This window comes from Xenopus tropicalis, chromosome 2 (assembly GCF_000004195.4).
Source record: "Xenopus tropicalis strain Nigerian chromosome 2, UCB_Xtro_10.0, whole genome shotgun sequence".
Lineage (NCBI taxonomy): Eukaryota > Metazoa > Chordata > Amphibia > Anura > Pipidae > Xenopus > Xenopus tropicalis.
The window spans coordinates 134,433,173-134,721,530 of NC_030678.2; the positions used below are offsets into that span (position 1 = coordinate 134,433,173).

The window sequence follows — 288,358 nt, forward strand, 5'->3', positions numbered from 1 at the left end:
TTTCTTTTACCATGCCAGTATTAAAAAAAATGTTTATATACCTGAGAGAGGGTCAGTTTTTTCTGATAGGGTTTTATCATGTTGTATTTCTTCCTTAACTCTGTTCCGCTTTCATAATTATTTTCAACAGAAGCAGAAGAGGGGGCGGAAAAGCTGGGACATGCTTTTCTTGACATATACAGCTGTAAATTACAGTTAATCAAATAGCAATGTCTTGGCACATAGATGTCTTTGGTGGAGGCCCCAAATTTATTTCGGAGGCCTGTACTTTATTTCATTCCTTCTTGAAGACACTGGAAAAGATTGGAAATTTTGCTATAGACAAATTGGATGTCAGATGATTGGCAAATAGACCTGCATGATTACTCATAAGACTTTTCATTTTTTTCTTAAATGCGGTAGTTCTTTGACTTTAATCTCCCTAGACAAGGAAGTGAATGAATTCCCTAAGAAAGTGGGGGCTCAGATTTTCAGAATGTATCATATAAGATGAATCAAAATATCCTTATAAGGGAATGCATAAAAATATATATTTTCTTATCCTTTTCCTTATGGTAAGTTTTGTCGCCCATGATACATCTTAGCTACAGCAGGCATGTATGTGCGGAAACATACACGGCACAGATACTTTCAGAAGTAGCCAAAAGTTTACTTCAAGAGGCACCCTAGACTATCTCACAAAATTAATCCGGTGTGTGTGTATGCCCACCAGTGATTTCCATCTTTGTCAGTGGGAAACCATTAGCAGTAGATTAGTCACTCATGATAGAAGAGATTAATCTCAATTGTGTCTTTGCCCCTAATTTAAAAATCACTGAACATTCAGTTATAGAGTTGAAGACACACAGAGCTACAAGTAGCAGCTACTTGTCATGGCTACTAAAATAGACAATACTGATCATTTACTGATAACTGTTTCAATGTGTGTTTTAGCAGAGGCAATTCTCAGTATTGTCTATGGCAGGGGATTTTCTGGTGTTTAGTAGCCTTGAAAAAGTAGCTGCTACTAGTAGCTCAGTGTGTCTTCACCCTAACACCGCCTAAAATCTAAGCAATCTGCACAACAAAGGAACTTCTGCTTTGTATCCGGTAAACCTTGAGTATATTTTCTTTAAGCGAGAGCACTTTCATTTAAATCTTTAAAATACCTTAAATTTTCACATTTCAGGGCAGTGTAATATGAAACATGCGTTTCAAGTGGCACTTCACTCTTCATCAAGCATGATAGCATTTTCTGTAAACCTTGCGCATTTCTGCTTTCTTGTACCATTTACAGTTCTCGTATGTATCACGTAGTAGTTGCCTCGCAACTCTGAGCTAATACAAGAAGCAGAGGTGATACAAATGTGTTCCCACCAGCGATTTACATTAAAGGAGAAAGAAGGTTTTAAATCACAAGGGGATAGTAAGGGATACATTTACTAAAACTCTAACATTTCAAATTTTTTTCTTTTTAGATATTTGAATAAACAAATTCATACGAATGTCTGACATTTACTTAAAAGTCTGAACTGAAAAAGTCTGTGCGGGAAAAAGTTGTAGAAAATTCACAATATTTCAATCTTTTCGAAACCTCTACTTTTTGGAATTGTCGCACAAAAAACCAGCATCAAAAATTCGAAACCTCTAAAGTTTCTAAGCAAAAGAAAGATCCTCCAGGAAAGGGAAGGGACATCTGCCATTGACTTCAACATGATCTCACCAAGTTTTAGCTGGCGAATTGTCAGATCTGTATTCTTAGCCGTTTTGTCGTGCTGTAACTCTCGAAAAAGCCTTGACTTTTTTTTTGCGACTTATAGTGCTAAAAAAAAACTGAATCGGGGGGGGGGGGGAAATCTGAGCGTTAATAAATGGCCCCCACAACATATTTTCAATGCAAAATACTTACATAAAGTTTGTATATTCTTCTTGTGGTTTTTCTACAGCTATGCTAGTTTGTTCCCACACTGTAAAAGCATAAATGCAGGTTAACCTGCATTAAACCAGTGCTAATATTAGTGTTTTTGGTACCATGGCTCTATATAGATTGTAAGCTTGATTGGGCATGGCCCACTTTAGCTCTTGGATAAGTTATTGCTTGTATTTTTGTATAAAATGTGTATACACCTATTTATTGTACATTGCTGTTAATTATAAACAATGTCTGTTAATAATAACCAATGAATTTCATTCTCTAGAAGCATGCATACAACGTGTAGGATATCCAACTGACTGAGTCGTGTCATTTATTACACAATGTAAACTTTTAAAAATAGGGTTGAATTTGAATTTGCTAAGCAAGTAAAAAGATAGAAAAGGGGAAAAGAGAAGGGAAGGTCCTTCTACTCTTTCTACTATTCCACTGGAATTACAGTTTCTCTTTGATGTCAATAGCAGCTTTTTATTTGTTTTTATTGTGTAATGGAAAGCTGCCATACTGGTTCCTCTGCCATGCAAGCTAAAACATAATCCACAAACTCCAATGAATCCGTGCCCTAAATTATAGAATTAATAAAATCCTTTGTATGATTTACAATTCAATAACTTTGAAGAAAGCATCTCCCATGCATGAAGACCAACAGTCGGGTGGTGAGCTAAGTCAGCTGAGCAGATCATTGGCCTTGGCCTTGCATTAGGTGCCTCTGCTGACTGGACAGTAGAGCATTACATTCACTGTCTGATGCTTCTTAAAGGAAAACTTGCCAATCCTCAATTAAAATAGGACTTTGCTTGGACTTTGCTATGTCAAATTATATTAATCATTTTGAGTTTTGTTGTTACTGGTCCTTTACGTCACATTGTACCAAATACTGTCTCTACGAGCCAAGATTGCAAATCTGAAACAAGTGATACGGTGCAGAATTTACACTTTCTTTGCAGATTCTTTGGGGGACCAACACTTGTGCAATAGTTTTACTGTATGTTTGGAAAGAAAGCAAAAGCTACTATTAGAAATGAGGAAGTGACTTAACTCCGTGTATTGCTGGTCTTCCTATAAACACTGTGTGGGTATGTCAAGCTGAAAATTCTGGTAAGATTTGTCACAATTACATAACTGATTAAATAAATGCCGGGAAATTAGTCAGAAGGCAAGCCCCAGTAACAGTGTAGGATGACAGTGCTTCCTAAATAGATATATCAAATGAAATTAGGTTTTAAAATATAATTACAAAAAGTGTTGTATAGTTACACCCTGTAACAGAACACATACTGTAATATGTTTAAAACCACAGTTATTTTAAAGTGTACATGTAAAAAGACCTTAAATACACAGTAGACCACATTTACAGATCCCAAGAAAGAAGAGCAACTAAGTATATAAAGGGACTAGAAGGTCTCAATTAAAAAGGCTGGCCAAGTTGGATCTGTTTACACTGTAGAAGAGGCACTCAAGGGGGAGTGATAACTGTATAAAACTGGATAACGGTATATAATAGGAAAAGGTGATGTACCGTGTTAGCCGGTCAAAAATGTTTACAGGGTAACCCTTTTGAAATAAAAAATAACAAAAGTGCTATAAAGGTGATACCTTTATTGGCTAACTCAGATAATCATAGCAAGCTTTCAGAACATTTTAGTTCCTTTTTCAAAAGGGTTACCCTATATATATATATATATATATATATATATATATATATAATATAAACTTCTTTAATTCCTTTACATTTTATCAGTTCCCAGACTGACAACCAATAGGCCTTGATGAATGGTAATTAATGAGACTGATGGCTAAAAGTTCATATTTCAAGTACCTATCTATGTATACTACACAGTTTAATATGCACATGTGATCTAAAAATATCCAACTGCAAGAAGTAGACAAACATATTCTTCCCATGAAGATTACTCTTACAAGAAACAACCAAAATGAGATAATATTGTTAAAAGCATCTGAACATATGTGTACTAATATACACATATATGTCCAGTGCCCTTATCTGTCTATTGGAATTGCTGGAATAGGGCATTAGCTTATTCATCTACACCATATACAATTATAAGCATCAGAGATGGTTGTGCAGGTTCTGAATTTACAGAGATGGTAAAATGTAATTTTCTAAACCAGAATGCAATAGCCTTGTTCGTATCATAAGCTAGATGATTGAAAATGTGTTTACGACAGTCGCATCCCCCAACAAAAAGAAATCTTGATGTTAGTTTTGAGTTTAGCATTCAGGTGAAATAATGTAACATTTATCCATATCAATTACATTTATTTCACATTTGGCAAAAAGGCTTTATCTGGCGCTAAACAAAGGTTGATTTTATAAAGAGTGAGCTATATGCTGACATTTGTTGATGAGTAGCACTAAATGTAAAGGGAGGAGTACGAAGCATTGCTTGTACTGACGCTTGCCGGTTGGAGGCGGATGGCGGTATTTTCAGCAATCGTTTTTCCCGCTTGCCGAAAATATACGCCAGACACCTCGTCTGACATTAGCCTTAAATCTCAGTTCTTAATGCTACTATTTGTTACACCAGGTCAGGTTAAACACCACCTGACATGCCCATTAAAGGATAATTCCTTCTAACTTTACTCACCACAGTGTGACAAGAATTAAGTAACAATGACATTGTGGAGTAACAGTGTTTCAAAACTGCTTAGAGCCACTGATGCGCATAAACTGTAATCTTTCCTATGTGTAATGTTCATGGGAAATATTACAGATACTTACCCTAAAGAGCCCTGTTTGCTTAATACTGAAACACAATGTAAACACTGCTTTGGGTTTGTGATTACCTGGGTTCTACACTGACATAGGTGTGGGTGTCCGGGGGGCTCTTTCCCACAGGAGTTTAACTCTCAAGCAATGGAAGAGCAAGTGGCCCAGTTGTATTTTCCTGTTAGGAGATAGGATGTATTGTCTGTATATCATTTTCCACACAATTTCTTATGTTCTGGCTTAGTCTCCCTATTAGTTTTCAGTCCTCCTTTAAAACTATCCCAGTGCATCTCCTATTAGTTTTAAAGCATTATTAAAACTAGTCAGTGGCGTAACTAGTCTGAAACATTCCCCCCCCCCCGGAAAAATCTTCAGAATGGCCCAGCGCAAAGGGACTCCTACCTGGCTCCTTGATTTCAGCCTGATCTCTGCTTCCTGTAGCTGAACTCGGGCAGAAGCTGTGATCGCCAGTCCAACTACAGGGAGAAACAGTATACAAACACGGGAGCACTTACCGCTAAAAACACGTGTGCTACACGCAGACCAACTCCCAATGGCCCAAACTTTAGCAAAATATCCAAACAAGCGGAGCACCACGTGAAAAAATAAAAACAGTCTTTTATTTACTCACATTTTAAAAGCACATGTACATTTCAAGGACCTACGCTTAACGCGTTTCGTGGCTCCCGCCACTTCATCAGAAGCAGAGATCAGCCTGATCTCTGCTTCCTGTAGCTGAACTCGGGCAGAAGCTGTGATCGCCAGTCCAACTACAGGGAGATACTGATTAGAATGGATCTGCTTCTCTCAATCTGAAAAAACTACAGGTTGATATCAGCAGGGCAAACTCTCTCGTTTCTGCCTTCTGCTCCAAATCAGGTGCTGCTGTGCCAATCAAGGCAGGGGAACCCCTGAGCTACCACCACCTCCTGACCAGGTAGTATCTCCAGGGTTCCCTCAGAGCCCTGCGTCAATAGGTGCAGGATACTTGTGCCGAAAGAAAAGGGCACGCATGCAGTTGCTTCCATTTTGGCAAACTGGATGCAACTGCTGTAGGCACTGCGCAATTGTGTCATGAAAATGGCCCTTTTGCGTCCACAGTGACACCAGGATTCTAGTAAAATGCTGTATTGTGGGAAAAACATGCCGATTATGCTCAAAATTGCACACTCTGCACCTAGCTTTTTGAATGCACCCTTATGGCTTTATTATTGATGAATATGATGATCAATTCCAGTGAAATAATAGTGTAGTACAGGTATTGGACCCCTTATCCGGAAACCCATTATCCAGAAAGCTCCGAATTACGGAAAGCCCGTCTCCCATAGACTCCATTTTAATCAAATAATTCAGAATTTTAAAACTGATTTCCTTTTTCTCTGTAATAACAAAACAGTACCTTGTAATTTATCCCAACTATGATATAATCAATCCTTATTAGATGCAAAACAATCCTATTGGGTTTAATTAATGTTTTATTGATTTTTTAGCAGACTTAAGGTATGGAGATCCAAATTACGGAAAGACCCCTTATCCGGAATACCCTTGGTCCCGAGCATTCTGGATAACAGGTCCTATACCTGTACTGCCAGAATATATTTTTTAACGCTATTAACTGATGTTTAAAAGTAATACTGTTGTGGGGTTTTTATGGTGTACTTTTTATTTCTAAATTACACTGTTAACATAACAAATAATTCAGTCTACCATTTAAAATGTTACTTTTAAACCAGCAGAGGGGGATTTTCACGTGAGGGCAGTGAGGTTGGGGAATGCCCTTCCTAGTGATGTTGTGATGGCAGATTCTGTTAATGCCTATAAGAGGGGCCTGGATGAGTTCTTGAACAAGCATAGTATCCAAGGCTATTGTGATACTAATATCTACGGTTAGTACTGATGTTGGTATATATGGTTTATGTATGTGAGTATATAGATATGTTGGTATAGATCTACGTGTGTGCACACAGGTTTGCTTGAAAGGGTTGAACTTGATGGACTTTTGGTCATTTTTCAACCCAACTTAACTAGTGTTTAGTGTAGAAGCACTTTTGATTAATTTTCTTTCCCATCGTTATCTGTTGACCTAGCATAATATGTCTTAACACTAATCTAAAATATCAATGTGTGCATTCTGCAGTCTGTATGTATTTAAAAGCCTTTTTTGGTATTACGGGCAAAACAAAAAATCAGACGTTTGTGTGCGGTTTAGGACTTTGTAATTTTTATTCGTAAATGACCAATATATGCATTCATGTACAAAGGCCATATCAAACCCATCTACAGCTCACAACCCTTTTGAAGAAAAGCTCACATTAAAACTACAAACATTAGCATTATGGAAAATGTATGAAACACAACTTAAGATCCTTAATTAGCATGTGGGACACTAAAACCCAAAACACCAGTTTTTAGGTTGATTAAATTCCCCTCTAAATGCTACTTCTTGTAAATATGCACTAAAAGAAGAAGTAAACAAAATGTCATTTTAATATTTAATGCATAACAGTGTCTGTTTTTTTTTTTTTTAGCTTTTTCATTAATTATCCCTAACACTCATTTACTAATCCTGTGGACAAAGTTTAACCCCTTAGGACCCATCTCTTGCTTGAGGTGCCGGCTATGATCTGTGCAAGATGTAGGGCACACTGATGCCAGACACAAGGCAGCCCAGCCACTGGCAGCAAGCTAGGGGATATCCAAGTGTACATCCACCAGGCTTCCCATTCTAGGGGCTCAAACAGCTGCGGCTTTAGGCCCAAACAACAGGGCAGGGTTCAAAGTTACAAAAAGCATGGCACTTTGCACTGATTTTTTACATTTCACACACTGGCCTGCATTTTGTAAATATGTTTCCAATGTCATTTGTTAAAAGTCTAGTTCCTTGCTTTAAGAAAAAAAGGGGTAAAACTGACATCACTCAGGAGGGCAGCCATTAGAAATACTACTTAGCTGGCAAGAGGGGAACCCTGATAACTAGACAGAATGGTGTGACCTATGTGAAAAAGAAGCATGTCTGGACACACCCCTTATCTACACAGCCCACGCCCATTTTACCCCTTCTTGACTAGGCTCCCCTTTTACATCCCTTATATCAGGACCGTCATGTAATTCAAAAGGTCCATTTTAATAGGGTCCCTGTCTTGTTTCCCAAATCTGTCTGTAGTCACTGTCTTTACCCTCTGCGCCTGGCCTCTCTGAAGAATTTTTTGCAGGGGGGCCTCTCAACGTTTGTAAAATTGATGAAAAACTATTGCTACAGTTATGAAGGCACATTGAACTGGCAGTTCTCCCTGCAAGTATTACCTAAGATAAATAATAATGGGTTTTTGTTCAGAAAACGATACGGAGGCAACTTTATAGTTTGCTTGGAAACAAGTCTCTCTTTATGTATATATATATAATTCAAAGCTGCATTTTCTTGCTGTTGTCAGAATACAAACATTTCATATCTAGATCGCAGCGTTGGTTTGCTTACATTGGCAACTATTTCTGTTTGAAGAACAGTCAAAACACAGAATTGTTTGCTTATATAGTTAAAGGAACAGTAACACCAAAAAATGAAAGTGTATAAAAATAATTAATATATTATGTACTATTGCCCTGCACTGGTAAAAGTTGCGTGTTTGCTTTATAAACACTACTACAGTTTATATAAATACCCTGCTGTGTAGCCATGGGGGCAGCCATTTAAATTGAAAAAAGGAGAAAAGGCACAGGTTACTAAGCAGATAACAGATAAGTAGCATAGATTCCCATTGTATTCTACAGAGTTATCTGTTATCTTCTTATGTAACCTGTGCCTTTTCTCCTTTTTTTAATTTAAATGGCTGCCCCCATGGCTACACAACAGCAATTTCTATTAACTACAGTAGTCTTTCTGAAGCAAACAGACAACTTTTACCAGTGCAGGGCAACAGTACATTATATTTTAATTATTTTAAAACATTTTTATTTTTTAGTGTTACTGTTCCTTTAAGAGCAGAGTGATCCCCAACCAGTGGCTCAGGGGCAACATGTTGCTCAGCAACCCTTTGGATGTTGCTCCCAGTGGCCTCAAAGTAGGTGCCTATTTTTTAATTCTTGGCTTGGAGGCAAGTTTTGGTTGCATAAAAACCAGTTGTACTGCCAAATAACTTCCTGTTGGCTGCCAGTCCATATAGGGGCTACCAAATAGCCAATAACCCCCTATTTGTAACCCCAGGAACATTTTTCATGCTTGTGCTCTCCAACTCTTTTGATATTTGAATGTGGCTCATGGTAAAAAAAACATTGGGAACCCCCGGTTTAGAGCAAGGGTTATCATTTGAGTAACCAATTTTTGTTTATATGTTGTAAATGAAATAGAAACTATTTTGTATATGGCTAAAATTATTATTTATAATCAGAAGGAAGTTATCAGGGGAATTTTCTGATTTTCAGTTTTGAGTCAGAAAGGTTTCATTTTGCCCTGCCAGGCATTACAGGCTACTGAATAAAAATTTACATAAAAGAATTTGGGAAACCCACAGAAAACTCACTAAGGCAACTCACGACATTAAAATATATTCCTGCAACAATTTTTTTTCGGATCATAACGGGCCTATGCAGGACCACATCAATTTTCTGAGGCAGTGCTCGTCTTCTGGAATTTTCAAACCTACCCAGTAGATATCTGCCTGATGTTTGCCCAGATGTCAGTTGGGTAGGGCCCGTACACAAACCGATAAGCTGCCAATTTGGTCTGAAGGGGCTGAATTGGCAACTTAAATATGCCTGTGTATGACACGCTTTACTCTACCTGCAGCAGAGTGTTCAACTACCTTTTAAAATGATCACCAATTTAAAAATAGAGTATCATTCATTTTAAAGTACTGTATATGTGTCTGATTTTAAAGCAATTAGGTGGAATCCTAAACTGTAGACAGAGTAAGGTGTGGCCTGTTTAATATAAGCTGCCCAGGTCAGGACTGGCAATCTGTGGATTCTGGAAAATGCCAGAGGGGCTGCTGTAAGATGCCATAGAAAGATGTCATAGTCAGTCACTATTTATTGGGCTAATGGGGGGCTGTTTGGGCCTCTGTTTGTTATCCCAAATAGGGGTAATATAATAGAGAATGAAAGAGTTCTAGCTGGACCCAGTGCTTAAGCCACAAGAGAATATTTATTCACCATTCCATACTTATCAACTAGACTATTTTTGATGTGTGATAAGGTAATTAATGGGTTTGCTAGAAAAATAGCAGAGTTTGGGTGGCTTGTGGCTTGGAAAATGGGACACGACCTTGGTGGATCAGAGCCTAATTTTCAAATTGGGAATATTGAGAAAAATGCTGGGTGAGGTCTCATAGAAACAGGGTATTTTCTGCAGCTTCTGACAACATTATCATTATTGTAAACACATATTTATAAAGTGCCAACATATTCTGCAACACTGTACAATAAATGGGTGTATACATTAAACATACAACAACAATCAACTCATATGAGAGGTGAAGTGGGCCCTGCCAAAACATAAAAGGCTAGCTAATTTATATTTTTATAGTTGTAGGGGTAATTAATGGAGGGCCTTCATAATTATCGTATCCATCAATTGTTCTTGTCTTTTGCTAATTAAAAGTGGGAAGTAAAATGTAATAGTCCCCAAGCTTAACATGTGGTCTTATTCTTGCTTGCCTTAAGGTTACAAATTGATTGACCCTGTCAGTCACATGCTGACTGTAAGTAACTTTAGACAGAAGTCACATTGTATTGAGTAAGCCATGCATGAAACTAGAAAGAGACTGGGTTTCTCTTTCTCCAAAACATTGCAAGCAAGTATAATAGCATTTAATAATATACAGGGATATTGGGCAAGGATTACAGATAGGTGGTAAGGCTAATCCACAAGGGAAGTTTCTCGACCTGCAGATAAACATAAGCTGAGAACCTGCCCCTACACTTTAAAAGTCTGATTGTTGTGCCTGCACCCGGAGCCATTGTGTCGGCCCAGGTGCGGGCACACTAAGCAGAAACTGCATACTCAAGCTTTTTCACTCTAGATTCTGCTTCATGTGCCTGCCCGTGTGGCATTAGCCTACAGTAAACTAGAGAAAAGCATCATGGTGATTCCAACATGTGTTGTGATTATCTGGAAGTCAACACATTTAACAATTCTTAAAAAAAAAAGCAGGGAGAAGTGGTGATTCCATAAAAGCTCTGTTTACTAATATTGAATTAGTCTTGTGATGTGGAACAATGAAACTGTTCATGAATATTTGGTGCTGTAACTCTCTGGCTCCACTAAGGGCTGTGACAGACGGGGAGATTAGTCGCCTGTGACAAATCTCCCCGATATGCCATCCCACCGGCTAGAATGCAAATCACCGGTGGCATGGCATACGTGGCGCAGCGATCTGTCGAAATCGTCAAAGTTGCCTTGAGAGGAAGCTTCCGCTTATGCCATCCCACCAGCGATTTACATTTTCGCCAGTGGGATGGCATATCGGGGAGATTAGTCGCCCGAGACAACGGAGATTTGTCGTGCGGCGACTAATCTCCCCATCTGCGATGGCCCTAAGGGCTCTGGCACACGGGGAGATTAGGGTAAATAGAGTCGTTGATGTGTTTGATTAAGGGCCCTGTGTGGCTCAATACTTGCCTTTAGGGCTTTGGCACATGGGGAGATTAGTCGCCCGCGACAAATCTTCCTTGTCACGGGCGACTAATCTCCCCGAACTACCATCCCACCGGCGAAATTAGTCGCCCGTGACAAGGGAGATTTGTCACGGGCGACTAATCTCCCCATGTACCAGAGCCCTAAAGGCAAGTATTGAGCCACACAGGGCCCTTAATCAAGCACATCAAAGACTCTATTTACCCTGTTTCATGTTTTAGAGATAAGGTAACAACCATCCCACTCACAATCACATCTTTAAAGTTACATTTAATTGCTAATCTGTATCAAGTGATAAACTGAAGAGATGCCACAGCACAAACCATCGGAAAAACAGAAAGGTAGCCATCAGGACCAGACTGAGGGCGACTAATCTCCCCGTGTGTCATGCCCCTGATATTCAAACTAGGTCCTGGCCAGAGTCCCATACAGCCCCCACAGGCCTGATATAAGGTGACTGTCCATGGCATCTTATAGAAGCTGGTGTAGCATTTTCTAGAATCTACATTTTGCCAGTTCAGGCCTGATGGTTATTACAGTGATAAGGGTACAAAGGATACAAGATATTGTGGAAGAACTGTTAGGGGTTTCCAGCATAAACATCAGTGATCTCCATCCTGCAGCCACTGCCTCTTCTTAAAATGATTTCTGGGAGTTGTAGTCCAGCAACAGGGCTGATGGCTCAGTACTATCACTCAGATGGGGCCCCCAGCCTTTCTGCATTATCAGATCCCACTTCTTCACTATCTCCTGCTTAGGCTAGCCATCCCAGATTGTAGCCAGATCCTCATGGTCAAGTAATAAAGAGTAAATGCAGAGTAAAGGTCCCCATACACGGGCAGCTAATCGGCCCATGTATGGGCAGAACAGAGCGGCCTGGCCGACCGATATCTGGCCTGAAATTGGCCAGATCTCGATCGGCCAGGTTGGAAAATCCAGTCGGATCAGGGAACGCATCGGCTCGTTGATGCGGTCCCCGAACCGACTGCCCCATAACCACAAATGTAATCCGATCGGATTATTTTTTTTTTAAGTTACTTGCTACCCGATATCGCCCACCCGTAGGTGGGGATATCGGGTGAAGATCCGCTCGCTTGGCGACATCGCAAAGCGAGCGGATCTTAAAGTGTATGGGCACCTTAACTCTCCTTTCTTTGGTAGAGTTGTGTCTGATTCCTAAAGCAAAAATTCTAAATGAGTAGTAGTAGATCTGACTCTCATACCAAATCAATACATACACTGTATATTGTGTATTCCAAGAGCCACCATATTAGCAATGTCTTTGTATAGGTTCAACAGCCCTCTCTGATTCTCACATTCTTTTGCCTATTGCAGCCATCTTTGCTTTGGAACATGCATGTCACTGCATGTTGCAGTTGGGGTCAGCACACAGACTGTAGTCCTTGCACCATACAAGCTGCCAGATTTCAAAACGTAAAAGTTGCATAAACAGCTGCAGCAAAATAACTCCCAGGTCTATATGAGGAACAAGGGGAAAACTGCACAAAATTATCACTTCATTTCAAAAGATTTTATAAAGTGTCTGTAATGTCAGGGTTGGTCACAAGATGGTGCTGACTGATATACAAACATTTCATGATTTTTATGGTGTACTTTTTATTACTAAATTACACTAATTATTCACTCTACCATTTAAAATGTTATTATTGAACCAACAAATGTATTTTTTTTTAGTAATATTGATGTGTAGGCACCATCTCAGCCTGAGTCTGAGCTTTCAGAAGGAGCCAAAACTACACGTTAGAAGTGCTTTTAGGTAACCTATTGTTCCTACTCTCATGTAACTGGAGGAGTCCCAAGCTGGACTTGGATTTCTTACTATTGAGTGCTATTCTGATATCTACTGGGAGCTGCTATCTTGCTCCCTTCCTATTGTCCTGCTAATCGGCTGCTGGGAGGGGGCAGCTCAGCAGTAAAGTGTGACTAAAGTTTATCAGAGCACAGGTCACATGGCTGTGACATTTTTTACATCTGAGTGTGGCTCACCAGTAAAAAAGGTTGGGGATCCCTAATTTAAACATAGAGTAGAATCCTAATTTTATGTTTCCTAGGGGACTATGTCAGAACAGTGTGAATTCCAGAAAATGGTTAATCAGGGAAAGAATATGACAATAATTTGATTGGTTTTATTCTGAAAGCAATTTATTTTCTCTTGACGCAAAATAATTTCTTGTTTGACCAGAAGTATTATCTACAAAGGTGTGGCACTGCAATGGGTGCAAAATTTGTCCCCACCTTTGCAAACCTCTATTTGGGATGGTGGGAGTATAAATACATTTCTGACAGTGGCAATCCTTTCAAAGAGTGCCCTGTTTACTATGGCTCATTTATTAGTGATAGACACTATGGTCAGACACTATGGGGCACATTTATCAAAGAACGATTGGGTCTGAATGGGAAAAAAATTTAATTTTTTCTAATTTATAGAACTTTGCGTATTTTCCGCAATATTTTAATCCATTTCCCTTACTTTTTTGTGCTTTGCGTCAATTTGTGCGACAAAATCATATTTGTCGCAACAACTACGAAAGTTTCAAATTAATTCAAGCTTCGCTATTATGACTTTCTTTTGACCAGGTTGGAGCTGCAGAATGCCATAGAGTCCTGTGGGAGGCTTCCAAAATCACGCATTGAAGGTTCAAAGTCAAAAAGTTTTTCACACTGTTTACGATTGTTCGGATATGAAAATTTTGTAACTTTCAGATCATACCACTATAATTTCGTACGACCACGGTACAAATTTTCGCACGATTAACGCAAATCAGAAATTATCGTTATTAATACGAATTTTTGCCAATTGTACTTAAGAACATCCGAAATTCGGGCTTTGATATATGTGCCCCTACGTCTTATTTTGATAATTTTTTACAGTACATTAACATTAATCATATATTTTATAGCTGACTAGATAGACTAGAGGGCTCAACAAAGCAAACATGGAAATGTCCTGTTGGCTTGGTGATCCATATCAATCTTGATGCTGCTGGTGACTTGGGGATTTCTGGCCACTGTACACTGTATCCATGGTTGCAGCGTATTTACTGGACTTACAGTAGGGTGTTGGCAGGTTTCATTCTTTAAGTGAAACAGCTTCTCAGTTAAATGTAAATATACATGTCAGATATTTTTCTCTACGTGACTGTGTGTTATTATATTCAGTGTATTGTATAATAGTTATTACAATGATATTTCCTTTATATTCCGGCATCAGCAGGTGGTTGGTCTCCACAACATAAGCTGAAAACCACCACTTGTAAAAGAAAATATTGATATAGGCAAATGGGTTTTGTGTAGACTTTGTGAATCATAATGCAAATGATTCAGCTTATGTTATCGAGGTATCACACACACTTCCTAGATCTGAATTTAAACAAATGAATTTTGCAATTATGAGCATGTGGTCATAAGTTTCTTGAAAAAAAAACATTAAAGTGGCTACTGGAGTTGTGAACTGTGAATTAACAGGGCATGTGTACTGTAAAATAAACACATATTTTTCACCATAGGATGGATGCAATATAATTGTGCTTCTCTGGAGTCAGACAGTGACACCTAGATCTAAAATGGAGGGTCGGTCATTACAGCCTTGCCAAGAATGGTCAGATTTTAATTAAGGTCTGGGAGACTGCACCTCACCAAACCAACACTGATAAATTGCCTGCAATAATGGAGGATAGAGGCATTACACATAGGGGCACATTTACTATGGCTCGAATGGTCGGATTGCGTCCGAATCCGTATTTTTCGTAATCATCGGTAATTTTGCGATTTTTTTCGGCGCTTTCGTATCGTTTTGCGGAGCCGTTACGACTTTATCGTATTTTACGACTTTTTCGTATTTGTTACGACTTTTTCGTATTTGTTACGATTTTTTCGTATTTATTACGACTTTTTCGGAAACATTTCACGATAAATTCGCAAACATGCGAAAATACGGAATTCATAAACGCTTTTGGGTTACGATTTTTTTCGGGCTACAGTCGGATTTTACATCCGACTGTAACCCGAAAAAATCGTAACCAAAGCCTTCAATAGCCGAAATTTTCGTGTTGAAGGCGAAAATAATCCAAAAAGTGAATAACCATTGTCAGCCTGTCCTTTTACTACTTTCAAGGGGAAATTAAACCAAATAGGGATTTTCAATCATACATGGCTTTCAAGGGGAAATTAAACCAACTGTGTCTCATACCACATGGCACTTATTTATATATATATTTATTGTATTTATTTATTATATCACTTGTCCTCCCTGTGTGTAATTTTGTTTTCTGTAAGATTGTACAGCGCTGCGTACCCTTGTGGCGCTTTATAAATAAAGTTATACATACATACAAATAGGGATTTTCAATCATACATGGCTTTCAAATGGAAGTTGAGTAGTTTGTGTGTGATTTGTGTTTAGAGCAAAATATAGTCATTTACAGGCTGCCCTAACCTTCTCAGATAAACAAACAGGAAAGAGTTAAAGACTGCACAGCTTGCTCGTTAAAGGCTGCCAAAGGTATAAAACCCCTAGAACTCACTTCAGTTTGCCTAAACATGGAACATGATGTTATTGCTCCAGCACTGCTGGCAGCTTTAGAGGTTTTAGAGGGGGCAGGGGCTGATCAGCAGGAGCCCCCAGTTCATTTGCCACTTGCTAGGATCAGACAGCCTTGTCAATTTTGGAGAGGTGTCCCTTCCCTTCAGGCGGATGTACCGCCTGAGCCGTGCCACCATTTTGCAGGTATTTGATTTGGTTAGGCAGGAGCTAGATCCTGTGACGGCATGGTCTCAGGCCCTGCCTGGGATAAGCAAACTGCTTGCAGTTTTGCATTTCCTGGGCAGTGGCAGTTTCCAGCAGGTCTCCGCACGCCTTGTCGGTATGAGCCAGCCCACCTTCAGCAGGATACTGAGGCAAGTGCTGAGGGCACTTCTACCGCACTCGCAAAGGCTCATTTCCTTTCCCTCAACTGAGGCAGAGTGGACAAGGGTAAAGCAAGACTTTTACCTCATTGGCCATTTTCCAAATTGCCTGGGAGCCATTGATTGCACAGCCGCAGGGCTGGCTGGTGGGTAAGTACTTTTTTACCATTTTTTTACCTCAACTTTCACAACTATTAATTAATTGGTCATGCCGACACACACCCATTAGTCTTCTGTGCATACAATTGGCCTAATATAATGTGCAGTAGAATTTCACTATGTAATCATGTCAGTTCTTGATAGTACCAAAATGTATCTCCAAATTAACACCACTTTACTTGCCCTTGTTTTACTAAGCATCTTGGGAATGGTAGTTTTAGAAAGCATTTCTTTGAACTTGTGTGTTTCTGATGGACTAATTAACTCCTCACACCTGAGCATGTGTAATAGCTGGGATTTGCTAAATGGGAGGCAGTCTTGGAATCTATCACATGCATGTGTATGTAACTTTTCAATCAAGGGGTGGATGTGCTTCCACTCATATTTTTTCCTTTGTTCTAGGAGACCCAGGATATGGGGTTCTGTCTTGGCTGATGACCCCTGTTCGTTTTCCCCGCACACCTGCCCAACGTAGGTACAACTGTGCCCATCGGAAGACGCGCAATGTGATTGAGCACCTGTTTGGGGTGCTCATGTCGCGCTTCCGATGCCTCTCAGTCACTGGTGGAGCTCTTCTTTATTCCCCCATTAAGGTTTCAGGGATCATTGTTGTCTGCGCCATGTTGCACAATGTTGCAATGGATCATGGCCTACGCGCACACATCAATTATGCTCTGGAACCTGAGATTGAGGGGTATGTTGGCAGGCGCATGGATAACCAACCACAGGGGAGAAGAGTGCGTGATCAGCTGATTGCCTCACACTTTAGTTGTAAGCTGAGCATATCATTCACTTGATAATATACCTCATTAAATGTGTTTAACTTGCCCTTGCAACTGTGTTAACCAGAAGAAAATGAATGATGACAACAAAAATGTGTATGTTTAGTTACTGGTTTGTTTTTGTAGTAAATTCTGGCACTGTATGAACATAAGTGACTTTGGCCAGTGCAGAAACAACTGTGATTGATTGGTGTTAGGCCTTGATATAGAGCAGGGGTCCCCAACCTTTTATACCTGTGAGCCACATTCAAATGGAAAAAGTATTGGGGAGCAACACAAGCAAGGAAGCTATAATTGGCTATTTGGTAGCCTCTATGTGGACTGGCAGCCTACAGAAGGCTCTGTTTGGCTTTACACTGGGTTTTATTCAACCAAAGCTTGCCTCCAAGCCAGAAATTCAAAAATGGGCACCTACTTTGAGGCCCCTGGGAGCAACATTCAAGGGGTTGGGGAGCAACATGTTGTTCACGAACCACTGGTTGGGGATCACTGATATAGAGGGATCTTATTACAGTGTTGAGGTAGAGCACACACAATGAATGGCCATTATCATGCTTATGATGAGTTTGTTCACATTTTCAGTGCAATGTCTCTTTAAATGTAATCATATCTTTTCCTTTCTTAATTATAAAGAGCCCGCTGATTGTGATGTGCTGGTGTGCCCCTAGCAGTATAGGCCTTCCCGGGACACCTTCTGGTGTAAGTAAACACGCTTACAAACAAAAATCAGTCATGTTAAAATAGTCAACCATTTAAAGGACAAGTCAACCCCAGTCAATTTAATTGTGTTTTCCATTAGGGCTAAATGAAGTTTGGGGTTCACTTGTCCTTAAATTATTAGCATTACTAAGTAATTCTACTTTCAGGTTTGTGGGATCTACTTTGTTGTGTGGCTACCCCCACTGAAATCCTTTGGTGCTTTTGAATGTTGCTGGTGAAATGCTAAAACCTCATTTCTGTTGCTTGGACCTGTCACTGCTGTTACCAACCATCTGGGAGACGGACCTGCTATGGAGAAGTACCAGGCATTGTGCCCTTTGCTGCTAAGTGCCACTTTCAGGTGACTACCACTTACTCTGCTTTAAGAAACAATAATATTACTGCTTGTTACAGAATAATATGTTCACTTTCAGGCCAAAAAAAAACAAAACACAAAATGCATTCTGAATGATAAGACCAACTAGACATCCTGCCAGGATCCATGGGACTGCCCCAGATGCTGCCCTAATCCCTATCAAGTTGACCACCTCTTATGCTTGGATTAAGCGCTCTTGTAAAGGGACCCACAAATACTGAGTAAGGGACTGTTTAAACAGAAATTAAATGGTGTTCAAGGTTCAAAAAAGCAATTTTTTTGGCTTAATTGAATCATTGTTATTTTAGGAAATTTCCCTCACTTGCTCACAGTGGGAGAAGACTGCACGCTGCTGAGACTGCTGTTTGCTGCTGAGACTCAGAAGGATGCGACTCTTGGCTAGCTGTGTGAAATCCCATTGCCTGTGTTCCCTCCAATCAATGGCCCCTTACTGACTGGAGCAATAACTTCACCTTTACACCTTCCTGCCTTTTACAACTAAATTGATCTAGAAAATGATGATGCAAAATAAAGTAAAGAAAAGCCATTTTGAATGTCTCTTTAATGACAGTCATAATAAATATGAAATCAATACTTTACAAACATCAAACAAAGTGTATAGATGTTTTTTTTTTTTAAAAAACAAAACATGTGAACATTTCCACAAGAAATATAAAGTTACTATAGGCCTAGGGGGCATTAGAAACCCAGCAATGCTTGAACCGTAAAGGACAAAGGCTAAGAAAAAGTGCAAAGCACTTATTGCATTACACTTGTTGCGCCCCTACAGCCAGGCAATAAGAAACATTAACAAAAATAAAAGACATGATAAACAATATTTAACATTTATCACTTGTAAACATATCTGTTTCTTTGGAAAAGCAGTCAGATACATGAGGTAAGTGCTGGCCTCTTGTCTTAGGCCCTTGCATAGTAGTACAACATTCAATTACCCTTGTAGGCATTAGTGACTTGCATTTTGGAAAGCAAAGGGAGAGGAGGACTTGGAAAGCTGCCCTCTATAAACAATATATTACAAAAAAGGAGGAGGAGGAGAACATTTACCAGGCTGCTCTCTTGACTTTGGCTTTTGACAGCCACGCAGCATTAGTGCATAGTAGTACAACATTCAATTACCCTTGTAGGCATTAGTGACTTGCATTTTGGAAAGCAAAGGGAGAGGAGGACTTGGAAAGCTGCCCTCTATAAACAATATATTACGGAGGAGGAGGAGGAGGAGAACATTTACCAGGCTGCTCTCTTGACATTGGCTTTTGACAGCCACGCAGCATTAGTGCATAGTAGTACAACATTCAATTACCCTTGTAGGCATTAGTGACTTGCATTTTGGAAAGCAAAGGGAGAGGAGGACTTGGAAAGCTGCCCTCTATAAACAATATATTACGGAGGAGGAGGAGGAGGAGAACATTTACCAGGCTGCTCTCTTGACATTGGCTTTTGACAGCCACGCAGCATTAGTGCATAGTAGTACAACATTCAATTACCCTTGTAGGCATTAGTGACTTGCATTTTGGAAAGCAAAGGGAGAGGAGGACTTGGAAAGCTGCCCTCTATAAACAATATATTACGGAGGAGGAGGAGGAGGAGGAGGAGAACATTTACCAGGCTGCTCTCTTGACATTGGCTTTTGACAGCCACGCAGCATTAGTGCATAGTAGTACAACATTCAATTACCCTTGTAGGCATTAGTGACTTGCATTTTGGAAAGCAAAGGGAAAGGAGGACTTGGAAAGCTGCCTTCCGTAAACAATATACCGGCAGGAGACTGCATATAAACCATACTTTCAATAAACTGCATAGTAACGACATACACAACCTGAAAAGCATATAGTTGTTTCTTTTGCACATTAGACTGCACAGCAGAGAATGAAGACTTTAAAGAGATACCCCTTTTTAGTCAGTCATACAACATAGGAGAAGGAGGCACGTTTCTTTGGTATGTCGGTACAACACAAATGTCTTTTTTTTTTTTTTTTAAGGATGTTAGAATTGCATTAGTGTGTGTTTAAGTAGGCCAATTCACAGGCATGGCCACATTGTATTTGGGGAAATGCCCAATATTCATGTTAGAGCAAATGCACTTTGATGTTCCAAGTGCTTCCCAGATGGTATTAAGGAGGGTGCCACAAGATGTTATCGTGGCACAAACTCTCAATGGGCAAACATAGATGTTAGAGAAAATGCACTTTGATGTTATAAGTGCTTCCCAGATGGTATTGGGGAGGGCACCACCAGATATTTTTATGGTGCCCCTCAGTGAGGAAAATTCGGCTTTGGTGAAGGAATATTGAGAACAATGGGACTACTTGTTTGGTGCTTAGTCCTGTCAGCTCATGTAGCGGATCGTGTGAGTCCTGAAGAGATGCATAAAAAAGTTCATGGCCAGAGAGCAAGTTGGTGTAGAGGTCTGGCTCAAAAAGGCTGCAAGGCGAAAGTAGGGACTCAGATAGGAGACCTACTTGCGCCTTTTGCTAGGCCCACAGTCAGGGTCAGACCCTCTTCTGCGGCCTCTCCCACGCCCCCTTGCCCTAGGCTGAGGACTTGGAGGCGGTGGTTGAGGTGCAAAAGAGGGCCCAGGCAGTGACCCTTCAGCAGACCCGGCAGAGGCAGGCGCATGCAGTACCTGCCCCAGAACTGCCAGCAGAGCATTCCGGAACCTTTCTTCGCTGGATAGCCGCTCCCGGTGCTGAGCTGCCAGCTCCTGGTGCTGAGCTGCCTGCTCTTGGCGGAGGGCCTGTAGCTCGGCCCTCACCCCAGCCACTTCTACCCTCAAGGCGGCCTGCTCGCCAATCATACGAGCCAACAGCCGCCTTTGAGAGAGAAAGTGGCTGCGCTGGTTGCCAAGAGCAGGCCTGAGAGCGGCTACCACGACCTGGGACGCCCGTGGATTCCTCACTGAACCTTCCGCAGATGGATGTTCCAGTCCTTGTCCTCGGTCCTGGCCACTCCCCCCGGCAGCAGCAACATTCGCAGCAGCATCTAGGATAAGAGTATAAACAAATAAGTAAATCATGTATTTGAATTTAAAAAAACGTTTATTCAGAGAAGAGCATTTTCAATAACATGGTGCAGATTGATAAAAATTTGACATTTTTTTTACAGAAAAAAACACCCACATTCTGTTCATTCTAAACAGATTGAAAAAAAAAAGAAAAAAAAAAAAAAAAAGTTTAGTTAGCAATAACTCACCCTTATGCTTAGAAAATGACCATAGGAATGAATAGAACATCACTGAGTTTTTATGTATGAAGTTGTAGCCTCACATTTTTAAACATCTGCCCCTTAACGGGGTCCAATTGTCAATTCATGATTAAAAAGTCACCTATATTGTTGAAATATATGTGAATCCAAACCAAGGGCTACTGCAATAGCCGCAATAATTAGAAAGCATTATCCTACATGTACTCCAAAAAAGCATGGTTATCAAATATTCTTTTCAAACTGCATTCAGGATTGAGAAGAGTGGGCGTGCCTTACTATCTACTATGTCATGTGAATACCCACAGCTGCCCCCCCCATGCTGAGTTAGAGAAGTCAGACTGGCATGTCTGTAAAAGGGGCGACTCACCTTTAACATACTTTTGCAGTTTTTAAATGGGGGTCACTGACCCCACCAGTAAAAATTACCTTTTATTAATAATGAAATTATTACCTTTTATTAATAATTACATTTAAAAGGGAATCATTTAAACAGTGCCGATTTTCTAGACATACTATAAACAGAAACATAAGAAGTTATTTCTCCAGCTGCAAGGCCACCCGCACCAGGAGGGTAGGCCAGTGTTGGCGGGGGGATTTTTGGGTTTAAATTTTTTTTGGGACACAACCACAGTGTGGGCTCTATTAGCTCTATTGACCCACACCTTCAGTGGGGGAAACAATATAGGGGTTATAGACGCCTTTAAGAATCACAAACTGGGGGCAACACAAGCCAAGGCCCTGGCCTTGTTAGAACCATAACACCCCATTACCACCTCTGTTAATGCAATTCTTCACTTAATCAGCTATGTCTATGAAGCCCTCAAAGCTGCCACTGCTAGCCCTGGCACTAAGCACTCAGCTTTTTGTAATATTTTGCCAACACCAGAGGGTGCAAGTGCAAGAGAGGTTACTTACGCCTGGGGGGTGACACAGGTGGCGGGGACAAGGACTGGCGGGAAGGTCCAGCTTGGTGTTCTGAAAAATATAAATAGTGCATAGACATAAGAATACATTGCAGAAAATGCAAAATTGCCAGTTTGGTGAACCAACTAGCCAAATAATATTTACCTGGCGTCCCAGGGTCCTGTTCATCTGCTCCACTGACATCCTGGGGCTGGTCCTCTGCCTCTGGCAGCGTCTGCTGCCGGGTCTGTTGCCTCTCCTGGACTGTGGGCCTTTGGCGCTGCGCTTGACCTACAAGTTCACAGAAAGCAAAAAAAAAAAAATGCTGAACAAGTTTTGACCCCAAACTACAAAGCCACACAAACATTCTGGATTTAGCAGAGATTCAAAAACAAGACAAAAACCATTCAAATACTACAGATAAATCACTTGTCATCATTAAAATGAGGCCTAACAGCTGCAGTTCATGGAATGTATTTGAGGGGCATGTGGGGAAACTGGGGTACTATTAAGACTGTCATGTGGAACCCAAGCTGCAAATGAACAAATATTTGGTAAACATGAAATAAAGGGTTTCTTGAAAATAAGCCTCACTCAGGTTATACTGGGGTCCGGTTTGGCAGTTTTTTTTGTTGGCAAAACCAGTCAGTTCTAAAACCAACCAAAGACTAGGCTAAAGCCACTTTGAAAGTAGCACAAAAATAGGCCAATATAAACAATGAAAAAAAAAAAAAAAAAACATTATATACACACACACACATATATATATCTATCTATAGATCTATAGATATATCTGTCGATATACGGGAAACATGTCTTTTTAAAGCGTACAATCACTAGCAATGTCCTGCGCCCCCCCCCCCCCCCTTTCCAGTTACTGGGATGGCTGATAATTCCCTGCCCTCTGTGCCCAGTCCAGCTGGGAACTCACTACAGAAATAGATTCACAATGTTGCATTGACCCCAGACATGATATACATATGGGTGTGTTGAACTACAACTCTCAGCAGCCCCAATATATCCAGAGTTATAGCCTAAGGATCAACTGCAGAACTGCCCCACATCCCAGTAGAAAGTAACAGTACAATCACATACCCTATAGAGCAGGGGGTAGAACAGACAGGTTCAGGCTGAAAGCTAAAAACTACATTACCCAGCATGCAGCGTGCCAGGCACACTAGGGGAAAAAATGTGACTATTTTCCAAACTACAAACCCGGCAAAGCTCCAAAAAATACAGCAAAACTGTACCTTAGCGGCTTTGTACTTTGGAAAACCCCAAGGGCTTTAAATTAGTAGCCCAGTTTGGAGGACAAACTGCCAACCCTGAACATAATTATATTACAGCTCTGTATTACTGTTGCGCTCAGACTCTAGCAATGTTAAAGGGTCAGTGACCCCCATTTAAAAGCTGCATAGTTAGAGGGCAGCAAATTATATTTTGTAGTTCGTGAATTAGTTGGTTTCTTCTAACTGTGCAGCTGTGGTTTACCTTGAAGTTAATTTTTATTATGTTATACAATGGCTAATTCTAAGCAACTTTTCAATTGGTCTTCATTATTTATTTAATGTAGTTTTTGAATAATGACGACCAATTGCAAAGTTGCTTAGAATTAGCCATTGTATAACAATGTCAGTTTTTGCTCTACAGTTCTCCAGTTTGGAGTTTCAGCAGCCAACTGGTTGCTAGGGTTCAAATTACCTTAGCAACCAGGGAGTGGTTTGAATGAGAGACAGCAATATGAACAGGAGAGGACTTGTAGCTTCACAAAGCAATAGTTTTCTGCTTGCTGGGTTCAGTGACCCCCCTGAAAGCTACAAGGAGTTAGAAGAATAGTGCAAATCATTTAAAAAAATAAATAAATAATGACGACCAATTGAAAAGTTGCTTAGAATTAGCCATTCTATAACATAATCAAAGTTAGCTTCAAGGTGAACCACCCCTTTAAATAGGTGCCTTCAGCGTGAAATAAGTGCTTTAAAATAAAAAAAAAAAAACACTTACGTCTCCTATCTGTGTCCACGTATTCGCCAGGCAGCCCTCCGAATACCTCTACACCAGCTCGATCCAGAAGGCGGCGTTCGTAGGGCTTGAATTGGCTGGAAAGAACAGGCCCTACACCCGCCTTCTGGGCCCGTGCTCTCTGGGCCATGAACCTCTTCTTCATGCATCTCTTCAGGTCGCTGAAGCGTTTGTACACCGTGTTGTGGTCACGGTGCACTCCGCTTACAGCGCTCACGCGATCCGCTACCTGCTGCCACAGGTCCCTTCTTCTGGCAGCAGTGAGCTGACAGGATTGCGCACCAAAAATATAGTCCCATTGTCTCAAAACTTCCTCCACCATCGCCGAATTTTCCTCACTGGAAAAGCGGGGGCCTTTGGAGCTGGGCCCTGCCTCCTCCTCTTCTTCTTCCTCCTCCTCCTCCTCCACCACCACCACCGGCTGGCGGCTCCTCCTTCTCACAGGGGGTTGCTGGCCCTCCTCCATACCCACCCCCCTGCCCTGGCCAGCCCTAACTAAACTCCCCCCCCTGCCCTCTAGCTGCCCCCCCCTCCCTACCTACCTCCCCCCTCCCTCTACCTGCCCCCCCCACACTAACTGCCCCCCCTCTCCCTGCCCCCCCCCACACTAACTGCCCCCCCTCTCCCTGCACCCCCCACACTAACTGCCCCCCCTCTCCCTCTACCTGCCCCCCCTCCCTCTACCTGCCCCCCCTCTCCCTGCCCCCCCCCCACACTAACTGCCCCCCCCCTCTCCCTCTCCCCCCTGCACCCCCCCTTCCTCTGACTGCCCCCCCCCTGCACTAGCCCAGGCCTCTTGGGCCTCCTCTCCCTCCCCCACCCAAGGGTCTTGTGCCCTTACCCTTACCCCCCATCTACTTCCCTCCCCATGGGGCTCAGGACTTGCCTGAGTTTCAGCCACCTCCTCCACCTCCTCTTGGCCTAACTCAGGCAAGTCCTGGGCCCCCCCACCCAAACCCTCCTCCTCCCCAACTATCTCCTCACTCAGCCCAAGCACTCCCTCCCACTCCTCCTCCCTACCCCTGCTGTGGGCCATGGCAGCCAAAAAAAAATTTTTTTTTTGAAATCTGCAGCAGCTCTGCAATATGCCTCCTCTCCCTTTGCTTTCCAATAACGCAGTGAAGAAAGAAAATGGCCACTGGAGCACTTCCTGTTAACTCACAAGAGAAATTGGCGCCAAATGCTTGTAAAATGGTCGCTGGAGAACTTCCTGTACGAATATTTCGTGACTTTCGGAACGTCAATACGAATTTATCGTGACTTTCGGAAGGCTGTTTCCGCCGTGTACGATCATCCGATACGAATATTTCGTGACTTTCGGAACGTCAATACGAATTTATCGTGACTTTCGGAAGGCTGTTTCCGCCGTGTACGATCGTCCGATACGAATATTTCGTGACTTTCGGATGTCAATACGAATTTATCGTGACATTCGGAAGGCTGTTTCCGCCGTGTACGATCGTCCGATACGAATATTTCGTGACTTTCGGAACGTCAATACGAATTTATCGTTACTTTCGGAAGGCTGTTTCCGCCGGTACGAGCGTCCGAATATTTCGTGACTTTCGGAACGTCTATACGATAATTACGCAAAATTACCGATCATTACGAAAAAGTCGTAAACGTTCGTGTCCAATCCGAATTTTTTCCATTCGGACTCGGATTCGACCCATAGTAAATGTGCCCCATAGAGTTGGCACTGCATTTATCCAGCCATGTCTCCTGAGGTTATTATACATAAAACTTGCACTGCATTTATACTACCATGTATTCCAAGGGTATTATATATAAAAGAAAGCTCTTTAAAAAAAGAAAACAAGCAAGAAAAAAGAAAAGATAAACACAAGACTAAAAAGGCTGAAGACTTACCAGCAGTAAGTGAATAACAAAAACAATGCCAGCCAAGCAAATCAGGGTAGCCAGAAGTAGCAACCCAAGCTGCTCCCAAACTGGCATTTAAACTATTTTGGTGCTGCCTAGAGGAAAGTGACATCACACTTGGGTGCTCAAGGAATATGATGAGAGGTTGATAACATTAGTATCCTCCATATAGTTTGTACCTGTCATGGTATCCTGTTCATCTCGGGACCCATCGCTATTAGTGGAATGAATGGTCACCAATTCTGGGAACTTTTTCCTCCCCTCCTCTTCCCTCTCCCGTGAGCAAAACCTGACTGTTTTGTTCCTATGTCCACACCTCCTCCTACATCTCGGGTAGTGCGTGTTCCAGTGGGGTCCCTCCGTTAATGCAGGGTCCTTCTCCTGGTATCCGGCACCGAACCTTGACCACAATCATCCTCCAGGTCGCTCCCTGTACGGTCCGGATCTGACATTAAAAAAGAGGAGGAGGAGTAGTGGGGGGGACGTTGAACATGCCCTACCCAAATTATCATCTGAATCCACAAACTGCAATGACCTAGGGGTTTTCAATATAGAGCGAGGAGAAGAACCCCCTGGCCCTTTACCACCCATGTAGCGCTTATATCTATATGTACCAAATCACTCTGGTTTCCATATGTATACCATATTATTCTCATAATCCCGTTTATCACGCTGGAACTTGTCCCTCTTGACATTCTTAACAGAGAGTTCATAGCGTTTTAATTGCTCTTTAAGCTGAACCAGCTCTACAGGGGGTTGTAATGAATCTATTACTACCGCATCGATGACCTCATTTATCTGTGCAATCTCCTCTTGCACTTTCCATAATTCGATGGTATCTCGTTCCAGAATTAGCTGCATTAATTTCAAGAAGCTTGAAGCTTGAGTAACTTGCGTATCAAGCAAAAGACAATACAGAGAAGCTTGACAGGGGCAGGAAAACTTCACTGCTTATTAAAGAGTAACATAAGCTGTTTCTTTTGGGATCTATTTACTGAATTGTATAAGTGTCTCCTACATGAACTTTCCAGCAGGGGAATGACTGGTTTTTGGGCCCCACAGTAACATCATTGGGCCCCTACACTTACGCAATTTACATAACTTATGCAAAAACTTACGTTACTTTCAAAGAAATTATGTATAAACTCCACTGGCCTCCACTGACTTATTAGCACATTAATTATTTTTACTGTTTTTATGAACTACTACTGACTAGTTATTGGGCTCTACAGCAAGAACACTGCCTCCCCCCCAAACTTACACAGTTTACATAACTTATGCAAAAACATATGCAACTTTTGGCCACGCTTCCTTGTGTATGCACTATAAACAACTGATGTTACTCTGTAATAACCAGTTCATATAAAGAGTTCCATTGATTAATGTGCTAATTAAAGTTTCTAATGGTGGCCCTGCAAGCTGCCTCTTAGGGTTTTATATCCACACCTCCTTTCATATGTTTTACCTACACATGCAACTGACTTGCACCTATTGAGCAGCACTCTAATACTGTTTTTGGTGATTCAAGTATATACACAAAGAACCTGCTGGGGTTGCCACCTTTTCTCAGGAATTAGTGATGAAATACATTTTTCGGCATGCATGTATTCGGGACAAAATTCCACATTTCGCAACTGGCGGATTTTTCACTAGTGGGGAAAACGTCAAAAAATTTTTGCTCATTTGCTCACGAAGATTCACTCATCACTAACATAATTAACTGACTAACACAAAGCAGCATATACAGAGACAGATTGCTGAGAGGAGGATACTTAAGAGTAACTTGATTATTTTAGAAATTGGATAGAAATCTTTATTGTTTCTTATTTCCATAAAATTAAGTGTATATTACATTTTCATTTACATAATAGTTCCCTTTTAAACCCTGAAATAGTAACTATAGATGTATAACACTGACACCAAGTGGTGAAAAAGTTAAAGATACATTTGAAATTGATAGGTGATTTCATAGTTATTTTATGAGGTCAGTTTTTGATGGCCCTGTGTAGTTCAGTCATGAATATGTCAGTGATTTTACGACTAGAAATATTGTGAATACGTTTAAAATCAATACACCTAATATAATTATTATTACAGTCACCTCTAAAAACACAAGAAATAAGGAGTAAAATACAATTGCATTGTTATATTCAGTCACTAGATGGCAGTGTGGTGCGGAGAAACCCTTTACCAGTGCTGTCCAACTGACGGCCCCCCTCTGTGTGGCTCCCCACCTGTCTGCTTAACTTTTGTAAACTTTAAATGGTATCAGTGAGGTTAACTGGCCCCATGATTTGTTCACACCTCAGATTCAGGCAATGAGACACTTTTTGTTCACACCTCACGTATAAATCCCCACTCTCCTACCTCGGAGCCAGTGTAGACCAGGAATTTATATGTAAAATGGAGGAAGCTTCCTCTCTTGTTACACCACTGTTATATATTAAAAATTAGAATTAAAAATCCATGTGAATTGTTATTTGTTTTTAGGGTTTACATTTCTTTTAAACGGGTCTTCATTTTTCTGGGGTTTCTTCAGTCAAAATAAATAGCAGATAAAAGGTCTGTCACCGGGCCCCTTTGTGCCCTGTTGGCTCTGGGCAATGCCCCTTTTACACAGTGATTAAAGAGCCAGTCTATGCAAAGTTTTCCTTGCAGCTTGAACACATTGCTTTATAATTCATTTACTCATTTAAAAGAGTCACTTATGCCACACCCACTATCTAGTCAATCTACTCTATATAACTATTCTACTCCCCCGCCCAAACACATGGGACCTTTGTATCTTTCCAGCCTCATTATGATGGGACCATTGACTGAACACCTAATAATGTCCCAGAGTGTACTAAATAGTTAGTTCAAAACAATCTCCAAAAAGAATGGGGCAATGCTCCACAACAAAAATGACCAAAAAAAATATAAAGTTTTGTGACAGCTAATGTTGTCATGAATTGTATATACAGTATAATTTACAATGTACATATAATTATTTTATAATTATTGACATGTATTTATGAAGCACCAACATATTCCACATCGCTGTACAATAAGTGGGTTTATACATTGGACATACAAAGCAACTAACAAGCAATACCAAAGGTGAAGAGGGCCCTGCGCAAAAGAGCTTCTAATCTATAAGGAGAAGGGGTTGGGAATGGGCAAAATTCAGATTAAGCAACAGGGTATTGCTTTAATGAGGGCAAACTTCTTCAAGTAAATGCATTTTAAGAGTTCTTTTAAAGGAAGAAAGATTGGGTGAAAGTTGGACAGAACATGGGAGAAAATTCCAGAGAAGGAGGAAGAGACCAAAAGAACTGGGCTTTTTTAAAAATGATACCACATAAGGTCTTGTTCACATCAGTAAGGTGCTAACTTCCCTAGGGAGGTACCAATATGCAGAGCCACATCTTATTGATGCCTGCATAGTCAGACAATCCTCAGGTTGCACTGACAGCAGCTTTTTAGAGACCTGATGAGCTGAAAACACCTTCTAGCAATATAAAACTGCTAATATCTTTGTAACTGCAATAGAAAACTACAGTAGATTGCAAAAATGAACAGAGAAGCACTTTAGATACCCTTTAAATACAATTGCGGTATGGCCCTTTAAGGGGTGTAAAGAGGACTTTCTCTTTTATATTTAAAATTTAATAAAAATATTTGGTTGGATATACATTAATTAGTTAGCATGTCGGCAGGTTAAGTATCATGTTAAAGTGAGGCTGGACACAATCTCTGTTGAAAAGGTCTGCCTGCTTTAATAAAGGTTATATTGTTATATATATTGTTATGACATAAAATCACATAAAACAGAGTTCTCTTGGACCTCTCTAAAGGAACAGTTAAGAGTAAAAATTAAACTGGGTAAACAGATAGGCAGTTTCTAATATAGTTATTTAGCAAAAAAAATGTAATGTATACAGGCTGGCGTGAGCAGGTGTCTAACATAATAGCCAGAACACTCCTTCCTCCTTTACAGCTCTCTGACCTCTTAGTCAGTGACTTTAGGGGGGACACATAGCACATAACTGTTCAGTTATTTTGCTTTTGACCCTAAGCAGACAGGTCAGATTCAAAAGCAGTTATCCCATATGCCCCCCATACTGACTGGTAACAGGTTAGAGAGCTGAAGGAGGAAATAGTGTTCTGGCTATTATGTCACTCCAGCATTTATAGATTGCATTTTTGGCTAACTATATTGAAAACATTTTTTATTTTACACAGCCTATTTATCCATTTTAATTTTTACACTGAACTGTTCCTTTAAGTGGTAATTCTCATATTTATATTAAACAACTATGGGCTAGAAACAAAAACTCAGGTTTCTCCCAGTTTAGTAAAGACTCTGCTGAAAAGACCTCAAGTCAAACAAATGTGATGTAAATCCTGAACAAAAACAAACACTTCATAAATTTGTAGGTTTCTTTGTAGTTAAACCACAGCAAGGGTAACGAGCAGTTACAACCCAATAATTAGAGTCATAGGCAATCCTGTACCGAAATAAGTACTGAGAAATGAGTACTGACGTGACAAGACCTTAGCAGCAGCACAGGAAGGCTTAGCATCTGCTCATGTTGGACAATTTCCCAGAGAGGGAGAGATAATAAAAGACAGAAAGTAAAAACATTGGGAACACTGGCAGGGAAGAAAAACAAGCATGGATCAGCACTATGAGCAGAGAGATGACTTGATATGGGGCAAAAATATAAAGGCAAAGTGTTATTTCACTAGAGGATATAGCAGAATCATTTCCCTATTACTGGAACCTACTACATTAACCTGAGATACCCAAAGGGCTATTTTACTAAATGTAAAAAGCAGGTCCATAACACAGCGTTTTTACATGTAGGGGCAACGACTTGTGCTTGCAAAATAGAGCTCAAACATCTGCACCCATTAATATATTAAGGGATGCCTGCAACTGTTGCCACAACATTCTATGTAGGTTGTATCAGCAGAACAATATAATCACCTGGTATATCGCTACTTTATATACAATTAAGCACAAAATAGAGTAGTGACAGGGAACACAATGTTCAATTGTATATAATGAAATACATATCCAAACCCCTCTTATAGGCAATAAGGGACCCTACCACTTGGTACATCTGGTCCATGTTTAATGTTAACAAGACTTTTTTATGCACAGAAATAAGGTTGTGTCTTATAACAGATTAACACCTTTACTGTGTATAATAAATGTTTATTTAAAATAATCTTGTATATCCATGCTATATTGTCAATAAGGAATGAGTTTTTATGAAGGCTTTGAGTGAGACCTTACCAAATGATCATATATATTGATTTCTTTTTGCCATGAAGCAAGGTGTTACCCCTGTTCCACTTGCCCTTTTCCACAGGTGGCAAATAGAAGCCCCTGGTTACTTTACGACCCACATTTCTATTTTTATAACTGGATATTTGGCTCTTTTACTGCAAGGAACATAACTAGATAGGTGCCAGATGTATACTTCAGTGCCTTTCCAGCAGTATTGAGAATCTCCAGCTTGAAGGTGGAGAAATGGCCACGGTGACTTGAGGGCTCGTTTATCACTGGCACAGGCACAAGGGTTTGGGGCTCTTGTATGTGCTTTGTGCCAGATTAAAAATAGTGCAAATCCCAAAGTGCTGAGGCCTTTGACATGCAGTAAGTAGTAAAAGCAGGACTGGAACTATGGGTAGGCAGATGAGGCACGCTCCTAAGGTGCAGTAGAAGGAGGCACTAGGCATGTGCCTTAGCTATCTGCCTACCTCCAGCCAGTTAAAAGAACAGCGCTGTAATGTGCTCCCCATTCATACTGCAGCATCGCTTATCAAATTCTCCCTGCATCACATCAAACCCCCAATCCCTTGTCAACTCTGCAATCAGGGGACAGGAGTGTGCTTTGGCCAGCCTAACAGTTGTCCCAGCTCTTGGTAAAAGACCACTAATGAGTTTTATCTAGCTGCTTTTTATTTTCCACCCTCTCAAAATTTTCCAGGTTCAGCTTAGTAATGGAGAGGGGCCTTTTATACATTAGTAGTTAGATTGTTTAGAAGCAGCTTCAGCCCTTATTAAGTATGCTTTGTATGCTTTACTAGCCTCAACAACTGATGTAGTTGCTGACATTGTTGGAGTCAAATGCAGTACCTAACGTAGCAAACTGTAACAGTATGGAGTCGGGAGAATGAGTATAGAGTCGGCAATCTGGCTTACTGGCTTACTGGTTTTCTGAGCTGCTACTGGGAAATACCAGATGGAAGAAAATGAAGCTTATTTATGTTTAAAGTAGTAAAATATAAGGCTAATGCCACACAGGGCTGTTTAATCCACAGGCTGAGAAGCCCCTACTTTGGCATCACCCTTTCCCTGTGCCTTCATTCAGAGCCATTGTGTTGGCTCGGGTGAAGGCACACAGAGCAACTGAAAAAATACACTAATTATTTTTCTTGTACTATTTAAAACCAATTGATGAAAAAAGGTGAACTTCCCTTTTAATTCAGTAACGCTAAATGCATTTTAAGTTTAGAGCTGCTATAAAGCATCCTACATTTATTCTATTGCTGCAGAAAGTGTTGGTGTGTCAGAAAGGAATAAAGGAGTGCACATAACTTTTGTTGTATTTAAGTACAGCTGCTGCAACCATACATATAGAGCATGTATTACAGAACATGATGACAGAAAAGAAGCACTTCCCTGTTTTTATTCAGGCTGACCTCATGTCCACCCAAGCAATTTAATGCCTTAAATTTAGTTAAACCACAGGTCCACCCAATGCATTTTTTTTAAAACTCTCTATTTAATCTAACCATGTTACTGTTCCATATATTTTTCCTGTTTCTTCCAGCAGTAGATCCTCCTGAAAAGGTCACACAAGCATTTCTTGAAGCTGCAGTGAAGAAACTCCAAGAGGTTTTCAGAAATAACATTTAGCCCAAAGAGTAAACAGGGTGATTTACATACACAGTGATCAACAGGGCAACGAGGTCTGTGTGAAAAAAATATAATGTAAAAAAAGGAGCTGCTCACACAATATATTTTGCAGTTATGGAGCTTATCCTATTTATTATGTGCGCTAGTGCATCGCTTGATCTAGGGAGTCTGCACCAGCATTGCACAAATCGGAATTTGGTGGAATTGTGGCTGTGTGTAATGTTGGAAAGCATGGAACCTACAAATATCAATGTGCAAGTCCTATAAGCCAAGACTGGCTGACTTCCAAGGCAACTACCCAGTAATGTGTAATGTGTAATGTTCTCTAGAATGTACCCCATCAATAATAGGGAAATAGAGAATGAATCTCAAGGAGGATTTACTTGCCTAAATTGCTCTCTCATTGTAAACATACCTTACTGTGGGAAATTATAGGAATTTTCAGAGAAAGTGACACAGGTCCCTTACAAAGAGAATTGGCCATCAGGTCTCACTGTACAAAACAGATAATCCTCTCATTTTACCCAATAGCAAATCCCAATGCCTTGAACATTTTCCAGTACTTCTACCCTGGTCTTATCAGACCATAAAAGCTTTTCCTAAATAACAGGTCTTCTAACAACTGGATCATTCGGGCTGGTATACCTTCAGGTTAGAACCAGTAGCATAACTACCTACACAGCAGACCCCATGGTTGCGGGGTGGCCCTAACTGCAGATTCTGCTGTATTGAAGGACCCCCTCCCTAGCCCCTCTCCTTTTTTAAAATAGTGTGGGCTGGTAGGGGACAGGGAACAAGGGACTGTTTGCTCCAGGCCCCCTCATAAGGTTTTTTTTTGCCTTCATTGCCTTCTTCTTCTGACTCTTTCCAGCTTTCAAACAGGGGTCACTGACCCCAGCAGCCAAAAAAAAAAATATTGCTCTGTGAGGCTACATATTATTACTTATCTTTCTATTTGGGCCCTTCTTTCTTCATACTCTTGTCTCTGTTTCAAGCCACTACCAGGTTCCAGGACCGGATTTGTGGCGAGGCCACAAAAGCCCAGGACTAGGGCTGCACAAATTTAGGGGCGGCATGTGGCCCAAGCCGCACTGTAATTTTGCTCAAATATGGAACAATGGGGACCTCTCCCCACTGCTCCATATGTAAATTTAAATGAACACGCAAATGCGCATGCGTGGAAGGATGTGTTCATGAATGTGCGCATGTGGTGGAGGGGGGGTGTCAATGGGGGTGGCCTCGAGGTGCCCCAGTGACAAATCCGGTGCTGCCAGGTTCCTAGGTTAAATTGGACTGTAGCAACCAGACTGATGCGGAAATTCCAAACTGGGCAGCTGCTGAACAAAAAGCTAAATAATTCAAAAAACAAAAATAATTTAAAAAAATGAAGACTAATTGCAAATGGTCTCAGAATAGCACTCTCTACATTATACTAAAAGTTACTGTAAAGTTGAGGTCCCCCTTTAGGGCAAACTAAGATTTCACATGGTTCTTTTTGAGTTCTGGTATCTTCTATGTCAGTTTCCTATACATGTTAGTATTATGCAGTGATTAGAACAGAGAGATAGCTAGAGTCATACTATAAAATGATGACAGTCTTGACAAAGCTCTTTTGTTTCTGTAAAAAAAGTAATGATGTAGGCAAAAAAGTATTCTCTCTGCAAGCATGAAGAGTAAATCTATATTCTTTTGATAGTATTCTATATTACTAAAGATTACAAAATGGTTTTGTCTGTTTTACTGTATCCTCAGATGAACTGTAATGGGGATATAATAGAGTTGAAGATCCACTTTCACTATTAAATTCACCTACCATATGGTTATGTGATTATGCATGCACATGCTGCTGCTGCTGCAGGCTAGGCTTGGGAACCTTTGTACTGCATGTTGTTTGTATCCCCAAAAGTCATATAAAGTGTGTTGAAAGTTCATTTTTACGGTACCTCGAAACTGTCCCTACACATTTTTTTTTCCTTTAAGGAGCCATGACTAAGTGTCTCCAGGTATGTAACACGTAAGACTTGTCTTTTTGTCATGTTTCTAAAATAAAATGTCTTCTCCTTTGTAATCTGCTATGGGTTTAATTAGTGCTGACACCCTCTATGTTTATGGTGAGCTGCTCCCTATGTGGAATGTATTGGGCAAGTACGCTTGGACCCCCAAAATGCACTTGGTGAGCTTATACTTATTTTACTAGCATGATTTGTGTTGATTTATTAGTTTTGTTCCCATGATTAGCTCACACATGAAGTTTGAATGAGGAATAGTCCATGCCAATTCTCAGCTGACGCCCAACAGTATATGCCAATGATAGTCACTGGATCCAAGCAGATGTCAGCATGACAATACTGCCATCCTGGTGCATCAATGATAATCTGTTCTGAGAGAAAATTTCCGTTGGTTGACTGAAAGGAAATAAAGAAGAGCCACAGCTCATTTTCACTTCCTGTTGTTCTGACTGTTTAGGGGCTGACAGAACAATGGAAGGTGGCCATACACCTTTATCCATCCGTTTGGCCCACAGGCTAATTGTTCCATATGGCTCAGCCTGTGTACAGACCTTAACAAATAGAAACTGCAGCATGACTCTCTATAGTTTTGTAAACTGCATACAGAAATTATTATATACCATAATTTGGTCATTACTGCAATTGGACAGGTTTTTAATTTTGGTCCAAAACATTTTGTAGATATGTATATGGCCAATCGTAAACCAAAATAGTATGATCTTTGCACATGATGACGTCCTAAACAAAAATAGTGCTACGGCCTTTGCCTTCTGATGCCCAACCTTCTCTAAGAACAATTATATTTCCAAGACAGCTGTCTTTTTGTCAAAGGGGTAATTCACTTCCAGGTTAAATTTCAGTATGTTATAAAATGGCCTATTCTTAGCAACTTTTCAATTGGTCTATATTTTTGAATTATATGCCTTCTTCTAACTTTTTCCGGTTTTCAAGTGGGGGTCACTGGCCCCTCTATTCATATTCTTGTCTCTCTTTTCAAACCACTGCCTCATTGCTAGGGTAAATTGGACCCTAGCAACCAGATAGCTGTCAAAATTCTAAACCGAAGGATGAAAACCAATTGCACAGTCTCAAAATAGAACTTTACCCTTTTAATAATTTATAGTTCTGTGGTCTGAATCATCCTTAGCACCTATCATATTATTTATAGGAATATATACTCACATTTGAATGATATATATATAATGAGGTGGGTAATGCCTGGATCAGTAATTGTTACCATGCAAGTAAAATGGCAGCCAAGCCTAAATCCAGTTGCCTTAGTTCAGTGTATAATATCATTTTCGTTTTCTACAGCTCCCCCTGGCCTGGATTGGTATGGGCTATATAAATACAATGTAACGTTTATAATCCCTGAGGAAAACATCCCTTGGAAATGATACATTTATTAGTCGGTTTTGCAGGTGGAACAGCTGACCTGCAGTCAAAGGAATACTGGGTCCCAAAACCCCAGCATGTTCCTCCCAGCGACAAATCAATTCCACCTTAACCCATAAAGGAACCGAGCGCAGGAAATGCCTTCGCTACTGTGCGGCCGGCAAGGAGCTGTCTAATAAGACCAATCAGGGACAGGCTTTCATGGCAACTTTTAAGGACTCTCCTGCGAGCGTGTGAAGTTTTCCCTGGCAGGAAACAGGCTTGTGAGGAAGAATTGCTGGTACCTTTGTGCTGGCTGCAGGCAGGATACAGAGCAGGGGAAGGACATGCGCCCTGAGCCTTCTCACTCCCAGAGGCAGGAAACCTACAGGAAAGAGCGAGTTGCTGCTGCTGTTGCAGCTGTTGCAGCCGCCTGAAGCCACTTGCTCCGCTGTGTAACGCACTGGGCAGACAATCCAGGCACAGGGCTCTGGAACAACCGGGAGGGAAGATGGCGACGCTGGGAAGCGAGTGTCAGGCTTTCTGTGCCCTCTCAGGCAGTGCTCTGCTCCCAGCCCAGCTCCAGCACAGCGCTGCCGGGGGGGTCACTAACTTCAGCCTCAAGCTGCCGGTCAACCGGGGACTGGAACGAGCCTTGGAGGAGGCTGCCAGCTCGGGGGTGCTGAATGTCAGTGCCAGGAAGCTCAAGGAATTTCCCCGAACTTCAGGGAGCCCAGACCTGTCGGACACTGTGCGGGCAGGTAAGGCGATGCTGGCAGGGCAACCTTGGCGTGTGTATGGCGGGCACTAGTGCCATTCCGGACTGGAGTTAGAGGAGAGGTGCCCCAGGTAATGCAGGATATATACATATATATGGGGGGATATATACATCAGCCTGCGGCACCTCTCCATCTGCAGAATCCCACAGACAGCCTGGGGGGGGGGGGGGGGGCTAGAATGGACATCACCCATGTATACACTCAAACTGTCAGCTGGTAATTATTCATTATGTTCATTCATTATTAGATTTTATTTTAAATGAATCCTCCTCTTCTAGGGCTCTTGGGCAAATGCCATGTCTGCCCTACCCTAACTGGAGCAATTGGTACTGAGTATGTAGGCTCCCCACCTACAGCCATTAGCATGGGACACAGGAGCAGCATCAACTTTGCAGTGTCCTTAAACGCCAGCCATTGTTGCACTGTCAATGGAATGTAATGCAGAGTTGGTTTCTACTTCTGTGATTAAGGGGAACAGTATTACAAAGCCAGGTTGGGGGGATTTCCAGACCATGCCTTCACAATGGACACTATGCTTACTATACAGGCTTGTCAGTAATTAGTCATGCTGCTTGCTTCATTGGTTTCAGTTTGGTATCAGAACTGCTAATGCTGTCCTTTTTTTCTCTAGACAGTACTCCAGTCAGGTAGTTTTGTAATTGGGTTGCTAGACTGTGTCTGTGTTTACACTAGATCTGTTTATGCAAAGTAAATGCCCCCCCCCCAAACTGTCACTTATTATTATGGGCTGTAGGTGCAGGCAGTACAAAGTGCAGTGAGTTGGGTTTGTCCAGTGACAGTACTGGAGGGCAATTATTTATTAGCATAAAGCAGCTGTATCACTGACACATGCCCCATTTAATCATGAAAATTGGAAATGTTAGTAGACCAGGAGTAATTCTGTTTTTTATTGTAAATTGTAGCAGTGATATGCAATGGGCATGTACATAATCATTCTGCTGATTTTAGCAATATTTTTAAAATATTTATAGGAAGAAAGGCCTTGGTGATGCTGCATTACCTGACCCTCAATGTGATGTTAATCTGAAATAAATAGTTCATCTATAGTTGAGTGCCATGGTTGATTTTCCTTTCATTTTTGGGTTGAGCTGCTGAGCCGCTTACATGATATGCCAGACTATCCATTTAAAGCTTGAAGTATATAAAGTCCACACACTGCATTGCTCCTAATCTATATGTATGAGGCATGGCAGAATGGAAGGCAAGCTGCAGCTTGCATGTAGATTGCTTTCTAATGAGTCTTGTAAGTCTTTGTAACAAACAGATAATATTTGCAGCAGACAAAAAGCTTTCATTTCAAGTATGCAAACACCAGCAGGATCCTGTGCAGCAACTAGTGATCTGGGTTTGTATGGGTAAGATCCTGTGCTGTGGTGGAAACAAGTGATATGCTCAGCCAGATGATCTGTTCTAGAGGTTGTGTGTTCCTGTGTATCTAGAAGAATGCCAAAGATTAGAGGTCAGCGTGTAGGACAGTACAGCTAAGACACAGTGTCACACAAGTGAAAACTATCAATCCAAAGAGTTCCAATAAATCAGTTCATAGGAGATGGTACCAGTCCGCTTTGTTTTTCATGTTATTACTGTATATAAAATGATATATATAACTACTCAGCTACTCAGTAAAGTTTTCAGACAGAAAAGACTGGAGTGACTTCCCCTAAAAAGTACTAACATTACAGTTCTGTTTGTGGTGACAGAATAGTCCCATTGTGTGATTTTGCCCTGTTTCCGCCTTGAGCTGCCTGAAAATGACTTTTCCCTTATGTCACATGTTAACTTCCTACAGAGTGTCACTTATTGTTTCATGTACTGGCAACAAATAACTGAGTAAACTGCTGTTGCGTAGTGATGAATAGAACCTTATAATGATGCACATGTAAAATGAAAGCTCTTACCTGGGCAGGAATGCAAGGGGCTTTCCAAAGGATTGCATATTCTCCACATTAGATAAGTTCCTCACTGTTGTCATTATGAAACTATGTCTGCCTTAAAGCCAACAATAGACAAGCAATAGAACCTTTGCATTCTTAATATCTGTTTTTCTAACATCCTAGTTTATTTTCAATCCTGTAAAGTTTAGGCACATCATCACAACAATAACATATATCTACTCAGAAAATCCATTGGGCTGCTATCTTTAGTGATTCCCAAACTGTGGGGCTGGTTCCCATAAGACAGTGCTTTCCAAACTGTGGGGCTAGTTCTCTGGAAATGCTTGGAGCATTGGGAGGGGTGATCAGATATCATAAGATATGGAAAAAATGCATATTTTCTTTTAGATATTTGTGAAAGCCCAGTTTTAAGGTCAGCTATGTTGAGATTAGGGGTAAAACATATTTCTCAGAACTAAGGCTGAATGACTGATAATATACTTATATTTCTTTTTACCTGTAACCTTCTTATGAGCTAACAGTGGTTGTGACAAAGGGATAGACCTCCAAGGGGGCTTGAACTAATAAGACATCTACAACACTGAGACTGGGAGGAGTGCCTTTGTGTATCTGTAACTTTCTTATGCACAAAAAATTTACTGTCTGTACTGAATCCAGTGCAGCTCACAAAAAACTATGTAGAGCACATCCTGTGTTGAAATTGTATCTGAATACATATTTACTTATTTATAAAAGTGATAAGTGACACCTCCCTACATTTATTATTACATGTGGCATGTTAAAAACCACAAGTATACTCAGAACATACACAGCAGTCTTCTTTAGAACACTTGTATTTAAAGGGGGCCTGTCACCCAAATATACAAAGCTATATAATAAAAGCCCTGTTCAAATTAAACATTAATTAACACATTAAAAATCCCAGCTGTAAATTATATATTGCCTGCCCCACCTCTATGCCCTTGGATGTTGCTCCCAGTGGCCTCAAAGTAGGGACTTATTTTTGAATTTCTGGTTAGGAGACAAGTGTAAAGCCAAACAGAGCCTTCTGTGGGCTGCCAGTCCACATAGGGGCTACCAATTAGCCAACTGTAGCTTTTATTGCTACCCCCTGGAACCTTTTTTATGCTTGTGTTGTTCCCCAACACTTTTTCTATTTGAATGTGGCTCACAGGTATAAAAGGTTGGGGATTCCTGCCTTAGGCATAGAGGCGGGACAGACAATAACTTTAGCTTTCCATTCAGCACTTCCTAGATGTCACTGCAATTCTCACATTCCCTCTACCTCCTCACCATCTAATTGTGTAACAAGTGCATGAGTATGGGCATCTCCATTCTATCACATAAACAAGATTTTGGCATGATGCAAAGCTTGCCATACTAACAGGGTACACAAAATAGTGCCTGCCTGCTTTCTGTGATTGTGTAATATTATTTGTATAGTGTAAGTGAAGTTCATTTTGCTAAACTAACATGATAGAAATACATTTGCAATTAATTCTTAGGGTGACAGGTCCCCTTTAAGTTACTCTATGCAGAGTGTATTTTGACAGAGTAGTATTCCTTCAGGGTTTCTTTCCCATTTTTATAAAAAAAAGCAGTCACACGCTGTGGGCCATCATGTAATTAAGGAGGAGTGGCTCTTACTGAGTAAGAGACTGAACTCTGAGCTTGATTCCTCTGACTTGGGCAAGATAATTAGAGTTATGCCACATTTTGTTTTATAGCCTAGTAATTGGGAACTACTTGGAAAGTCTAAGCTTAGACTACGTGTGTACAACTAAACAACTATATGAAAGCTCTGAAAAGCTGTTAACATTCCATTAAGAGTTTCCATTAAGCACTAAATCAACATAACAGGAAAGTTTATTAAACTAGTCCTACATATAACAACTGGACCTAAAAATAAGATTCATAAAAGGCTCCCTGGCCCCATTAGGCAATGTTCTGCAAATGCTGAAGCTTGAGGAAACAGAATGAGCATGCCTCTTGTGGATAACAGATTCTTATCTAATGCCTTTTTAATAGAGATTTTATGAGCCCGGGACCTATTATCAAAAATGTTCAGGACATCATATAAGGGGTCTTTCCATAATTTGGATCTCCATACTTTGTCTACTAAAAATTATTAAAACATTATTTAAACCCAATAGGATTGGTTTTCCTCCAGTAAGGATTACTTAGTTGGGATCAGTACAAGGTACTGTTTTACTTTTAAAGGAGAAGGGAAGGCAAAGTCACTTGGGGGTGACAAAATGTTAGGCACCCCCAAGTGACTTGAATCGCCTACCTTTTACCCCGGGCTGGTGCCCCTGCTTGGAGAGAACAGCACCAGCCCGGGGTACCTGCAGCGCTTCCTTCTTCCTGCTTTGCGAGCGCGCGCATGCGCAGTAGAGTGAAAAGCCGAACTTTAACAGAGAAGTTGGCTTTTCACTCTACTGCGCATGTGCCTATTGTGTAGTCGCAGCGAAACGAAGCCGGAAGGAGGAAGCGCATCGCTCCAGGTACCAGGTGCTGTTTTCTCCTAACAGGGGCACCAGCCCGGGGTACGAGGTAGGCAATTAAAGTCACTTGGGGGTGCTTAACATTTTTGCCTTTCCTTCTCCTTTAAGCTGACAAATATCATAGTCCTGCCTATCACCCTTATAATTATTGCCCAAAAATGGTCATCAGAAAGCAATGGCACCATGGCATTCTCAGAGATATCAATCAACCCCATGTCATGAGAAAGATAAGGATCCAGTCCTGGCTTTTTCAGGCCTAGCTTTGTAGGGTGCAGTATGCGGTGCACAGACTGAGGTGGGGGGGTCCCCAGGCAGCAGCCCCGGTTGAAACCTCTGACACCCCAGTCTGACACTGCCTGGAGTGGATCATTATCTCCCTCATGAGATGGAGCTGGTTGATGTCTCTGCATTCTGTTAATGCCAAGCAAAGGATTCTGGGGGAGTTTACTACTTTTCTAGAAGCATTAAACATAACCAGAACATCACCTGTTGTGTTTCAACCTTAGTGTTGGCCACGATTGCTGCAGTTAAGTGCTGGGGGGCATGTGAACCAAACTCTGATGCAGTGTTCTTAATCCAGCCATAGAGAGCAAATGTTTTTGTTGTGCCTGTACAGACAGATGTAAATTGCATTATAATAGATTATAGACTGCATAGATGCTGTCTCTTAAAAGGGATTTTGTTTTCAATCAAACACCAGTTTCTCATATTTAAATGATATATGATTTTTATGATCAACTCCCAGCATCCTTGTTGCCAAAAGATGCTTGAATCCACAATTTTTTGTAGATTTTTATACCTGGAATGAGTGACAGTGCTGATATCTGTAAACTGTGTTTGTTACTCCTGAACTGCATTATGCTAAGACAAATAATCCAGTATAATGACTGTACATGTTTTTGTGTGGTTTGGTTGAAAATCACTTCATAGTCAGTGGGAAATAGAAGTTGTTGAGCTGTGAGATTTTCACAGCTTTTGATCTTCTTCCAAGTCAAGCAATGAACATCTTTCTAGAACAGGGTTGTGGGCGTCGCCTGATTAATTCTTTCATTCCATGTGGAAGGGCAGAATACTAATATTGCAGAGACATTAAGGGGATGCGCATTGCACTGATTTCTAAGCCAAGAAGCAAAATGTCAGTGAGACAATAGCTAAGACAATATTTTCATCAATGAAACTTGCAGTTTGTAGGAGTGTTTACCATAGAATAATGCATACTGTAATAGTTATTAGCTTGTCACTTGCTTTCAATTACATACAGATGGTGCTTTATTTGTATGTGTGGGCCTTGGTATACCATGTGCCAGTACTGATATAGTAGCTTAGATATGGTTCCAGTGCAGTTACATATACACCTGTAACAGTGCCACAGCTTAGTATTCATGCTAATCTAGTACTGACAACATTATTCTCTTTGATTCCAGCTTACCTTTATGAATAGCCATAACGATAGAACTCACTGTCCTGACACTTTAAAATTCTACAGCCAGTGGCTCGTGAGCACCATGTTGCTCCAACCCCTTGGATGTTGCTCCCAATGTCTCAAAGTAGGTGCTTATTTTTTAATTCTTGACTTGGAGGCAAGTTTTGGAAGCATAAAGACTATGTGTACTGGCAAAGAAAACCTTCTGTAGGCTGCCAGTCCATATAGGGACTACCAAATAGCCAATCACAGCCCTTTTTTGTCACACCAGGAACTTTTTTTCACTTGCTCCCCAACTCTGATTACATTTGTACGTGGCTCTCGGGTTAAAAAGGTTGGGGACCCCTGTTCTACAGCATAATATTTAAACGTCTTTACTGCATTCATGCTGTACAATCAGTTCCAAATGTATTCTTACCCTTTGCTATCTGTATGCTGTGTACAGTGACTGCCTCAAGAAATGGTACTGCTGTGAATTTGCAACTCCTTTGTTATATCCCCTTGATTCCATCAGTTACACTGAGCAAGCTACCATTTTCATTTTTTTTTACATTTATTTTGTTTTGTATACTGAAGCCCTACTTGGTCTAGGCTGTTGTATTCTTTGAGTCACATGGCATCTCTCTGCAGCCACTGAACTACATCTCACTGTACTGCCTACACTAGCTCTCATAGCATCCTGCTGTAGCCACTGAACAAATCTCTCTGCATCCTACTGCAGCTGTTGAACTACCTTTCACATCATCACTCTGTGCTGTCAACAATCTGCAGCCATTTATTTACAGTTGTATGTGAAAGGACAAGGGATATTATGTGCATAGGTGCTAAGCCACGCAAGTGCAGTCATCTATAGCAAACAATCAGCAATTAGTTTTGAATAGTCGCAATAGAAAATGAAAGCAAACCCCTGATTGTTGCTCTTGGCAACTGCACTTGTTTAATTTAGCACCAGTGTTTGTAAATAGCACCAAATCAATCAGGTCTTTGCTTTCATTTTACAGCTTGTAAGAGACTAATACAAATGAATTGTTATTTGGTTGCCACTGGTAACTGCACTTTAGCAATTTAGCATCCATGTACAAATCAGCCGTAATATGTTTGATGAAATCTTTATGTTGTAACAAATATCAGTTGATAGGCAAGATAAGCATTATAGAAAGGATAATAAATCAGTGTGAGCAAAGGACATGGGCATTATGCCTCAAGAGCTCTGCAACCTCTTTCTGGGATATTTTAAATCCTTGTTTAGGCTACTGAGTATACTTGCTGTGGTTTATAGAATAGATTATTGTTTCTGAAACCTAGCTAAACTGAAGTAGCTGCCGTATTATTATATATTTCCAAATTATGATTTCATGTTGTACAAAGGGCCTGGCTCATTATAGTTTACAAACTAGGTGTCACGCACAGTGGACCTAACCCCAAATAGTGAATGACCACCTGGGGGCCATAAAGGGTCACATGGGTCACTGGGCTAGTGTTTAAAGCAGTGATCCACAACCTGTGGCTCACAAGCCACATGTTGGATGTTGCTCCCAGTGGCTTAAAGCAGGTGGTACAGTCTAGCAAAGAGACTGGAAGGATGCTTGCACACAAAACAGTTTATTAAGCAGAAATTAAGCAAATAAAATAGTGTTGATCAAAAGCACAGGAACAGGCAGGATGATAAAAGTAAGCAGGCTTACTGGCTTGGCAAGAATAATTCAACAGTGACCAAAGTCCAGCGACAGGCAAAAATACAAAGCAGAATTAAAGTAAACAGGTTCAGAAACAGGAACAAAAATCAGGAACAGGTATGGTCAGGGTGCTTACCCAGCAATCAGGAACAGGTATAAGGTATGGGTGTCTACCCAGAAGGGTGACCAGCAGGTACAGAGACCTAGGAACTGGCAAGGTAAGAAGCCAGTTCAGGGTGTAATTAAGGACTCTCTGCTAGTAGTTCAACAAGGATTGGCAACACTAGGAATAGACATAGGCACTTCAGAACCGGGTAAGCCTATACATCTAACCTGCCTGAAAAGGGAAGAGGTAAAGCAACAGGCTGCAATATACCCGGTATGTGATTCAAACCCAGCAGAGGAACGGTCAGGAGAAAGATTCCTTGCACTAGGCCCTGACTTAGAGTGTTTGTGCTCCTCTTTGGTGGCTATTTTGTACTAGGGAAAACAGAGGTCACCTGACTCCAGTCATCTTTATGGGCACTGTACCCATGGAAGGCCCTTAAATGCCAAACATAGATAAAAACTTTAACGTCTGCATCCAGCATTAACACACGCTCCCATTCCATCATCATAGAGATAACTGCGGTCAGTTAACTACTGTGTTCTCCTGCCAAAATATCCACCAAATTGGGTCACAGTTACAAACACTCTACAACACAACACAAGTCAGGACCTAGTGTAAGGAATCATTCTCCTGTCCATTCCTCTGCTGGATTTGAATCAGGTACCGGGTATATTAATTGCAGCCTGTTGCCTTACCTCTTCCCTGTTCAGACAGGTTAGATGTATAGGCTTACCCTGTTCTGAAGTGCCTATGTCTGTTCCTATAGAATAGACATTTTGTGATGACATTAAATGCATTGCTACTGTATATAAAGTTATACATTTGTATTTCACTCATGCCTATGATTAAGTGCGCTTGCGCACGAAATGCATTAGGCTCTCTGTTCTTTTAAATGAACAAATAAAATTGGATTTTAACTGACTCCTGTGGATGGTCCTGGCGTGTGAGCAAAGCTGTTTCTTTTCCTGTCAAAATAGCCACTAAATTCACAAAACAGCCACAACATGGGAACAGATAAAAATTATTTGATTTTTTTAAATTTTATTGCTTGGTATTAATTTAGCGCTGGCACATTTTCACAGTGCTTTACAGAGATTATAAGTGATTTCATGCCCCAGTGGAGCTTACAATCTAAGCCTAAGCCCTATCACATTTACTTGCAATAAGACCAGTTTTATCAGGAGCCAATTAACCTGCCTGTATGTTTTTGCAGTGAGCGAGGACACCAAATAACCTGGGGGAAACTCATGTAGGCAAAGGGAGAACATACAAACTCCTTGCAGATAATGCCCAAGCCAAAATCAAACTCTTTTTTTTAGAGATCATTTAACAGGACTTTGGGGCGGAGTCTATACTTATTTTCTATTTAGGAGTGATTCTGTTTGTCTCCCATTATTAGGGCTGTAGCAAAATGCGTATATATGTAGCTGTTGTTAGAGCTAGAAGCAATATAATTACAGGGAATTAAACAGCTGTAGGTTTAAGGCAATTGTAAGGTGTGGTTTTGATTATCTCTCAGCAAGATTTAGTAATATCAGCCTTGTACCATCATAGTCTGTGGAATAAACTGAAATTGGAGTAAGAAATATGATTGTTTTCTCAGTAAATGTGTTTAAACCACATTATGGGCCAGATTCAATTAGGTGATAAACCTCACAGAATAATTTCTCACAGAATTGAATCTGGCCCTCTATCTGATCCAACATTGGGCCAGATTCAGTTTAGTGAGAAAAAGTTATAGCATGGTCTATAATAATAACAAACCAAAAAAATAAATCCCCAAAAGCAAAACTAGTAAATTAGTTATTAAATGACAAGGCAGCGCTGAGATATACAGAATCAAATATATAGGTTAACCATACCCAAATGATTAATTGGCCCGGGTGTACAAACCCCGGGCCCGCCACCGTTGAATACACAGTCTCAATAAAGATAAGTAAATCAATCAATTCTCACCAAAGCCGATGTATGGTCCGGGTGCTTAGGCCCCGAACCCGTAGCCTAAGGGAGCAATCCAATTCAAACGAAATACAGCCTTCTAGTTAGGCATGCCTATGATTAAGTGCCCATGCGCACAAAACGCGTCAGGCACAATGTTTTTAAGGAAATGAATAAAGACTGAAGTTTTAGATACTATGGCTGTTCGGCGTGCTAACTAAATGGTCTATAATGTGAAAGTCATGGATGAGATTAAATTTGAGGAGAAAAAACTTTGGGGGGAGAGCGAGATTCAATTTGACATGCAATTTAATTCAGAAAAAATTATCTCACGTGAATCTGGCCCAAAGTCTGACCCACAATATCTGATCAAAAGCACTTGGTGGAGTTTAGCATTAAGGGCTAAACACCCTCTGGGATGGGTTTCTGGCGTTTAGTTAAACAATAACTAATAAGTTTCCAGCCTAAACAAGTTTATATGAGTTCATATTTTTGTGTTTAGATACCCTTTAAAGGACAAGGAAAGGCTAAGTCACTTGGGGGTGCCAAAATGTTAGGCAGTAGAGTGAAAAGCCGACTTAAAGTTCGCGACTGAAGACGGAAGGAGGAATCCTGCAGCTACCCCGGGCTGGTGCTGTAAGCGAATAAAGTCACTTGGGGGTGCCTAAGATTTTGGCACCCCCAAGTGACTTAGCCTTTCCTTATCCTTTAAAGTGTAAAGTTTTTTAACTTCTAAAGCCCAGCCTGGGGGCGTTCCCCTGACTTTAAACTGTTAATTTGATTTGATACATTTGTTAATACATTTCATAATGTCAGTTTCTACTGAGCGTACTTCTACTGAACTGTATTAAAGTTATGTTAAAATTGATTCATTAATTGCTGACATGAGAAATGTATCATCTAATGCAGTACAGTGTAACAATTTAGAGTATGCACCTGCCTACTACTGGGCCGCTTGTCTGAAACATCAAAGGGAGGAAAATGTAAAGTTTATTGCCGATGCATATGCAGTTAAATCAGTTCCAGATTGGCTTTATCTGTGCATTCTTCTTTCGAAAGACTGCAGAGAGGTACCAGGCCTGATGCCCCAACCCTGCTGCGCTACTTTGTTTTTCAAGTTAAGGTACAGCAAAAAGCCATATTTAGGGCAGGGGTACACGGGGAGATTAGTTGCGCCGCGACAAATCTCTGTTCTCATGGGCGACTAATCTCCCCACAATGCACAAAGATCCAGTATGACCTATTGAATGTGAAGGTCATTTACAAAAATGTCACAATGCCAAAAAATTTCCAGTGCCACATATTGGGACATGCTCATATCTTTTGTGCCTTCATTGTTGTGATTTTGTTAGTCAGTTTGTAATGTGCCAATATTCATTTGCATTGATATGCAGTTATGGAAAAAATGTATTTGACAAAAGGGAATTTTAGCATGCAGAATAGATGATATGTGTTTAATGCCAGGTGGCAATGGTGGTGTCTGCAGATATCATGGGCTCATGGATATTACAGGAGTTCTTGTCAGGTAAGTTAACTCTAGTATCCAAATGGTGTTCAGTCAAGGAAACTGGTGCCCTACTTAATAGTGATTTTTGTGCCTTTCTGACAGGGCTGTAAATAGGGGTAGGCAGGTGAAGAGGCACAGTTCCAAAGAAGAGAGTAGGAAGATATGGGTGAGTGAATTTGTGAGCATCTGGCAGGGGGCAAGTACTGGGGAGACCTTTAACACAGTTTTGGCTCATTTATTAACACTGGGCAAATTTGCTAATGGGCAGTAACCAATAGCAACCAATCAGTAATTTGCTTTTCAACTAGATGCAGGTAGAACAATAAATGCAACAAATTCATTGGTTGCCATAGGTTACTGCCCATGGGCAAACTTGCCCAGTGCTGATAAATGACCTCCATGTGGATATAGGCTTTCACAGTAAGTGGGGGCACCAGGCCCAGTAGTATTTGCTTTGAGGCCTCATCTAGTTGTTTTGGGGCCAGCTGCCCAACCCAAACCTGGTGGTATGAGTGGCTTGCTTCACTCCTTGTACCTTACCTGACGTAGGCACTGTGGGCTTCTTCTGACATTACCCATGGGTACCAGTATCTCTTGGTCTGGCTCTGGTGTGAATGCTATTGATTTGATTAGTTGTCCTTATTTAGGATATCAGGCTAGTGCAGACATTATGAATTTGGGAATGTACTAAATGATCTCCCTGACTGCAGTGTTTTCTCTGCATCACAGTAACATCAGTGGGACTGAGATGTAACCTTCTATGGTAACATTCATTTCTGAGATCAGTGCTTGTCTGCTTCCTGCCCCGGTATTAATGCTACAGACTTAGCATACTAGCATACTATGTGTCTGCTACCCTCCAGCCACTGTAAGAACTATAGAAAGAAACCCATTACAGATACATGGATGCTTTGCATGGTTAGTTATGGTGTATTCTGAGATAAATTGTTTGTGTGTCTGGTTTATGATTTAGGTGTTTAACGCTTTATATGCCACAGATAAAATCTGTGGCACTGGTTCTCAAGTTATAGTGCCCCCTCTGTATAGTTGGTTCATAGGAAAATGAATGGCACTAAAAGTCTAAGGGTTCACCTGATATCTCAGCAAAAAAACTATTTTATTCATTGAATTTATATTTTGTTTTTTTTTTAAATGTAAGAAAATAAAAACAACCAAATGCATTTTTTCTTAAAAGTTTTTATAGTTCACCCCTAACTAATTAAATCTGAATTGTGCTGCCCCTGCTTATACATATATCCTTGGTAGATCTTAGAGCAGAAATGCACAGGTTGTTTTTTATTCCCAGGAACTCCCTTTGTGCGTAGCTGTTATAAGTAATAAGAATGTCAAGCTGTGCCTTGTTTTGCTATCTGTATGAAGTCATGATTATTCCTCCCCTCTAATATAATGTTAATGTGAATGCTTGTATTGTGGTTTTGCTTACAGCTTCAGATGAACAGCATCAATTTTGAATTAATTAATGACTCGTGTATTTACTGTAGTAGTCTAGCTTAATTCATAAAAAACAGAGTGATCTATTCGCATGCAGAGATTGCTGGCAGCAAATTTACACTACTAAAAGATAAATAGAAAGAACTCATTTACAAACTCCATTTGCTAGCAGGCAGTAATTTGAAATGGAATAATCCTTAATCGTCTCTTTATTTTAATTAGCCAAACAAGCACAGTAACATTTTCTTATTTTCCTTTAAGCCACAAATTGAGATGCTGGCATCAGAACTGCTGGGCACACTCAAACCAGCATAAGTACAGCAGACAAACAGGGAGAAGGTAATGTTAGGGTTAAAATCTTGTCATGCAGAAACATAGCTCTTGGCTCTGAGAATTTTTCTTATTCTTACTTATTATCATATTGACTACTAATGTTTAATTGACTTTCTCTTCTGCTATGAATTTGCAGGGCTCAGATTTTTTGGAAGGGTTTGGAACCAAATGAAAATGACACTTGGTTATTACAACGCATGTCATTTTCTGAAACTAAAGATGATAAATGACAGGAGAGGGTGATGTGTAGAATAATTACACACTCCTTAAATCATGTAGCCCATGAGAAATAACTACTTTGTGGTCAGAAGGAAAGTGGATGCAGAGAGTGCTCCCCTGCATGTGGGCCCATTCCCTTTCATTAGCCATAAGGTGCCCCATGGAACATTTCAGCCTGGCTTTCTTATGAGAACTGCTGAGTTTATTTTTGGCTTCTGCGCTGTAGACTAAATCCAGCTCCTGTGGAATGTCAGATCGTTGCTTGATGCTGAATTTCTTCATGTGAGCGAATAACAGCAGCAATTGACATTTGTGTCGGAGGCATTCAAGTTATGCAGTCAGTTGCTTCTCGGTGGGTGATGATGTGCTCACAAAACATTTTTTTTGTGTTTAGTCCACAGCTGTACCTTATCTTTTTAACTCAATTGTGGCAGGTTTCTATGGTTACAATATTACATTATACTGATTTGGAGCCCTCTCTCTATAAATATAATTCAGATTAGTTGCATCACAGACCCTGATTTTGAGAAAGCAGGAAATAGTAAATAAAAAATGTCTGTAATGCAGATCAGTTGGTGAAAGTTAAAACTCACCATTTGATAAACTTCTAAAAATCCCATAGGAATGAATAGAACGTGGGTGAGTTTTTATTTTTTAAGATCTAAACTCACATTTTGATAAATCTGCCACAAAGTGTCACGGGCTACATATAGGTACATTTGCAAACATTTTGTTATATCCTCTTGTTCTAACCTTTTGATAGCAATAAAAAATTTTGTGGAAGGAATCCTTGCAAAAAAACTGTATGATGGCATATTGTAATGTAAAATAAACACAATGGATCTTTTATATCATGTCTTTTCAATAGGCACAAAGCACTCATTTTTAAATCTCATGCAGGTTACATCCTTATCATGCGAGTGAGGCATGGGCATTCACTTAAATTGGACACAATATTGCCACCAAAATTCTAGGGGAGGGGGGTATACAAAAAGAGCCCTGGTCAATTCCAGGTGTAGAGTATAGGGTTTCTTGTACCCAGAGATGGCTTGTGCTTCCACAATGGGTACATTGATGCTGTACAAATTAAATCATAAACAGAAGTCCTTTTTATGTGGTGTTTTGGCATTCACAGATTTTCCCACAGTTCACCCTCTGCATCCTGTTTAAGAGGGAAGACACAAGGAGCTACTAGTAGCAGCTACTTGTCATGTCTACTAAATAGACATTGGTGATCATTTACTGATTGTCTCTATGTGTGTTTTAGCAGAGGCAATTCTCAGTATTGTCTATGGCAGGGTATTTTGGGTATTTTCTGATGTTTAGTAGCCGTGACAAGTAGCTGCTAATAAGTAGCTCTGTGTATCTTCACCCTAAGGACGAAGACACATAGGGCAATTAGTCAGTCGTGGCAACCTTCCTGCCACCGGGTACTATATAAGTGTGACTAATTGTGTGCAGGTTTTCGCTGCATGGATTAGTTGGCACAACTTTTTAAAAAGGCGCAGCAACTAATCACCATGTGCATCTTCGTCCTTAGGAATACAGCTCCCTCCCAGGTTTTACATGCAACTGTACTGAATATTGAAGGTGCTCAGCGTTTGTTCTATTCTCTGCCCACAAGCTCAGAGAAAGGATGTTCTGTACAAAAGGAAGCCTTCTTGGTATGAAAACACTCACAACAGGCCTGTATAATTAAAATAGCAGCTAAAATATCATTTAGAAGTCTGAGTTATTCTCTTCTATTTTATGTACTGGTGTGACACAGCCTGTTGAGATTTTCTAATCTAATTGCAGGCAAGTAATGCCTACTCTCATCATGCTTCTTATATTGTAGTTTAATAGTTTAATAGCACAGAGTTTTGGTACACCCTCCAAAGTACAGTAGCCCTAAGCAACTTAGCATATTGTCCCAGTTTTTCTTTAAACCTTCTGGTTCTGTTCAATAAACTCTTGTACTTTGCTAAAACACCCAGTTCTGAAACCTTTACCTCATTCCTAAAAGTAAATAAAAAAAAAAAAAGAGTCAGTTTGTGGTGTCTCATATGGGTATTAAGAATCATAAAGACCAACTTATGTATAACCTAAGTCTAAACTTAGTCATATTGTTTGTATGTTTCAACTTCATTGTGAGGTTGCACCGAGAAACCTGATGTTCATAAACAAGGAAACATATTATTTAGTTGCCTACATCCCACATTCCCTGGAAGAAAGTGAGCAGAGGGACCCTGACACAGCTTCTAATGTATTGTGTATTTGCAGTCTGCTATTACAATGTTGCTGCTACCTCTCTCAAGACACTTCAAGGTATTACTCTCTTTCATATTTACAAGAATCACTGCACAATACAAACAGGTTGTATGGTGTTGCTCAGGTAACAACATGCTCTAGAGTCTCTAAGCGTGCAGCTGGGATGTAAAGCATTTACAAACAAATGGGAGTTCTCTTTTATCAGTTTCAGAGTGAAATAAGCTAACCTTTGGATTTTCTTTTGCAGATTAATCTGTCAGGTAGATTTAAACCAATACATTATGTAGGCAGTGTCACTTAATACATTTTATATTCTCATTTGCAGATGTACCATTTACAACTTCAAAAACCTCCAGCCTCTTTCAGTTCAAAGAAATAGAAATGAGTGAAACTTGTTATTTAGTTTTACAGTTTTTGACCTGCTAACCAAATATTGTATGTCACAGAGTGAGTATATTTTCCCTGTACCTTACTGGCTCTTCTTTGCAGCAGATCTGAAGCCCATAAAAGCTGTTAAGATATTTGCTTTATTAGAGCCTTTACATACACACAGTTGTCGCTATCCTAATGCATATATTGAATTTATATGCTTTTTTTTTTCAATCCAGGTGTGTCTTTGTAAGATCAGTATGCATTTTTGCATTATATTTTTTACATATATCAAAGCAAGCATAAAATTGCAGCCTGTTGTGAAATGCGCTGAGACGACACTGTGCCGAAACAGATATCGTAAAGCTTGCTGTAGGCAAGGCAGAATAAAATGGAGTTCATTAGCTCGTGCTCTTAGGTGTACTCAGCCACCTGGCTGGTTTTTGTGAATGAATCTCAGACACATGCGTATCTGCCGGAGGACCATTAGGGCCCACCAGAGCCATCAAGTGTGCACTGTTTGGTAAGAGTGTGTGTGCGCAGTGGGTGTCCTGGGGGGGTCTGGGTGCATATGTACATATGCCACTATCCTCCTCCTGATTTCTACTAAATATATATATGTGTGTGGGGGTGGGTGGATGTGTGCATGTACAGATTCAATATTCATAGTGTTGGCGTGTAACAAAACACAGCAATTTTTTTTCCGAACCACACTCCAGACTGAAATATGTAAAGTTAATTTTTTTCATATTTGGTGCAGATGTGTAGCGATGTTAATGTAGTTTAAGGAGAGAGCTCCGCCCCTTCCTCTGGTACCTGCTTATATTATAACAGGGAAAAAGGGGGAAAAAGGGAATAAGCTTACACAATATTTTAAATTGGCTACCAAAGATTTGCTATTTTCATCCAGTTCAATGAAAAAACGTGAAAAATAAAACCCTCGTTTAAAAGATATAATAGGAAAAATTGTAGTAGGGTGGATATATCCCAAAGAGATCAGCTATCTAAACTACACTGCTCAAAAAAATAAAGGGAACACAAAAATAAGACATCCTAGATCTGAATGAATGAAATATTCTTATTAAATACTTTGCTTCTTACATAATTGAATGTGCTGACAACAAAATCACACAAAAATCATCAATGGAAATCAAATTTATCAACCCATGGAGGTCTGGATTTGTAGTCACACTCAAAATTAAAGTGGAAATAAACACTACAGGCTGATCCAACTTTGATGTAATGTCCATAAAACAAGTCAAAATGAGGCTCAGTAGTGTGTGTGGCCTCCACGTGCCTGTATGACCTCCCTACAACGCCTGGGCATGCTCCTGATGAGGTGGCGGATGGTTTCCTGAGGGATCTCCTCCCAGACCTGGACTAAAGCATCCACCAACTCCTGGACAGTCTGTGGTGCAACGTGGCATCAATGGATGGAGCTAGACATGATGTCCCAGATGTGCTCAATTGGATTCAGGTCTGGGAAATGGGCGAGCCAGTCCATAGCATCAATGCCTTCATCTTGCAGGAACTGCTGACAAACTCCAGCCACATGAGGTCTAGCATTGTCTTGCATTAGGAGGAGCCCAGGGCCAACCGCACCAGTATATGGTCTCACAAGGGGTCTGAGGATCTCATCTCGGTACCTAATGGCAGTCAGGCTACCTCTGGTGAGCACTTGGAGGGCTGTGCGGCCCCCCCAAAGAAATGCCACCCCACACCATTACTGACCCACTGCCAAACTGGTCATGCTGGAGGATGTTGCAGGCAGCAGAACATTCTCCTCGGCATCTCCAGACTCTGTCACGTCTTTCAATTGCTCAGTGTGAACCTGCTTTCATCTGTGAAAAGCACAGGGCACCAGTGGTGACTTTGATAATCTTGGTGTTCTCTGGCAAATGCCAAACGTCCTGCATGGTGTTGGGCTGTAAGCACAACCCCCACCTGTGGACGTCGGGCCCTCATACCACCCTCATGGAGTCTGTTTCTGACCGTTTGAGCAGACACATGCACATTTGTGGCCTGCTGGAGGTCATTTTGCAGGGCTCTGCCAGTGCTCCTCCTGTTCCTCCTTGCACAAAGGTGGAGGTAGCGTTCCTGCTGCTGGGTTGTTGCCCTGCTACGGCCTCCTCCATGTCTCCTGATGTACTGGCCTGTCTCCTGGTAGCGCCTCCATGCTCTGGACACTACGCTGACAGACACAGCAAACCTTCTTGCCACATTTCACATTGATGTGCCATCCTGGGTGAGCTGCTGAGCCATTTGTGTGGGTTGTAGCCTTCGTCTCATGCTACCACTGGATTGACAGCATTCAAAAGTGACCAAAACACCAGCCAGAAAGCATAGGAACCGAGAAGTGGTCTGTGGTCACAACCTGCACAACCACTCCTTCATTGGGGATGTCTTGCTAATTGCTTATACTTTCCACCTGTTGTCTATTCCATTTGCACAACAGTATGTGAAACTGATTGTCAATCAGTGTTGCTACCTAAGTGGACAGTTTGATTTCACAGAAGTGTGATTGACTTGGAGTTACATTGTGTTTTTTAAGTGTTCCCTTAATTTTTTTAGCATCTGTATTAGTCCTGGTTATTAGGTCAGATTGTTATGCACAAGGTATGCCACCGTCATAAAGTTTACAACCTATATTTGATACCTAAGACATGTTTCTGAAATTGTTATTTCATGTTAGATGTACTACATATCCCATTAATCTTATAGGCTAAATTTGACTCTATTTAACAATACCTCTTTCTATTTGTATCAGTTTATGTTTATGCAGAAGTTTGGCACCTAAAGCAGAATTGTTTTTTTTATTATTAATTTCTTTTACTAATCCCTAAATTGTATAAATGACATTCAGAGCCACTGGCTGAATGTCTTGAATTATAAACAGAAGGGCAAAAAAATCAACAGTCTATAAACAATTTGTTTTGTTAATGAGGTATATCATTCTCCATTTTCACAAAGCTAATGCTGAGCTGTTAGTTTACTCTGATTATGCTTATATTAACAGAAACGCTACAGGCCCAATAGCCCTTTTCGTTACGTCAGGTAAAGACTTGCACCTTTGTTTGTTACTTTTATACCAACATGAAAATTTAATGGCAGTTCTATTTCCTTTTCTCAATGTTTTAATGAATATCCTTGGGCAAATTGTATGCACTGGTGGTATGCACTAACAAATAAAAGTATTCATGTAGTTCTAGTTTGTTAGCATTCATTTAGATCCTTAATGTATGGTTTAGATTAAGAAATGGAAAGTCAAGCGCTGATTTCACTCTAGTGGTGTGCTCTAAATATTTACCTGTAGCTTGAGGCACAAACAGATGTGAAATGGTTTGATACCCCCTCTAGTTCAGCATTGTGTGATACCAGAAAACTAAAAACTGTGGCTTGGGCTAGAAGAAAACAGTTTGGCAGAACTGATTCTGCCCTTATTGCCTCCCCGATTCAGCCTAGCCAGTGCGGCTCCCCCTCACTGTACTTACCTTTTTAGTGCCGGAGTAGGTCAAGGGGGTGCTGCATCACTAGTGCAGAGAGTACACTAGCAGCCATAATTCTGCTTTTTGCTGACTCTTGAAACCTGCAGGAGCTGCCACCTGAGGCAACTTGCATCACCTGGAGTTTGGTGACACATATCCCCATATGTAATAAAAGACATTAGGGTTAATTTATCAAATGGACAAATTTACATATGGCGAGTAACCCATGGCAACCATAGGATTGCATACCTCCCAACATTTGAAAAATTAAAAGAGGAACAAAAAGATTTGCCGCACGGAGCGCAGCAAATTTTTTTGACCACGCCCACCAATACACAGTACCCTTCATACACAGTACCCCTCATACACAGTGCCCTTCATACACAGTGCCCTTCATACACAGTGCCCTTCATACACAGTGCCCTTCATACACAGTACCCTTCATACACAGTGCCCCAATACACAGTGCCCCCCAATAAACAGTGCCCCCAATACACAGTGCCCTTCATACACAGTACCCCCAATACACAGTGCCCCCATACACAGTACCCTTCATACACAGTACCCCTCATACACAGTGCCCCCCATACATAGTGCCCCCCATACACAGTGCCCCCCATAAAGAGTACCCCCCATACACAGAGCCCCCCATACACAGTACCCATCATACACAGTACTCCCCATACACAGTACTCCCCATACACAGAGCCCCCCCAACACATCCTCCTACTTCTTCAGCGGTTCCTCTCCTCATGCAGCTCCATGTGCGGCGGTGCCAGGCCTTTTATAAGGTTGCGCCTTGTGTGTATGTGTGACGTCAGTACGCACGGGGAGCAACCTTATAAAAGGGCCTGGCACCGCCGGAGAAGAAGCCACATAAGGAGAGAAGCCGCGCAAGAAGCAGGAGCGCTCAGCTTCAGCCGGCGGATCCCGCTATCACGGATCGTTCCATGAATGTTACGGAAATGTGGGACATTCATGGAACGATCCGGGACAGCGGGATGCACTATAAAAAGCGGGACTGTCCCGCGCAAAGTGGGACTGTCCCGCACAAAGCGGGACAGTTGGGGGGTATGGGATTGTTCTACATTTAGCTGCCTTAAAAAAAGCAGGCTTTGCCCAGGTGCTGTGACCCACAGCAACAAATAAGATCTTTACTTTTAATAAGGCAACAGTACCAACACTACCTGCTGATTGGTTGCTTTAGCTAATTAGACCTGTTGAAATTTTAAATCAAAGAGATTCTTTGTGACATTTTATTACATGCATGTTAACAAATAATTACAAGAGAATGTCAGAATAATTGTATCAGACTGTATGCTACATGTGGTTGCATGACAAGATTTTGTGTAATACACAGATTTGTATGACTGATGTTTGTAACTCTACCCCTATAAGTAGTAAGTGTGTTGGAAAATAGGCAAGTAAATAATGAGAGGTTTACCGAGGCTGTCTCATATTAATGAACAGTTCTGCTTTGCAGATTCAGGTCCTGGTTTTGACACCACCAAATGATAGGATTTGCAGGTTAGCAACAAGAAGGTGTTTAAATACTGTTTGTTAGCAACTAGAACACATATCTGATTTATGTTATAAAGAGTGCAATGCACAGATTAACCTGCTCTTCTCAATGATTGAATTAGTATTTCCTGTCAAATAATGATCTTGATAATAAATGAATCACATGCCAGTTAAACCTATCATATTTTTCACAAGCATTTACAGATTACAGGTCTCATTCTCTGACATGTTTTTAGTGGGTGGCAACATGTGTTGCTGTTGCCTTACTGAGTTTTAGCATTTCACTTTTCATTTCATTTTAAAAAATAATGCAAAAAAAAAAATACAGTAACCTAACATATGCATATAGCTACTGTAGGTAAAAAAAGTAAGTAATTTAAGAATAATACTGTAATGTCTTATCTAATTAGCAATATTTTAAAGGTGCAATGTAATGTATGCAGCAGGAATGCAATTAATAATTTTTCGATTTAATCAAATAAAATTAAGTCTGAGCAAAATGTAAAAAATCTGAAAAAGTCACATCCCAGCAGCAGGATCTTGACCAACTGGCAATCTGGGCAGCTAAGTGGCAGATGAGATTTAATGTGGATAAATGTAAGGTCATGCACCTGGGATGTAAAAATATGCAAGCCCTGTATACCCTTAATGGGACTGCACTAGGCAAATCCATAATGGAGAAGGACCTTGGAGTCCTTGTAGATAATAAACTTGGCTGTAGCAAGCAATGCCAGGCAGCAGCTGCAAGGGCAAACAAGGTTTTGAGCTGTATTAAAAGGGGTATAGATTCACGGGAGGAGGGTGTTATTCTTCCCCTTTACAGAGCGCTGGTAAGGCCCCATCTAGAATATGCTGTTCAGTTTTGGTCTCCAGTGCTCAAACGGGACATTATTGAGTTAGAGAGGGCAACTAAGCTGGTAAAGGGTATGGAAAGTCTCAGTTATGAAGAAAGACTGGCCAAGTTGGGTCTGTTTACACTGGAGAAGAGGCGCTTAAGGGGTGACATGATAACTATGTATAAATATATAAGGGGATCATATAATAACCTTTCTAATGTTTTATTTACCAGTAGGTCCTTCCAACGGACACAAGGGCACCCACTCCATTTAGAAGAAGGGAGGTTCCATTTAAATATTCGGAAAGGATTTTTTACTGTGAGAGCTGTGAAGTTGTGGAATTCCCTCCCCGAATCAGTTGTACTGGCTGATACATTATATAGCTTTAAGAAGGGGCTGGATTATGGGAGATAGCTCTTAGTACAAGTTGATCCAGGGACTAGTCCGATTGCCATCTTGGAGTCAGGAAGGAATTTTTCCCCTCTGCAGCAAATTAGAGAGGCTTCAGATGGGGTTTTTTGCCTTCCTCTGGATCAACTTGTATTTAGGCAGGTTATATATAGGCATTATGGTTGAACGTGATGGACGTACGTCTTTTTTCAAGCCAACTTACTATGTTACTATGTTACAACAGGGATTAAAGGCCAATGGAGCAGAGCAGAGGCCAGTGGGAGCAGAGGTTTGCAATGTTCTGGCATACCTCCCAACATTTCAAAAACAAAAAGAGGGACAAAAAGATTTGGCGCGTGCAGAGCGGCAAAATTTTTGACCACGCCCACTTTTGTGACCACGCCCCAATTAACACACCCCATTTTTTCTAAAAATACTCCTTTTATATAGTTGAAATGGCGGGATCAGATGCAAATGTGCTATACCCTCATACTGTACTACCTAAGGAAAACAAAATAGCAACTCCTACATATAAAATACAAATATAGAGAGAAGGCAGTCAGTTATGTATGTTTGTATGTATGTATAACTTTATTTATAAAGCGCCACAAGGGTACGCAGTGCTGTACAATCTTACAATATACAGAATTACACACAGGGAGGACAAATGTTATAATAAATATAAGTGAGTTATAACTATCTACCAGTTTTGCCCCCCCACACAGGGGAGACAGTACCCCCCATACACAGTGCCCCCCAGGCCCCCATAGACAGTACCCCCCATACACAGTGCCCCCAATACACAGTGCCCCCCATACACAGAGCCCCCCCATACACATTGCCCCCCCATACACAGTGCCCCCCAAACACAGAGCCCCCCATACACAGTGCCCCCCAATACACAGAGCCCCCCCCATTACATTAGCATTTATTTATAAAGCGCCAACATCTTCCGCAGCACTGTACAATAAGTGGGTTACATACATTGGACATACAGAGTAACATATAAAGCAATCAATAACCGATACAAGAGGTGATATACATACTTATACTGACCTGTCTATACACTCACATATATTAACTGTAAATACCAAGACCTATACTAACCAACTGTAGATCTTTTTTATTAGTCACCATAGCCTTGGATATTATGTGGGTCCCAATAATCATCCAAGTCACTCTTAATCGAATCAGCCATCACCTGGCAGGGCATTCCACAACCTCACTGCCCTCACCGAGAAAAAACCTCCTGTGCTGCTTTAAATGAAAGTTTTGTTTCTCAAGTCTAAGGGCTCTGGCACACGGGGAGATTAGTCGCCCGCGGGTGTGAGGCCCTATTCCTTGCTTTAGATTTACTTATTGTGTCTGGTCCCTTCATGGATGCTACACCTGTACATTACTTCTGTGGCTGTAAAGTTTTTAGGAAGTTATAGTTAATAATTAGTAGGATTGTCTAATCTAAATGGCTTCATTTAGCCTTGAAACACTGATACAGTTGTAGAAAACATTATTTTCAGCATTGTTATCTTTCAATTCTATCCAGTTCTTCTTTGTTCTCTATTGTCATCTAACATTTTTTAGAGCACTTACTCATTTCATTCATTTGCTTCCTCCACATTTCTGTACATAGAATCCTGTTAGTTTGTCCCTTCACTTGGACTTTCATAGAAATGTATAAATACATTACTTTTATGATAATAGTCTTTTTTTTAGAAACTACAGTTTTGATTGATAGCTGTCATTGCTAAGCAACAAATAAACAATTAATTTTGATTATTGAAAAGTACACAATATGAGATTACAAAAAGTACAGTTTATGTTAAAGCACACAACTAATAGTATGTAATGTAGCACATTGGGTTTAGGGAAGAACAATAATACTTTGACCCCTCTCTTCATGCCACTGGGCAAGTGATACACTTTTTATGCTTGTACTGATTAATCCATTTCCTGGTACCATCAAACAGAAGCCTCTCTTGCTTTATATTAGGGGTTTTAGATCTGACTTACTGTGCCTCAAGACATTTTCTTGAGGGACAGTGAGTCTGATCTAAAATCTCTAATTTCTTTGTTTCAATTTTTTTTAAAAGCTTATAAAGGTAGTATAGCCATAGGCCTAAACTACACTGTTGTTGGAATGCATGTTGCTGATATAACAATAAGAGTAAAAGAGATATGGAGAACCTGGGCAGACGAAATCAAATACCTAGGTATCATAATATCCCCACTATGCTCCTTGTTCCAAGAGCAGAACCTAGAACCACTATACACCAACTTTACCTCTGCAACTGTTACCTGGCAAAAGCTCCCACTAACGCTATGGGGGAGAATAAATTTATTTAAAATGATATTTCTCCCCAAATTCTTGTACTTTCTCCGGAATGCACCAACTACAATCCCCAAAAAGTTCTTCAGCAAAATAAATGGAACCATTTCCTCCTTCCTATGGGCAGGCAAACAACCAAGGTTTTCATGGAAATCACTTACTGCACCTCTGGGGAAAGGTGGCCTCCAACTACCCGATATGTATCTATATCATATAGCGGCCCAACTATCCCATCTACACCCTTGGTTTCTCCCAGATGCAGAAGACCCCAATATGGCATTAATAGCCACTATCCTGGGCTCATTGGAAGCAATGACACACTGTCCCTTACGCAGACTATGCGATTCCAACCCACTACCACCGGTACTATTAGCAACTTATCAATCCTGGCAAACTGCTCGGAAGTTAACTAAATCCACCCCATACTTACTAGCTCCCCATACACCACTATGGGGTAACTCCCACTTTATGCACTTCCGAAACTTGGAAGATTTTATATATTGGCCCAAAATGGGTATTAAAACCCTGGGGCAAATTCTGCACAATGATACTTTAATGTCACTGCCACAACTCTTGGAACAATTGCCAAACCTGAAAATTGAGCAATTCCAGTACATGCAACTTAGACATGCATTCAAAGCTCAGTTTGGTTCATATCGAATAAAGTATCAGAGCTATCCTATTGATTCGATACTTAGAAACTCTAACCCCAAAAAACTGGTATCAAATCTGTACAATATACTACAAGATACCATTAAATCTCCCTTTGAGAGGGCACTTGTTAAATGGCGCCAATCCGCCCCAACCATTACAGATGAGCAGTGGGAAGAAGCCACAGATTCTGCGTATAGTTTTTTAATATCCACCAGGGACAAACTGATAAACTTTAAAATCCTGCACCAATTCTACTACACCCCTGTTAGATTGAACAGAATATACTCTGATAGAACATCAGAATGCCCCAGGTGTCAAGAGGTCCAAGCCAATTTCCATCATGTCATATGGTCCTGCCCTCAGATCCAGAAATACTGGAAAGGAATTATGAAGTGTCTAAATGATAACCTAGCCATACCGCATATTCTGGCAATTGAATTCTGTATATTTGGGGTAATGGATGAAGTCATACCACTTAATAAAACCCGTATACTGTGTAGATCGCTGTTATTTTACGCTAAAAAGAATATAATTCTCAATTGGCTGAAACCCACCACCCCCACTATCTCTCAATGGCTGAACCTAGTAAACAAAATGCTGCCAATGATTAAGTTAACGTATGAAGCTAGAGGAATCCCCGACAAATTTGATAGAGTTTGGGGCACATGGGTTGATATCTATCCTACAGTCTAAACATTGCTGGCTAGAACCTGTTCCATAAGGTTAATGGAGAAATGCCTCTATTACTACTATATTGTATAAAGGAAAACCGATAACACATCATGGTTGAAACCTGTTTAATGTGCAATCTCTAGGTAACCTGGTACAATTTATACTCTGTATAGATATCCTCTGTATACTGACGATTCAATACGCTGTACAAGAAACGATTGTTAAGAATGTTAAATGTCTTGTTTGTTTTGAAACAAAATAAATAAATACTTTAAAAAAAAAAAAAGAGATATGGAGGGTTACCTGAGACAGGCTAAAAGGATACATTGAACCTAAACGTTATATAAATATATGTAACCTAAGCTTCTAAATAAATTACAGATCTCTGTTATAAAAAAACAGGGTATTTATTTGAAGAGACTGTATATCTTTAACAATGTTGTGGGTACATTTAAACAACTTATTATGTAATGTTGTATAAAATACAGAAGCAAAACTGGAGCTATCAGTAGCTAAATGTTAGTTCAGAAGCAACACGGGTTTATCTAGCACCTCTGATTTACTGACAATAATGTAAATATCTGCAAGTTCTCAGTGCAACAGTAACAGTTCTACAGAATTTTCCATGAAAGGTCATGACTGTGTAATAGAGTCTGGAATGTTAGTTGTTCTTTCATCTATCTATTCCAGAAATATACAACATGATTCAGCCTTTTCATTTTTGACCTAGTTTCTGATTTCCTATCTACTGGCTTTTTTTTCATAGTGTACACTTAAGGGCAGTGGCACATGGGGAAATTAGTCGGCCGTGATAGACTGTAAATCGGCAGTGGGATGGTATATGCATTGCTTTGGTCACCTGAAGTTGCCTCGCAAGGAAGCGATGTGTATGCCATTTCACCAGTGATTTCCATTCTTGCCAGTGGAATGGCATATCGGGGAGATTAGTCGCCCATGGTAGTGAAGATTTATTGTGGGCGACTAATCTCCTTATAGTGTGGTCAGTGTAGCATAGACACTGTTGTACCATTCCACCCCCATAGTGCTTCAAGATCATAAAAACTAATCTAAGGACAGAAGATGCTTTAGCAGTTTTGATTTTCTATTCTGTGTTTTGCTAATGTGACATTTAGAGATGTATAAAAAAGAACCTTTTGAAAATTAGAGAATTCAAATAATAATAGACTAGATACAGTTCAGTGAGAAAAGGGTTTATCACATGAAAACTAGAGGAGATGCAATTCAATTCAGAGAAATGTTTTTTCCCCTCGAATTGAATCTCATCCATGAGTTTTTACATGATAAACCATGAGATAACTTTTTCTCACTGAATTGAATTAGCCCAACAAGTGCTAGAGCTTTATTTGTATAGATATAAATGTCCCTATTAAATATAGTACATTGTGCCTTTTTTATGTAGTGGAAGAAATTTCCCATATTTGGCTGGGAAGTACATGGCTTTAGGTAATGGTAATATCCAGCATTTGTGGTTTCTGAGTAGCATCATCTGATCCTGCGGGAAAAGCACATACACATTATGGTTCTTTGGCTGCCCTTTCCCTGATTCACAATTGGTTTGTACTTTATGTTCTTGAGAAGGAAAGATAAAAAATGAACAAACTGATACAAAATGTAAACACACGACTTTGTTTATGTTAAACTAAGATTATATCATGTTCAAGACTAGATACTGCAAGCATCTGCTTTGTTTCCTCTCTTTGCACACTAATGCCAGTATCTGATCCAGCATTGAGGAGCGCACCCTTTCTTGAGCAGGAGCGGGTAATGATGTTCCAGCAGTGTGTTCTTGCTTATATTATGCTTTTAGAAAAGTAATCTTACCAAAAAGAAAAATGTGTTTTGTGAATTTCCTGTACTTTCTGTCTGCTTGGCAGGCAGTGCTGCTCCGAAGCAAAACAGCACATTAATCACAAGAGAGAAGCTGCAGAGTGTGGAGGGACAAGGCCAAGGCAAATGTGCCAGGCTATTTCGCAGAGAAACACTGCAGAGCAATCAAAAGCCTGGGCATGCTTTCTGACTAGACAGAAGTGGCACAGCTTGATGGAAGTGCAGATGGATTAATAGCCTACTCTTAAAGAATTGGAGAACATGTGTTAATTTTACTTTAAAGGTGAACCTTGGTGGAAGGAATTAATGTTCTTATCAATTTGACTGTCTGCATTAATTACATGAGTATTACTGTAGACTCTACCTATATATTATACCTGTGTATTTACCCCTTTATACTGGAAATGTAATAAACAAACCAGGACAGAGCTGAGATTTTTGCAGTTAGATGCAACAAGGGCAGCCAGAACTCTTTTTTGTTCCTTTCTCTAATGTTTGGAGACAAAAATCAGATGTAGCAATCAATCAGTGGGCAGCTTTTATTACAATTTTCCAGCTTTTATTTAATTGTCCCTCTCTAAACTGCATACGAGGGCCACCAGTTGGATAACCTGGAACAAGTATGAATATGCCAGATGTTTTTTTACCAATAATCGTCTGCTTTTGGGCTTCCAACTGTTGTTGAACTATGACTACCAACACAGGCCTTTGCTGGGATGTTTGGGTTTACACATCAGAAACATTGAGAGAGCCACAGATTAACAATCGCTATCTAGTATTTAGGCTAGGCACGATTTGCCCAGTGTCGTAACAGTGCCTGTGCTATAGTTCCAGGGGGAGTCAATACAATCTTAGCACTTTTCTCAGATATTAACCCATTTTGTATTTGAGCATTTTTAATCAGGACCCTCCTATTTAATGTATTGTTCCTCCTGTTGGGTGAGATGATGGAAATTGTAATTCTGCCACATTTGGAATGCTGGATTTACCGATCTGACAACTAAATACCTAATGCTACCATCAGAACCTACTAACTTTATTTACTTGTAGCCAAGGTGTGTAGACTTTATATGGATGTAGCAATGATTTGTTTAGTTCTGCATAAAATGTCATTTTTGTCATTTTTATTAATGTTCCATTGCAAATCTCGTTGCTATTGCTCTCTTTCCAACAGCTGCTCTGTCTACATCCTACCTATTGATCTGTTTGTTCCTGTGTCAGTTAGTAATATACCTATCATAAAAAGGCAAGTACACATTATCTTCATACACAGGCAATATGAGCAGTAAAATATAAGCCTGCACCTGTTGTTAGTTTATCCATTTGTTGATACCCTGTTGCACTCCATATGGTACTAAATTACCCCTCATCATTCTCCAGTGGCTTATGGCTCGGAACTGATGTGTGTTAACCTCTGCTGTACCATAGAAAATTCATCCCTATGCCATATGGTAGGCATTGCATACTTTATTCAATAGTAAATGTTGGCTGCCTTCTAAGCCTATTAAGTTTTCCTCTATTGTATTAATTCCTGCAAGTTTTACAATTAGACTAGAATATTTTGTACAGACAGCACATGATATATTTATCAGTACATTGATATGACTGGAATTATACTTACTTCCAAAAAGTGACTTCCTATTATTTCCTCATGAAAGCAAAGCTAATCTGTATTCAGTGAGGTTGCAGGGTTGATGATAAAGCAGCTCATGATTTAAGGGTTCTTCTCAAAACTCCCCAGGATATTTGCATTCCAGCAGCTATCTATGTTTTTATATTTAATGGAATAAAGAGAAAGGGGTGCATCCTTTTTCTTTTTTTTATGATGTTATAGCAGTGGAGCACTGCATGAATATGGCCAGCACCCATCCTAATTGTCTCCTGGATATTGTAAAAATGCACAAGAAGGGGTGAGTCTGTGCACAGATATTTGATTCTGGGGCTGCCCCGAGTTTTGCAGTTTCTGTGGTTTCTGAGATATTAGCAGTTTTAGACTGCTAGTAGCAAACTTTCAGCTCAAGGTACATGGTATAGTTTTCAGGAAAGTTTGTAGGAGGGGGTTAATAATATATTTTGCATTAGGTTAATGTTGTTTCTATTACAGTCTTTCAATGGCACCCTGGGTCAGTAGTGAAGATTTGAGAAGGAGGTGCCCCCCGGGTATTATCAAGAAGGATTGGAGTGCCCTGAAAGTCCACATAAGGAAGTATATAGCGTGTCTCAGCCACTTGTACAGATGAAAGGGAAAACTGATGACGCCAAGGGGCCAAGAACCATTACCTCAAGAAATTGCCCTAGGCAAGAGTCTTACTGTCCATCTTTGACAACCTGTTAGATAGGCCAGCTAATGTTTGGGCTCATACTGTGAGATCATGTTGGGAATATAGGAGTAGTCCAGCAAGTGGTGTAACTTGGTCGCGCAAGGCCCCCATGCAGAAAAATCTTTTGAGAGGGCCCAGCATGACCAGTCCCTCTGCTGCCCTGACTGCCCCAACAGCGCTGGTAAATCTAAGGTAGGAGATGGGCCAAGGAGGGGGGACTAAGGTACAGTAGACTTCGCAGTCCGGGCTCCCCTGTTGCTCGGGTCTGCTGTATATTTAGTTACGTCCAGCAGAGCAGCTGAGATTCCACTGAAGTGTAAGGAAAGGGGATGACACCCTAACAGTACCTCAGAGTCACAGTTTCAGGGGAAAAAAAATTCCTATTTGATCCATATAGAGCAAGACCCCTTGGCTGTGTCTTTATAGTTTACTAACTCAAATAAAACTTGAAAAACGTAAAAATTTAAAATATGGTTTAACTTTACCTAGAAGAACTCCCATTACCTTCTAGATAAGCTTACAAACTTTTAGATGCCAAAGTTTTACATTTAAGTTTTCTTTTTTTGCACTTAATGAATAACAGACATTCAAGTATTTAAACCATAATTAAAATTTCGAGAGTTTTATGCTAATGCCATTAATTCATATTGACTGCCTATACCCGCCCCAGTCCATTTTATGTTACATAGAAACAGGGCCCATTTTGTCTGCCCAATTACTTATCTGTGTATTGCTCTTTTAATTGATTCTGAGGCTAGCCTCATTCTTACTCAGAGTATTTTTACTTAGGCTAAGCAGGCTACTGTTCTAAGAATCCATTATAACAAGCAGTAACTGTTCTTTAGGGCTTTAGGGTTCGCCGGTGGGATGGCAGGGGAAGGCAACTCGGGGAGATTAGTCGCCCGCGAACAGGGAGTTTTGTCGCGGGCAACTAATCTCCCCGTGTGCCAGAGCCCTTACACAAATAAGTAATGAGCTATAGATTCTTGTATCTGGAATGGATTGAGACAGGCTATATAGTTAGCAGCTAATTGTTTGCTTCATTTGGCTGTGAAATAGCAGTACAAACTGAGAAGAGACGAGGATGTGCTACATTGAAAAAAAATTATATTTTTCAAAGAACTCTATCATGACCTGCATGATAACTGTTATAGGAAGTCCTCAAACTTTATGTGTCCCTCATTAGACTGTAAGCCCATTAGATCCGGGCCTTAATTAACTAGCCTTGCCAAACGAGTAGATCTTTCCCTGATATGCACACTTTGAGGTAGTCAATAGAGGGTTGATCCCTTGGGCCAAATGCTTGGATCAAAATTGCCAGATTTGGTCCTTGATCTGAAGGGGAAAATCAAACTTGCCCAATCGGCATCTGGTTGATTTTTGGCCAGATATCAGTCGGGTAGGCCTGTTGGTGGGTTCCATACACAAGCTGATAAACTACCAACTGCAGCATTTATTGGCCCGTGTTTACAGTACAAATAATACACAGGAGCACTTACCGCTCAAGCCCAAGTGTGCTACTCGCGGACCGACTCCCAGATAGTCCCAACAGCAAGGGGAATAGAAAAATTTAGCGGAGCACCACAAGGATAAAAATAAAAAACAGTCTTTATTCCATCATCCATAAAAAGCACATGTACATCCAAAGGACCTACGCTTTACGCATTTCGTGGCATCACGCTACCTCAGAAGCATTTTGTGTTTGGCCACCTTAGGCTAATGTCAGACCAGGTGTATGGCTTATATTTTCGGCAGGCTGAAAAACACTTGCCGAAAATACCACCATATGGCAGTATTTTCGGCTAGTGTTTCTCAGCTAGCCGAAAATATATGTCATACACCTGGTCTGGCATTAGCCTTAAGGATGCTGTGTGAGTTTACACACATGACTGATCAATACACCTTGAATGGACAAATGTTTTATCAGTAATTTATTCTTTGCAAGTGCACATATTTTTTAAAATGGGAGTAAAGGTATACCTTACTTTGTAGCAGATAGCAACTGTCCATAAAATTCAGAGAATGTGGTGCATCCCTAGTGTATAGAGGTGATCTCTCGGGGCACAACCATTTCTTCCAAAGTCTTTAGAGGCAGAAATCACAGCACCATAAATGATATATATACAGTGTCTCTCTGTAGTGCATTGTTGTAGTGAGATGGACAGAGATAGGGATAATAAGCCATGATAGATACCCAAAAAGGATGCTATGGAAGTGCATCTGTCTGTCTTCCAGTTCCAGATTTAATGATTTTTCACAAATGCCTTGTGGCATTTTCAAGAGATGTTTAACTCTTTAAATGCTGACAGAATAGAAGCCAGTGGCATAAATATAAAGGAAGCAGACTCTGGGGTTCTGGAGGGGGGCTGGGAGACAGGGGGGCTGGATCACAGGTTCTGCTTCCTCTGTAGTTAAGAAAGTTCTCCTCCCTGGTCTACTCTCATACCTGGACACAAGTAGCCAGTGAGAAGCAGGGGGAGAATTTGCAGGCCGCCAGGCTCCTCCAAATATTTTCTTGTAGGGGGGCCCAGCGCCTTATTGTTAAGCCCATGTATATATTCTCTGCCTAACAGGTCTACACCCTGAAGTCTTCTGGAACCTAGCTTGTTTTAGTTTCCAGTTTAGTTTCCAGTTTAGTTCTAAATATGAAAATATTTAGTACATTCTTACAACTACCCTTGTAATATTATTCCAGCACTTGGACCTCCAGTGCTGCATAAGCTTCTCATATACATTCTGTTATTTATCTAGTATAAATAAATCTAGATTTATTTATACTAGATATACCATGACCTGGATGAATGAAAATCTTCATAGTCATTCTGTTATTTATATCTTTATGTATTTTTAAGCAACTTACCATACAGATGTAGAGATGAGAATAATTCCTGGCCTGTGTAAGGACTTGTTAAGGATATTTTTATGTCTGTCTAAGGGACTGATTTACTAACCCACGAATCCGAATCCGAATTGGAAAAATTCCGATTGGAAAACTAACATTTTGCAACTTTTTCGTATTTTTTGCGATTTTTTCGCCGCCGTTACGACTTTTCGTAAATTGCCGCGACTTTTTCATAACCATTACGACTTGCGTGAAAAGTCGCGACTTTTTCGTACCCATTACGATTCGCTCGTATCTTGTCGCGACTTTTTCATATTGAGCGCTCGTAAGCAGCGGGCGAAACTTTCAGACTTTGCATGATTTTGGAAGCCTCCCATAGGACTCAATGGCACTCTGCAGCTCCAACCTGGCCCAAGAAAAGTCTCCATACTGAAGCTTGAATGAATCCGAAACTTTCGTACTCGGCACGAAAGCTGCGAAAAAGTCACAAAAAAGTTGTGGTTTTTGAATGATCTGCCTTTTATTCTACCTCTGACATCTGAAATACTGTCCATTGCTGAGGACTAAAGACTGAAGATTCATTATGAGACCAGGTTTTGTTATTCTTATATCAGTCTCCTGTTCATTTGCAGTCTGTTATTTGTAGCACTTTGAATGCCAAGCAGATGAGAGCTGCCCAAAATATATAACTTTAAAAAATACCACTTGCAAATTATGCTAGCTAGTATGTAAGGCTGTGAAAAACAAAAATGATTAATAATAAAGAATGACAAAACATTTGTTATAAAGTGAACATCTCCTTAAAAAAGGGAATGTTTAAGGTAACTCTATGAGAAAAGAGTTACCGATTAACCTAGTACAGGTGTCCCTAACCGCCGGGCCGCGGACGGCATGGCAGTGGGCCGCAGCGCCCCCTCCCACCCCCAGCGCGTCGCATGTATTACGCGCCGCGCCCCGCCCCCCTCGGTCCGTGTAAAAGATTTGTGCCTCCTACCGGGCCGCGGGGCTAAAAAGGTTGGGAACCCCTGACCTAGTATAATGCCGGCAAAAAATAAGGCGTCTGGCTTGTGGAACATACTGCCCTACGCCTCCTACTTGTGCCTGCACCCGAATGAATGGAATACGCTCGGGAGTCGGGTGCAGGCACATGTAGCCGAAATATGCATAAAAACATGAGAGAATGCAAAGTCTCGCATTTTTATGCGTATTTCGGCTACATGTGCCTGCACCCGAGCGTATTCCATTCATTCGGGTGCAGGCACAAGTAGGAGGCATAGGGCAGTATTTTTGGCAAGTGTTTTCCGCTGGCATTAGCCTAAATGGGTCTGCCACCCGCAGACAATTTTATGAATAATACAAAAATGTAATACTAAGAGGCTTTCCAACATACATTATTGCATACTATTCTGTTGTTTTAAAGTTATATGTAAATGTAAATGCTACTGATAGCAGTATCTGTCTGGTTGTTTGCACTGTCTGCATTCCTAAAAACACTGTTGTAAGCCAGGTGAATTCAAGTCAGCTGAAGGTGAACTTATGATTGTTATATTGTTATATTGTAAATCAGACCCAGAGAAATGAAAGGAAAAATAAACATTGCTGTCACCTAAAATTACATTTACATTTAACTTGAAAGGACTAACCAAAATCACAGTGAGTGGCTAACACATTAGGCTCATTTACGTCCACAAGCGCAGTTGCAGTTTCCTGCAGTCAGTTGTATGTAAACATACGCTCCTTGGTCTTCCTTACGGTTGGACTTAGTCTAGGGGCATAATCTTCTAAGGCGGTCTGGCAAGAACAGACCCTCCTCTCTCGCTCCCTCCGGGCTGCTTGCGCTACACCTCCCAAGCCGCATCATGCCATGCCACTATTTGAAAAAAGGGAAGGGGCCAGGAAGGAGGGACTGTAATACAGCAGCAGCAGCAAGCCATTGCAATCTAGAAATATTGAGCAAACTAAATATAATCAGTATAAAAAACCTAAGTGGAAATGCAAAGAAGATGTTGTTAGGAAAAATAAAGTGTTGCTTCCAATATACATGTCACATAGTGCTCTTGGGAACTGTTGGACTGCAGTTGAAAGAAATCAGCAGTGAACTTCCTTTTAGCCCAGTAATGTGCCTGGTGGAGCAGGACATCCACAGGGTGTGCCCCAAACATCACATTTGTGAACTCCTTGTATTCATACTGTAGTAGCACACTAACAGCAGCACTTATTGGATTTCAAATAATTTCAAAGACCTTTAATGGAATATGGGATTTGCTACAGAAAGAAATAACATTTAAACAGTAGCCTGCTTGAAATTTCTCCATTACATTTTAGTTCTGGGGATGGACATCGGGTGTATGTGGATTGCTTAAGGTGCCCAGATGATGAACTTTTTAAAGTCAAAAAGTGACCACATGTAGCACATGTAGCACATGTAGCATTTATGTTCTTATAAATGCACCCTTCTGTGGCATTTTCTTGTAGAAGGAGAGTGATGGGCAAATGGGTATGTGAGAAATGGATTGTGCTTAGCACAGGGACATACACTTTCTGGCAAATGTATGATACATTTTTTCTGGCTTAGTTGTTTGGTATCTTTTTGGGCAGAGTTGTACTTGTTAGATAATAAGATAAAAGTATTTTATTTATGATTTATATAGTCTCAATCCTAAATAAAACTAAATTGCCAAATAGAGTGAGAGATTCCATTTGGCTGCATAAGCCCCCGAGAATTTAAATTAGTGATATGACACAAAGACCTTAAATGAGATTTATCTAAAGTCCCGGCAGCTGTATACTCCCTCAGGAAACTATTAAAAAAGCAGAGCATTGTAAGCATTTCTGCACATTTGGAAGCTACTCCCTTAAATTCCTGATCTGATAAAGAATCAACATGCCTCCCCTATTATGAGTTTCCTCTGCTATACAGAAAAAAAACTGTGCTGGTATTAACATGAAAATATTATTTGACACAAAACACCATCCTTAATGTTCCAGACATGTAAAGTCCTGCCCACTGCTTTATTGCTCTTTCTTCCTTATCCATACATGGTAAGCCTGATGCACAGCAGGATCAGTAGTGTCACTGTGCTACTCTATACTGCTTTCCATTACAAGTAGCATTGTTTCCAGATCAGTTACTAATCACAGATCCAAGGCTTATTCAGTGACTTAATACAAAATATATTTAATACAAAAATATTTTATGTGTGGGTTACACTGCCCTCCATATAGTAGTTGGCATATGAGCAAATCAAAGTTAAAGAGGCAATATACACCTGTCTTCAGCAAGTATTCTGCCTTTTCTTTCAGTTATTGCAATTTGTCTTTTTTAATTGATCAATGTAGTAATTTTACCATTACTATCCCACAACCCTGGGGAAGTTGGATGAAAAAATAGATGATAAGTTTTGTATAAAAAAAAGCTACTCCCTTCTCCTAGTTACTGCCTGCGTATAAAGTTTACAGATAAGGCTTTTATTATACAGAATGTTACCTTGGACTTAACTGTTGTGTTCTACAGTTTCTCTGAATAACCAGGGATGAATTGAAAATGCTTTCAGATTAAGAGCCAGATTCGTTTTGATGAGAAATACTTATCTTATGATATATCTCATGAGAATCTATAGAAATCTATGGGGCAAACTGGAATAAAATTGTGAAATGCGTTTTTCATTTTTCAATTGAATGAGAAGTGGTTTGCCCTGTTTAGTGTAAATAACAAAAACACATATTTTAATTAAAACTATATGCATTAGACATACCCATTACAAGTCCTGTTATCATACCTCCCAACTGTCCCGATTTTTGCAGGTCACGATTTTGACACCTCAGCCCGCAGTCCCGGATCTCCTCCACTAATTGCTTAAAAAGATACAATGTTTCTCAAACTTAATTAAAAAAGTAGTTTGTGGCAGAGAGCCCAGAAAACTTAACAAGCTACACCTGCACTTAGATACAGTTGTAACTAATAAGCTAAATACTGTAGGTCTCTTGGGAAGACTTGAAGCTTAAAGGGCAATTTTAACCTTTTTTTTAGCAAAACTGTAATAATTTATGATATAAGACCCCCAAACCCCCAGAAATGCGTTCAAACTTTAAATAACCTGTCAAATTCTGTAAAATGAGAGTGGTATTTAGGGGGTGTGATTGCAAAAATGGGCGCCATTCTTTTTTGTCCATCTTTGCATTTTTCAAATGTTGGGAGGTATGTGTTATTTTCCCATGAGTCTTGCCAAACTAATATATATATATATATATATTTATATGTAAATATTGCCATTTTATATATTTTCTCTTGAACCAAGTGCTTAATACAGTTCTAATTGTAACAGGAAGAATTTTGGGAGTAAAAACAGAACTTTGTCCGTTAATTGGCTGATATGACCTAACATGTATGTGTGTCCCTTGGTTTGTGTGCACTGTGAATTCTATGATCCCAGGGGGGGCCCTTAGTGCTTAAAATGGCAATTTTATATTTAGCATTACCTAATGGCTCATACTACTAAAAAAAGTATATTTTTATGAAAATGGTTTATTTAGATAAAGCAGGGGTTTACATATGAGCTTGTTTATGCAGTATGTTTATATAAAGACCTACATTGTTTATAGGGATAGTTTTCTTTTAAAAAGTTCTTTAGTACATACTTGCAAGGTCTATCTCTTTTCTGTGTTAATGTTAGTCTCCCGACTTCTAACAACTAAACCACCAATTTTCTTTTGTGGCTGATTACTACGGTTTGTACTTTGATTACTACGCCATTACTGTATTCAGATTGTACTGTTTCAAGTGCTGATGCATATTATATGTATAGGAAATAGTATGCCATGTAAATTGTATGTGAACACTTAGGGGCTGATTTACTAACCCACGAATCCGACCCGAATTGGAAAAGTTCCGACTTGAAAACGAATATTTTGCGACTTTTTCGTATGTTTTGCGATTTTTTCGGATTCTGTACGAATTTTTCGGATCCAATACGATTTTTGCGTAAAAACGCGATTTTTTCGTATCCATTACGAAAGTTGCGTAAAAAGTTGCGCATTTTGCGTAGCGTTAAAACTTACGCGAAAAATGCGCAACTTTTCGCGTAAGTTTTAACGCTACGCAAAATGCGCAACTTTTTACGCAACTTTCGTAATGGATAGGAAAACTCGCGTTTTTACGCAAAAATCGTATTGGATCCGAAAAATTCGTAAAGAATCCGAAAAAATCGCAAAACATACGAAAAAATCGCAAAGTACCGATCATTACGAAAAAAATGCAATCGGACTCCATTCGACCCGTTCGTGGGTAAGTAAATCAGCCCCTTAGTTTAAATAAATAAATATATGTTTTACTGTTTTAAACCACTTGCTTGATATGCTGAGAGTGATGTTTTCCTCTAACATGAAAACAGCTGTACTAAACCCAATTCTTTTGTATGTATGTATGTATTTTAACTTTATTTATAAAGCGCCACAAGGGTACGCAGCACTGTACAATATTACAGAATACAAAATTACACACAGGGAGGACAAATGATATAATAAATAAATACAATAAATATATATATATATATATATATATATATATAAGTGCCATGTGGTATGAGACGTAGGAAGGAGGTCCCTGCCCCGTAGAGCTTACAATCTAAGTCTTTAAAAAAAAAAACTAGTTTGTTTTTTAATAAATACTCTCATAACCTGTTATATGTGTATATGTCTTATTTTTGATCTAAAAGTGATGAACCCCTGCCATTTGACATATTTGCCAACGTGGAAAAATGTCGGTGTTTGATTTGAGTGTAGTGAAAGAGATACTTAGAAAAGGAGAAACTAGGGATAACTGTCATTTTTGGATACCAGTAATAGTTCTGGTGGCCCCTTTTTATAGTCATATCTCCCACCTCTTCCTGTGCACAACTAGGAATGAAATAAAACCAAGTGGGGTTAAAGTTTTAACCTTCAACATCCTGCTCTTGTCATTCTATGTGCAGTGCCCCTTCAAAGAGAGACAAACAGGAATTTTGGAGGAAATAGGAGGAGGTTTCAAGAGGAGGAAGGAATAGAAGACAAGTGAAGATTTTAAGTTTTATTGATCATTTTTATGTTAGCTTAACTGTAATATCTTGCGCTTACAAATCAGAAAATCAAATATTCATGATTATACATACTGCGTGGGTTTATAATTAGTAAATACAAGGTTACTCATGTGAATAACAAAAGCAGGCAATATAATTTTATTAGATTAAGAAACAGGATTTGGGAATACAGTAAATATTTATGGTACAGTGTGCAGTTTCAGTAAATAACATACTCTGCAGCAATAGACAAAGTAGAAGAAGTCCATAAGTGTGCAGTGTGCATGTACAGCAGACCCGTATATCTGTCACAGTGCTAATCAGAATTTCTTGGCACAATAAAAGGCCATTTTTACAACTAGTTCATCTACTTAATGTCATCTTGTGGAAAGAAAAATTGAGTAGATAAATCCATTTCATTAGCAATTGTTCTTTAATAAAACTGAATTGCCAGTGTGAAGGCAATTTGCACATTTACAACTACAGCAATTAAAATGTGTGTTGAACTGTTGGGCCTGTGCCAATAAGCTGCTTGTGCTATAAGGAATCATTTGTGTGTGGTTTTTTTTTCAGATTTTTCAAAAAATAGGCTGACTGAAGTTCCTGTGGAAGTTTGTCAGTTTGTGTCACTGGAAGCACTGAACTTGTACCATAACTGTATCAGAATAATTCCCCATGCTTTTGTAAACCTGCAGATGTTGACGTATTTAAACATTGGGTAAGTGCCATTTTCTTTTATAGAACTTTTTAAAGTACAGTAGCTCAAGTTTTACCTGTGGACGTTGCTGTGACAGCCGTAGGGCAAGGTAAGGATCTTGCCTCAGGCCACCTGGCTGTTACTTTACCCCTGCCAGGAAGGGTGAAAGAGAACTGCGCGTGCAGTGACAAAAAGTCACATGATTTTAAAGATTTGGATTTGGTTCTGCCAGGACCATAGATTCGCCTGAACTGAATCCTGCTGAAAAAGGCTGAATCCTGAAACCGAATCCTGGATTTGGTGCATCCCTACTCACAATTAAGATTGTAGGGCTAATGTACATCTACAACTTCATTGAGCAAAGTGCAATTTCGAGCGCATGTTTTTTCCAGTGCAGCATTTATACCCAGAATTCCAACGTCATTGCTGTCTCAAAGAATGATGCTATTGATGCAGTAATGCTGCGCCTACTATCTTATTCGGCAAACTTAATGCAACTGCATATGTGCATATTTGCAAATCAGATACAGTTGTGCTAAAAATTTTCAAAGTCTGTCTGGCCCCATTTCCTTTGTTCAATGTGAGAACGACGTGCTTGTCCTATTCTTTCGGCGCAAGTGAACTACAGTGATTAATGCAGGGTGTTGAATGTATCATGAAGCTACTGCCAGTCTCGAGGTGGTGCTAGCTCCAGGGTTCTCCTGCATCAATAGGCACAACACTCACTGTAGAAAAGTAGTGGAGACTGGAACTGCACTTGCGGATGTACATTAGCTCTCATTAATGTTCAGTGGAGTATTTGTTCTAAAGCAGTAGGGCACTAAGCTTTATCTCCCAGCTCTATACGGGATCTGCCCTTAATTTCCTCCATATGCTGGACAAATACAACATATTTAAGGACGTAGGATACACATCAGTTTCGAAAGGGATGCTGGGAATAGGGGTCCAGGAACATCTGGAAGGCAGCAAAATATTATAAAAAATCACTGCAATGGAATATAATATGACATGTTTTACATGTGTTCTATCCCCCAGGGGACCCATCTGATGCTGCAGTAGTTGTTCAGGGTAGATGCCTTTTCTAACTTGATATCACCTGTTCCAGGACAGTGCTTTTATTAAAGAAAAAAAAAAAAAAAAAGAAGAAGAAGAAACAGGAATGCCAGAGGGGTTTAATCATGATCCCTTGGCATCTTGATTCCATGTGCCATTGTTTAGTACCTGATTAATTCTGTGCTTTCAGAGATGATAAACAGAATTGTTGCCTGACAATAAAACCAAAAAAACAGCCCTATGGGCAGCATAACAAGCACTCCCAGGACTTGTCTCAACAACAGATGTGTTCTGTGCTTGGTAATTTAAGTCTGTGTGATCTTATAGGGTGGCACTGCCAATTTAGTGATTTTTATCAAGGAGTGTTTATAAGAACATGTCAGCACTGATATTCCTTTAACTGAATGGTTTTGTTTAACCCGTTTTACTTCCATGAAAATCCAGCATTGCTCATCACAATTTTTTCACTCAATGATGCAGTTAAAGTGTTAAAAACAAGCTTCTGCTTTGTCACACAGATACGGTAGCACTCAGCTTTCCTTATATCGTATTCTGACACTGCCAAAAGCCTGATATATTTATCATCTTAATAAAGGTCTGTCTGGAAAAAAGCGTGAGTGGAATGCATACTGAATGTAATGTAGGGAGAATATTTTCTAAAATAGGTTTATGACCACAAATACCACAAATAGTCCATTTACTTCACCCTACACACACATGCACACAGACATATATATATATATATTGTTTTCCCCTGAAAGACTAACTCCTCTGTGAGTTGCAAAGCTCAGTATGTGTGCATGCAGAAAGTGCCATAGATTGATTATGAAGCATGAAGTAAAACAATAAACCAAGGCAGACATTGTTGTCAGGTATATAACTTCAGGAGAAGAATAATGTGTACAGGGCCCCACCTGTACAAAATCACTTGCGACCCATGACACACAAAATCGAGTTTCACCCCTTGCCTCTTCCTGTGGGCCCCCTACTCTCCTGGGCTCCCCCATGGTTGCAGTGGTCAGCATCCTCTATAGTTACGCCACTTTGCCACTGATTGCCTTGTAGCCCATGGCCTGGTAATCATGGGTTTTAAAGAAGTGCTTAACTCTAGGAACCCCTTTATTAAAACAAAAAATGTTTATACACATACCTGTCAACTCCCTCTATATATTTGGGAGTTAGCTCTGAACTTCTTCCCCTGGTCTTCTGTCACTATATGTCATTCCCACCTGTTTTATAGTTTCTCTGGGTGAAATACCAAGGTGCACATGTGCAGAAGCATTCAGCTGCTCACTTCCAGCAATGCCACTTCTGGACCAGAAAATTTTATGGCAGTTCAAGCCAAAAATGCAAAATAAAATACAATATAGATACTACATATGTACAAATGAATAACATAGTTAGCCAGTGAGCAAGGTACTAATAGTATGTGCCTTTGTGACTAGTGAGATATACAACTATTAAACTATTTATCATAGAAGTAGCTTTTGGTCAGGGAAACTTTAAGACACTGATGGTCCGAGGGCAAAAATTCCCCCAGGGAAAACAAATTAATACACACTCCTTTGTTTAGAGCAGCACTGTCTGCTAGAAAATCCATTACTTGGCTAAACAGAACATTGATCCTTAGTAATGGAAAACCACCGTGCAAATATTTGTCTGTTTGAGAGAAGGCCAAATCTTTAAATAAAAAGGAAAGTTATAAAAAATTATATTTTATTTGATCTGAGAATTATGTGACTTATGTGTACACTTTCTAGGGCAAAGAATGCGTTACCTCGACCTAGCCTGTGTGCTCAAGGGAATAAAACAGCCCTTATGACACTTTCTTTTAAAAAAAAAATCAAAATACACTGTATATTAAAACCTTAACATGGTAGAACTCTTCCAGCTGATTGAAATGAGGGATCTACCATTTCTGGGTAATATGAAATTCAAACATTATTGTGGCTGAAATGTCTGTTTGTGGACAACTTTATTTACGTGATGCTGCCAGCAGTGCTAAGTTCTGAAAATGGACAGCAGGAATGTCCCCACAAGATGAACTTTATGCTCTTTCCTGTAAGGAATATACAAGGTTTGTTAGTTTCACTGCAATCCATCATTTGTGAATGATAGGTGACAGACACCATAACATGAAGGACAAAATATAAGCTGGTTAGGGGTATTTACCCTTTAGTTTGCAGTTAGTTAATGTCACAGAAGTCAGTTTGTGAAGTTAAAATTCCATGGCAGGCTAACGAGACGTTTCCAACAGCTTATTAATTAGAAAGCTCCAGTTCATTTCTAGGCTTTGCTTTTTATGCAGGCTTTTTCTTCCTCCCACACAGTCATTTTTGTACACAGGGATCTGGCTGTGAAAGCGGCTTTTTTCACAGTCTGCTCTTGCATTTGGCCACTGTTCAGCTGCACTTTTGACAACACAAAAACACAAGGGAGTTTGCAGCTCATTTTTTTAAAGCATCTGTGATTCACTAAGCAAATTATAGCTTGGCTTTGAATGCTATTGTGTTCTTCTCTTTTGCAGTCGGAATCAGCTTTCCTCTGTGCCAGCCTGCGTATGTGGTCTTCCTCTTAAAGTTCTTATTGCAAATAATAATAAGCTTGGTTCTCTGCCAGAGGAAATAGGTCAGCTGCAGCACCTAATGGAATTGGTACGTCCTTGCTTTTGATGTTTGGGGGGGTTATACTAGTGTAGCTGCCAGGTTTAGGAAACTGTTTTCACCATGTTAATGTAAAATAATGAGTTCAAAATTGACACTTTTTGTTAGATCAGACACCAGGTAGAAATTTAGTTTCATCATCTCTGGAAAATGTACTAAGTGAAGCTGATTTATAAACGGAAAATGGAAAGGTGCCTATTAGATTGGTGACACTTGACAGGAATGCCATTCAGTATTATTGAATCCTATTCAGTAGAGAACTCCATGCCACAGCTGAATTCAAACTTTCAAAACTCCTCAGCTTTTAAAAAGCACCAAGCTGATTAGCCTGTGGGCCATGCCCTGTGAAACTGATGGTATTGCATAGAAAAATCTGTGGAAATCCTGTATAGGTTGGGGCTTATTAAAACCTTTGGATTGTTTGCTTCCAGACAGGGGTGGAATGAGATCTTGGGGAGGCCCCAGTGCAAGATAACAATCCAAAATCCAGTTAAAGACATAGTAATTGGCCTAATTGCTGTGCAGTCAGTGCCATAAAAAATGTTTCCCCAGGTACTACTACCTTGGTTACACTGTGCATAGTTCTGCAGTCAGTCACATCTGTGTTACTGGGTTACAGTAATCTGTTGAATGATGGTAGTTGTAGTTCAGAGGCTGTCCCAGATATAAACCTAGTTGGCATACTGTAATTGTTGAGGTGGGACTTGGTATATTATTCATATCCTATGAATACTGTAGGGCACTGTTCCCCAACCAGTGGCTCGTGAGCAACATGTTGCTCACCAACCTCTTGGATGTTGCTCCCAGTGGCCTCAAAGCAGGAGTTCATGATTGAATTTCTGGTACGGAGAAAAGTTTTGGTTGCATAGAAACCAAGAATAATGCCAAAAAGAGACTTCTGTAGGTTGCCAGTCTACATAGGGGCTATTAAGTAGCCAATCATAGCTCTTACTGGCACCCCCAATAACCTTTCTCATGCTTGTGTTGCTCCCCAACACTTTTTCCATTTAAATGTGGCTCATGGGTACAGCCCCTGCTGTAGAGGCAAGAAAAGGACTAGGGCATATGCCTGTGTTTCTAGGTGCTGTGTCCTGTGTTTCTGTATTTAGGCCATGACTACTCTTATTATGTAATTGTGCTTAGTGAGTGCCAAAAGCACATTTTTTTAGTTTAAAAGAATAGAAGATTCTCAGACTCCTGGTTTATATCAGTCATAATATAGGAAAAAAGTCTTGTCTGCAGACACAATTAAGATTCCAAGATATTTGCTTAATGTGCAACACAGCACAGTAGAAAAACAATGGGTAATCATCAGCACAGAAATACGTTAATATGTTATGCCACCAGTTCCTGTAGTCTTTAATATAGATGAAACTTCTTGAAATTACTCTCCGCTTCATATACTAAATCAACTACCTGATGGTGAATGATTACAGAACAGAACCTTTTTGCATTTGTTTGTTTCACTGAGATTTTGTTTGGTGCAGGATGTCAGCTGCAATGAAATCGCATCTTTGCCGCAGCAAATTGGCCTTCTGAAATCTCTTAGAGACCTGAATGTACGACGAAATCATTTAAAGGCCCTACCTCCAGGTATGTGCTGAAAAGGGCATTTGTACATTAAAATATAATGCTGAAATAGATATTGTTCTTACATTGTGGAGACAAGCTTAAAGCAACAGTTCAGTGTAAAAATGAAACTGGGTAAAATGGATAGACTGCACAAAATAAAAAGTATTTGTGATATATAAAGGCTGGAGTGACCAGATGTCCTTTAAGGGGCATGTACACCATCTACACAGAAATGCTTTTATACGCAACATAATGGTCAGACCATTAATGCATTTTTTTCTTAGCAATTTCTTTTTGCACTGCAATACACAGGGGTTAAAGTCCCTATGCAAGCAGCATTAACAAACAGTGGGTCAGTATCACATTCTCGGCTCGACTGGATCTTGGATGAATCGGAAACAAATGGGCTAGGGAAAAATGAGAACCCTATGTGCCCTACTGTAAACCTTGCAACAGCCCCCCCCACACACACACATACAGCATGCCACTGCTGGGAAAGGCTGTTTATTCTTTCTTTCACAATCAACCACATATAGCTGCTGTAGACCTAAACACTATGCTATTTAATAGAGGGTATCCAAAAATAGCACAATGGCACATGTGCACATGGTCTTTATTTGTATTAATTTCTTATTTCTTTAATTGTCGTTTCATAAATCAAATAATATTTTGTTCTGTAGCTCTCCAGTTTAGAATGTAAAGTGCTGTCTTTTTATTAGGTTATAAAAAATTGGTTTTACTGCCCTCAATAAAGCATTCTCAACAGAACAGTCTCTTATATTTATACTATATAATAAAACTAAACGGAAAGAATATATTTGGAGATCTATTATATATATATATTATATATTAGAGACTATTATAAAAACTACTGTTGCACAATAAAGCATTACATTTGCAATATTTTCCAAGGGGCCCCTTGGATGCTGGGGGTCTTAATAAAGAAGTCCTCTTTGTTCTACCCAAAATGAATAACAAAAAGAGAACTAGTTAATAAATATAACTGCTACAAAGTAACCAGTAACACAAAGCAAAATGAAATGTAGGCCACTGCATTCACTAATGCTTTAAAATAACTGTGAAAATTGCTTGTGAAATCCCAAATTCACAGCACAGTTATTGGGGGTTACTCCTTTAGTCAAGTGCTCATGGACAAAGGGGGTCACCACAAATTGTCTTGTTGTGTGTTTGGGATTTCTCACAATTATTTTGAATATTTTTATGAATGCATTAGCTGGTTATTTTCTGTGAGTATAAAGGCTGTTATTATTATCATAGTTTACAAGGTTTTCTTAAATAGGGATTTTTAAGTTTAGAAGACATGAAATATATATATATATATATATATATATATGCACATAAAATCCTGGGGAAACACTACTGTCTCAGTAAGTGCTTGGTGCTATGTAATCTCTCCCCCAACATTTGTGCATGTGGTGGTTTAGCAGCCAACAGCATCATTTTAGAGTTATATGAAAGCATGCCAGGTAATGAAACACTTTCCATTTATGTCTCAATTGCCACTGGGTTTGGAAACAAACTCTATGTGATTTATGGAAGAAAACATAAGACATTGATTAATGTAAAATAATTCTTGAAATCAGTTTTGAAGGTATACAGTGAGGAACATAAGTATTTGAACACCCTGCGATTTTGCAAGTTCTCCCACTTACAAATCATGGAGGGGTCTGAAATTCACATTGTAGGTGCATTCCCCCACTGCGAGAGACAGCATTTAAAAAAAAAATTCAGGAAATTACATTGTATGATTTCTAAAGAATGTATTTGTATTGCACTGCTGCACATAAGTATTTGAACAGCTGAGAAAATAAGTGTTAATATTTGGTACAGAAGCCTTTGTTTGCAATTACAGAAGTCAAACGTTTCCTGTAGTTCTTGACCAGGTTTGCACACACTGCAACAGGGATATTGGCCCACTCCTCCATACAGATCTCCTCTAGATCTGTCAGGTTTCGGCTGTCGCTGAGCAACACGGAGTTTCAGCTCCCTCCAAAGATTTTCTATTGGATTTAGGTCTGGAGACAGGCTAGGCCACTCCAGAACCTTGATATGCCTCTTACGGAGCCACTACTTGGTTATCCTGGCTGTGTGCTTCGGGTCATTGTCATGTTGGAAGACCCAGCCACGACCCATCTTTAATGCTCTGACTGAGGGAAGGAGGTTGTTGCTTAAAATCTCACAATACATGGCCCCATTCATCCTCTCCCTAATACAGTGCAGTCGTCCTGTCCCCCTGCAGAAAAGCACCCCCAAAAGCATGATGTTACCACCCCCATGCTTCACAGTAGGGATGGTGTTCTTGGGATGCAACTCATCCTTATTTTTCCTCCAAACACGGCGAGTGAAGTTTAGACCAAAACGTTCTACTTTGGTCTCATCTGACCACTTGACTTTCTCCCATGCCTCCTCTGGATCATCCAGATGGTCATTGGCAAACTTCAGATGGGCCTGGACATGTGATGACTTGAGCAGGGGAACCTTCCGTGCAATGCATGATTTGAAACCATGACAGTGTAGTGTTCTACCGACAGTGCCCTTTGAAACTGTAGTCCCAGCTCTCTTCATGTCATTGACCAACTCTTCCCTTGTAGTTCTGGGCTGATTCCTCACCTTACTTATCATCAGTGATACCCCACGAGGTCTTGCATGGAGCCCCAGTCCTAGGGAGACTGACAGTCATCTTTAGCCTCTTCCATTTTCTAACAATTGCTCCAACAGTTGATTTATTTTCACCGTAGCCCTTTCCAGCCTTGCGGAGGTCCACAATTTTGTCTCTGGTGTCTTTTGACAGCTCTTTGGTCTTGCCCATGGTAGTAGTTGGAGTCTGACTGACTGTGGGGTGGACAGGTTCTTGCTGATTGCCAGGTGTTCAAATACTTATGTGCAGCAGTGCAATATAAATAAATTCTTTAAAAACCATACAATGTGATTTCCTGATTTTTTTTTTAAATGCTGTCTCTCACAGTGGGAATGCACCTACAATGTGAATTTCAGACCCCTCTATGAACTTGCAAAATCAAAGGGTGTTCAAATACTTATGTTCCTCGCTGTAAGCTAAAAGGGGGTAATTTGCACAAAACATTTAATTCATTAAAGGTACTTTATGCTCCTTGCACTTCTTGTTCTCTTGTCTGGATTAAGTGATGCTGCACCTACAGTACTTTCACAGGGAAACCCTGGAGCTCCAGGGTTCCAAGATCCAGGCTCCAGGGTTCCCACAGCTTCTTGCATCCATAGGTGCAGTGTAGGTGCGCCAAAAAAACTGGCACATATGGCACTCGCACAAAAGGCTGGAAATGATACAAACCTTACTGACAAAACTTTCACAGCAATCCAGTTCACAATGAAGAGCATTATTTTTTACACATTAGCCACAGTTGCATCATGGGCAACTCGCCCCTGGCTTAAAGCTCTGGAATTCTGCAGGAAAATGCTGCATTGTAAAAAATATGTGCACTTTGCATACTGTATCTGCGGTAAGTTAATGACCCCTATAATGTTGTCTGTTGGGGATACCCTTAGCTCTCCTATTACTCCTGTCACAAGGAAATACTACTCCTGCCCGGTATGTTCCATATTCCATTTAATTAATAACTGGACAAAATACCTATTCTTAATTAATGCAGTTGTATTGTATTGGAATTACCACTCTTCAATAGCTATGACTTACAGAATGACAGCAAAAAGTGTTATTTCTGAAATATTTCTTGAGACCAGATCAGTTCTTGAATATGCTGATCACTCTTTTTCCAGGAGCTGTCACACTCGGACATTAACTTAGCCTTGGCTCTCATTGTGAACAGGTGGCTATTGGTCCGTGGGCCTCATCCGGCCCGCGGATCCCCTCTGTGTGACCCCCCCGCCTGTCTGGCTGCTGTGACTTCTTACCTTTGTGTAAGCTTTAAATGGTTTCAGTACTGAGATTAACTGGCCCCCTGCATTGTTCATACCTCAGATTCAGGCTGTAAACCCCTGTATTGCCTGTAAGCCCCCACATTGTTTACCTTTTCACACCCAAGACTGTAGGAGCAGTGCCAGCATTGTGTCACTGTATGTACTGCCTGCCTATGCTGCCTATGTGTGCCATACACACAGACAGCATAGGCAGGCACACACGGGCAGCATAGGGCAGGCAGAATAAGGCACACACAGGCATCATAGTGTAGGCAGAGTATGGCACACACAGCCAGGGTAGGGCAGGGAGAGTATGGCACACACAGGCAGGGTAGGGCAGGTAGCGTATGGCACACACAGGCAGGGTAGGGCAGGGAGAGTATGGCACACACAGGCAGCATAAGGCAGGCAGAATAAGGCACACACAGGCATCATAGTGTAGGCAGAGTATGGCACGCACAGGCAGTGTAGGGCAGGGAGAGTATGGCACACACAGGCAGGGTAGGGCAGGGAGAGTATGGCACACACAGACAGGGTAGGGCAGGGAGAGTATGGCACACACAGGCAGTACTCTGCCTGTTTGTATATACTAGAATGACTGTTACTGTAAATGTGGACATATATCATACAGCAACTGTAATTATATGCTCCTTTCTTTTACTTTAGAAATTGTTGATCTTCCCTTAGTGAAGCTGGATTTTTCCTGCAATAAAGTGCTGGTTCTGCCACTTTGTTTTAGAAAAATGGTGCAATTACAAGTTTTAATACTTGAGAACAACCCACTCCAGTCTCCTCCTGCGCAGGTGAGTTCTTAGTATTAAGGTCACATTATTCTTTGTATAAGGTCACTAATCATACAATTTTCCTTTAACAGTCCTTTGTTCATATTGAAATCAGGCAACATGTATTATTTATCACTGTCTACATGATGATGCAGAGATGTGAAATTGAATGGTTTCTGATCTTTAAATTAAATGTAATATTAGACAAAGTTACAGCTTTTAAATGCTCCAAATACCATCCCAGACAGCTGAAATTGCCACCAGGCTTAATATGACTAATACAATACTTATTGTAATACGTTGTAAGGCATTTTGCCACATAAAATACATCTTTACATTACATTATACCACAGGGTTAAACCAGGTGGCAGTTGTTGCAACTAACATTGAATACTATCTATTTCTTTAAATGGCTGTTCGTTTTTATTATTCATTTTTTCCTTATCTGTCTGAGATAATACATTACTTTCATCTCATTTACCTGTTACAGATTTGTATCAAGGGCAAAGTACACATATTTAAATATTTAAGCATGCAGTCTTGCCAGATGGAAAAAACTGGGGATGGATTTTATCTTCATTCTTTAGAAAGACCAAATCTGCCACAACATGTGGAAGAAAGGTAAGGTTAAGTGCTGTTCTGAGAATCCAGTAATTTAAACTCGCTGTCTGTAATCTGAAACAACCATATTTAATTATCACAAACCAATTTATGATTCATTTGTACTCTTACTTAATTGAGAAGAAAAGTTATAATCACTGGGGGGTGCTGAATGTTAGGCACCCCCATAGTGAGTATAATTGCTTACCAGTTACCCCAGGCTTGTTCTCCTGTTAGTAAAAAACTGCACCAGCACAAGGGAATCTGTGTGAGCACCACGCTGCAAGCTTCTTGCTTTCTGCCTTTTTCTTGGCTGGTTCACAAGCGCTGTAGAGTAGTGAAAAAGCCAAACTTTAAACAAAAAGCCAGCTTTTTCATTGCACATGCGCCGGTCTGGAGCAACAGAAGAAAGAGAAAGTGAAAGAAGAAGATTGCAACGTGATGCTTGTACAGAAGTACACTGTGTCAGTGCAATTTTCTGCTAAAAGGAGCACTGGCTCATGATATCAAGTAAATTACTGGGGACCCTAAATTACTGGAGACCATAACATTTGGCACCCCCAGTGATTTTTTTTCTCATTTAAAAGAGAAGAAAAGTTACTAGTGGTGTATCTGGCAGGGAGCAGACCCTGTATTCGTGATCTCGCTTCTGGCCCCTTTGCTGCAATCCACATTCTGCCAGCCCCCCCACTTTACTATCCAGCGCAATCATACACCTGCCCACCTTTACCCATACACACACATCCATATATACACTTAAATCCCCATTCACTCTTTATATAACCAATACCCTCACCCCCAATATACATTTATAAAAGAGAAAGCAAATTTCCTGATACAGGGAAATTCAATCTGACTGCAATAAATGATTAATATAAAACACATAATGGCTGTTCTTAGTAAATATGATTAAGTTATATTTATGTTTTGTTCTATTTTCGGGACACCAGTGGCATTGAAGACATCTTTCCAGCAAAAAAGGATTCAGACTCGGGCGTTGGCAGCGATAGTGGTGAGAAGCGTTTATCTACAATAGAGGTATTGTAATCTGTTCTTTCTACTAGTCACACTGACTTATAACCACTTTCCCTTTGGCTAGTGGAACCTTGAAGTTGTGCTTAAATAACATGTAAGGTTTAGCTTTACCAAATGTATTAATACTACCTTCTACAACATTCAAATATTCAATATTCAGAAAAGGCTGTAAAACAGGCATGTCAGTCCATTTCTTTTTATGTGTTACTGCTTTAGTCTATACAAATGTTTATTCATCTAAGGATAAAATGCTAGTTTGATCAACTATAACCACAAGTCTACAACAAGTGGCACTTACTGAGGGATGTTCCCTTTGTTAAAATGATTCTTTTGCCTTTTGATTTTAACATTTCTACTCTTTTATACAAATTTGAATCATTTGTTTTTTATTGGCTTCAACCAAATTACGCCTCTCTCTTTCCTTATGGCTAAAAATAGATTTACATCTGCAGGAAATGAGGCAGAGGATTTAACCTGTGTAAGAACCTTGTTGGCTGTATTGCAATTTAATGACCAGCCTTACTGCCAGCCTCGGAAACATCTGGCTGAAAGAACTCTTGTGCCAAGCCACAAAGCAACATTTTAGCCCTGCTGAGAGATGTGAAGTTGTATTGTGCAATTCTGGTTGCTTGTTTTGTTACATCTTGCACATTCACATGTATGTATGTATGTATAACTTTATTTATAAAGCGCCACAAGGGTACGCAGCGCTGTACAGTCTTACAGAATACAAAATTACACACAGGGAGGACGAGTGATATAATAAATAAATACAATAAATACATATATGTATATATATATATATATAAGTGCCATGTTGTATGAGACACAGTAGGAAGGAGGTCCCTGCCCCGTAGAGCTTACAATCTGAGTGGTTGGGTAACATACAGGCACAAACTGGAAGGTAAGAGTGCATCAGGTATGGGCATTTGCCCTTAAGCACAGGACTGGGCAAAATAATGTCTTAGTGCTCCAGAAGGTAACAGCTGAGTTTTTTCTTAAAGAGAGTGGGTGAGTTTTCCCTACGGAGGGATTTAGGGATAGAGTTCCAGAGGTAAGGAGCAGCGAGATAGAAAGGTTTAAGACGAGAGAGCGCAGTGGGTGTGGATGGTGTAAAGAGACGGAGGCTCTGAGAGGAGCGGAGGAGACGACCAGGAACATGTAGGGAGACCAGTGAAGAAATGTAGTGAGGAGCAGAGGAGTGAAGGGCTTTGAATGTCAGCAGAAGGATTTTGTAAGCTATCCTTTGCTTGACAGGCAGCCATGCTAGTGAGCTTAATTGAGGCTGAGCAGGATCCGTCTTAGGAGAGAGCAGGAGGATCCTGGCAGCAGAGTTTAAGATTGATTGCAGGGGAGAGAGGTGGGAGTCTGGGAGGCCGGTTAGTAGGAGATTGCAGTAATCTAAGCGGGAAAGGATAAGGGCATAGATTAGTATCACATCAAATGATATGTAAAATACCACAGGTTAGTTTTAAATAGTTACTGCAGCTTTATCGGTTCCATATAAGCATGAATTATACACAATTCTACACAATACAATCATGAGTTATCTCTAAAAATCTTTTGTTTTTAATATATACCCATAAATAGTGCTTAGTGATGGTAGAGTTGTTGTTTGATGCCCCTTGTGTCACACTATTTCTTACAATGAATATGTTTCAGATATAAAGTACAGTTACTACATACTGTAAAATTAGGATTGCCCCTTGTCTGGTTCTCACCTGGACAGTTTTCAGAAGGGCTGTCCAGCTGAAAACTACCTAGATGGATTTTAAATCCTGACATCATGGACCCTTCGGGACTGCTTGATTCTACTTAATTTGCTGCTTCAGCCAGTCCCGAAAGTTCACATTTTATAATTGACTAAGCTAGCCAATATGAGGTATAGCCTGTTCCATATATTCTGGTTTTGATCTATGGAAAACTTGGTACAGTACATTGCTGCTGAATTTAGCTGGTACAACATGATTTTTGATACTACTTCATTTCATGTCACTGCTGTATTTTGAAACACCATCAATTTCTGGTATAAATGAATTCTGCAGGTAATGCCAGATGATTGCATAAGATGCCAGATCAGTGGTCTATGGTGCCGTAACTATTATTACAGAGTCTGTTCTACAGACATCAACTTCTGTATTGTATCTTGAGGAAGCAAATTGTCCTTTATGAGCCAATCTTTCTGCTGTGAGAAGTATGACATTAACTTTAAACAATGGCTAAAATGAATGAACAGAACAATGGAGCATTCCATGTAAAAGAAAAAAATCTTTAAAATTCAGTGTTTTAGTGTGACAGTGACAAAATCTTATCAGAGTTGGTACCTGTGTCAGTGTTGCTTTATACTTTTTATAATCATGCTTATATTATTTATTGTAGTATTTTATCCCTTCCCATTGAATGGGTTAACATAAAATAGTATGAAGATAGAGGGTGTAGGTAATTATAAATATGTGAAGTGGAGTGTTAAATATTGTTTTGGAAGAGGAATATGGGTCAGAGAAGTGAATGAGTTTATATTACAGGGTGGGTCTGAAGGTAGTTTCAGGGGTTAATAGTTCTGGGCTTAACTATGATGCTATGGCAAGAATATATTGTGTGAGAAAAGATTACTAAATCAAGATCAGTAATGTCACCATAAGTTTCTGCTGCTCTAAAACATCTGCACAAGAAACTTGCATGCCAACTGAGATGTTTAGATGATTATTTGAAGCTTAGCAAGTGGTGGCAAACCCTTATCAGCACTTCTCTAAAGAGCATCTCAGCAAACTATATGAAGAGACTTGGCAGAAATTGCTAATAAAGATAATATAGGAATGAAGAATATTACAATGTTTGGTGAAAGTGCCAATTTATATTGTTATTGTATAAAGTCGAGGTGCTCTGTTCATTATGAATTGTCAGTTGGCAGTTTAATAATCATGATACATTTTGGATCTTGTGTTTAAATGGCTAATCAGTAGAAACATACAAACCTCTAAATTCAATTTTTATTTTCAAGCCTTGTGATGAGGATTCTACAAGCCCAAGTGTGCCAATGTCAGATATCTTGGAAGAGGAAAACCTTTTGAAAGAAGACATTGTTGAACAACAGTTGAACAACTTGCTGCAAGGTATTCTGTACTTCTGTACTTGGAGAGCAGGGGCTATGCAACTTCTTGACATTGGCCATGCACACACACAAAATATAATTCTCTACATAATTCTCAAAAAAAGACTAACCCAGGTCATTTGTATAGGATTTGCTCAAAGAATTTTGGTGAGAATTGTGCCCTTTTTGAGGTATATTCCAGAATTTACAGGAATATGTGGAGTTATATTTTCACTTTTTACTTTTATAATTATGTTTTGACTATATACCATGCTAATAAGTATTCTTTATCTTCTATTTATTTTACCATTCATTGACATCAGTATGAGTGTTTGCACAATGTTTCTTCACTATAAATAGTGTAAGTAGGAGTGTGTTATTTCTAATGTCCTTGAGGGCACCATATGTCATAACAAGGTCACACATATATGAACATATTTTTATAGTGTTCTGGTTTGGTTTCAACAATATCACGGACAGCAAAAAAGTGTTCAGTCCAAATCTTGCCCTAAATACATTTATGTTGGGTTTTAAAAAGTATGTATTACTGAAAGGGCACTTATTATTTGGAAGCCTGTCTTCCAAAAGGATCTAAAAACTAGTAATGCTATCAATATATTGTTCATAAATGATTCCTCATTATTGCATTGCATTTGTGTTCTTCTCTAATAATAACATCTTGCCTTGTACTTAGCAAACCCAGCATAAACCAGTGTTTGCAAAAAAAATGTTTTTCTCAATGTTTATAAACAAGTAGATTGTATAAGTAATACAAGATGTTTGAGAAAAAATGGAGCCTTGTAGTTAGGTAAATATTGTACTTTTTACACAGTGCTGCTTATTTTACTTTAGTTGAATCTCCGCAGAATTCCCTCTCGAGTGCATCTGACAGAGCATACCAGAATGAGACAGAGACCCTCCAAATGGAATATCTGCAGTATGAGGTAATGCATTTTTAATATTTAATTCAAAAGATGACATCTAAGCTTACTGCTGATTGTTTTCATTGGTTACTGGTCCTGTCTTGCACTTTGCAACATTTATTATATTATTCCCTTAGTATCTTTAAAATGAAGTGAATTAATTTCCCACTGGTCTTTCTTATCTGTCTTTATTTAACTCTTAAAGGGGGCCTGTAACCCCAAGAAATAATTCCAAATTATTATTGTGTTTGTCAAGAAAAATAAACATCACTTTTACTATTTTAATAATATAAATTGTGTTTCCTTCAGTCTTGGGATTACCCAATAACAGCAAGCTAGCAGATGCCAGTTTGTGGACACTGTTATTAAGCCAAGCTTTGTATCACCCCATAATCTAATTTTATGTGTCAGAATGGGGGACCTGATGCCCATGTCCACTCATAGGCTACACAATTATGTAGTGAGGAGGGAGAAGGGAAAGTGAGTTCTAAATGTAAAGTGAAAGTAACAATCTGCCCCCTCTTTATGATTAAGGCATAGAGGCGGGGCAGGCAATTGATGATTGACAGCTGGGATATTTAAATGCATTTATAATGGATATAATGTGTTAAGAAAAAAAAGGAGTTTGGGTTTCATGTTTAATTTGAAAAGGGCTTATATTATGCAGCTTTTGATGTCTGGGTGACAGGTCACCTTAAAGGAGCAGTATCTATGAGATATACTTTGTAATTTGCTATATAAAACTGACTGTGAGATGTTTCCTGGACACAGGGAAGCAGGTCTGCGTTTGATGAACCTTTGCAAATTCAGGAGGAATCGCCTTGGCTAATAGAAAACACGTAAGTCTCTAAGGTATTTTATTAAAACATATTTTATTAAGTATAATTTGTTAAAAAGTGACAGGGCTAATAAATTAGAGATAATGTAACAATTTTTTTCACAATTACTATGCAAAGATATTTATGGATCAATTGATCCATAATGTTGTGTTAATTTCAAGACAGCACATAATCTTAGTCTTATTAGTAGTAGTAGTAATGTTAGTATTATTATACTATTAATATGTTTATAAAGCACCAGCATGTTATGCAGCACTGTACAATAGACAAGAGGCAACAAGGGCCTTATTCAGTAGATATTACAATGATTGTAAGCTCTTTTGAGCAAGTCCCCACTCTAAAGAGAGAATGGAGTATGTGACACACATTTTGGGAATTAACAAGATCTGTGGTCAGCAACATGAGAGATGTGGCACTGACTATAGCATTCAGCAGGTAGAAAGAGCTTATACTGCATACTGAAGGACTGTTAGGCTAGATACAGATATGCTTCTCAAAAGAAATGTGTTTTACATGATAGTTAAAGAGATACTGACACCAGAAATGAAACCATTTTTACATCTGTCATAACATTGTCTTTGCATGCTATTTATACTTTTGCCATAAAAGTATTTGTCCAAGCATTTACATTCCCTATCTGATCCCCCATGTTCCTCTATGAGGGGGCTGCCATATTTGTCCAGCAGGAGGCCGTTAGCATTAGAAGCTATAACTGACAGGCTGAGAAGGGACAGTCAGGCTGGCAAAACAGTCAGGTTTTGGGATTTCAAGTAACAATTACTTACAAAAGTAGCCCCATCAGTAAAAAATGATCAACACGACCTATAGGCAACTTTTTATGTAGATTTATATTTTAAAAAGTTGTTTTTTCGTGTCAGTATCACTTTAAGAGATTGAGAGGAAGTGGGAGGGAATTCCTAAAAATGGTACAGCCGTAACAAGTTTTTTAATGGAAGAGCGTAACAATCAGCTTGGAGAACTGTTTTGAATGTTTTGGGATGTTATGGCTATTGGATGGGGTAAAGAGAGCCATTTATATCTTAGAGAGGCTTTGGGATGTACCGCCAGAAATAGCTGACAAGAAAGAAGAAGTCTAAATTGAGATTGGGAGAGGAGGGATACAATTGAGGGACTGGAGGAGGAGAGGATGCTCAACAGTGGCTTTTGCTGATAACAGATTAGTTTTGCCTGTTAGATAAGTATTGTTGTACTAAACGCCAAATTATAAGGGGTCCTGCAGGCTATGAGCAGAGAGCAAGAGTGTCAGTAATCTGGATTCTAAGTGCTCAGGTAGTTTAGAGAAAAAGCAAAGATGAAAAATGGGACAGAAGTCACCAAGACTGTAGGTGATGAGTGCATGTTTTAACTGGGAGGAAAAGATTACAGTCAAGAGAGAAAGTTTAAATAAATGGGTTAAGGCTTTGATTAATGAGGATTTTGCATAGTTTAGAAGGCAGTTAGTTTTGAGACTTCCTCTTTTGTTCAAGAACTTAGGAAACACAGCTTTAGTGGCTGAGGTAGAAGACTTACCCTTGGTTATGGTGGGTCTGGGTGCTCATGCCAATTCGAGGATAAAACTTTGGAAATACAGGCAGGCACTACGGATCACCAAAAAAAATGTTTCAAAGCAGCTCAATTAAAGTAAAAACGTGTTTAGTTTATTATATCCATAAAAAAGGTACCCAAGAAGCCTTACGCGTTTCGTACCAATAGGGGTACTTAATCATAGCCTATGATTAAGTACCCCTTTTGGTATGAAACACATAAGGCTTCTAATAAACTAAACATGTTTTTACTTTAATTGAGCTGTTTTGAAACCTTTTATTTGGTGATCCGGAGTACCTGCCTGTATTTCCAAAGTACTTACTCTTTTGTCACAGTTGGGAAGGAGTACTAGGAAGGTGCTGTTGAGCAATGTCAATTTTGCTTTTGAAGTTCTAAACAATATCTTGATCACTGAATATAGTACACTGATGGGGTAGGAAAGGGAGACAATGATTTAAAGGTAGAGAAAGCTTGTTCACATTTTTAGAGCAGTGAAGTAAGTTTGTTTGACTAAGTAGAGGCTGGTATTATAGAAGAGTAAAGCAGATATGTAGCTGACCTATATGTAGCTACCTTGTACCCTTTGTCTATTAACGCTCATATACTGAAAGCAATCAAAGATCCTGAATTATACTTGCATATAAAGCAGAATGTAGCAATATTGATTTCATTAAGAACATTCTTAATGGACATAGGATTTTAAAAAATGTTTTATTTTATTGCAGTAGAAATGCTTCAGAAAAACAGGAGCTCAATGCAACAATGATAGACCAACTGAGGGAAGCCGTTGTCATGTTGCAAGATCCAACAAGGTATTCAGTTTTCTTGAATATTAGAAAACAAACTTGGTTTGGAAAGAAAAAATATGTCATGGCCTAGCAAAGGGTAGGGGGAATTCCAGCAATAAAGAAACAATCCTTCACTGTTCTTACAGTCTGCACAAACCTGGCATGATGGATACTGGTTACTCTTGAGATGTCATTAAGTGGGCTCTTGATTTACTGTGACTGTGCTGTGCAGTGCATCCGCTTGCAATTACCATATATGCTAATAGTTTTGACTATTCCAGGAAATAGTTTGTTGGTGATGATGAAAACATCAAAGTAGATTCCTGCTAAATAAAAAACAATTGAGTATGAGATGCCTTTTCCTTGTGTCTATAGAGACCACTTAAGGTGCAGTAGCCAAGCTAGTAGCCAAGACAGCCAAGCTGACCTTTGTGTTTTGTGGTGGTATGACCTGTACTCTGTCGAATCAGTACATAAAATCTAACTTGAAGGTATTGCTTGTTATTAGACCAGATTTTTCTGCATTACCCACATCCTTCAGCTTTGTGTGTACAAATGTCCTCATATAAATTTAGTGACATTAGCTTACTGCACACAAAATGCCACAGTTAAAGCACTGGCGTTGTGGCTCTGAGGGGCCCACAAAGAGAGCAGCTGGTAGTAGTCTTCGCTGCTTGCAAATTCTGCACCATTACCCAAAGCCCTTTATTTTGCATGGACAATGTGTTTGAGACAGTGTTTATTTCTGTATTTTTATTTTTCAGGTTAAGTTTGGAAATTGAAGACACCGTTAACGTTTACCCATTAGAACGTATTCCAGAATCTGCTTTGAATGATACATCAGTGAAGTGTGTTTGTCTACAATATAAGATATAATAAATAACTGATTTTCGTGACTTGCCTTAATATAATGTACTATTTTCTTTGCTTTTTACAGTGGACAAGTAGAACTCCAGATGTCTCCAATCTTACAGGTAGTAGGGTATTAATTTGTTACTCTTATCAGTATATCTCTATAAAGCATGTATTATATATAGCCTGATAGACAATGAGGTGGTTGTGATTTAAAGTGGCTCTGAATGGTTGCCAGGTTAGCAAGTTTACTGGCTACAAGCCAGCATTATGCTTCTCTTATACTGTATAATGTCTGTTGAGTATAGATATCTTATACTTATATAACATATATATAACATATTTACTAAAACCCAATTATTTTAGTACATAAAGGGAAGTAGTGAAATAATAATGCGTAATGAATATTGAGTCTTTTCTCATAGCAAACAATACACAGGTAACTTTTACTTGTATTCTCTCTGAAAGCAAATGTCTGCCTGGTTGCAGTTAGGTACTAGACCTGAAGCAAATGCTGTGGCTTTTATGACGTTACCAGACTATATGAAACTGCAAACCGTAAACTTTGAAACTGTACCAAAGGAAAAAAAAACATGTATGCCTATGTATATCATTAAATACACAAAACTGGCACTGTGTATAGAATGGAATGAACTGTTTAACTTTTTAACAAACTCACACTACATAAACAAGTCTCTCAAATCTATATTTAAATGTGTACAGAGTAGAACCTGATGAAGATGATTTTATTGACAACACTAGTTAAATATGATTTTATACTAACGTTATAATGCAAAATTATTTGTGTAGAATGACATGACCATTGAGACACTGGCATCACAAAATTCCCCTCAAGAGGTAGGTCACATTTTTATTCAGTTCATTGGTTTTTATTTTATTAAGAATACAGCTTAACAGTCAAGTAAAGTTAAAGTTTAGGATGTTTTATGCTGGCTAAAAGAATATTACCCTTTGTTTGAATGCACTTAATTTTAAAGGGCAATATACCCCCCTTTTCATCATAAGTTCGATTAATAAGGCTTACATACTTTTTAGGGATTATTTAATAAAAGTTTAAAACTGGACAAATAGCACCGTTTATTACATTTGGAGGTAGGCCTATTATTTTAAGAAGCAGGGTATAAGATTTTTGTTATTTCTTGCACTAAACAGGGCAAAATCCGAAACTGAAACAATCAAAACTTTATACTAGCCCACTGAGAAGCCCATTGTATAATGACCTGCTTCTGTTCTCCTTTGTTATACAGGGAATTTTTGGTGGACCTCTGACATTTTACTTTCATTTAAAGATTTTGGACTACATAATTCCTAAGTAAATCAATAGGCAAACACTATGTTTAGCACAAGCCCTATTCATTTAACTATTGCTAAAAAATTAGCTATACTTTTGAGGTATAAGAATCAGTAGGGAATGGACCAGGGAAGGATTGGGGGGTGCAGGGCCCACCGGGGCTTCTGTCTCCCCAATGGCCCCTGCCGCCTTCACCCCTCCCACCCCGCATAGTCCCCCAACACCCTCTGACCCCTCCCCCGAGCGCTCATAAAAGAAACTTACCTGTGAACCGGCGGATCTTGGGAGCGCCCTGGGGGGATTGGATGTAGGCCGCAGCCCAGTCTGATGGAACCCCTGCAGCCCAGTCTGACACTGGAATGGACTAGTTTTCTACCTCTGCATTTAGCACGGCCCCTATGAGTGAATTACAAGTCTGTCCCCAATGATCAGATCTACCCTAATATTACCACTGTTGGCTTTATACTCCAAACCAGACTGAGAGAATGTAATCAAGTTGGTTTCATGTAGTGATATTCTTAGCAAGCTAAAATTGGTATTAAATTGTATCAAATTTTAAAACAAGAACATAGAGCCTGTTGCTCTAGATTATTATGATGGAGGGGTCAACAGACTGTGCTTTTACAATAAACTTGCCCATTTTCTTTACTTCCTGTTCTTTTTATAACCTTGGCACCTTTCCCTAAAGGTTAATAGGAAGAGTGGATATCCTCCCTTTCTTGAAAGTCAAACTTGATAAAATTACCCTATAGCATCTGATTTCACTTTTTAACCAGTAATATTTTCTATCAGTATCAATTATTTAATCTTTCAATTTCTGTTTTATTCACAGACTGAAAATAGCACTCCAACGCTATCACCAGTACATAGCACAGCAGCCTTTGGCCTTAAACCTCGATCAGGTAAGTTTCTCAACTAGACCATAAAATATAGCTCTGTACTTGCTATTAGTGTATCATTTTAATCCTTGTTTTCTATTGATACACAGTCAGGTAATTTGTACTGTAAAATGTTCTGTATAATTTACTTATATCTTCCCCAAACTAAGTTATTTTAGGCAAAATGCAATTGGCTTACCTTATATGTATATGCATATTATTAAGTAGAACATAACATAACTGAAGTACATGTTTTTAAATAATAAACTATTAGTACTGTTTGTTTCTTATATTAGGAAATGAGTAATTAGACTGTAAAGAGTACAATGAGTACATTTCTAGATGTATTTCTTGATTTATTATTCTGACTTTCTACTTCTTTGGAGTCCTTGGAGTCTTCTGTATTGCTATAATACAAAAGATTTCAGAAATAATAAAACTTTGGCTAATGAGTTTAGTTGTATAACTATTTGTCTATATTACTATATTTTTGTTTATCTTGTGTATCACAATACAGTTTTGACATTTTGGTATATTTAGTAATCACCTATCAGATACAATATCCTGTAAGTGCAGTATGCGTGTGTACTAGTACTTAGAGCTTTTACAGGGTATATGGTCTCTAGACTTCCCACATTAAACAGATTAAAGGGACTGGGAAATCTAAGGCTGCTAAAATTTGACATTTGGGTACTGGGGGTCATTTATCAACAATGGGCAAATTTGCCTGTGGTCAATTACCCATGGCAATTATTTGTTGCATTCATTGTTATACCTGCCGCTAGCTGAAAAAAAGGCACTTGCAAACTGGGTTGCTGCCCATGGGAAAATTGCCCAGTTATGATAAATTAGTCCCACTGTGTTAGTTGAGGACCTCTGTAAGCCAATTATCATATATGGCTATGAAGGGCAATTCTGGTTCTGTGTGTTTAGGCTACCAAAAAGATGCAGTGGGCAAAATGCCCACAATCTCCTCATGAGACATTGCTCATAGTAGTCCTCCCTACGAAAAGTGCATTGAAAGACTCAGCTGTTGGAATACACAGTAGTTTGTAAGCACTGGTGAATTTTAGTTGGGCAAAGAAGATGGATAAGTCACAAATGAATTTGTGGGACCAACTCAAAACTGATTGCAAATTGCCAGGGCCCATAAACAACCATTGTTAAGAGATGACAATACAGTAGAGGCTGAAGAGCTTATTTACCACTCAAAAAGGCCTTTAGCACTAGCAGATAAGATGTGCTCTTCATTTTGTGACAAAATTTAAAATCACATGGGTGTACGGGAGCCAGCAACCTGCTTGCAGATTCTGAATTACACTCAAACTGGGAGTGTTCCAGAGAATGCAGTGCCGCTAACAGAATCGGATACAATATTTTGCCATCCATATTAGGAACAGAAAAAGATGTGCCTGAGGGTGCAAACAGCAAATCTGAACAGGGTAAGGAGCAAAGTGCGAACAACATGGTGCTTTGCATCTGTTTTTCGCACTTTGCACCTTACCTCATTTTTTGTAAATGAGGCCTAGATTGAGAATGGTACACTGCTGGGCTACTGTGAAGGGGAATGTCACTGGCACAATAGGGGAGTGGGTGGCGAATGTTATTTACAAGGTGAGTGGAGGTTGGACCAGTAAGTGTCGATGGTGACCAAAGTCTGGCACTGTTAGTATTGTCATTCTTAAGCCAGATTAAACAAAATCGATCATAATATGATCTTGCATAGGTTACATAGCAGATAACAGATAAACTGTGTAATAGAATATGGAGAACAATCATATTCTATGGAGCTTATCTGTAATTTGATATGTAACTCATGTGCTTTTTTCTATTTTCATCTTAAATGACTATACATGGCTACACAGGAGATTATTTATATAAACTATTATATTTGAATTATAAAATACTATCAGTTTTCCAGCTTTTGGATGCAGCAATGGTATAAGTTGTTTTTTTTGTTGAAAATTTGAAACAAATTGTTAATAACAATCTTGTCCCAGTGTAATGAACTTGTAATGATAATAATGCATACTAATAAAGAAGCCACAAAAAAATTCTTCCACCCAAAGCAATTCTTGCATAATAAAGGAGAATGTAATTCTTAGAAACTTTCCATTTTACATTCACTAAACAATTTCAGTAGTTTAAAGTAATTCACAACTGTAATTGCTATTGAAAGCAGCATCTTTCTATTTGTTTTTATTCTCTGCACTGCTTGATGCAATGTATCACACCTTAAAAGAGAAGGAAAGTCATTTTGGCATTTTACTGCCAATAGATTCACCACATCAGTGCCACCTAGAACACTATATTTATTCTGCAGAAAGCCTTACCAAAGAGCCCTAGAAGCTTCCTCCGTTTGTTTAAGATAGCAGCTCCCATTTAGCTTGGTCTCTGTAGCTTCCTGCTGCAGCTCTGGCCATTGGTAGCTCAGGGAGGGGGTAGTGAATTCTTATGGGAGTGGGGAGCAGGAGAAGTGAGAGAGGAGAGAGCTGTGCAGCCTCTGGCCACAGGAATGAAGGATTTTTCTGAGAGAGGAAGTCAGATACCCGAAGAACATGTTTACAAAAAATGAGACAAGAAATCCTCTATTTCTTTTGATAGGGGACTCAGTGCAGCTTTTCTGTGAGTGCTTATGGCTGTATTTACAAAGACCCTTCTGATAAAGCTTACTTAGTTTTTACATTTCCTTTTCCTTTAAGGAAAACTGACTTCTGTTGCATTGTTTCATGAATCAGAACCAGAGAAGAAATAAGGCTAAATACATATTACTTTTGATGTTATTTCAAATGATATTTACTAATAACTTGAACATTTATAATGGCTGTATATTGTAAATTTGCTTTGAATCACTTTCTCTTTTATTATGAAAAAAACAGCTTTTGAGGAAATCCTTTAAAACCTATGGAAGCCTCATTAACAGTAAGCGGCACTGTTGTGATACATTTCGCGGGAGAGTTTGTCTGTGTACACTTTTTGCCATGCTTTAACAAACCATAAGCTCAAATTAATTCAGTGCCTAACAGTAGTTAGTAGTTTAGAACCAGATAATCATATACTGTATAACTGCATGTTTAACCCTTCTTACTTACTACATGCAATGTTTTTCTTGCATCATTTCGATTAGTGTTTGAAATCAACTTTTTTAATGCATATCTAATATGCTGTTGCCTCAAGTTGATTCATTCTGGTCCTCTTTTGCTTTGTATGGACCTCCTCTGAACCCATTCCTACAGACCCGTCCCTCACTCTTCCTCCTATCTCCTTCAACAAACTTACACAGGCACAAAATTGGGACAGCAATAACATGGATATCTCAGCTGAAGGAGGCATTGACAATGGTAGGTGTTGTACCTTGTGTGCTGTGCATTGTCAACTGCATGCTCAAAGGGTGAACTGTAAACTTATAATTTATTTAGATCTATCTTTTCACAAGGGCATAACTACTATAACTGCAGAGAATTGTGGGACAAGTTAAAGCTGAACTTCATCTTGTTTTCAAATACCTTGTGGCTGTATGTGATGGTGGAGCTCAGCTGGCTCACACCCCACTGGGTGACTTTCTTGAAATGCCATCCCCAAAGCTGATAATAGTTCATTTGCTTTACTCTGTAAAAGAGCTAGTTATTCCCTTGCTATAGCACTGGGTAAATATCTGAATCAGTGATATCCTTGATTATAATTTGCATGAACTGCAAGGTAACAATTAAACATTAATCTGTTTCTAAATTAGCTTTTATCTGAGATACCAATCTAATAATATTACTAGGTGGGCTGCCTCCTTATGTTAGTGCAAACTGGAAGAGTGTATATTTATTCTGAGCCTCAAGTCTGCAACACAACTTCTTTTACAACCCTTCTAAATACTGTTTGTTTTCTGCTTATTCTGCAAAACATGATTCATTTATGACGAATTTGTGTGGAAAATGCAAATTTGTAATTTACCTTTTCTGCTTTGTCTTCTATTGCTTACTTGGTCATTTATTTATAACTATATGTATATATATGTGTGTGTATGTATTATATATGTATAGATTTGTCCTGTGTGAATATATTTAATAAATTATTTAAAGGGTGTGCACACCTTTAAACCTTTTCTGTGATGTAGAAAGTGCTATTATGAGACAGTTTGCAATTGGTCTTCGTTTTTTATTATTTGCACTTTTTGAATTATTAAGCTTTTTTGTTCAGCAGCTCTCCAGTTTGGAATTTTGGTTCCTATCTGGTTTCTAGGGTCCAATTTAACCAAGTAACCAGGCAGTGGTTTGAAAGAGAGACATGAATAAGAATAGAGCAGGACTCAAATTAAAAGACAAGTACCGTATATACTCGAGTATAAGCCGATCCAAATATAAGCCAAGGTACCTAATTTTACCTAAGAAAACTGGAAAAACTTATTGACTCGAGTATAAGCCTAGGGTGGGAAATGCAGCAGCTACTGCTAAGTTTTAATAATCAAAATAAATACCAATAAAATTACATTAATTTAGGCATCAGTGGGGTATATGTTTTTCAATATTTATTTCAAAGAAAAACAGTAAACTAGCTCTGTAAGCGGAGAATAGGATGAACAAAAACAATATGAGTACTACCCCACGCTCATTGCACATTGGCAAACTGGCAGCAGACCCGGTCCCGGAGGGATGTAAGGGGAAATAAGTATTGCTAGTGGGAGCCTAGGCCAGGGCACTGGAGGGTCTGGTTGCAGGTGGCCTAATTTGCACACAAATGAGAGAGGGTGCTAGTCTAGAGGGACCCATGGCACCCGACTCGAGTATAAGCCGAGGGTGACTTTTTTCAGCACATTTTGGGTGCTGAAAAACTAGGCTAATACTCGAGTATATACAGTAATAGAAAAGTAACAGTAACAATAAAATAAGCATCAGCATATTGAAATTTACATAGACGATGGATGGCAGAAGATGATCTAAAAGATGCACATCTAAAAACATATGGCTTGGCAATTTTATGATTAAAACTTGTAAGTGATATCCCCTATTTTTGAAAATGTATGCACTTGTACAAAATTAGGTAGTTATAAATCATGGGGCCATAGAATGTGTACATTTGGACAGATCGGTCATACTTCCATCACATTTTACTCTTGCAGTGCTCCCTAAACCCCCATTGTATTTTTACATTTAGGAACAAAACCATACATTTGATTGGCAATTATATCTAACATGCAGTTTTGAATTATATTGCAACAACATTTCAGTTAGTTTTGTGTGTGGTATGGTTTGGAAAATGAAAAGTTGGCTAAAAGGATAACATTTTTCTATTTTAAAAAGCTGCATGAAAGGGGTAAGGGCTTTAGGAAATTCAGCATTAAAGCAATGTTTAGGAATGTGCGGATGTGGTTAGAAGAGCACTTGACTGATATTGAATCCATTCAATATACGTTTAAAACTGTCAGTTATTAGAAGATTAACTAAAACAGTAAAAAAAATGAACTTTTTTTGCTGAATTTAAACTTTAAGCTTGCTGAATTTTTGTGAATTTTTCAAATTGAAAAGGTTCCAAGAAATTAAGGGTAAATGCAAGAAGTAGTTTTGGAATTTTAACTGATTATTAGTTTGTTAGGTGTAGCACATTTATTTACGAGTTCTTAAAAAGCTGTATAACAAAAGTCCTTTTCAAATAAAAAAAAAAATTGTGTTTCATGTTTAATTAACACATCCATACCCATTCTAAGTGTATTTAAAAATCCCACATGTCAATCATATATTTCCTGCCCCACCTTCATGGCATAGAGGTGGGGCAGCCAATTACTTTCACTTTCCATTCAGCACTCACTTTCCCCCCTTCCTCATCACCATGTAATTGTGTAGCCAGTGCATGGGCATCAGGTTCCCCATTCTGGCACATCCACAAGATTTAGGGGTGATTAAAAGCTTGGCTTAATAACAGTGGCCACAAAATGGCACCTGCCTGCTTGCTGTGTTTGTATAATTTCAAGCATGAAGGAAGCAAGATTTACATCATTTATATAGTGTAAGTAAAGTTTATTTTGCATGACAAACACAACAGAAAGAATTTGGAATTATTTCTTAGGGTGACAGGTCCCCTTTGGACTGGGCCCTGGCATTTTAAGTAAACAGGTCAAAACAATCCCTTCTCACTCCAATAAACAGTGACTGTCTATGGCACCTTACAGCAGTGCCACTGGCATTTGTCAGAATTCACAGATTGCCAGTCTGAGCCTTTAGCTGTGTGTGTCAGGCTGATGTAGAAGTGGCAAAACTGCATCATGTGCCTCTGGCTTTAGTGCCTCCCAGTGGCGGCCATTTTATCTCTGACAAATGAGCTTGCAGGTTTAGAGGCTTCCTACCCAGCGTGTACATAGATATTTGGTGTTTCAGGTGTGTTAATGAATTAAGTTCAGAACAATAATTTTTTTATTATTTTTATCATTGTGTTTTTGTTTGAGCTGGTTACTTGTTTTACTATAGTTTTTTAATGTGCAGTCAGGCAAAACCATGATAATTTAGATAAGTATAGAAGGTCAGCTAAACAGTACAACAAAGTTACATGCATTATTATGGTGTGAATGACAAAATGAATGAGTACAAGATCTAAATGCTGATTGTGACATGCAAGTGGATTGTGGTCAGGTAGTGCCACAGGTGAAACGGTTTATTGCCTTCAGCTTATCATTCAGGAGGTGCTAGATAAGGTGCTAGACAAGTTCACAAATGCTTCTCAGGGAACTTTGATCCTTAATTTATTGCTGTGTAAACAATGGTTGTATTCAGAGCTGCCATCAGGGGAGATAGGGGGAGTTGTCCAATCCAAATGGGGGCCCCCTCTGTAGCATAAAGTTATGCAGGCAGGACTATAGATCTTAAACTTATGGTCTGCTTGTTTGGCAAGGTTGCCACCTTTAGGGCAAACTCCACTGGCCTCCAGTGAACTGTTAGGTTTATTAGTATATTAGTTAATGGAACTCTGTTTATTAACTACTTACAGAGTAAGAAACATAAGCTGTTTGTATGTGGCTCTGTTTACTGAATTATATGAGTTATGGTACTGGCACACAGGAAAATTAGTTGCCCATGGTAAATCTTCACTACAGCAGGGGACTAATCTCCTTAAATTGCTTTCTCACTGGCAATAATGTTTCCCTAGTGTTTCCCTAAATAATCCCCTAAAGTTTCTATAGCGGTCATTGTTGTAGTTCTATAAAAGCTAGAAAAGACTTATTTTAAGTGTACATTTGCCATACACATAACACTCCTGATACTGAGTGCTGAGGTGAAGTTCATATGGAGATAATGCTATATTTCTTTGAAGAAAAAGTAGAAGGGTACTTCAAAAATTATGCAGCTGAAAGCCTTTGTATGTTGCTATCTTTCTGTGAGAATGTATACTGAGAATAATAGCATTTGTTTTCCTTCCTACACATTCCTTTGTGAATCTTTTGTGTTTCAAAAGTATTTGTTCCATTCTGGTTATTTTAAATATTGTTTATTTTCCCCATATGTCATTCATCAGTTACTAAAAGAGCATTATCTCAATTGCCTCTGCTTCCTATTTGATGCAATCAGAGGTTTGTAATTGGGCAGTGAAGGTGTAAAGTCTCAGTCAGTTGTTCGGCACCCCTATTTAAAGCATCATAGGAAATGGTTCACAATGCAGCAGTTCAATGATGTTTTATGATGACATATTCTTTTAATTTGGGGCTTTGAGTGTTGAGTGTAAAACAATAGAGCAGTGCTGTCCAACTGGCGGACCCCCCTCTGTGTGGCCCCCCACCTGTCTGGCTGCTTTGATGGCTTACCTTTGAGTAAGCTTTAAATGGTATCAGTACTGAGATTAACTGGCCCCCTGCATTGTTCTCACCTCAGATTCAGGCTGTAATCCTCCTGTATTGTTTAAACATGTAATCCCCTGTGTTGTTCACACCTTTCAATCCCTGCATTGTTCACCCCCTGCAGTGTTCACACCTGAGGCTCAGGCTGTAATCACCCCCATTGTTCACTTCTTCACACCTCAGACTGTAGGTACCTATGTATTTACTGCCTGGACTATGCTGCCTGTGTGTATGGCACACACAGGGAGCATAGGGCAGGGAGGGTATGGTACACACAGGCAGGGTAGGGCAGGCAGAGTATGGCTAACACAGGTAGCATAGGGTAGGCAGAGTATGGCACACACAGGCAGCATAGGGCAGGGAGGGTATGGTACACACAGGCAGGGTAGGGCAGGCAGAGCATGGCACATACAGCCAGCATAGGGCAGGCAGAGTATGGCACATACAGCCAGCATAGGGCAGGTGAAGTATGGCACACAGGCAGCATAGGGCAGGGAGGGTATGGCACACACAGGAAGGGTAGGGCAGGCAGAGTAAGGCACACACAGGCAGCATAGGGCAGGTAGAGTATGGCACACACAGTCAGGGTAGGGCAGGCAGAGTATGGCACACACAGGCAGGGTAGGGCAGGCAGAGTATGGCACACACAGGCAGGGTAGGGCAGGCAGAGTATGGCACACACAGACAGCATAGGACAGGCAGAGTGCTGCCTGTGTGTGCCATGCTCTGCTTGCCCTATGCTGCTTGTGGGAGGTGAACCTGGCAGGGGTTTGTGGGAGTTTGTTAGCAGTTGGAAATAGCCATTAAATGGTCCCTAAGGTGTGTAATTATGTACTGGGGGTTGCTCTGCTATCCACAGGGGAGGAGAAGGCATATGGAATTTAAGGGTATATCTTAATATGACATAATTCTTTCACATATGAATGATGGTTGATATCCCCACAGTAAGCACCAAGCATTTGGGATTTTGCTGTGCTACCACCATTGTGATAAAATAGGTGTGGTTTCAAAAAGAGGAGTGGTCAAAACTGGCTTCCATTAGCGGCCCTCCACCATGTATGCTAGAGAAATTCCGGCCCTCGGCACCACAGAAGTTGGACAGCACTGCAATAGAGGAAAGATAATCACTTTAAAAATGGAAGGAGGAAGTAGTAGTAATGTGAGTATGTATGGTGAGAATGTTGCTACACAGGACATTTAAGAAGCTATTGGCCAGTTGGGGGAACTTGATAATACAGTGGAACAGATAGGAGAGGAGGTGCCTATTGCACATACTATTCTGAAGGCTAAATCTTCCTTCTACCCAGTTGTACAGAATGGCCCACAATTGTGTATGAGGATTTTAAAATGTATCTAAGGAAATGGGTAAAAAAAGAGAAACTTAATAATGAGTGAATATTGGGCATTGCTGGCTTTGATGGAGAAAACATAGTGGTTAGGAAATCAGATAAAGGTGGATCTATAGTGGTGTTAGATAGGGAATATTATGAGAATGACATTATGATACAATTAAATGATATAAAACAATATTGCTGTTTGACAGGTGATCCTACAGAGGTATTCAAGTCTAAATTGAGAATACTGAGTTATGGCAAGAATACTGGATTATGGCAATGAAATGAATAATTATAGTGTGAAAGACCTAAGATTCCAATTTTTCACACACTCCCTAAGGTACACAAGGGACTTGAGAATCCCAAGGGGAGACGCATACGGTAATTGTGGGTATGGGGTCCCTTAATGAGAAACTTGGGCAGTATGTGGACAAATTACTTCATCCTCTGGTTGGGATTGGACAGAAGTTTAAAACACATAACTTGTACAGGGAGAAATGAGGTGTCCTCTGCGCTAGCAGATCATATGTTAAATATGCATAATGGTAATGAGAAATTTGTCTCCTTCCAAGGTATTGAACATGTCAAATTTGGGGAATATGAAATGGGAAAATAATGATATAACTTATTTAAATGTGATGCGGAATGGAATGCACTATATGCTAGGGGTGAGAATACCTGGCATAGGGTGTAATGCCACATACACCTTTGGAAATGGATAATATGAATGATCATGTTCTCCTCTTAGTACTTAGTATTATGGATTGATTTTAATTATTATTTAAAATTGTATATATGTATGTGAAAGATAGCAATTAGGAATGTGTCTTTACAGATTCTTTTATGGCCTTAGTAGAAGCCCCTTTAAGGGTTTATAGAGAGAGGAGATATCTATAAAGCTAGGAATTTAAATGTATAATGTACTCTGAAGTGCTGGAAAATGGGGCATGAAACACGTTAGTAGTTTATTCCTAATGCACTGTTTCATTGCAGACAGCTTTAATATTTAAATCCACTTTGATGAACTGTGTGGTGGATCCTAGTTCTGCAAGAGTAAAGTTTGGCTTTAAAACTGCAGAACTCGCAAGCATGTGGTATTCAGTAGTGTCCATGGCATATTAAAATGAAAGAGACAGTTTATATATTACAGAGCAACAATAAAGATGTAGTAATTCTTCAGCCAGTGATGTTTTGGTGAATCTTAATACAAGGTCTCCGAATGGGTTAAATTCGATAATGGATGTCACATGCTTAACATAAAAATATATACATGTATTTTTTTCCCTTCTCTCTCTCTATGGGTTTTGTCTCTAATGTTTAATAGAAAATATAGTGAGAGAAATTTTGATCCTCTGATAACACTTATAATGGATAGAGATATTGTATTAACCTTGCTTTTCTTTTAGAAGCATTAAGGATTAAAGGGCAACAACTGGGTGTTGAAAGAATATGACATAATTTCCTTTGAATTTGTTTTAAATAAAGTGATTATACCTCTTGTATAGCCTATGGTTATGTCCATTGTGGGCAAAACGCATGAGGCAGTTTTTAATGCTTTGATGGAGAATAAAGGATTATAAACATCTGTCTGGTGTGCGAGCCTTCTACAAGAAAAAGTAGCCCCTGGCTACAAGTTCAGGGTATCTGCACACAGACCACCATAAGAATCTGGTGTGTGTGTTCCCTCGTCTGTGCAGGACTCTGGGTGTTTTTGCACCTGGGTAATGATATATATGAGGTGAGCTTTGCAGAAGTTTTAACTAGTACTTAGGTTACGAAGTTTCTGGCTGAGCTGTGTGGTTTTTTTTAAGAAACTGAGTGATTAATAATTGATACAGATAATTACTACTTGGCAGCTCTAAAACCAGTGCAATTAACATCAGAAATAATAATCTGCCTTGTAGCATTAGCTTCTATAACAGACAAACCTAATTTTCGGCTTGATAATTTGCGATGACCCCTAAGTTTAGCTTCTCAACAGTTGCCCAGAGCATACTAAGCATGTGAGTGTCACTCTAACACTTCTAACAAAATCCAAGATGGGGAGTTCCTGTGACCAGTTTGAAGTCCTGGATTATTGCTGCTATTGAGATGCTGAAACTTTAGGCTGCTGCAATAAGTACAGTATATAAAATATGGTATTTATAGCTATATTCATTTTTAAAGTTTAGTTCTTCTTTAAAACTTTTTTCCAAGACCCACTCATAGAAAAAAACACCTATTTGTTTCTTTAAAAATCCATTTAGCAGCAAGAAAAAGTAAGTGCAGAAATTCACATGTGCCTTTTCTAACTGGTGAGCAATTATAAATCAGGCCCTAAGACTAGTGATTTAACATGGAGAGATAGATTTTTTTATTTTTCAAGTTTCTATTTTTATAGATTATTTTCTTTCTCAATTGCTAGGAAATTTACAAAAACCTAAAAGCAAAAAAATTGCATTTATTTGTGGAAAAAACTAGATTGTAATAGATAGTGGTCACTTTTATTACAAATAATCAATCTTTCTGGATTCCCCAGTGTGATCTTCATTAACAACAAACAAAAAACTAATTTCCCAATGACAATGCATAACAGCAGGACTCCCCCACTTCCCACCTATTTCATATCAAACAGTGCATCTTGCATCTTGTTATCTCAATGAACAAGGTTATATGGGAAATTAGATTTAAACCATAAATTCAATATTACATGTGCTAAATTAATTTGTTTCAGTTTTACATTATAGGAGTGTGTGCCCTCTGTTTTAGCAAGCCAAAACCTCAAGATCCAGTGTACCACAACCCATACTTACATGTATCTTTACAGGGTACCAGAATCCAACAAAATGTTGTGCATAGAAACTGGCATTAAACTAAATGTAAATGTGAACTAAGATGTAAGATGCAAATATGAGACTAATCCTAACTAGTAGTTTGCCAGGTTTCACATAGACCAAAGTTGAACTTCATGGATATGTGCATTTTTCTCAACCTCTTCTACTATGTTACTGATTTTTTTCCAGAGAATTTTGTGTTGGAATTTTTAAACCCATATGCTTGCTGCATCCCCCTGATCACAGCTATTTTATTTGTGTACAGTATTAGCTGATGTGATGACAAAACAGGATATCTTTATTTAGCCAAACCACACTGATAGGCCTTAAGCCAATAAAATACAAATTCATATACTTGATAAAGTATCACTACAAATTCATTTTATTTATTCTACTGCTGCATACAAGTTAGCCAGTTTATGGACTCAACTTAACCAGGTTTAAGAAATCATGGTCCCTTAATTACAATACATAGATCAGTGTTCACATAAGAATAGATTTACCAAAGGTTAGCAAAAGAAAGTATGAGGCAAGCTGTCACATATAGTGATGAGCCAATCTGTCCCGTTTTGGTTTGCCGGAAATTTTTTTGACGTGACCATGCCCTTTCTTGACGCAGCTGTGCCTTTTTTGATAGGACCATGAATTTTTCACAACAAAATTTTGTAGACTTTTCACAAAACAATGATGAAATGTGGAATTTTGCTGCAAATACATGCCAGCCGAAAAAATTTGTCAGATGTTGCTTAGCACATGCGAGGCAGGGGTAAGCAACACTGTATAGAAACCCAGTTACCTTTTGTCAGTCTTGAGCATGGAGCACCAGGCAGATTAAAATATAAACTTTTAGTAATCACATAAAACATCAAGGAGATGTAACTGTAAATTTATAAACCACAAGCTTGGCTTTATGCGTTTTGTGGCAGCATGCCAAGAGGCAGCAACCGGTGAGTGCTCCTGATATTGCTAATCAGTCTAAATAGAAACCCAGTTACCGTGGCCTATTTTTAATTGATGTAATATGAGTTTGGCTACATTCTCATATACAAGCATGTAATTTATAGCTTTTAATATGTTTGTTATTTTAATAAAATGTCAGTGTATTCTATGGTTGTGCATGAAATACGATGTGATTCTTGGGGTAAGGAGGGTGGCATACTCATTACTGTGTGAACTTTCATCAAATTGCCATTCCTCACTGTATTAAAGTTAACAGGAGACATATTTGTAATTTACAAATGCTTTTGTTTTTCTATATTATGTATTTAGTCTTCATCAGACCACAGAGGAATCTGGAATCAGTAGATCCTCAGTTTACAATACGAAGAAAAATGGAACAAATGCGAGAAGAGAAAGAGCATGTAGATCATTTGCGGGAGGTACTGCTCTTTTCTTTTGTATGTGTCATCATCAGGGTTGGTGAAATGTGAATCAGCCAGCTGTTGTTGAACTACAGCTTATTTATAGCTTAGATAATGTATAATGGATATTTCAGCAATAGCTTCAGTGAAACACTGGGCCTACAATCTATTTAATACAAACACTGTAATGTAATAAATGGTTCAAAGCTTGCTTAGGTTTTGTAAAAAACTTTATTTTCAAAAAGTAAAGCTGCTGATTGGTTGTTATGGGTAACACAAGTGTTATTAGTGCCCTAGTGGTGCCAGGTGAATCATGTTTTTTGAGGATTCAGAGTGGCTCAAACATTAAAACACATTAGCAGTGATTGAATATAAATGTGAGTGTACCTCCAAAGAGTGACACTAGGCCTCAGTCTTTTCACAGGTAAAAGCATATTTATCAAGGGTAGAAGTGAAAGCTCTTCTCTGACTGTGTTCTAGTTCTGGTTTAATCTCTTAATGCATATGTCCCATAGAATATTCACTGCTCGACAACCTGTTTACTAAAATTATTCACTTTTTATTTTTCACTTTTTTTTTAAGGCATATATGCACACCAGTACATGAATGGTTTTGTTAAACCACCTTCAGTGGCAGTGTGAGAGGCTGTATTAATATTTACATACAAAGTAATAAGGACCTCATTTTATGTCGCACTCAATTATATGCCAAAAATAATTTCTTATCAGTGGGATCTACAAAACATAATAACATAATAAAAAACATACTTCTAAAACATAATTCATGTATTAGATCACATAATTTAAAGTTAAAGTCATCAATAATTCATTAATTTACTATAGCTTCAATCTCATATTGAATAGCAATTAATACATGTCAATAAAAGTTCATTAAAAACCAGTGTGGAGTAATTAGCCCATCACAAAATGAATCACAGTTCATGGTTCATAAAAGCCACGCTTCATGTAGCCTGCACATCTATATTAACCAGACAACCAGTTCTTCAGTTGGGTTGATGGTTTTGGGCATCTTTTTTTACTTAAAGGGACAGTAACACCAAAAAAAGAAAGTGTATAAAAGTTATTACTATATAATGTAATGCTGCCCTGCACTGTTACAACTGGTGTGTTTTCCTTAGAAAGACTACTATAGTTTATATAATAAAGCTTCTGTGTAGCCAAGGGGGCAGCCATTTACAGGAGAAAAGGCACAGGTTACTTAGCAGATAACAGATAAAACCCCATTATATTCCACAAAGCTTATCGGTTATCTGCTATGTGCCTATGCCTTTTCTCCTTTTTCCCAGCTTCAATGGCTGCCCCCGTGTTGACACAGCAGCTCATTTATATAAACTATAGTAGCATTTCTGTTGCAAACTTACCAGTTTTAGCAGCGCAGGGCAACTGTACATTATATTTTAATTACTTTAAAACACTTTCATTTTTTGGTGTTACTGTTCCTTTAAACTTATAGTCTAGCCTTTGGTCCGACCTAAAATAGTAGTTTCAGTCTAAATTATTGATTCCAATCCACTGGCACCATCATTTGCTGAATTTATAAGCAAAGCATATTTTTTAATGTTTAAATAAAAAAAAAAAGAATTTAGATTTCATGTTTAATTTGCTTTTTACTTTTTATTGTACAGCTTTTAATGGTATTTGTTTTGTTTCAGAATATAGAAATCAGGTTAAAGATGGGCCTGCCTAATGACTTGGGACCTGCTCTGATGGATGGGGTTGTTCTATGTCATTTAGTTAATCAGATCCGACCTCGGTCAGTGGGGAGTATCCATGTGCCTTCGCCAGCTGTGGTACGTTAATGGAAGCTCTTCAGTTTCGTTGTGTTTGTACTGACAATATACAGAGACATAAGCTTTAAGATTTGGTTTACCAAGCATACAAAGCAGGGGTGGCCAATACGTTGATCGCAGTCCACAAGTCAATCCCCTGTGAATTTCTAGTGGACAGCGTCTAAGCTGGGGGATGCGGAAGTGCGGCGTGTTTAATAGGAATTGGGGGAGGAGTCAAAAGTAGATCTCAGGAGGACAAATCTGGGCACCCCTGATATCAAGCATAGAGCTCAGACTATCAGACTGCAATTAAGTTCTTAATAGGTTACAATACTTATCTTATCTATCCTTTATTACTCTGAATTTAGGAGAGCAAATAGACATTTTCACCAAATCTGTGGCTTTTAGGCTTAGCTCTCAAACCAAGGCTGTGAACTCTCTTAGGGAGCCCAGCCCAACAGTTTGGGAACCAGTGAAGTGAAGAGGTAGCTGCTATTGCTAAGACACAGTGACATCTAGCAGTCCAACTTATTGTAACCATTTACATTTTGATTTACTGTTTCTCTGCTGAAGTAAAACTGACTTTGTATTCTAATGCATGATATTTGTTATAACAACACATTCCTTGGATAGAGTTTTCTCATTAGATGGATCTATTTTTTTGCAGCCAAAACTTAGCATGGCCAAATGCAGAAGAAATGTTGAAAACTTCTTAGACGCTTGTAGAAGAATGGGAGTACCTGAGGTAATTATATATTCTGTATTTAATATCAACTTTCCCAAGGCTTGTTTCGCAAATATATTCCATATGGCACAAAAAGACAACTACTGGTGCCAAAAATTTTTAATAGAAATGTTAAAACAGGAGAAAGCAAAGTCCATAAGGAACCTATCAAATCCTTAAAAGGACATACATTTCACAATATTTAACATTTAAGCCTGCAATAATATTGGCATTGAAAAGGGATAGCAAAAGCAAAGTGTTTCTGTGTGAAAGAGTTTTTAGTAATATTCACAAATAATACCTCTTATATTTTGTATTGGTTGAGCTGTCCTCCAGCCATACATGCCCAGATTTGGTTTGCTGGTGACTAATTTTAACCATGCTGCCAAACCAATCATTCTGCAATCCTATTTCATTTCAGATGATCACTAGTTGGTAAATTTTATCTATACACTGGTGAGTGCATGTTGCATCGGCAGATAAGAAAGTGTAGAGAAGCTGCTTCACTTCTTCAGGTAGCCCGAAAGAACATAACAATGGCAAGGTGGCCATACAGTTTTATGGCCAATTAAACCCTATGCATCGGCCTATGGGCCAGTCTTTTAAATACTGGAGAGTACTGCCTATTGTATGGCAAGTATATGGTTATATTTATGGAAATAGAATACAGCATAAGGAAACATTTGACAACAGAAAATAAATTGGGATAGGATGATGGAAAAGGGGTGAGGGTTTGAAGATATTATAAAGAAAATATGCAGATATAGGTATCGGACCCCTTATCCAGAAACCCATTATCCAGAAAGTTCCAAATTACAGATAACCCATCTCCCATCCACTCCTTTTTAATTAAATAATTTACATTTTTAAAAATGGTTTCCTTTTTCTCTGTAATAATAAAACAGTACCTTGTACTTGATCCCAACTAAGATATAATTAATCCTTATTAGAGCCAAAACAATCCTATTGGGTTTAAATACTGTTTAAATAATTTTCTTAGTAGACTTAAGGTAGGAGATCCAAATTACGGAAAGGCCCATTATCCGGAAAACCCCAGGTCCCAAGCATTCTGGATAATGGGTCCTATACCTATACTAGGGGGCACATTTACAAAAGCACGAACGCTCCGAGCGTATTTTCGCCGATTTTTTTTGGCCGTCCGCACAACTTTTTCGTACGGCGCACGACTTTTTCGTACAGCGCACGACTTTTTCGGACGTTTGCACGAAAAAATCGGAAAGGTTTTACCGTTGTTTACAATTGTTCGGTACGAAAATTTTGTGAATTTCGGATCGCCAATACGATATTATCGTGACTAATACGATTTTTTCGTAAGCATTTTCGTGATATGTGCGATCTTCCGAAATTTTCGTTTCCAATACGATTTTTTCCCATTCGTGATTCGGATTTGTGGATTAGTAAATGTGCCCCTAGGTATGACAAGTCATGAAGACATATAGGGCCATCTTTAGTTGTGGTGGGGAAAGGGCCCCATTTTTTTATATGAAGTAGGACTGCCCTTCAGCTATTATGGAACTACAGATCTTCAAAGAGTCACACATTAAGCAACCCTGGCAGAAGCATCTGTGCTACACCATCTTGCTCACTATATCTGCAAGCCCCAGTATTCATAACTACTGCACTGCTACAGGGGCCCAAGGAATTTGTCCCTATTTTCACCCATACAAAGAAATATTTATAATTAATTTATAGGAAGATCCACACTTGCAGGTCTTTTGGTCACAAAAATACTTCACTAAAAAAGGACATTTATTTATGAATATGCCAAAATACTCTTCCACAATGAAGCAGCATGAGCCTGTGTATATAGTTTATTTTATCCACTATATAGAATTAAGTCAAGTCAGTCAATTGTCACTGAATACAAATGGGTCATTGGTATTTAAAGAGCATAATAATGTTTTTCCATGGGATGGGGTAAAGTTTTTTTTTATTTTAGCATTTTATATATTTTAATTAAGTGTATCAATATTCAAATGAGACAAGGTGCCTGTAAGCTTCTGGAGTGCAAGTCTTGCTATCATATAACGGCAGCTCTGCACATTAGCTGGAGGGGACACAGTTCAGCTGTGTGGGGAAAGCTCAAACTGAACTTTATACACAGTTTGAAAGGCATCAGCATTTTGTGTATTTCTGATCATTTTTCACATTTTTTTAACCACTTTCATCCCAGTCTTTACACATGGAAATTCATTGCGTATAACATAAAATCATTTATATATTTTCCATATATCCTGATAAATCACAATGTAGAAAATATGTATCAGTTATCAGACTTACAAAAGGTTTATAAATTTTTGAAGACATATTTTCCATTTAATGAGCACAGTTTAAAGTCAGCAGGGGCATTTAACCTTAGTCAGTAAATCAACAGATGATTAAAGGTCAAGGAAAAGAGACAAATATTATTAGCCAGTTCACAAGATATCACAGTCAGAAACAATATACTGGTACCCTTACCTTCTAAATTCCTTTATTCTGGTTCTGATAAGACACCCACATATTGCAGCTGCAATGTAGTCAGCTTACACAGGATTTGGTGGCAAGACTCTGTCTAGGTGTGGCCTTAGCAAATCAGGAGTATGTGGTAAACCTAAATGTACATGCTTTAACTTTCTGCAGTAAGATAATAATACACCCCATGGAAAAATAAATATCAAATGCACAAGGAGTATCTTGTGCCTTCCAATGTCATAATAATTTGCTGAATTATATGCATCATCCCAAATATAATGTATGTGAAATATATCATCCTCAATGTAATGTATGTGAATATATATCATCCCCAGTGTAATGTATATCAAAGATATCATCCCCTGTATAATTAGAATGAAATACATAATTTCCAATATAATGTGTATGAATGAAACAAACTGTATTTATATATATATGCAGCCCGAAGTCCCATGGCTAGGGCAGCAGCATTAGGGTTCCTATATATAACTCTAAAAACCCTCAGACGGACACACTCTAGGGGCTACCCTACTTTTTCTCCTCTGTGGCCTCCCTATCGTCTGGGGGGGGGGGGGGTTGGAGCCAGAATCATAAAATGTAAGCTACCTTATAAATACACTTGAGGGGTCATTTAGAACCACCCGCAGTGCAGTTTTGGGTGCAAATTGCATAATACCAGCTAAACTGAGGTCCTGCGGGGAATTGTGTGAAAGTGAATGCAATTGCATGTGTATGTGGTAGCAAATTGGGTGCAAGTTGCAGCTAATATTTTCACAGATGGTATAACTTTTCTATGTGATTCTTGGCGTAAGTCAGCACCTATCGATGCAACAACCTGTGGAAACCCTGGAATTCCCTTCAAATTTAGACTTGTGGTAGCTCCAGGGTTCCCAAGTATCAATAGGTGCACTTGCTAACAATTTAGCAAGAGGTCATATGTAGTAGGCATAACTATACATAAGTACAAGGAGTGTGTTTGGATGCAAGTACTGTACTATACATAAGTACAAGTAATGAATAATATTAATAAGAACACCATCTATATATATTTACGTGCAGCTGCATTGGGGATGCATTTGTGAATGCCCCTTTGGTTTTCTATTTTCTGTTATTACAGTTTGACTAAAAAGCAAGTAACTATTAAATATCCCTTTGAGAAATATATACAATGTGTTAAAATAGAGGTGGCCGCAGTTTACCAGAGGGAAATGTCACAGCTTTCTATTCACTTGAATAGGATTTCTAGGTGCAGATTTATCAGGTATTGAAAGTAAAAGTTAATCCTTTACCTGTAATGTACATAGAAGACAATGAAAACCTTCTTTCATCCTCGACTTGGGTTTTTAGACTGCTATATGTCTCAATATAAATCAAAAACATGGGTCATTTTTCAATTGAGGAGCTGGAAGGAGTAAATATCATAGAAAACCTGAGCTGAAAACTTTAGCATTTACAGTTCATTCAATTAATAGTGTAGAGAGTATAGAGAGAAGATTTAATAAGAAATATGATAAATTCAGAACATGCAGTAATGACAAGAGAAATAATTTCCTTAAGTTCTCTACAAGGTGTAATAATGACATTCATCCACAAGATGTCATGCTCGATCTAGTGTCTGACTAACCAGGATTCCCAGTATCTCCCAGTCTGAACATAAAGTATTACTGATAGAACCACAAACCCTTGCTGTGGAGCTATTCTACAAGAAAATGTAGTGCTGCAAATTAATTGCTTTTAAAATCCCTCATTAGCTCTTGTGGTGCTGAGACATTTGTATAGATTAAAGAACAATGCAGGTGTACGAGTGCGCTCTGGGTATATACTGTAGGTGCTGACCTCTCACTAAGTGTTGTGATTTGGGTAACAAAAAGTTCTAGGATTGAGGCTGCTATGGTAGATTTAATAACAGGTGGCCTGATGATCCTATTGCCATTTTACAGGCAGGCCAGTACAATGTGTACACAAACCAATAGTCCACAGCCTTTATGTCTGGAAACTGCTCATTAATTTTCTATGCATTTTAGTGAAGAGAGAACAGGGGCTTATGGCCATAGAGGAGACCGCAAAATAAGATATTTATTTCCTTGGACCATAAAGGAAAAAGTGTGTATGGTAATAAAAATTCAATGAAGTAGGTGGAATGCGCATTCAAGGATTTGGGAATAAAGTTATAGTAACACAAAGTCCACTGTTTGATGTCGCAAGTGCATTGGTTGAGCTGAGTTTAAGGGTTAATGTACCTTTTAACGTCACTGTAATGTAACTGTGTGACAATGAGTTAATTGTTGCAATTTCAGTGATTTTGCCTTGGGAGCTAATATATATGGCTGCTTCCTTTCGGTGACATCTGCCAATTTGTTTCCATGGCAATTGTGGGGCTTTCCTAATATGGCTTACTGATCTGTATCAGGGCACCAGTGAGGGCTATGCAGTTACTTTGCTCTACATTAAATGCCAGTATTAGCAAGCCTTAACCCCATGATACACTTATCCCCTATATCATCATGCTATAACCTATTTTCCCTTGAATGTTCATTACAATGTGCTGCTGAGCAGCTTTGTGCGGAGAATTCTTTTTTCCCAAGGCACAGGGGCTCACCTTTTATGTGCAGCCCCATGTCCCTGTAACATTAACCAGTCCCAATAGATCACTTTGCTTTGGCTTAGTTGCTCCCTCCTCAGTATCTGCTGGCGAAATGGCAACCAACAAAAAGCTTATTTATTCTGCTAATTTGGTGGCTCTATTCTGGGAGAAAACAGAGATATCACCAAGAAATGGAGCAGTACTGCAAGAATGGAAAAATTGTGTGTCTACTTAAAGTTTGAATCAGTAGCAAACATGTTTTTGTGTCTGGATTACACCCTGCATACACATAGCATTGTATTCATGGGCAGTGGGATGAGGGTGATATGTGTCCATCCCCTTTCATACCCCCTAAAGCTGGGAAGCATTAATGGGCTCATAGTGCTACAGATCTCTGTACTTACTTCTTGCCTATGAACTATGCTTAATAGAAGTGCAGACTGCAGGAGCCATTGCCCCTCTGTTTTTGCATTTATGACAGTGGTAAATAAGGACTATTTTATCTTGATGGTTATATATATACATATAGTCAAATATTATCTCAGATTAAAAAAAAATCTTTATATGTTAAATATTATTTAATTTGCATCTTGTTATATTTCTGAGAAAACCTAAATACAAGTTTAAAACCTTTATGAGCCTTTACCCTTTTTGTACAAGAATATTTTACTTGTGTAATGGCTACATACATTTACCAGTTAGTAGCTGCATATACCTACATATTTACTAGGGGAGATATAGAAAATCCAGGTGGTGAGCTGTACATGGGGCCCAAGTATTATCCTGCAGTATTATGTGCTTGCAGATGTAGTAAAAATAAAAACAATGAGTACTACACTGGGGTTAAAGGGCTTATGATGCACTTGTACTATACCGTGCTGTATTTTGTTTTGGCTATGTTAAAACAGGTTATAACAGCATTATAATAGCTGCAATGCTTTTAAATTCACCTAGAAGCCACTACACTTTGGCTGTGCCCCAAATTGGTGAGTGCAGGAAACAGGAGAATCACAGTGTTAGAGACAGCTGAGACAGAAGGTTAGTGAAGATACTTTGTTTATCATTCATGACATAGACAACAAGTAATTAGGAAGGATATTTTATATAACAGTTGTAACAAACAATTATTGATTTGCAGATTAACTCATTTGTGTTTAAGCAAGATATTCCATAAGAAACTTCATAAAATTTGTCACTGAAGTCTGGAGTGTAATAAATATTACATCTTTACAATGTCTTAATGTTATATGCAGAATAGTGGGTGGAGGTTCAAGGGTAAGTAGGTGTAAGGCTCAATACTGCTCACGGAGCGGAAAGGAGTGTCTCAATGATAAGTAGGCAAACGGAGAGGCTCTGTGGAAGCAGAAGGAAGGAGGGTGTCAGTGTTTAGAACAAAGAAGGAGGTACTGAGTTGTAGCAGGAGGGCTATGTAGGATACTTCAGATATTGACTTTCATAATGAGGTTTCAGGTAATGTTGTCTTCATGTTTGTGCAAGCAACAATGCTCTATAGCCCAGTTCAACACTACTCCATGAAACAGACTTCACCTGACTTTTTAATTACTGAAACATTACAAAAAAAAATAAATAATAACACTAGTTAGTAACATTAACTAGCTAAATTAGCAAAATAAAGTGCATTAATATGTGCGGAAATATATTGTATAAAGAAGAGAAAGCTATTAATCAGGTGTCTGTCAGGGGTAGCAACAGTGTCGGACTGGCCCACCAGGGTACCAGGAAAACTCCTGGTGGGCCCAGTTGCCAGTGGGCCCTTCTGCTCTGGACCATTTGGCCTGTTTCATGGTCATTCCCTATTTCTGTATGGGAACAAAGAGGAGAAATAGATGGAAGAATAGATGCTAGCATGTAAATAAAAGAGACTAGGAGAATAAACAGGTTGGGCGAGGAAAGGAGGAAAAATAGTTTGGAAAGTGGGCCTAGAGTCCAAGGTTTTCTGGTGGGCCCCTGGGGTCCCAGTCTGACACTGTGTAGCAATGTGCAGAACATGACCAGACTGCAGTGTAATTCGTTGGCATCAACTCCTCCAGAGCAGTGCATTTCCTTCCCTCCTTCACAAATTTGTATTCAACTAAAGTGAGATAAATTTCAGGTGATTTATGGCCAACAATTTCCTACTTGCAATTATACTGCACAACAGAAAATCCAGTAAATGTTGTTTCTACCTCAACGGCTGATAACTAATAAAATGCATTGACAGCAGAGTCGGATAGGCAAGTGTTACTTGTGAGCACAATCACCCTTGTGTGTGACTACACATCTTTCATTTTAGTAATTAAAACAGTTCCGTCTATCTGTCATGTCATTATGTTAGAAAAACTGTTTGCAGATAGCTTGTTGGTTTAAATTAGGAAACATATATATATATATATATATATATATATATAATAAGACAAAAAAGTCTGTAATGTTCCTTTTTCATATTTTGGAATAAAATTTATCTTTTTTCAAATATTTTAAATCCTGTGAGTGCTGACACATTTTTGTCTTATTGTACTATATTTGCTCTTGCATCCAGGTATAATCATTGTTAGTGGTGTGCACCAACTGGCTGTCTATATATATATATATATATATATATAATCTCCAGCCCTGGCATAGGAAGTGCATATCCTGACAACCAGGTCTGGATTTGTGGTGAGGCCACAAAGGCCCGGGCCTAGGGCGGCACAAATTTTTTTTAAACATTTTTAAATTTGGCTCCCATAAGGAGCAATGTGGACCTCTCCCCACTGCTCCATATGGGACTTTAAACCTACGGGGGCGACCTAGAGGCGCCAGGCAGACAAATCCAGCGCTGCTGACAACTTACTTTTATTTTCTCTTTGCATGATCTCAGGACAGATCCGTCTACACAGAGCCCAAGAAAATTGCAAATGGCAGCTTGGGGAGGTTAGAAGCAGGGTTTATAGGTTTAATTGATTCAGTATGGTGCCATGTGACTTTTTGCATTTGTCCCTATACACTGTGTGCTAATGCAGATGGTGTCAGGTGCAGCCACAGGTGGGTGGCTGGCAGGTAGGAGCCTATGTGCAGATAACCCCCAGAACTCACGTACGATATTATCGGTGCGTGTATGGCCAGCTTTAGACTTTTATCACTTATCAGGGTTAGTGCCCAGAATGCATTGTCAGTCATGACACTATTTGTTAAAACAGTGATTCAGTGCATATAAAAGGGGCCCCTTTTCAACATGAGTGCAATGAACAGGGCTTTTACTGAACATGCTTTTTGCCAGTCTAAAAATAATCTATGGTTTTTGTTATATTGTAAGTGAAACAGGGAGCTTGAAGTTACTCCATGTTTGGTCCTTGCGAGTAGATAATTCAGTTCCCAGCACTATGATTTCATAGCATCCCTGTTTGTGATGCATAAACCTTTCTCACCTTTAAAAAATGTAGTTGATTATAGGTTGTCTGTAAACTGAAAAAGCAACCATTCCATCCATTTATGTGCTGGGGAACCAGCTAAACAGTACTCACTGGCAGTGATATGGTTCCGTTGCTGCCATCACATTAATGAGATTCAGGAAGTATTTTCCCAGACACACATATATATAGGAAGCATAGTTTTAGCTAAGGCCTTTCCTCCCTACACCTATATATATATCAATATGGGAAAATGTGTCAGCATGGCCACCTAGCTGTATCCATTTCATGCCATTTGCCAAAAGCACAGTTATGTTTTTAATGCACTTCAATAGCTTTTTATATTTACTTGGTGTATGCATGGCATTTTTCTAAAGATTCCCCTCCAGGCGCTTACGTAATCATTTGTGCTCCAGTAATTTAGTGGCTTAGAGGTTTCTGGAAGTTCTGAAAGCCACATGCGGCAGACATTCCCCAATCATAGACCCCTAGGCCATGACTTACTTATAAGATTCTCTGTCTGTGTTGTCTTTTTAATGTTGTGCACTGTTTCTTTCTGTTCTGATGGCTGCCCTTCGGATAGACTGACCTCTGCTCTCCAAATGACATCCAGCAATTGAATATCCGACACATTCAAAAGACTGTTGATGCTCTTCTGGCTGTGGGGGAGGCAGTCCCACGATCAACTACTTTTTTAGACTCCTGGGACCTGATAGGCGTTTGTCTTTTGCACATACTTCTTTTTGTATTTATGTGTCTAAGCTACCACTGGAATGCAATATAAGCAGACGCTACTTGCATGTGCACCTTTGCATCTTTATTGCAGGAAGATATTCATGTGATGTCTCTTGCCATTGCTCTCCATTGTGTGACAAGCAGACACACTTTCTGTGGCTCTCTTCATCTGTAAATTGTATTGCTTGGGCTTTAAAAGTGCATTGTTTGATACTTTGCGCGATGGTACATTATTCAATTAGCAGTAATTTGCAATCTTCTGATCATTACTGATCAGTGTTGTTTGTTGGGCATGCACATTGGAGCAGACGTAGCCAATAGATACATTCCAAGTTGGTCGGCCTTGCTCTACAGTAAAGGGGGCTGTGCTGACAATTTGAGCTGAAAGCTGTTTCACATAAATCACTTTTTCTTTTTCAGTATTAGTAAAGCATGAATTGCCTTTCTTTTATGACATATCACAGACAAGTACTGTTCCCAGAATGTGATGATGTATGGCAGCCTGTGTATTGTTCAGCACCTTTATTACTGCTTACCTAGTCCTAAATCATTATTCTTTCACATACAAAATGAATCAGAGTGAGTCACTAATCTTTTAATATCGATTCCTACATAGTAATGGAGCAGTCAATGGCAAAATCCAATGTTTTATTTGCATAAATTCTAGCAGAGTCTGGATGCCATTATCAGGCCAAATCAATAATATCTCAATCCCTTTGCTGCGATCAATGCATGGCTTTTTCAACCAACAAAGGGGTTCAGATGTTTTATGAATATTTGTTTAGCAGAAATTTTACTCAAATCCAAATCTGTCCAAAATAGCAATTCCACATCAATTAGAGCACAAGGATAATGTGTGAAGTATAAAAAGGGCAAAAGGCGATTTGTAATCATTAAGTCCCAAGATTAACCCTAAAAGGGGACCTGTAGTGTGCTAATTATGTGATAATGTTCCACATTAATGTTTTATATCCAACTGAATGGATGAAATATAAGCATAACATCTCTCACGTATGAGTATTTACTACAGTATGGGTGGGCTTTCTCAACATGGATGCACAGGAGTGTGTAAGTGCACTGAGGCATCTGAACAATTCTAACGCTAATGGCACACTGGGATGATGCGCAGCATAGAAACCCCAAGTGGACAAATGCCAAAAGCCATAAGTCACTAGGGGGTGCCAAAATGTTGGAAGCTGTAGTTTTCAGTACAACAATGAATACAAATAGAAAAAAGTACAGTTGTATTAAAGTTTACACAAAGGCAAGTGACAAAGAGACAAGAGGATAGAGGTCCCTGCCCCATAGAGCTTACAAACCCAGGTATAGGATCCGTTATCAGGAAACCCATTATCCAGAAAGCTCAGAATTACGGCCATCTCCCATAGACTCCATTATAATTAAATAATTCAAATGTTTAAAAATGATTGTCTATACCTTGATCCCAACTATGGTTTAAATAATCCTTATTGGAAGCAACACAATCATGTTGGGTTTATTTAATGTTTAAATTATTTTTTAGTATGGAGATCCAAATTGCAGATAAGATCCCTTATCTGGAAGGCCACAGGTCCCAAGGATAACAAGTCCCATACCTGTATTGATGATATTTAAGGGTATTAATCACCAGTACATTTATGAAGATATAATAATTTAAGGACACAGGTGATTTAGTTTAAAATCCATGGTAAATTATTGCTTGTGATTCAACAATTTCATTGAGTCATATGACACACATATATGAACAAATATATAATCAAATATATAACTCAAATATCTTAAATGAAATGGCTTGACTTTGTGTATTACAGCTCCTATTGACTTCAATAGAAACTTGCAAGTTTTTAGATTTTTAGTTTTTGCACTTAATTAATACCAGACATTTTAATTTTTGGAATTTTTGGAATTATGTGAGTTTTAGCTCTAAAAACATGAATCGTGAATAAAACCCCACACTCAAACATTGATAATTCTCACCCTTGGTTCTTCACTTCACTGGCGGGCTTGTGCGATTGGACCTAGAAGATACCAATACCTTCCTGAAAAGCCAGCTCTTTCCCAGTTTCCCTGCGGTCCCTGTCCCTGTCCTTTCTCAATCTTCATTCCTCCTACTTGTCATCTAACTGCAACCCCATTTCTTAATTTCCCCTGATTTCCCTGCTTTCTCGCAGCTTCTTTCTAATCTACATTCAGTTTACTGCACCAGCTCCCTCACCATTATTCTCTTTTGTTACGTCAACTTCAATTGTCTTGTGATCCCACCCTCTCCTGCCTCCCTAACTTGTAAGGGGATACATGCTGTACTAATTGCCAGCACTCCTTAGATTCAATTGGTGTGTGGGTGGGAGGATCAGTGTTCTCTCGTGTTTGCCATTTATACAATTCATGTTAAACATGTAATCTCTCTCTCTCTTCCTCCCTCCCTCCCTCTCTCTCTCTCTCTCTCTCTCTCTCTATATATATATATATATATATATACTTACCAAAAATATTTCTCTAAAATAAATTGATCTAGTGAAAAAAAACACTGTGACACTGACAAAATTACATTTTAGATGTGACATTCTAGATGTACCTAATATCTTTAGAAAGAATAGCTGAAATCATAGCTGAAATTTTTTTGCAAACTGCTCCATTTCTCCAACATTTGAAGAATGCCTTTTCCCACCTGCAGTTTGCAGATCTCTCCATAAGATAAATCTCATTGCTTGCAACTTCAGAACAGTCCTCCATTTTGTCTTTATCTTATGCTGGGTGATTTTTTAAGGCTTACTTGTTAGTTTCTGTCAACAGCAGAGTCTTTCCAAGCATCCCATGATTGAGCAAGGAACGGTGCAAGTTGAAATGGTTGTATACCTGTGTCTGTTTAAATCTGTCGGGCAGTTGACTAAGAGCCTTTTACCACAATTTGGAAAATCCTTCTGTGCAATATTTTTAAATTATTGTTTTTATCAAATATTTTTCTCCTGTTTGCACGTCCACAATGATTGGCTACAGTGCGATGGGCCTCAGATTTCTTTGTAACATTGGATGCAGTGGACTCAGGGACATGAGGTGGCTGAAGATGGATTTTTTTTCGTCTGATATCTTCATTTTTCTCTGTTTTCACCTTGTTCTAAACTTATTAAATGTGTGCTTCTATACACTGCAGGCACCTGCCTCTTTCCACCAGAACTGGTGAATTGATTGAAAAAAGTGCAACTGTGACAATATTGTTTACCTTGGCTGTTTGTATACACTATATATATATTATAGATGTGTGTTTGTTGAAAATGTTAAAGTTGCCAGTACTGTTTATTCTAAAAAAAAGTTTGTTATGGAAGCTGAACCAGATATTTGAAAATATGTGACATTGAATTTTCCAAAGCAAATCTTTACATTAAATCCTACAATAGTTGCTGGTTATATTCTTTTAGGACATTTTCTGTGCAATTATTCATTTTCATTATGACATAAATGTTATGGCAATGTGAATTTAACCATCTCATCAAAGGGAAGGAGCCCAGTAATCTGGTGATATCCTCTTATAGGTTTGCCTACCTCCAAATCATTGAAATTTTACATGTGAATTTAAGAATATTTGTTGGTCACATCAGCATAGAAGCATCTCTGATGAAGTCTAAGGCACTGGCAGAGATAAACAGGGTCTGACTGGGCCAGTGGGACACCAGCAAAACACCCAGTGGGCCCTGGCCCACTGACCGAGACCTGCTCTGCCAAGTTCTCTTCCCCCACTTGCTGGTGATGAGTGTTGTGACTGGGGTTGTGATTGAAGTAACAGCCCCAGTCCAGCACTGGAGATAAAAAATGCTTACCTCCCAAATAAAGAGATCAGCTGCCAATAGACAGTATAAAGAAGTATTTGAAGGAAAACCAGCCAATTATTACCATTATCAGGAGATTTATCAGAACTCAATTTTTTTTAATATTTTGTCCCATGTATAAAAAGTCAAATGGAATGTGATTTTTTTTTTTTTTGCATGTATTTGAGTGCTTCTTTGGTTGCTTTTAATTTGCCAAAAACCACTTGCAAGCAAAAATGGGGACATAAGTTGATCAAGCTGAAATGTTGCACCATGCATTGGGTAAAAATTCTTATATCTGTGGGGAAGTCTTCAGTATAATAATTTGTGCTAAAAGTGGGATCCTCTATTTTGGGGTACACTCATTTTGTTTGTTTTGTTTTTGACTTGGATAATAATCGTCCTGAGTTTGAGATTTGACTATCAGGGGTAATATATACATTACAGTAGCCCCTTGCCGCCAAGGTTTGGCAGTTGTGCATCAGTGGGAGTTCTGCTGTGCAACATTGGACTGCAAGAGCTGCAATAATAGTTAGCTACTATCACCAGAATTGTTGGAGAATCCCTAGTGTCATTTAATGTTTTATAATGTAGGCTGTGTTTGGCCTTGTTTCAATTAAGCATGATTATAGTACCAGTCAGTTATGGATGAAATGCATACACCATGGCTGCAATGATTAGTGTTGTCTAGATGAAACCTTTTTCTTTTGGTTTTCTCATTCCTCATACTCCCCAAACACCATCAATAAGTATAGTAAATAAAAGACTTCCATGCAGCTATAAGTGCAACCCCAGCTGCATGTATGTTGATATTATTATTATATCTGTGCTTGAGTTACTCCCAGTAGCACCATTGCTCCTATTATACTGCTGTGTTTTACGAATTAGATCAACATCTAGAGGCTTTAATACTATATTGCATGGTTTGGTCACTTTTGTACTGCTATATATACAAACCAAATATGCTCAGTGTGTTTTCCTGTGCTTGGGTGGCAGAGGGGGAGATGTTAATGTTTTAGTGTTGCAAATAAATGGCCGTTTATTTACTTTAAAATAAACAAACACAGATTCTCAGAAAATAAGGTAAAATAATTCTTATTTGGAATCTTTTTGCATTAATTGCTATGCATGCTGTAAGGTTAGAGTGTGAAAGTTACGACAGCTAAAGGTTATTTTATTTTAATATTATATTTAATATGCAAAGAACATTTAAACCCCCACACACAACAATTTAATCAGTGAACAGCCTCTTTAAAATCTTTCAATGCCTGCCACACTGGTTGTCCAGAGGTTAATAGTAAGGCTGCAACATCCCCTTAATCACTTAGATTTCCTTCTCCTCCTGTAACCCACTTGGCCCCCTCCCTCAGGAATTTGGCTTGTGGGCATGCTCAGTTGTTCTAAGCTCAGATTACTAAACATGTCCCCCCAGTCTAGCAGCCAGTGAAGAGATGGCATTGCTGGTTCCCATAGAAACTCAGCTCTAGCTGTCTGCTACAATTTTTTTCTCTACAACTTTCTTTCCTGAGCTCTGCTCAAACAAAGCTGAATTTTTATCAGAGACAGTTGTGCCTGTGTGAGCCTGTATTCTTGATTAAATGTATGCTGAATAAGGGTCTGTGTGTGTATATGCTGTTTGCAGATTTAAATGTATCCGAGGGAAAAATATCCTCTGGGTAAAAGCTGCTATTTGGGTGGGGGAGACATCCCCAACTGATATACATTGTAGGCAAATGTAGTCTTTACATGTTCTCTAAATTACTTTTTATATTAACAATGCATTTAGTGCTGCGCAGAAACAAAAACACTTCAGCAACCAACTAATTGACTGTTAGATTGTACTAGTCCCTAGGAACTAGAAAAGATTTAACAGAAATTATACAGTTCAAATCTTTTTATTTTTGGGCAATACTATATTTAAAAAATATTCTCCTGCTATAATTTTCATTCTCCTAAAATTTAGAATTATCCCAAATGTGTAGTCCAATAACAATACACTTAGGGGTGTAGATATTAATATTAAGATTAGAGATAAACATCACCGGTGATGTCACCCATAGCAACCAGATCAGATCTTTGCTTTTGTTTTGTAGGTGACCGTTTAAATCTAATTGCTGATTGGTTGCACATATATGTATGCATACACACACACACACACACACATATATATCCCTCAACCTCAAAAATAGGGTTTGTACTAAATATACTTTTTTGTTATTATGTTTTTTTGTTGCACCAAACAGGACAAAAAGGATCCTGTTTACATGGAGGGAGTTTACAGGAGGTTGTTTAAATACATTTTTACTGAACATGTCCATGCAGTCTAAATGGAAACCCACCTGTCACTAGCAAAGACAGGTGAATCTTAAAAGTGTTCCATTCAAATAAATGATAGGCTACACAGCCATGTTCAGGTGCTTCTTTGATGGCTGAAAACTGGAGAAATCAGAGAATACACCCTCTATGCAATAGGTCTTATAATGGCAACGGGTCAAGAGATTGTAGATTTTTTTTAAATTAAAAAAAAAAAGGCAGAATACATTTGTTGAGTATTAGCGTACCAGTAAGGTATTTGCTTTACATTTTGCAACTTTTATTATATTACACTATTAGTATTTGTTATATATGAACCTATTTAAAGCTATATTTCTGAAGATTTTTACTTCTTTATTTCATGTTTTTTGAGTTATTAGCCCGATTAAGTTAAGGTCCTCTACTATTCATCTTCCATTTTAATTGTAAACGCTGTATGGTTGCTAGGGGGATGCAAACAGATAGCAGAATAAATTCCAAGCTGCTGTTGCAATTTATCACAGACTTATGCCACCTACACCATATGAAAAGGTAATTTTCAGAGAAACAAACCTCTCAAGCTTCACTGTGTAATCTGTGAGCAATGTTGTGAGCAATGTTGTTTACATAGAACAAGAAATAGAATGACTGCAGAATGGCAGTCTTTCCCAAACATCACCATTTAAGTTAAACTATAAAGTCCCCACTCAGTTCCACTAACTGTTGCGTTATCACTTTAGATGGCTGATTTCTCATTTATTTGTATATTTCTTGTTTGTTGGATCTCTGTAATGTGAGGCAAATATCACAGTAAGGTAACTCAAAATGTAACATTATTTTATGTTAGGGAGCAAAACCTGAAATATGCTGTCTGCATACACATTCAGTTACTTAACACCAGAGCCGGATTTGTAATCCCGCTGCCCCAAGGCCGCCCCAAGGCCGCCCCTGTCCGTCGCCCTCCGCGCATGCGCGAACACACGATCGGCACCCCCCCGCAATTCAGCACGGGTGTAAACATTCGCATACGGAGCAGTGGGGAAGAGGTCCCCACTGCTCTGTATAGGTGAAAAAGCTTAAGATGGCGGTGCGGCATGCCACCCCCAAATTTGTGTCGCCCTAGGCCCGGGCCTTTGTGGCCTCTCCGCAAATCCGGGCCTGCTTAACACACTTAAGGACGAAGACACATGGGGCGATTAGTTGCCATGACTTTTAATTAAGGCAGACTTTTCGCCCATAGAGTATAATGGACGTCACTGCAACTAATCGCTTGTGCATTTTCGCTGTGCAGAAAGGTCGAGGCGACTAATCGCCCCATGTGTCTTCGCCCTAAATATTTAAAAGATCGACCTTTTGCAACAATAACAGCTGTAACTCTATTAGGGTATGTGCCAGGTTTGCCTGTCAAGCCAGCTCGTTCAGGTTAGTCACATGTTGTATCATAATCTTTAAGAATGGCCCCTACCCATCAGACTATTCAGGAAGGCTAGCGCCAGCACTGTTCCTACTGGGCATGACCTGCCTCCCTGCCTGGCAGCCAATAAAATCAGCGTTGCAGAAGTAAATATCTGCCCATCTGGGCAATGCGCAGTCTTTTTCTAATGATGTACAGGGCCTGAAAATTTGTTAAACAACACTATCACATAATGCACAGCTCCCAGGTTAATATGGCTGTATTGGGTGTAATCTATTCTCAATAAATTCCCATAAAATTGTGAACCTGCATTGCACTCAATGTTGGTTTGTAAAAAGTTATATTTGGAGCAAGAATTTGACTCCCCCCCCCCCCAAACTGCACCGATGGCAATGGCACAATGTGTGTACCATGCAAGTTTTCTTTACATTTACTCGCTAAAGTATAAGCAGATCCCATGTATTGTACTATTTATTAGTGAAACACCTCCTGTGCCAGTCATTTAAACTTGTATCCTTACTACATTCGTACAAGTTTAGATTTAAGATATTAGGTGAGGAGGAACCAATGTCCCCAGTGCCCTGTCCTTGTATGGCAGCCAGGCATTATAGTATACTGTATATATGTGTGTGCATGCTGTGTAAATAAATCATGTGCTCCTCTGCCCAGAGACTGTGAGTTCTGCCTGATTATTTCTCTTCTCCCAGCGCCTGCCCCCTGTGTGCCTCTGTATATTATTGTATGCAGCCATGTTTCGGGCTGTTTGCAAAGCGAAAACATGTGTTTAAACAAAGTTCCTGGCTTTTCCTAGCAATGTCACGGAATAGGTATCTTAGAGCAAACTGGCCGTGCCGGGTGGGACCTGCATGTCACATAGTATTCCTCTGCTAACACACGGACACAAACACAATTGCAAGGAAAATAATCGGTAGTGTAATTGGTACATGGGAACTACTGGAAAAGCTCTTTTTATCCTAATCACCCAGGGCACAGCTAGGATTGAGATTGTCATCAGCAACGTTTCCAGGCAAATCTGAGAGCAATCAGAGCGTAAACACAATAAGTGTGGCTGCCTCTGATCATGTAACAAAGGCCTAAAACACGGCAATCGCATAGCCATGCCCAGTAGTTTGTAGTCCATTTGCCTAGGCGGCTAGCCTGTTACCCATTAGCCAACCACACCTGCATATCCTCTGTTCCTGCAAAGTCTTAAGCAACACTCATCTGGGCATTCAGATCATCTTGAGTAATTTGAGCCTATTCTAGAGGGGGTTTATTATTACTCATTTCTAGAAGCAGATTCTCTTTATCTAGGCCAGGGATTCCCAACCTTTTTTTACTTGTGAGCCAGATAGTGTTGGTGAGCCATGCAAGCAGGAAAAATGTTCTTTGGGGATGCAAAATAAGGGCTGCGATTTTGGTAGTCCCATGTGGCCTGCTGGCCTGCAGGAGGCTCTAGTTGGAGTAAAACTGTGTTTCTGTGCTTCCAGAACTTGCCTCCAAACCAGAAATGTAAAAACAGGCACCTACTTTGAGGCCATTGGGAGCAACATCAAAGGGAGGGGGGCTCACAAGCCACTGGTTGGGGATCACTGATCTAAGCCATGAAATCCTTCTGATTTGTAAAGACATATTTCACTTCAGGCCAGTAAATGTTCTTATCCTAATAACTCCTATTATGTGGCTATTAGCCCTAGAATAAATGCAAAAAAGTTCAATGCATAGGGCTTTGACTTGCTGGTTATTTCTTGCTCTCAGCTAAAAACAGTTTCACTTTTCCAACCAGTGGTTCTTCCGAGCATCTGAGTAGAAGGTAGGTAATTAAATGGGCTGCCCACTGAGTAGCCACCTGTATAATGAGCGCCTTTATATCTGAATGCCTGATAGACTACTTCAAACACATTTTCAATATAAGTTTTTCTTATTGTAGTTATGCTAAACAAAAGTGTATATAGGCAATCACAGGAACTTCTCAAAAAGAAAAGTGTTTTATTTGCAAATTTTCAAAGTTTCGAGCACCAGCTGTGTTCTTCTCGGGGACAAACCTGTTTTGTACCCTGAGGAAGAGCACAGCTGGTGCTCGAAACATTGGAATTTGGCAAATTCTGTTTGAGGAGTTCCTGTGAGCGGTATTTTTTCTCTTATATATATATATTATATATAAGGTTGCCCCTCATTGGGCACATTCCAACTATTCAGTTCTACAGAGCCTCAGTGTTTGTTTTTTAAAAGGTAAAGAAAATGTAAAATTACTGGGAGTGCAAAGTTGTTGGACACCACCATAACTTTCTTATTACCCCTGACTGGTGTTCTGCACCAGCCCAGGACACTTTTCCTGTTAACACTGTCCCAGACTTTCTCAGTGATTCTACCTTTTGTTGTGCTCTAAATCTGCCCAGCTAAGGCATTTGGTTAATAAGGATACCTCAGTGCCTGGAAATAGCATATATTTCCCATGAAATGCAGGAAATTGGCCTGTTATGTGCAGATTACTTATCCAGGGGCTTAGAAAGGGTCCCCCAGGCATGATGCTGTGTATGTACAGTGGGAGTGCCAGTGAGCCCAGTATCTGGTACCAAGTGCTTTTTGTTCCACGCTAAATCTCATTCATACTAAATGCTTCCTGAAAAGGCTGAAAGGAAAGCACTCATGCATTAGCCCCAATGGCTGCGTGCTGGAGAGCACAGCCTGGGACCTTCACAAACAAAGGGGCAATATTTGTGCAATTAGTGATTACTGGGAGCCATTTTCAGTGCAAGGTTACCATGATGGGATATCTAAAATACAATATATTTATCTTTGTTTTTCTTCTTTCACAGGAAAAACTGTGTTTGCCACATCATATTTTAGAAGAAAAGGGTTTGGTGAAAGTGAGCGTAACAGTGCAAGCACTTATAGACGTAACCACTACCAAACAAGCTTTATTTCTATGAAACATGTTCATGCGGGTGAATGTGACTGTAGCACTGTGCTCCGTATGGGGAAGAGCCAGAGAGAAGCTGCGCACAACACACAGGCTGGCCCCCAACACCGCTCCATACTGGATTCCCTGGACTGGAGGGCAGCATTCAGCATTCCAGAAGCACAGAGCGGGTTATGCACAAAACATTTGCCTATTCTCATCCACTGGGGTAACAAAGGTGGCGGAGCAGTTTTTTTTTTCTCTCAGAAAACAGTATTGCAAACAGAACAAGGGGGGCACAGAACTCATCCTGCTGTCACAGTGTGTGATACACATCTATACACGCAAGTGCAATGCACTGATAGGATTCTACAAGGACACTTGCTTATGTGCTGAACTGATATATACATATAAAGGGAATACCCCACACTGCCACAAAGATGATTTGCTTGGGTACAGCTACTGGCCAGCAACATGCTTTATCATTGGCTTGGACCTGACTGATTTGGCTTGGACCTGATTTGTCCACCAGCAATAGTAAGCAAAGAAGACCCAGGAAAGTGCTATCACTTGGCACATGCATTGATAGTGGGTGGGGGCTCTTCAACCTAAGCACAAGGTATTTCACTCAATCCAAATTCTCTCTCCCATGTTGCACTGATTTTTCAGAGGATTTCACCATGGTCCATAACCTGTCTGGGGGTTGTAACACTGGTAACATATTGGTTCTGACCAGTATATGAACAGACTCTTGGGGTTTTTGTGTGGGCCAATGAGCTGGCTTCAAACACTTGTGGAGTAAACATAAGTGACAGGAACTAGACAGCCATATGCAATGTGGTTAAGGCACTTATAGTGTAATTTTTAGAAGGTGTGAGCAAGCAAGTGGCTAATATGGTTACATGGGAGCTATGTGTTTGGCTCTGTGTAACAGAAGATCAGGGTCAGTTTGAAGCCACCAAGCCATATATGTATATGCTTTTTGTTTAACAAATTCTGTTGTTTCATGTGGGCACAACAATTACATCTAGGGCTTTCTTATAATAGTTTGGGAGGTAATGAGCTCTGTCCAACCCATGTTGCATTTGTTGCTGAATACACAATTCCCAGCATCATAGCCAGCTGATGGGATGCAAGTTTACTCCAGCTGCCTTAATGTATTGCATGTAGCCAAAAAGGTAGGAAGCTCTGGTGCTTTGGGCAACGGACATGCCATGTGTGTAGGGTTTAGGGTTTATCAGCGCGGGTGCTCATTGCTGGTGTTGGCGCAATACAAAGTGTTCCAGTGTAATCACTCCACTTTATCCATGTGTTTCTGTTGAATGGGGATGACGGACACCAAAGCTGAATACATTCAAAGCAGATCAAGATCTATGTTTTTCTGCATTCGTTGTCAGTTCCTAGCGCTCCAGGGATGAGTTGGCCCATTTACTACTTCTGAATATCAGGTTCTATGTGCAAATGGCACAGGGGTCCCACAAGTATCAGTTCATTCTGCTAAACTCTCTATTTATGTGAATATTATTTATTAGGGAACATATTCATCCTTTTTGGGTGCAAACTGTACATTATGAACATATCCTTTATTACTGCTTTTTTGTGGTCCTTTTATATTATCTTATATGGGGTTGCTTTATTCTGCTTGTAAGCCCTTCTGCCTCATAGTTCTCTGTTTGATTCACTTTAAGGAGGTTATAATAAATAGAAGGGAAGCACTAATAGCTGATATAGGATCAAAAGCCGGAGCTGTCTTTATGGGTCCCTGGCTCTTCAAATTCTGGGGCCCCCACAGAGGCTTAGCTGTACGTAGGAAAAATAAGGGACAGTGGGTATATGGAAAAAAGATGGCAGTGTTAGAGTAAAATGATGACAATAACATCTAAATCAGTGTTGTCCAAGCTGTGGTGGTTCAGATATTGTTGCATACAACTCAGGGGTTGATAAAATGTATTAGCAAATCATTAGGAGAGACAGGCACAAGTATAGGTGGTCACGATGTTGAATATCCCATGACAAGAATTGCCAAAGCACACAGGGAGTGGGAGGGACGGATATTCCGATATTGCTGCTAGAAGGTCTGTTCAACAACTTGTAGATGGTCTCTAATTTCTTGGTATAGGGCATCTATAATTGCATATTCCATAGGTAAAACATACTAATTACCCAAGAAGTGATGCTGTTGGTTGCTACATGGATAGATATACTATGTACAGAACATACTCCTCAGAGCACTGTGCAAGAGTTACTCTGTACTGCGCAGCATTTCTAGCTGACATGGGGGCTGTTGGTTGAGGCTACAAAAACAAACATTGCCATTTTGTGGTGAGTGTGGAGATAATACTAATGTCATTTGTTTTATTTAAGTATGTTAAAGCATGACAACGTTATAGGCAAATGAATGATCTGCCTCCCAGCACTTTAGGTTGAAGTGAAAGGAGCCAGCTGTGACAGTGTTGGCCCAAGCAGGATTCTCATGTGAGAGTTAATCTCCCCTCCGGCTCATAGAACTAAACATTGCTAGAAAGGAGTGGTGTCGGCATCAGAATGGATGCTCAGTCCTGTTGGCACTGCCTCTCAATGCAATCTTACATAAGATGGTGATTAATATTCTTTTTCTAGTTACTCGTGAATATTATTATAACAGGAAATTCATGATTCCGCTCCAGCAATAACAGCCATTGTGTAGAACCTACTGCACTCTGGGCCTTTCCAAAATCAATCCCAATCTATACAATTAAGATGATTATGTGGCTTCATTTCCTTTCAGCTTGTGTTTTTATTCATTGTGGGAGACCTAACTTTATATATCCTTCCTACACAAGTATTGATCCTTGTGCTGTGTGGCCCATTCATTAGGCTTATGTAAGCCAATTTTCTTCTCATTAACACTACAAGCCCTAAGAATAGCGAAGGGTTTCTCTGTCTAACAGAGATAATAACAGATTCCAAGCTCTTGGGTGCCTGAATTGCTTGAGCCTTGAAGGGGCTGTCTAACAGGGGAACTAATGCTTAACCTTATGTTTTTGTGCCTCTGTACCAGCCCAAGGCAACCACAACCCTTTAGCAGGGAAGATCTGTGCCTCCAAAGATGCCCCAGTAGCTCCCCAACTTCTATTCTGCTGATTCCCTGCACATGCTCTGTGCTGCTGTCACTTACTGAGCTTAGGGTCCAGCTTACAATGTACTGTATATATAGAATATAAATGTCACAATGTAAGGCTGATTTATTCACATTTATTTTACATGGCAGCTCCAAAACCAGTGCAATCAGAATTGTTTTTTGGATATTTTAGCATCAGTTTCTATGATAGGTATAACCTTACTTTCTGCTTATCTATGATAACTTCCTGCCACCCCTAAGCTTAGCAATGCCACTGGCACTTAAACGATGGCCTAACAAACTCCAAGAGGTTAAGCTCCTGTGGACAACTTAGATTATTAATGTTTTAGGACTGCTGGGCCTCTGTGTAGGTTCAGTATATAAAATTTAGCCATAATCTTTTTTTTTTAGGCTTTAGTTCTTCTTAAAATGTGTTCGGAGAATAGACCACACACAGAGTGGAACAGGCTGTAGTCATGGTTGGATGCCAGTGGAAAAAAGCTGATTGGTGCCAAAATCTGCTGTGTGTGCGCTGATGGGCTGATGCCATGCCTACCAGGGTGCACACATTCAGGTACGGGAAGGCAGGGGATCAGCCTGCTGGTGTATATCTGCCAGCGGACAATTCAACCCATGCGTCACTAACCAAAACAATCTCTATTCCCCTATTGTTTGCAAGTTGTAATAAAAACTTTAAAGGAGAAGGAAAGGCTAATAAAGAGTTAATCTCAAGCTGCAGGCATACCTTCAGTTCTCTCAATAGTGCCCTTATGTCTCCCTGTATTTCTCCTGTTCGGATGATCAGAAGCCAAACAGGAAAAAAAAACCGCTGAGCTCTGTAAAGAAAGTTCCCATAATGCCTCGCTCCTGCACCAAGACCAAGACCCGTGCACATGCTCAGTTAGTAAGGCTATGAGGAAGCTTCCTGCTGATTGGCTCAGATCCACATTCCTAAGGGGGGGGAGTGAGTTCTTAGCATTTTTGAGGGAGGGGGGAGCAGGAGAGAGGAAAGAACTGTGTGTCTCTGGCAGAGGAAAACAAATAGACAACAAATCCTGTTTCTTTTGACAGAGAACAGAGCAGTGCAGCTTATGGCTGTATTTACATAGACCTTTCTACTAAAGCTTACTTAGTTTTTACCTTTCCTTCTCCTTTAAAGTAACCTCATTTTGATCCTGTAAGATTCCACTCGTCATTCACAGCCCGGCCGGCCACAGAGACCTGGCTCTTACTGCTTCCTTTTAATGTTCTTTGCATTGGGTTCTTAGTAACCCTGAATGTATCTCTGCAGCGATGAGAATGTTTATGATATACCTCTGCCTCTATGAAATGAATATTGTTTGCTTTGTCTGTATGAGAAGCACCGCAACCCAATTGCCATTTGCACAAGAGAGAAGCACAAGGCCATAATGGATTATTCTGCACATATAATTATAGGTGCAAAGCCAATACGTCATCCATTGCTTTACCACCAGCAACAGTGTGAGTGGGGCTGCCGCACACTACTATAAAGCACAAGTGATACTTACCCATATCCATATGCTCTTCTGATATTCATACACTCTCACTCTCCTTACCAGGCCCCCCAAGTCCCCTTTGCCACCTCTGGATATCTATATGCCATAAGAGCTAAATGGGAATAGCCTAGCTAGTAAAGCACAAAGGCCAATATCTCCAGTTTAGGAGAAAGCTATAAAATCCGTGATCCAGTGATGAGTGAATGTAGAACATTGAATGAGGCGATGAATAAGGAAATGCAAGGGAAAAAACTGAAGTTGGTGGATATAGGGGGCGAAGTTGGTGCAAAGGGTTGCTACAGGGTAACCAGGTAACCCAGGGATACCACCAACCAGTAGAACAATATTTGCTGCCTGCTGGTTATTAGGGCTGCATCACTTGTAACATTCCGCCGTGGACTCAATAATACCAAATGTGCTTCTGCAATCAATTCCGGCGGTGCTAGATATCCATGGACGAGTACAAATAGAGCCTATGGGGTGTATTAAAGGCAGATGGTTTGGAAAAGGAAATGTAGCACTTATCAGTGCAGATGCAGCAGCAGTAGCGCAGAATAGAGCTCAGTAAGTTACACTAACTTGCTATACAACATACCTGCACCACTGCTCCTTATTTTATATCAGATGGGAGCTTTACTGTATCAGCAGCACAAAAATCATTACAGAATGTATTGGAAGTATATATGTTACCTCGTCACGCATCTGCAGATCACATATATAGGGAATAATGTACCCCCAGTTGTTTAAGATAAGGATATTATAGGTCACAAGGTGTTTTGTGACCAGAAGCAAGCACAAGGCCATGGAACTGCAAGGTGACTTCTAATATCCACATATTGTACAGGGGGTACATTATTTATTATAATACACAAGTTTCAGTGAGTCATGTGACAGACATTACATCACTTAGCACCAACTATAACTGATAACATCACTAAGCACCATTGATAAGGATATTACAGGATATTCATGGCTTTTATGTATTATATACATAATGTATAAAGGAAGAGAGTAGAATTGGCAGCTACGGTGTGTGTTAGTGCGGATGACACTGAGTGCATTCTAATTGTCCTGTGCGACGCTCTCTATCAGTATCCTGCTCACAAACAGGCCACGGAGAGGAATGGGGGGAAGCTGAAGTACCGAATGTAGGTAACACTGATGATGACTGTAAAGTAAAGGAAACATGTTTGTCAGCCATATTTTTTTACCTGTATATATTATGATTGTGATGATTTTGTTGGATATTTCCTTGAATCGAAATAAAAGGATTGTATGATATTATGCTGTAAAATAAAGAGAGCTTTAAATCCTGTCTCTTCCCTTTCAGAATCTGCTCACGTGGCCGTTATGGCTCATGTATGAAGCTTGCACAAGACTGAAAGAGATGGAGGTGCCTATCGGCATGGCTGTGTTTTTAGCGCTATGTTGGGTGCCTGTTTTAGCAGAAATATCATTAAATTGAGCAGCACGTGCTTAGTAAATCCTATTCCTGCTGCCCATTGACTTCTGTTTCCTGCATATCCTGAGAGGCAGACTGGGCTTCCCTGCTCATGTTGGCTTAAACGAGAAGGAAAGTCATTTTGGCATTTTACTGCCAATAGATTAGTCACATTAGTGCCACCTAGAACACTATTCTGCAGAAACTATTACCATACCTGAGTAAACAGCCCTAGTAGCTTTCTCTGTTTGTTTGATTCCAGCTGCCATTTTAAGTAGCTTCCTGCCTGCAGCTCTAGCCTTCGGTAGCTCCGATTACATATTCCTAAGGGAGGGGGGAGTGAGTTCTATGAATTCTTATGGGAGGGGGAGCAGGAGGAGAGAGCTGCGCAGCCTTTGGCCCTGGGAATGAAGAAGTCAGATACGGAAGACGATATTTACAAAAAAGGAAACAAAAAAGCCTGTGTTTCTTTTGACAGAGGACTCAGTGCAGCATTTCTGTGAGTGCTTATGGCTGTATTTACATAGATCTTTCTGATAAAGCTTACTTAGTTTTTTACCTTTCCTTCTCCTTTAAAGTAATTTCACTGATGCACCAAGTTCAATGTTGATGGCTGTCTCACTCTAAACGCCGGCATTTTCTGTGGTTTCCATGGTAATAATGATAGGGTACATCAGAGAGCAGGAGATTAGTCACCCACAATAGAAAAGATTAAACAGAGGAACAGGAAAAAGAGGCAACAAACTGACTGAAAGCACATATAGCACCTAATCAGGTAATACAGACGTCCCATCAGAGGGAGGAGTTATACATGATATGATCATATAGTGAGACCACCCGTCTGATTACTGAAATTCAGCAGCACTGTGGCACAATGGTTAGCACTGCTGCAGCTGTACATAGGCCTAGCATCACCAGGTGCAATGCCAGCTCTTGGCTGAAGTGGCATAAAGGTTCCAACATTCTACACCATCTGGCAGTCTAATGATTTGGTTTGGTGAGTGCAACAAAGTGCCAATGCCGATGGGGGAGCAGTCTGGAGCCATGGTTTGCGTAGTGGTTTCAGTAACAGTAAAGGTTAATGCTGAAGCGCACAGCACAATTCCCACTAATTAAATGCCTCTTACTTTATGGCAGCAGTTTAGGGAAGGCCCTTTCCTGTTTCTGCATCATAATTCTGTTCTCTGTATTTTTCTCTTCAACTCCCCTATTCTTCTCCCTTTTACTCTATTTCTTGTCCCATTCCCTTGTTCCTTCCCATGTGCTATTATTTTTAACAAAATCATTCTCTTTATTTAGCCCAAAGCTGAAATAGGTTTAAATCACACAGGTTAAAGGGGAACTTTGGCTTCAGAACCAAAATTTGTTAAAGAGCCCCACAACACAGAAACCCCTAATATACCTATCACTGTAATCTGTTCCTTTAAAATGTATGAATAAATACCATTTTATATGCTGAAATCCAGCTGCAAAACAGTTCTTCTCTTTCTGCATCATTTGAAATCCCGGCAGGGGAGGAAGGGCTAAAACATTGATGTTACAAATTGTAACAACTTCGCCACACCAAACAGTGTGCAGGAACTACATAACCCACAATGCATTGCACTGCCATGTTCCTTTCCTTATTGATATCATGTGTGCAGGGGATTGTGGGATTTGGGGATGCAGGCTTAAAGTAGCCAGCCAGATCAGCAAGGGAACAGGGGGCCAGGCTTAGGTTACTGTTCCAAACCATATTATTCCATTAAATAGCACATAACAGGTAAGCTCTGTAGAATACAATGGGTTCAGTTCTTAAACAGGACTCTAAACCCACAGAGCTTATCCGTTATCTGCTATGTAACCTGTGCCTTTTCTCTTTTTTCCAGCTTGAATGGCTGCCCCCGTGGCTACACAGCAGGTTTGTTTAACAGGTATAGGACCCATTATCCAGAATGCTCGGGACCAAGGGTATTCCGGATAAGGGGTCTTTCTGTAATTTGGAATTGCATACCTTAACTCTACTAAAAAAATCAATAAAACATTAAACCCAATAGGATTGTTTTGCATCCAATAAGGATTATTTATATCTTAGTTGGGATCAGTTACAAGGTACTGTTTTATTATTACAGAGAAAAAGGAAATCAGTTTTAAAATTCTGAATTATTTGATTAAAATGGAGTCTATGGGAGACGGGCTTTCCATAATTCGGACCTTTCTGGATAAAGGGTTTTCCGGATAAGGGATCCCATACCTGTATGATACTAGTTTCACCAATTTGATACAGGGTGTGAAAGGCAAAAACCCCCTTAAGCATTAAACAATGTGGCTGCTTGAGATTAGACCTGTGAAGTGACCAGAGGAGACTGCAGGAGGGATCAGAGCCCCGCCGTGCTGCTGCTTGTGATGGAGAAGAGAATCCGCTCCAACAAACGTGTAAGGCCACATGGGTGCAGGGCATGAAACAGCCCCAGCAGCAGTGCCACTTTGCTAGCAGCCTCCGGTATGACAGAAGCGAGTCTCTTTCTGCAAAGAGCCAGCCCATCCTGCCTGTTTGACAAACTAGCATCTGTAACACTTAATAAAATATTTATGGCTTTATCACATGTAAATGGTTTATACTTGTTACATGAAGCAAAAAAAAAAGTGCTCTGTAAGAAATGAGTATAAATTATTTTATGGTTACTGCTCTGTTTCATATAACTTTGGCATTAAATGATAACTAAACCCTAAAAATCAATATGGCTAGAAATGCTATATATTATATACTGAACACATTGCAGCAGCCTAAAGCTTCAGCAACTCTATAGTAGCAATAATCCGGACCTTCAGCTGCTGAGAAGCTAAGCTCAGTTTTAACTGTTAAAGAACTTGATGATACAGGGCTGATTATTAAATTCTAATACTATTTGCACTATCCAGAGCTCCCATATAATGTGAATCTGAATTATTACTTAGAAGTCATATATCTTATTTATATTGTATACATACAGTATATTGTGAGTGGGTCCCTAAGCTCAGTAAGTGACAGCAGCACAGAGCATGTGCAGGGAATCAGCAGACAAGAAGGAGCTACTGGGGCACATTCAGAGGCACAGATCTTCCCTGCTAAAGGGCTGTGGTTGCCTTGGGCTGGTACATAAGCACAAAACAGAATGTACAACATTTCTGCCCTACTTCTTTAGTTTTAGCTTTAGTTCTCCTTTAAATAATCAGCAGATATAATTCATTAGATTTAAAATGTCTAGAAAGGAAACTGCAGACGACATTCCTTGTACTAAATGGCAATTTAATTGCACGGCAGAATAAAAATGTGGCCAGGCTGTTATGGTTTGATACCACGAATGCAAACGTTGATCTGGTGCTTTATTATTCCATAATCTCAGGCATGAAGGTATTTCCCATGGTGCTTGATGTGATCATTTATGAAAGTGGTGATAAAGAAGTAGCTGTGATCATATCCCTGCAATTAGAAAAAGACAAGATACATATATGAATAAATATATAAAGATAAAAACACACATAAATAGAACTTCTACCTGGTTTTAGAGCTAAAAAGCTAATTAGAAGCAGTATTAGTTCTCACCAGGAGGGACAAGATTTTGAAATGAATAAAGTCACAGAATCAGAACTAATAGAGCTAATAGCACCGGCCCTGTTATTAGTCAGTTGCCCTTAAACCAGCAAGAGCTGCAGGAAATAATATTCCCTAATTATGTGACCTGCATTCTGTTTGATGTGCAACTCAGCCGTAGTAATTAAAAGCACTAAATAAAAGGCTTTTAAGGAGAATCTGAGAGGTTCAGGCTGACATTTCCTGCATTCCCAGCTTGTGCAGTTGCCATTGAAATGCTCTTTCTCCGGAGCTTTAATGTCTAATGGCTAAAGCCATACATACATATGGTATAAAGTTCATTTATAAAGGGAATCACATTCATTATAAGAGAAGAAAAAAAACCACTGCATTTGCACTTACCCTTAACTCAAGAGCTCTTTGTTGTGTTTACAAACTGAGCTGGGGCTAAATGCAAAGCTCCCTGTCTCACCGGAGCCCCCGAGTGAAGGGTAAGTGCAACATGGGCGCAGTCACGCTGTTTGAGTGTTATTGATCTCTAATAATGTTCAGGCCAGGAAGAGTCAGCTAAAGAGTCAGTGAATGATAGCTTCAGCCAGCCTGGCAGGATTCAGTCCATAAGCACATACTATACTATGGTTGCAGGATAAGGGAGTTGCTGGTTGCCAGGTTCAGAACCGCCAGACTGATGATCTAGGTATCTGGAAGACAGCAGTTCAATGCCTGAAAGCCTTGTAGTTTATAGATACATGCTGCTTATACCTCATTATAAGTGAGAGGGGACCAGCACACAAAATCACATCAATATCTTCTTAAGATATTGATGTGATTTGGTGTGCTTGTCCTTTTTATAGGTATTTACATGTTATGACCTAGCACACACTTATTGCACCTGTTTAGAGTGGGGACACACAATTTGACTTTATATATATATATATATACAGCAGCGAAGAGATCCGCACTCACAGGACTTATAGAATGAATCTGGTGTTTATTGAGAAGACTAACGTTTCGGCTACCTCAGTAGCCTTTTTCAAAGTGACTCACACAGCTAAACCAGTGTCTAATTAACATTCAGGGGCGGGGAAAGTGGGGACATCATCAACACAAGTCAATCATTGGGGGAAAACACCAAAGTTGTGAATAAACAAAAGAATTTGCAAAAAAGTAAAAATAAAAGGGAATATATACACAGAAAATATGGCATATAACAACTATATACAGGAGATTCTGAAGCACTTGTGTCTCAGGAAAGCACAACATTGTATGCTGTTAAATGTAACAAAACAGAGCTCAACTGGTGAGAAAAAAACATCAGCTACATCATCACAGATTTGTTGCAAAGTTAATTCAAGTACCTTAGAGTCAGTGAAGGAATAGGGAGTTCACACTGGGCATATATTGCAATAATTAGGAGCGGTTACAATGTATTAGGGACTTACTGTTACAAATGTTACATCCAGTATTGTAGCCAGATCCTGTCAGTGAGAGGCGGGAATTGCAGGGAAAGGACTGCTGTTCAAAGGGGAGCACAGCTGCTTACTACTCCAGGGAAAGACCCTGTGTAAGATGCGCGTTGCCATGGTAACGTCTATGCGTTGCTATGGTCAAGTGTCTGGTGTGGAAAGGTTGTAATGCCAGGTTGTCAAAAGTAAAAAATTAAAAATAAAAAATGCGAAACTGGAACTTTTCCAATTAATACTCTGTATTGGGAAATTCAATAACCACTAGAGTTACAGGCACTCCTCTAAACTCAGAAACTCCCACCTAATGATCAATTGTGCTCATAAACATATCATTTTGGGGAACAGTGTAGGAAAGTCACCGTACTTATGTTTTACCAGGGTACTATATCAAACGTAATTTACTGAATTGGCCGAATTAGAGAACCCTAGAACAGGAGAATAAAAAGAGGGAAAGAAAAAAAGAAAAGATGAATTAAGACATATATCACCCAGAACAGTAAGTGTTGCGCAGCAAGAGTGCATAGTCCACAGGAGCAAAAGTTGGTGGTATATAGGGTGAGTGGTCCATAATCCACATAAGTTAACTTACATGGCAAGTTAAGGGACATATAAAGGGGATAGGACACTGATCACCAAATTATGCCATGAGAGATATGGGAGAGACCAGACTCAGAACCAGAAATAGATATAAAAGGCAATTAAACCATTAAACCAATGCGTCGTGTTTGAATTGTTGGAAGCATTTGAAGCCACTGAGTTAACGTTGGTAGAGTTAGTTTGTGCGGACAGAAGGTGCTGGATTCTGGGAAGGGTCCACCACCTGTAGAGCCCATACTGGAATTAGGGCCGATATCAGGGGTAAAGGACACACAGCCCATCCAATAGCACGCCTTTGTGTGTAAGGGAGGTATATATAGGGTTGCAACACCCACCCATAGTAGAAGGGGTAGTTTGTATCATTATTACCCCGAACCTGCGCTGGAATACAGGTCTTTGTCCGCACTGCTCTATTTAGAGACTTCGTACTTACAGTGCTTCATAGGAGACATCCCCATGTGGTGCTCGACACTCCACCATTGTTTTAAGGGGACTACCCCCATCAGGCGAATGTTGGTTGAGTGATCTGTATCAGAGAGAACGGGCTACAAGTGTCCCTGTTGTTCAAGTAAATCTACTGTAAAATGGATGAAAACACTCACCAGATTAATTCTATAAGTCCTGTGAGTGCGGATCTCTTCGCTGCTGTATCTAATTCTTCACTTGGACCTGCACCCAGGCTATTGTGATCCGATTGACGTGAGTGCCGGCTCTCTCCTGATGCATATATATATCTGTATATATTATGTCCAGGAATCGTGCACAGAGAATTCCAGGTACTGCCTGGGTGCATGGTTACCATAACATAATAAGTAAACACAAACAAACCACACTCACAGGACTTGATCACATTGCAATTTTGTGTCCTGAAGGCGGCTACAGTCTCTAGGCACTTTAATGAGTGTAGTAATAGTAATGCAGGGTATGTGAGACTGCAGGGAATCGAAAAAAGTGACTGTAGGACCGAGAGGAGGGGATATACAATCAAAGTAGTTACGTGCAGAAGTTAAGTGGATCTACAGTATAAACTGTGTACTAGCAACCTCAAGGGCTGAATTTGACATTTGATAAAAGTTGTTACTTTTGAAAGTGGATATGGTTTAATTAATTTGCTGCAACAATGTATTTACCCAGATAATTTTAACTTTGTTATCAGCCAGGTAATATTAGTTTTTTTTTTAACTAGCAATCTGAAAAGTTTAGGATATAAAGCTTTGTGAAGAACTGATTACTTAATAGGCACATCTAATTAATTTATGGAATATTTATATGTTACTAGCAAAAGCCATTAGAACCCCCCACACCATTGCTAGGCAACACAGTTAGGCTTATGAGGACAATCCAATAGCAAATACAAGCACTGGTGCTAGGATTTCCACATATCCAGGCTTAGAAGTGTATTAAATACTGAGTAGCATGCAAGCTAATATGGATTCCTCCTGGCAGCTATTGCCATAATAATGCTTATCTGAAGCAAAATGCCTTTTTTGTAGGAATATCTACTAAACACGCCACATCCAAGCATTTTCCTAACTTGCCTCTTGCAGCCTAAAAACAACGGGTATGTTACGCTCTGTGCAAGCAGCAATAAAGTTGTCTGGCAGTAACTGTCCGGCAGCGAGGAACTGGTCATCTTTCCCTTGATCGATTAATATATCTAGTTTTGGGCCAGAGTAACTCTTCACCAGTTGGGTTGCATCATATGCCTGTGGGAGGAAAAACATTTAGTCAGGTTAAGGAATAAGCCATTGATAACTATTCTCTGCAGCGGATATATTAGCCAAATTTCTCTATATACACATGACAAAATATATGTACAGTAACAATGTATGTTGTGTCCTATCAAGCCCCTACACTACATGCATTGTAACAGCACCATCCATCTGCCAAGGCCATTGGAGCGACAGGATCTCTCTCTTATAGAGCCACGTGAGGTTCATTCTATTGATTTCCAATGCAAGTGCCTGTCGTTTCCAGACTGTAGCCAGAGTCCCTTTGAAAACAAAATTATGCCTGCTTTCCTGGCACCGTATCAGGCAGGTATAATGAAAAGAACATTTTCAGTGCATTTACCTTTTCCACATACTTTGTAACATAAGCATTTAATCAGCTAGCACTATTATACCTCATATTTTTTAGTTTTGATTTGCTTAATGAGTCTTTAGAATGTCTGACTGGTGATAGTTTTCAACGGTAGCAAAACTTTTACACCTATTGCAATAATTATAGCTTTTAAATCACTGTTCTGTCCCCTCTAAATGTCTCTTGTTATTTCCCAGATTATTAAACTGAGAAATGTAACTATATGTTTTAAAGGACACCCTGGGCTGTATTTAGCTCCGTTTCTGCCCTAGGCACTTGAACTCACCCCACTCCCTTTCTTGAGCCCAGGGTGGTCCTGCTGTACTGAGCATGCACCAATCACAAAAGATCAAGGTACCCCACTTCCTCATAAACTCAAAAAGTGAGTGAGAGTAATTTTTTTTATTTGCCATACACCCACTTGAGACCTGCCCCCTAATCCCTAGCCACAGGCCCTAGGGTTCTTATATGGTAAATATAGCCCTGAGGATACCCATATTATTATTAACATACGTACAGAGTAACATATAAAGCAATTAATAACCGATACAAGAGGTGAAGAGAGCCCTGCCCAAAAGAGCTTACAATCTACATATTCCTCCAGGCCTTTAATATAGTAATGTATCATTCATGGTTATACGTTACGGTGACATTCTTAGGGTTATAATTATCTATAAAGCATACAAATCTCTTGTATGGGTTTATAAATCTTGCATTTTAGCCCAATTTCTATGCAAAAGAAGGATCCCTCTATCCAGAATTAAAGTTGTGCATTATAAATACTAATCCAGACAGGATTCCCTGTTTTGTACTGGTGGGAAATACAGTCACATGACTGTGTACATTTATTTTTGGCAAATATTTTACTAAAATGGATTGTTAGAAGAGTACAGAGAAGGCTTCTCCAGCAATGTTACATTTGTCTATAAAAGGCTGTCACCATATGTTTGTAGCCAGTTTGTGTTACTCAGTGGAAATGGTAATATTTACATTACTTACCTCCCATTTACTGGTGTCTGGCCCCAGGTAGCCGCTGAATGCTTTCTGGCCCCATGGACACTGAATGGGATTACAGATGGGGGCAAATGCTGACACAGTCTATTAAAACACAAAAACAAAGGAAAACAAGTGTTTGTTACATTGCAATAAATAAACCATCATGTAGAACATATGTCTGTTAAACATGAAGATAATCACTTTGGTCCCTAATTCCACACCCAGACATCAAGCTTTCACTTATAATTTGCCTTTGGAGCCTAATTACCAATAACAGCAAGCAATTGGCACATTTGTATAGCACTCATCATGCGGAGCTGGAAATGCAATTAGCACAGCTGCTGCTGGAGGCACTTTGGAAATAAGAAGCGAGATTCCATGAATCAATTATCCCTGTAATAGAGTTCATGAAATAGGAGGCAGAGTCCAACAAAGTTCTAACAGAAACATTTCAGTGAATCATCGTCATACACTTCATTATATTTTCTGATTTGCAAACATAGAAACAACGGCAAAGGTTCAACTGGTTCATTTAATTTCTTTCTGCGAAAGTAGCAAAAATGGCAAAGAAAAGCTACTATCGTCTTCTTGGAAAGAAAATGTATTTTACAGAAAAAGAAATAAGTTTACCTGTGTGGGTTGCTAAACAAACAGTTTCTATTGCCACAACCCCAAGTTAACATATTGTTTAAAGGAGAAGGAAAAGCTAAGTCATTTGGGGGTGTCAAAATGTTAGGCACCCCCAAGTGACTTTAATCGCTTACCTTTTACCCCGGACTGGTGCCCCTGTACAGAGAGAACAGCACCAGCCCGGGGTAGCTGCAATCGCTTCCTCCTTCCTGTATCCCCCCGCGCGCATGCGCAGTAGAGTGAAAAGCCGAACTTTAACAGAGAAGTCGGCTTTTTCACTCTACTGCGCATGCGCCTGACTCACAGTCAAGGCTTAACAAAGGCGGAAGAAGGAAGCGCTGCACTAAAGGTGCCCCGGGCTGGTGCAGTTTTCTCCTAACAGGGGCACCAGCACGGGGTACAAGGTAAGCGATTCAAGTCACTTGGGGGTGCTTAACATTTTAGCACCCCCAAGTGACTTAGCCTTTCCTTCCCCTTTAAGGCCATATTAGGTTTTCAGTTATCATGAGCTCTCAGGGGCTCCAGATACCTCAACCAAGTCAAATAGGGTAGACTGGCAGAAGCAAGCGATAGTCACAGCACACAGTGTACCCAGAGGGTGGCATAATAATTTGCAAGCTGGAGAACATCTACCTTGCAAACAAAGTTTGCAAACGTGACCTAGACCTATTTGATTTGGAGTCATAAACTTACAGACCAAATGGGGGGTGAAGCCCAAGGATGTTCCTTCCTCTACAGAGCCCACAACATTAATAGGAGATGAATAAACTCCTGTATGCTTCCTTTGGCTGATGTTTGTGTTGGGCCCTGACCCAAGAATTTTTAATGACTGATCTGCAACAGCCAACAAATTCATACTTATGTTATGGTCACAATGCCAATGTAGATTTCTGGATGTGGTTTGGCTGAAGGTTGAGATTCCACACTGGTAAGAACTGTTGCACTGCCAGGTGTTGTAGCAAAGGGTGTCCTCTGTGCAACTTTCGGATTTAGTGTTTATGTCACAGTTTTGCTTTGTCCTATGCATATATTCAAACAGCTCCAGTAAGCATTCTGAAAAAGCCATAATAAATGCCTCATAAAAACCCAGGAGAGAAAGATCCAGCCTTTGTAGGGGACCTAGTGGGCCTTGATACACAATGGGCTTTGATAGGTAACTGAAATGCTGATGCTGGGCTCTTTAAAAATAGGTGTCTTTGGTTTGCTCAGACAGCCCTGCACTAATAAACAGCACTGTAGTAAGAAAGACAGTTTAGAAAATATGACCCCCCCTCCAGAATACTTACAGTAGGGGAGAGCAGGCTAAGGCAGAAAACCTCTAAAACCTTCACTCAGGCCAAAGGGTTGGATGGTCGGAAGGGGAGGTGGGTAAGAATTTAAATGCTGACAGATGCCCTGATGGTACTACATAAAAATGTGGGCAGGTGAACAAGAAGCTTTAATCCTTTTTTTCTCCTTGCCTAAACAAGACTAGTAAAAGATGACTAGTTTCTGTGGGTTACAGGGCTAAGGCAAACTGTGCCCAGTTCTTTGCCGAGTTCTTAGCTTACCAAAAATAAGGAAATACCTGCATTCTTTTAGTTTCATACCAATGTTAGTAACCTCATCATGGGAATTGCACAGATGCCTGCATAACAATGGCACACAGACATATTTCATGGTCACTTAAGTAATTCTTTAAAAAACAGCTTGAATAAAAATACTTAATTTATAATGTGTGCCCCTTTATATTTTTATGTTACAGAAACATGTACAAGTACTTTCCAACTAGAATATAACAACACTACCCTAAAGATTTACAGGCCACATAAGGAATATTACCTTATATTTCCCTGGGTTTTTCAGCGCACAGATTAATGCACCATGCCCTCCCATGGAATGGCCAAAAATGGAAACCCGATCTGGATCCGTTGGGAAATTTCCATTTATAAGATGTGGAAGCTGAAATAGAAAAATGTTATACTTAGCTCTTCAGGAGACTGTGATTTTTCTCCCAAACCATACCTATATAATGTATAGTTAGAATTGCAACCCACAATGGTGAACTGACAAACAAGAACACATAGAAAAATCTGCATCATAAATTACATTTGCACAGCAATTAATTCTTTTTTTTTCCTACAGCTAATCTGCAGTACTTTACAGTGACTAACATTAAATGACATGACTTAGAGTAAAAGAGCCTAGAGGATGTGCTGTTCTTTTTATTAACACTGTCTCCCAGCACAAAACTAAATAACTCATCAAGGCAACTTGATATGTTTGCCGCCACCCCCTTATCCTCCTGTTCAGTTTTGTAATACTTTAGCCAGGGCTAATATTTATTTAGCATTACACAGGACAATACATGCATAGCTTTTGGTTGTTGGAAGAGTGACCATAGTGGCCAAAACACATACCCTCGCCAAAACATTAGCTAGTCACAACATACTTACACATATGCACACCGCCTGTGTGTGTCCTACTATGTCCCAACCTAAGCCTCCATCTTGCACTGCTGCCCCTTCCCTTACTGCACTACCTGACTGGTCATTATTAGTTTCCTTAATTTAAGAGCCCATTTAGGCCCATGAAACACAGTGTGTTTTCTCCGATTATGGATATTCAGACTGTCATTTTTGTTAATTCTTGTATATTTGCAGCATGAACTTTCCCCATGAGGGCAGCAGAACATTACAAGGTCCAGTGGGAGAGAAGATGGGGAGATCCAATAGCACAGTAGGAAAGAAGGAGAGAATTAAGCAACAGCCACTTTGAATAGTATAGGGCAGGGATCCCACAGTCAAATATAAAAAGACTTGGAGAGCAACACAAGCACCATAAAAGTTCATGGAGGTGCCAAATAAGGGCTAAGATTGGCTATTAGGCAGCCTCTATGCACACTATCAGCTTACAGGGGCTTTATTTGGTAGTAAATCTTGTTTTTATTCAACCAAAACTTGCCACCAAGTTTGCAATCCCTTGCAACCAAAGTGATGAACATGTTGCTCACAAGCCACTGGTTGGGGATCACTGGCATAGGGCATGTGAAGAGGCCAAAGAAGAGCAAAGTAAGGGCTCCTTTAGAGGGGTCACATTTTGCAGTTACTTTTTACACTACCAACTTTTCAAAGAGAAAGGTAAATTGTAAAGGTTACCTCATCTACAATGTATGAATACATTCTGTAGTTGGTTTTCCAAGGATCTTCAGTGGCATTGACATAGAAGCCAGCTCCTGTACCAAAGTCCCAGCTATCCTCTTCTCCATCTATATTGCAGCCACCTATCAATTATAGACAAACATGTTGGTAAATCTGCCTACCAGGATTTATAAGGCAAGTCTATTTAGGAAGAAAATATACATTTTATATTGCAGTGTCACCCACTGTAACCTGCAGCACATAATACCCTCCTGTTTGTCTGTAAGTTACCCTCCCATTTAGATTGTAAGCTCTATGGGACAGAGACCTCCATCTCTTTGTCCCTTAGCTCTGTAGAATTCTTAATGTAACTGTAGTTTTATTTATCTATTATTGTAATGACCCCCTATTTATGAATGTATTGTTCTGCTGTGTACATAAGTAGCTCTGTATAAATAAACACATACATAAATACAATACAAGGTTACATACAATATCACACTTTGTAACCATAACATATAAGCTTTGCATAATGCTCCAGCATCTAAATATTTATTTAAGGGTTAAAGAGAACTAAACATCAGCAAGAATTAGGCTATAAATGCTGTACGTTTGCTTACTGAGACATATATGTGCCCTATGGCAATGAGGACCCCTGTCTCTGATGATGTTCCCGGGAGCTTATCTTTCCCTTTCTTCTGCTGAGACACAGACCATGCACAACCAATTTAGATCAAAGAGATTTTCCTACAACCTGTGTGTACTGGCCAGCGCTGCAGAGCTCACAACTAATCATCTCTATCTGAACTTATTTATAATTAGCAATGCAACGTGTGAGTACTCATCCCTAGAAACGGGACACACAATGAATAGCCAATTATTAAACTGAGCACCACCTGGCTGTGCAAAAGCCATTGTAAATAAACTGGTTATTAATTAGGAATTAAGAAATAGGTATTTTATAACAGCTAGAGAAATCAGCCCTTAAAGCTACATACCCACAAACATTTCTAGTTGTATTTTCGTGCTCTGTGGGTTTGTGCCCACAGGAATACACATATAACCCTGAATGCAGAAAACCATTAATGAGGGCATTTTTTTCCACATTATACAGTTATATCCAACAGCTGGTGGGTACACACACGGCAGGCTGAAATCAGTATAGGCTTGTGTTTGACTGCCATGTAACCCATGAAAATCCACCATGTGTCAAACATAGTTTTATTTCTAAGTGGCTATATAGTCACTACAGCTGCTTGCCTGGCATAACTCTAAAGAGGAAAAAGGTTGACTAGCTATACAATTCTCATACTGAATAGCAGTTTGGGTAGATCTTGAGATTACTGTTACCCTTGTTATTAAGCATTCCAAGAAATCTTCCAACCCCTCTTAATGACATCAATGGAATCTGCCATCACAACATCAGCTGGCAGAGCATTCCCAACCTTACTGCCCTAACCGTGAAGAACCACCTACCCTACTCCAAGTTATTTCCCTCACATCTTAAGGGGTGGCCTCTTGTTCTTTTATATGCGAGAAAAAATTCCCTGCTATCTGTCTATAATGTCTCCTAATGCAGTGGTCCCCAACCTTTTTTGCACCAAGGACCGGTTTAAAGCAAGACAATTTTTACAAGGACCAGTGGATAGACCTTTTGAACTGCAGCCTCTCCTAAAAGTTCACGGCAAATGTCCTTAGCAGCACGCAGAATCAACTCTTCAGCAACAGTAAAGGGCTTCTTAGCTTTAGCAATGCGGTTAGCGACTAAGTACGATGACCTTAGTGCAGACACATTTGATGAAGTGGTGGCCTTCAATAATTGCTTCTGTCCATGTTCATTTTTTTTTCTTTTGAAAAACTCCAAAGGCTTGTCTTTTAATGCAGGGTGCTTGGTCTCTATGTGACGAAGCAGTTTTGAAGGTTTCATTGCTTCATTGGATAGCCGTTCGCCGCATATTATACAGAGCGAGATTGGAGAATGTGAATCACCTGTTGCTATGAACCTGTATTTTAAGTAAGACTCTTGGTATTTTCTTTTAAATGCAGCTCTCTTTTTCTTTGGCAGTCTTGGAGTCTTCTGCTGTCTCATTATTGGGTCTTTCCCCTTTTCAAAGCTCTGCAGTGATGTTTGTTTACTCAAGTGCGGGGTGCACTTGGCGCAGGGCAAATATCTATTTGCCTAGCTAGCCCTAGCAGAGTGTGCAAACAGTTAAGCTGATGGGAGGATGTAAAGATGTCACAGTGGGACACTAACCCCCAAGTATGATGCATATGAAGCAGGCCGCCTCTGATGCTGTCGCATATCACAGTGTATGGTGTGTCACTGTGTCATCAATCGAGCGTATGATGCGTTGTTATTGTATGCGATGTTTCACGTCATTATGGGCGTGGCGTGTGATCCGCGTCATTATTCATGCTACACATTCATTCACGCCGCTATGCGCGTTGTTATGTGTGCGATGCATACATTCGCTCCATTATGTGCGTGATGCGTACATTTGTAACATCCTCTGCAGCCAAGATCAGAGGCGGCCCAGTGCAAAACAGCCCATGGCCCGCCGCTTGGGGAACCCTACTCTAATGTACTATTAGACTATTAGTCTTTCCTTATAGTTTATTGTTCCATCCCCCTTTGCCAGTTTAGTCGTACATCTCTGCACTCTCTCCAGCTCATTAATATCCTTTTTAAAGACTGGAGCCCAAAACTGCAAAATTATTCATTTATCCCTCGAGTAAAGTTGCTTTAGTAGCCACTGACTGACATTGCCTAGTTACACAGCTTATTATCCACAAAACTCCCTTCTCAATTAAGGAGGCCTCAACACACTAACATTTAGTGTATTTATTTAGTATTTATGTTATTTCTACCAAAGTGCATAACCTTGTATTTATCAACACTGGATCTATTTTGCCAATTTGCTGTTCAGTTATCCAATTAAGTCAAAAAATGCAGAAACATCCTGCACGGAACACAGTCTGTGTATTTTAGTTTTGAAGTGATGATCTGACATTTATTTTCCATTTAACATTAAACGCTAAAGAAAAACAAAACACATGCCACAAAGCTAGCACTTGGATCAGATGCGCATTGAATGGTTACAAATTATTTTTTACCAAACAATAGTTAAACTAATCGATCACAGTCCTGTTATATCTTTTGATAGGGCTCTATAAAGACAGTATTCTTTTGTCAAAATATACAGTGAATTTTCATACATACCCCCACACAGCAACACAACTGCCTGCCCTGTGGGTCTCCAGATAAAAACCTCAAATGAACACAAAACACTGATCTTCTCCTCTTCTGTGTTCAGCACAGAATGACACATGTTCCCTAAGTACTAGGCTATAGCACACAGTAGGCATATGCTGTGCCTCAGGGACCAGGGAGATAGGGAGACAGAGGGACAACTCTAAGGATATCAGTTCTTGCTGTCATGAGGCTGCAGTAGCTCTAGGCTGATACTGTAAATAATCTGAATACTGTAAAGCATTTGAAGCCTAATTTTTTGCTAGGTTTTATTCAGTGAAGTTATTCCATCAGCTATAACGATCCTACTCATTCCAAAGTAAAAGTAACAGGCAAATATGGTGAGGACCCCTTTTTGGTCGAGCACCGCCTGGCCCATCAGCTGTGACATTAAATTGGTTTAGTTCCTGCATAACAGAATTCAGATGGCTAGGGTTGAACTGCTATTATAAAAGCACACAGTAGATATATATATATGGACACCAGCATAACATAGTGATCAATTCCTAGCATGGTACATTTACTATAGTAAAAAGAGAAAGCACATCCATGATGCTTATTTATTCCAGCTAAAGTGCCATACTGGCAGGCAAAGCAATTTTGTTAGACATCAAATGATATTTGGGTTAAATATATGTCCACAACTTTACTTTTAGGGTGGAATACCTGCTAGTGAAAATGTATACAAACTGCCTCTATTTATATATTTCTGTTTGATTACCCTTATAAATTTTTATTTTAGTTTAAATTCTATGTCCCTACCATGCAGAGAGTCCTCTGCAGCTAGAGATCCATTCACAAACTTTATCCTAGACATTTGGAAGTCTTAGCTTTTTGCTTTAGCAGTCCCTGGCCTCAAAAACACACTATTTTCCATCACATTCAGACATGCACATTTTGCCTTTCTAATTTATAGCAACAATCTAAATACTACTATAATTTAAAAAATACACAGTTCTACGTCTATACACAGGTATGGACAGATTGCTAGACAACATAAAGCAAACCTTACGTGGGCTGGTATCTGGTGCTACTATGATAAGTCCATGCTCAGAGGCTGCTTGATGAAAAGCTGCTTTAGTGATAACATTTTGCTCTGTGCATGTTAATCCTGTTGGGTAGAAGAGGAAAAAAATGATTTCATGGAAAATACATAAACATGTTAAGATGTATTATATATATATATATCCCTGAAGAAGAGTACAGTCAGTACTCGAAACCTTGGATTTTTTTCAAATAAATGTTTTCACTAATCGCGAAGTCCTTGTGCGTGCGGCTCTCTGTCCTTATATATATATATATATATACATCAGGAGAGAGCCGGCACTCACGTCAATTGGGTCACAATAGCCTGGGTGCAGGTCCAAGTGAAGAATTAGATACAGCAGCGAAGAGATCCGCACTCACAGGACTTGTATAATTAAAAAACACCAGATTAATTGTATAAGTCCTGTGAGTACGGATCTCTTCGCTGATTCCAAAAAAGTTGGGACACTAAACAAATTGTGAATAAAAACTGAATGCAATGATGTGGAGGTGCCAACTTCTAATATTTTATTCAGAATAGAACATAAATCACGGAACAAAAGTTTCAACTGAGAAAATGTACCATTTTAAAGGAAAAATATGTTGATTCAGAATTTCATGGTGTCAACAAATCCCAAAAAAGTTGGGACAAGTTGGGAAAAGTTGGAATCCGGTTTGTATATATATATATATATATATATATATATAACAGTCTTTTTTGGAAGCCGGCACTCACGTTTTAAAGGACACAGGATGCCCAGGTGCAGTATTGCCAAAACCAAATGTGTAACAAACGAAAGATACGGCACTCACGGGTCTTATTTGCAGAAAATGTTGATTTATTATTGACAGCATAACCCTGACGTTTCGGCTGTGTCCACAGCCTTCTTCAAAGTGTGGACACAGCCGAAACGTCAGGGTTATGCTGTCAATAATAAATCAACATTTTCTGCAAATAAGACCCGTGAGTGCGGTATCTTTCGTTTGTTATATATATATATATATATATATATATATATATATATATATATAGGTCACTGATGTATGTGTAACCATCTTAAAGGAGAAAGGCAAAGTTATTAGACCCCTCCCCAGTTACCCTATTAACTTGGCTGGCTACTGTCTGCTGAGCACTGTGACGTTTAGTTTTTTGCATTGATACTAGGAGGCTCCATATGCAGTATATACATTTTGGGAAACTTTCCTACTGATATGTATAGATCCAAGCCAGACGGGGATGCCTAAAGACAGTGGCACTCAGCAACCTCTGCCCCTAGCTGACATATTTTTGAAGAGTTAAGTCAGCCCATAGCAGCAGGTAAGCACCTAGAATCACTTGAAGGTGCAATTCACACAAATGGATGTTACATGGTACATTAGGTCCAAGGGAAAACTTCTGTGCACATGGAATTATGAATTTCGAGTTTAGATTTTCAGCTTGAACTTAATATACACTTATTTCAGTATGTAAACATATGCAAAATTTGCTTTTGCAAGCACAGCCCAAATTCCTTTTGCACCACTTATTTGCATTTGAATTTTCCCACTTCTACACTTATTACGTAAAATGACTGGAACTTGCTTAAAAGGGATACTGTTATCACATAATTACACCCTTTCTTCATTAATCCCATATAATTATTTACACAACCTTAAATATGCAGTGTTATTCTCTGTAACAGTTCTGTTACGGATTCAGATTTCATCTATTTATGTATTTTAACATGTCACTATTCATGTCTCTGTAACAGGCCTCTCATAAATAACTCACACACAGAGCTCTGCAGACAGCAGTGCAGTCAATTTCAAAGAGCCTTCAGTAAGTGCCTAATTGATTCTGACTTGTGCCTTGTGAGACACTTGTTCTGATGCTGATTGTATAAGTGCAATCTCCACCATAATTAATTTCAGGACAGCTAATCATTTTTGTGAAGAAAGGGAGGGAAAGAATCATGAGTTCCAAGTAAAACATTACAACACAAAAAGTGACTTCAATTGGTTAGTGATGAGTGAATTTTTTCGCCAGGTTCTGACATGAAAAAAACCCATAGACTCCAATGGGTGGAAGAAAGTTGCAGGAACAAACGCCCATTGACTTCAATATATTTTGTGACTTTTTGCAGTTTTGCAAATTTTTCGGAGAAGCAAAACAGGACAGATTCGCTCATCACTAATAATGGTTACTCGGCCTCAGATATAGCACCTTTTATGCTTCATACAACAGAGCAGTAAAGCACTGTACTCCTTCACAGGGTAGGCTATATATTTTGGGATTATTTCTTCTTTAATCCAATTGCTCACAATTAAAGATCAGCAGAACTTAAAGGCATGATAATTCACATTTCTGCATCAAGGCTTAGAATTTTTGAAAATTTCCCAATGGTTCATTTCTAAACTTCATAAGAAGGTGCATAAAGGGGCCTATGCATATTAGGGGATTATTGGAAATGGTAGGTCAGAGGCACAATAACACATACCTGACAGCCAGTAAACCACTGGACATTTTGCACTTTCAGATTTCAGAGGCAAATAAATTCCAAACTTCATCTTGCATTTCAGTTCAGTGCTGTGAAAATGGAAGTATTTTAAGCAAAGATATGCTGAAAACAAGGCTATGATATCCTAACCCTTTGCATAGTTAGTCACTAACCACTGTCTCATACCTTGTACCTAGATCTAAATAGTGAAATGCAAAGCTAAAGTGTGCATGGAGTAAGGAATTTGTAAAATGTGTACATATTATTATACCTAGTTTATCTACTGACCTGTTAATAACCTGTGAACATTTTTTGTAGCTTCTGGAGACACAAACACCTTAAACACTATCTCTATGAACATTTACTGAAATGCACATTTACTAAAAAATCTGCAGGCTGAAAAAAACCACCAGGTGTGGGTTTGGGCAGAAAGTAAAATTGAAGCAGGCTCCCTACCCTTTGGGTAAATAATTGTGCCAATCCCCTACGCTAAGGTTGTTTATCTCACCCATTTAAAATGTCATCAGAAGGAAGAAGGGGCAATAGCAGGCCATAAATTGGAAGTGGACTTCAGGCAGGACTGGGGAGTAGCAGATTAGGGTTGGCTGTGGAGTTAAGGAGGTATATGGCACAGGTGAAACCCCCTAACCTTGTAGGCATAATGAATAATATATGCTGCTGGTTTCACTTTGGGCTAAAAATGATCATTATCTTTAAAAATGGCCCCTTTATGGGAGCCCCATAGGTCTGCTATGATCCCTATCCTTGTTTTAAATAAGAGGTGCGCATGTTCTAGTAGCCCCTGACAGAAGCACAGTAAGAGCCAATAGCCAATCACAGCCCTGCAGTCACACAACCTAAGACAGGCTTCAGTTCCCTAACAGGTCAACCTAGCTGCTGATTGGTCCTATTCCACAGTACAGTGCCACTGGCTGTCCTGCACAGCCTGGGAAAGGATGGGTGGGAATAGTAGGGTTTTTGGAGAAATGTTCAATAATCAACCCAAAACACAAATTTTTAAAGAACATTACTTCTATTTGTAGAGGAGTACAATGCAACTGGAAAGTTCTTTTTTACACAATATGTCCCCCTTAAAAATTCTAACCCATTCACCAAGAAGGTGCACATGTGACAGCTGTGTTCAAACAAAGGTTAAGCCGCCAATCCACCTGCTGACTAGCCCAGCTTCAGTAACACCATTGATTAACATGCACAAACCTGACCCCAAAGCAGTCAGTGAGCATGTGGCAGTGCGGTAAGTATGCACATTATAGAGAGAAATAATACCTCAGGATACTGGAAGGGTGAAAAATATTATAAAGTTAATCTCTGTTTGCACAGAGCAGCTGTACTTGTCAACATATATTTCAGCAATATGCATTGTATTAAACACTACCATGCACATTTGTTTGAGGACCGCGGTTTCCCTTTGAGGCAAATATTATGATACTTCGGTTAGACCTCCCTACTGTACGTAATCAAGTACATCATTCCTATGTAATTTAACAAATTCCTGCCATATGGGCTAATCAGCCAAGGGACCGAGCTTTTCTATATATCCATCAGCAGTTATACCAGTAAATCTCTCACCAATGCACAGTTTATTTTTCGTATTGTTCATAGCCACGAGAAGCCTTTTTTCCTCATTCCACAAAATCTAGCTCCCTTGCAAAGTGTTCTACTGTAAATCATTTTCTTATGTTTAACATCAGTGGTACATTCCAAGCACTCATCACTATGTGTTATTCTCAAACCAGTCTTAGTTCTCAGAATTTTGTACACCAGGTTTGTTAAAGACTTCCTTCAACTTCTCCAGAATATTGAGGTTCCCTATTGAATAAAACTTCAGTTGTCACTGGATATGATGTGTGATATTTTGAAAGCCTTCTCAGTGAAATAGACATTCACCTTTAAATAAACATTTAGTATAGTGTGGTATAGGTGTACTTTTTTAGGGTTTTTTTTTCATTATTTGCCTACAGTGGCCAGCACACAGAAAGCTAATTACTTTAGCATTAGTACTGCCTGATTTCCAGTAACTCCAGTAGCGGTGCAAAGCAGGGAAAGAATAAACTAAAATAGGAAGAGAAGAACTCCAAAGTGTCTTATGGTGGCCATACAAGGGAAGATTCGCTCGTTTGGTGAGGTCGGCAAGTGAGCGGATCTTCTCCCAATATGCCAACCTAAAGGTATCTCCCCATACAGTGGCAGATGCCACAGATGCCAAAAAACCATTATTAGAAAACTCCAAATTATGGGAAGGCTCTCATACGCTCGATTTATATCAAATAATTCAGATTTTTTAAATTAATATTGGAGGCAAAACAATCCTATTGGGTTTAATTCATGTTTTAATGATTTTTAGTAGAAGGTATGGAGATCCAAATTATAGAAATTATGGAAAGGCCCCCTATCCAGAAAACCCCGGTCCTGAGCATTTTGGATAACGGGTCCTATACCTGTATTTTCCCTACTTAATCATAGTAGATACTAGAACTTCACTTCCTTATCTTGATTAATGGTCATATTTATCACAATTCCAAAATTCAAAATAGCATAGTTTGACTATTTCTCTTTATGCAGATCCTTCTAAAATGTGTCATTTGTATAATTTTTCACTTTTTTTCTTAGCCGCATTTTTCAAAATGTTGTCCCTTATTTACGAATTTAAGCCTGACATTTTAAAATGATTTTTTGCCAGATTTTTAACTAAAAAGTATATACGAGTTGGTATAATACATTCTTTTCTGTGGAAGGACTGTTTTAAAGGGCATGTCAACCCCAAAAATAATTTTTTGCATAACAAAAGAAAACATAATTCAAAGCAATTTTCCAATATGAAATAATTAAAAAATTGTAGTGCTTTAAAAGTTATTTGTAAATGTAATTGCTATTGAAAGCAGCATTTGCTAAACATCTGGTTGTTACTTTATTAACAATGTTACAACTGTCAGTCTCCTCCAGCAAGTCAGGTCTGTCAGGCTGCTGTCTGTGTTACATTGTTTCAACAGTCAGAGCCCCCAGGGCAGAGAATAGAAAAGGACAGGCAAACACTGCTTTTAATAGCAATTATAAATACAAACAACTCAAAAATCATTACAAATTTGTAATAAATGTATATTGCAAAGCTGCTTAGAATTTTGTTTTCTTTTATTAGGCAAAATTATATTTTGTGTTGCCTTGTCCTTTAAGCATTGAAAAACCAGCTGGAAAGTGCTATTTTATATCTCATTATAATAGAAGCTGCTTTTTCTTATTTCTCCCGGTCTCTTATACCCCAGTGATAGTACAAGCAGTACAGCAGTATGTCAGAATGCCATCTGATTGGAAATGTCCTCCGCTCTACCTTTCTAAACTCATCATGTAAAGTATATCACTGGTGCGACAATTCAGCCGTGCCCTGTGCCCCCTCTGATCACTATTGTTCCTCTGTGGCCTCTGCTCACTTCTTATTAGATACAGGAATATACCATGCAGCTCTATTATGCAAAAATAAATAAATATTCAGTTAGTTTTTACCTGTCATGTTCAAACACCTTTTGGAATCCCTCAAAACACTTGTTGCTTGAAATCTCCTTTAAGGCCATATTCAACTCTGTAGAGACAAAGATACGCAGTTAAACAAGCTAAAAAACACTATTTAGATTTTGAACACATAATTGAAGTTGAATATGTAGTTAATTTTTAGTATTGTCATAGAATGACCAATTCTAAGCAACTTTTTCAGTTGGTCTTCATTATTTTTTTTTAGTTTTTAAATTTGCCTTCTTCTTCTGACTCTTTCCAGTCACTGACCCCAGCAGCCAAAAACTATTGCTCTGGGAGACTAAAATTGTATGGTTATTGTTACTTTTCTTTCTGTTTAGGTCTGTATGTCTATATATCTAAATATGTCTCTCAATCAAACCACTTCCTGGTTGCTAAGGTAATTTGATTCTTAGCAACCAGATAACTGCTGAAATTCCAAACTAGAGAAAAGAAGAAACATTTTTAAACTGGGATTTCAGTTTGCCACATGTGTCTGGCAATGCACAAGTACTAATAGCGGAAAAGACCATTTATTCTGAATACTCAGGACCTTGGGTTTTCTGGAGAAGGGATCTTTCAGTAATTTGGATCACCATATGTTAAGTCTACAAAAAAAACTAATTTAAACATTAAATAAACCCAAGAGGATTGTTTTACCTTCAATAGGGATTAATTATACTTTAGTTGGAATCAAATACAAGGTTCAGGAAATCATTTTTAAAAATGTGAATTATTTGTTTAAAATGGAGTCTATGGGAGATGGCCTTCCCATAATTCAGAGCTTTCTGGCTAACAGGTTTCCTGGCTAACAGGTTTCTGGGTAACAGATCCCCTATCCATTTAAACGTGTTGCATTTCTGCTCTACAACATATCTACATACTCTCGCTGTATTTCTAAAACTGAAACATAGGAACTACTGTAAACAAATCCAAATTACCAAAAGAAGCATGAACATTTTCATTCATCTCCACTTCAAATACACTGATCTAATTGCAGATAAATACTGTTTGCATAGTAACATAACATAAAACCTAACATCTCTAATATATCAGTTGCAGAGTGCTTGTTTTTGCTAGTTGTAAATCACCTTTAAAGAACTTATCTTCTGTCCCATTTTTCGTTCACTTTAAATATGATTTTTTTGTAAAATGAATTTGCCTATATTAGCCTCAATAGGGAGCAACTTGCAGATGTGCTTGTATTTATATTAATGTGGAAAACATGTAATTACACCCCATGTAATGTTTTTACATGTTGTTCAGCTGCAGGTTGAACAACAAAAGCAAACATTTGTTTGGCTTCCATGGGTTACTGCCTTGGACAAATCTGCAAATTTTATAAATGTGCTCTGCAATATAAAATTAGAGGTGATGTAACTGAACAAAAAGAAAAAAAATATGACTTTGAACTGTGGAAAAAGTTAAGTACACCACTGGCTTTTCCTATAACTGTCTGCCAGTCTCTGACATCAACAGATACAACTACATCCCTCTGCAATGTTTAAGGGAGCTTCTTGCTTGCACAGCCAGTTTCAAATCCATCCACAGAATCTCAATGGGATTTAGACCCAGACTTTGACTTGGCCATTCTAGAACCCTGAATTTCTTTATTTTCCACACTTACAGATGATCTTCCAGATAGTGGAATGATTAATGTATGATTATTTTGCAATCTTATTACATACCTTCCCAGACTCATAGGTAAATACAGTATATTCTTCTTTCTAAAGGCCCCTAAGCATGGCAATACCACACACTTCAACAACAATAAGCAAACCAACCTAAATGTCTGAGGCTGAAATAAAACAGGTTCTTCCATGATTGTTGCTACATAGCTTTGTTCACTTGCACCCGATAATAATTTTAGGTATTTAAACTAGTTATAAATCTAATGATGTAGGTACTTTTTCCACATGCAAAAGTTAAACTTATGTCTATTCATTCTACTGCACGTGCACGCCACACAAAATAGAAGCAGATAGAAGATCGCTCCGGGTGCTCCTACAGAAATACTGTGGGCTGCGCTGTTTTCTGCTAACAGGAGCACCAGCCTAGGGTATCAGGTAAGTGATTGTCATTTCCTTCTCCTTTAAATGGTAAATACACATGGAACTGACCAGTTATTGCTTTTGAAAACAGCCATAAAAAGTGCTTACAAGCCTAAGGGGCTGATTTACTAACCCACGAATCCGACCCGAATTGGAAAAGTTCCGACTTGAAAACGAACATTTTGCGACTTTTTCGTATTTGTTGCGATTTTTTCGGCTTCTTTACGAATTTTTCGTTACCAATACGATTTTTGCGTAAAAACGCGAGTTTTTCGTAGCCATTACGAAAGTTGCGTAAAAAGTTGCGCTTTTTTCATAGCGTTAAAACTTATGCGAAAAGTTGCGCCTTTTTCGTAGCATTAAAACTTAAATGGTGCAAAGTTTCGCGTAAGTTTTAACGCTACGAAAAAAGCGCAACTTTTTGCGCAAGTTTTAACGCTACGAAAAATCGCCAGATTTTACGCAACTTTCGTAATGGCTACGAAAAACTCGCGTTTTTACGCAAAAATCGTATTGGTAACGAAAAATTCGTAAAGAAGCCGAAAAAATCGCAAAAAATACGAAAAAATCGCAAAATACCGATCATTACGAAAAAAACGCACTCGGACTCATTTCGACCCGTTCGTGGGTTAGTAAATGTGCTCCTAAGAGTATAATTGTAAAAATGTATTGTAATATAAAATGTGTTCTATGTTTCACAAATGTTATGGAATATCGGTCATGTTGTGAATTAGTTCCTCCAAAAATTCTGTTTAAATAAAGCTATACATTTACTATTCTGACTTGCACCTGACCCTGTATTTTTTTTACTCCTGCAGTTATGCAAATTGTTTCAATCGTGCTAGATCCTTTCCAGGGTTTACATATTGTTTAAGGCTTGCTGTATATGTACATCTTGATAATCTTAAATGACTAACAAATAGGTATGAATTGCCACCTGGACGGTATTTCTCCGGCCAGACACAGCCAGGGCTAATAAATTTGTAATAACAAGAAAATGCGCCCCCAGCCCACCTCCAATACTCCCAATTCCTAGTTATCACAATTCCCCTTATTGCAATAACTCCGCCCATGTGACATCACCAGCCTGCCCATATACGTCACAACCCTTCCCTGTCCCAGCTGGTATTGATTCACTAAAAGTTGGCAATCCTAGGAATGAGAAACTAAAGGATGAGAAGGTGTATAAAAGGCTTGAAGATAATCATGGAAAATATATTAAAAAAATGCCACTTCTGGGAAATTAAGTACAGGTAGCAACAATTTAATGTTGACCACATGCATAATATATCAGACTAACTTTCATTTTCAACTTATATGTAGTTGGGCACAAAACAACATAATGTCTGACAAATCTGTTCACTGACGTTGTCATCTGCTGAACATTCTGCCAGGACTAGAGCCAAATAAAATAAGGAACCAATGAATTAAAAGGTCAGTCTGGAACGCTTTGAGCGGTGCTACCAACAGATAGTTTATATTATGTTAAATTAAAGAATCTCGCCAAACTGGAATATATATATCAGTAAATATTGCCCTTAAACATCTTTTCCCTTGAGCCACCATTTAGTGATGGGCTGTGTGCTCCCTCAGAGATGACGCCAATTACGTAGATTTTTCTTCAATTCTCGTGAGATTAAGCACACACGTTGATATGTACTTGCTAAATTACGCACATTGTATGTACTTGCTAAATTACGCACATTGTATGTACTTGCTAAATTACGCACATTGTAATTAATGCACGTTTTTCTGCGCAATCTAGCGTATTACGTCAGACGTCCATACAGAGGTGGGGGGTGGTGCCTATGGGTATGTAAGGGTGTTGGGCATCGTTATTGAATTGTGTGTACTTTTTCCACTGATGAAGAGAGCATGTAGCTCTTGAAACATTTGGTCTGTATGTGCACTCCACAATAAACAGGTTGGAGGTAATTTTTTTACACCAGCAATTTCTTTTGTGTGCTTTTTCCCCCCTTTTTTCTAGTGCTCATTACTATAGGCACCGGGCCTGGTGCATCAGGAGGATCTGCACCAGTGGATAATGGACTGAGTTTACAAGGAACCGTAAGTGTATGGACTTACTTTGTTTGCTCCCTCAGAGATCACATGACCAGAAATAATGCAGCTCTAACAGTGGCCATACACATTAAGATCCGCTCGTCTGGTGAGGTCGTCAAGCAAGCAGATCTTCTCTTGATATCCCCCACCTACAGGTGGGCGATATCAGGTGAATTCAGGCTAATTTGGTCGTTTGGCCCTGGGGCCAAACGATCAAATTAGAATGCCGGTAATAGGCCCAATTGGTTCGGGGACTGCATCAACGAGCCGATGTGGTCCCAATCCGACTAAATTATTTAACCTGCCCGATCGATATCTGGCCAATTTCAGGCCAGATATCAGTCGGGCAGGCCTGTCGTTTGTGCCCCTACACGTGCCGATAAGCTGCCGAATCGGTCTAAGGGACAGATATTGGCAGCTACAATCGGCCCGTGTATGGCCACCTTAACTGTAACAGGAAAAAGTATGGAAGCAAATGGCAGAACTCTGCCCATTAATTGGCTGATGTGGCCTAGCATGTATGTGTGCCTTGGCTTGTTTGTGTGCACTGTGAATCCTATGATCCCAGGAGGCGGCCCTTAATTTTTAAAATGGCAATTTTCTATTTGGGATTACCCAAGGGCACATATTACTAAAAAAGTATATTTTTATGAAAATGGTTTATTTAGATTAAGCAGGGTTTTACATGTGAGCTGATTTATGCAATTTATTTTTATAGAGACCTACAATATTTGGTGGTATAGTTTTCCTTTAACAGGAGAATCTGCTACAGCCATGCTTACCTAAGCTTGCACACTATTCTATCCCCAGAAAATACTGCTAGGCATTAAATTCATCCGCACACTCTCTCTAAAGCAAAGGTTCCCTCTTTTTATGGAAGCAATTTTACCACATCTGTAAACATTACTGACATGATCCCCCGCTCCACATGACACCATGACAGAGAACTGACACATGGAATGATTCTTCTCTGAGCAATGGTGCAGTATGATGAATGTTAATTGTATCTCAGCTGTCTCAATATGTTAGATGTAAAATAAAAATTTGGGGAAAATGTCTCGAAGAGTGCAATGACAGAGCTTTGCTCTCTTATACCGTAAACATAAAATTTTGCTTAGACAGGTCACATTATTATACAGCTGTTAATATATAACACCTATATATTCCAGTAGTAGTAATCAGCTTGAAAAAGGAACTAAAATGTTCTGAAAGCTTGCTATGGTTATCTTAGTTGGCCAATAAAGGTATCACCTTTATACCACTTTTGTTATTTTTTATTTCAAAAGGGTTACCCTGTAAACATTTTTGACTGGCTAAAGCTGGCCATACACGTGGCGATCTCACGATGTTTCGTACGACCGTCGGTCGCACGAAACATCGTCAGATCCGCCACACACCATTCAGGGCTGAATCGGCAGGTAAGGAGGTAGAAACAATAGGATTTCTACCTCCTTCTGCCGATTCAGCTCTGAAGGGAGAATTTTGGTCAGGCGCCTTCTATGGCGCCCGATCAAAATTTTCTAACTTGGCCGATCGGCGAGCCGACCGATTTCAGCAGCTTCCTGCGATATCGGTCGGCTCGCTGACATGCCATACACGCACCGATTATCGTACGAAACGAGGTTTCGTACGATAATATCGGTGCGTGTATGGCCACCTTTACACGGTACATCACCTTTTCCTGCATCCACAACTCCAGTGTAACATCAGTGAAATATTTGTTCATCTCTTGAAAGGTGACAAATTAAAAAGATGCTATCAGACCAATCTATAATGCTGTTTGGTACAAGCAAAGTCTAAGGGCTCTGACACACGGGGAGATTAGTCGCCCGCGGCAAAACTCCCTGTTCGCAGGCGACTAATCTCCCCGAGTTGCCTTCCCCTGCCATCCCATCGGCGACAATGTAAGTCGGCGGTGGGATGGCAGACGTGGTGGGGTGCGATTTTGGGAAATCGCCGGAAAAAATCACGCCGCCGCGTCTGCCATCCCGCCGGCGACTTACATGTTCGCCGGTGGGATGGCAGGGGAAGGCAACTCGGGGAGATTAGTCGCCCGCGAACAGGGAGTTTTGCCGTGGGTGACTAATCTCCCCGTGTGCCAGAGCCCTTAATGGCAATCTACATATAATACAATACAAAAGATGCATTTTTATGGAAAAGTAACAAGATCTTTAAAAATCTGACAAAATATTTGTTGTATCTTGGGAAAAAGTGTCTACAAACTCCTGTGCTCCTATTGATCGGCTGCTGTAGCCACAACAGACTACTCTAAAATTATTGAGGGACCAGAGGAAAAGAAGCAGAAACACTAAGCCAGCCAAAAATAATATACAGCTTTCAAAGTTTCACAAATGCAAACTGCTACATTCTTTGAAACTGAACCAGTGCATAATTTGAAAGTAATTTTATTTTCTTAACCGTTTACATTAGCATAAATATGTTTTTACACTGTGGTCTGCTTGTTTTTGGATGTGTCTACTTTTTTTTCTAGTTCACTCTGCTACTAATTGGCCAAGCTACAGTAATTGAAAGGGAAAATACACCAGCTCATTAATGGGGCTCAAGTTTCAGGAGTTATAAGGAGTTATAATAGATCATCTTGTTGATATTTCACATGGAATAGTGGCTGCGGTAATGCTAGCATAAGTGTCTTACTGAATCACATCGCTAATCACAAGAAAATATTGATTAAAATACATACTTGGCTCCACGAAAAAACATGGCTTTATATCCTGGTAAATAACCCCCCAGAACTAAAAATCATAAACTTAAAAGGGGCTGGTCACATTTAAATTAACTTTTGGTATGATATGCTGACATAATTTTTTTATTTTTATTTGTGGTTTTTGAATTATTATATATATATTATATATAATTATAGCTTTTGTTCAGCAGCTCTCCAGTTTCTAATTTTAGCAGCTATCTGTTGCTAGGATCTAAATTACCCTAGTAATGGTGTGAGTGAGACATTAGAATGTGAATAGGTTAGGCCTGAATAGAAAGATAAGTAATAAAATATAACATTAACAATAAAATTGTAGCCTCACAGAGTAATATTTTTCCCCATGATCCCCATTTAAAAACTGGAAAGAGTGTGAAGAAAAAGGCAAATAATAATAAAAACCAGTTGATAAGTTGCTAAGAATTGCTAATTCTATAACATACTAAAAGTTAATTTGAAGGTGAACTACACTTTCTGTAAGGACAGAATTACACTTGAATATTTTACACATTAGGAGTGATGACAGGCAGAGAGGGTTGTTATGTCCACCAATGTTTTCCACAAAATGGGGCTCAGGAGTTCATTAAGTAATCTGCCCAGCGTAAGCCATAAGGGGAAAACAAAAGACATTACATTTGTATAAATCAAAAACCAAAAGATATAGAAGATACTACACGTGCATTCCTGTATTTCTAGGGCTTTAGGGATAATTCACACCTGTGTTTTATCTATATAAAGCTTAGCTATAAACACTAGCTACGGAACCAAAAAGAGGTTTGTACTATACAACTAATCAAAAGGGTCTGCAAAAAGAAAATCAGTAAACACACACACAAAAACCATCGTTTCAAGTACTGAGAAGAAATAACAACCAAACTATTGAAACCTTTGTAAATAATACATATCTATTATCTTGACTATCCTTCACAATCCTATCTTATGTAAGCAACTGATCTCGTCTGACCTCTGACTGGCACATACAGCAATAGGATCAGAGGGGTCAAAACAAGTTTTCCTGGTCTTTACACATAGCAGTGGCAACACAAGGGTTAATGCCACACTGTGTGGAAGGACAGAAAATGAAATAACTATTGAAAAAAAACTCAGGGCAATGCTTCTATAGTAATCAATACTTACGGGAGCAACTGACCATAATGCAGGATTTTCTCCTGTAAGTGGCACTTTCTGTAAGGTAAAAATTGTAACTCATTGAATTATGGGAAGTGCAGTCCTGGTTATACCGCTTGCAGTATTCTGCTCTGTTTGTTGAAGGCTTAAATAATAAGTGTTTTCTGCAAACCTGGCTGCCTGAATTTTTATGTATCAGTCTCTAATGCCCATTACATGGATGTTGTCTATTTGATGTCTCTATTATCCTGCGATATTAGATCTCTAAAAGGTAAGAGGTTGGCAGAGAAAGTTTGGAAAAGGTTGCTGGAAATTCATCTTCAGCTGCTTGAAAAGACTCTTCTATACAGTGGATGCAGTCCTCCTTTACAAACTATGGAATCTGCAGTATCTACAGCTGTGGTTGCTGCCTCTAAACTCATGCAAGCCCTTCTGCATTTGTGAATAAAGGTCCCAGGTTCAAAGAATGAGTGAGTTTTTCAGCTTTATAGATAAAACACAGGTGAGATTTAGCATGATCCTTCTCTGTCTTCCTCTCAGTTTAATCTTGATCGAGCAGAGCCCCTCATTTCTATCATGAGATTTGCTTTAGAACATGACTCTCCTGGTGAAAAGAAGGCAACGTTTTTTAGGTGTTTTCCCATGAGACCTGTTACACCATTGGCAGAGTTTTTGAAAAATGAAATCAAAACCCTGCCTGCTCGCATATAAATGTCCACTCCCTGCCAGTTCTACTTGAGAGCCAGCGATGAGTGCAGATTATATGCAGTAATGGAGGAAGCAGATTCTGCACTCACAGGGGAGCCTGGACCGCGGGGACCTGCTTCCTCGATTGTTTGCCATTGCATGCACACCCACTACTATGTTACAGTCCAGGAAAAGGAAATTACTGTATGTATATGACATTTTTCATATTTGCAACAAAAACTATACAAGAGAAATCAGAACATATATTTTATACATGGACAGATCACATACTTTTCCTTCTAAAAATAACTATAGCTATATACTTGTACCTTGTGACACACACAGCACCCACCAACCTGACTCCTTCAAGCAGTAGATTAAATTTTAAACTTGTGTAAAACACAAAAACTGGTCTACCTAGACAGGTAACACAGCAGTCCAACAGACAGGTAACACAGCAGTCCAACAGACAGGTAACACAGCAGTCCAACAGACAGGTAACACAGCAGTCCAACAGACAGGTAACACAGCAGTCCAACAGACAGGTAACACAGCAGTCCAACAGACAGGTAACACAGCAGTCCAACAGTGACCCAAGAAGCAATAGTTTTTATAAACTTTAAATTAGCTGTTGAGGAATATGCTCTGTCATGTGAATAAGGAAAAGCAAACGTCAAAGAATGGGTTACATATTAACTATTATATGCAAAATGTGCACAGTGCAGTAAATGTTTTTAAAATGGGGACAACGTTTTATAAAAGTGACAGACAACCATGGACTCTATTTGTTGCAAAGCTCCCAGCATTCCTGTAACTTTATTGTTACAAAGTTTGTGCCAGCATGGTTTTATGCATAACAGATCTTGCCAGGCTAACTTAGTCACCTTTTATGAGGAGGTGAGCAGGAACCTCGATCTACTTGGACTTTGCAAAAGAATTTGATACAGCACAGGTATGGGACCTGTTATCCAGAATGCTTGGGACCTGGGGTTTTCCGGATAAAGGATCTTTCTGTAATTTGGATCTCCATAAATTAAGTCTGCTAAAAACCATTTAAATATTGAATAAACTCAAAAGGATTATATTGCCTCCATTAAGGATTAAATATATCTTAGTTTGGATTAAAGGAACAGTAACACCAAAAAATGAAAGTGTATAAAAGTAGCTAAAATATAATGTGCTGCTGCCCTGCACTGGTAAAAGTTGTGTGTTTACTTCAGAAAGTCTACTATAATTTATATAAATAAGCTGCTATGTAGCCATGGAGGCAGCCATTCAAAGGAGAAAAGGCACAGGTTACATAGCAGATAACAGATAAAACACTATTGTATTCTACAGAACTTGTTATCTGCTATGTAACCTGTGCCTTTTCTCCTTTTTTCCAGCTTGAATGGCTGCCCCCATGGCTACACAGCAGCTTATTATATAAATTATAGTAGTGTTACTGTAGCAAACACACCAGTTTTACCAGTGCAGGACAACAGTGCATTATATTTTTAATACTTTAACGCTCTTTCATTTTTTAGTGTTACTGTTCCTTTAAGTACAAGGTACTGTTTTATTATTACAAAGAAAAAGGAAATTTTCAAAAATCAAAATTATTTGCTTATTAATGGAGTCTATCGGAGACAGCCTTTCCGTAATTCGGAACTTTCTTGATAATGGGTTTCCGGATAACGGGTCCCATAATCTGTACCTCACAGAAGGTCAATGATCAAATTGAGGAATATTGGCCTAGAACATAATATTTAATTGGATAGAGCACTGGCTGAAGGATAAATTAAGAAGAGTGGTGGTAAATGGAACATTTTCTAATTGGACTAGTGTTGTTAGCGGAGTACCACAGGGGTCAGTCCTTGGTCTTGTGCTTTTTAACGACCTGGAGGTGGGCACAGAAAATACTGTTTCTATTTTTGCGGACGACACTAAATTGTGCAAAACTAAGTTCCATGCAGGATGCTGCCGCTTTACAGAGTGGTTTGACAAAACTGGAAAACTGGGCAGCAAACTGGAAAATTAGGTTCAGTTTTGGGCTCCAGTCCTTAAGAAGGATATTAATGAGCTGGAGAGAGTGCAGAGACGTGCAACTAAAGTGGTAAAGGGGATGGAAGATTTAGGCTATGAGGTTAGACTGTCGAGGTTGGGGTTGTTTTCTCTGGAAAAGAGGCGCTTGCGAGGGGACATGATTACTCTGTACAAATACATTAGAGGGCAATATAGGCAGATAAGGGGTGTTCTTTTTTTTCCCATAAAAACAATCAACGCACCAGAGGTCCCACCTTTAGGCTAATGCCAGACGTGGCGTTTTTACGCTGCGTATTTTCTCCGCCTAAAAACGCTGCACAACCCACACAGCCCCTGACTAATGCGTTTTTCAGCCTAGTATTAGTGACGTAGCAAATCCCGTTTCCCATGGTGCTAATAGTGCGAAATAGTAAAAAACGCTGCGTATTTCCGCAAGGTCTGGACGCTGCCTTTGTGTATACATAGGAATAGGTTGCTGTGCAAATAACGGCGTATTTTGGCAAACGCATGAAAAGTCCGTGGTAATGCGTTTTCTAGCGTATTTACGCATAGTGTGTTTTCCATCGAGACTGTTTAAGTTATTTCTATGGATGATGATATTGTGCGTTTTTCAGCCACCGAGAGAATTAGAAAATACGCAGGGTAAAAACGCCTCATCTGGCATCAGCCTTAGATTAGAGGAACGGAGCTTCCATTTGAAGCAGCGTAGGTGGTTTTTCACGGTGAGGGCAGTGAGGTTGTGGAATGCCCTTCCTAGTGATGTGGTAATGGCAGATTCTGTTAATGCCTTTAAGAGGGGCCTGGATGAGTTCTTGAACAAGCAGAATATCCAAGGCTATTGTGATACTAATATCTACAGTTAGTATTGATGTTTGTATATATAGTTTATGTATGTGTTAATAATAGATTGGTAAGTATAGGTTGTGTGTGCTGGCTTTACTTGGAAGGGTTGAACTTGATGGACTCTGGTATTTTTTCAACCCTATGTAACTATGTAAATGAATGTTGAGAGTTGTTATAAAATATTGGGGCTGATTTATTAATATAGGTGCGCAACTGCATGAATAGGTTGCCCATTTCAACCAGCAATTCGCTTACATTTTCTATCACGCAGTAGACTGATTAAAATAATTGCTGATCTATTCCTACTGGCAGTAGCACTAGGACCTATAGCATGCTACTAAATGCCCCATGGAGTACTACAAGTTGCCTATGCCTGCAATGGTCTGGCTTGGAATCGCACTTGATAAAGGTAATGTGGCATACAATAAGTTGTGTCGTTGTGCTAAATCTCCTCCAGTACGGACGAAAAAATGTCATAGTGAATCTGTGAAACTTGACTTTCTTCCTCATCAAATGTATTTGCTGTCTAAAATGGGGGGGGGGGGGGGGGGGGTGGCAAACAAAGGTAAGTTTATGATGTAAAAATGGCAGAACAGTGACACAAGGAGGTGGAGTGATGAAAAAAAGTTGTGGAGCTATGATATTACATACAGTTAGAGGACAGATTATAAATAGATCAGGGAATAGGTAAAGCAGATCTGGGGCGGGCCAGGGCAGTGCCATGACTAGCGTATCCAGGCCCTCCTGCAAAAAATCTTCGGAGGGGTCTGGCGCACAGTGATCCATGCCCCAATCTGCCACCCGTACTTTCAGAGCCACCGTTGACATCTCCCCATCGGCAGGTAGGAGAGTGGCTGGGGAGGGGGGAATTCTTATCAGCTATAGAGGAATCAGACCACAGGGCCCCACTGTCCCCCCCAGCGAGGTCTGCTTCCTCTATAGATAAACCACCGGGCCAACAACTGCATTGCTGGTAAATTTGTAATACCAAATACCACCCAGGGCCAAAACTAGGGGTTGACAGAAGAAGCATGTGCGAGGGTTACACGGTGGGTGAGGTAGTGGCGGGTTTCTGTTTGGGGCAGCCAGAGGCCCCCACAGGATTGAACCACACCTGCATCCTTTTTGCTCTCATACAGAGCACTGGGGACAGGACATTTCTGCACTTCCCATCCCTTGTGCTCTGCATGTGAGCAGATTTTATGTGCAGATTAGCGGCATGACGACCCAGGTCCGGGCCTTTATGGCCTCGCTACAAATTCAGGCCTGGGTGAGGGGGGAATGCTAGGAACATACCTCATCTGCCTACCCCTAGATCAGGCCTTCCAGTTCCCCGTGCCACGTGTGCTCATCTGGGGAGCAAGATGGTTGGCTGGTAGGGTTGCCACCTGGCTGGTAAAAATTATGCTTGATGCCAATGTTATTAATAGGAAAAAGCATAAAAATGTAGGCTGGCCAGAAAAGGTGGCAACCCTACAGACTGGGTAGCCAAAGGCACCTGTCTCTCTCAGCCCAGCACTGGCCACAGTCAGATGGCAACCTTACACAGCACAAATGCAATGGAACGGAATGCATAAGAGCCTTACTTCCAACAAGTGCAAATTTTCCAACAATATTAAAACTCAGTTTCAGGAGCAAGTTCCCCTTACTGTAATATACATTCTATTATATTCTTGCATAGACGTGATTGGCTAAAAGGAAACATCTATTGGCTGCCATTGATTATCCCGCCCTCTAAATACAGACGAAGCGATTAGTGCAGGGAGGGAAGAGAATTGTGAGAGTGGGCGGGGCTTGTGAGGCTATATTTGAGCAGAGAGACGCCAGTGGGTGCGATAGCTGTATCTCATATTACTGTGACAGGAGGGTGGGCACGCAGCATATTGAAGTTGTCAGAGGCTGCGCTACATCCAGTTACAGGGATACGGGGCACCGTACAGCCAGCTATGTTTAGCGCGGAGAGCCCTGCTTATATCCCAGCCGCCCATTGGCTGCATGTAGCCCCGTACCGACACACCCCCTCCCGCCGGGCACGTACAACTTGCGACTCGCTCCCGCTAATATAAAGACGCTGCTAATGGCGGGCAGGAGGCTGCGGGTTATGTCAGTGTCACGGTGTGTGTGCATAGGCACACGGTCTGATTAACAACTCTAAACACAATGACATCTATTAACTACCCGCCTTAAGGTCTCTTACAGGAGAGGTGGCGTTCTCCTGACTTTGCCGTATTAGCACCAGAGTTTGATTTCTTGCCAACTTTCGCCCCAAAGGTTCTTATTTTCCTTTTCCTGTCAGTGACATTACATACCTGGCTGCTGCAGCTACACACTTTCCCACAACTGCCCAGTCCTCTGTGCTCCCGAGTCAGCCTGGAGCCGAGTCTGCTCTGCACTGACCCCTTCAGGCTGGAGGATGAATGGGCGCAATTTAAGATTTCTCTGTTTTAGGCGAATTTGCTTAGTCTGGGTTGTACTATTTCCGCAACTTAAAAGCCAGCAGCTTGCTTCTTTGTCATTAATCGGGTCAGGTGTTTTAGGGGAAAGTTCCACCAAGCAAATGTGCCCAGAGTAGGTTACAAAGCCGCTGGCCCCACAGAGAAGTTCAAATCTCTGCAGGAGTTAATGAGAGGTTCCAAGCCTCTTTTTCTCAAAAATGTCTTTTTAAAAATAGAATACTGAAAATAGGAATTACGGTATTTTTAATTTAGATTTTCTGAAACAGTTCATTGTTTAGCTAGCCACAACATGCCCCAGCAGCGCTTATTGCTGTCAAATGGTGTGTTTGTGCAGGCCATTATTATTCCTGAAATAGCCAAGCAGTTAGTTGCATTGCCAACGGAAAGTGTGACTGTGTAAGTGTTTTGCCTCTTTCCCTATTAAATAGCTGGCTTTTACATGGTTAGCTAAACCAGCATGCCAACAAGCTTAGTCCCTTCATCCTGGCTCCTGCTGGGGCCCAGACATGTATGCCTCATTCAGTGGAATGTTGTGTATCTGACATTTGCTGCTGCTGGACAATACATAAAGTGCATTAACATCAGAATCTGAACCTGGGTGACTGACATTTGGGAGGTGTGAAGTTTTGCCTGCAAGTATTTTCTGCCATTATTGGCACCAAATGTAAATTATGCCTGCATATAACTGACTCTCCTTCTCCCCTAGGCTGCATAGTCAGTAGGTTGTGGAAATCTTAAATTAGGTTTGAAGACAAGCAAAAGCATTACAAGGTGGAAAGATAAACAGAGCCTCCTTGCTTAACTGATGCTCAGAGCAGTGATCAAAGAGAAAAAACTTGCACTTAAAAGAATGTCGGAAAAATCAGGGACACCTAATAATTGCTGGGATGCATTGATTGGGTTTAAATGAAATGCAGTTGGTGCAGTCTTTTAACTGTATTATCTAGAACTGTTTCCCACATGATAGGATAAACTTTAACTTAAAGTTACCATACAAGGGCACAATTTAGCATTGGATTTGGCTCCATCAGTTTGAGTTGGCATCTTATCTGCCTGTGTATGGGGCACTCCGAAGGACCTACCCGACCAATATATATTTGGGAGAATATTAGCCAGATATCGGAGCAATGACTGTATCGGCTCGTTGTTACGGTCCATGCTTTGGCGGTGTGTATACCCGTCATTATGTCAGTCCAATATCTTAAGGTGGGCGCATAAGGGAAATGATCCGCTCATTTAGAAATGTTGCCAACGAGTGCATCTTTTAAAATATGGCCAGCTTTAGAGTCGAAGCAGGGAAACCATCCCCTTTTAAGCAGCCCAATTGAATAAGCTATAAGTATGGCATGAATATTCATGGAGGAATTGCCTTCAAATTGAGGTCATTTCTAGAAACTAGACCAGGATTCCATTTCTTATTTAAAACTCACAGTTGTATTCCAAAAGTATTCTCTTTGTTCCATTGCCATTCTGCTAAAGCAACTCCTCCTGTGTTTGGCTACAGCAAGGTACAACTACACTGACATTGTGCAGCTCACCTTGCATTCTTTACTTTGTATTTTCCGTAATTTCGTAATTTATTTTATACATCACAGTTTTCTATACTATTTAGTACTTTGCAACAATATATTGTAAGTTGTAATATTTGGCAGTGCACCTCAAATTGAACAGCATCTCCCCATTTTGAAATTCCTTTGAAAGTAGCTTAAAGGACAATGAAAGGTTAATATAAATTAAAAGTAAGTCTAAAGGCATTCTTTTTAAGTACTTACTGCATATCTAAATTCCCAGATCCCTGCTTGCTTCTCTGAGATATGGTGCTGGCAGCCTACAGCAGTGTGAAGACTACAGTGACATCACTGAAATATCTCTGTCCTTCCTGTAGGTGCCAGCGGCAGCCTTCCTATTCTCTGAGCATGTGTGTAACTTGATCCTGTCTCCTGTTCTGAGCTACACATGCCCACCAGCCAATCAGAAGCGGATCACATGTGCAGTATGAAGCAAGGAGGGAAAGGAAGGGAGAATACCTTTTTAGAGATGGCTGCCTGTTCTAGAAAATGTGAAGTAAGTGTGACTGAGTAAATATTTGATTAGGTGAGCCAAAAGTGTGGTGTTTTTACTAAACAATAGGAGGACTATTGGGCAGTATGCTTTTTAAATTTTGACTTGCATTCTCCTTTAAGAAGTGGAGCAGACAACAAAGGGCTCATATGCTATGAGCAGGGGCACTATGGGCACAAAGGAGCCCCAGTTCATTTTGGTGCTGCATCACTATGCTGATCTCTGACAGGCACAAGGGAGCCCTTAGGCATTAAGTACAAGTTCCTTGCACCTTGACTCTCTCATCAATCCTGTCTATGTCAGAATAATATGTATAGGAGAGGCATTACTATGGAGATAATGCTTCTTAATCTTATTTTCATACTGGATTTTAGCTATGGAAGTGAATTCCATGTGTACATTAGGAAACATTCTGATGTCATTGTTGATATAGGCAGAAAAGTATGGCACCTAGGTGGAAGATAACATTGATTATCTATTTTATTGATCATCTATTTTAAAATGTGTTTTTTGCAGTTCGGTAGAAACTATCCATACCTAAGGTGTGGGTTCATGGTCCTTTAAGTGGTTAGGGTGTGTATGTGTCCCCTATAAGTCATTCTTTGTAATTAAAAAAAAAAAATCTACGTTCATCCCTGCAGATGTAACTACTATGATTATTTCTGCACATGCATCCAGAAATCCATACAACTATTAACATTCTATCATGATTGTTTTTTTCTCCTTCATTTAGCTAAGGTTCACATAAATAATGGTTTCAACTCAACTGTTGCACTGATAATGGGTTTTAGCCTGCTTTTGATTTTAAATTCAAGGACCGGCAATAACCAAAGCACACAATATGCGAACAAGACTAATGTCACTCTTAAAACTAATTTTCACAATGAAATTGGCCTTTTTTAAACATACATTGCATGACGTGTCATGGGATTATTTTCCAAACAACATTATCCTTACTGGCTGGACGCCATGGGAACCAGGGGTCAGTGTACCAGATGCATTAATATTGTGTGCTTCTATCTCTCTTGATATATATATATATATATATTTAGAGAAAGAGAGATATGCAGTGATTTTAGCTGGTGGTCAGACTTAGGGGAATAACTGAATAAGTTTGATTAAAACAGAGCTGACTGGTAAATCATAATAAGAGCATTATTCTTTTTATTACAGTTTGACAGAACATGTCAAAGGCGCAAAAAACGTGTCTTGTCAGAAACATTGATTATACCTAGACTATTGAGGATTTTCTCTTAATTTCAGCTACTCAATAGGTTAACCAAACATTATTTTATTAAATCAGTGCTTTGGGCTAGACAAATATGTCGCCACAAAAAAAAAAAATGACTTTAATGCATTTGGAGTGAGAAAAAAATCCCATCAATTTTAATTAATTTGGTTGTTAGAAAAAAAAAAAAGTTGTGCATAAAAATTTGCTAATTTTTCAGCAAAACAGGACAGATTTGCCTATCACTAATGGAAACCTTAATATTGCAGCATAAAACTGAAGGTTAATAGGCAGAAACTGTAGCTTTCAAACACAGAAAGGACAGACATAGGGTGTGCCATGTAACTGACCTGCCACTGTACATTTACTAAAACATCCATAACTTTCCATTTCAATTTGGACACGCATCTCTGTCAAGCAAGGACATCACTGCAAAACACATCATTTCAAAACAATTCTTATTTATGTCTCTGCAATAAATAAACTTGGAAGTGAGCCCACAAAGCCTTCCTACTCCCAGCTTTTGCCACTTGCTGTGCCTTGTCACTACAAATGACTGGAGCATTTGTCAGGTGTTCATCTTAGGATTCTTCCATCAACACGTTTACAGTACAATCATCAATTGACTCATGCAGAAACATTTATTATTATAGATTATAGAAAGCTACTTGCTGCTTTTTTGCTTTTACCTGCCAGAGTCATTGGCATAAATATTTTAATTTTAACAATTTAGGGTGTATTTACTAACACTGAATGTTTTTTCATATTTGCCAATAAGTGTCCATGCTTTTTTCTTATAAAGCATTCAGACTCAAGAAGTTCAAGAAGTAAAAAACAGCAAATTGACAAATCTTGCTATGCAAAAATTGGCAGAATTTTTTTTTCTCTTTTTGAGAAAAAACTGGAACCCATATTACCCTTATTGCGCTGAAAATTTGATTAGGGTAAAGAAAGCCACATAGTAGGAAAAACTAAGATTCCAATTTTTTGCACTAAAAATCATGAATTTGAATTTACTGTTTTAAAAACACAACTTTCAATATTAAGTGAAAAAATCTGAAAAATTTCAATATATATCTTCTGTATCTGAAACTTGTGTGGTTATATAGATGTCAATGGGAGCTGTCCTAGGCAAAATGTAAACTATTCAATTTAAGCCTTTTGATTTTTTTTAAATGATAAAATACACATTTGATTTGACGTATTCAAGTTTTTTTTAACTGTTTTTTTTATTTTCACAGTTTTTAATATTCAGATTTTTTAAAAAATAAGCAAACATTTGAGTGAGGTTTTTGAAACCAGAAATAAACTCATTTCCAGTAAAACCGCACATGTCTAGTCATTTGTCATTTGTTAATGTCATGAAGCATGACTGGATTAAAATGAGGAAAGAAAATGAAAATAACACGAAAACCACAATTTTTTCATGTTTTCTCTATTTTCCTATGAATCTTGGTGGACTTACAAATGAAAAAGAAACTTGAAAACCTCTAAAACCATGACTTAAATAAAGCTTGTCACAATTACGATTGCCTACGACAACTCCCATTGACTTCTACATGATCTTTACAGCTTTTATTGACATTTTCTATTAGTGTTTTTCATGGTTTTGAAATTTAATTGAAGGCAAAAATGTTTTTTTCATGAAAAAATAGATTTTTACAGCAAGAAAACACAATAAATGCTGTTTTACAATTTTTTTAACTCTCCCAGTTATATTAGACAATGAACTATAACAGAGCTGTATTCGCTTCAGTTCTTTCACAACATTTTTTCATTTTTAATTTTTCTCTTACTTGCTCCAGAGGAAGAAGTTTTTGTCTCAGTTTTTGTTACAAGAAGATATTAGTATTTTGGTGAATGGGATCGCTTATACTGGGCTTATTGCCCCTGGACCCTGTTAAGAAAAAGATTGATGCAGTTTGATATTTAAACTAGTGAACCCAAATAAGATTTTGCTTTAAAATTAGAATGGCACACTTTGGGGCCCATTTATCAAAGTCCGAATTTCGGACTTCTAAAAGTACGATCGGATTAAATCCGATATTTTCTGATGTGCGCTAAAAGTTCTGAAATTTTCATATCTGAACAATCGTAAAAGGCGCAAAAAACATTGACTTTGATTTTGGAAGCCTCCCATAGGACTCAATGGCACTCTGCAGCTCCAACCTGGCCCAAGGAAAGTCGCAATACCGAAGCTTGAATGAATTCTGAAACTTTTGTACTCGTTGCTATAATACGATTTTGTCGCACAAATCGCAGAAAATACGCACAGTTCTAAAACTTTGAAAAATTACACATTTTTACTATTCGGACACAAACGTACATTGATAAATGGGCCCCTTTGTGTCTTTGTTGTACTTTTCTGCTTGTCCCATGACATACTTGAATTCTTTACAAGGCAAACTATGGTTTGAAATGCAGTGATATAAATTATATTTCGTTGCCTTCTTTACAAAATATCATATACAGAACCCCTAAGAGGTAACAATATAATTATTATTATTAAAAAAAGGATCAAATGTTAAAAATATCACATATGTTCAAGTTTAATTATGTCTTTTTTATGTCAAAATGACCCCATTACAGCACATATGAAACATTAATAAAAATAACTGCATTGATTTCATTTATAATATTGCTCAAAAATATACAATGCGCTTTCCCTCCATGCATAAACCATCTGAACGTTTGGAAAATGAGAAACACATGTTATATGTGGGTTATAGGTACCACTGACACTTGTACATTCAATGTTTAGGTTTAAATCTTAACTTCAACTCAACAATCCAATGGCATTTTGAAAAAATGTAGTTGTAATATCACAATTAACCTTTTATACAACTGATCAGATGTTGCAAAACTGCACAACCTTCCACTTTCCTTTACTATAAAGTTGCAAGAGGCGTATTCTATGGTTACACCAAATATTTAATTCCAGGTGTTAAGAATTCACATGCCTTAATGGGAAAATATAAACAAGTTGACATCCAGTTTTATTTTCAGTAAATTATTCTGCCCAATGAGCTTTCGTTATCTGCATATTTCTATTCCTATAAACTATCATAGTCTTGCTCATCAGAGCAATCTTTTAAATCTCATCAATAGACACCTGTGTTGGAGAACACTTGATTCTCTGTACTTTAATTAAAAAAATATAGCATGGGTTTAGGAAATATAGAATAATGTGGAATCCCATAGAAGCCAGCTTACTAACATGCAACACAACCCCATTTTGTTCACTTGAATTTGCCAGGGTTAGTCTATTTTTTCTTTTGCAATGGTTTTCCCATGTAGATAATTGTAAAACAATTTTTGGAAAATATCCAAAAAATAGCATATTTGCCCAAGGTGATAAAATGAAAAATTGTGGCAGGTCTGAGCTGGTGACATTTTTGAGGTCATAAAGTACGCTCCAGATTTCACTTTCACTGGTCTCTGGACAACAGTAAATGTGAATTCAAAATTTCTTCTACAGAAATCATCAAACAAATCATTTGAAGAAGAAAAATTCTAATTGAAAAAGACAATAGGCACACTTGCTGTAAAATGAGTAAAGAGGGGGAGGGGAGAATAATTTTCAAACTATATTCACAAAGATATGGGCAAGCACTCGAAAAATCCAAGGTTGACAGTTAAGTAAAAATAAAAAGTTTATCTTTGAGCTTCACACATCTATCGCGATTTACATATCTATCTATTCACAAATCTATAAACAAGCCTAATGTAATGGCTCGTTAGATAGGGACCCTGAGGTAGCTGGAAGAACCTACTCTTTGGTTAACAGGGGGGCAGGTACCGGTTTTCACCAGTGCCCTTTTGGGGCTCCGGAACTTTCTGCTGCAGATACCTAAAGGGAACCTGAACACTCCAGAGAAATGGCTCAGTTACAAAGTAAAAGCAGGGATCAGGCAGCATAGTAGTCTGGTACAGGCAAAATCATCAAGGCAGGTGGCAAGAATCATAGTCAGGAGCAGACAAGAGTTGGCAACAACAAAATCAGGAAGCCAGCAAGCCAGCTTGGGCACTGTTTGGCAGAGCAAGAGGGCTTTCAAATACTAATTGCCACCAAAATGTCATGTCAAATATCATACCACATGCTTCCACAGGGGAACAGAATTGGTGGGTCAGCCACGCATGCACAAGGATGACTGGGGACCAGGGCGCCAACAGGCACGGAAGCGCACTGGTCTCCTGGCGAGCCTTATAACTAAACCTTAGGCTTTTTTATGGACATGTGAACCTCAATAAAGAAAAACCTTTTATTTTTACCTAACCACCAATGTTGGATTTTTTTGAATGCTTGCTCATATCCTTACAAATATGGTTTGATCCACTTCCCTTGGCTGTAGGTTTGGGGCCTCAACATTTCTATTGGTGGGTCCACATGATATTTACATCTTTAGGGCTTGTGGTTTCTCTGAGAATCATTTTACCCTACTTTATACCATTTTCACTATTATTAAACAGATTGCATATTGATGAAATTAGACTGCGCCTGATATCGGAGGGAACAATGCAACTCATCTCCAGGTGCCTTCTCCCCAAAATATCATGCATATTCTTATGTTCTCAGTGTTCAGAATAAAATAAATACTATGATTTCCACATTGTTATATACTGCCTAGACCCACATTTTTAAAATGTATTCTGCTAAAATATGTAAAAAGGCAAATTACTAAAAGGGTTCATTAAAGGGGAACTCCAGCCAAACACAACTTTAGCTTTTTAAAAAGTAAACATAATTTTAAGCAACTTTCATGATTTTTAATGTAATAATGATTTACCTAAGCCTGGCTGACTACTTTGAGACTATTTAACAGTAGTCGACTGTCCTCAGCCTGCATCCTCCAAATTCCACATTTCCATGCACACGTGAAATCACAGGGCAAACATCAGTGTTTAAGTCCCTTCTCCCCTGCCAGGATTTTAAATGATGCAGAAAGGGAAGAACTGTTTTGCAGCTGGATTTCAGCTAATAAGAATGGTATTTATTAATCATTTTTGAAGAAACAGATTACAATGAAAACTATACTAGTATGCTGTATTGTGTGGAGCTCCTTAACATATTTTGGTTCAGAAGCAGAGTTCCCCTTTAACTCAGACCCATTTTATACTGTCAAACTGAGTTTTCTTTTACAAAGCAATAACATTTTATTACCTTTAAGTTCTGGGTACCTTTTTTGTTAAATGTTTTTAAAATTCCTGATAATTATAATGTCCCTTAGAAGTGGCATACCTAAATGTGGATTATTGAGGTACTCTAGTTGCCTCTAATCTACATTTTTCTAAGACAGCGGTCCTGCACTGCCGGGCCCAGAAACACCTCCCATTGCTTCAGAAATGTTCTCATCTCAGCATGGGCATGGATTTCTTCCTTCCAGCACCAATCGTGTTTATGCGTTCCTTTTAAAGTGCTTGTTGAGAGTAAAACAGTGAGTGTTTTGTAGTAAGACAGCTAAATGCCTTAACCATAACATCAGCATGACTGGCTTGTTTGCAGTCTGTTTTAAAATAAATATATCACTGAGGATAGTGCTGTTTTCTATATTTACATCAATCTGTACCCTGTTTTCCGTAAAAAACAAATGAGTATGCTTATATATTAGATGTCTCTTATTACGCAAACTTCTTTTTTAAAACAGTTTTTCTTACACTCCCTGACCATTGCTCTTTCAGTGTATGTAACATAATTGTTGTTTTTTTTACATGTGCCACAGTCACAAACAGCTAACATTTTCATTTAGTGGTGCCACACCAGTCTTAGATGCTCTATCTAAAGGTTGTAATCCAATAGTCACCAAAGAATAGTCATTAGTCTTCATTTTGCCTTCTTTCTTTAAGCTTTTCATTTGTGCAAGCTGGAGCTGACTTGAGTTGTATGCCAATGCCGGGATGGTGTTCACTAAGATCAACTGTAAAGGCTTCTTTTCTTCCCTGTAGCGACACTGAATGTACCGTGAAAATGCAGAGCGGTAAGTTTGGTTGAAGAGTGTATAAACCAGTGGATTAACTGCTGAAGACAGGTAGCCAATCCAAACGAAAACCTTCAGCAGTTCACCAATGACATGTTCATTGCAAGATTCCTTGCAAAACACGGCCATCACGTTAGTGATGAAAAATGGACACCACATAATGACAAAAAGGAAAAAGACAATTCCAAGGACTTTAGAAGCTTTTTGTTCATTACTAATAGACTGCATAGTTTTTCTCCCATAAGGAGCAAGTTCCTTTTGCAAGGAACGCTGGAATAATTTTTCTGAGGAGATTGAGCTTTGAGGAAGGAAGCTAAACAAAGCCAGTTTGCTTTTAGCTCCAAGATTGTTAATACACAGAGTAGCTTCTTTCTGGAGTGATTTTATTGTTAAAAAGTATGTGATCACCATGATGATTAAAGGTATAAAAAATGCCACAAAGGATCCAATGATAATGAAATTTTCATCTGACAAGGAACAGTTTTCTTGATCAAACACTTTACTGTCATCTTGTAAGCCAAACACAGGCACCGGCATGGAAATACCTAGGAAAGACAAAATAAAATAAGTAAATGCAGATCTGTTGTTTGAAAATTCTTGCAATAATTTTACATGGTAAGGAAGAACAAACTAAAAGCATATGATTGTTAGGGGCAGGCTTGCAACTTTTGACATTGCACATAATAATAAGGGTAAATAATCATGCTTTTTAAATGAGCGCAATCTCTCCCTCCAAACCCAGGCCCCTCCAACAGCCTCCCTCCCCTCCTGAATTGCTCAGCAAGGTTTTCAGAGGCCATTGTGCACCATTTCAGGTTGTCTTCTGTCCATTCTTATCACATGAGATCATGTGCAGTTAAGGCCAATCCCAACCTGGCATTAAGTGTGATCTGTGTCAACAATTGCATAAGAGGTCCCAAAGTGGCACAAAATGGTTTCTACCAACCCTGCTAAACCACTATGCATTTTTTTAAGCAGGTCTGCTTCTGATACTAATGTGTGGTGCAGGGAGGGAGGCCATCAGAGGGAGCCTGGGGTTGGAGGGATTGTTTTGCTCTCCATTAAGTTTACAGGATAAGAAGAACTATCCTTGTAGTGCAGCATGGCAGTAGAAGCTATGAATTAGGTAGCTTAAAGGGAGTGGAGTTTTGTGTCCATAATGTGACATCTTAGTGGTAGGAATTCTTGCCAGGGATTTGATGTACAGTATATTCTCTAGGAAAAAAGCACAAGGGTGTTTATAGTGTTCAGTGGTCTCCCCATACACAAAATCCAGGGAGATGGGCACACTTTATATGGTTGCTTGCTCTTACTTGCCCACCTGAGTGGGGTCTTATACAAAATATACAATATTAGTATATCTTGGTAGTAATGATGTGGTCCTTTACATCCCAAACTGGTGGTTTGTTTTTCTTGGGTAATGGGATGATACTGCTTAAAGGACGTGTAAAGTCTATTTCACTGGGGGGGTGCCAAAATATTAGGCACCCACCCCCCCAGTGAAAAGATTACTAAGCTTTGCCTTGGGCCGGTGCTCCTTCTAGGATAAAACTGCATTATCCCATGGAAAAGCTACCTGCAGTGAGATCTGCATCCCTTCGGCATTCTGCACATGCACAGAGTAGATACGCGGGTTTAGACTACTGTGCAGGTGTGAACAGGGATTGACACATGGGACACCTGAGACACTGGTTGGAAGGCAAGTTAAATGCCAGTGCAGTGCTGATACTGTTTTTTTAACAGGCCAGTGCAGTTTTCTCTTAACAGGAGCACCGACCTGGGGAAAGAACTTAGAGATCTATTTCAGTGGGGGGTGCACAATCTTTTGGCACCCCCAGTGAAACAGACTTTACATGTCCTTTAAGAGAGGGTTGCTGTGTAGGAAAACTACAACTTGACACTGCCCTGGTCATTTTCTCTTATGGTAATTTTGAATTTCCTTTCCTGCTATAATTACAGCAGCATGTAACTTGTTATTCTGCACTGAAATTTGTTTTTGTCTAAAAATGTGTTTTTATTAATGCCAGGGAGCTTTTATATTGCTTTATCTACAGAAGTTTAAGAAACTACAAAGACACTAGGGAAAAATGGGCAAAATGTAATGTAAACAAAAGAGGGCTTTCATTGGCTTATGCAAATGTCTGGCAGAAATTTGTTCCACTTATGTCCTCCTTATGTCTGTTTTACGCATTGTTTTATTCCGCCACAATTGTAAAAATAGCCTGTAAACCCCAATTAGATGCTTGTGTTCAAAACGTTATCTGTAATTGCTATTTGTTGATTGGTTGCTATGGATAATTAGACTTGTAGTAAAGACTGTATAAACTTTGTGACTTTAATTAAATTGCTCCTAGTTGGCCACATTGTAAAAATTCAAAATTGGTATGTTTTTTTCCTCCACAAAATTCTTAGAAGTGTTCACCAGGCAGTGAATTCAATCCATTAAGGATTTTCTCCTGGGTAGTGTTACCTTTAGAAATCAGCTATACCAGCCTGAGGAAGTAAATAACAGTGAGCTGTGCTCCATCTTACCTTATTTCCAGCTGCCCCAGACTTGTGCATGTAAATTAGGCTAAGATTTTCTGATTTTACTCTACTGCTCTATTTTTGAGTGTCAGTCAGAGCTAGGGCGGAGCAGCGCACTATTGTGCCTGCAGCAAACCCAGGGAAAGATCTTAGCAACTGGATTCACTGGGGGTTGCTAATGGCGGCCCAGTGATTCTACCTTTCATTGCCTTTTAAACTGTGTTTTACCGAATGGAGTATAAGCCCAAAAGGTAGGGCTTGCACTAGGGATCAAAGGTGAGTTAATAAATGATCATAGTGCCCCTTTAATCACAGTGGGGCCAAACATGCTAAATGAAGGTGAGGGACAACTTTTGAAACATTCACTGTAGCTGCGGTGAGGGATGGGCAAAGGTGTTACTGTTACCTGGTACCTGCAACAATCTGGAAGCAGCCCAAAGCACACTGAGCATGTGCAGTGCCACTGACATTTAAAGCATGTTCTTAAGATTAAGATTCCAAGATTGGGTGCTACTGTGGACAACTTTTAAGGACTGGATTATTGATTTAGTTGTGCTGCACCTCTAGACTGGTACAATAAGTATAAGTTCAGTATACAAAACACAGAATGTATGCCTATATCAATTTAAAGACTCTAGTTTACCTTCACCTGGAGCTAGCAATATCAGTTCAAACTACACTGTATGTTTAAAGTGGCCAAATGGCCCTAACTTTGGTAGACACTTCCTGCCTTTTTTTACCCACGTTTGGTTATTTAGGTAGTTGCCTGATTGTTTGTAGTGCAGTCTCCTGTTTTATTTATCTATTATTACATTCACATTGGCTAAGTTAAAGTTAAAGCAAACACATTCAGACTCAATGTCCTGTTTATTTCACATGGTTGTTCAAAAGGCTCAGCGGATTATGAAGATTTCTTTTCTTGTGAGAAATGAGTAGGAAAAGGCTGGAAAAGGGGGCATTTGTTAAAAAAAGAACACATAATTATAGAAATCAGGTATATTTGGTACAAAATAAAAACTTTTATCTTGCTTGAGTTCTTTGCTGGATCTTTTTATGTATTCCTAGTTAGATTATATTATTGAAATCTGTTTAAAATAGAGGATAATGGGTCAGCATTACAACCATTCAAACAGTCTAAAGGATGGATGGAGCCCACTTATAGACTCCTATGTATATGATTAAAACAGAAATGTCATGAACACTGAATGTGCTTTACAGAGTTCATAATTCCCACCCCAATGTTGCCTACAATCTAAATCTAACACATGCACACACTGGACTCACTGGGATCATTTTCATGTTTTGGAAGGTTTCAGGACACCTGAACATCTGGAGGAAACACACACAGACATGGGGATAACATGCTAACTTTGTGCAGAAAGTGCCCTGGATGGGATCAATCAATTTGAAATGCTATTTTTCCCATGATTCAAGGTTTTCACAGCAAATAATGCAATTATTTTCAGTTTTGAGTTTTCTGAACTTAAATTTTCAATATTTATTGAAAGAAAAAACTTGAAACCTCAAATGAAAAAAATAGCTAAAATCTGTGAAGCTTCTGTAGTATTCAAGCTATTTTATAATTTGAGTTTTCAAAAAATATTCAAGATTTTGCAGATTTTAAAATGAAAAGTACAGTACAATGTTAGTGCAATAGAGTTTTTTGGCACAACTTAACATGACTATGTTTTTTTTTCAGTTTGAGTCCTGTTTGTCTATATGGAACGGAAGGCAGGATGGACACAGCAGCGCCAAGTGCTACTAATAGGAAAATATAAGGAAAGTAGTTTTACGTGCCACTGACTGTGGGTGAGATGCAGGGACCGTAACTGCACATTCAGACATTTTTGTTTGGACAAAATAATGAAGAGCCAACAGGAGAAAGGGCATCTGCTTAAGCTGCCTGTAAGGTTGTGTGGTAAAGTTGACTGCTTGACTGTTATTGCATCTTACTGTATGCCCTTCTAGCGTACAATATCGAACTAAACCCATTCCTTGCCTGTTGGTTTGCATGAGGATACTAGAGTTTGTGGTTATAAGCCAGTTGCTATAAATCTGACATTTATGGTAATGCGTAGATTGTGTTCACATAACCTATAGCTTATATCATTCATAGCAGTTCTGTTCCTTTATGATCTCAGAGATTTCTTGTGAATCCTGCATGCAATAAAACAAAGCCATTTAAGGCATTTTATACCATAACTACCACTGCACATACAAGGCAGAAATGCAGTAGATGAAATTATTTTCACAGCAGTGGAGAAATGGCATTTTTAAATAAAAAAAGTCATGCTAGGAAATAATACAACTAATATTTTGCTCCGTTACCTTGGGCTATAAAGATCCTGCACTGCATACATAGAAATCTATATGAAAACAGTACAGTATTTTTAAACCCTCTTTGACTGGGAACTATAGTATCATTGCATGTGTCTCACTGGGTAAATCAGTTTTTAAATCAAATTATTTAACTGATAGACATTGGTTGTAGTAGTGTCTGAAATGAACAATTTAATCATCTTTGCTAATAGGAGGCAGAATTAAAAACAGAATCCACCACTGCCTGAGGTCACTGCTGCCTGAGGCCATGGCTGCTGGTTTTTAGTAGCGCTACTGCTGCTTCTACAGCCTTTCTACAGAATATTTTAATCATTTATAGTATGTGATTTGATCTCCACTTGTTGGCATCTCTGTGTTTCTCTTATAGAATGTTTAGTTCCTTTGGAAATCTGTTGCTATCTTTTATTTAAAGTTATTTTTTCGATTTTCCTTTTGATGTACTATCTGCCACTGTTAAAATAAACCTACCATTGAAATGATACTGTTCTGAGACTTTTCATTTCTTTGTCATTGGACAAACTTACAAAATCAGTGAGGGGTCAAATAATTATTTCCTCCACTGTAAACATATAAGAATGGCATTTTAGCAAAGCATTTATTTTTCAGATCAGTTTTCAGGTTGGTGAATTTGAGTTTGTTTTTCTAAATAGAATAAACTTGCATATCAAATGCTCAGTTATTTATTAGTAAGGAAAACACGTTCGAATAAAAAACTTTTTCAAATTTTTCGAGTTCTAAAAACTTAAAAAACTCGAAAAATTTGAGCTTGAGAATAAGGCTTGCCTTTTCCTATGACAACCCCCATTGACGTCTATAGTAACTCACAGGCTTTTACATGGTGAATTTTTGCATTCAAGTTTTTAGGATTACTGCTCTTAATAAATACCACACATTGGAGTTTCCGTACCATAGCTGGAATTCAAGTTTTTTAAGCATAAAAAAACTTTAAATTAAAAAAACAAAATCAAACTTATCCGTTGATAAATTAGCCCGTAAGTATAATACCACTGTGCACCAATTTCCGAAACCTGGCAGAAACCTATGACCAGTTACCGCTTGCCAGAACTGCCTGTGAGACTACAATTTTATGGATATTGTTACGTTTTATTACTTAACTTTTTATTTACGCCCTCTCATATTCATATTCTTGTCTCTTATTTAAACCACTGCTTGCTTGCTAGGTTAAATTAGACCCTACCAACCAAATAGCCGCTGAAATTCCAAACTGAAGAGCTGCTGTACAAAAAGTGAAATAATTCACAAATCTTAAATAATGAAAAATGAAGACCAATTGCAAATTGTCTCAGAATTGCACTCTGTACATCACGGGTCCCCAACCTTTCTTACTCGTGAGCCACAGTCAAATGTAAAAAGACTTGGAGAGCAACACAAGCATCATAAACATTCATGGAGGTGCCAAATAAGGGCTAAGATTGGCTATTACGCATTCTCTATGCACACTATCAGCTTACAGGGGGCTTTATTTGGTAGTAAAAGTTTTTATTCAACCAAAACTTGCCACCAAGTCAGGAATTCAACAATAACTACCTGGTTTGGGGGCATTAGGAAAAAATTCCTAATGCGTTTTGTGCCTGTTGGTACATTTATTCATAAGCTGTAAGTAACCTAGAATGTTTCAGGAATTTGATATTTCTAAAATCTGCTTCTGTGTGTCTTGGGTGGGACCCAACCTGAAGCACAGGTTGGATGAGATTTAGGGAAAGTCCCTATATGCCCTTATCGATAGTCCCTAAAACCCAACTTAAAGGTCTGTTAGACTTCAATTTGGAAGAAAATTCTTTTTGTCCTAGATATTCCTGTAAGCTGATTCATAATCTGCTGCTTTGTTAGTTAAGGGGGACCCCAATGGACCAACAGAAGTGGCATTGAACCAAAAAATGACAAGAACCCCTGCTTTGTACTATATGAAAAATAGGTATAACATAACTGCAACCTAAATAAACTTTTCTTAACATATCACTAGTTTGAAAGAAAACATATTTTAGCTGCTCATTAATTTTAAGAGACAAGAGAAAATTTAACTCAAAAAAACCATCTGGCTTCTTTCTGCAATAAAAGCCAAGCAACGTCATGTTCTATAAGAGACTTTCTTTCCCTAACATTGTCAGGTTTTTATGGAACCCATATGGTAGGTGTTCAGTTATAAAGCTGTTCTGTTTGTTGGGATACAATTAATGTTCTACGTATGTTGCAAAGCTTTTGGAGACAACATTATTAATGTTTCCCTACATGATCATATGCAATATCAAATAACAATAATTAAAGTGGCAGCATTGCTATTAAAAATTCAGTTAGCTGTAGTGAATGTTTAATTACTCTGACATTTTTTTTAATAACTTATTTTTTTCAGTTTTTTTAGATTTAACAATTTATTTTGTTTTTTTCAGTGTATGCTCATGCTGTGAGCCAGTGATAGATTTAAACAGATTCCCTCTTTGCACACTGCATTTACACCTATTAAGTTGGTAAATATAACAGCTTGTACAATATACACCAGTAATTTTCTATATGTATTTACCATGGATTAAGGCAAACTTCAAGATATCATTCTCATTTAGGATGCTGTCTGACTGGTGGGCCATTTGGTCTTAGATTTAGAAAAGTTGCTTCAGTTCTTTGCAATGGAGAACATACAGTTATGGAGAAAATATACAGTTAAGGATTGAAAAAATAATTTCACAGAAGCAAAGTATTGAAAGTACCAGAACACTTTCACTGTAATCCTACTATTTTCTGTAAATGGAGGGATGTGCCTCTCACTCTTGTGCCTACTTTCCACTTAGTCTGCTCTCAGGATGACAACAGGGAGCCCAAAATCCCTATTGTGTTTTTGTTTAAAGGTTATAGCAATGTGTTGGCTGCCACTGGCAGAAAAATTGGTCAAAAGATGTTATGAAAAATTGCTCCAAGAGATTGCTGTGCCCCAGGCAGCTTTTAAGTGGCATTAGTATGTTTAGAAAATGGGAAATTTGAACCTTAAGCTAAAAGTATCACAACCCAGAAAAAAACGGTTATCTTTTTTTATTTGAACCCTACAAATCATTCCATCCCTTATCAGCCAAATTGTTTTAAATCAGCAGGTAAAGATGTGTGGAACCTGTTATCCTGAATGTTCGGGACCTGGGGTTTTCCAGATAAGAGGTCTTTCATTATTTTGGATCACCACCATACTTTTGGCTCATTTACTAACCATTGTTTTATATTTTAAACTTGATTCAGAAAAAAGGCTGCAACTTTTCCGATATTTACTATGCATCTAAATTTGAATTTGACAATTCGCCAGATTAAACTTGCCGACTTCATGTAGAAGTAAATGGCAGAGGTCCCTTCCCTTTCCTTGAAGTTCTTTCTTTTGTCTCGAAACTTTAGAAATTTCACTGTGTTTTGTCTGAATAACTCGACTTGCAGCGACAATTCGAATAAGCCACGGTTTTCGCAGCGACAATTCGAAAAAGTCAAGTCTTTTGAATATTAGATATTTGGGAGAACGAGTTTAGCCGAAGTTGAAATTTTTAAAAAAAAAATAGAATTTCTAGAGTTTTAGTAAATATGCCCCTAAGTCTACTAAAAGATCATTTAAACATTAAATAAACCCAATAGGATTGTTTTGCTTCCAGTAAGGATTAATTCTGTCTTAGTTGGGATCAAGTACAGGGTACTGTTTTATTACAGATAAAAGGAAATTTGTTCCTTTAGGCACTTTCATGTTTCTGTCTCTAGTTCTTGGTTTATGGGGGTAATGTAATAAAAAGTCTTAATTTTGCTCACAATCCAGTAATCCATAGCTGACAAGTAAATGCTAACCGATTAATGGTTGCTATGGGTTACTAGACAAGTAGCAAATTTAAGACTATTTGTTGCATAACCTACCATGGGTCAATATGTGTGGGATTGTAAATAGCAACAGTTTATTAGTTCCTCTAGTTCTTGTAAAGTTATTTTGGACCATAACTTTCACCACAACCAGTGTTTTAATTGATAACTAACTCAAAGAAGTTGTAGAAAATCCTTATCCAAAGTTGGGAAGGGGTTAGGGTTGGTTCACTAGGGAGTTCTTAATAGAAACATTTGCTCCAGGGTTCTCAAGGTTAAGATCTTGTAATATTCAACCCTGATACAGTTTAAAAATGTCTCACTAAAATCGTCCCAAACTATTCCATATTGCCTATATTTATTTGTACACAGGAGGTTTAATAATTTGGAACTTGTTTACACATATAAAGGACATGTAAACCCCACACACAATTTAATCAGAGAACAGCCTCTTTGAAATCTTTCAATACCTGCCGCTCTGGTTGTCCAGAGGTTAATAGTAAGGCTGCAGCATCCACTTAGATTTCCTTCTACTCCTGTAACAGACTCGGCCCCTCCCTCAGGAACTAGCTTTGGCTTCTGGGCATGCTCGGTTTTTCTCAGGTCAGATTAATAAACACACCCTCCATTCTAGCAGCGAATGAAGAGCTGTCATTGCTGGTTCCCATAAAAACTCATGTCTAGCTGTCTACTCCTATTTTTTTCTTCCAGCTTCTTCTCCTGAGCTCAGCTTAATCACTACAGTGCTCAAACAAAGCAAATGTTTTTTTTATCAAAGACAGTTCGGCCTGTGCAAGCCTGCATTCTTGATGAAATTTATGTCAGAGGAAAAATGGCCACTCGGTGAAAGCTGCTATTTGCACCCTAAAATGTAGGCAGGTGCATATTCAGCAAATAGTAGGGTATATATATATTGGAATTGCTACTTTATTGACCAAGGGATATTAAAAAGTATTGTCTAAAATATAGGTATTGTTGACATAAGAGAGTTCTCCTTGGAGCACACCCCTATTTCTTCTTTCTGCACAGAGCAGAGGTGGACTCAACTAACGCAAACCATTCTTCCTAGCCAAACCCCCCCCCCCCCACCTCTGTTGTTCATACCTTGAGCTTTTAGTGTACCAATAATAAATAAAGTACTTGGAAAGGTGCAATAATAATTCTTTATGATAGATAGTTTACTGCATATAACAAGATTGGGGGAGGTGCAGGTTGGAAAGGAACAATAATAATTCGGTATGATAGAGAGATTACTGCATATAACAAGATGGGGGGAGGTGCAGGTTGGAAAGGAACAATAATAATTCGGTATGATAGAGAGATTACTGCATATAACAAGATGGGGGGAGGTGCAGGTTGGAAAGGTGCAATAATAATTCGGTATGATAGAGAGATTACTGCATATAACAAGATGGGGGGAGGTGCAGGTTGGAAAGGTACAATAATAATTCGGTATGATAGAGAGATTACTGCATATAACAAGATGGGGGGAGGTGCAGGTTAGAAAGGTGCAATAATAATTCGGTATGATAGAGAGATTACTGCATATAACAAGATGGGGGGAGGTGCAGGTTGGCAAGGTGCTATAATAATTCGGTATGATAGAGAGATTACTGCATATAACAAGATGGGGGGAGGTGCTGGTTGGTAAGGTGCAATAATAATTCGGTATGATAGAGAGATTACTCAATATAACAAGATGGGGGGAGGTGCTGGTTGGCAAAGTGCAATAATAATTCGGTATGATAGAGAGATTACTGCATATAACAAGATGGGGGGGAGGTGCAGGTTGGAAAGGTGCAATAATAATTTGGTATGATAGAGAGATTATTGCATATAACAAGATGGGGGGAGGTGCAGGTTTTCTTTAATCATTTCACATAGATGGGCAGATAGGCACACGTTTGCAAACATAAATTGGTTCAGAGTGGGGGAGAGAAGACAGGAGATTTATACATCAAGGTTAAATTGCTGAATTGTAAATATAGACTTTAATGATACCATCATTCACGCTGTAAGAGAGTTTTTAGTTTTTATTAACACTTCTTAAATAATTTTCAGATTAAAAAACTATATTTGTGATATTGTTGATGTAGAAGACCTATGGATATGTGAAGAGATGTTAAGACAATGCTAAGCTTATTGACATTCAAGGAGAAGGGAATCTGTGCACAAGGGAAAATGAATTAGTAACATCACACCCTGCGGCAACAAAGGATATGTGATTAAGATATTATCGTGTGTTCACTTATACATTCTCTGACACGCTACTTTCCTTCATATAATGGCAGGAAATTGATATTGTGCAGTCCTGGCTCTCGGGATTGCTAGATATATCTATTCACTATATAGTATTTGCTTCTAGTCTGTCAGGGGAAATAAATAAACAGCTAGATCAAATTCATGTTCTGCCGGATATGATAAAAACTGTAAATCCTGGTTGCCCACTCCCTTTTAACATACATAATATGCCTAAAGTTCCAGTCCCCACAGCTTCTTGTATATAATGTACTTAAAAAAGGGTTATTTATAAACACAGGCACAAATTTATCACTGCACAAATGGACTTAAAATTCAGCATACATTCACGCTCTTCAAAAAAAGTATGTGCGTCCTCCTTGGGATCTTGTGGAAAGCAGCAATTTGCTGAATTACAGGCAAGTGCATACATTGACTTAAAGGAACACTATAATTACTGTCAGCCTGGACCTGCGATAATTCCAGGGTTCTGTGACAGCAATCAAACACAAAGGCAGGTTGAAAACCGCATGCTGCAACTTTTTTATGCTTTACCAAGATAGATGCTTTTGGTCCATATTTATGCAATGTGCATAAGTTGCAGTTTCTTGGGTAAACTTGATTTCTAGGCAAAATGCTGCCTAGAAAAAAATGTCAGTTGGCATCCCAAGTTTACTTGTTGAACTAGGTTCCGAATAATATATGGTGTTAATACTTTATGCTTCTAACTGTATAAGGTGCAACTGAGATGTGTGTTCTGAGCATTGCACACATTTGTTTCCATTTTGGTAAAATTATAAAAAATGTTGTGCATTTATGTCTGAAATTCAGGTCACTTCAGGCTCACAGTTATTTGTAACTATTGATGCAACACTTTATGGGATCCCTGGAATTACTGGAAGGTCCAGCCTGAGAGTAATTGCAGGTTTCCTTTGTGTCAATGCATGCTTAATTTTAAGCACTTTCAAAGTACATTATTGGTTGCCGTGGGTACTTACACTTCAGCCTTAGTATATACAGTATAAACGAGTGGGCACTCGTAGTGCCAGTATCCACTGTGCAGTGCATAATTCACTTGGGATGCCAGTACCTACCTTCTTGTATAATGTATTTTGTGGCCCAGAACCTTCAACTATATAATATGCCTGGGGTGTCAGTGCCAATGCTTGGGGTACCCATTGTTCACTGCTTGTAACTATAAAATGTACTTGGGTATAAGTGACCACTGCAGTTTAGTGTATTTTGTTTATATGGTGCAGTACATATTGTTCATTTTTACTAACTGTACAGTTTGCTGGGGTTGTTCCCTTTACCCATTGTTCAAACTGAATTGCCAAATATGATGCTGATGCCAGTACCCACAATTATCAACATTGCAAATAGCCACAGTTCCCAAATTACAAGTAGCCAAGTTCTAGATCAGGGTGTTGTACCTAAAGGATGTATTCCTTGCATTGCACATGTGGGCCTCATTTATCAGCAATTAGTACATTTGCCCATTGGCAGTAACCTATAGCAACTAATCAGTAATTGTCTATTTTCAGCCAGTTGCAGGTAGAACAATGAATGCAATAATTTGATCGGTTGCCATGGGTTACTGCCCACAGACAAATTTGCCCAGAGTTGATAAATGGGCCCCACGTGTCTGCAGTAAAAAAAAAAAATACTGCAGATTAACCATGTGTTTAACAGATGGGTATAACAGCCAAGAGCTGGCAAATCCAGATATCCAGGTTTCCACTTCTAGTATCTACACTGTTAGGGGATGAATAATGCCATTGGTCATACCAAATATTTTTTAATGGTAGATCACCAACCAAGGGAATGGTTGAACTAAAGGAAAATGTAGTCATTTTAAAGAACCTGTCAGGGGGTTCGGTGGTGAGCTAGGTTAAATAATGACTCTCCAAGGTTTGTGATCCCTGGCTCACCTTGTTAAAGGAGAAGGAAAAGCTAAGTCACTTGGGAGTGCCAAAATGTTAGGCACCCCCAAGTGACTTGAATCACTTACCTTTTACCCCGGGCTGGTGCCCCTGTTAGGAGAGAACAGCACCAGCCCGGGGTACCTGCAGCGCTTCCTCCTTAGCCGCGCGCGCATGCGCAGTAGAGTGAAAAGCTGAACTTTAACAGAGAAGTCGGCTTTTTCACTCTTCTGCGCATGCGCCTGACTCACAGTCAAGGCTTAACGAAGGTGGAAGGAGGAAGCGCATCGCCCCAGGTGCCCTGGGCTGGTGCTGTTTTCTCCTAATAGGGGCACCAGCCCGGGGTACGAGGTAAGCGATTTTAGTCACTTGGGGATGCTTAACATTTTAGCACCCCCAAGTGACTTAGCCTTTCCTTCCCCTTTAAGAAGTCGAGATTAAAAGTGAGTTTTGACCTCCAATGTGTCTACATACTATCAAATTATGGGTGTACTTTTATTTAATAATGGTGCTGTAAATAAAACATAATTTTCACATCTGCAACATCAAAGCCTTGCATCAAATTTACTTACCCACAGAAATGGTCCATACAGCTATTATCTTGGCTAAAGCCTTGGTCCTTGAGTTAAAGCGACTGTGATGGATTGGATTTCTTATTGCAATGTACCGGTCCAGAGATATAGCGCAGAGATGCATGATAGAGGCAGTAGAGAAGAGTACATCCAAATAAATCCACACAGGGCAAAGCTTTCGGTGTAAAGGCCATTCATAATCTACAAATGAGAAAAACATTATTTAAAAGCAGATTCTAGTCTATGCATGAATAATCATGTTGTTCTTGCCTAAATATACATATTACTGCATTCTTCAATGTATGACTCCTCATACAGAGGAGTGTTTCAAAGATCCTTTTAAATGGCTGCTTGAGTCATGGGCTCAGTGACAACTACAGTATTCACTAGGAGTTCTACAAAATCATTCTATTGAAATAAATGTATAGAATCCATGGTTTGGCAGTAGAATGAACACAGACGGACAATGCAATGCCCCAAACCAATGAACAAGTATCTGATGAGGGAAGAAACCTTAAATTTGTGACTTCCCAGCTGTCGCTGAACTAAGGTAAACAAGATCTTTTGCAGAGGAAGAGGTTTGGTCATGAAATGGGTTTGAATATGTAACACATGTATTCCTGGGGCACTATCAAGGAGCATCAAGTAAAAAAGTGCAGGGGAAAACTAGCTGGAAAAGGCGTTACCCTATTGGTCTGCCAAAAAAAGATATTAAAATAGAGTAACTTCAGTTTCTGATAGCAGCAATATGTTGTTTGGTGGATTTTTAAATCCCTCCACCGTCTGCTGAAATTCTGTTCCATGGACTTAGCCTTCTGTACTATGTGTTGTTATTGTTGTATCTCCTCCTCTCCTTTTGTTCTTTAAATGCACTTCAGACTACTATATGGTATTTCTGATTTCTATTCATACCCCTGTTACCTAAATCATAACTTACCTTACTTTTCTCTAAATGTTAAGCTATTTTGTTGATTAGTATGGTCTTATAGCAAGTACACTATTTCAGCAGCCCCTTTCCTTTAGATTATTAATGTATTTTTGAAGTATGGGTTGTAGAGCTGGAGATAATACTCAGGTTCAGGTCTCAACAGTAACCTATAACCTAAGTGTCAATATAATTTCCCTTGAGTGCGGACGGCTTGCTCCTTAGCAACCAGGAAAATATCTTGTAGTACAGTTAAAAACAAGCACTAGACCCTAGGACCCCCAGTCCCCAGTGGATTACTAAAATTAGGGAAATTTTGCTCTTTCAATTACATTACTTCTAATAATGATTTTAATCAAATATGTAATTATTATTATATAGCTCCACTATTACATGCAGCACTTTATTATATTGCACACACTGAGGTGCCTGCATTTATTTTGTAAAAAGCACCTTTGTGGTTTTTTTTTAACATTCTGGTAATACATCCCATCAATACTGTACTGTACTATCCCGAAAACATAGAACTTTCAGAACAGAATGTTATGGTTTTGATAATCTGGAACCCAATGAAAAGTTTCATGTTGCATCACAAAGGGCTAACTGAGGGTAGAGGGCATCCAAAAACTAGAAGAAATGCCAAATAAAGCTATGATATTGGATTAGCAAGGTGAGAAATTCCAAAGTAAATAATCTGTATAAGGAAAAGTCTATATAAGGAAAAGGCAGACTTTCAAAATATTATTTATTGCTTTGTACTTGGAGTCTCAACTAAATATCACACAGCCCACACCCATTAATTACTTGCTTGCCAGATAAGAAATTTAGAAAATGCTTTGACAAAAAAGAAGCCAAGTCAAGATGTTTTGGATCTAAATGTACCTAAAAGAACTTAGTACAGTGGGATTTCACTGTAATGCGCATGCGCCGGCCCAGGGATTTCGCCAGCAGAAGAAACGCGGAAGAAGGAAGATCTCGCTACAGGTACCCCAGGCTGTTGCGGTTTTCTCCTAACAGGGGCACCAGCCCTGGGTGCAAGGTAAGCGATTAAAGTCACTTGGGGGCGCCTAACATTTTGGCACCCCCAAGTGACTAAGCCTTTCCTTGTCCTTTATGTAGAATAGTTATGAAAAAATAGATCATTAATTTTCTTGTGAAAAAGTTACGGTCTTACTTTAGAGCAGGGATTCTATATCTACATTTGCAAACAACTCCTTTACCTGCCTGAACATGCCTGAGCCTGATTTACCTTTGAAAGGGCAAATGTTAAAAGAAAACTATACCCCCCAAACAATGTAGGTCTCTATAAAAATTAATTGCATAAACAAGCTCATATTTATGACACTGCTTCATCTAAATAAACCATATTCATTAAAATATACTTCTTAGTAGTATGTGCTATTGGGTAATCCTAAATAGAAAATTGCCATTTTAAGAATTAAGTGCCACCTCCAGGGATCATAGGATTCACAGTGCACACAAACAAGCCAAGGCACACATACATGCTAGGCCCCATCAGCGAATTAATGGACAGAGTTCTGCCTCTTGCTCCCACACTACTTCCTGTTACAGTTAGAGCTGCATTATTTCTGGTCATGTGATCTCTGAGGGAGCACACAGCCCATCTCTAAATGGTGGCTCAAGGGAAAAGGATGTAAAAGGGCAATATTTAATTATATGTATTCCAGTTTGTCGAGATTCTTTAATAGGTCACTTAACATAATATAAACTATCTGTTAGCTAAGTGTTCATTCAGGGGATATAGTTTTCCTTTAAGAAATATTAGCTTTTAGAGAAATGCTCAGCCTATTCATGTAAATAATGTCAGTATTAGCAAAAAGGCAGGGGCATTTTTGAAAATATAAATTTGACCCCATCAGCGTGTGTTATACTCCTTCCTTGTGGATCAGAGGGAAGGGGAATTGAGGTACAGTTAGCTGCTCAGCACTCAGAGGAGCAAGAAATCTCTCTAATGACAATGAGAAAATAACGTAATCAGAAAGAAACAGAATGTGTTAGATAATGGACAGGGTATGCCCTTAGGGGTATCTAAAGAAAGTAATGGTGGCACTGAACCATAAAAATATGGTAAAAACATTGTAATGAACCGGTTAATTGCTGTAACAATCTTTATTTGTATCTGTAATAATGTTATAAGCTAAATTGTGTCTGAGTAAATACTAGATAGCGTAAAAGGGGCTTGAGCCAAAATTGGGAAAATGGCCCAGGTGCATCCAAGAGGAATGAATATCCACATGATAAAATGGAGCACTCATGGGACTTATGAATGAATGAAAAAGTTTTTATTAGTTTGTAAACATTTCGGTCCTGCTAAGAGGAAAACTAGGTCCTGAGCATTCTGGGTAAAAGGTTCTAATCTGTATAACTCACCAAGTATTTCCATGACCATATAAAAGCACTGAAGGCCAAGTGCTTTTATTCAGGTCATGGAACTTCAAGGAGACTTCCAATATCCTCATATTTTACAACAGCAGGTTCATTATTTATTATCATTCACAAGCTTCAGTGAGTCATGTGACAGAAATTACATCACTAAGCACTGATTACAACTGATGACATCTCAAAGCACCTTGTATAAGCATATATTCCCATGATGATTTTTACAACTTCTTTGTATTATATAGTAAATAGTGATGGATGTGTGAAAGGCCTTTTTATCCACAATATTTATTACATATCATGGTTTATATATTTTAGATTCATTACACACAACTGAAGTAGTTCAAGCCTTTTCTTGTTTTAATATTGATGATTGTGGCATACAGCTCATGAAAACCCCAAATTCCTATCTCAAAAAATTAGCATATTTCATCCGACCAATAAAAGAAAAGTGTTTTTAATACAAAAAAAGTCAACCTTCAAATAATTATGTTCAGTTATGCACTCACTACTTGGTCGGGAATCCTTTTGCAGAAATGACTGCTTCAATGTGGCGTGGCATGGAGGCAATCAGCCTGTGGCACTGCTCAGGTGTTATGGAGGCCCAGGATGCTTCGATAGCGGAGTGTTGGGTCTTGTGTCTCTCAACTTTCTCTTCACAATATCCCACAGATTCTCTATGGGGTTCAGGTCAGGAGAGTTGGCAGGCCAATTGAGCACAGTAATACCATGGTCAGTAAACCATTTACCATTGGTTTTGGCACTGTGAGCAGGTGCCAGGCCATGCTGAAAAATGAAATCTTCATCTCCATAAAGCTTTTCAGCAGATGGAAGCATGAAGTGCTCCAAAATCTCCTGATAGCTAGCTGCATTGACCCTGCCCTTGATAAAACACAGTGGACCAACACCAGCAGCTGACATGGCACCCCAGACCATCACTGACTGTGGGTACTTGACACTGGACTTCAGGCATTTTGGCATTTCCCTCTCCCCAGTCTTCCTCCAGACTCTGGCACCTTGATTTCCGAATGACATACTTTGGACCACTGAGCAACAGTCCAGTGCTGCTTCTCTGTAGCCCAGGTCAGGCGCTTCTGCCGCTGTTTCTGGTTCAAAAGTGGCTTGACCTGGGGAATGCGGCACCTGTAGCCCATTTCCTGCACGCGCCTGTACACGGTGGCTCTGGATGTTTCTACTCCAGACTCAGTCCACTGCTTCCGCAGGTCCCCCAAGGTCAGGAATCGGTCCTTCTCCACAATCTTCCTCAGGGCCCGGTCACCTCTTCTCGTTGTGCAGCGTTTTCTGCCTATTTCAATTCAGGTAAAAAGGCTGGATTATTAAAAAAAGAGGTGCATTTTATTGCAGATTACTGGGAATATTTTGGGGTTTCCCAGAACAGGTCTCATATAGCTCCTTGCCCATTTTGAGCTTGTTATTATATTAGCAATAGTTTTGGTGAATCCACTTGACAACCGTCACTTCAGCAACTATACAATTTTCCACAACACTTTACTTGGATTGGATTATTCAAGGAGGTCTGTGTTATTGAATAAAACATGGTCTCTGTAAGGATCTAGTAAAGTCTTGGTGGGGCTGAAGAAAGTATTTCTTAAAGGGGCAGTATCCCTCCTGAGTTCAATGAATAGGGCTTGTGCTTGTGCTTTTTGCCTACTATTTTAATCATAAAAACTCTGTTATTATTTCTTGAACTAAAGACCATTCTGTATAGTGGATTGTTAGGCTCCAAATTATAGGAAGAAATCTCCCAATAGAGTTTAAACAACTTTTTTAATGATTTCCTTTTTCTTTGTAATAATAAAACAGTACCATGTACCTGATGGTAATTAAGCTGCATGAATCCATATTGGTGGTGAAACAATCCTATTGGGTTTATTTAAGGTATAGTGATTTAAATAGCAGAAAAACCCAAACAGTTCAGCAGCCCAATAACAATAATGATCTGTTCTTTTAACGTTTTGTATACCATTTCCCAGTTTTCTGATCTTGTTAGGTGTCCAGAACACTGCACATGCTCAGTGCGCTATGTATTGCTGTTGGCACTCTCAACTTGCACTGGTTTCTATGCTGCTACTGTATGTAACATAGTAAGTTGGGTTGAAAAAAGACATACGTCCATCAAGTTCAACCATAATGCCTATACCTAACCTGCCTAACTACAAGTTGATCCAGAGGAAGGCAAAAAACAATGTGTATTGTAAAACTAAATTAATTAGCCTTGTATTGTGAATTTTATATTGTGTATACATTGTATATGATGAGTTGGCCCTTTATATACTGTAACTAACAGGAGGACAAACCATGTGCAGTGAATGAGTAGAAAAGAAGATGGGGAGCTACTGGGGGCATCTTTAAGGGCACAGATCTTTCCTGCTTAAGGGCTGTTGTGGCCATGGACTGGTTCATAAGCCCAAAAAGTGTAGAATTTCTAGCCTAATTCTTTTTTTTTTATATTTAGTACCCCCTTTATGAATAGTCTACACCTACAGGGTTAACAATAATGTAGGTTTATCAAGAATCAAAGCTTTTAGCATCTTTACCAAACCTTAAAATGACTGTGACACTTGGTGCATAGAAGTTGGCAGTTTTCAGTTATTAAAAGCAACGTAAAAGGTAACAGACATTTGCAATTAAAACTTTATAACTTTTCTTCTTTCATGTCCATTGCAAAATCTGATTGAAAATGTCCCATTATATGTACTGGGGCAGGAATACAAATCCTGCTTTTTGAAGATTATAGTCACAAAAAGCAAGATCTGAATACAAATGTAGGAACCATTTGCAGTAATATAAATGTACTTTGCTGATTAAAAAGGATATCTCCCTGAATAACTGGAGAAACTTGCATGAAAAGCTGAATCACTGAATCTCTCTTATCACCTTTCCAACATTTTTCTGTAAAAAAAACTACATGGCCCCTTTATATATGTGAAATACAGTATCTCCCCATTAAATTTTTGAATTTAATACCATGACATTCCATGATAGTACCTAATACTACTGTTTTAATGTTAGTTTGTTAATTGTCCCATCTGATGCTCCAAAAATGTTGCCAATACTGATTTTCTATTGCATTTTAAAAGACAGAATTAAGGCCTTGTCCTCACAATATTCTTTCAATGCACAGTACGATTTCCCTTCTGAACCATCACCATCTTTTTTCTTCCTAGAAGATAGCACCTGTAGGGACCCATAGGGTTAAGCTTCCTATGGCTTTATCCCCTACCTTTTCACATCTTTATTATTATTGGGCAGAAGCCCTTGTACTTCAGTTACAGTTGTAAAGCTATCCCTATAGGTTTAGCCTGGTTGTACACGCCCCCTGCAGACTGATATAGTGTCTAGCAGGAGGGTGTGACTTCCTCTTTGGCTGCCGGTTTGCTACCTGATGCACCACTCCATTGAGCCTGGGTGCAGACACAGGCCCCAGTAGCCATTTCATCCAAATAAAGTCGGGGACAGGGCCCCGTGAACGAGGTAAAGTAAGAACAGGTTAATTCATATTATAGGACTCTCTAGGAGAGTTACACAGTCAGGATTTATATAGAAAGAGCAGCTCATTTGCTCCATCCAAGAGCAGGGACACAGAATTGCTAGGGACATAGGCCAGCAATTAACCCTGCCCTTACCCTACCAAGAGAAGGGATTAACCGGTGAGCTGCCTCCTACCATTCTGTTGGCTGTCGTATCCTACCCATACCTCTTTATGAGAAGGGATAAACCATACTTCATCTGCTTGATTTGCTTTAACATAATTTGTGCTATTGAATTCCTGTTACCTCATCTGAGTGAGTATTGATATCCCTGCATTTACAACCTTGTCTTGGACAAATAAACCGTTCCTTTGTTTGCAAGAGCTCCTGGCGTCCATTATCTATTCTTAAATCAGCATTTATATCCAATACACTACACAGTGGCAGTGGGAGGTATAGTGCAACAACATCCTCTATCACTATCTCCCATATAGCGGAGGCCCATCCTGATGTATGAGAGTTGCATGTAACCAATGCTCTACTCCTAGCCTGGTTTTGGTCCAATCCAGCCCAAAATAGTATTACACACCCTTCATTCTTCTTAGTAGATAGCATTAAGCCCTCATCCATATAATGACCCAACATGCAGTACATTTCTCCTTCTTAACCAATGCCCTATCTTTAAACTTCCTACCAACCGTTATCAATCAGCAGCCAGTTTAAGGCAATATACTAAATCAAATAAGTGAATCAAAAAAAGTGATGAGCGAATTTTTTCTGCCAGGCATGGATTTGCATCAAATTGCATCGCATGAAAATAGGCACGGTTGTAGTGATGAGCGAATCTGTTCTGTTTCGCTTCGCCGGAAAATTTGCGAATCTTTCAAAAGATCCGTGAATCGCCAAAAAATTCGCGAAACGGCGAAAATGTGTGGCAAAAAAAATTGTCGCCCGCGGCTATTCTTTTGTCGCGAGGCTATTATTTTGACGCCCGCAGCAAAAAGGACACTTTGGGGCCGATTCACTTAAGGTTGTTAACACTTAACGCATAGTTTTATGCATTAAAAAGTGTTTGTTAATTAAGTATCGATTCATCAAAGTAATTTCGCATGCGTTACTACTCATTTCGTATGCGCAAAGATCTCAATTATCGCAAAGCGGTATGTCCATCGCATCGCGGTAATTAGAAATAATACTAACACATAATTCACAGACATATTTAAAGCGTAAAAAGCATGAAATATTGCAATAATTAGTGCTAATATTAAACCTACTAGGAATTGGCGTTACTCAAAAAACATTTGTGAGCGTTTGTGAAGACGAGATGGAGTTTGCAGTCGGAGTTTTGTTGGATTGTGAAGAAGAGAATCAAGTATGTGATCGTCCTAGAGTGATGCATCCTCGCATTTTCAGAATGGTAGTAACGTTTACACACTATTACATGCGTAATAGTGTGCGCTAATATCGCGTGCTACGAAATAACGCAAGATAAATAATGACAATAAAATTGCTTCTTAATTCAGACAAGTGTCCTTTTTGTGAATCGATCGTTAATTCTCAAACTATAAGAAGTGATCATATTTTTAACGCATGCTATTTAGTGAATCAGCCCCTTTAAAGGAACAGTAACACTAAAAAATGAAAGAGCTTTAAAGTAATAAAAATATAATGCACTGTTGCCCTGCACTGGTAAAACTGGAGTGTTTGCTACAGTAACACTACTATAATTTATATAATAAGCTGCTGTGTAGCCACGGGGGCAGCCATTCAAGCTGGAAAAAAGGAGAAAAGGCACAGGTTACATTGCAGATAACGGATAAGCTCTGTAGAATACAATAGTGTTTTATCTGTTATCTGCTATGTGCCTGTGCCTTTTCTCCTTTGAATGGCTGCCTCCATGGCTACATAGCAGCTTATTTATATAAATTATAGTAGACTTTCTGAAGTAAACACACAACTTTTACCAGTGCAGGGCAGCAGCACATTATATTTTAGTTACTTTTATACACTTTCATTTTTTGGTGTTACTGTTCCTTTAACTATTACAAGGCCAAAGGTTTATGTGCAATATACATCTGGTGCTTTTTGATAATATGAACTTTAACAAGTAGATGTCTTTTTAAAAATAAAGCGTTCAATAGAGTTGGTGATCTACAATTGCAATATTCATAATAAAGGGAGTTTCTTTGCTGGGGATCTGATTGCTTTTTATGATCAGCATAGCTCATTTACATGGTAATAGTTTTCATGCTGAAGTTTTACTAAATCAGTGTAATGCAACTTGGCCTTTGTCAGGAGTGAGTGTATCCTTGTAGAACCTTGTATCTATCTATCTATCTATCTATCTATCATCTATCTATCTATCTATCATCTATCTATCATCATCATCATCATATATCTCTATCCTTGTATATCTCTGTTCACAATACAAACAGGAGAAATACTATTTCTTATCACTGATTACAGAGACACTAAACAGCCAGCAAGGGGAGCTGTGTCTCTGCTAAATATATTATAACCTGTTGTTATTCAAAAGAAGAGCAGATGAGTTTTGGTTTACTCCAGTCTATTAATCTATTCTTTCTTGGTCACTGCATGCCACTTGGATCACCCTAGTTAATTTGCTTTTGAATACACAGCAGTTTCCTTATTGACTCAGGCTTGCTATTGCTTTAGATGATGTAAAATGCACATTTAATTGAAGTCTCTGCTTGATGTTAATCCTCGTGATCTCCCAATTCAGCTTGTTATATGTTTGGATTAGAGTACAATTAAAAACCTCAGGCATTCTGTATTTCATAAATCATCATCATAAATGGTTGCACTGCAGACATAAAAGAAGCATGTGTATTTATAATGTTTTAGTGGTGTTTAAATGCAATATTAGAGTTAACTAAAGGTCTTGAAATATCTTACTGGAGACTTTGTTAAATAATCTTTCACAATTACTAATGCTTGCAGCAACCAAGCACAGTAAGACCGAGTAGTAAGCCTCTGCACTCATTTTTCTTGAAAAAGAGAAACGGAGAAAGAGACAAATGTAGAATCTAGAGAAAGAGAGATGGAGTATACAGAGATGATAATCTGTCTGTCTGTGATGACAGCAAAAATACTAAATAAGTAAAACACTATCATCTCTCTAACTATCGATTGATCAATTTATTTTATGTATTAAGTACGTAATTCTTTTTAATCTTCTGTTACTTAACTAATAGCAAAGTAATATGTAAAATATTTTCATTTCGTTTTTAATGTTTACACACTCACACGCACACATATGTATCTTCTTTGTAGATACTATGCAAAATCCTACACATATATAGGGTATAATAAACCTCCAATAGTAACATTATTAACTGTTTTCAAGGGAGATCCCAGGACTGCCTGCTGTGCTGACACTCAATTAATTTCCCATTGTCTTGACTCATCTGTAGATTAAAAATGAAGAAAATGTTGTAGGGTCTTACAAGGAAACAATGGGTAAACCACACTTCATATAACAACTAGTCCTGGCACTTACCATTCAGAATGTTCAACATAGAAACAGGCATGACTAGAAAGCCCAGAAGCATATCAGCTATAGCAAGGGACATGAGAAAGTAATTGGTGGCATTTTGTAGCTTTTTCTCCAGAGACACTGCCATTATGACAAGAATATTCCCAGCAATGGTAACCAGTATAACAGTGACCGTTAAAAGAGCCGGCCAGTTCTTTTCCAAAGAAAATTTGCTTCCTTCAGTAGTGAGATGAGTTAGGTTTTCTGAAGCCATGGTCCAGTTTAAAATTTCCGAAGTATTAACTCCTGTTGCTAACATATCGCTCCTGTAGAATCTTCTGTCGTGGTTTATTTCGATTAAGGAGCTCTTGGTGAAATTTACAAAGTTTTGATTATCATGCAAATCCATGTTTAAACCTGAGTTTTGCAGAGAGATAATATGGAGGAAGAAAAGGGAGTAACTTTTTTCCAACATTGGTCTCTTTCAGATCCACAGGGATAAAATCCAGAATTATGGCCCTGAAAATGCCAACAGTTCCCCAAGTGTTCCATGCCATCTGCTGTGGTTTGTAAGGAACATTTCCTAAGGTCCACTGTAATTTGGTCCTTAGCACATTTTTCTCCTGCCTCCGTTACAGTCACTCATGCAAACACAGAGGTGTTCAATACATCATAATCACAGTGCCTTTTGCCGATATCAAATGATGCAGGTCCGGATCTTTAAAGTGCAAACACGTGTCAGGCAATGATATTTCTCGTTGTTTTTCCATATTTTACCTGTATTCCTTGGCTGGTAAACCACAAACTGAAACAGAAAAAAATACTTACATTAAATACAAAAGCTTAATAATAGGAGTAATTAACCTGCAGTCTGTGGTTAATAATTACCCACAAAATTATCTGTACTCCCCTATAAGTTAATGTATGTGTTTCATGTTGCACTGATTATAGGAACCAGCTGTTTGTTAAACAGTTCTGTCTAAACTAGTGATCCAAACCAGAAAGCAAACATTCACATTGGTAAACAGAATTCAAAACTAAGCTGTAAAGCATCATTTACTTACTTTACATATTCCACAGAAGAAGATAAGTGAATTCCATGTTCCGTTGTGTTCTGCACAAAGAGATGTTACAGCTTCCCCCCCTGTTCTTTACAAATGCCTCTCAGCCAGTTTCATCCCTTCCAAACGTATGACAGGCTAAAGCTGTATGGATATTTTGGTCTCCCTATTTAGGGCTGCTTGCCTTTTGCTTTCCTTCTGTTAGAAAGTGGTTTACATGCAGAAATTCCAGTTTTTCTTACAGGGAAACAGACATGCCAAAGGTTTTACACAGGAGGAAAAGCAGCCCTCACCAGATTACACACTGATTGAAAGAGGAATGTAATTTCTCGCAGAAAGCCTGCTTCAGTTTTTTTCTTCAGACCTCCCACTATATAAATACTGGGTAGCAACCACATAAAGAGGGGGATTCTCCAACATAGCTGCCGTTTGCCTTGTTTAGGGAACAAAAATCTCACTTCTTTTAAGTAATTGTGGAAATTTCTCATGTATTAATTAAGATGTAAAATGAACTTGTGTATGCTCTGTGCTTAAGTTTATCAGAGGTTGCCCTAGCTACATTATTGCAGTTATCTTCTATAACTCTAATAAGTGATAAATGGATGGACATATTAGCCTCCTAGTCGTGTTTGTACCCATCAAGGGAAACTGTACACTGTATGGGGAAGGGACCCTCTTCCTTCCTTGTCTCTAAATGCATTGCATGTAATTGTTTGCAGGTCCAATTACAATGCTCTCCCCCCAGCTGTACTAATAATGTACTGTAGGAAAATTGCAATGCTGCATAAACATACAAACATACATTACATACATACAAATACTTTCAACAATCTTTCATTATTTAAGAACAGAAGTTTAAAATAACTGGAAACCACAGTCCAATCTCAACAGAATTGAAGCACCTAGAGTACATGGAATAAGCATCTGGGGCACAGAGAGGGAAGTGGTATTGGGACCATGTCAGGGCTGTACCCAGTCACAGCTGTACTTTGCACAGAGATAGCCAGGACAGCACATAACTGTTGGTACACAACAAGCCCTGGAGATTTTAGTGGTTATTTATTACCTTTAGCACATTTGCAATGTCCCTGCTGTAAGCGGTGCCAAAGGAAGAGGGCACACATGTCACTCACATGCCAAATACCGGAAATAATAAATAATAAATTAATAAAACATTTCAGCACAATAGTGTCTGTTTCTCAATGAAGTGCGAGTGCAGTTGCGCTCATAGTAATGCATCAGGAAACTGTGCCAGGTACAACTCCCCCTGGGGACCACAACAACATTAAGATTTTTGGGGAAACCGCTGCATTGTGATGAAAAAACATTTCAACTGTGCTTAGATTGCACTTACTCACAGCACTTGCGATGCCCAGAAAACAACAAACAATAAATGTTTTTCTGCTTTCCTTTAAATATAAACATAATGAATACAAATGACTTCATTACAGTGAATAAGTTATCTTGATGCAAGCTAACACTGCTGCATACATGCCACATACTGGGGAAATAGAATATTTTCCTTGTCAGAAGAAGATTTATGTTTTCCCACTGTCTGTGACATACTATACAGAATACAAATCAGCATCAGCAATGTACATTTATAGAGTCATAATAATGTATTTGTGGGTCTATAGACTGTTGTTAGCTACTCAAGTACTAAGCAAATCATAGTTTTTCTTTTTTCACTGCTGCAGAAGCTGTAGAACAAGTGTAGAATGACATCTGCTGCCAGCACCCTCTGTGATGCTCCAAGCTGTGTGCTGTCCTGCAGAATAAGGTTACACTTTTTGTTTTGCTTCTAAACGGGTACGAGAGCTCATGCACCCATTTCCTCTATAGGGGTGCAATGTGTGCTGCATCCACTAGATGTCAGAGTGTGCTGTTTGTGTTTTGCTTTAGAAACCCACAGTAATAAGCTATGCCAGGGCACTCTAACACAAAGCAAAACTAATTGATATTAATGGGCCCTGAACATAGTGCCAGGGAAGAGCTGGCATAAATATATAAATAGCAGGGCTACGGCTTCAACTTGTGTGCAGAATTTGTGTCTCTTCCCTACTTGCCAAATACCAAAGCCGTTGCTTGCTTAGATTTCCAGCATTACTCTATTAATAATTTGCCATGGTACATTGGTTTTACATGGTGGCCTATCTGTGACAATCTGGCAGGTTTTGTCTGGGGAGTTATCCCACACTTTTTATTCTTTGATAACAGAGACATGAGTCATGTTAGGGGATGGGTCAAACATTATGGGGCCCATGCTTTGTAAAAGTGTGTATTTGGGCGGTGTGAATTGAGTGTGGGGTTAGCTGAGTTGGGTGTGAGGCATGTTCAGAACAATGTACATCTACCCTGGAAGCTAACAATCACATTTGCTAACTGTATCTATAAACCAATAGCTTTGATACCACAAGCTTTGCGGGGTCCCTTTCCTTAAGGCACTCTCCTATCTGATGGTTCTTCACTGTGGCCTCCTGCCTTAGGCTCTCCAGCAGCATTTATCCTCTCCTTTGAGCATAAGAACATCTAAAACGCTCGGTCAAGGTTAGGGATGTTACAGCATTTTGTTCTATTCCCTAATGTACAGTGCTGTGAAATATGTTGCTTTACAAATTCATGTAATAGCAATGAAACAACTTACCTTATTGTAACCAAGTAGAGAAATTTAGCATTTTGCCATCTTGTAGTTTTCTACATTTGAGTTGAAATACTAATTTTGATTTCTGGACATTGATTCCCAAAAAATGGATACATTTATATATTTCTCATTAGGTAATTTCTGGAAAAGGGTGATGTATTTTATAGAAAAAAAAAAAAACTGGACTGACCAGCTTTTTGTGATTGATTTTGTAATATTTCCATACCATCCTACTATTAGACTATTAGCCCCTTTTCTATTGAAAAAAAAACTTGTCGAACCCTTATAGTATCAGACTTCATAAGTAACCTTTTGGGGCCCTGGAACTTTTTGATGCAATACCAGTACCAACCGGGAACCTACTCACTGCCTACCAATAATGAAGTGCACACAGTTCAAAGTTGATCAGATAGTCAGGGCAAGAGTCAATAACAGGCAAGAGTCAATAACTCAAAGATTTAAACAAAATACCATGCTTGAGCAGGAACTGATACAGGTATCTAACTTGGGCAAGGGGCGACAGGAAATGGGGAATTTAAAGGGTAGAAGTCACCAAAGTAGGGCAGTTACAGACAGGGCAGGGTCAAGTAAAGTAGGCACCCTAGGCAGCCCATGCAGATCCCCACCCCCCCGTGCGTGAGCGTGCACGTCCATGCGTGTGCTAATGAGCAGGAGAAGGGTGCGGGAGAGTGCAGGAAATCACTGAAAGTGGCTGCATTTTAGCTCCAGGGCCTGAACTAGGGGAGTGCAGGCAAAAGAGGTACGTGCCCAGCACCCTACCCCCACTGCTTCGCCTTAGTTATGTGCCTCTTCTGCCTACCCCAAGTTCTGTCCCTGGTCACAGAGTAAAGTTCTGCCCCTTTAAAATGCATTAGGGAAACAAATTACTTTAGGATGCCTAGAGAGTTGCGCTTGGCCACAATGGAGCATTATCGGGTTTGAAACACTTACAGATAAGAAAGCTGTAAACTTCCTATCTGTTTATGCCATGCAAATGCTTCTTGACCTGGGCAGCTTCAACACAGGAAGTCATCATTACCATGCATAAACCTTCCACTTTAACCGGGCCTTAGTAAATTAAGATGCTGAGAGCCCAGGGTGGATCTAAAAGGTCTGTAGCTGTATTAACAATGTTAGTAAGAACATGTACTGTAAAATCACATTTTCAAGTTGTAACACATAATACTTAGAAAACCTGAATGCTTATCAATAGAATCCCACATGAGAGAAGGGGCCACCACCATGCCAGCCATCCTAGTACTGCTGCACTCGAATGGGAAAGTAAACCTCACTCAAACCCTTACCTCCAGGGACCATAACCCAAGGAAGTACCAACCAAACTCTACCAAATACGGGAATACTGACTCATTCCAACTCCGGCAAGCATTTCCCTGCCAACCGGACACTATCAAAACTGAACCCAAGAATATTACCCCTGCCTCACCACTAAATTACTGGGCAGGAGGGTTGAATGCTGCTTCTACCGACTGCTGAATCAGAAAGAGGGCTTAATACCTACACACTTCCTTTTTCTTCCAGTTGAACCACTCCTCCCTGTCCCAAAACTTTGTGTCTTCATTAAGGGGTACATTTATCATGCTGTGTAAAGAGTGGAGTGAAGATGATGTTGCCCAGGGCAACCAATCAGCAATTAGATCAGCAGTTAGAAAACCAAAGCAAAGCATCTGATTGGCTGCTTATGAGCAACATTGCCGGTAATGTTTTACTCCACTTTTTACACAGCATGATAAATATATTCCTTAAGTCTTTCTTCTGTAAGCCTTCTTAACCAGACCAAAGCTCTCCTGCCTCCACTATGTATTGCCCCGGCAGCAATATTCCAGACAGCCACCTTGTCTTGCTTTATGACTGGTTTTCTAAACAGGGATTTAATGCTTTACTTGGCACAAAACCAAGTAAGTGTAATTAAGTTTACTTAACTTTTGTTTTAATCTGAATCCAAGACAATTTATTTTAAACATTTCATTGAATTATTTTCCAAGTGAATGCAATATCGTAAAGAATAGTAAGGATTAAGAAAAAAAATAGTGCAGAAAATACAAAGTTCACTTTAAGGTATAGTAGGGACAAAATCATGATTTTAGATGACTGAGGCAAATACAGATACATCGTTTTTAGCAGTTTAGATTAATTGTTAGCATTTGTCCTTACTTACAAATCAAAACTGACGTACATTCCATTGATATGTCTCTCTACTGTTCAACTTTATATTTATTTGTTTCTGATTTCTTTAAAGAATCTTTCAAAAATAAATATATTATAGATGACATGTATGCACGTTTCCCTAAATGTATACACAAATGATCACCAGGGGATTACTTTGAAGACTGGATTTTTATTTCAACAAATTATAAATATGAAAGAACTTTTTCAAGATACCAATACAAAGAAAACGTTTGTGTCATTGTAAAACTTTAGAAAAATAAACAGAGTCTCTAGGAGGCAAATTACATATTTCTTCAAGGCATCTGCAAAGGCACCAACCTTTCAATGAGACTAAGAAATAAGTGCATTGGGGCTGGATCTACACAATTCAAAATGGTTTGTTTACAAAGTGCAAAACTATTGGTGTAATTTGCCTTTTTATTACCCACAATGCAATATTCTTTTTCAGAATGCCAGCATAATTGCACCCACTGATACTGAAGGCACAAATATTTGTTGGTATGTATATCTTTATTTGTATAAAAGTATTGTAAATACAGTGCTTTCTTAATATCGTTTTAATACAAACTGGTAGCAAATAATGCAACAAATAATAATAAATATACATAATAAAAAATAAATAGATACACATTGTAACAAAGATTAATTAGCACATTAGTGATGTGCGGGTTAGTCCCAAACCCATGGAACCACAGGGCAGGCAGTTTCAGGCTGAAATTTAAGCGACTATTGCGAGTTTGGGTTGGATGCAGGTCAGAGTACACCCCTTCTCTGCTCCTAAAGATTCTCTGTCTTGGTATCAGAGGCGAGTGCAGAAGTAATGTACAGAGTGAGAAGATAGGGGTACAGGTTGGCTGTGGGTCCTACAATGGCAACATTTTGCGCATTAAGGTTGGGTGCGAGTTAGGGTCACGTGCAGGTTAAGTTTTTCCTGACTTGCATATCAGTAAGGCCACATATTAAGAGACACAGGAGGAAGAAAGCCCACAAATCGGTGCAACTTGTACCTTCAAAAGAAAGGGCAGAAAACAAGTCTATAATGTTTATACACTTACGTCTTCAGTTGTGTTCGATTTAGCCAAAATAGCAGTAAGCACATACTGGGGCAACAAGCAAAGAAAATTGTTTTGGAGCCAGGGAGGGAAGATAATGGAACTAGTTTATTAAAGGGAACTATACCCTGTATACACTATACAGATATAGCACATAAAACAACCAATATATGATTTGTTTATATTTCTAAAGCTGGCCATAAACCTGAAGATCTGCTCATTTGGCAAGGTCAGTTAAATTTGTTAGGACATTGGGTGTGGGAAGCCAATACAACAGATAAAAGATGACTTAAAACCTTTAATGGAAAATTTAACTCTGCTAAAATGATATACATCTTTAAAATATACATCTTCTGGTCTTCTTAGTGCATGCTTTTGCAGATGTCTATCTATGTCTAGTAATTTAGGCTTAATTAATTCATAGAAGCCTTCTTTTGTGTATATCATGGAAGTGCCTTATATGAAGCTTATGTGAGAAGTTGATCTTCCTGTGGATATTTTCCTTCTGGGGGATTTTCATTAACTCAACATTTAGGGACAGATTTATCAACATTCTGATTTTAGTGAAACCAGCAAAAAACTCATTTCCAATAAAACCACATATGTCTAGTTATTTATTAAAAGATCTGAATTGAAAAAGCAGGAATGAATTAAAATGCAGAATGAAAACGAAAACACAAAAACCTCCAATTTCTCATTTTCTGAAGAATTTTTGTGCGTTTACAAATTTAAGAAAAACCCTGGTAATCTCTAAAACCACAAAGAAAATAAAGATCGTTACAATTTGCCTAAGACCGCTCCATTGACTTCTACATGACCTTAACAGCTCTTAAAGTTGTAAATACTGTATGGTCAGAATTTTTGTATCATAGAAGTCTTGACAACCGAACCTAGAGAACTGTCACACGTTGCTTTCTCTTGTAATGTAACAGAAGTCATAAGTGAGTATTACACACACTATTATTACTCAAAACTGTGGGGTAAAGTGTTTTCCATACTCACAAGTGATTTCTAATGAAATGCAGAGCTGGCTTTAGAAATAGTGTAGAATAAAGCCCAACTTCTAACATAACTAAACAAAACCTCCTCTTTAGTGATAATGGGTAAAATTTGTTTCAGTATGAAAACTTAGGCCACCATTTCTGACATTTTCCTTATTCAGTCAGATTTGATTTGTTGCCGGGTTTCCTCATCTATTGAACAAACAACATAATACGAAATAACTTTGATTCGCTTTAAAGTTTACAGTGCACTCTTTTTTGGAAACATAAATAAATGATTGACGTAGAACAAATCAAACAATTTATGGCAATTTATTAAGAATCTTATAAAAATAAATAGGTTATAGATTAGTATGTGTAGTCACTGAAGTGTATACACTTGTTTCCTGAAATCTGCACATGAAACATCCTCCCAGATTGACATAGGAGAATGTGTTTTACATTTGAGCAGGATATCATTATGAAAACAACATGTGGCAGTATACTGTACCTAGCCACGATAATGATATAAATAATACTCATGTTATAGAAGAACAACAAAATAAACAAATGAGTCTCTGAACGCAAAGCCCTCAGGACTCATCTTCTTCCTCATAAACATCCTTGAAAATTAACAAATAAGTAAATCAGACAACTAGAATCTAACAAGACATCATTAAGGGGACATATTGTGCAAAAAACAAGAATTTGCCATTACATTACACTCTTCTAAATATAGGAAAACTGAGCTGTAAAAATTGTGGTTTGTGCTACAATTCCTTTCTGCATAATAAGCACTCTGTGACTTTTGCTAAGAGAATACCATTAATCATGCTGGCTTGTGCAAGATACTTGGCGGTGAGTATGTCCCCAAAACATAGACAGTCCCTGGCTTATTGGTAGTACTGCTTATTTGGGAAGACATTTCAGCAATGAGCCATGTATGCCATTATGGTTTCTTTACACTGCCTGACCTCAGGGTATCGGATCAGGCCATATAGTACATGGATGGATACTTGTCATAGACAGGGATGGCCGAATGCTGTTGTTCCATCTGTTTGGGCCATCAGCCCAAACAATTGGAATGAAGAAAAGAAAACATCAACATCTGACAAGGTGCATTTCCAAATAAAATGTTCAGCTTGAGCAGATCAACTTCACTACAACTGGAAGAAAACTGACCCTCAAGCTGACATGCAGAGGGTTGGGAAAGTAGTTGAAATCAGTCAAACTATCCACGAAATGTGTTGCCAGCTTTAACCACAAATATACAGTAACAATATACTGTATAATTCATATAAACCGAGAAATGACTGAATGAATTACATGGATGAATGAAGGATTACAAAGAGCGGTGGTAAATGGAATGTTTTAATTGGACCGTTGTTGTTAGTGGAGTACCGCAGGGCCATCTGATTTTCATTTGTTTATTAGTGACCTTAAGTTTGGCATTGGAATTGTTGTCTCTATTTGTAGTGCTGGTACTAACTTGTGCATATTTATACTCCGATGCAGAGTGTTTCCACTTCATACAGTATTGGAGAGCTGGATAGCAAATTGGCTGGTTCATTGTTGATAAACACAAGGTTATTCACTTGAATAAATATAACATGAATTCTAGTTAATCACTAAATGGAAGTGTGTTGGGGGCATTTTAATTGAGAAAGATTGGGTTTTTTTTTATGGACAACAATATTTGCAACTCTAGGCAGTGTCGGTCAGTGTCTTCTAAATTTAATAAAGTACTGTCTTGCATAAAAAAGGACATTGAAAATATAATGTTGCCTTTATTGATTCCTCTTAAGGCCTCACTTTGAGTATGCAGTGCAGTTTTGGGCTCCAGACTTTTAGAAGGGTATTAATGTACAACTAAACAGATTATAGAAAAGGCTATTAAAGTTGGGGTTGTTATTTTTGGACAAAAGGGCTTGCTAGAGTACAGTTTAGAAATCAGATAGTGGGGGTTCTTTTTACATAGAAAATAACAAGAAGACCTTCCCTTTAGACTTAAGGTACATCATTTCCTCTTGAAATGCAAATAGTTATTCACAATTAGGACAGTTAGGTTCTGAAATGCCTTACCAGGTGATATTTTGAGTGGCTTCTTGAACAAGCACTATAATAATCCCAGGAACTAAAATTCATTTTATACTTATATGTCTATATATTTATAAATGTGTGTGCGTATATTTAGAAGTCCGTATATGTATATATACATAGTAAAATAGTAAGTTGAAAAAGACACGGTATATGCCTATATATAACCTGCCTAACTTCTTATATATTATTATATGCATATATATACAGTATATACATGTTGTTTTGTTTTACAATTACTTTGCTAATTCCCTGATTGGATAATATTTATATCTGGGTATCTGCTTAATAAACCATCGCATAATTAGCATTTTAATGAATGATGTGTTAATGTTGTGGGTGGGGTTACGGTTTTGTGTATTGCACACGTCACACACTTTTTTTACTTCTTTGTTTGATTTTCTCGTCATACACGGTATTTATGGCTGTTGTTTATTGGTTGCTTCAACTTTGACAAAGGCTGGCGTAACAGCCGAAACGTTAGTTCACTCTCCTAAATAAAAAAAAAAATTCTATTTTCATAAGACCTGCGAGTGCGGCTTCCGGGTTTTTTCTTGTATACTTTTGCTGAACTCTGCACCCAGGCAACCCTAGTTTATGGTTTTGTGAGTGCTGGCAGTCTCCATATCTGTTTCATATATATATATGCACTTGGGATAATTTGAAAGGGTTAAGCTTTATGGAATGTTGTCTTTTTGTGACACAAACTACTGTTTGTGTCACTGGTGTATAATTGTCATTATTTAGTGTGATTGTCCTAGAATAGAATAGCATTCACCTCTCATGCAACAGTTTGTAAGGTAGATTTAGCAGATGACCATCCTGTACACTTTTTTAAGTGCACAAATTTTATATTAGCTTTATAATATATTTTTCTTAATATCATTATACAGTATTAAAAAGGAGAAATTAAAAAGGAGAAAAAAAGAATGCAAAATGAATCTCAGAAGTTAAATCATATCTATTATTCACAATGTAAAACATATAGTTGTTTTATTAATACATGTGTGCTGTTCTGTTAAGGCGAATAAGAACCTTCTTGCTTACTCTTGCAACAGATTTAAGCCTAGTAAAGATTATGATCTTCCTATCATACATGATATATGATGCATGGTCTGTTATCTATATAAGAATAGAGTGATGAACCCAGTGAACAGCAGGTTGCAGAAATCCATGTGATATAGAATTGCATTAATTTTCCATGCAAACAGCTTGTGGCTCATTTATCAAAACTAATATGCACCTGGGCAGTAACCAATAGCAACTAACCAGTTTTTAGCTTTATTTATCCAGCTGCAGGTAGAACATTACAAGAAAGAGTTTGATTGGTTGCCAAAGGTTACTGCATTTTGCCCAAAAATGAGCCCCCTTTATCAAAAATTTCAGAAGGACAGATGAACAGGGTGGAATGAAACAATGGTCTTGAATAAGGTAGGCTAATACCATAGTGAATCAAAAATCCATAACAGGTGTAATGGCACCTCTTGTATGCTTCTGTTACATTTAATGCAGACTGAGATGCTTCAAGTTCACATGCAGGCCCAAAGAGCGGTTAGCGCTTAGTATTTGTATACAGAGCTTCTGTTGGAATCACAAGTGTGTGGGAATAAGCACCCTGTAAAATTTTACAAACTCCAGGAACCAACAAAACTTTTTCATCCTGATGTCATAAAGGTGTATTAACTCTGCCCAATAGTGTGAATGAAGGTTATAAAATGCTTCCTAAAGACATGTTCACTTCGTTTTTAATTCAACAAGATTATTTTTTTTCTTTGATGTAAGGTTAACTTCCTGACAGAATTTTATCACTCTAGTGACAATGTTATATTGTTTGATTTTCAAAACACCAGGGTATATATATTTGTAAATCAATAGGTACTATCTGCAAGACTTGTTTCTCTGTAATAATAAAATAGCACCTTGTACTTGATACCAACTAAGATATAATTAATCCTTACTGGAGGCAAAACAAGCCTATTGGGTTTATTTCATGTTTAAATGATTGCCTTTTCTCTCTAATAATAAAACAGTACCTGTACTTGATCCCAACTAAGATATAATTAATCCTTATTGGGGGCACAACAATCCTATGGGGTTTATTTCTTGCAAGGCAGTGTTGCAGATTTTTAGCACACAATGACATTGCATAGGTAACTGGCCCTAAAAGGATATTAATAGGAATGTCATGAGAAAGCACGTTTTTGGGATGTACCCCTTGGAAGTGAAGTGTAGTCCAACACTGAATTTGGCTTTAATATTTGTCTGGCCAGCTATGTTGTTTACCCATGACTGCACTATATAGATAAATGATAATCCTTTTAAGTTCATGACGTCCACCCAAAACTCAGATGTAGGCTATCCCTACATAACATAACTGTACAATAAAACATAATAAGATGTTAAGCATCTAGTACTGTCACCTTTTTCCTGAGCCATCTTCAACATTTATCGATACAAATCGACTGCTCAACAATGTAATTCCCTTCATGTCTTCCCTCTTCCTCCTCTATGTGACAGAATTATCAGTCTTTCTCTTTATTTGGCAAACACTTGAATCTAATTGCTGCTTCCTTTACAAATATTTAAACAGTACATGCATTTTTTCCTCACCTCTTTAGATCAATATTTTGAAGATTATTTTTGCATGTTGAACACCAATTTGTATTGCCTCCTTATCTACTGATTGCCAGAGGCAGACCACCCGCATAAACCAGTGCTTGTGATATATATTTTTTGAACACATATTTGTTCTCTATGGCTGATTTCTTGTAAATTTATCAGAAAAGTGTTTACGAGGCAGAGGAATGCTTACTTAATCAGTAGGTAATGGAAAATACTTATAGCGTCTGTGTTAGGAACACTTCAGAGAGGGGATTATATATACAGTGCCTTGTAAAGGTATTCATACCATTTACCAAGCATCTTATTTTACTAAATAACAACATTTACTGTGATTTTTTTTATGTCAAAGCACTGGACCTCATTTTTTCTAAATGTGACATTTGTTTCTTTAGAAAAATACATTTTAATAAAGCATTAAAATATGCATAATTATTTAATCCTCTCAAATTATGAAGAGTCACATTTTTCAGACTCAGCTTCCAGTCTTTTGGGCTAAATATGTACCAGCTTTACGCACTGTTCTTGGTTGATTTTGGACCCTTTTTCCAAGCAAAAAGCACAAGATTATATTGGGGAGATAGATCACATGTGCACCTCTATTTTAAGCAGTGCCAGACTCAAATAGTACAGATGTGGTAGCATCATGCTGTGGCACTGAGTTTTCATCAGGAGGGACCATGAATCTTGTTATATTAGAAGCATGAATGGGTGCAGGGTCAGACTGGGCTGGTTGAACACCGGGAGAAAACCTGATGGACCCCAGGCCTTTTGGGCCCCGTCGGCCCAGGTCTGCCCCCCACTGCCTTGAACTTGTGCATCTAATTAAACTAAAGCTTGTTGCGATGTGTGTGTGTATATGCGCACAGGGGTGCTGCCCACAAGTGTAAGGGACAAGCTGCATGACTGGGGTGTGGGCCCCGAACACCCCAGTCCAACCCTGAATGGGTGCAAAATACAAGGAATTACTGTAAGACAATTATCCAGTACAAAACCAAAATAACAATAAAAAGGCTAAAGAACAAAAATGTAAATGTCTATTTGAAGGCAGTGGAAAATCTGAGGCACCATTTTAAAACCGAAGTGCACAAGCTTTATCTATCTAACCTAAATAACCTGGACCAAAAATGGACAAAAATCCGTGTGCAGAAATAATACATTCTGTCCAGAAAATAGTGAATTTTTGGGGGTGGAGGTTCATGTGTTCACAAAACAAAATTTCAATGTAGGTTTGGTTATTCAGTAAAATTGGTAAAGGGTTTAAATACTATTGCAAGGGATTGAATTTTAGACCTAAACTGAACATGAAGGGAAGTAGAATTTATTCTGTTCCTGGTTTCATCCAGATCCTGTATACCCTTCACTAGGATGCAAAAAACAATATTCAATTTATCTGCTGTGTCACTAGCTGTATCAAGTTGGTTCAGTGCACTCTCTAATCAAAAGGAATCTCCTTCCAGAGAAGAATGGAATAGAATAAAACCAGAGAGTTATCGTGCCAGTGGGGTTCCTTATATAATGGATGCCATTGATTGCTCCCGTGTGACATTTCCCTACATTTCTCAGAACTGAAAACATATTGATTCCATGAAATATTCAGGTGGTTTTTGATGCTAAGCTAAACATAATGAGCACTGGTATGGCATAGTTAGGATAATGTGATAGTTAATTAATACTTACCAGTTCTATATGTGAACTTGTTTTAGAAAAAATATACAGTAGGTTAGTGGAATTGTTCTTCAACTTGACATCGGCTCATTAATCAGCTCTCTTTTGTCTTGAGCTTTTGATATCCTTGTTATCTCAAGAAGTTTATGAACCTTAGATATAATTGGATTAAATCCAAAACCCCAAAAGCTCATTCTATGATTTATCACTTATGTTTGAATATCTCTTACTTTCAAATATCTACAGTCACATGAAAATGTTATTTTTTAATATTTCTGTGGCAACATTTAAGCGCAGATTTTTCAAAATGAGACTTTAGAGCTGAATACATAAAAACTCACCCACGTTCTGTTCATTCCTATGGGATTTTTAGAATTTTTCTTTTGCGCTAAAACTGATTTTTTTTTTGCGTAAAAAAATTAATGTGATTGATTTATTATGAATCAAAACTGCTACAAATCCCAAAGTAAAATTACACCCTCTAAAAGCTGTTGAGCTCATGTAGAAGTCAATGGCACCTGTGCTTTATTCCAACTGAAAAATCTTTCTTTACTTTGTGGTATCAGAGGTTTTCAGTAGTAATGAACAAATCTGTCCCATTTTGCATTTGCCGAAAAATTTCAGAATCTATGAAAAGATTTGAGAAACTGTGAAAAATTTGTGAAATGGCAAAAATGACGCGTAACTTGTCACTTTTTTTTTTTGATGCATGGCGAATTTTTCTGTGACGAATTTTCATGCCCGGTTCGTGAAAAATCTGCCAAAGGCGAAACACGGAAATTTGACGTGAATCCATGCCTATCGAAAAATTTTGCTCATCACTAGTTTTCAGATTTTTTGTATGTTCCATTCATTCAAAATTGTGTTTTTTTCCTGCATTTTTTTTGTTTGTGCTGCTTTAATAGATCACTTGGTCTTTGTGGTTTTAGAGAAAAATTATTTTTTTTGTGGTTTCAAAAACCTCTAAAACCACAAAAATTAGTATGTTGATAAATGGGCCTCTAACTTTTACCCATTAATAAATACGCTTCTAAAAATCCCATGGGAATGAATAGAAAGTGGATGAGTTTTTATGTATTGAGCTCTAAATTGACATTTTTATAAATCTGCCCCTTAGGGTGTATTACCAAAAGGAAACATTTAATGATAATATGTTTTGTACTTAACTATCAGGCTAACAGTCCCAAGGCTGTGTTTCCACAGCCAGCAGTGGGAGAGAGAATCCTCTCAGCATGTTCTCTCAACATCAGTAATTGAAATAAATGAAAACTGCAAAAGCATACAGGGGAAACTCTAGAGCCACCAGCTTCTACAGCTCACAATCTGATCGGATGTACTTACGCTGTCCTTCTGTGCTAAACAGCCAGTGACTAGCAATAAATTATCTCAAAGCTTTCTGTTACAGATAACCCTGCACTTCATATCATTTCTACTCTAACATCTTCAGTAAACTGGCAATTTGGTAACAGCATAGACCTGTATACTGGCACTTGAGGCTAAATATATCAGCATGAGGCTACAGCTAAGGGCTTATTTATCAGTTTTCTAGTTGTGTGAATTCGAGTTTGCTTTTTTATGTCAAATAAAATCAAAAACTTTAATATCTTGAATTGAAAATATGTCTTGACTTTGCCTAGGACAACTACCATTGACTTCTATAGAAACTTGCAAGCTTAGGGGCGATAAATCCCCCCCCCCAGGGGAGATTTTTATTAATAAATAAGTGAGCATTCAATATGCAAGTTTTTCCAATTTAGAAAAACAAACTTGAATTCACTTGAAAATTAATAAATAAGCCCGCTAGTGTATGGATGTCTGTTCCATGAGAAAATGTTATTTTATAGTTTATCACCAGCAGTGTTTCTGCCACCCCCTCTCTCTTATTTCACACTTTTTTTTAAAAAAACATGCCCTTTTAGGATACATAGGGGCACATTTACTTATCCACGAATGCTCCGAGCGTTCGATTGGTTCAAATGTATTTTCCGCGACTTTTTCGAGGCTTGCGCGACTTTTTCGGCACTTTCGTGACTTTTTCTACAATTGCACGACTTTTTCATATTTTTAGCGCAGAAACATCGGATGAGTTTTGCCGCTGTTTACAATCGTTCGGTATGAAATGAAAATTTTGTGAATTTCATATCGCCAAAACGATATTATCGTGACTAATACGATTTTTTCGGAAGCATTTTCGTGATATTTGCGATCCTCAGAAATTTTAGTTTCCAATACGAATTTTTCCCATTCTTGATTCGAACTCGTGTTTTTATAAATCTGAGGTATTTATTTCTGAAATTATTGCTGAAAACTCTAACTACAAGTGACCTGTATATCTGTGCCCTGATAACACATATATTATCTACACCAAGACTACACCATGCCCAAAAGGTATATATTTCCTGAAAAAATACATATTTAAATAAATTCAGAAAAGGTATACAATGCGTGTGTTTTTCCCTGTGCCACAGGGGTCCTGGGCTAATGTGCAGAGTTAGTAGTGATTGACCAACACATTTTTAGGGATATCATTACAGTTGCAGTTATCGCATTGACAAGTTGTCTCATCATGATCACTGTTTTACATTCTAGGGAACACCAATGACTCACCTTCTTCCAGGAATTATTTATGAATGCCATTTACAATGGGGTAGGGTAGATGTGTGAAGCACGTTAGGAGAAAGCAATAAAGGAATACAGGGGTGAGCAAAATGACACAATTTGATTTGCACAGTTCTTGATTCATATGAATCACACACTTTGTGAGGATTTAGTGCAAATTATTTAGAAGTCACCAGCAAATGTCATATTGATTCCTGCTACGCAGTTTACCACAGTCAATACAGAATCAATACTTATATGAATTAATTAGCTCAAGTCTTAAAAGCTGGCCATACACACACCAATAAAATCTTTGGACAATTGGGCTCCAAATTATTGTCCAGATTTCGATCAGTATTTTAGGCAGGTTAGAATATATTGGTCAGAAAATGATAAAATCTGACAGACGGCTCAAGTCACACTCTCTCTTTGGGCTACCCCAGGTACTCCCACCAGATGATCCCACTTATGAACTCACCCCGGTCCACGCATAGGACCCCTTAAATGGGAACACTCCCAGGTGCTGACTTGGCTCCCCTTACTAAACACTACAGGTCCTGAACTCCAGCCATGAGTGCTGGGGGGTCTTAACTCTCCTGTTGGGGCTATCGCTGCCCATTCTCTCTAGCCTGCCTGTCACTCCTAGGGGCTGATTTACTAAGACACGAATTCCAACCGAATTGGAAAACGAACATTTTGCGACTTTTTCGTATTTTTTGCGATTTTTTCGGCGACTTTACGACTTTTCGGAAATTATCGCGACTTTTTCGTTACCAATACGATTTGCGCGAAAAAACGCGAGTTTTTCGTAGCCATTCCGAAAGTTGCGCAAAATCTTGCGATTTTTTCGTAGCGGTAAAACTTGCGCGAAAAGTCGCGCCTTTTCCGTAGCGTTAAAACTTAAAAGGCGCGATGTTTCGCGCAAGTTTTAACACTACGAAAAAATCGCAACTTTTCGCGCAAGTTTTAACGCTACGAAAAAGATTTTGCGCAACTTTCGGAATGGCTACGAAAAACTCGCGTTTTTTCGCACAAATCGTATTGGTAACAAAAAAGTCGCAATAATTTTCAGAAAAAATCGCAAAATACCGATCATTACGAAAAAAACGCAATCGGACGCATTCGGCCCGTTCGTGGGTTAGTAAATGTGCCCCCTAGAGTGACCTATTACAGTACCTCCTGTACTAGAACACTAGCCTGTTGTACACCTCCTTACAGAGGCAGTCCCAGGACTAAGACCTTCACAAAATGGGTATCATCCCTTTTTATATTGCAGCACACTGCCACCTAGTGGTTGCTGCTGAACAACAGGGAAACTCCCTTTTCACACATAAACAGCTAGGACCACCTTTAGGTGTCAATAACCCAAAAGGCCACCCTCTGGTGCCTGTCAAAAGGGGAACCCATCCTAAAGGGCCCAACTCTTTGGGATCCCACAACATGTATTGTGTATCTGACGATATCCTTGGGGGACCTACAATGCATATCCAGGAAGTCAATTTTTATGGCTTTATCCTACAATTTCAATCTGAATATTAGTTTTAGTTTGTTGCATTTAAATGTATGATCGATATCCGAATGTTCTGAATAAGACAAATCTGAACGTGTATGGCCATTCAAGGACCATAAATGAGAGGATAATATATATTCCTTCTACCTGTGTATGGCGTATTTAACAAAGGGACCCAATGACCTCCCTTGACAACTGGGGACAATGTAATACCTTAGATAAAGTAATTTTGTAGATTGTAAGCTCTTTTGGGCAGGGCTCTCTTCACCTCTTGTATCGGTTATTGATTGCTTTGTATGTAACTCTGTATGTCCAATGTATGAAACCCACTTATTGTACAGTGTGGAATGCGGAATATGTTGGTGCTTTATAAATAAATGTTAATAACAATAAATAATAATAATACCGACTGCAAAGTTTGCTCCTGGTCTTGAATACTTCAATAAGATAATTGCTTTTAAACAGCAGGCCACTAAACCCTACCTGCTAATCAGCTGCTTATGTGTTACTAGAACTGGTGCAAACTTTCTAGCTTTTATTATATTACTCCATTGGGCTCTTATGGTACAGGTATGAAAGTGAAAGGCAATAAAAGGAATTCAGGTACATATAGTTGTCATTTAAAAGCACTATTGATCTGTAAACAAACAAAAAAAGTTGCACTTCAGCATATATATTTAATGCAAGTAACTCCATACTTACACATAGATACATACAACTTGTGCAAAGGATAAAGCTATAGGAGTGCTACTAAAGCTGCTACATGGATTTAATAAGGTAACGTTTTCAAGAAATGCGGGATTTGAGTCATCCCTTCTTTATCAGGTACCTTTTTAATGTTCCTCCGCTGCACCAATGTTATAGAAAGAAATATACTAAAGGGCACATTTACTAACCCACGAACGGGCCGAATGCGTCCGATTGCGTTTTTTTCGTAATGATCGGTAATTTTGCGATTTTTTCGGCGTCTTTACGATTTTTGCGCAAAAACGCGAGTTTTTCGGCGTCTTTACGATTTTTGCGTAAAAACGCGAGTTTTTCGTAGCCATTACGAAAGTTGCGCAAAGTCGTGATTTTTTCGTAGCGTTAAAACTTGCGCGAAACGTCGCGCCTTTTAAGTTTTAACGCTAAGAAAAAGGCGCGACTTTGCGCGCAAGTGTTAACGCTACGAAAAAATCGCGACTTTGCGCAACTTTCGTAATGGCTACGAAAAACTCGCGTTTTTACACAAAAATCGTAAAGACGCCGAAAAACTCGCGTTTTTACGCAAAAATCGTAAAGACGCTGAAAAAATCGCAAAAAATATGAAAAAGTCGCAAAATGTTCGTTTCCAATCGGAATTTTTCCAATTCGGATTCAAAATCGTGTCTTAGTAAATCAGCCCCTAAGTATGTTTTTTCCACCTGTGTTACCATAAACTTCATTTAAGTGATAGGATTCAATTTTCGCAGTGGATAAAAAGCCACTTTCATTTATGTGTTACTATGCTAGCGGTTTTCAAACTTGTACTTTCCTACAAAGACATTGTAAGGCTCCTGACACTGCATACATCACAGCCTTTAGTCTGGATAAGACAGTTCTATAGGGAAAGATATAATTTTTTCCCATCCAATGTAACTATAACTAAACATGTTTTTTTGCTTTTTTCAGTCGTATACCAAAGACCTCTTTTGCTGGACCTAAATGGGCTTTTGTAAACAGCAATGCTGATCAGTGTCTCTGTATTTCATTTTACGTCTGTGCCACAGGAGAGGAAAAAAACAGTGTTAAAAATTTAAAAAAAATAAATTCTTACAGCCACTGTTTAAGGGTGTTGAACCCAATAAGAAACATCATCTGGGCAGGATTTTCAATTTCTGTGTTGCAGATTTTGTCTTTGTCCTTCAAATACATCTAAAGTTAAAAGCTGCAATAATATCTTATAATGGCCCATAAATGAGTCAGTGAAACTCTTCAGGATAAATTACAGGGCGTTGTTGCTATGTTCAGGCTGAGCAGATGTCAAAGGCATTGTATGTGACTATGATGCCTGCTGAATTCTATCTATCTATGCTTTTCTTGTACAGAAATAGAATTGTTTAATGTATGGCAGTTTGCAATTGCTTAACAGTGTACAATTAAGACATCATATAATTTCACTGACACCAATGTTGAAAAAAGACACGTCAATCATGTTCAACCTTTTGCATTTATACCTAAATGACTGCTGGGTAAGTCATTTTAACACTATTAATGTATATATAATGTCTATATATGTGCCAGTAACCTGTTTTGCCAGCCACTATGAGCTCTCCAGTAGTACATTTCACAGCTTCAGTGTTTTCACTGTTAAAAACTCTGTACGTTTTTCTTCTGTTTCCAAAGACTGGCCTTGTGCTTATCTCTATCTATCTATCTATCTATCTATCTATCTATCTATCTATCTATCTATCTATCTATCTATCTATCTCTATTATCTATCTATCTATCTATCTATCTCTCTATCTATCTATTTATCTATCTATCTTATCTCTATCATCTATCTATCTATCTATCTATCTATCTATCTATCTATCTATCTATTTATCTATCTATCTATCTATCTCTCTATCTTGCTCTCTGTATATCTCTCTCTCCTTCTCTCTATAGATCAATGATCAATAGATAGATAGATAGATAGATAGATAGAAAAAAACGCTTTCCAGGGTTTAGGTGGCTTTTTTAGTCTTTGAAAATGCAGGATTGTGGGAAAAAAACTTCCCTATTCCCTGAATCCAAATAACAATCATTCTCTTTCGTGAAATTAATTTTGTCTTTAGGAGTGTAAGCAAACTCAGCTTGGACAGCCTACCTTCATCATGCCAATACTTTTATTTATTTATTCACCCTACTTTGGAGTCTCTCCTAAAAGTAGCCATACAGAATAAGATTGTGTCTAATAATTCAGTGATCATTTTAACCATATGATATGGCCATTTATGGAAAATGGGCAAAAGTTCAACATTCCATATTTCCTATAAGAAAGCCATTGCACTTCTTTAATGTCTTTCTGCTAGTGTTTGGTTCAAAATATGATCAAATTTGAGTCATGCTGGGCACATGCATGCACACACTGAATAGGTGTCCCAGAGCCCAGGACATTTGCTCAGTATGTACATGGGCTGAAATGGATGTAAAAATGAGCACAGTGATGAAATGTACTTGTGTCCATACCTGCTTCTTTGCAACTTGCAGTGAGTGCTAATGTGCCCTCCACTCTCCTCTTATAAATTATATGCGACAAAACACACCGCTCTGGTTTTATGCGTCACAAACACTTGTAACCTGGTCACGGATACCATTTATATTTGGAAAAAGATAGCATGGAGAATTCATAGTGAGTATATTTGGTTTGCTAGATAAAACAATTACCTTTGCATTATATTACAGATGCAGCCCCCATCAATGTGACGAGCAGGGTAAAAATACTCTGTGCAGCTACTCAGCGTTATAGAAGGGCCTAAAGGGGGGTAGGCAGGCAGAGGAGGTACTTACCTAGCGCCCCCACACTGCTGCGCCCCTAGGTACCTTCTTCCTCTGCCAAAGGATGAAATTCTAACATGAACTTTTCAATTTAGAATATATTATTTCTTTTAAAAGGAACAGACTTATGAATAAAAAAGCAATTCATTTTAGCTGATATTTAATAAATAATTTTCACCAAGATTTTATTGCTAATTTTCTATCATCAATAAGCTATTTACAGGTGAGTTACTCATTTCCAAATTCCAATTATTTTTTCCTTGGAGAACTCAGATTGAATTTTTTTTTGCTGTGTTTTTTTCTAATCTCAGCAAAAACTTGAACTCAAATTTTGATAAACCTTTTCCTTAATATTTTATAAGGAATCTCCTTCTATCACAGGCATGTGATTCCAAGGCTGGCAGGAAGAGGAACTAGTTGTACCTGTTCAAAATGTTTATCTTGAAATAACACGGATGTGATTTTGCAGCATCAAAAAGCAAATTCTGAAAAGAGTCAGCAAATTGGAAATACAATTTCAGATTCAGATGTATATCTGCTTAGACTAATAGCGCCTTGTCGTAAGCCTGTAGTAGTGCCTGCATTATGGTTTGATAGGACTGGCAGAGTTAAGGTAATTGTACCGCTGAAGGCAAGCTGCAGAGCCTCTCATATAGCCTGCCTGGGTTTGGAATTGTTTTGGTGCCTCCAGGAACCCATGTGGCTAAATACACAATATCCATAAAATAAATAAAACACAGGCTAAACTGAATATATGTTTTTTTTTTCTTAACATGTATCAAATTATATAATTTATATAAATATAAGAATATTGATATGATAAGAACATTTTACACACATTCAGCTTCCTTTTTAAAGGGACACCATACACCCCTTTTCAACATGATCTGAATAAATAAGACTTGTGCTAAACATACTTTTTTTTTAAAAAAAATTAAATTAAGAAATATCTATGGTTTCTGCTATTTCTGGCACTGAACAAGAATATAAAGCCAGTTTCATTTTAGCACTTTCTGATCCCAAAGAGCTTCAAATGAATTAAAACAAAATACCAGTCCACTGAGAAGCCCCTGATAATGAGCTGCTGAAAGGCTGCTGGATAGAGAAGGGAGGGGTTTGTTTGTAAAAAGGTAGATAGGAAGCCTTGAAGAACTTGCCCTGTTTATAAAGGAAGGGGGAATTGAGTTTAATGAAAAGAGTTATATATTGGCAAAAAAATCCACTTAAATTTTAATAATAGGCAGAAACTTGTATTTATTGTGTTCATTTTTAGCAAAGGTGAGAACAAAATAACCTCACAGATTGGCATCATAGTGAGGAAAAATAGGAATGGCAACTGATTGATCTTTTAACTTTCATGTCACCCAGTTTCACCCAACCCTCTTTGGAATTCGGAAGTTCAGGTTCATAACAAATATGCTCTGAAAGTCAGGTTAATTGGCTCCTGATGAAATTGACCCTAGTCTGCTTTTGCAGGGAATCAATGCTTGGTGGAGAATTTCTGTAATATTTTTAACAAGGGTCCTTTATTATTATCCTTATAAGCACTGTTTATATGGATATCATTTACAGGATAGTCATGGCTCTTGTGTATTTTATAATGAATAAAGTACCCCCTATTGTAAAAATATATTACAACTGATGACATCACCAAGCACTATTTCTAAGAATATAGTTATATATATATATTGTGGCTCCTGGGTATTATAAATGTATATGGAGAAACTATCTGTATGGATATGGTACTGGCTACTATAGTACATTTCAGTCTGTGGTTTGAATGAATAAGTTAGCAGTACATCTGCATTTGGGCTTCACCGTCTGTAGAGAGAGATCCCTTAATGTCTTTTCTTTTTCAGATCGGCTTTTAGGGCTTTACAGATTTAGGACAACAAATATCTAGGCTTAAGCTTTATTTATAACATTATTCTCTGCTTAATATTGTTCTGCTCTGTCTTGCAGACAACTAAAATACGCCATAAATATGGTATAAAGTGATATTTTCCCTGTAGTGTAAATGTAATCACCTAGGCATTATAACATTTTACAGAACAAATGAGAACAGATTACAGTTGCATAATTTATATGTGTGTTGGAGCTTTCTCATGATTTAAAGGCAGCGTGCTCTCTGTGCGTCATTTCTACCTCTTTGTCTAGATGCTGTTTTCAAGCCCTGAGCACAATTTGCTCCCAAATAGAAACATATATTCTAAATTGATTTGATACCTATAATCAACGTCCCTGCTGAGCACTAAGCACTGCATTCCAGTCCCTGGAGCCTCAGGATCATGTTTTTATTTTGCTAAACATTAAGCTTAGCGATTGTAGTAAAACAGGAATAGGCAATGAAGTGAATAAGTAAGGTGTTAAAGGAAGATTGAAGACAGCATTTACTAACATAGATAATCATGTTAAATAGACTGAGAACCTATAACATGAAATCTTATATGCAATGTTGCTGTAAGTTTTGTAAAAACAATTGTTAGCCTTGTTTACCAACACTGAGCATATTTGGGCACAGACCCATAGAAGCGAGCCATTATGTCTGCTAAAACAGTCAAAGCAAAAAATTGGTTTCCATGAGTTACTGCTCTGGTGCATATTTGCCATTGTGTTGGTAAATGAGCCTGAAGTGTCTCTCACTATCTGATCTTTGCAGTGCCCTCAAGTCAGGCGTCATGGTTGGGTACTCAGTACTGCAGGCAAGGAATAGGATTGCCAGCATCTGGCAGTGGAAAGCAAAAGTGGGAGGGCTTGTGGGGACATGGTTATCATTATAGGGCTCTTAGACAGTGCCCCACATGGTGTGCAAAGTGCAAAAGAGGCCACGATCTGTCACTGTTCAAATAGCATGCAAATAGCCACAGTAGGGTTGTCACCTTTTCCTGTCAATAATACCGGCCTTCAGGTTGATGTTATTTTGGGGCTAAACCATGATGTTAGGGAAAATGAGAGGGCTGGGTAGGGGAAAGATGGATGAGGTGGGAAAATGGGTGGGAGTTGACCTAGTGCAGAAAGGGTTAATATTGCCTCTCACTCAGGTAATTAAGTGGCAACTGAGGGAGGAGCTGCCTGTAGAGGTAAAAGGGGTGTCTGAGGAGAGACACAGCCCTGGCTGTTCCTTGTGTGTGAAAGGAACCCCAAGAGAGGACAAAGGAGCCCGGTGAGCCTGAGACACAGAATGTCTGACAAAGAGAGACAGAGTGCCTGAGCCTGAGCTGGGGAGCGAGTGCCAAGGGACCTGTGACTGTGGAGAAAATCCAGCAGGGAAGTTGGCTTGGAGAATGGCTGTGTGGCCTGACTGATAGAGAGACGTTATCTTTGACTGTGAGTAACAGGGTGCTAACCTTGTGGTGGTTTGGGAGAGGCCCCGGGGTAGTCAGGAAGACTCATGTGTGAGAGATTGTTGTATTTCGATGCCAGTTGAAGATAAGTACACATATAAGGACAAGTTGCATTTGTGTATTGTTTTTCCTGCATTTGTGGTGTCACTGTCTCATTCTCTGCACAAGAAGCCCACTTGCCTACCATTATAAAAGTGAACCTTCCCACAAAGGTTACTGTAGTAAACTCTCAGTGCAAAGTTTTTCCAGAGACTGGTCTAATTGTCACCTTGGAATGAAGAAGGAATTTGTGGTTTCATTTGGCTAAAAGGTTAACTTCTATGGATGCATGGGAATTTTTAAACTTACATTATTACTATGTAGGTGCTCATCACCCCCACCAGGCCCACACTTTTACCAAGCACCACAGCTTATTTGACTAGCACAAGGTTCCCATGCATGCATGGCTAAATTAATGTGTATTGTGTATAATAATTCTTAGTTACTGTTAATAGATGAACACTGTGCAGAAAAATAATATCATTATAACAGTACTAGTGTTGAGATGTATACCTTACTTTTTTTGAGTCAGGGTTGCAGCATTCTGTAAAATCTGTCCTGTTTCACTTCACCAAACACTTGCAAAACAGGAAAAATTTGCAAAATGCATTGAAGTCAATGGCCTACAACACAACTTTTTTGCAGCCATTGGAATCTATGAGCCTTTTTTTCATGGTGAAACCTGTTGAAAATTTTTACTTATCAGTAATCACAGGATGATTTCCATATTTACTCTCTTGAAATAATTATAAATGTACTGTGCAGGGCTGTTAGGAAATCTGTGCTACCAGCGCTACATGAAAAAAGGAGACTAAAGAATGGCTACGATACAGCAGGGCATAATTCTGCCCACCCCATTTGTCTATAAGCATTTTGAAAAATGTATTTTCCCAATAAGATACATGTTAGTATGAAAATTATAGACCATCACTAGCTATATTACCACTGTGGTGCAATAGTGTATGTACAGTATGTATGGTGGTGGGGGATAGTCTTGGGTGAAAAAGCCCTTGACCCTGCAAGGGACACAAATGATGTAACTTTGTAAGTGAAACAGTAATGGAAATCACCCCATTGTACCCGACTGACCTTTACTAACAAATGTCCATTACTCATATACATAATCCACAATCAGTACAGTTCGTCCTTAAGCAGTAAATTGTGACTGCTGCTTTGATAACCAATATTATGCTGAGCAAGCTGAACAACCAGCTGTTTCATGCAGACAGCGCTGTGCGTTCCCTTTAGGCTATTTTCTGTAGCATTAAAAATCATGTTCCCTTAATGAAACAGGTCTTGCATTGCTAGTTTTTCTTTGGAAAAGTAATTAAATGCTGATATGTTAGCAGATCTCTTCAAGCAGAACAATAGTGTGTGAATATACACAGAAACCATTACTTCTCATATAAACCAATTCACAATAAGATAAAAAGACAAGCATAGTATAATTGACCTAGTGGTACCAATATTTTAGGCACACCCCAGTGAATTAAATATCTAATGTTTGTCCCCAGGCTGGGGGGGGATGCTTTGCACATAATTTGCTGATTTCACCATATTGCTTATGTGCAAGTATATCTAGGCTGAAGGGATTCTTGGAAATGCAGGTGATAGGATAGACAGAGATTCAGGCCGGTGCATTTTTTTACCCAAAGAGGAGCCCTGGTTGGGAAAAAAGTGATTACATTCACTGGGAGGGTGCCTAACATATTAGTAACTCCAGCATATTAGACTGTCCTTGATCTTTAAGCATTCTGAATTGTTAGGGGCTGCAAAATGTATGACTAAATATACTATTCTATAATATGAAATCTATAATACAGAATGCAGGGGGCCTGTATAAAAAGTATTTTCATAAGGGAGCACCATATTTTAGGGCTAGTAAAACACTATGAAAAAATATTAAACTGCTATATTTTAGAGCATTCTCTTGGGTAATCATTATTTATACATTATAACAAGCATATATGTACTTACATGTGTGAGATCTGAGAACATTTTGAAAAACAATTGCATTTTTTAAGGGAAGACGGAGTTTGTACAAAAACAACAATTTGGCAGTTAGCCTTTACTGCTAGAGAAGATAATGCCTGACTTGCTGTAGGTGACTGCACCAAGGAGAACGATACTGCTGCATCTGCAAAACTCTGTATATAGTCGTTAATGGTATATTGCTGTAGTATATGATAGCGCTACACCAATCACATTTAATGGGCTACTGTCAGAGCCACCCGTCTTTGTGAGCGGAAGTGAGGACCAAGGAGGGAGCTTGACTTGAGAACAGGTGAAAAATCCAATAAGAGGTATCCAGATGGTTAAACAGTTTCTGGTCAAAAACAGGCAATTTTTTAAGATGGGCGGCAAACAGAGAAACTGGCTAAGAGTTGTGAACCGGAGAAATCAGTAATAAAGAACGAAATTGAACACAACCAGAAACTTTCAGATATAATTTTTAACATCTTTTTATTTAGAATTTTGTTGGAAAGCCGTGTCACTGGTAACACAAAGCAGCGCCAGCGCAATGACGTCATTGCATTCGCCATTGTGGTGACATCACCAGATCGCACCAACAGGCCCGGATTTGTGGAAAGGCCACAAAGGCCCGGCCTAGGGCGGCACAAGTTTAGGGGCGCCATACCGCCCCGCCGCAACAGAATTTTTAAATTTGGCTCCCATACGGAGCAGTCGGGACCTCTCCCCACTGCTCCATATGGGAGTTTAAATGTGCGATTGCGCATGCGCACTCGTGGGGGCGGGGGCGGCCTCGGGGCGCCCAGAAGTTAAATCCGGCCCTGCGCACCAATTGTGGAGATTCGGTGGCTCAGCAGCTGCATGGTGTCAATATACTTACATAGATAAACATGAGCACATAAAAAAACACCAAGGGGCAGATTTATTAAAATTAGTTTTGTGTCATTTTGTGCAATTTTTTTTCAATACATTAAATATTATTTGGGTTTAGGTCACCTTTAAAATTTGTATTGTAAAGATTATAGGGGTCCGTTATGAGTCCCCTGGCTGAAAGTGCAAGTGCCAGTGCCCAGTAGATGAACACTTGCACCTCTTAGTGCTCTTACACCCATGGGACAAAGATTATAGTATCTTTACACTACAAATATTTAGGCCTGCGATGCTCTTTGCAGAGAGCTTTGGATCAAAAATGCAACATTCCATGAGGCACAACATAACCCTGCCTTACTCAGACAGCACTTAATTCAAAGTACAGTTTGTAGGTCTTTGTGCTCCAAAACTCAGCGCAGAGGCCTGCAGCTATTCACACAATGGCACATGCAATGGATATTGTGCAAATAATGCCAGATTGCCTCCCTTTTTTTTATAATTTACATACCGCATGGAGCATTGATGAGGCCTTATGTTGTCTCTGTCTGAGTGCATTTGAGTGTATTTGGGAGTTGTACAGTAGCTAAAGGATCAATATATAACCACTGGGTGCTGCTCTGTAGAGTACGCAGGTGCTATTCCCATGCATTACTCTCAGCAATGAAAGAAATAATTCAGGCTTATGAGAATATATTTGACATGAAGTCGGATAATCATGATGACAACAGGTAGTCAAAATATAATCAGCAAGAGGTCACTGGTGTCGGATGAGTCACAAGAAATGGATGATTTGTATATAAATGAAAAAGCTGGATGTCCCACAGTAGAAGATGAAGACTGATTCTGATTGTAGCATTACATAGAGTTAAACCAAGTATTAATGTATAGTATTACTATAGCTCAGGCTGGCCAACATTAAATCCCTCAGCTGTTGATACCAACAATTCCTTGCACCAACCAATAGCCTTCAACCAATAAGGGGGCCACAAGTAGGGCAGCCTGCAGGGCCCTATTATTTCTGTGTCCCAGGACATTTCCTTTTATTTTTCCCCCACAGCTGGGCACCTGTTGTTAGTACAAACACGCAATAAACCCAAGTGCTTGTGTCAGTTATGCAGATGAAGGTGAAATTGCTTCACAACTAAAACACTGCTGTTACAAAAAAAAGCCTCTGACATGAGTTACAGTGAAATAAAAATGGAAAGAGAATTCTTAAATAAACATTTTTGCTCTTTCAGGCATTTGTTCTTTAATTCCACAAGTGGACCATATGCTTCTGTTTTAGCTGCGTGATGTCAAGCGGCTTCAGGGTAAAGGGAAAAGAGGAATGTTGTGAACTCATCGAGCCGGTTCTTTCAGCATGTTCATCTTGCACAAATTCTCAGTGCCATTTTGTGGCCTTTAATCAAGAAAGTGCACGAAGATGCTAAACATATTTATGTTGGAAACATTTTTCGACGGGACATTGATTTTGTCATAACAGAGCCAGTCCTGTCAAGAGCACAAAAACACTGCCTTCTTTCTGTTTTTTGTAAATTATTTGAAATGAATGCTAATGTCATTTGTTCAGTAGAGGCTTATATGCTTGTTTGGATTTATAATGGTACTTGTGTATACAAATTCCATTCTACGCTGGTGCTTTTTTCAGATTCATATTTTTATTAGACATTTAAGCATGTGTCACACAATGTCCATTTTTTTGTTATTTGGCTGCTTTGCAAATAAAATCTCTACAATGATATCAGTTTACTTAGCTTGTTAGCCTACGAATGCTGATTTATTTTGAATAAATGCAGCAAAGTGCCCAGACTACTCTGATTAAACCCAATTCAAAGAGACATTAAGGTCCATGGATAGGACCTTTGTAAGATTTTTTTTTTAGGGAAGAAGACTGGACTAAGTTATGGATAGTGTTAACTCTATTAAGTGCTTGCAAGTGTCCCAGATGGATGTGTGCTATTCATTATAGGGAAAAGGTCTTTTTTGGTTCTCATCCCGCCTTTTGTGGCCAAACATGTGGCTGAACCACCTCAATAATTGTCACTTCCCAACATTTCCATCAATATTCAAGATCATAAATAAGTATTTTACCCTCAAATTATACCCAAAGTTGCCTTCAGTTGGACCATCCCTTCCCATTGTTTGGGCCAGCCCCATAGCTTGGAGCAACTGGTAGCTCTTTAAACTGCCCCATAATTGTAAACTATTGGAGAGATATCTAAATTTATGTCGATCAAACAAAACTTTTGGCTTATTGGCAATATTAGTTCACACCTTCTTTATCGTCTTTGTGTTGTCTGTTTACTATAATTTGCAAACTGAAGATCTGATATACCCAGCAGTATTGAAGCAGTGCGCAGATCAAAAATATCAGTTGCATGATTCTCTAATGACTTCTGAACACCTTCAAACACAGGCAAACTACCAATCGCTTACAGTATACAGAAATATGAAATGCTGTTTCAAATAACATGTAAATCAATAGTGAAATACATAATATACTAAGAGCTGATTTTGATCAAAAAACAAAATCAAGCAATGCACGTGATTCTTTAACTCACTTGTGTTTGCTGAATGGATTGCTTTTTTCCCCTTCATGTGGGATGTTTTTTTCCACAATCAGGATTTCCAAGGTAATAAAAGGGGTTACCATCTAAAACCTTGCAAAGGTTTTTTATTTGTATTATCCCCATAGTAGTAATCAGTAAAGAATACCAGGTTATTCAATAAAACATCAAAAATGTACTTTTAAATCCCATAATAAATAGTACAGGTATGGGACCCGTTATCCAGAATTCTCGGGACCTGGGGTTTTCCGGATAAGGGTTCTTTCCGTAATTCGGATCTCCTACCTTAAGTCTGCTAAAAAAATTATTTAAACAGTAATTAAACCCAATAGGATTGTTTTGGCTCCAATAAGGGTTTATTATATCTTAGTTGGGATCAAGAACAAGGTACTGTTTTATTATTACAGAGATAAAGGAAACCATTTTTAAAAATGTCAATTATTTGATAAAAATGGAGTCTATGGGAGATGACCTTTCCGTAATTCGGAACTTTCTGGATAATGGGTTTCCAGATAAGGGGTCCAATACCTGTATACATGTATATAGATTAGAGCCTAACTGCATAAGGAACTGACAGACTCAATGTAATCCCATAAAATCCAATAAATAAAAAATGATATATAATCCTACCAATTGCTCCGCTAGAAGATAGTAATCCATAATTATTGTTACAACCCCCTATAAAAGGCATATATTTCCTCTCTTCATCGTACTTTTACTTTGTTTGCATTGTCTGCTTATTTTTATGCTAATATTATTAACAAATTCATTTCTATAGCCAGCTGGCATCACAGTCTCCGGAAATGTATTTTATTTTTTCTCATTAGCATGAAAAAGACCCAAGTGTCAAAATGACTGCTCCTTTAGTGAAAATGTGTTTATTTATGCTCAAAAACACCTAGGGAAATTTATCACCTGCTTGATTATTGCAGGTTTTGAAGCAGCAAGTACTGCCCTAAGCTAAAGCAGCTTTTATCTGATGATCCATTAAATTGGAATATATTACATGTAGGGCCTAATGTATTAATGGGTGCACACGTTTCTGTCAGATGTAAGATTTTATGTTTTATGTCATGCACCTGACATGCATCAGACCCTCGAGAAAAAAATTCCCATTGACTCTCATGCATTTGGCAAAAGAAAAAACACCCCATTTACTAATACATTTAGGGCCAGTTTGCATATTTTTCTCCAGTTTCACAATTTTTTCAGAGAAGTGGAAAAGAGTTGTTTCGCACATCACTAGTTGAAAGACATGTTAGGGCCCATTTACTGATTGCAGGGCTGGGTGCAAAGTGCTATTTGAATGAGTACTAACAATCGTAATTTGATAAATTACCCATCTTGTATGTATCAATTTTAAATTCATCAGAATGTGTACATTCTAAAAATGTATGAGGGCAGGTTCAGTGGGCAACTTTCACTTTTCCCTGCAGTGAGTTGCATCTAAAAGCACTTTCCACATTTAAAGGCACTTGCATCTAGATATTCTCTGCCAGGGAGACAAAATATTTAGTGCAATTGTGTCTCTTATGGTAAAGCACAAGCACAACTGTGTCCATTTTGACAAATCACATGCAGAGCATAAGAGTCAGATGCAACACAGTTGCGTCTGATTCAGCCCCCGCATTGTGCACACAATGATGCATAGATTCTGGGAAAAAAACTGCATTGTGGGGAACAAAAAATATAAATTGTGTCCTAAATTGTACTTTGTTCACTGTGGCAGGGAAAGTGAATGCATTCTATGGTTTTCTGGGGCAGCTCTATCTCCATGAAAGTATATATATTTATGGTATTGGCCTGCTTGGAAGAGATGGGGTTTTCCAATTCAGTTGTAATTTTGCACATACAATAAAATATATACAATAAAATAATATGATTTTCTATAATATGACAAATATGATTTCTTTTTTTAATTTTTTTTAGGTTTTGGGGTTATAAATATTGTTTCAGAAATGCACACAAATTGTAGATTTGGAAAGTTTAGATTGCCTCTGAAATGCCTCTAAAGCAGCAAAACCCAGCTAGCACTGAATGCAAATGAAATATCCAGCACTGAAGAGGCTAAAGGATGTCACAAATTTGCTCAGAATGCGCCTTTTTCATTGATGTTTTCCAGTGGATTTATATACAATATATTCTCAGAACATGAAACGGCATCCAATTAATGTGTACATTCATTGCGTTTTACTGTAACCATGGAAACAACAGAGATTTCATTCATATCGCTACAGAATGGAGTTTTGACAATGCATAACAGTTACCAATATGTTATAAAATATTTTTTTTCTTTTCACAAAAGTATTGTTTGAGGAAACAGTAATAGCCAGGAGAAACCCACACAGACCCACAGACAGTTTATAAACTACTTCCATGTAGTGCCCAGGTCAAAACTAAACTCAGGATCCCAGCATTGCCAGGTATCAGTGCTAAGCAGTGAGCCTCTGTGTAACATGGTGCCTTGTTTTCTTTTCATTTTTTTTAGAATTGGATACATTTTATAAAACACAAATGCTGGAGGGTTATTGTTTTCAACACTGTGAATGGTAAATGTATATAACATTTTAATGTAACCTCTCTAAATCCCATAGAAGGTAATGAAAAAAATGTTTTTTTCTCCCTGTAATTCCAAAAAAATGAGACATTTTTCTTTTATTGCTTACGGTATCCATGTTTTTTATACTGTAGGGGACCCATATACACTGATGTGGTTTGTTACAGTTTATTGGGGTTGAAATTATTGGTTACCAGGAAACAGACCTCATGCGTTTGTTGGAAAGGCTCTGGCACCAGGATTCATGGCAGCAGAAATGTCAGTCATACTAGAATTAAGCAGCCATGGGTTTTTTATATGCCACATGCCCTATTTGTATGAGTTGCCTGATGATGAGGTTGAGCGGATGTTGTGGTTCCAGTAGCTCTAAGGCCTGACTAGGTAGGACCTGTAGCCGGGGCTCAGGTATTGTCACATATGGGAGACCTTCCTGCACTATGTGCTTACTGGGCCAACCAACTTTTTAACAAGTCACCCCAAGTCTCATTGGCTTGTCAGCCCCCAAAATTGTATTTTTAATGTAAAGATTCAGCATTCCTGTTAGTTTCCTCATTAATTTACACACAAAATATACTATTTATGCTGACAGGAGACAAGAGGTTCAACTTCGAACCAGACAACTCATGTCCAGTTTCCCAAACAATCCTGTGGTCTGAAAAAAATCATTGTCTGTAGAGGTGTTAGAAGCTGTTGTGAGAGTTATGGGGGAGCCAGATGATAATATAATGAGTGGAAGATAGAATGAGACACAGATGCAGGATGAGAAAAGGTGAATTAATGCCATATGTGAAGAGCAGAGAAAAGTTAATGTCATTGGAGGAGAAGATAAAGGAGAGGAGAAAACAGTGAAGAGGACAGAAAAAAAGTGAGAAAGAATGGCACACTGGGAAAGAAGAGAAAATGTAAATGAGGGGGTGGGGAAAGAAAAAACTATAGAATATGGGAAACTGGCAGGTTGAAACCTAAGCCCCCCCCCCCCAAGGGACAATGAATGAGAAACAAATCTGTCTATATCTCTTTATATAAACATATGTACATATATTGTATATGTATAATGAATGGCAGCCTTGTCGTATGCTCGAGGGACCCTGTATGGTGTATAAGCTGGTGTGCACTGAACCTTTAAAGTCTAAAGTCTCTGTACCTTTATATGCTGTTGTACAATGTTGTAGAATGCATTTAAATTGCCAGTGTACACTGTCCCTTATTGTATATAATGGTATTGGGGTTTCAGTGCCTACTACCTCTTACATATAATCTTCCTTGGGTGTCAGTTCCCACTGGCTTTTGCTGTCTGTATGATGTCTTAGAATGCTATTGCCTACTTTCTCACAGTATAATGTAGTTAGAGTCTTGCTGTTTATAACATGCCAGGTTATCAGTACCTACTCATTGGGGCACATTTACTAATCCACGAACGTCCGAAAAGCGTCAGAATGCGTTTTTTTCATAATGATCGGTATTTTGCGATTTTTTCGTAAATTGTCGTGACTTTTTCGTAGCCATTATGACTTGCTCGTAAATTGTCGCAACTTTTTCGTAGCCATTACGACTTGCTCGTAAATTGTCGCGACTTTTTCGTAGTCATTACGACTTGCGCGAATTGTCGCGACTTTTTCGTAGCCGTCGGACCGAGTACGAAAGTCTCGGATTCATTCAAGCTTCAGTATCGTGACTTTCCTTGGGCCAGGTTGGAGCTGCAGAGTGCCATTGAGCCCTATGGGAGACTTTCCTTGGGCCGGGTTGGAGCTGCAGAGTGCCATTGAGCCCTATGGGAGACTTTCCTTGGGCCGGGTTGGAGCTGCAGAGTGCCATTGAGCCCTATGGGAGACTTTCCTTGGGCCGGGTTGGAGCTGCAGAGTGCCATTGTGCCCTATGGGAGACTTTCCTTGGGCCAGGTTGGAGCTGCAGAGTGCCATTGAGCCCTATGGGAGACTTTCCTTGGGCCGGGTTGGAGCTGCAGAGTGCCATTGAGCCCTATGGGAGACTTTCCTTGGGCCGGGTTGGAGCTGCAGAGTGCCATTGAGCCCTATGGGAGACTTTCCTTGGGCCGGGTTGGAGCTGCAGAGTGCCATTGAGCCCTATGGGAGACTTTCCTTGGGCCGGGTTGGAGCTGCAGAGTGCCATTGAGCCCTATGGGAGACTTTCCTTGGGCCGGGTTGGAGCTGCAGAGTGCCATTGAGCCCTATGGGAGACTTTCCTTGGGCCAGGTTGGAGCTGCAGAGTGCCATTAAGCCCTATGGGAGGCTTTCCTTGGGCCAGGTTGGAGCTGCAGAGTGCCATTGAGCCCTATGGGAGACTTTCCTTGGGCCGGGTTGGAGCTGCAGAGTGCCATTGTGCCCTATGGGAGACTTTCCTTGGGCCGGGTTGGAGCTGCAGAGTGCCATTGAGCCCTATGGGAGACTTTCCTTGGGCCGGGTTGGAGCTGCAGAGTGCCATTGAGCCCTATGGGAGACTTTCCTTGGGCCAGGTTGGAGCTGCAGGGTGCCATTGAGCCCTATGGGAGACTTTCCTTGGGCCGGGTTGGAGCTGCAGAGTGCCATTGAGCCCTATGGGAGACTTTCCTTGGGCCAGGTTGGAGCTGCAGAGTGCCATTGAGCCCTATGGGAGACTTTCCTTGGGCCAGGTTGGAGCTGCAGAGTGCCATTGAGCCCTATGGGAGACTTTCCTTGGGCCAGGTTGGAGCTGCAGAGTGCCATTGAGCCCTATGGGAGACTTTCCTTGGGCCGGGTTGGAGCTGCAGAGTGCAATTGAGTCCTATGGGAGGCTTCCAAAATCATGCTAAGTCTGAAAGGTTTGCCCGTGGTTTACGAGCGCTCAATACGAAAAAGTCGCGACAATATACGAGCAAATTGTAACGGCTACGAAAAAGTTGCGACAATTCGCACAAGTCGTAACGGCTTCGAAAAAGTCGTAACGGCGACGAAAAAATCGCAAAAAATACGAAAAAGTCGCAAAATGTTCGTTTCCAATCTGAATTTTTCCCATTCGGATTCGTGGATTAGTAAATGTGCCCCATTGTATGAAATAATTATTAATGTTATTATTATTATTATTATTATTAACATTTATTTATAAAGCGCCAACATATTCCGCAGCGCTGTACAATAGGTGGGTTACATACATTGGACATACAGTAACATATAAAGCAATCAATAACCGATACAAGAGGTGAAGAGGGCCCTGCCCAAAAGAGCTTACAATCTACAAGATTATTATTTAATTTGTATTAATTTTATTTAATATCAGATTGTCGGCTATAATATATGTCATGTTTTACCTTAAAGTTGGTGGGGTTTAGAGAGTGCAGGCCTAAAGAGTGGGTGTACCTTAAATTTGTATAACCTCAAGCTGGACTTTTCTACATTGTAGGTTTTTCCCAACTGCCTGGGGTCCATTGACTGAACTCTTGTTCTGCTCAGAACACCTAGATATCAAGAGAAGCAGTAATGCAACAGGAAGAGGGATTTATAGAATTGAAGTTAAGAATTCAAAACACAATTTAAAGATGTAGAATAATACACAGAGGGAAAGATGAAAAAAACAGTCCCCAACCAGTGGCTCAGAGGCAACATGTTGCTCACCAACTCCTTGAACATTGCTCTCAGTGTCCCCAAACCAGCTAGTTATTTATGAATTCCTGACTTGGGGGCAAGTTTTGCTTAAATAAAAACAGCATTTGCTACCTAATACTGTAAAGCCTCCTGTAAGCTGACAGTGTGCATAGAGGCTGCCTAATAGCCAATCTTAGCCCTTATTTCTCTTTTTACATTTGACTGTGGCTCACAAGTTATAAAGGTTGGGGACCCCTGCCCAAGATCATAGACATTACAACAAAGTCCAATATTCTTTTTTGGTCCTTTTAAAGGAAAATGTGCCAAGATTTGTGAGGTTACATCAATGAAACGTCAATAAAGAGCTGTCCAGAAGGGTCCCCGCAAGGTTTTTCAGTTAAATTAGAAGAAGAAAAGTGCTTTGAAATAAAAACATTACAGTGAATCTTTTAATGATTAATTTTTAATTAAATAACACTGAAATTTACCATTCAAGTAGGCTTATTCTCAGGCCTACTGATATCGGGGTATATCTCTGCAGTGAAGCCATCAAAGTTCAAAGGTGTCTTTTTTAAACACAAAATAAGTGTGGAGAAAATATGATCAGATTATTGGACAATGTATGTTTAATAGAGAGTACAAGGATTCTCCTCCTCCAATCTCATCATGTGATGATAGCATGAAGAGTTAATAGGCTGACCATTTAAGACAATGTTTAAAAAGCATACTAGTTTACCATGCATATTCATCTAGTTTATTTCATTTTGCTAAATCTTTTAGATGACAAATGTAGAGTGAAACACAAGAAACCCCCAAATTGGTTCTCTCTATGAAAAAAGTAGAAACATTCCACATTACTGTTTGGAAATACTCTTCTTCCTTCCAATCACAAATTTCTTAGCCATCTCTTTTGGCTAATGGAGATTTGAATACATATATATAGTTGGGGACGTTAATTTTATGAATCATTGGTTTTTACTTAAAAGGGACTTTATATTTGGGAGACTGTTTAATGACAATCTCCTTTGTTCATGTAAGACAGTAAAGAACATTGCTAATCGTTTGATTGGAGCAGATGTATATAAGACTCAAATGGAAACCTGTTTCTTAGCAAAACCAATATATGACCCATTTGCTTGCTTGAACTGCAGTAATTGTAGATCCATTATGAAAGGTGATTTATTATACACCAATATAAGGGGCACTAATTCCCCACAAACAATATCGAACAAAATTCTGACTGTGATGAATATATTGAAAACTGTACAAAGGGCAAACATCCTGTCTGGTAAAAATGAGGTTGTGGAACAAAAAAGATCTATTAATACATATGATACAAAAAGTAATTAAACACCTACACCTACAGGAGGACACTTTTTCATGGCAAAACATGATGCCACCGCTTGCCCTGAATGGTTCTACATCAGGTTCCAGTACCAATGGGTAAGAATGAAGCCACTAGAAGGAGCTGGTTTTGTGAGGCCTTTGTGTTCATTGTTAAATTGCACCAGAGGAAGGAACTGTGTGGTTCATAACACATAGTGCTATACATCTCTATTAGTTTTCCTTGCACTAACAGGCTCTCCAGTGAATCACTTTACCTATATGTCATAACTAAAAGTGGAAGTGGCAAACCCACCATCACCGCTGGAGGAGCAGAACTGTACTACTATTTGAAGCAGAGCAGTAAGACCTATTGACTGTTAATTGTATAAACGATGATTTCAATGTCAGCTAAAAAGAGTTTCTCTGGTGGTTACAAATTGTAATTTTTTTTAGTTCCGTTTAAATGCATAAAGTCATTACTGTGATATTGCACATCAGTTTTATTTTTAGTTTAAAAGTAAAATATAAATGTCTGGTGCATTTTTTCCAGAAACAAAACACATAGAAATGGAGCAAAGGTTATAGCCAATGATTTTGAGCTATGAGGGACTTGCTTTTGGCACTAAAATATATTAAAGTGATACCTTAGTCCTTTGCCTCGGCAATATTACACAGCAGGGACACACATTCATAGATGGGCAAGTGAATACAACTTAAATCTCTTGTTTCTGTGTCAATCCCCCAGTTGTTACTATAGCTATAAATGTAAATTAGTAGCATGATTACAATAATAACACAGGTCCCAAATGAAGTCAAACAAAGATGGACTTGTTGCACCTAATGATGGCAGATGAGAAAAAAATGTTGGTTTCTTTTGAACACATTCCGTGAGCATTATGTGTTTATTCTATTTTAGACATACTATTGATCTGCCTCTCAGAAATAACGAACAAATGACTGATGAACCAGGATATTTTCTTTTTGCAGTTTGTTCTGGTATAAAAGAAGTCTCCTAGAATTAAAAGTCAATAATGAGTTAGAATAGTAAAGACTCAAATGACAGAACAATAAGACATGTGTTGGAATATAATAAGGAAATGCATGATTCATTTTACAGACACATGTAATGGTTTTATCTGTAATTAACAATACAGATTACATTTAAAGGTAAAACCATTGCCAGTATTTGAAATTAATTTTTACTGAAGCGGATGTGTAATACAGGTATGGGACCCGTTATCCAGAATGCTCAGGACCAAGGGTATTCCGGATAAGGGGTCTTTCCGTAATTTGGATCTCCATACCTTAAGTCTACTAAAAAAACAATTAAACGTTAATTAAACCCAATAGGACTGTTTTACATCCAATAAGGATTATTTATATCTTAGTTGGGATCAATTACAAGGTACTGTTTTATTACTAATTCTAGGAGACTTCTTTTATACCAGAACAAACTGCAAAAAGAGAAAAAGGAAATCAGTTTTAAAATTCTGAATTATCTGAATAAAATGGAGTCTATGGGAGATGGGCTTTCCGTAATTCGGAGCTTTCTGGATAACGGGTTTCTGGATAAGGGATCCCATACCTGTAATTTCACAAATAGGTTTTATTAATTTCCTTTTGATTTTGTAAAAATTTTGCACAAGACTGAATGCACATAAATGCTATTTGCAGATATCCTTGTGCCTTACACTCCTCGTGGCTAGCAACAATGTGCCAGTCCGGCATGCTTTAATAAAGGCGTGCAAGATAAAAAGCACAGAGTACACAGATGCATCTGCATTTAATCTGCATTAGGACCAATTAAAAAGTTGCTAAGAATTGGCCATTCTATAACATACTTAAATTTAACTTAAAGATGAACCACCTGTTTATGGATGAGTTCCTACCAGGCGTTCCCGTTCACCTTTTGCGGGAGCATATGCATTTGACTTACACTTAATGAAGCTGATATTAAAGCTGTTATTGCGGCCATGCACATCAGCACGCTTTGCATAATGCTAATCCCACTACATTTACTAAGAAGAAAATGAATTCTCAAAGAGATACTAATTACTGTATTGGAGCATCGCACAAAAGCTGCACACACGCTTCTTAGAAGGTGTCCTTTAATAAACTGAAGGCAAAGGCTGATTTGTGAACATAAAATATAGGGATTTGTATATATTTTTGTGCATTGCGTTTAGCGCTTGTGTTAGTAAATAAGTCCTCTTGAATGTATTATTCTGACATGGTTCCAGCAGCAAATATGTTAATAGAGAGAAAAAAAATATCTTCATTCAGCACGAGGACTATGGAGCAATATACCCAAGAGTAAACATTTAGTTAACAAATGTCTCACAATCTTAATGGAGTTAATAAAACTGCAAAATTATAGTAATAAACAATATCTCAAAATAAAATACATATATAAACAAAGAAGAGTCAGTGCTCAAATCCATATTGGTTGTTAAATCCCACATCTGAAGGGGTTCCAGGTACAAAATAATGATTGGTACCAATACCCAGGGAACAAGTTGCACTGCAATCTAGACTTGTTAATAGAAAATGTAATGAGTTTACTGTTTCAACACCATCACACAGATCCTATCAAAAGTTTACGGTCACATATAATAACAAAACCACAATATCAGGACATTAGTATTTTAAGTTAACTCTCACAGGTTGTATCTCACCAGTCTTTTGAGTTAACATATGTTCTATAATCATTATTGCTAACAGTAGAGTGTTGTACTGTGGGCACCAGATATGCAGTTTATAGTCATGAGGGACAGGTATTGTGGTCGTTTAATGCTTGGGACCTTTGAAATGTCTATGGGTCACATGGGGGTGAGTATTCCCTAGGATACATGTTGCCTGGGGGTTATAGCTCATAGTTACACATACAACTTTTATCCTTGTTTTAACTATTGTGCAAGGTGACAGACTCATTCCATGAATTTATATGCCACACCTTTGCATTCATCAGCTCAGGCAGAGAGTAAAAGCTACTGCTAAGGTCAGAATCAAACCTGTAAAGTCTGTAGCACTTAGAACTGGTAACCCTAGCCATTAATATCACAGTTTCACAGCTTTTTGTTCTCTTTTCAAAAGGCAAGTAATAACAATAATTGCCATAGTAACCTTATATGTTTGTGACTAGGTTCATGTTTTAAAATGAAAATAAAAGATTGTCCTATAATAGAAACAGACAGGGGTAGTGCATACAGTCCTCCATGCCTGGACCCTCCTATTTGTGTCTGTAATTTACCTTCCCATTTAGATTGTAAGCTCTACGGGGCAGGGACCTCCATCCTTTTTTCTCTTGTCACTCAGCTCTGTGGAAACTGTCATACAACTGTGCTTTTTATTTATTTGTATTCATTATTGTACTCTGTATTTATTTATTATTGTAATGGCACCCTACTTGTTTATTACTTTATGGTTTTGCTGTGCCGGACTGCATATATAAGTAGCGCTATATAAATAAAAATATACATACATATATAAAAGTGCTACAGGCTTGAGTTTGATTCTGACCACAGCACTGGCTTTTATGCTCTGCCTGGGAGCACAACCCCCAAAAAAACCCTTTTTTCTTCTTCTTTAATCATTATAGTGCCGTTTGCTAAATCCACACATGAATAGTGAATAGACCCTCTCATCCATATTCTATAAGCCCTTGTAGAAACAGTAACCGCAGCACAATCACTAGTTCACACAACAATCAAAGAAATTCTAGAGTTTGTTAAAATGTTCCCTTTAATTTTACCCCTCTGGAGATATTCAAAAGCTTGATAAGAAACCCAAGATGTAGCTGAATTTCATTAAACTTTAAGTATATATGCCATATGTAATGCACTCAGGATTCAAGAAATACTAAACGTATTACAAACAGATTCTTCCATTTAAAGGAACAGTAACACCAAAAAATGAAAGTGTATAAAAGTAACTAAAATATAATGTGCTGTTGCCCTGCACTGGTAAAAGTTTGTTTACTTCAGAAAGTCTACTATAATTTATATAAATAAGCTGCTATGTAGCCATGGAGGCAGCCATTCAAAGGAGAAAAGGCACAGGCACATAGCAGATAACAGATAAAACACTATTGTATTCTACAGAACTTATCTGTTATCTGCTATGTAACCTGTGCCTTTTCTCCTTTTTTCCAGCTTAAATGGCTGCCCCCATGGCTACACAGCAGCTTATCATATAAATTATAGTAGTGTTACTGTAGCAAACACACCAGTTTTACCAGTGCAGGGCAACAGTGCATTATATTTTTATTACTTTAAAGCTCTTTCATTTTTTGGTGTTACTGTTCCTTTAAGCATTACACTTCCCTGAGCAGAGATGTATAGAACTTTATCCTTTTAGAAGTTAACATTAACTTACTTTATTTACGTTTCTTAGCCAGGCAGGGGATTTCTAATCTAATATCTCCCATACTGTCTCAGACCTTGAAGGTGACATTGGCAGAGTGTATCATGCCGAGCCAAGCATTTGATGTTTTTAGTTTCTTCCATCTGTCAGTATAACCATTGTGCCACTGCTCTACTTTGGTCTTCAACCCAGCATGCAATGTTATGGTCATTACAGAGTGCACTTAAGGCAAACTAAATGTACTTTGTCTGCAACAATATGTCTGTGCAGGATATCTAACACAATTATTTTTTTAAATAGGTTTATACTTTACATGAATAAAATGTATCAGCTGTTCCTGTCTCAAAATTTGGATGATTATGTTCTTAATATTAATCACATATATCAGGCAACAAGCCAATCAGTGGGAGATATAAATGGTGACTCTTTTCCATGTATTAAATGCTTGGGCTGGTTGATTAAGGACAATCTGCAATGACTTATTTTGCTACATATTTACTTAGCTGAAACAAATTAATTGTATTTAATTTTTTTTTCAATGTCTATTTATAAGGCGGACAATACAGAATAGAAATAAAGCCAATTTGAAGGAAAAGGAAACAAGAAATTGGGAAGACATTACCCAAAATAATGGGCCACAGTTATTCTTTGAGAATATTACGCATTTCATTACATTTGCAATGATAACATATTTTGAGATTAAAAAATATCTCCATTTATTCAGCCTTAAGCAAACAGTTAAATCAAAGGAAGAGCCTTGAAGCTTTTGTTAAACTTTCATTCAATACCATTGAACTCTTCTAAATCATGTGTTGACTAACTTCCAATGCGGTCACACCCTACAATACCACAATATATCTAAACTGTATGCAGCAAAGTATAAGGATTTTACTACCTACTACCCAAGGCTTTACTTGGTGTGACAAATACTACTGTATGCTTACAGATTGCAAGGGAAGCAAATCAGCCATTTTTCACTGTTGCTTGGAATGAATGATCAAAGCTGATACTTCCTGTCTTGGGTAAGTACAGCTAAACAGAGCTGATTTCCACCTTTATCCAGCCTAATATTCAACTTGAACCTTTCTAGTGAGGGCACTGTTCATCAGCCACTGGCATCAAGCAAATTGCTCTGCACACATGGGTATTCTCTGCCCACTCAACTATGGGTGCAAGAAGCACAGAACAAGCACCAAAATCAGTTGTCTACAGAATTCTGCATTTAATGCAAGAACAGTGTCAACAAATGTCCAGTGAGTCTTACCCATGTTAATTAGATGTGGAAAAACACACAAACATATGTATATCTGTATGTATTTATTTATATAGCACCACAGTTGGCAGAAACACAAACAGGGGTATAGTTATATTTATTTATACAGTACAAATAAATGTATCTATGCTTAAGTGCTTAGGTATTACAATACACAGTTGGGACGAGGTTCCTGCCCCAAAAGGGCTTACAATCTATAACATTCCAGAGACACTCTCCCTTTTCTGATTCAGTAGTCCTTGGCATTAGAAACAAATTAACAATTTTTCTTGGATTACACTTGACTCCATTTCCCATTTTAAGACTCGTTACAGTTGGTACACAGAAATATTACAAGAATTTCTCATTATATAGCTACAGGTCTTCTGAATACATTTATTTCATGCTTGAATTATGGCAACTTGCTGCTCTCTTTATTGCTCATATCCTGTGTCTGCCATGAAACTTCAGTTCTGCTATTAGAATATATTCATATATATCTGTGTGTTGTTTCTTTGATCCTAGTAGTAACCATTTTAACACTCGGAGCTTATTTGGTGCTTTAAATAGACGGCAAGGTATGAAAGGATAACATATTATTTCTGTAGGGGCAAAGAGAATACTTACCCTGCAACAGAGCAGCCCTTCAGCAATCATCATAGAAACCACGAGCATGCAGCATCTATAAAGGCATTTGAATCCAGTTCAGCCGAAGCAGATAGTACTGTCTATAGGCACAGAAAAGACTGTCATTAATTCCTGCTCAAGCAGGTGTAAAGCAAAGGGCTGCTTAATGCTCTTGCACCTAGCCAAAATCTCAGCTGGCCTGCTGCCCAAAATTGCTTCTCATTTGGAAGGAGATTAATGATTGCCATGTGGTCCACAGAGAATGTACAGTCACCTTCAATTCATTTTTGTGGTTTCATCTAAGCAAAGGGAGACAGAGAGAGACAAGTAATGTGGAAGCATTGGGAGAAAAGAAAGTTTCTGGTATTCTGCATGTGTGGGTGAGGTATCTATTTCCTGCAGTGATCTTACTGGAATATCAGGGGTTAATGGTGGCCATAGCAACCATTTCTGCAGTGATATTAAAAGCATGTCTGGGGTAATATTCTCATTATCTATTTTCTGCACTGATCTTGCTGACATGTCTGGGAGTAATAGACAGTGTCGGACTGGGACCCCAGGGGCCCACCAGAAAACCTTAGACTATATGCCTATATACTATATAGACTATATGTCCTCCTTTCCTCCAGCCACTTTATTCTCCAAGTCTCTTTTATTTACATGTTAGCATCTATTCTTTCATTTATTTCTCCTCTTTCTTCCCATTCAGAAATAGGGAATGACCATGAAACAGGCCAAATGGTCAGGAGCAGGAGGGCCCACTGACACCTGGGCCCACCGGGAGTTTCCTGGTATCCTGGTGGGCCAGTCCGACACTGGTAATAGAGTGTAGCGGTGAGCAAAATTTTTCGGCAGGCATGGATTCGCTGCGAAATTCCTCCATTGCTGAATTTTTCAGCGAAATGGCTGCAAAATTTTGTCGTGACAAAAAGTCACAGAGTAAGGAAAAAAAGTTGCAGAGTAAGGAAAAAAGTTGCAGTTGCGTCAAAAAAGTTGCAGTTGCATCAAAAAAGTCGCGGTCATGTCAAATAAACCGTGGTTGCGTGAAAAAGTCGCGCACCTCAAAAAGGTTGTGCAGTAGTGTATTCGTTTTGGCTAAAACGAGTGTGAAAGGTGAAATGCCCTAACATTTTCAGCACTGCATGGTGCTTTTTTTGTTGCCCCGATCTTCCGTTTTGACTCTGGCCCCATATTTAGTTACAAAGGCCATGCTCGTTTGCGCACATAATGGGATGTGACAAATGGTGGCAACTAGGGGGAGTGTGGCAGTTTCAGGAACGTTTAGATGTTTGTTGGATCTCTGTGTGAGGTTCTCGGATGGCCTCCAAGTACAACACTTTTTGAATGTTTTCTAACATATCTTAATTAAAATGCAAGCTAATGCTGGATCTTTCTTTATGTCTCTCTAAAGCCAAGTCTCTGCCAAGTTGTTTATATTTAGAAGTTTGCGCTACACTGCTATGTTTATTTGTATTGCAATGTCCCCCCATAGAACTGTCTACTTACGTAAATGATCACATGTTGCCATTAAGTTTCTTTTGTCTACAAGACTTGAACTTGACAGACTCTCCCTCATTGGCCCAATCTTTTTAATATTCTTTCCACTGTATAATGATACACCTCCTTTTAGTTAGCAATACATTTCTAAGTGATATAAGGTCTGTGTCTGTGGTCATATTTCATATAGCAAATAAATCAGTAAAAAAACAAAACACACATTTATCTAGAACACAAATAAGAATTGAGCATAACCTCATAATTAAAGTAATGCTTATCCATTTCCAAGTGACTCCTCTTTGTAGTTGTGTTTCTGCTGCTGCTGCTGCTGATGTTTTAGGCTATCTGGCCTTTCATCAGGAGGGGGAATCCATGTTATTTACAGCAGCCCAATTCATCTATAGTCTGTGCCCTTAAAGTGATACTGACAAGAAAAAACTATTTTTTAAAATATGAAACTACATAAAAAGTTACCTATAGGTCGTGTTGACCATTCTTTGCTGATAGAGCTGCTTCAGTAAGTAATTGTTACTTGAAGTTCCTAAACCTGACTGTTTAGCCAGCCTGACTGTCCCTTCTCAGCCTGTCAGTTATAGCTTCTAATGCTAACGGCCTACTGCTGCAAAATGGCATGCAAAGACAATGTTATGATAGATGTAAAACAGGTTTAATTTCTGGTGTCAGTATTTCTTTAACTGATGAAAGGCTGGCAGTTACACTCTGTTTTATTACTGGTTACCCAGGATTTAAACATGTAAATTTATAATTCACTCAATCCTATACTGAATTTGGCTCATATTCCTAATTGATGTTCCTGAGATGAAAATGCATATTTTAAAATTACTGGGTTAATATGAACAGTTCTGTGTTTAATTAAGAATGCATATTGTTAGCTAATGATTATATTCTAACGGGCAGTCATTTGTTCTGTATATTTAGACTTAGGAAATTACTAGTTGTATTCGACAGAACAAGATCGTCTGACTTTCGGCCTAATCAGTTTATTCCATTCTAATAGATATGCTGGCTTATATCCAAATGTGCAACTTTGCCTATGAACACATTTGCTACTGGAAAATCTTTCAAACGAATCTCTTATCTATGCAGCAGCCACATTGATATATAAGCACGCAGTACTTCTGTTCCTTTCTCACAAACATATTTGCATTTCATTAACCAGAGATGCCTTTATTTGGTTGTAGATATCTTGATTATACATTGTATTGTAGAAATCCTTGATTTGCTAATTGTATTCCACTTATTCTGTAACAGTACATAGGCCTTTCATGGACTGCTGATATTTCTTCGGTTTTATGAATGACACACACATGTTCTAGAGAACCATGTTTTTTGTCATAGCAAATCACTTTTATAAATCATTTATTACTCCTAAAGTACAATGTTGTATAAGGGTGGTAGATAATTAGTAATAAGGTAACCCTGTCCTTGTACTTACCTGTCTACAGCAATAAGGCTGTTACCTCATGGTGCTCATTTGCTTTTCTAAGGTTCTGCCTGAAGGCTTTGTAATGGTTTGGAGACAGGCTGGGCTAAGTTCTTCTAGCTTTATTGCCTCAACCTTAAGTGGACATGACAGCCTTTAGATGGTGATTCCTCAAAGAATCACATAGCTAGTAAGTAAGTAAGTAAGTTAATAAGTGAGTAAACTACATTACATTGTATTAAAGAGTAAACAGACATTTCAGCAACCAAGTCACCATGACTTTTCTGTCTCATATAGACTTCACTTGGTTGGCTTCTCTTATAGGACCTGAAATCCAAGGTTGTTTTTGTTACCTTAGCAGAGTAAGCAGTGTGTCATCTCCCATGTAAGTTGATATAAACGAGTCTCATATAACTGATGATTTCCATGTTCAGAATATGTTTTACTGGTTATGTATGTAAAATAATGCCTTCATATCTTTACTTATAGTTCACAAAATACAGCAAGTTGCAGTGGCTGGAGAATAAGAAGAATTAGATTCTTTAAAGAGAGGAATATAAACTATATTGCAGATCATTGCTGGTGCACGTGATCGTTGGAGTTATACAGAATTTTTTGGTATTATATATAATTTCTTGTGTGCATAGTTTGAGTTGTTACTATTTCATGCATGCTCATTGAGGCAGGCTTTATATTTACTATACCTTGTTAAACATGAGGATTAATTGTGTGTTACAGCAGAATGTGTGTGATTGCAGCTTTGCATATAGTATGTGTATAAATATGTATGAGTGTTCTCATATCTTCAGATTTTATTTAATTTTTGCAGAATTTCTGCATAAATGTAACGTGTTTTCATGCAGATCCTGAAACTAGATGAACAGAATCCAATTAAAGAAATGAGTCATTGGAATTGTTTTATTTATTGAGGAAAATGACCCAAAGTTACATATTTGTGCGTGGCAAATACATGTGAATCTCTAGAATTCTCAGTTTGAATGGAAAATTAGAGTCTGGTGTTTCATTCAATGGGATGATAATCAGATGTGAGTGTGGGAGGCCCTGCCATATGCACAGTCTATCTATTTTACTCAGTTTAATTTTTAAACTGAACTGCTCCTTTAAGACCACGTGGAGTCAGAAGGCTATTGGAAGAACTTTCTGTGGACAAATGAGACCAAAAAAACTGTTTGATTTCAATAAAGCATTATATTTGGCAAATGGCAAATTCTACATTCCAGCATAAGAACCTTGTGCCATCTGTGAAACATGGTGGTGGCAGTATCATGGTTTGGGCCTGCTTTGCTGGCTCTGGACCAAGACATCTTGCCCTCATTGATGGAACTATGAATTCTGAATTGTACCAACAAATTCTGTAAGAAATTGTTAGTGTATTCGTCTATGAACTGAAGCTCAAGAGAAAGTAGGTCATTAAGCAAGGCAACAATCATCAACACGCAAGTTGATCAACCAAAGAATGGTTAAATCAGAAGATGGTGAATATTTTGGAATGGTATTGGGCAGGCAGTTCATGCATGAAGCCCACCAACATCTCTGATGTTCTGTAAGGAGGAATGGGCTTAAATTTGTCCAAGTCAATGTGCTGCACTGCACAATTTCCAGACTGGACTGGATGTTTAGTTGCAGTTATTGCAAAACCAGTTAGTGAAAGAAAATTTACATACTTTTGCCCCCCACAAATATATAACTTTGGATCTTTTTCCTTAATAAATAAATAAACAAGCTTTGTGTTGTTGACTCATTTGTGTAATTGGGTTTGTATTATCTAGTTTTAATGGGAAAGGGGACAAAATTCAATCCCTTGATGTTATATGACTTGGAAATTGGTTAATCACAAAAGGTGCAGTTTTGTGGATTGATCTGCTGACTGTGTGTATAAATCCAGCCAATAAAGCTACAAACAACCATTTTCTATGTAACCATCTAGATATGTAATGCGGTACCTGATCTGTCTGTGTATCAGTGACCTCTAGTCTCTGTTCCAGAGGAAGAGCTGAAATATTTAAACTGACAAGTCACTTGGACCTCCTCAGTCAACAACTTCCTGCCCTGGGCTCAGTTTTCTACAGATCCTTATGGTGTAAAAGATCATAGCAACATAAAAATAATTGCTTCATTGCTTGACCTCTGGTGGCACAGTTTGTCTCATTAAGCACTGAGTCTTGAACTATAAGACACACTATGGAACTAGATACAATAGTGCGGCTTATTGGTGGGTTAAGACTGACCTTTGTGTCAGTATTAGTAATTCAACAAATCTAGCATGTGATAGATTTCACATAGATAGATGTCTCTATGCATTTTTTTTGCATAGAGAAACAGAATAATTCTAAGTAACTTTCCAAAATATATAAATTAATATAAACAACTGACATTTTTTAATTTATATATATATTGGAAAGTTTTTATCGTGGAAAAACTTTTGTTTGGTGTTAATGCTCATTTTAAGCACTGTTTTGTGTTTATGACAATTGCATTCAACTATCTAAGAACCCCTGTACTTAGCATTTGCAGTAGTATAGTTGGTGCTTCTGGGACTTGAATGTGAACCCCAGAAAAGACACGGTACATATCTGAGAGGCATGACTGCATATGCTCCAATATGGCAGTGCCATGATTAGACTGAAGGGTACCAAGTTGGCAATAAGCATTGTGAAACACAGCACCCATCAGTATATAAACTGGGGATCCTCGGCCCCCGAGGTAATTTACCAGGCCCCTGCTGCATCCTCACCCCTGGCAGGGGGAGCGGGGAGCTGGGAGGATGCAGCGGGGAGCTGGGAGAGAGAGAGAGGACAATGGAGTGGGAGGATGCAGTGGGAAGCGGGGGAGCTGGGAGAGAGAGAGGACAGAGCGGGGAGCTGGGAGGTCGCAGCAGGATTGGGGGAGCTGGGAGAGAGAGGACAATGGAGCGGGAGGACGCAGCGGGAAGCAGGGGAGCTGGGAGAGAGAGAGGACAGAGCGGGGAGCTGGGAGGTCGCACCAGGAGTGGGGGAGCTGGGAGAGAGAGGACAATGGAGCGGGAGGACGCAGCGGGAAGCGGGGGAGCTGGGAGAGAGAGAGGACAGAGCGGGGAGCTGGGAGGTCGCAGCAGGATTGGGGGAGCTGGGAGAGAGAGGACAATGGAGCGGGAGGACGCAGCGGGAAGCAGGGGAGCTGGGAGAGAGAGAGGACAGAGCGGGGAGCTGGGAGGATGCAGCGGGAGTGGGGGAGCTGGGAGGTCACACCAGGAGTGGGGAGCTGGGAGAGAGAGGACAATGGAGCGGGAGGACGCAGCGGGAAGCAGGGGAGCTGGGAGAGAGAGAGGACAGAGCGGGGAGCTGGGAGGATGCAGCGGGAGTGGGGGAGCTGGGAGAGAGAGGACAATGGAGCGGGAGGACGCAGCGGGAAGCGGGGGAGCTGGGAGAGAGAGAGGACAGAGCGGGGAGCTGGGAGGATGCAGCGGGAGTGGGGGAGCTGGGAGAGAGGACAGAGCAGGGAGAAGGAGGATGCAGGAGCAGGCTGTAGTTTGACCACGCGGTGGGGGACTATAGTCTGGCCCCCCAACAGTCTGAGGGACCATGAGCTGGCCTATGATTAAGAGTCATATGGACACAAAACACATCAGGCTTTTTGAGATGAGTGTATAAAGGTCATTTCTTTTTAACTTTTGGGATGGCCTTTTTTTTTGGATTACTAGAGTGCTCTCATTCCTATTTTTTGGTCTTGGACCATGAACTAGCCCCCTGTTTAAAAAGTTTAAGGACCCCTGATATAAGCCCTTGGGTCTTTTAACACAGATCATTGAATAGCAATCTATCTATCTATCTATCTACATCTGACTACTTGCAATACCTGTCTGAAATTAAATTGCATTTTGAAAATTACAAACATGACCATGGTTTGACTGAAACCCCAAAAATGTCTTATTTTCTAAAAGGAGTTTAGAGCGGCCTAATGAGATTGAATACCTGTTATTTTATGAATGGACTCAAAGACTGGCTCCCCAGCAATTATGTCACTTAGCCCAATAAAATCTATAACTGGGCTTTTGAATGATAAGCCGAGCATGCTCATTAGCATTACCATAAAATGGATTCCTTTTGTTGCTGGTAAGGATAAGGTAGGGAGAAACAAGCACTATTCATCTCCTCAGTAGCACACATGAATGCACATCATTTAAAGACTTGACATGAATGTCTCAGGTTCTGGCATTTGATTGATTTTACACTGGTGTGGATGAAGCAATGTTTCATTGCACATTTCATTTTCATCTTCTTCTTGTCTGTCGGACAGTTGAATGGTGGTTCAGCTAAAGGGACCATAGCTGTCCCTTTAAGATTTTTGCAGAACTGATGTAAGTTACGACATTAGGCTGATGCCAGACGTGGCGTTTTTACGCTGCGTATTTTCGAATTCTCTCGGCGGCTGAAAAACGCAAGATATCATCATCCATATAAATAACTTGAAAAGACTCAAAGCAAACCACACAATGCATAAATACGCTAGAAAATGCCTTACCACGGATTTTTCAAGCATTTGCCGAAATACGCCAGTATTTGCACAGCAAGCTATTCCTACGTATACACAAAGGCAGCTGCCAGACCTAGCGGAAATACGCAGCGTTTTTTACTATTTTGCACTATTAGCACCAGGGAAACGGGGGCTGTATGGGTTGTGCGGCGTTTTTAGGCGGAGAAAATACGCAGCGTAAAAACGCCACGTGTGGCATCAGCCTTAACTGGCAAGATCAATCAATGTATTTAATATATAGATTACTTTATAGGTCTCATTTACAAGTACAAGTGCAGTGTGCTAAGTGCAATTTCAGACACAAGTCGCCATGTTTTTTTTCACAGCATACTGTAATAATGGATGGTATTTGCATCAATTTTGACAAATGCATCAAAATGCATGCAGTTCTTTGTTTTGTCGAATTGGGATTTGCCATTTCTTGACTGGGATTTGGTAATTTCTGCTTTCAAAATAATGTCTGCGTGTAATTCATTTTGACACAGCTCACTGTAGGTCCCAGCGCTGAGGTTCCCTGTGTCAGCAGCTACACTTGCACAGCATTTGGAAAAGGAGGCAAGTGCCACTATGTGAAAGTGCAAGTAGTGGTTTTGGATGCAAGTATCTTTAATAAATGAAGTTACTTTACACAAGTAACCGGATCTATTTTTTATGCCCAATATGAATACAAAATCTACTAATGAAGGCTGTTGTGTTCTATATAGCACAACCCACTGGAGCCATGCCTTAAAGTGTTATACAAATGCTTGCTAAGATGAAAGCAACATTGTGGGTGCTTGGACATTCTTTACATTAAAGGAGAAGGAAAGGCTAATAAAGAGTTAATCCCAAGCTGCAGGCATACCTTCAGTTGTCTCAATAGTGCCCTTAAGTCACCCCATATTTCTCCTGTTCCTGTGAACGGCGCCGCCATCTTGTCCAGCATGTCTGTATGGGCTATTGCTGAAAAGCACAAGCCCCCCCCTCTGATCCCCGCACCTGTCAGCTCACAAACCCAAACCCAGAGAGTGCTTTTCAGCAATAGCCCATACAGACATGCTGGACAAGATGGCGGCGCCGTTCACTGCAACAAGTATGTAGTTTCTAGTATGTGTATCTCTGTAAATCTTTCAGAAATATAGCGTTTTACACAGCAACAGTAGTACTATTTAATGGTGTGCGTAATATATTTTGACTTTCCTGGTCCTTTAAGACTTTGCTCCCATACACTCTGCTTGCAAGGTGCCAGTGGGGGTGTCCAGTCTCATGTGAATTCCAAGCAATTGAGCACAAGTGCAAAGTACAGGATGCAATTTCCTCCTGCCTTGAGGCAGATGTCTGAGGTCCCTTAGTGGGTTACATCAATACCAACAATACATTGATTTGTGTCTAGTTAACCGCACACTATTGGCATTACTGACGCCATTCACATTAGAAACCCTGCATTCAAACTTGTGTGCCATTTCCCAGTGCAAATGCTTGGGGAATCATTAGCAAGTTCTGATATAATTAGCACATACCTGTAATGGTGCTGCATTGTGGGTAAAAATAATGTCACTTTGTGTCAATATTTTGCACTGTACACTGTGTGCTACTTTGGTAAATACGTTTATAATTATTAATACAGCTTCCCTCAGATGTAAGTGCCATGTGGTACGAGACACGGTAGGAAGGAGGTCCCTGCCCCGTAGAGCTTACAATCAAATTAAGATATGTCCACAACATAAATAAAAGTAATCCCAAAATGCTACATTATACCAAACGTTACAGTTACATATTTAACATTGTAAGTTATATTTTAAAAATGCATTCAGTTTTCAATAAAAATTTTCCCCGTTCTTTTCGGCAGCTCCGAGCCAGCGGTGTGTGACCTTTAGATTGCTAGAATGCTGACCTCATAACGCACTTGAAGCCTGAAAGAACAGGAACAAATTATAGCATAGCCTTTAAGGCTCTCAACGTGCAGTAAACATCAAAGTACACATATTCCTTGTCAATAGTGAGAACAAATTAATAGTTTTGAAATAAGCCATTGCCTTACAGGATTTCTATTATTATAGCCTGTTTGCGTTGGTAACCCGTGAGTGGTAATGAGAGGCAGAGATTAGAGGTGAAAAGATAATGACGTTAAAGCGAAATATTTTTTGTTTAATGTTCTTAGTTCTTCATTACCTTGCCGTTCCTGAATTATTCAGTAATGTCCTGTAGGCCATCTAGAAATCCTGCACAAAACCACTACACTGTTTGTTTTCGAGTAATAATAGGACTCAGATGCTAATCCTTTAGAAAGATTCTTCATTAACCCTGGAAGTGCCATTAAATGTAAAATTTATAGTGCCTGTATAAAAAGGCCATAATGCTGGCACTATTAATTCTATGGAAATCGCTAGAATCTGTCGCTATGAATCCTTTTGTAAGCAGATCATTCTGAATGGTACAGATATACTTTTGTAATAGAAAAGAAGGAAAGTTAAAGTAAACTGTTAGGCACCCCCAGGAGTTAGCCTGGGCCAGTGCTGCTTTTCAATGAAAACTGCACTGGGCCAGGGAATTTCCTAGCAGCACCACATTTCAATCATCTACTGTATCTTTTGTCTTCTTTCCAGGCCTGGACCAGAACATGCTCATTAGAGTGAAAAGTTGGCTTTTTGCTTTTTACTTTGGCTTTTTACTCTAGTGCACATGTACACATGGATAGTGATGAGCAAATCTGTCCCTTTTCGCTTTGCCATGAAATTCGCGAAACGGTGAAAAATTTGCGAAACGTCGCACAATTTTTTTGTCGCCTGCATCTTTTTTTTTTTTTTCGTTGCCCATGTGTTTTTGGCGCGACTAAAATTTTTTATGCGCAAATTTTCACCGGAGTTTTGCGAAGCAATACGCCAAAGGCGAAATGTGGAAATTCACTGCAAATCCATGCCGGGTGAAAAAAATCACTCATCACTACACATGGACCAAAATGAAGAGAAGACAAAGACGATGGCAGTAACCAGCTTAGTTTTAACATTGCCCGGGGTATCAGATAAAGGATTAGTATCACTCAGGGATGTCTAACATTTTGGCACTCCTGAGTGATTATACCTATACTTCTCCTTAAAAAAGTTATGGCATTTTTCTATAAATTAAACCAATCCAGTTGTGCTTGAAACAACACCCTGGGCCTGGGACCTTTAGAGCCAATTTTAGGGCCCTATAAGGTGGGGACAGACAGGACTACTGTCCGTAGCCTGGAGAGCTGCTAAAGGGAGTAACGAGGTTGGTGTCTGGGGACTATTTGCCACTATTCCATACAGCAACTAAGGTTGCCACCCAAAGGTATTTTACAAGCCTAGCTGGTTACAACTGCCTGATGTTTTTATTGTTCATTTACACAGAATTGCATGGGAATATTTTTAGGTGCTTTGCCCGTGTGTGTTTGGGTTCCTTAAAAATGAGGTGTTATGTGTGGTGTAGAAAATTACCATGTGTGTCATTTCACTAAATGTATAGTTGTAATACCAGGTCTTTCAATGTGGTGGTTTACCCTGAGGAATAACAGTAGGACAAACTGTATGGCTGCACATGAGGCAAATCAAGGTCTTTCGCGAAAAATAAAAAATAAATATTTAATCACCATTTTGGCTCAAACTCCAGCCTTCATCAGGAAATGAATTGGAGTTTGAGCTGAAATGCTGAATAAAGATTTATTTTTTGTTTCTCGTTACTATATTGTGCTGGGGACATACTATTTGGTTTCCAGAGCACCCAGGTCATGGAACTCTGAGGTAACTTACAATATCCTCATATTTTTCAACAGGGGGTGCATTATTTATTATAACACACAAGTTTTAGTGAGTCTGTTACAGGAATTACATCAGTAAGCACTGATTACATCACAAAAGTTAATAACAGAAAATAAAATGCAAACGTAAAAATAATATAGTGGGAAAGCAGTTGGTGACAGTGATGCCGAACTAAAGAGACCAGTGCACAAACACACAAATCAGGCAAGGATCAATATTAAGGAGAAACATTATAGAAGAAGCATGTAACAACATTCTCTAAATGTCAACTGCATTTCAGTCTGGGCATCATGAAAAAGATGGGCGCAGAAACCCACTTTTACTATTAGACACCTGTTAGTAATCCAGGCGTGCCCTAGTCTTATTTCCATTTTCCTGTGCACTCCTAATGCCTTGTGTTTTAACCATCACTACATCATTGCTATATGAGTTTGTCGCAAAGAGGACAAAGTCTGACATCTGATTTACCACAGACAACATTATCACTCTGCTGTGATTCTGGGTCATAATTGTCCTTCCTGGTTAAGATAGCTGTAATTTCCACCTTCCCCCCAACCAGGAACAAATGTACAGGGGAGAAAGAATTGACTGTCTCTGCCTAAGGGAATACAGTTGCAGAGATGTTCAGCAAGTATTCCACTGCGCACCAGTTTAATTTTATATATACAGTGGTGTGAAAAACTATTTGCCCCCTTCCTGATTTCTTATTCTTTTGCATGTTTGTCACACAAAATGTTTCTGATCATCAAACACATTTAACTATTAGTCAAAGATAACACAAGTAAACACAAAATGTAATTTTTAAATGAGGGTTTTTATTATTTAGGGAGAAAAAAAATCCAAACCTACATGGCCCTGTGTGAAAAAGTAATTGCCCCCTGAACCTAATAACTGGTTGGGCCCCCCTTAGCAGCAATAACTGCAATCAAGCGTTTGCGATAACTTGCAACGAGTCTTTTACAGCGCTCTGGAGGAGTTTTGGCCCACTCATCTTTGCAGAATTGTTGTAATTCAGCTTTATTTGAGGATTTTCTAGCATGAACCGCCTTTTTAAGGTCATGCCACAACATCTCAATAGGATTCAGGTCAGGACTTTGACTAGGCCACTCCAAAGTCTTCATTTTGTTTTTCTTCAGCCATTCAGAGGTGGATTTGCTGGTTTGTTTTGGGTCATTGTCCTGCTGCAGCACCCAAGATCGCTTCAGCTTGAGTTGACGAACAGATGGCCGGACATTCTCCTTCAGGATTTTTTGGTAGACAGTAGAATTCATGGTTCCATCTATCACAGCAAGCCTTCCAGGTCCTGAAGCAGCAAAACAACCCCAGACCATCACACTACCACCACCATATTTTACTGTTGGTATGATGTTCTTTTTCTGAAATGCTGTGTTACTTTTACGCCAGATGTAACTGGACACGCACCTTCCAAAAAGTTAAACTTTTGTCTCGTCGGTCCACAAGATATTTTCCCAAAAGTCTTGGCAATCATTGAGATGTTTTTTAGCAAAATTGAGACGAGCCATAATGTTCTTTTTGCTTAAAAGTGGTTTGCGCCTTGGAAATCTGCCATGCAGGCCGTTTTTGCCCAGTCTCTTTCTTATGGTGGAGTCGTGAACACTGACCTTAATTGAGGCAAGTGAGGCCTGCAGTTCTTTAGATGTTGTCCTGGGGTCTTTTGTGGCCTCTCGGATGAGTTGTCTCTGCGCTCTTGGGGTAATTTTGGTCGGCCGGCCACTCCTGGGAAGGTTCACCACTGTTCCGTGTTTTTGCCATTTGTGGATAATGGCTCTCACTGTGGTTCGCTGGAGTCCCAAAGCTTTAGAAATGGCTTTATAACCTTTACCAGACTGATAGATCTCAATTACTTTTGTTCTCATTTGTTCCTCAATTTCTTTGGATCTTGGCATGATGTCTAGCTTTTGAGGTGCTTTTGGTCTACTTCTCTGTGTCAGGTAGCTCCTATTTAAGTGATTTCTTGATTGAAACAGGTGTGGCAGTAATCAGGCCTGGGGGTGACTACAGAAATTGATATTGAAATTGAAAATTAAAATTGATGAAGTTATTTTTTAACAAGGGGGGCAATCACTTTTTCACAGAGGGCCATGTAGATTTGGAGTTTTTTTTCTCCCTTAATAACGTAAACCTTCATTTAAAAACTGCATTTTGTGTTCAATTATGTTATCTTTGACTAATAGTTAACGGTTTTTGATGAGCAGAAACATTTAAGTGTGACAAACATGCAAAAGAATAAGAAATCAGGAAGGGGGCAAATAGTTTTTCACACCACTGTATATAGAGAGAGATATAGATATATATAGAGAGATATATAGATATATATAGAGAGAGATATAGATATATATAGAGAGAGATATAGATATATATAGAGAGAGATATAGATATATATAGAGAGGGATATATATATATATATAGAGAGAGAGAGATATAGATATATATATAGAGAGATAGATATAGAAATATATATAGAGAGAGAGATATAGATATATATAGAGATATTGATTTCTGGAAAAAAGCTGTATTTAAATTCCCAATGCCAGTACTACAATCTGTTTAATCCAGGACAAGGTTACACTCACAAACATTTGTCAAAGCATTTGTCTTTCAGCCTAGCCTCATATATTTATAGCCATGATATTTTCCAATTAAAAGACAATTCATTGCTTATAGATACTTGGTTATCAAAGTGAAAAATATTTCTCCAATTACATAGTTACATAGTTACATAGTTACATAGGGTTGAAAAAAGACCATTGTCCATCAAGTTCAACCCATCCGAGTAAACCCAGCACACAACCTATACTAACCAATCTATACACTCACATACATAAACTATATATATACAACCAGTAATACTAACTGTAGATATTAGTATCACAATAGCCTTGGATATTCTGCTTGTTCAAAAACTCATCCAGGCCCCTCTTAAAGGCATTAACAGAGTCTGCCATTACCACATCACTAGGAAGGGCATTCCATAACCTCACTGCCCTCACCGTGAAAAACCACCTACGCTGCTTCAAATGGAAGCTCTGTTCCTCTAATCTATAGGGGTGACCTCTGGTGAACATTTAAATAATATCTAGGTGTATAAAACCCCCAGACCACATATTAATTAACATTATTAAGTCCAGGCTTAGTTCAGAATGTTGAATAACTCACTGTTTACAGGGGTGCAAGAATGGATTCTTACTTATTGCAAAAAGAAGCAATAGAAGCCTCATAACTGATCTTTCATTAGTTGAGTGACTCCCTAGAGCTCTGTGTGTAGAATATTGTCTTGTTTCAAATGTGCATTAACAGGTGATTATTGAAATAATTTGTAGATGTCACTATGCTTTTAGTTTCATGCTCTTCCTGTTTATCTATACTTTTGGCTTTGGGTTTAGCCATCTGCTACTCGGGTGCCATCAGGACTTTTGCACAAGCACTTTCCCTGGTGCTAGAGTAACTACCCATAGGGAGGGCATGGGAACAATATGAATATGAAGGGTGATCATTATTTGATTTTATAATTTATTTTTTTTTAAATATTCTTTATTTTGAATTTTGCAGAGTAAAGAAAAAAAGGGGGGTACAGAAAAAAGAAGGGTAGGGGGTAAGTATTTTGTAATTAACTTCAGTTACATTCAGCATACATATGCAGGAGATAACAATACGATATTCCTAAACATTCAAAATCTACAATTAAGGGCGTTCTCGTTTTGGGGTTGGGTGTCTATGTTGTTGGTCAACGGGTGTGTTATGTGTGGTGAGTTGTTATGTATGTGGTCCATGGTTCCCACAGCCTTTTATAGTCTGAACTATTGTTATGGTTCATATAGGTGATCTCTTCAAGTTTTCTTATTTCTTCCACTAAATGGATCCATTCTAGGAACGTTGGGGGGTCTCTTGCTTTCCAGTGTCTCGGGATTAGGGTTCTTGCTGCGTTTAATAAGTGTTGTGTTAATATGTCTGGTATAACAGTGTTCTTAGTAGGGATTAAGTTTAGAAGTATGGTTGGTATTGCGTTTTCATTTATTGTTATTTTTGTTACTGATGATATGGTTTCTAAAATTTTTGGCCAGTATGATTGCAGATTTTATAATTTAATCTAGTTGTGATTTTTATTTCTAAGACTAAATGCCCATTCAAAGTGATAAAATTGATAAGTTAAACCTTGGCTTTTTGACCTAAAATGTGTAGTGCTATATATATATATATATATAACACTGTTATTAAGAAAAGCTTTGCATCATACCAAAATCTTGTGTATGCTCCACAGTCTAGCACCTGATGCCATGCCCATGTACAGGATACATAAATGCAATTACATCTAGAAAGTGCTGAATGGAAAGTGAAAAAAATTGCCCGCCCCACCTCTATGCCCGAGGCATAGAGGCAGGGCAGGCAATATTTGATTGACAGCTCAGATTTGTAATTACATTTATAACAGGTATGGAGATTTTATTAAAAAAAGATTTCATTTAATTTGCAAAGGACTTTTTTTATACAGTGTTTTATGTCTGGGTAACAGGTCCCCTTTAAGCATCAAAACCACAAAATCCACTAATACAAAACTTTGTCTAAAAAGCTGTCAATGTCATATAGAAGTCAATGGGCAGCTGTCCTGTTTCCAACTGGAAGATCATCTTTTCTTCATTGTATTAGAGGTTTTTTGAGTTTTTGGACACTCTGTTGAAAAACATAAAAAAATAGTGGTTTTCTCATTTTTTTTTCATTTGTTTATAATTCAGATCTTTTAATAAATAACTAGATACAGTATTTGTGGTTTTATTGGAAAAAAAACTCTAAAACCACAATAATAAGAAGATTGATAAATAGGCCTCCCCGATTTGCTACTGCAGAGCTCATTATCGGCCTTTACATAGGGACAGGGGGGAGTAAATGCATGGAAAAACAAAATGGTTTTCTATTAATGTTATTTATTAGCACATTATTTTGAAATGCATGTTTTTATTACAAGAATATATTTTCTTATCTACTTGTGCTCCTGTTAGCAAAGGTGTATATACTGAAGGTGCACGCTGGTGTATATACTGAAGGTGCACGCTGGTGTATATACTGAAGGTGCACGCTGGTGTATATACTGAAGGTGCACGCTGGTGTATATACTGAAGGTGCACGCTGGTGTATATACTGAAGGTGCACGCTGGTGTATATACTGAAGGTGCACGCTGGTGTATATACTGAAGGTGCACGCTGGTGTATATACTGAAGGTGCACGCTGGTGTATATACTGAAGGTGCACGCTGGTGTACTGTATATACTGAAGGTGAAGGTGCACGCTGGTGTATATACTGAAAGTGAAGGTGCACGCTGGTGTATATACTGAGGTGACCTGGTGTATACTGAAGGTGCACGCTGGTGTATATACTGAAGGTGCACGCTGGTGTATATACTGAAGGTGCACGCTGGTGTATATACTGAAGGTGCACGTGGTTATACGGTGAAGGTGCACGCTGGTGTATATACTGAAGGTGCACGCTGGTGTATATACTGAAGGTGCACGCTGGTGTATATACTGAAGGTGAAGGTGCACGCTGGTGTATATACTGAAGGTGCACGCTGGTGTATATACTGAAGGTGCGGCTGACATTTTTTTAGGATACCCATAAAATAATAAATGATTTCCTTTGCAGCAAATATCATTTTAGGGTGTAAGACAAACTATAGAACTGATGAGCATTTTCCGTGAAATATAAAATGTAAGATCACTGAAATGAATAGCAAGTGCTTTACTTATCTCTACTCTGGGGACTAATTGGCTCGTTTGTGTTGATAATTAAACAGAAATTTATATGCAAAATAGATCATCCGAGCAAAGCAATCAGCTTGAACCACACATCTACTGTACAGTAATGTAAGGGAATATTTTCCCTAACATTACTGAAAGCAAAGATGGATATGGGTGTTAAAAGAGAGAGAGAGAGTTAAAATAGAGTGTTCTTCTCTAACAGAAGCATGAAGCACAGTCTCCTTTTAAACAGGCCCAGATTTGTGAAAAGGCCACATAGGCTTGGGCCTAGGGCAGCAAAGTTTTAGTGGTGGCAAATAGCTCACTTGCCTCATTGATAAGGAGCCTCACCAGGGACTGAACCAGTTTTTAAATCTCCAGTGTAGCTAAGTAGAAGCCAAAGCGCGGGTGTGAGGAGGAGGGGGTGGGCGCAGCTTCAGGTTAACTGGTAAATCACCTGCCAAGGCCTGGCCAATATTACACATTTACTGGCAATGTAGTAGTGAGTAAATATGTAATACACTTGCAATGAGCCCTTGGCCTGCCCTTGATCCGCTCCCAGCTCCATAACACGCCATCTGGCTGTTGTGCATCATAGCTCCACCCCTTTATGCCACAGCCCTGCCCCCTTAACATCACAGCCCATCTGCTTATGTTCCTGCCCCTCTACAGGCCAGTAGAAATTATTGAGAAAGGTGGCAAGCCTATGTGCAGGGCAGGTTAGTATGCATTCTCAGGCCAGCATAGGAGCACATATATCAGAAATACAGAACTGCTTTTAAATACACCAGACATCAGACGAGCAAACATTAAAAGATAAATCAAGAGTTAACAAAATAGTTGATTTAAAAATGATTTAAAATGAACTTAACAAAACACTATGGCAAAATGCAGGATATAAAGCTTACTGTATAGAATCACAAAAAAAGAAAGGCAAAAGAATAAATAAAGTGATCATAACATTTAAGAATCAAAGTAGATTTAAATATTGGAGGAGAAACCTTCACCCTCAAGAACGTAGGAAAGAAGATCAGTAGATTTTACAGACGTGATCTCTCCAAGGTGCTGAGCTTTCACATGAAGCCTTTGTTCATTGGCTGAAGACATCATTAGGTTGGACGGGATAACTGGACGCTAGAATACAGGTATGGCTAAGGAAAACAACTCAGTGTACATGGTTAGTGAATAGTAGACTGAACCAGTGGTTTCCATATACAGTAGGTTAGAAAGAGACAGTTTTGTTTAAGCACCTCTAAGCTCTACAAATACTGTAGGAGAGAACTGGAACATTTAAAGGAAAGTTCATGAATTAATTTTTAATAGGATATACATGTTGATATTGCAGGATATATCATTATAAGTCATATTTTCTACTTTCAATGGTTTTGTATTATTTTTTTAACTATACATGTTCACATTGACGTTTTTGTCTTTTTGCACTGGTTACTAGTGTGACAAACCTAACAGCTCTTTATTATAGGCTTCTTGCCTAGTGCGCTTAATGGGATATAGAAAATACAGTATAGTCTTTTTAAATGAATGCCTTGGCTTTTTGACCTAAAATGTGTAGTGCTATATATAGGTTTTACTTACAGGTCCAAACCCCAGGGCCAAGATATACAGGTATATATATACAGGTATAGGACCCATTATCCAGAATGCTCGGGACCAAGGGTATTCCGGATAAGGGGTCTTTCCGTAATTTGGATCTCAATACCTTAAGTCTACTAAAAAATCAATAAAACATTAATTAAACCCAATAGGATTGTTTTGCATCCAATAAGGATTAATTATATCTTAGTTGGAATCAATTACAAGGTTCTGTTTTATTTCTACATAGAAAAAGGAAATCAGTTTTAAAATTCTGAATTATTTGATTAAAATGGAGTCTATGGGAGAAGGGCTTTCCGTAATTCGGAAATTTCTGGATAACGGGTTTCCGGATAAGGGGTCCGATACCTGTATATATATATATATATATATAGTCACAAGGAAGGTTTTACAGAGAATTTTACATAGAGGCTACACATCAGAAGAGATTTAGCAGGAGCTGCATTTGCAGCCAGGTACAGATCAGAAGATTGCTTTACCTCCAATAAGTTTCAAATACACCATAGATGGGATCAGGTACTGTTTATTATTACAGAGAAAAAGGAAAAAAATAGAGTCTATGAGAGATGGCCTTCCCGTAATTCAGAGCTTTATGGATAAAATGTTTCCGGATAAGGGATCCCATACCTGTACTGTAAAGCACAATACCAGACACATAGCTTATTGAGGAAAAAACTGTTTGTGTTTCACGTGTCATTCTTTGATTGCAGGTTGTGCAACGTGGACAAAATTGACTCCTAATGGTTTTTTGCATTATTTTTTGGCCATGTTAGCCTGGCTGCCTGGGTAAAAAAAATCTACATTATACAAGTTAATCATTTCTTAAAACCTCTATGGCAAATATTAGCTCCTGAAGTTTAAAAAATACTGTATGTCTCTTACCTTCCTACCTACCCCTGTTGATGCTTCCTTTGTGTTAGGTTGGCAAGACCGGCAGGGGCAAGCAATAGGATGGGCATCAGCAGAGGGCAGGTACAGGAAGGGTAAATACACAGATACACAGAATGTTATAGTGTCAGTGCCTTTTTTGCTATCACAGTTCTGGTTCAACTCTGGATACATGGTTTTGTTTCTGGATTTACAGTAAAATGTTTTTTACACATGTCTTCTATTTGCAGCTTTAAATCCTAATTGCTGGCATATTATTGTGTTATTGACTGTGGCATGAGATATAATTTAGGATATGTTATACAGAACTGTCCATGAGAATTCTGACACAAGTACTTTTTATGGAATTAGACAACTCTGAAGCACAAGTATTTAGCTTTCTGAATCCATAACTCAAATCAGCAGGGACACCAGTGGTGTATGGAACATGAGTATTCATAATAATTTCTGCTTATTTAATCTGATTCTAACATAATCTCCTCTGTGTACAGATATATCTAGCTAAAAGCTATGCATGCTTCTGGGTTTATGAGCTTATAACCTGTATAATATATGACGCTGTTCATCATTGTGATTCATCCGTGCCAGTTAGTATCATGTCTCTGAGCTTTCTAAAGCGTATCCTGATTCCTACCATGTTATTACAGGCCTACATATTTATTAGGTAAGATTTTACCTCTTCTTGTACAGAGAGCATTGCATAAAGGAGTGAAAAACTGTTAAAGACAATAAATGAGAAAGGCTGCTCACGCATATACAGCCATCAAATATATAATAAGCTGGAAATGACAACTAGAGCCTGGGGTTGTAAATAAGATAGAACAGGACAGATGAAATAGGTCAAGAAGTTTGTTCACTGTCAGATCTTGTTGATGTTTCTAGGTGTATTACGTAAACTGTGTGAAGTAAGTTGTCAATGCCACACTTCTTATGCTCATTCTGAAAAAATCTAATTCCACATGAAGCGTTATATTTTACCATCCTTATGTAAGGGAAAGGGAATTTCCAGCATCAAAGGATTACGATTAGTGTCAGGTTTAGCCCTATCATTCCAGTCGTCTTTCTACGTCACGGACTGACTAATCCTGCTACGGAATATAATGATATTTAATTCATAGTTCTAGGAGGTGCAGTTATCTTGGACACAATCACAGTGGGCATCTTAGAAATGGCAGTGTTTGGCCATTACGTGCGAGGAATATCTGAAAAATAAACAATAAGCACTGAACTAGTAAAGTGATGTTGTAAATTGCCACATTTTGGTTTTATAGTTTGTTGTTTAGCATAATATAATATTTTTTGAGAGTTGGACTATGGACTATGGACACTAATATATGGACTCTTTTATTGAATTATTGTGGCATATAGTTGTATTCTGGGCCTCACTATGGAATTTGACATTTGCTGGGAACCAAGTCTCAGTTTGGATTTGGAGTGGGTCTGTGGTTGGGATTTAGGTTCTGCCCCCCCCCCAGAAATGTTGACCTGTGTGGGTGAAATAGCATAATGAATAGGGTAAGCTCCACAGCCAAAACATTTTAGGTGTTTCCGGTCTCCATCTACTATATTGCAAGCTTCAGGGGACCAGCACCAAAACATAATTTAAAGGGTCTGTGCAACTGGAATTTTGGAGGTATATTTGAACATAAATATTTATCATTGTTAGTTAGTAAGGTCCTGATGGCTTTTTTTTTTAGTTTAAAAATATGTCTCTTAATATAATAACATATATTTTTAAATATATATATATATTATAGTGCCTAAAAGTTGAAAAAAAGTATTTTATAAATAAATTTTCTTTTTTATGGTTGAGATGCATTATAATTTACGATATTATAAAAAATATTGTATAAAATGTGCTGAACTGCAGTCTGTAAAGTTTCTTGCTAGACATAACCAAAGGGATATTAAGGCCCACAGACCACTTTGTATAACATTGTCAGTTTATTATAATCTGGTCCCTTAAGTATAGTAGATAATTGTCCTTCTGTCTGTAGCTGGAAGTTGCCGGTCGTGCAAAATTTGGCATTGTCATTGTGCCTAATGACACCATTATTAAAGGTACTTGTGAATAAACATGCTCCCCTGCTGCTGACAAAGGGAACCCTGGAGTTACCACCATCCTGATCCAGGGTTCTCTCTGTGGGCTGCGTTAATATGCACAGAGCACTTGTGCCTAAAGAATAATGGACAAACTCATTTTAAAACTGGTGCCAGAGGTGACACAATTGTGACACAAATAATTTTGACTGCAACTGAGACATTTTTTAAAGAATTAGACCCAACTGTGAAGGGCCACAATTACACTGGAACTGATGGGGGAAAAGATGCATTGCAGGTTAGAAACATGGCAAACTGCATGCAGAATTGTGCTTTGCACTCTGCACTTGCATTCTGTGTCTTAAGATTCTGTGTATTCTTATTGGTTATGTTGTAAGTGTTAAGTCCTAGCAGAAAAATGGTGATGAAATGAATATAAAGTTATGAGAGGGAAGGGCTATATTGAATATCTGGACATTGTATCTTTGTGGCAAATTTCAGGGTGGGAATGTTTACCTTCACTGTGTGCAGGACATTTAATCAACTATGAAAGACACAAGAAAGGGTAAGACAGAGATGGAATTCTCAATCCTGAAATAATATAAAATAATAATAAAATATGGTTTGGAACAGTTACCTAAGCCTGGCTCCCTGTTCTCCTGCCCTGACTACTTTGAGATAGAAAAAAAAATGCAACTGTAGTCAACTTTCCTCAGCCTGCCTTCAGCCTGCATCCTCCAAACCTCACAATTCCCTGCACATGTGATGTCAATAAGAAAAAGAACATCAAATGCAATGCATTGTAGGTTATGTAGTTCCTGCCTAATGTCTATAAGCTGTAGAATTGTTACGATTTGTAACATTAATGTTTTAGCCCCTCCTCCCCTTCCAGGATATCAAATAATGCAGAAAGGGAAGAACTGTTTTGCAGCTGGATTTCAGCATATAAAATGGTATTTATTCATACATTTTAAAGGAACTGATTACAGAGATAGGTATGTTAGGGGTTTCTGTGTCGTGTAAGGCTCTTTAACAAATTTTGGTTTCAAAGCCCCTTTCCCCTTTAAGGTTAGACATAGAGATATTAAAAGTCAAATGACAAAAGAATTATTCACTACAATTACTGTGCAATTTGAAACACAATGTGATTTACATAAAATGCAATCGGCGGCTAACCTTTGCGCAAAGGTTAGTAAAACAATTTCATTTTGAGATGAGAATAAGTGATGAGGTATAATCTTAATTTCCAGTTCTGATTGTGATGCCAGTCATTTTAGTAGCTGGCAGATACAGATGGCCAGAGAAGAGAGCAACTGAAGTTCACAATGTACCTAAAAGGGTGCTTTATTATTAACCTGTTTTCTTTCTGTGCAGTTACCATAGCATTGACATTTCAGAGAGATAATGAGTAGTGGAAACCATCTAACAGCTGAAAATATGGAGCGGTTTCCACTCTGAAAGTATAGGCTATACACCTTCTCGTTGGTAAGTACTGCATCTGTTTAATATGTATATAAATACTGTTATACACAGTTTTAGTTTGATGTGAGATAAACAAAAATGTGACTGTTGCAATGAGATAGCATTGATTAAGGAGGAGAAAAATGCAAAAAAATATCTAAAATTGTCAATAATTGTCAAGAAAAGGAGCCACACACAATTTAAACAACAGACCAGAAAATACGAACGTTCAGGGAGCCCCCTGGTCACCCCTAGGCACCTGTCAGCAGCACACAGCACTGCTTTGACATAAAAAGACATAAGAGGCCGTACTTAGGCCCAGAGAATATGGGGATAGAAACAAAGATGCAGAAGTGATTTAAATGAAGAGCTGGGATAACCTTGTGTTTTGTAGCAATGAGCCTTCATGCCTAGGACATTTGTAAATATGTACATAAGGTCTAGTGAAGAATGTACTGCCTTCATATCTTTCATGGATGTTTAAATGATGTCAGGTGGTTAGAAGCTATTCTCTGTAGTTACCATCAGGGACATGTCAGCCTTAAAGCAAGGTGAGAAACTCACCTTAGGTGGCACTCGCGTTGGTGCAGTAAATAGCTGCTGACAGTAGAAGTTAGCTATGCTGCTGGCAGAAGAAATTAGCTGTGCTCCAATGCAGTGTTTATAGCAGTCAGTACATTTTTGCTATTTTGCTAACCCATTTCAAACCATAATATTTTTAACCCCCAATTTTACATTTGTGACGTTCCATTTTCTTTCCTTTGGGGGCTGCTTGCAAATTAGCAGCTGCCATCTTACATTTTTCAGCCAGGAATGCACATGTGCCACCTTGGGCACTCACCCCTGACCAGCTCATCATTGCTGATGCCACCTTTCTCTTGGCAGCCTGCAGTTTTTTGGCATTGGGTACTGTGCATTCTCCATGCCAAAAGGGTAGGGGTGGGGCCCTTTTTTTGCAACGTAGTTTAGGAAGCTATACTGTTCTGGTGATATTAGAAAGAATCTGCAGCCTGGAGTAGGCACTTATTAATGGCCTTTAAAATAGCCTGTATATTTTTGACAGGCCTTGTTATTAATCTTTGTGTTGGAGCCTCATTATACAGTATTTGGAGGGGGGGTTGCATTCTTTCTTTTTCGGGGGGCATATACAGGGAACCCCTATGAAGAACTGGGGAAAAATAAAAAGAACACTCTGATTGGTACTTCACTGACATTCTCATTTTGCCTTTTTGGTCTAGGAGTGCGTGCACCACACACGCTGAAGATGGATTTCATTATGCGTGTGAGTTATTTGATAAGTAGAGTGAGGCTCAAGAAATGGAAAGGGTAAAATCATACCATGCCAAAGCATACATTGCCAAAGAGTTAACTGAGTTGCAAATTGCTTTTGAAAATTAGCATTTTTCATTTTAAAATATTTTGAAATGTGCGTTTAGGCTGTCAAATGTGACACATTGGAACAAAAAGCAGGCATTATTACAATGTGCAGCTTGTATTATGGTTTCTGGATGAAAATTTACTGTATGGTAGCAATACAGAAAAACCTGAATTCCCCTTATTCCCAGTGTTATTGTGACTGTTTATTATTATGTAAAGTATTGTGTTTGATAAAGATGCTAAATGAAATGGAGAACATGATCTAAAGGGAGCGAAGAGCAGACAAATATGTTTTGTGGCACCCGTTCTATTTATTTTTTTTTTTAGTACAAGGGTATCAGATACAAAGCTTACTGGATAAAATGCAAATAAATGTTGATGGAATCTGAAATAAAGCAGATTCTGAAGGCACACAGCTTATATATACAGCATGATAGTGTACAAACAGATTTACTAAACCACAGAAAGCCACTGTATTTTTCCTTTTATTAAAAACAATTTAATTGCATAAATAATCAGTAAAAACTACCTGTATCTTGGTTTAAAGGGATACTGTTCATAGTTTATATATGTGAGTGTATGGATAGGTCTGTATAATTATGTGTATATATGTGTACTGGGGTTCATTTGGAAGGGCTGATGAACTTTGGTCTTTTTTAACCCAAACAAACTATGTAGCATTTTTATAATACAGTGTTTAATGTTTTTTTAATGTTTGTACAAAGTACAGATCTTTTCCACAAAAGTGCAGCTTTTTGTTCCATATTGGATTTATTATATTCAAAGTAAAATCGAGACTAAAATAATGGACATTAGCAGATATATGATGAATGGAAAAGCTGGCTGATGATATTTTTGTTCATTCAAAATGTTGAGCCTCATTCTGTTACATTATGTATAAGCCATTTTTTCCCATCTGGTTTAAACCTAGTGTTTTGAATTAAACTTCATTGGTTGTTCTGTGCACTGATCTCCTCTCAGAGGACTAATGGAATGAGGATTAAATTGTTTGCAGAAAAAGGTATCCTAAACCCACGTTAAGCTTTTATTTTGAAAGACATCGATATTTACATCTTACGGCCACCCACTTGATATATGCACATCTGTCACTCATAATTTAACATTGTTTAATTGTCAAATAGCAAATCTCCTAGAAAACGAGTATTATATACAGCCCTTTTCTTGCCGTGAGAAAATGCCAACCCCTTAGGCTGAAACTAAAATAGACCCTGCCTGTCCAACATATCTTCTTATGGTGTATGAAACCTAATGAGTAGAACAGGAAAAACAGAAGACTGAGAAAATAATTTTAAATATGATTCTGTAAGGATTTCTACAGAACTTGTATCAGAAAATAGAAACTGTTTTTATCCTAAGATTTTAGTCTTTTACTGGGAAAATACGATTTTGCATTTTCAGCCTGCCAGAATACAATATCAGCCAGTGCATGTGCTGTACTTATCTGCTAACTGCTATAAAATTGACTTTTGTCTGAGGTTTAACCATCAAAATCAGGCTAAAATCCACTCTGTACCAGTAGTGGCAGGTGTTTTCCTTTATACTCATAGGCATTTATTAGGTATGAGTGTATGGTAAATCATTTGAAATGTTATTTCACCAACTGTGGCTTCAAAGAGCATGCTTGTTTTATTTTTATAATGTAAGGTTTTTGATATTTTGTCCCTTGATATTCAATTTGCCAACTTCTGTCTGATCTGTACCTTTGAATTTAAAGTTTTGATTATTATCCAGCTCACTTCAGATACAAATGATTTTCTACTTCCTGAGCCGTAAAGCGATCCCTGCAATTACTTGTCTGCATTCTGCGCAGAAGTATCTCACCTGCCAAGTGTCTGAATTCCCTGTTCGTGTATTTTTGCTTACCACAGCCTTCACCTTCTGGTTCCTAGCCTCTTATTTGGAGATCATTGGTCATCAATCCTTCTTGAGCCAGCTTTCCTGCCCAGCTGAGGATAGGAGGAAGGGTCAGATTTTGCATGTAGTGAATTTGCAGTAAAGCAGTTCCCACTTTCTGGAACCCTATACCTTCTGGTTCTTGTGCTTCTGAGAGCTGCTACCTGTGGTTGTCTTTCCAACCAGTATTTTCAGGTTTTACTTACCTGCTGGAAGTCAATGCCAGTGACAAAGTCAATGCAAAGTCAATGCAAAGTACCATTGTTTCATTTGTTTCTTTAACTTGTAACCTCTGCATCATAGAGAAGGTCAGAGACTATTAAATTACATACCTTACCCATTATTTAAGTCACTTACTTGACTACACCAGGCTTGTCACTTGCTGAGAAAATTGACCGCTTCCTGCAAAAAGTGCTAATCGGCTGAATAAGCATAGCATTCCCCAATAAACTTTCTCATTCATCACAAGCTGCTGGAGCTAACATTTCATTTTAATTTATTTAATACTGTCTGTGACAATAAAAAAAACAGTTCTGAGTTAAACCAACTTTGCTTATAGCTAATTTTAAACAGAACTGCAAAAAACTTTGTATAAATTAGTTCTGCAATATATCATAGCATTATATGCACCCAAGCTAATAGAGTCATTCATGCAAATGTTACTTGGCCACAAAATCACTCTCAAAATGTTTCCTTTGTCAGTCTTTCAAATATTGATAGGCTACATCCTTACTATATAAAGATGCTACAAGAATATTGGGCCACTGGCTAATTAATTCCTATTTGGATTACTAAAACCCATTTACTTACTGTGCTTATCCCCTCTCCAGCATGGGTCTGAGGACCTTTGGGCCCACTGGTGGACCTGACTCCAATGACTACATTTCAACACTGCTGCCAGCAACATCAACCACATCCATCTAAACCCCCTGCCCCCACCGCTGATAATGTAACTTGCCACTGCCACCTCCACAAACTGACCCCAGACACTCTAGTCCAACCTTGCCTGTCTCGCCAACTATTTCATATGGCTTCTACCAAACATATTTACCTCTCCTGCCGAAATTACTCTGTTAAAGCTTTCCTCAGGCTCCAACACTGGTTCCCCTAAATTATCTTAGTCTATCGTATAAAGCCCTTTTTAGTCCTTGACATCTTAAACCCTAAGTCAAACATAACCATTTCACTCGTCTAATTATCTCTTTTGTTAACCTCCTCTCATGCACTTCTCTTTTATAGCAAGTCTCTTTTATGGCAACACCCTACTTATGGCATTTATTGCCATACAATAAGTCCTAAACAGAATTTCAAGTATTGTCTTAAAATTCACCTCTCCAGACAACTGTAGGATTATATTTATTATGCCTTAATCATTATGTCACAAGCGCAATTTCTCCAATGGGTGCGCACTCCAAACATAAGTGGAGGTGGTTAAGAAAAAAGCTTTATGTCATGTGTTGGAAGACACAAAATGTGTCAAGACTGATGTGAAATAAAGCTTTTTTCTTAACCACCTCCACTTATGTTTGGAGTGAGTGCCCATTGGAGAAATTGTGCTTGTGACTGCTGAATCTCCCTTTGCTACGGGTCTGGGGTGCTGCACCCAGGCCATTGGATCAGTGGGGTGAGTGTTCATGAAAAATTTTGATTTATGTTATTTTATAAGAAGAACTAGTTGTGAAAAATATTCCCTGAGTCAAAGGTCCGGGGCAAGGCAACTGGACCAATTTTGTGAAGGGGTGAACGATTGCTAATTAAGACTGGCTGTTTTAAATGTGGTTTAATTCGCTGAGTGGGTAAGAGCAGATTTGGAATAATTGTAGTTAGTTAATCATTATGTCCCCAATAAGTTACACATATATATATATATATATATATATATATATAAACAAACAGGGTACCGCACACATAGGGACTTTATGAAAAAACAAAAAAGGTTTATTGAAAAAGAGCCGACGTTTCGAGCACCAACTGTGCTCTTCCTCAGGGACAAACCAAAAGACAAAGTGCATACAAACCCCTTAAATACCCTAGTACAAAAAACGGGCTTACCTTATTGTATGATCCTGCAGTTTTAGCAAGGTAGGTTATTTGCCATATGCCCACCACCTATTGTCTAATGGAGGTGTGTCCGTTCTTTTGAAGCAGTGAACATGAGGTACCCTATAGCCTAGCCATTTGTTATGGTATCAGCACTTGTGTGTTGGCATCCCTTTTCTTGGCAGTATATGGTTGCATACAGTGCCCACAGTGGAGCATTATGTTTTACATCCAGTGCCCGTATTGGTGTCACTCAGTAAGGCCTACACTGATGTAGGCATCAAGAGCCCACTTCGTCACCCTTAATGATGCAACTAACAACGCCCGCAGTGGTGTAACGAATTAGCGGCTATGGTGGTGCAATTATCTAACGCACATAGTGCTACTATGAACAGTATCCAAATAGGGGGCACGGAGCAGCGCCCACAGTGGTGCAATCACTAGTGTCCTCTGAGATACTACTGTTCAGCAATTGATTAGCGCCCATAGTGGTGCAAGCTCATTACACCTACATAGGTGTGAGCAGTGCCCGCAGTGGCACTTGGTATTGGCACCCATAGTGGTGCAAGTACATGGGACACGTACTGGGGCTCTCTGAGTGGTGCTACCGTATGGTACACATAGTGGTGTAAACAATCAGCTCCCTTATTGGCACCTAATTTGTGACCCACGTTCTGCCTATAAATAAATTTTTTTTGAGTTTCCTTAATTTTTTGAGTTCCCCAAAGTTTATCTATTTTTTCTTTAGCTTCCATCATTGAAAAAACTTCTATTAGATATTTTATTCATTTTTTATATACTTCTACTAATTACATAATATGTCCCAGCCCTAATTGCAGTTTGTCCTTTCGTGCCTAGCCACTTATGTGCGCTCTCTCCATTTGAGGTGCGCTAGTCCCCCCACTCTGTTCCTCTTCGGCCGTTGCTATGGCAACGGTGCCGCGTTTGACTCCACATGATGACGTCCTGAACCACTGGGATAGTGTTAATGCGTTGGGCGGCAATAACTCCTTTGCACAGCAGCGATCTCCTTCTTACAATAACGATCGGTCTATTTATCGCTCCCCAGCAGCGATCGACTGATATATTTTTCTGATTATACTTATTGGTAAGCCTTATCCGTTTTGGTGGGAGCTGTCTTACTCCACTTTTCTGCAACACTGTATTTAATTTCTGACTCGCTACTTTGATTGCGAGCATCGGTTACACTTATTTATATGTTTCATTTTTCTGTCTGTCTGCTTATTCGTTCAATCACACTAGTAACTAGCTATACATGTCAATATGCTTATTTGATCTTTCACTTGTGTCTTTCACGTTGTTTATTGTTACATGCTACTTGTATATAGGGGTTACCATGGTTACGGCCTGTACATTTTGGCGCCGTTTTTTGTACTAGGGTATTTAAGGGGTTTGTATGCACTTTGTCTTTTGGTTTGTCCCTGAGGAAGAGCACAGTTGGTGCTCGAAACGTCGGATCTTTTTCAATAAACCTTTTTTGTTTTTTCATAAAGTCCCTATGTGTGCGGTACCCTGTTTGTTTATTGAATTTTTTGACCAGCACCTAGGGCATTTGATTGCCTGAAGGGTGTGCTCCTTTTGTTTCTGTATATATATATATATATATATAAAACTCAACAGTAGAAAGCACTCACAGCTACAGCATCAATCAGGTCAGTGATTTATTTCAGCATACCATCTACGCGTTTCGATCACCACAGGATCGTCATCAGGATGATAGACAGGAAGTGAAGTGTCAGGTTAAAAACCCGCAGTATCCAATCAGTGTTTATACAACATTAACCCATTCAATAACATGTGCAATGTGTAATCAAATACCAGGCACTTAAAAAATCCCCATATGATCAAAAATAAAATTATTATCAAACATCTACACATATTAATACATAAACTAGAACATATCCCATATATATCAATGTAGTAAGCCACATGGCAAAGCTCATAGTGAAATATATATATATATATATTTATCAGTTTATATATATCAGTTTCCTACTTGTCTGAAATCCCCATATAAAGTATGCTTTATTGCTTTAAACTTATTCACTTATTATTAACGTATTCTTTTTACTTACGTACAAGTGCTCAGTAAAACATGCTGCTCGTTCTATAAATAAAATCTACTGTTAATAATATCAAGATTTTATCATTATGTGAGGTTCTGGTGACATTTACAAAATAATGTTAGTTTTGCAAAAGAGTTGCTAAAACATACACAGGTTAAAGAAGTAGCTATCAAAGAGAGAAAATCTGGAATCCTGCCATCTGAAGGACTGTTTCGGAGTTCTACAATTCTTAACATATTTACAGGGAATGAAGTGCTTGTTCATGTAGTAGTTGTGATGTCCATATTGACAATACAGTGTAAACTCTTTCTATTGTGGCAAACTGAAAAAACGGCAACTTTCAGCGCTGCCTTATGGAGTAAATCAACCAGAGCTATAACAGCTGCCATGTCTATTGCCAAACGCTAAGCCAGGTGTGATCACTTAAAGAGGCTGCTTTTCATTTCATTTTGTGGAATGCTGAGACGTAAAATTGGAGTGAATTTAAATGCCGAAGGGCCAAAGAGTTTAAAATAAAACTTTCCGTGCATGTGAAAGATGGAGACATTCTTATGATTACCACATTTGCTCTGTATACATTTTTCTGTACTGTTTGTGTACAGATTTCTTCTTCTTGTTGGGGCTTTACTCTTCTGTCTTGACAGTCCCCTCTCTTCTCCTCAGTAAATCAGACACATTAATCCATACAAAAACATTTGCCTTTAATGTTACCAGATATTTACATTTATTGTACAGCTCATCCAACTGATTAACATAAGGTGCTTGCCATATTTCATTTGTTCTCAGTGTAAAAAATGTTTGAAATAGAACTTTTGAAGTAAACATTTCTTAGAAATATTCAGCTTGTTTTTAAATCAGCTGGGACAGTTCTACGAAATCTGACTTCTTAAAAGCTGACACTACTTTACACTATTTTTTTCCTTATAATTAAATTATCAGAAAAATGATGGCATAGTATTATGGTAACTCTTTGTAGAGTCTATGAAGAAACAGTGCCATGGAGTGCAGGTATGGGACCTGTTATCCAGAATGCTTGGGACCTGGGGTTTTCCGGATAAGGGATCTTTCTGTAATTTGGATCTCAGACTTAAGTCTGCTAAAAATCATTTAAACATTAAATAAACCCAATAGGATTGTTTTGCCTCCAATAAGGAATAATTATATCTTAGTTGGGATCAAGTACAAGGTACTGTTTTATTATTATAGAGAAAAAGGAAATCATTTTTAAAAATTAGAATTATTTGCTTATAATGGAGTCTATGGGCGATGGCCTTTCCATAATTCAGAACTTTTTGGATAACAGGTTTCCAGATAAGGGATCCCATACCTGTACTCTATTTACGATTCACTATGCCAAACCCCAGTTAATTCCTGTAGGGAGTTTATGGGCCTTATTCATAAAGGATTTAAGTAGTAACATTTACTATGTTGATACATTTTGCCAGTCCCTAATGATAACACAAATGCCTATTTTAAGAGGTAAAAAAAGAGGTAAATATTTTATTAGAATTGGTTGCCATAATGCAATTTCAGTTGAGGCAGTAAAATGTTATAGCGAGGCTGAGAACCCCCTATATTGTATATAGGAAGTATTAGGGAAAGCATAAAGAATAGTATTCACTTAAAACCAGAGAGATATTTCAAAACAAGGTTCACTGAAAAATACAGTGCAAAGAAATGTTACACACTGAACACTGAACAAATAAGCATAATTCTATTTCCAAATGTGAAATTATATTTTCTATATTATATGACTAGTGCTCCACACACCTGCATGCTTTGTACATTTGGGTGTTAAGTGGGGAGGTGACTTAATATATAGTATATTGAATAAGGCACTCCAGTAAGAATTTAAAAAGAGGATTTTTTTATTTAATGTTGAGGTATCCAGCGAGCAGAACATTTGCGGAATGGCCAGACTGTGGAGATAAACAGAAGGTTAGGGTTTGGAGATTTATATACAGTATATATTTAGGGGACACATCTCAAACCCAGCTACTGTACCTGTGTCTCATGATCCCATGACTTATTTCCCCTGTGTTTACTATACTGGGAGAACCAATCATAAGCAAGAGTAATTAAATAGTTTGCAGATGGCTGCTGTTTAGTGATTCATTCATTAGGTCGTGTCATTTTTAATACATGTAAATTGGTTGTTTATGCACAATTAAATGCAACGTGACATTGTGGGGCCGTTTCTTAATTATGTAATTAATAGGTAATAAATGTTTTGAAAATAATGTTAAGGTTTTCATCTGCAAGAAATCCTATGACTGTCAGTGTTAAGGGCTTACATTATTTCTGGAAAACATTCAGTAAAATATGAATATAGGCTATTCTTACACGCAGAGCATTTCAATCTGCATATTTGGATTATATGTTCTGCTGAGGTGAAAGGAAATACTACTGACAAACCAAGATTACTGTTTAGCTCCAAGTTACTGACATCAATGCTTGCTATGTCTGAATACAGAATGACCAAAGGAGTACTGCAGCACCCTGTAGCAGCCTAGACTGGCACATTTTCAAGTGGGCACCAAAGCAAGCTCTCATTGGGTCCTCCCCAGATGCTCCCTGGGGCTCCCAGAAAGCCTCGGACCTTACTTCTGCCTTCTAGCCAATTGGATCATTCCCCTGCCTGTAGCTGGGCTGGATAATGTCATGGACAGAGGCAGCTAAAAGTAGAGGAAGAGTTCTCTGATCCCCTACACTGCTTTTGCCTGTGTGCTGGTGTTTGGTATTTTTATTATTTATCATTTTTTAATTGCCTTCCTCTTCTGATTCTTTCAAGCTATCAAAAGGGGCCAAAAAACTATTGCTCTTTAAAGGAGAGCTAAAGCCAAACTAAAGAAGTAGGCTAGTAGGCTTTTTAAAGACTTGGGGTCACATTTACTAAGCAATTTTGAGAAACCGTTGATTTATTTTTTACGTCTAGATATTTTCAAGATTTACTAATGAGTTTTTGCACATACTCAATTTTTCCAATATTGTTTCTTAAAAAATGTTTTCGAAAATGACTCTCATAATTTGTGATTTATTAACATTTAGTTGACTTTTTTGGCAAAATTCTGCAGGTTTCATCTGTCGATTAACATTGAGTCCTATGAAGGCTTAGAATAGCAGAGGAATAGACTAGTTAGTGGCAGCTCAGTTTCAAGTTATATATAAATACAACAGTGATTGAGTTTAATTTATACCATGTCAAATTTATACGACTTTGAAGGCCAGAAAAAAATTAATTTTAGTAAATCGGCCCCTTGATCTTTAATAGTTTATGATTGATATGCAATAGCTTTCACTAATATCATGCTATCCCTTATACATAATTTTGTGCTTGAATACTCAGGTATATTGCTGGTTATTTTAATCAAAAGTGTCCTAATCTGTGGACATTTGCTTTTACCAAATGTCAAAATAGATAAACACAATGATGATTTGCTGCATTCAGTGGAGATCCAGACAATTCCCAGTGATATCCAGTGATCCAGGAGTGATTGCCTGCTCAATGACACAGCAGTACTGCTGAGTAACATGCACAGACATATACATCCCATGTGTTAGATAAAATTGAGCTGTTTTAGCTGTTAAAATATGTTTGTAATTAATTCCTTTTTTTTTTTTTTTTTGCTTGTTAGAATCAGCCAACAAAAACAGTAGGGAGGATTCAGTACCTAGAAAGAATCAAAGCTTTCCTTTTATTTTGGCCCAAAGTTATTTTCTATATGATAATCATTAGTATAGTCAGAAGGTTGGGGTGGCTATGTGGAGTGTGTTTGGCCAGACATTATATCTGCCCATGGAAACACAGGTTCATTGATTTTAATGACCCCCCCCCAGGGTTATTTGTGGTGTTGTTATATAGACAACATATTGT

At 38.9% G+C, this 288,358-nt stretch overlaps 3 protein-coding genes and 1 long non-coding RNA gene across 10 annotated transcripts; 2 read left to right on the forward strand and 2 right to left on the reverse strand.

Moving 5' to 3' along the window:
• Positions 1–36,610: 36,610 nt before the first annotated feature.
• lrch1 (leucine-rich repeats and calponin homology (CH) domain containing 1) lies at positions 36,611–137,039 on the forward strand. Of its 4 annotated transcripts, none has more exons than XM_031897139.1 (20): positions 36,611–37,301; positions 76,537–76,681; positions 80,241–80,367; positions 81,864–81,969; positions 86,530–86,666; positions 87,136–87,266; positions 88,196–88,283; positions 91,282–91,393; positions 92,224–92,315; positions 93,066–93,133; positions 95,404–95,490; positions 96,231–96,314; positions 96,404–96,440; positions 97,129–97,176; positions 98,463–98,532; positions 101,745–101,849; positions 111,738–111,847; positions 113,502–113,639; positions 114,286–114,363; positions 120,356–120,474. In XM_031897139.1, the coding sequence occupies exons 1-20, from the start codon at positions 37,052–37,054 to the stop codon at positions 120,389–120,391; spliced, it is 2,049 nt and encodes a 682-aa protein (XP_031752999.1). In that variant the 5' UTR covers positions 36,611–37,051; the 3' UTR covers positions 120,392–120,474. The 4 variants fall into 4 exon arrangements, with proteins under 4 accessions (XP_031752999.1, XP_031752998.1, XP_002935158.2 ...); XM_031897138.1 differs by lacking the exon at positions 120,356–120,474 and adding an exon at positions 133,854–137,039 and having other exon boundaries at positions 36,612–37,301; positions 95,407–95,490; XM_002935112.5 differs by lacking the exon at positions 120,356–120,474 and adding an exon at positions 133,854–137,039 and having other exon boundaries at positions 36,614–37,301.
• Positions 137,040–143,241: 6,202 nt separating this feature from the next.
• Positions 143,242–176,609, reverse strand: esd (esterase D). 4 transcript variants are annotated; one of them, XM_018091202.2, is made up of 9 exons: positions 176,430–176,559; positions 162,710–162,785; positions 159,191–159,279; positions 156,700–156,798; positions 152,456–152,580; positions 151,140–151,259; positions 148,692–148,790; positions 147,149–147,316; positions 143,242–143,436 (listed from the first exon to the last, which is right to left on the reverse strand). In XM_018091202.2, exons 2-9 carry the CDS (start codon positions 162,775–162,777, stop codon positions 143,356–143,358), a joined length of 849 nt encoding a protein of 282 aa, XP_017946691.1. In that variant the 5' UTR covers positions 162,778–162,785; positions 176,430–176,559; the 3' UTR covers positions 143,242–143,355.
• Positions 176,416–191,297, forward strand: LOC105946550. The gene is made up of 3 exons (XR_004221366.1): positions 176,416–176,503; positions 178,574–178,752; positions 190,178–191,297. It is a non-coding gene; the product is annotated as an uncharacterized LOC105946550 (long non-coding RNA).
• On the reverse strand, positions 184,764–211,054 carry htr2a (5-hydroxytryptamine (serotonin) receptor 2A, G protein-coupled). The gene is made up of 4 exons (XM_018091674.2): positions 210,761–211,054; positions 209,721–210,501; positions 199,385–199,585; positions 184,764–186,497 (listed from the first exon to the last, which is right to left on the reverse strand). The coding sequence occupies exons 2-4, from the start codon at positions 210,169–210,171 to the stop codon at positions 185,698–185,700; spliced, it is 1,452 nt and encodes a 483-aa protein (XP_017947163.1). The 5' UTR covers positions 210,172–210,501; positions 210,761–211,054; the 3' UTR covers positions 184,764–185,697.
• Between the last annotated feature and the right edge of the window lie 77,304 nt (positions 211,055–288,358).

Excerpts from the sequence above, each read along its gene's own strand:
- lrch1 (XM_002935112.5), top strand. The coding sequence starts at position 37,052 with ATGGCGACGCTGGGAAGCGAGTGTCAGGCTTTCTGTGCCCTCTCAGGC. Across the intron at positions 93,134-95,403 it reads CCTTGGCTAATAGAAAACAC|TAGAAATGCTTCAGAAAAAC; the intron begins GTAAGTCTCTAA and ends ATTTTATTGCAG. Across the intron at positions 95,491-96,230 it reads ATGTTGCAAGATCCAACAAG|GTTAAGTTTGGAAATTGAAG; the intron begins GTATTCAGTTTT and ends TTTATTTTTCAG.
- esd (XM_018091202.2), bottom strand. The coding sequence starts at position 162,777 with ATGGCCTTAAAGGAGATTTCAAGCAACAAGTGTTTTGAGGGATTCCAA. Across the intron at positions 152,581-156,699 it reads AGCACCAGATACCAGCCCAC|GTGGCTGCAATATAGATGGA; the intron begins GTAAGGTTTGCT and ends TATAATTGATAG. Across the intron at positions 147,317-148,691 it reads CAGACACCAGTAAATGGGAG|GCATATGATGCAACCCAACT; the intron begins GTAAGTAATGTA and ends TTCCTCCCACAG.
- htr2a (XM_018091674.2), bottom strand. The coding sequence starts at position 210,171 with ATGTTGGAAAAAAGTTACTCCCTTTTCTTCCTCCATATTATCTCTCTG. Across the intron at positions 199,586-209,720 it reads TATGTTGAACATTCTGAATG|ATTATGAATGGCCTTTACAC; the intron begins GTAAGTGCCAGG and ends TCTCATTTGTAG. Across the intron at positions 186,498-199,384 it reads TGTATGGACCATTTCTGTGG|GTATTTCCATGCCGGTGCCT; the intron begins GTAAGTAAATTT and ends TGTCTTTCCTAG.